The sequence below is a fragment of the Ochotona princeps genome, chromosome 6, assembly GCF_030435755.1.
Source record: "Ochotona princeps isolate mOchPri1 chromosome 6, mOchPri1.hap1, whole genome shotgun sequence".
NCBI classification, from domain to species: domain Eukaryota; kingdom Metazoa; phylum Chordata; class Mammalia; order Lagomorpha; family Ochotonidae; genus Ochotona; species Ochotona princeps.
The window spans coordinates 44102405-44335589 of NC_080837.1; the positions used below are offsets into that span (position 1 = coordinate 44102405).

Below are 233185 nucleotides of genomic sequence, written 5' to 3' on the forward strand. Positions count from 1 at the left end.
TGTCTAGCTCCGTGGCATCTAACACAGCGGAGAACAGAGTATGTTACAAAAGCACGAGAATCCTGCTTGAAGTGTTTCTGCTTCAGAGACACGGAAAAGTCATTTCCTTCTCTCTTTGTTTTTAAGATTCATTTTATTTATTTCAAAGAGTTACAAGGGGTAGGAGGCAGGAGAGAGAGAGCGAGAGAGAGAGAGAGAGAGAGATCTTCCATCTGTTGACCCACTAGCTGAATGGCTGGGACTGGGCCAGGCCAATTCCAGGAGCTGCCTCTTGGTCTCCTACATCAGACAGGGATTCGAGCACAACGGCAATCTTCTGCTGCCTTCCCGGGTTGTACCAGGGTTGGTTCAGAAGTACACCAGCTAGCACTTGAACCAGTGTCCATATGGGATGGCAGCACTGCCAACGGCAGCTCCACTCACCGCCCCACCACACTGACCCTGACATATCTTGTTCTAAAACAGTTCTCAAAAGAAGGCAAGCCAAAGAGTGAGCACTGTCGCTCGAGTTAAGCCCCTGCGTGGAAAACTCACATCCCATAGCTGAGGACCAGTTCCAGTCCTGGTTCCACTGCTTCTCATTCCGCTTCCTGCTACTTCAGCATGGGGAGGCCGTGGATGATGGCTCAAGTACCTGAGAGACCCCAGAGGAGTTCCTGGTTCCTGGCTTCAGGCTGGCCTAGCCGTGGCTGTATTCTAGCATTTGGGGTAAGCCTGCACAGGGAAGCCATCTCTCTCTCTGTCACTCTTCAACTCAAGTATATGAAAATAACTAAACATTAAAAAGGCAAGGCCAGGGACCCGGCGGCGTGGCCTAGCGGCTAAGGTCCTCGCCTTGAACACCCCGGGATCCCATATGGGCGCCGGTTCTAATCCCGACAGCTCCACTTCCCATCCAGCTCCCTGCTTGTGGCCTGGGAAAGCAGTCGAGGACGGCCCAAGGCTTTGGGACCCTGCACCCTTGTGGGAGACCCGGAAGAGGTTCCTGGTTCCCAGCTTCGGATCGGCACGCAACAGCCATTGCGGCTCACTTGGGGAGTGGATCATCGGATGGAAGATCTTCCTCTCTGTCTCTCCTCCTCTCTGTATATCTGATTTTGTAATAAAATAAATAAATCTTAAAAAAAAAAAAAAGGCAAGGCCAGAACCTGCCTTCCTCTTGTACGCCATCATTGGAAGTTCTTCCTGATACCTAACCCAGTGTCACCACGGGTGTTCCAAGCAAAGTTGCGTTTGATTTGTCGCTGAACAGGAAGGAGGGGAAGGGCGGCTCAGGCACACTCTTTCTGGCAATGTGAGCTGCTTTGATAGTGTCCCCATCTCCCTGGACGAGGGATGCTCCAAAACATGCTGCTTGGTTGCTACAGAAACAGCAAAGAATGGCAAGGACAGGTTGAGGCACAAAGAGAGAAAGCTGTTTCAGAACAGCAAGGTCCAAGCTCGCCTTCTGCAAAGCTTCAGAAGCCCTCAAGGCCGCCTGCGGAGGGAGAGCGCGCATCTGCAAGGCCTGTCGCCTCTCTCAGCTGGTATGTTGCTGTGAGTCCTCTGTGATTTATTGACAACAAAGAAATCTGCCAAGGTTGGGAACTTGGGGGCTTTCACTGCTGCACTCACTGCCTTCTGCTGAAAGGGAGAAAATGAGCCCTTTTGCTCCTGGCTGATGCTGGCGCCCTAGCAACACATCCACACTCCACAGGGATCAAATGGAAACTTCTGAAGCTGAATTAAGCAACAAGTTCAGGATTCCCATCCCAGATAAATGTTTATTCTTCATTGGCCTTTGAGCCCCACCCCCAAAACAGGAGTTGCCTCTCCATAAACATCATCTTTTACTCAAAAACATTTGGTTACTGAGTCAGTAAGTTTATCATGGAAAACAATAATGCCTGAAGCCCAATATTCATTTTCAAGTGTCATCCAAGAAAGAGAAGAGTCCTTCAGTCATGTAACTTACCACCTCTCACAAATGCCTTTGTCTATGCAGAGAACTGACTTTCAGCAGGCTGGGAATTGGAGCTCATTCTCAGGAAAAAATGAAGGAGAAAAAAAAAAGACATAGAATAAATGGGAGCACAATTGGAAAGGAAAGATTTCTTGATTTCAAAGAGGATAAATTTTGGGCCCGGTGCCATAGCCTAGTGGCTATAGTCCTCAGCTTGTTCGCTGAGATCCCATATGGGCACCAGCTCTAATCCTGGCTGTCCTGCTTCCCATTCAGCTCCCTGCTTGTGGCCTGGGAAAGCAGTCGAGGATGGCCCCAGGCCTTGGGATCCTGCACCCACGTGGGAGACCCAGAAAGAAGTTCCTGGCTCCTGGCTTTGGATCAGCGCAGCGCCGGCCATTGCTGCCACTTGGGGAGTGAAGCAGCAGAGAGAAGATTTTTATCTCTAAATCTGCCTTTCCAATAAAAAAAAATTAATAAATCTTTAAACAACAACAACCAAAAAGTTTCTGCCCTGAAGGTCATTGTAATCTGAGGTGATTTAACATCCCTCACCTTTTTTTTTTAAGATTTGTTTTCATTTGAAAGGTAGATTTATGGAGGAGAGATAGAGAAGGTCTTTCATCCACTAATTCGCTCCTCCAAAGTGCTGCAATGGCCAGAACTGATCTGATCTGAAGCTGGGAGTCAGGAGCCTAGCCTGGGTCTCCCTCACATGTGCAGGGTGCCAAGGCTTTGGGCCATCCTCTGCTGCCTTCCCAGGCCACAAGCAGTGCCCATAAGGGGTGTGGTGCCACAGGTGTGAGGATCAGCTTGTTGAGCCCCGGCACCTGCCTGCACCTCTTTTGTGCTCCCCAGTGATTCAGGTTTTTTTTTGTTTTGGTTTTTGGTTTTTTTGCTTCTCTCGCTCAACATCTCAACCCCTTTTTTAAAATGGCCACAAGAGGGCAGCAGCCTCACGCACAAGAAGGGTCCTTGGGCATTTGGTAACCACCAAAAGTGTCCCGGAAAATCTTGAGATTCCAGCTCCTTGCTCTGAACATCCGTGTGGCTGTGTGTCCTATTCTGTTCCACACAGTAAGCCATGGGTGGAAGAGCAATTCATGCTAATGAATGGAGTTAATATGTTTCCCTCTCTTCCAGATGCAGGCTAACACATGAGAGAGAGAAAAATCTAAAACCTAAAAGTCAAGCCTCATGTAAATTTTTGCGCCAGGATGGAAGGGGAATCGTATCAGAACGCGTCCACGGTCAACGGCACCCCCGTGAATCAGCAGCCTTTGGAACGTCACAGGCTGTGGGAAGTCATCACCATTGCCGCCGTCACCGCTGTGGTGAGCCTGGTCACCATCGTGGGCAATGTCTTGGTCATGATCTCCTTCAAAGTGAACAGTCAGCTCAAGACGGTCAACAACTATTACCTGCTCAGCTTGGCATGCGCAGACCTCATCATCGGGGTCTTCTCCATGAACCTCTACACCACCTACATCCTCATGGGCCGCTGGGTCCTTGGGAGCCTGGCTTGTGACCTCTGGCTCGCCCTGGACTATGTGGCCAGCAATGCTTCCGTCATGAACCTTCTGGTGATCAGCTTTGACCGCTACTTTTCCATAACAAGGCCCCTGACGTACCGGGCCAAGCGCACCCCCAAGAGAGCTGGCATCATGATCAGCTTAGCCTGGCTCATCTCCTTCCTCCTCTGGGCCCCGGCAATCCTCTGCTGGCAGTACTTGGTCGGGAAGCGCACAGTGCCCCCACATGAGTGCCAGATCCAGTTCCTCTCTGAGCCCACCATCACGTCCGGCACAGCTATCGCTGCCTTCTACATCCCCGTATCTGTCATGACGATCCTCTACTGCCGAATTTACCGGGAAACAGAGAAGCGGACGAAGGACTTGGCCGATCTCCAAGGCTCTGACTCCGTGGCCGAGGTGGGGAGGCAGCGGCAGCCAGCACACAGGGCTCTGCTCCGGTCCTGCTTCCGCTGCCCGCGACCACCTCTGGCCCACAGGGAGAGGAGCCAGGTGTCCTGGTCATCCTCCCGCAGGAGCACCTCCACCACCGGGAAGTCCTCGCCAGGCCCCGGCCTTAGTGCTGACTGGGCCAGACCTGAGCAACTCACCGCTGGCAGCAGCTGCCCCTCCTCAGAAGATGAGGACAAGTCTTCCACTGGCTCTGTCTGCCAAGTGGTCTACAAGAGTCAATCCAAGGAGAGCCCCCAGGAAGAATTCAGGGCTACGGAGGCCAAGGAAACTTTCACGAAAGCTCAGGCTGAAAAAAATGACTATGATACCCCAAAATATTTCCTGTCTCCAGCTGCTTCTCACAGACCCAAGAGTCAGAAATGTGTGGCCTACAAGTTCCGCTTGGTGGTGAAAGCTGAGGGGTCCCAGGAGGCCAGTAATGGCTGTCACAAGGTGAAAGTCATGCCCTGCTCCCTCGCAGTGTCCAAGGACCCTCCAGCCAGGGGCCTTGACCCCAGCCTCAGCCACCAAATGACCAAACGGAAGAGGATGGTCCTAGTCAAAGAAAGGAAAGCGGCCCAGACCCTGAGTGCCATTCTTCTGGCCTTCATCCTCACATGGACCCCGTACAACATCATGGTCCTGGTGTCCACCTTCTGCGACAAGTGTGTGCCCGTCACCCTGTGGCACCTGGGCTACTGGTTGTGCTACGTCAACAGCACTGTCAACCCCATCTGTTACGCCCTCTGCAACAGAACCTTCAGGAAGACCTTTAAGATGCTGCTGCTCTGTCGATGGAAAAAGAAAAAGGCAGAAGAGAAGTTGTACTGGCAGGGGAACAGCAAGCTACCCTGAGCGGTTCACAGCTCTGACCATCGTCAACTAATGGTTTGCTTACGTTCCATTAAAAAAAAAAAAAAAGTTATTTATTATTTTGAGTCCCAGAAATCTCCAGATCTGCTACCAAAAGGAAAGAGTCAGCAGCAGCCAAGGTTGTGACAGTGAACGATTCCTGTCTATGACCAAGGCCACCTGATGTCACTGGAGTTTGCAACGACACATAGATGGAATCACGGCCCTTCACTGGAAGCAAACTTGGGACACTCTGAGCCATGACTTAGGGAGCAGCGGGCACTTGTGGAATCTCTCACAGGATGCAGTACGTCTGTCTGTTGTCCTGTGCAAGGAAGAGCCAGCAGAATGTACTTCGGGGCTACCTATCAGCCCCAGTGACATTCCACTGGCTTCTAAGAACACATTACCTTCATATACCAATCAGGACTGACTCTGCAGCTATTCTGTGCTCTATACAGGGTGTATTTTCTTGTCCCTACATCTGGGTGGCACTCTGGCATGTCCCTTCCATTCCCAGTGCCAATTCCTCATATCTATTGATGCCTACAGAACCATCCTTTCTCCCTGGTCACACACCATCCTTTAGGAGGGCTGCCAGCCTGTTAATAAAGATGATCAAATTGCACAATCTGTTTTTACTACTGAAAACTTTTGTCTACACAAGTATAATGTACCCACTTAGACTCATTTATTGATACTGTGTTCTTAGGAGGCCTGGGTGTTTTCAATTAGCCTTCCCTGGGCACAGACCTTCTGCAGGCATTTAACCACTATTTTCTGGCACTGTTTTCAGAGGACTTGTTTTCTAACCTCTTCCCAAGGCAAACCTGCAACAAAATTGTGGAAAAGAAATGTTTTTACTGTTATTTCTCTCAGAAGCAGATGCACAGAGTTCCTACTCAACAGATTCACTCACCAAATGGCTCAAACAGCTGGGATTAGGCCAGACCAAAGTTGACAGAAGGGAACTTAATCTGGGTCTTGCCAGTGAGCAAGAGCGCAGTGGGCCGAGTCGTCACCGCTGCCTGCATGGGCAGGGAGCTGGAGTCAGGGCAGGAATTGGGGACTGAATCCATGTACTCCAACACAGGATTGAGGCATCGGAACCGCTAAATGCTCACGCCACAGAAATGAACTCAGTTTCAGGCATTGCCTTTTAACTTCAAAACCCCTCTGTAGGCCCCCAATTACCCGGATGCAGATCCCCAATTCACATAGAGGCACAAGCAGGCCACCATGCTACCTGCAGGGCAAGTGCAAAGGGTAGGGCTAGAGAAAGAGCAGAGAGGTGGTAAACAAATGGGAAAAGTTTTGTTTATAATAGGCTTTTCAAACCAAGGCCTAGAAGCAACTTACCTATTCATTCCTCTCTACATCCAGTCAAAATGAGAAGCCTGGGAAAGGTCCAGTTGATGCGGCTATGACCCCTTAAAAATAAAAAGTGCATATTGGAAAACAAAGTATAGGTCACAGTAATGCATAGGAAAACAATTAACAGACTTAAGAGAGTTAAAAGCCAAAAGCAACTGTAATGTCTAAGTGTATATAGTCTAAGATACTTCTTCTTGATGATTCTGAAAACAAAGCATTGTGCAAGAAACTGAAACTATTAAATGGTGCATAACAAAAGAGCCACCAAGAGAGCAGCACTGTGGTACACAGCCAGGAAATGAACAGCGGGGCTTAAGCCCAGGGCTGAATCTGTTGCTCGCATCTGCAGCTGCGTTCTATAGTCTCCAGCCTTCATTTTCCTTTACTGTAGGCCAGCTCAGTTTCAGCTGTGCTCGCTGAGGGGGTGGAAGAACAGCCGACTGAATTGTCCTGGCAATTGGGTCTGAGTCTGAGTGTGGGAGAGCTGCCCCCCGGCACTGCAGAGCACACTCAGCCTCTTATGGGAGGTGCCAAGGAGACTTCGGGGCAACAGATTCCCAGACAGGACAGGGCTGGTCCAGCCGGGCCTCTCGTCCAGCCCTGCAGGGCCTTCACGTTGACATGAAGCAGCCCTGCAGTGCTGAGCCTTTCTGAAGCACAGGTTGACACCTGCCAAGCATTTAGCAGAGGTGAATTAATTAGCTCAGTTCTCTGGGAGACGGACTCCCAGGCCCTTCCTGATACCAGCAGGGTGTGACCACACAAGCAAACCTGCTCCACCAGCTCTAGATGAACAGTTGCTTCCTTCTGCTTAAGGCTTTCCTTCCTGACAAAAATGAAAATTCCTCTAGAGAAGGGCAACTGAAGCCCACGTTGGGCATTCACTGTTCTCAGGAGACAGATGACCAAGCTCCAGCAAACAAAAAGACACAGAACCGGAGAGGGGCACCCTTGCACACTTCACAGGTGCTTAGGCCCCAGCCTTCGGTGTCCATCTCGTGTGAAATGAATGCGGTGGATTATGCTTGTTTATCACGGCTTTGGAAGGCAGCATGATTTACAGACAACTCACACACCTTGACTCAGACCAAAAATACCCCCAAACTACTGAGAGAAACTAGACTTTCCTGAATAAGGTCTCCATGGGGACCTCAGGATGAAACAGACCCAGTTGTAAACTACAGGGACCTGGGGGTGGGTGAGTGGGTAGGGTCTGAACCGACATCAGCTCTTAGGCCTTCCAAGGCCCTGGTCTCTCTTGCTGTCTGTGGTAAACTATGTACAGGAGTCACCTATTGGCCACTGTAACCTTGATACAACATGTGATTCATTTCTCCACTGCTCTGAGTCTGATGGCTTCTCAGGCAATCTGTTTTCTGTATAATTTTCAGTTTAAGCATCTTGTTGCTATTCCTGGTTTCTGCTTTGCCGCCTTGATGAATGTCTTTTGAGGACAACGCTGGTGTTGGCTCTTTGTAATTGTGAAATCTGTGCCTAATCCTCAAGATTGGAATATCCAGTTGTGAAATCTGTACCTAACACTCTGGATTCATATATCCAGTTGTCTACTGTAAATGCTAAGTTACAGCCAACGATATGAGAACTTGGCTGTTTTCTGTGTTGGACTAGCATTACATTTAACCACACAGTGGTCCAATGAAAAGCATTTAAACAAGAAAATGGTCTCAGTGTGTTTGATCCAGCTGAATTTGGGATCTCACCATGTTCTGGCTTTTGAGGGTATGATTGGTATACCTTTTTAAAAACTTGTTTTGGTATTTTTCAAGGTCAGAATTACAAAACAAAGAGACAGAAGATCTTCCCTCTACTCACTGGTTCTCTCCCCAGGTGGTTGCACAGTGCCATCCCCACGCAGGAACAACAGGTTTGTGACAAAATGTGATTGGCAGAGCTCCAGTCACAGCCCTTTATCAGGCAGAGGCTCAGTGTTTCATCTTCAGCTCAGTCATTTTATTCCATTGGAAATGACACTATTTTCCCTGTCCCTCACATCTCACCAGTAAACACCAAGCTTCATTAGTTCTCAGTGAGGACTCCAGGTTGAGAACTGCAGAGACAGGGAAGGATCCAGAAGTGAACATTTTAAAAACTCGAGAAATAATTTTAAAGTTACAGAAAAGCTCCCATACCCTTCACCTACATCCCACATTTGTTTTATTTTTTTTTTTTTTAAGATTTATTTGGAAAGGCAGATTTACAGAGAAAAGGAAACACAGACAGAAAGATCTCTCATCTTCTGGTTCACTGCTTAAATAGTTGTAACAGCTACAGCTGAGCCAATCTAAAGCCAGGAGCTTCTTCCAGGTATCCACACAGGTACAAGGTCCCAAGGCTTTGGGCCATCCTCCACTGCTTTCCCAGGTAATAAACAGGGAGCTGGCACTTATCACATTTGTTAATGATGCACAATATTTGTGTTGCTACATGTATGTACACATGCACCTTTTTCTCAGTTGTCTGTAAGTTGCAGGCATCATGTCCATACACCTCTACATAGTTCAGTATGTATTTCTCAAATGCAAGATTATTTTATATGCCATAGTACAAATACAAAAGTCAGGACATTTGACATTGCTATAATATTATTAGGTAAATGGCAATCCTTACTCATGTTTTATCAATCATACATAGGATGTTCATTCTAAGAATGTCTTTTGTGGACCGGGATCTAGTCTACCCTGGATCTACTGCACCAGAATCTAATGCACCCTGGATCTATTGTCATGTCACACTAAATGTCACATTATCTGTCTTTGATGACCTGCTCATCAGCACCAACTATTCAACTTCCCAATATCACTCTCAGTTTGGGACTGTTTTTCCTTTGTTTTACTTATCCTGTTTGGGGCAGAAAAGCCATGAGAGTTGTATCCTCAGATCGTCATATGCCTCGGGAGGCACATGATGTGTTTCCGTCACATGACTGGTGATGTGAACACTGATCCACCTTTTAGGTAGAGTCCTAATATTTGCTTTCAATTCTTTTGTTCTTAAAACAAAAGAAAAAGAGAAACAGTCCTCACTGATGGTCCACTCCCTAAATGTCTAGCAGCCAGGGCTTGGCTAGGGTAAAAGCTGGGAGGCAGGAATAATCCAGGCCTTCTCTGTTGGTGGGAGGACCCTATTCATGTGAGCCATCAATGCTGCCTCTCAGAACGCGTATCAGCAAGAAGTCGGAGTTGGGAGCCAGAGGGAGGTAATAAACCCAGGTATATCAAATTGTTTTGAGCAAAGAGTTTAACAGCTAGGCTGAGCCAACTACCTTCCCTTGAGGAGTGGAAAGTTCCACTCCAGCCAACCCACAGCAGCCCCAGAGGACAAGGGAGAGTCGCCATCTGTGCCACTGGCCACTGCCAGGTCCCACAGCTGGGCGGGGAACAAGGCATGGGGAAAGGCAAGGCTTGTTTGTTCTCCAGTTCACATCCTGTCCCTGAGGTTTACTCTAGACTCTAGGCTTTCTGATCATGATCCTCGCATTCCCCGGGGACTTTCAGACTTGGTATCAGTGTCAGTCATGGCCGTTGGGTGACCCCTGCCAGGCACGGCCAGGTTCAGGTTTCCACAGGGAGTTTCTTCAGAATGGAATAGCTTGCCCGACATCAAACACATTTACTCTGGCTACCCTGAGTACACTGGGGGACGCTCACTACTTAAGGGTAGCCCGAGAGGAATGCTTTAGCAAAATGAATACAAAATTCACTTCCTGGGCTCAACATTCACTGCCTGAACTTCATCACTTAAGCTTGAGAAAGAAACTTTATGACTTCACCATTTTCCTTTATAATTAAAAATAATTTACTTATTTGAGAGGCTAGGTCAGAGCTGAAGCCAGGAGTTGGAAACTCCATCCAGGTTTGCCCACATGGGTGGTAAGCACCCAGTCACTTGAGCCACCACTGCTGCCTTCCAGGGTCTGCATCACCAGGAAGTTAGCTGGAGGCAGGTAGAAACCAAAGCCAGAAATTTAACTGACATTCAGAGTCTGGCAGTCAAGAGACATGCTGGCCGATATGTCAGCCCCTGGACTTCCTCATTAATGTTCACTGGCCATGGTTCAAGCATATTATTGACAAGATTCAAGTCATTCGGCCCAACTCCTTCCTTACTGTCCCAAGCATCAGCCCAGATTTGGGAATCTCCTTGCTCTTATCCCACTCTGTCACCATAGGTAATTTCTGTATATGGGTGGTCTTTTGATCTTACTTTGTAAGTCACTTTCTTAGGAAAGTAATGCCCTCTATGTAATAGTCCGGGTTCCCCATGTATGAGCTTTTATGGGAACTTGGCTGGTTCCTTGGTGGCATAGTGTGCCTGGCTGCTTAGTGTCTGTGTTTCACTCTTGCTCTGAAGCCAGAGTTCACGACTGCTTTGCTTCTTGGTATATGTGTCACTTATCAGCCCTTGACACATCTGTAGTCTAGACGCTTCAGTATATTCTTTAATAAATAGTATGTATGGGCCTGGCGCGGTGGCCTAGTGGCTGAAGTCCTCATCTTGAAAGCACTGAGATCCCATATGGGCGCCAGTTCTAATACCAGCAGCTCCACTTCCCATCCAGCTCCCTGCCTGTGGCCTGGGAAAGCAACTGAGGATGGCCCAAAACCTTGGGACTCTGCACCCGCGTGGGAGACCTGGAGCAGGTTCTTGGCTCCTGACTTTGGATCGGTGCGCACCGGACATTGTGGTCACTTGGGGAGGGAATCATCGGACAGAAGATCTTCCTTTCTGTCTCTCCTCCTCTGTGTATTTCTGCCTTTCCATTAAAAATAAATAAATCTTTACAAATAAATAAATAAATAGTATGCGTATAGCTGAGGAGGAGGAAGTTACAAGGTAAGTTTCCTGGTTTCTGCTTTCTTCACAGTGTCACAGGATCTTTCTCGTTCCATAAGGAGAAGATCTAATCTTTACTTGTATGTAAGGATTGAACTGGGATCCCAATCACCTCGGGCAGAGCTGTGCTCCTGTGCATGTCGCCACCTGGGAACTCCGTTAAACAGAGATGACATCTCCTCCTGCACTGACCTGGCCACAGGGCTGTGGTATCACTGTGCTCTACTGACCGAGGGGTTCAGGGTCTGGAGGAACAAGTCATCCAGTAAAACCAAGTGCTGAGATGGACAGCACTACATAGGGGACAGAAGCACTTATCAAAATCATAAGGATCTGGAAGACATCTGTAAAAGATAACTTCTATGCTAAAGTCTGAAAAAGGTGTAAGGAAGACAGGGAAGGGAATGGGATGGGGTAGAGAGTGAAGAAAAAAATAGTCCCAAAGGCCCGGAGGCAAGAGAACACATAACGTTTTAGGGAACCCTGAATAATTCAGGATATATGTGGGAATAAATTGGCAAGAGTTGCCTGGAGCAACTGTGGTCAGGGGCCAAATATGTTTACCTTGAAGCCAGGGGAGTCAGGGAAGATTTTGCCAGACCTGCCTTTAGAAGCATCTTCAGGATGACGATACCTGAAGCTCTAGGCACCAGAGAGTAGAGCTAGGCTTACAACTATGTTTTCTTGGAAACCATTTTCTCTTCACTGGACCAGTGCTTCTCTCTGGAGGCGTACAGGGAAGGAGCGAGGGGCAAGCCTCTAGATCCTGCCAACGGAGGTGGGAGAAGCGGACAGGTGACGAGTCAGCTGCTTCTGTGGCGACTATGGGCATAAAGGACAGACGCACTCCGTTTTCCTAGTTTATCTTGTGAGAGAAGTACTATGGGAAGTAACTAAAGCAGTTGTTCTATTTGAACACCACTTACCCATTGGTGATTCGGAGAAAGTTCCTCCCCTGAAAAGAACATTAAAGTTTATGAGCATTTAATAAGATCATAGATGCGTGATCTCACTTACATACGGAATGTAAAGAAGCCAAACTCCTAAAGAAAAGAATTGAATGGTGGTTGCCAGGAGCTCAGAGAACTGCAAAGATGAAGGTGTCAGTCAATGGAAGCAAACTAAGGTATCAGATGAACAATTTCTGGGGTTCTAACGCACAGCATTATTAATTAGACTATAGTAACCATTACAAAATATATATTATATAAAACTTCACTTTGTACACTTTGAATATGTCTGCCGGAACACACCCAACGGGGCAGCTGGGACAGCAGAGGCCCGTGGGATCCTGTTGAGAAGAAGCTCCAGGGAGGAAGAATGGAGGGGCAATCACCCAGAGTGCGCTCTATCCCCCGCGAGTCCTTGGATGTGCTCTCATGCTTCCATGACACAGGGTGAACATCTAGGAACCGGCAAGGGAAACTTGAAACTGGTGCCAGGACAGGGGACCTGAAGTAAGAAAAAAAAGGAAGAGATGATCGCTGCAGGAGGAGGTAAGCAGGAACAAAATGGGGCAGAAAGTGGAAGAGGGGAAGTATATGCCCTACGTTGAGCTGCTTCATCGCTTCTGGAAGCAGAACAGTGCTGTGGTTTCAAAGGCACAGCTGTAGCGGTGCTGGGACACCATGTTAGAATATGATCCTTGGTTGCCTGATGAAGGGACCTTGGACTTAGATATCGGGGAGAGAGTAAAGCAGAATATTTGTAAAGCAGATAGAAACGCTGAGCATCTTCTGGCACAATTTTTGATCACCTGGGCTTTGGTCCGAGTGATGCTTCTCAGTATTAATGGGATGAAGGCTAAAAATTTAGAAAAAGACATTGAAAACTACATGAATAATAGCTAAAGCAATACGGTAATTCTTATCTACAACCTTTTTTTTTTTTTTTTTTAAGATTTATTGTTACTGGAAAGCCGGATATACAGAGAGGAGGAGAGACAGAGAGGAAGATCTTCCGTCCGATGATTCACTCCCCAAGTGAGCCGCAACGGGCCAGTGCGTGCCAATCCGAAGCCGGGAACCAGGAACCTCCTCCAGGTCTCCCACACGGGTGTAGAAACCCAAGGCTTTGGGCCATCCTCAACTGCTTTCCCAGGCCACAGGCAGGGATCTGGATGGGAAGTGGAGCTGCCGGGATTAGAACCGGTGCCCATATGGGATCCCGGGGCTTTCAAGGCGAGGACTTTAGCCGTTAGGCCACGCTGCCGGGCCCTTATCTACAACCTTTTATATTAAGGTAATCTTTATGTTCTCCATTTCATTAAGATCTCATTGTTTAAAACTAACAAAGCAATGTTCTTGCCTTAGAAGTATTTGAGTGATGGCATTATGCTAATAGTTTAATCTATATTGTATCATACAAAACGATCCTATTTATATCAGATATTTTAAGCCTTTTTGACATTCTTGACAGGCATTCAAAAACTCAAGTTTCAGATTTGAGGCCTCAGTCCGAGGGCAGTGGCCATCCTGTGTTCTGGAACCCAGCTCAGTAGTCTAGGTGGCCATTGTGAATATTAACATAGCCCCAGCTGTCGATCCGGCTTCCTGGCTCACAGGATTTACACTGCCCTTTGCACACAGACAGGTATCTCACTATCTGAGCTGAGTACTCATACAGGACTTAAGAAGGCTGGACACAGCACAACCTTGAGTCAGGGCCCATATGAGACGTCGTTATGGCCCATTAGGTTTCTAAATCGTGTGAGTGTGGTGGCCACCTAAGTCTGTCTTAATGTATGTCTTTTTGTTAAAACTGCTTGATTTAACAAGTTCAGTGCCAACATAACTGATAATCAGAACTCTATTCTTACAGTATCCTAGGGCGTATTTTGCAAAATAAAAAGGCTGTTATTTTAAGTGACCCTATTTGGCCTCAAGGCTCCTAAAGATTCAAAAGAAGTAGAGAGAGCAAAAAGAGAGATTTTCCTGGTGAGCTATAACAGAAAATCAAAAGTAAACTTGCCAGCATAGCTAACTCCTGAAATTGAAAGCGAAAATGAGGGCCTTAAGCCCACCATGCGTCACTTTTCACATCCTATCCCCCACTACCATCCAGAGATTCCGAGGAGGAGTGGGAGGAAGGTTCTTTCCAAGAGTCAACAATTACATCGATGATGAAAAGAAAGGACAGGGACCCGGCGCGGTGGCCTAGCAGCTAGTCTTCACCTTGAATGTGTGGGGATCTCATATGGGCGCCGGTTCTGATCCCAGTAGCCCCACTTCCCATCCAGCTCTCTGCCTATGGCCTGGGAAAGCAGTCAAGGACAGCCCAATGCCTTGGGACCCTGCACCGGCATGGGAGACCCAGAAGAGGCTCCAGGCTTCTGGCTTCAAATTGGCAGAGCTCTGGCCATTGTGGCCACTTCCGGAAGTGAATCAATGGATGGAAGATCTTGCTCTCTGCCTCTCCTCTTCTCTGTATATTTGACTTTCCAATAAAAATAAAATCTTTAAAAGAAAAAAAAAAGCCAGGACGGAGGCAGCACCCCAGGGTGGGCAGGCTCTGAAGGCACCCTTTGCGGCTCAGGCTTTACACAGTGTAGCGGTATTCCAGCTGCATAATTAAGATTAATCTTTCCTGTTACCTTTAACCAGCAAGGCAATAATGTGTGGTCAGGATTTGATCTTAACATGATGTATGATTTTTAAAAAGGCACGTGCTAATTTTGGATCAACCTCTCCTTTTGGTTTGAGTTTCTTTCAAACAAGAGTGATCAGGGTAAATGGATTCCTTATGATTTTTATCTTGTGACAAAAAAATGGTGTTGTCGAAATCACAGTTTTTTACAATGGCAAATGTGGCTTAGTGATGAAGCTAGGGGAAAAAAATCAGAGAGCTCGGTCAACAGGCTAGAAAAATTGGGATCACTACTGATGCACTTACAATGGTGTACGGGCCAATGTGGCACACCAGACTGCTAGCACTGGCCCTGCTCTGACACATCCAAGAAGTAAATTTAAAGGTTTGGGAAAAAACTGATGCAGGATCTGCTCATGTTGGCAGTTATACAAAAATTTTACAAGGCCTGAGGAAAGTTATTTGGATTTTGTGGGAAAGTACCTGGCTCTGATTTACAAAGTCTCTGGCTCAGGCAGTTGGCCTATGATAATGCAAATTCAGATTGCCAGAGCATTATAAAGCCTTAAAAGGAGGAGGGAAATTTAATGGATCATCTGAGATTGTGTCCAAGTGTTGGCACTATTCAACATAAGGCCAGAATTGCTGCCCTGGAGAAACTAGCCGTTAATAAACAACAGAGAACTAAGTGTTTTAACTGTGACAAGCCCGGACATTTTAGAAGACAATACCTTGCCCCATTTACTGCCTATAGTGACACGCGGCAAAAGGGTCAAGAGCATAAATATTTCTCCACCAGGCTTGTGTCCCCGATGCAGAAAAGGCAATCACTGGGTTAAAAAAATGCCACTGTAGGGCCCGGCGCCGTGGCCTAGCAGCTAAAGTCCTCGCCTTGAACGCCCCGGGATCCCATATGGGCACTGGTTCGTATCCCAGCAGCTCCACTTCCCATCCAGCTCCCTGCTGTGGCCTGGGAAAGCAGTTGAGGACCGCCCAAAGCTTTGGGACACTGCACCCGTGTGGGAGACCCGGAGGAGGTTCCTGGTTCCCGGCTTCGGATTGGCGCAGTACCGGCCGTTGCGCTCACTTGGGGAGTGAATCATCGGACAGAAGATCTTCCTCTCTGTCTATGACTTTGTAATAAAAATAAATAAATCTTTTTAAAAATGCCACTGTAAGCTTGATAAGGATTTGGCTCCCAGGACCCAGATACCACCACCACAGCAATATTTTGTGCCGGCGGAAAACTCCTGGGGGGGGGGCAAGTCCCTGGTCTCCAATCAAAATTAAGGGACAATAATATCATGGAATTGTCTGGAGCCACTGCAGGTAGCGCTGTTGTTGATCTGCCCAAACATCCTTTTCAATGTCTGTATAAGCTTCCTCTAGGACAAGGGGCCCATTCCCTCTGGGACTGTCGGTCTGATTTTGGGTCAAAACAGCCTGTCTTTCAAGGGCATTACAGTACATATAGGAATTAACTGATGAAGATTACACCGGTGAAATTGTTGTTGTGATGACTGTTCCCTTGGAGTGGACTTTTAAAGGGGGAGATAAGATTGCACAGCTTCTGCTGTTACCCTATGTTTCCCCGGAAAGAAAAAAATTGTCAGCGTCAGGGACGAATGGCAGCACTATGCTCCGAGAGTCCGAGAAAGCACTGCTTGATCTGGTAACACAAGGAAGGACTTTTACTGGGTTACTTGACACTGGAGCTGATGTGTCTATCCTTAGGGAAAGTGACTGGCTTGAAAACTGGCCTCTTCAGGAGGCAACTATAGGGCTCACTGGCTTAGCAGAAAGGCCATTCTCGAGTGTGGCTCAAAAATGTTACAAATTGCTGTTAATGTTATATTGGGACTCTTAATTGACTGGGATGATATTCTACCAGCTCTAACTTTGGACCAGAAATGGTCTCCCCAAGAAACTGTTCAACCCATCTGGACAATAAGTAGCTGGACTCTATGCTTGGTATACGTTTGCAAGGAAAGAATCTTGATTGAATTTGAACTGTAATACTGCACCAAGGTGGAGGAATCCACCAGGGGGGAGGGGCGTGGGGAGGGTTGGGGGGAATCCCAGAGCCTATGAAACTGTCACATCATGCATAATAATTAATAAAAAAAAAAAAAAGCAAGCCATTGCATTGTGTGGGGCCTGATGACACACAGGTGGTGCTCCAGCCACCAATGACTGAAGTTCCTATTAATTTCTGGGGGTGAGATTTCTTACAGCCAACCAATGCTCACCTTTATTTACCCCCCTCTCAAAATTACTCGCCCACGGTGAGGTATATTATGACTGAATGGGGATACAAAAGAGGAAAAAGGAAGATTTTGCCCACAGAATAGATCTTAAGTTTCCCACTTCTTCTTTTGATCCTTCCCACAAAATTATCTCCTACAAAATAATCTCCCATTGCAATGGATATATTTACATCATTAAGGACCTAGAGTTTTAACCCCTTATCTCCATAACACTGCAGAACTTGTCTGTCAGGGCCAACTGCATGCTCAGCACTTACATGGCTTTGATCCTCATTATCCTGCCACTTGGAACCAAAGATTTTGCAAGAGAATATTAAAGGAAAAAACACGCAAATAGCTTTTCCTGATTTTTATGAACATATCATTATCCTGCTAGAAAATTAGGGGATTTTTTTTTAACCGAGTTATTTTTTTACTGAGCTTATTATTAATTCCATTGTTCAACCTATCCCTATCCCCAAAGCCCCTGTTTATCTTGTAGATGGATCCAGCACAGGAAAAGGTGGAATTCATGGCCAGGAAGACACCTCACAAGTAACCCCCCACATGCATCTGCTTAAAAGGTCGAGCTGTGCACCATTATTGCTTCAATGAAAAGGGTTTCTTCGACTTTTTTTAAAAAAGATTTATCTTTTATTGGAAATGCAGACTTACAGAGAGGAGGAGAGACAGAGAGGAAGATCTTCTATCCGTTGGTTCACTCCCCAAGCAGCTGCAACGGCTGGAGCTACGCCAATCTGAAGCCAGGAACCTGGAACCTCCTCCAGGTCTCCCACACGGGTGTAGAAACCCAAGGCTTTGGGCCGTCCTCGACTGCCTTCCCAGGCCACAAGCAGGGAGCTGGATGGGAAGTGGAACTGCCGGGATTAGAACCGGTGCCCATATGGGATCCCGGGGCATTCAAGGTGAGGACTTTTGCCGCTACGCTATCACACCAGGCTGTTTCTTCAACTTTAAATGTTGTTCCTGGTTCCAAGGATGTAGTAAAGCTGTTCCCTGATATTTTCACTGCAACAATCAAGACTAATGACAGTGATCTTTTAACAATGTTTACTTCTCCACAACAATTGCTTCAACAAGTGCTTTTCTTTGTATGTTGGACATATTCGTTCTCACTCAAATCTCCCAGGACCCTTAACAGAAGGGAATCAGGAACGCAGCTCTCTTCACTTGTCCTGCTTCCTCCTCAGCACAGGAGCAGCGTTCAGCCCTGCAGTATAATGCTCAGCACTTACATGTTCATTACAGGAGACCCATTCGCGAGGCTTGCTCTATTGCTCAACAATGCCCTGCTTGTCAACCCTACATTGTACTGAGCATTTTGCAGGCTGCAACCCCCAAGGATTACAAACCAGTCAGTTGTGGCAATCTGACTTTACTCATGTTCTTTTCCCACAAACACCTTTGGCCTGTGTGGTAATTGATATTTATTCCAAGTTAACTTGGGCTACTTTACATAAATCTGAATCTACCCAAACTCTTATTTCAGCTCTATTTCAAACTTTCGCTGTCATGGGTGTTCCACAAAATTTAAAAATTGATGGGCCCGGCACGATAGTCTAGCAGCTAAAGTCCTCACGATGAACGCATGCCAGGATCCCATATGGGCGCTGGTTCATCTCCCGGCAGCGCCGCTTCCCATCCAGTTCTCCGTTTTTGGCTTGGGGAAGCAGCTGAGAACAGCCCTTGTACCTGCATGGGAGAACCAGAAGAGACTCCGGGCTCCTGGCTTTGAATAGGTTCAGCTCCAGTTATTGTGGCCATTTGGGGAATGAATCTTCGGACGGATGATCTTCCTTTCCTCTCCTCCTCTCTATATATCTGACTTTGCAATAAAAATAAATAAATCTTTAAAAGAAGAAACAAAAAACTGATAATGGCCCTGCTTCTACAAGCAGAAAATTTGGGCAATTTTGCATGGATCGGCAAATTGAACAGATTACAGGAATACCTTACAACTCAGGAGGAAAGGCATTGTTGAAAGAGCTTCAAGTATTAAAAAACAGAAAAGGGGAAGGGGGGGATAAGCTCCAGGCCAAAAGATGTACTCTCTCTTACTCTATTTTTGCCACAAGGAGATAGTTCTAGGGCATCTTGTCATTTTTCTCATTCACAAGGCTACCCGCGAAGCTGTGATAACCCTGTGTGGTATAAACAGCTGGGAACTTGGCCAGCAGGAAACATGACCAGAGTTGGGAAGGAATATGCTCTTGTTGTTCCAGATGGATCCTCCACAGGTATGGCTTCCTTTTCGGTGCAGCCTGTCCTGGGAGGGTGCAGAGACCGGGAGGACCTCCAGTGAAAGAGGTGACGGAGAAAATACAGCACTAAACCTCCCCAAGAAGAGTCCAAAGAGATGTTGACCATATCAACAAAAAGGTGACCTTCCTACTTGGGACCAGGGAAAGGCTTCGGCTAGAAAGGCTGAAGGAACCCTCACCAACACCGGGGCCCCGAAGACAGCAGAAAATCTCCTGTTGGCCATGGTAGCAGTGCTTACTTGTGCTCCTGCGGTGAGTGGTGCACATGTGTATTGGTCCTACATCCCCCATCCACCTCTGCTACAACTGGTGGACTGGATCAACCCTGGGCCCGTGGCGTGTACTAATGATAGTGTATATATGCCCGATCCTTGGCATTCTTCTGGACCTGTCTTTGCTGTGGAAGAAGGCCATGTATCCTTAGGATTTGAGACCTTTCCCCTATGCGTCGGATGCCATGAACTAAGCCAGAGGGCTAAGTCTCTATTATGGGGTTGTAACATCCAAAAATGGCTACATCTAGGACTGTTTGGTGCTCTAACATTTATCTTTCCAAAAGACCTGAAATATAAGCATTTTATAGGGAGTCAGACATATAATATTGGGTGGCCCAATGAGCCAGTTTGTGAAACAGTCACCTAGAAATACTACAATATTTCTGATATACATTAGTCCACTTGCAGAGGACGAATGTGAAAAGTTTCTATTCATGCAGGATACCAATTTGTTGACTGGGGACTCTGTGGTTTCTGTTACAAACTGTACTCCTTACTCTCAGCTATCACACTGCAATAATAAACACTATCTCCAATTCAAATTTTTGGAAGCAGGATACTGAACTTCTTGCATGGCATGTGTTGTCTGCACCTACAAGCTTTCTCTCTACCTGGACAGGAACAACTTCAGTGTGGAAGCCAACAGATTACACTTTTCGCCAAAATGTTATCAGATATTTACAAGCCTGTGTAAAACTTCCTTATGATAGAGCTGTTGGTCAAGTGGAGTTAAACCTTACTCTTGATAGTCTGGATTGTGACAATTGTCGTCTTAATGCATGTCTTAAGACTTCTGTACCTATTGATTATTAGCTCTGATACACTTTTTCTCCTAAAGCAAAGACTTGGGATTTGGCTGCCAGTAAACCTTACCAGTCCCTGAGAGGAGGGTCCCATGGCAGGACTTACCCGACAAGTGTTACAACATCTGTGTCGGAGTAAATGATTTGTTGACTGGATTATCTGGGAGCTAACTGGACTTACTGCTATTGTAGTGTCAGCTGCGGTCTCTGGAGTGGCCCTTCATTCATCCATCCAGACACATCAATTTGCGGAACAATGGCTAAAGGGCTCTCACGCACAAGGGACACGGCAGGCTCGTGCTGAGGAGCAGACAGTGCTCCTGATCACTGTCTCGCCAGTGGTGCTTGGATCCCGGTGCCTTGCTAGCTCTCCTGGAACTCCCTGCTTACACACATGTGACACGAGTTGCATATCAAACCTGATCATTGTAACCAATGTCTGAGCTAAACTATGTATATAAACTGGAACCCTGGAAATAAATTTTGTCAATTGCCTAAGAGAGCACTGTCCCCCCCTCCCCCATTTCTTTTTGGTCACATCTCCTCCTAAGAAACCTGCAAGGTAAACTTGCAATGTCCAATCTTCATCAATATTTAAAAACAGAATTAGAGAGGGAAGTATCACTGTGGCGCAGTCAGTCAAGCCACTGTCTGTGGCATCAGCATCCTACACGGGTGCCAGTTTGAGTGCCAGATACTCCACTACAATCCAGTTCTCTTTCCAGTGTGCCTGGGAAAGCACTGGCGGACGGCCCAAATCCTCAAGCTCCTGTACTCACATGGGAGATCCAGAAAAATCTCCTGTCTCCTGGCTTCAGCCTGGCGCAGGCTCAGCTGTCGTGGTCACTTGGAAAATGAACCAGCTAATGCACGAGCTCTCTCTATCTCCTCTGAAATTCTGCCTTTCAAATAAATAAATAAAATCTTCTAAAAATTTTAAAAAGGGACTGGAATTATTCATGTAAATGGGAAAATTAAATTTCAGAATTACCTAAAGACTTACAGGTATGAATCTCCAATGATGACTTAGTAAATTTTAGTGAGATTAACACTTTGTCAAAATTTTCTAGTTTTTACGGCCTCAGTCATTAGCCCTGTTTACGGCTTAAGTGTCTTAATTTACTCCTCCCTGCTCTCAGGTTTGCTTGCCTGGCTAGCTCAGTGCTGCTAGACAGAAAAGTCATTGTGTAAAGTTTCAGCTGCCTTGTGCACCCAGAGTAGGATTATGTTACTGTGAACAAAGATGAGCTCATAGTTGGTGGTATTTTGGGAGGCCTGTTTTTCTCAAACAGCTCTGTAAATACTTCAATCTTTCTCTCAAGAATATAAAAACAATATTGATAACTTGTATGTAACATCTAAACTTCACAACAGCTATATTGAAGTTTTCCTGAATAAAAACATTTTACCACCTGAATATCCACATACCTTAAAAATTAAGAAATAAATGACTCCATTTGCCCAAGAATGATCATACCTAACATGGAGATGAGGGGTTGGCATTGGCATAGTGGCGAGGATGCCTACGCCCCTGCGAGAGTGCCTGCCTTTCAGTCTCAGCCTCGGTTCCTGATTCGCGTTTCCTAATGAAGACACAGGAAGTAGTCAAGAGGCTCATGCAGTTGGGCTCCCTCCACCCATGGCAGTAACCTGTTCTGCCTCTAGCTCCCAGCTCCAGCCCCGGCCTGCTCCACACCATCATGGGGATTCGTGGGAGCAGATAGCAGCAGTCTCTCTTTCTCGTCTATGTCCCAAGTGAATTAATTGTAAAACACACACACACACACACGGATGTATTTACCAAAGTGGGGGAAAAAATCACACACTGAGGAACACTACAACTACAGCCTGTCTCAACACATTCCTTAATGACTCAGCTACCAGTTTCTAATGTGATCCCTGAAATTAGTACTTAGGACAACTTTAGTAGGTTTAATACAAATGGGACACACATCTGTGTAACTATGCAAAAGTGTCTCTATGAGACCCAAAAGGCAATAAACAAAGAGGACAATCGTTTTCAAATCTTCCCCTAAAATACTGCATATTTTCAATAGATTTTTTTAAGCAGGAAAAAAAAAAAACTTCTAGAAAAAAAAACAAACCCCAACTTCCTGAAAGTCTGAGGGACTGTCTTTGCTGACCATTCTCACGGGCATCTGAAAACCCTTCTAGTGATAAACTGTCGTCAGGCTGATTCTTCTTTTCTGTCATGGAAGACACAAAAAAGAAATGGTTAAAGTATTTCTCTGCTCAGACCAAGTTATGTAACATTCCGATTTTCCTCAAAACGAATCCAGACATTTTAATTCCTGAGAGACTATCTGAAACTTGGAAGCAAGCCATCGAACCTGGAGAAGTCACGCAGGGAGCCAAAACGGGAAGTTAGGGTTTGTTTTGCACAAAGACACCACTCAGATTCAACTTCACATGTGTGAAAAGCTACCAGAGAAACTATCCAATTAAAAGGAGATATACATAAAATGAGTCTAAAACCACGCCCTAAAGAAGAGCCAAACACTTTGTTCTAAACAGGAAACAGCAGAAAGAACGCACGGTAGTAAAAAAGAAGGAAAGCCAGCAACGCTCACCAGATTAACAGAAAGAAGTAACTAATAGCGTGGGGTAAATATTATAATAGAATTTGAGATATGAAAAAAAAGTGGAAAAAATCCAAATCTTTCAATTTATGGATGAGGAAACTTGAGGCCCGTCTATTTATTCATTGTGGTGCTTATAATGTTGGAAATACAAGAAAGGACATGGCAAAAATGGTCCTGGGCAGGAAAGTGACTTGCCCAAAGTCACCCAGCCGGCGAGCAGCCAGTGAGCTCTTCATACCACAACCTGTATTGGCAAATAATCTGTAACAATTACTGTACCTGCAAGCACCCTAGGCGTTTGATCAGGTTATAAGATTGTCATACACAATTAATATATTTCTATAATATAAGGAGTATAAGTGATATTCATAAGCTATTAGAATTGATGTAAAATAAAGATTAGCAAGTAAAATGGTAATTCTGCAGATGTATTGTAATTTTTTTTTAAGATTTATTTTATTTTTATTGGAAAGTTAGATATACAGAGAGGAAGATCTTCCATCCGATGACTCACTCCCCAAGCAGCTGCAATGGCCAGAGCTGCACCAATCTGAAGCCAGGAACCTGGAGCCTCTTCTGGGTCTCCCACACTGGTGCAGGGTCCCAAGGCTTTGGGCCGTCCTCGACTGCTTTCCCAGGCCACAAGCAGGGAGCTGGATGGGAAGTGGGGCTGCCAGGATTAGAACCAGCACCCATATGGGATTCCGGCAGCACATGCAAGGCAAGGACTTCAGCTGCTAGGCTACCGTACTGGGCCAAATGTGTTTTAATTTCTTGGTCATTATTCCATCTTTACCTACTCAAATTAGGAGCTTTTTAAAAAAGACTTATGTATTTATTTATCAGAAAGTCAAATTTACAGAGAAGGAGAGACAGAGAAAAAGATCTTTCATCTGCTGATTCACTCCCCAAGTGGCTACAACAGCCAGAGTTGAACCGATCCAAAGCCAGGAGCTAGGAGCCTCTTCCATATCTCCCACATGGGGGTAGGATTCCAAAGCTTTGGGCCGTCCTCAACTGCTTTCCAAGGCCACAAGCAGGGAGCTGGATGGGAAGTGGAGCAGGCAGGACACAAACAGGCACCCATATGGGATCCTGGTGAAAGCAAGGTGAGGGTTTAGCCACTAAGCTACCACATTACTCTCTATATCTGACTTTCCAATAAAAATAAAATAAATATTTTTTAAAAAATGATATACAGAGAGGAGGAGAGATAGAAAGGAGGATCTTCTGTCCATTGATTCACTCCCCAAGCGGCTGCAACAGCCAGAGCTGAGCACATCCGAAGCCAGGAGCCCGGAGCCTCTTCCGGGTCTCCCATGCAGGTACAAGGTCCCAAGACTTTAGGCCATCTTCAACTGCTTTCCCAGGCCACAAGCAGAGAGCTGGATGGAAAGTGGAGCAGCCAGGATTAGAACCAGTGCCCATATGGGATCCTTGTGCGTGTAAGGCGAGGACTTTAGCTGCTAGGCTACTGTGCTGGGCCCTAAATGCAAATTGTATTATCTCATTTCAAAATGAACAGTGGTGGGGTCAGTATCGTGGCTAATTCTATGCTGTGCTACAGTCTTCCCATAAGGGTGCTGGTTCCTGTCCCAGCTCCTTATTTCCAATCCAGCTTCCTGCTGACAGCCTGAGAAAGCAGAGAATGGCCCAAAGCCTTGGGCTGCTGCACCCATGTGGGAGACTCATAATGACCTCCTATATCCCAGCTTTGGACTGGTCCAGCTCCGCCTGTTGCAGTCAAATGGGGAGTGAATCAGTGGATGGAAGACTCTCTCTCTGTGTATCTTTCAAGTAAGATAAATCTTCAAAAGAAAAACAACAACAACAATGGCACCTAACAGACTTTGGAACCAATCCTGCTGTTGTTATTTGGGCTGATGTAATAACATGTTAAAGAGACAGGTAAGTTCTTTGACACAGGAGAGAACAAGGTAACATTATAACTTCAAGAGTTGAATGAAAACTTCACTGAAATAAGATTTTGTGACATACTTCTAGCTGTAAAGCAGCAACTTACATTGCAGCAACTCCAAGAATCTGAGAAAGATGACCAATGTTACCATACAGGGTTCTGAGGCCAGCTCCATCTTCAGACACCAGCAGGTGCTCCACCTGCTTCATCTTTCCCCGGCCATTTGCTCTCTTTTATCATCTGTCATCCCGCCCAAAATGAGCTCTGTTGTAGACAGGGGCTTCAACATCACCCATGTCTGTATTCTACCTGAAATCACAATAGTTAGTTGGTACTCAGTACATATAAAATGAATACCATAGATAACAATCAGAATAACATTTACAAGACTTATCCATATATCTATATTCTTACATCAAAAACTAAAACTATACCAGGATCATATGACTCCACCTCAAACAGGAAGGAATGGCAAATAGCAGTGCAGGGCTGACACTTCCAAAGATACGGTCACACAGACAAATATGGTGTACACTGCTCTAAAAATAACTACTTACTTCTTTTTAAACAGAAAAAATCAATGTCAAGTCTCAAATAATGAAAGCAGAAAACTGTCAGAAAAAAAAGGCACATTAAGTAGAAAAAAAGGCAGAAGACAATTTGATCTCTGGATTAAGACATTTTAATATAACATATAGTATTTTCATATAATTTATTAATGTCATTTTCTATAGGACACTGCATTTAATTCAGTGACATCAATATCGACCTCATACAAAGGATGAAAGCTGGATCTTATGTACCGAGTACAAAACATGTGCTAAAAAGTTAGCATATACAACAATTGTAAGAGATCAACCTTCAGCATGATTCAAGCATACAGTAGCTGTTTCACAGTTTTCCCTCCAAACTCAGATGTCACCCAGTGTTACTGTGTTTGTGCAAAGGCCATTGCAGAGCCACCCAACTACCTCCTTTTGCCAACCCCACTTTTCCCTGTTTTACTGCTGCCACTGCTAGATTTGCCAGATGACTTTGAAGAGAAAAGCCTTGTCATAAACTCAGAGACATCAGGTAACTCGTGGTTGGAGTTCAGCATATTCATTGACTGTTCCATTTCCTGCAGGGAGACAGCAAAATAACATGAAAAGGTACTGGGATTCCTTGAATGATGAAACCCCTAACAATTCTTAATGAAGAAGAGTAGAACAGGGTCCTGATAACAGCAATGACCTATGGTTTATTTTTAAAAGTATTTATTTATTTATTTGAGAGGCAGAGAGACAACAGACAGATGAATACATAGAGAGAACAACGACACGCAGAGAGCAGAGACAGACAGAGATTGAGCACTCCCCTGTTCTGTTCACTCCCCAGTACCCACGGAGCTCCCGAGCTACCAAGTCAGGAACCAGGAATTCAACCCAGGTTTCCCACACGGGCAGCACAACTCAATCACTTGAGCCCTGACTGCTGCCTCCCATGGTGTAGGAAGAGGCTGAAGTGAGGAGCAGAGTCCAGAATCAAAATCAAGCACTTCAATGTGGAACCCTGGTGCCTTAACCATCAGGCTAATCAACCACAAAGCAAAGTGCCTCCACTGATGTCACTACACTTGATTCACCTAATTCAAAATTTCCTCTTTCCTTACAGAACAAGCTAATTATGTGGTTCAGAATTTGAAAGCAACTATTCTATTTATCCCCCTTGGTCTACCTGAATTGCCTTTGGGTATCTGACATAAAAATTGAGTATGCAGGGCCCAACACGGTAGCCTAGTGGTTAAAGTCCTCTCCTTGCAAGCCCCAGGATCCCATATGGGCACCAGCTTGTATCCCAGCTGCTCCACTTTCCATCCAGCTCCCTGCTTTCGGCCTGGGAAAGCAGTCGAGGATGGTCCAAATCCTTGGGACCCTGCATCCACATGGGAGACCCAGAAGAAGATCCTGGCTCCTGGCTTCGGATGGACTCAGCTCTGGCCGTTGCGGCCGCTTGGGAAGAATGAACCAGCAGATGTAAGATCTTTCTTTCTGTATCTCCTTCACTCTGCATGTCTGCCTTTCCAATAAACATAAATGAATCTTAATTTTTTAATTGAGTATGCATTTTGAAGAGAGTTTTGTAAAGTTAGGTTACAGAAACAGTCATTTTGCATTATGTTTGGATTAGAAAAAGCACAATTAAGGTACATTTCACATATTTAACAGGTGAGGCACAAAAGGAAGCGAGGACTTAACAAAATGTTCTACGTATATCAAGAGATCCATTTAGCTAAAGAATGTATGCGGTCCTACAGAAATGACTAATTAAACACCAGGATCACAACCTTTAGTTTGGCATGGGAATTAGAGGAAAATTTGAAACACTCAAGCATTCAGCCAGAGGACAGCCCGTGAAGCAGAAGCAGAATACGGTTCACACACCCACAGGCAGACACCATCCCCTTACCCGTCTCATGTCAGGATCGCTTGTGTTGACCACTTTGGGCAGAAGCACAAATATCAATAACGGAAGAATCATCATCATAACCTGTGGAAGACAAAAATTCGGAAAGCATTCTGCATCACCTTTACAGCAGAAACTGCGGGTGACAATAAACGATAAAATCAAAGATTTAAATGTTGTAAGCAGAACAAAGTGAGCATTAACCACCTCAACCCTACTGCGTGAATTCTGATAACAAGGTGCTATCTGCGACGGACTACACAGTGTTCCCGAGTACTCTGCACATGTTTGGACACAGTGGTCCACCAATGGAACTCTCCAGGCACTTTTTCGGAACTACATTCTGGCATTAGGACTAGCGATCCTGACAACCAGGTGGGATGCTCTTTACATTAAGACTCTGGTTCTTGGATAAAACACCCTATCACCCCTCCCATTAACATACGCTCTCTGGAGTCTTCAATACAGCAGGAAGCAGCTGCAGGTAAGTTTTGAAAAATAACTTACAAGCCTCTGCACTGGACACATGAACACACAAGGTGAATAAGACATGCAGCCACACTGGTAATGTCTCCTGCACAATCTATCCTCTCCTCCCTAGATCTCTGATAAAAGTACTAAACAACCTCCAAACATTCCTGTTTGTGATTTAAACAAGAGAATACGATCAAAATTCAGACAATTCTAAAAACTCAACCTTCAAAGAGAGAAAAAAAGAGGTCATTTATATAAAGAATGTACAAGAGTACCTTGTATTACAGCCACTTTAATGATATCAACTACTTAAATTATCACAGAGGAACTTCTCTGTTTACCATAAATGTTAAAAAAGATCATCAACAGGTGCTGGACAACAAATGACAGTACCAGTAGTATGAAAGATGCGACAGCTCCAAGTATGACTCACCAAAATCATCATCATAAGTGTTTACCCAGTTTCTGTTGTACATTTCAATGTCAAATCTACAGGACAATTCTATTTTTTCTGTATCTTACCAAAGCCATAATTTCTCTGAAATCTGCAAATCATCCTTTCATCCAAAAATCTGACCATCACATTTCTATCTCCTAAGGATTTGAAATTTTCAACTGCATCGAGGCACATCATGGACTGGTAAAGCGCTTTACTTTGCTAACACATACCATCGGGTTCATCAGAAAGTCCGTCCAGCCCCAGGACTCCCTTTTAATAAAGTACGAAGGTGGACCTGAAGATTTCATTTGGAGAGGATAGGGCAGTCTGACCACTTCTGATGTTTTGATATAATTCACATATCTTGCCCTGTTAAAGCAACATAAGAAAACAATCAGTAATTTCACTAACAGCCTTATTTTTGGCTTTTGTCTTTTCCAAAATGCTTTGTGACCTGTACTCCTGATTATAAAAACATGATCAAAGTAAATTACCTACTTGTCTAAAAATATTCAATAAAATTTTTAAAAAAGAAAATACCAGACTTGGAATCTTAGCCTTGCACTGTCACTACTCAGTCTGTGGGGTTAGACAAGCGCCTAAACTTCTACTTGTATTTAAAGTTCTTTTGGAAACCTTTCAAGGGCTAGGCCTGTGGTGCAGCCAGTGAAGCTGCTACCTGTAATGCCAGCATCCCTAAGGGGTGCTGGCTCCTGTTCTACTTTTGATACAGCTCCCTGGGAGTGACTCTGGGAAGGCAGCAAAGCATGGCTCAAGCAGTTGGCCCCTCACGTGTGGGAGACCCAGAGGGACTTGCTGGCTCCTGGTTTCAGCCTGACCCAGCCTTGGCCACTGTGGACATTTGGTGAACCAGTGGGTGAAGATTTGTCTGTCTCTCTCTGTAATTCTGCCTTTCAAATAAATACTCTTAAAAAAATAGAAGCCTTTAAAGACTTTTGGTTATTTTTAGTAATGAATTTATTATAAGCATACGAAAACGCTGGATTTTATGTTTTTGACAATCTGAAATGTGCATACTGGATGTGGGCAGTTCTTACAGCTATACTGCAGCAAACAATAATGATTATGAAAGCCCTGCAGTAGCTTTAGGCAATATTACATTTGCAGCACAGATGGGACTATTGTTCATAAAAACCCTAACCCATCCTACTTCTTAAAAACTGTCTCCACTGTTCTCATGGTTTGTTTTTGTGTCTGTGCTGTGTTCTAGAGAATTGTTCTGGTCTGTGCCCTGCGCAATCGAACGTCTGCTCGGTTGGTAAACATATCCATTGAGTTTGAAATGTCAATGCGTATATCTACTGTAGAAGTTGTATCTTATTCTTTCTGCAAGTGTTCATTGAATATTTTGGCATACATTTCTTATGGTAGTAAGTCTTTAAGCTATATGTACAGTCTCAATAATTCCACCATCCAAAGTTCTCGGAAGTCTAGCATGTTTGCTGATTCAAGGCAGACTGTTTCCTTGAGTACATCATCAGCTGATTTTATTTACCTACATAACTAGACATCAAGGGAATATCTCCTCCCACAGTCATGCCTTTGTCTTTGTCAGAAAGCCTGGCATTATAACCAGGGAGCATCTTGTTAGCTCTTCAGCTGCAAAGTTCCCTGATTAAGCAGGAAGTAATGAATTCACACGCCACTATTCAGAGATGCCGCCCCCTCTGGGCAGAGTCAGATGGAGAGTCTGATCTTCTGGATTCTATTCCCAGTAGCTGAAAGTCAAGAAGTCTTAGATAGACTCAAGGCTTACATCTCACCTGCACACTGCTAATCTAAGCCTTCTGGTTGCAACATATCAAAGCCCCAGGTGAGGAAGTAACCTCTAGTTTATCCTCTGGGGAGTTCCCTTATTTTGGGGCAGCTGAAAAAGAAATGTGTCATATTTTACACTACATTTTCTTCTGCTAGAATGTCAGAAAAAGAAGCTCCACATATACTCAAACGTAATTTACCATGCACGCTTACTGATCAAAATGAGGATCTTCTGCGACTCTCACCTTGCTCTCTACTCTGACCCCTTATCAAAATAAGGGTCTTTGCTTAAAGCCTATGCTTCAAGCATCCATTCACCAAGAATGTACTTGAAAACAGGATTCCCACCGTTCAAGCAGTTCTTCAGTGCTCAACACCATGTACACTTAACCCAAGAGACAAAAAAACAAACAAAACTTAACATTTACAACAATATTTCATTTGCTAAATTAATTGTATTCAAATTTTAAATAGTAAAAAGGATAATTAAAAACGACTTTAACTATATAAGCATTTCCTTTGTTTTATAACTCTCATTTCCTCCATAGTGATCAATTCGAAAATTATTTTAAACCAGTGCATATAATATGTTCCTCAGGTGTTTTAAGGAACATTTTGTCTATACAAGAAAGTTCTTCAACCTTAAACGTAAATCCTAAAAAGATTACATAATGAGGCATTCCGCAGCCTAGCCTTTGGTAACATTAAATCAGGCGCCCTCACCTCATTTTGCCTTTGGAAGTGATGTCCACTCGGACAGGATCAAACTTGTAAGCGGGAGATACAACTTCTACCACGTAAGATCCAGAAGGTATGTCATGAACCACAAAACTCCCATCTGTCCTGAAAAAACAAAAATTTTATTTAGTCACTTCTGATTATGCTTATGTTTTAAATTATCCAATAATCTCCAAATCAATTCCTAAAAAAAAAATTGATAATAAACATAACTAGCAAGCTTTAACACTTGATTTTAGCCAAAAGGCCGAGAAGCAATACTAGCAAGCTTTAAAAATTAAAAAAAAAAAAAAAAAAGCAAGCTTAGGGCTACAGTTGTGGTACAGTTAACTAAGTTGCCACTGCAATGCCAGCATCCCTTACAGTCAATCCTTAGTCCCCGATGCCCCACTTCTGCTCTGACTCCCTGCTAATGTATCTCCAAGAGCAGCACCAGATAGCCCCAGCCCTTTAGTACTCCCAACGGAGAGAGCCAGGGGAGGCGCCAGGTTTCCCAGGCCTGGCTGTTGTGGCCACTTGGGAAATGAATCAGTGGATGGAAGATCGATTTCTCTCAGTTACTCTCCCTTTCAAACAAATAAATAAATGATACTTTAAAGAATTAAAGCCTGGTCTCCCTAATTATCCTGACTGGGTTATTGAAATACCTGAGCTAGGGCCCAGTGTGGTGGCCTAGAGGCTAAGGTCCTTGCCTTGAACACACCGGGATCCCATATGGGCACCGGTTCCAATCCCAGCAGCTCCACTTCCCATCCAGTTCCCTGCTTGTGGCCTGGGAAAGCAGTCGAGAACAGCCCAGAGCATTGGGACCCTGCAACCGTGTGGGAGACCTGGAGGAGGTTCCTGGTTTCCGGCTTCGGATTGGCATAGCACCGGCCATTGCGGTCACTTGGGGCGTGAAACATCAGACAGAAGATCTTCCTCTCTGTCTTTCCTCCTCTATGTATATCCGTCTTTCCAATAAAAATAAATAAATCTTAAAAAAAAAAAAAAGAAACACCTGAGCTAAAGAACCCTGATACCAATTACTTCCATTCTTTGTTGGCAGGTGACAGGAGTGAAGCCTCTATTCTGAAGCCTAGTGCTTAAGCAAGGGAAATTACCAACATACATTTTTGTTACAATATTAGCCCTAATTTAACCAATTCCAACAATTTTTACTACTAAAAACAGTATTTTGTTTTATTTTGAACTTGCACCTTACTGGGTTTCTTTTTTTTTTTTTTTTTCACAATAAAAGATACAATAAAATTTTAATAAAAAGTAGTATAGTCCCATTTGTTCCACTTGTTATAAACAGGCCCACATCAATTTTGGTTACTACTTTTTGGCTATGCAGAACTATAAGATATGAATGAAGTTAAAACCATCCATCTTTTTTGTTACTAATTTCTTCTATATCTTCTAGACATAGAAAATTATCCTATCAAATGGTGATGATTTCATACCACAGGTGAACTCTGTCAGCTAGTGGATTCTGGAGAGATTTATTCGTGCTTTGGAATGGCGAGATTGGCAGCAATTCAGAACTGTTGAACTATTAAAACCACCTGAATAATGCCCCCCGCGCGTGCCCCACGTCGGGGACCCTGAGATGGTTAGGGGGCTGGCTGGGGCTTCTCTCTTTACCTCCTCCCTTACTCCAGATACAGAAAAGAGAGAGAGAGAGAGAGAGAGAGAATGAATGTGGAAACAATGGTCTTACCCACTTTCCTGTAGCCCTTGACCCTTTGTGCCATAATCATCTATGTAAAATTATCAAATATAATTATAAAAAAATAAATAAAAGGATAAATAACATCAGAAAGCTCCTAAACAGAAAGAAATTGAAATCATGCTTCTTAAAACATAAAGGCTCTGGGCCCGGCATGATAGTGTAGCGGTTAAGGTCTTCGCCTTGATCACGCCGGGATCCCATATGGACACCGGTTCTAGTCGCGGTAGCTCCACTTCCCATCCAGCTCCCTGCTTGTGGCCTGGGAAAGCAGTTGAGGACAGCCCAAAACCTTGGGACCCTGCACCCGAATGGGAGACCTGGAGGAGGTTCCTGGCTTCTGGCTTCGGATCAGCACAGCACCCACCGCTGTGGTCTCTTGGGGAGTGAATCATCGGACGGAAGATCTTCCTCTCTCTCTCTCCTCCTCTCTGTATATCTGACTTTGTAATAAAAAAAAAATAAATCTTTTAAAAAACGTTATATATTCCACAGGGCAGGAATCTTGCACAGCAATTAAGATGCTGCTTGAGGGGCCAGGTCACCTGGGTCTTTTGACCCACCTTCAAGATGGGTGCTAAATCCATGAGCCCCATGGGTGTTGTGTCGGGGGATCCAGTGGGGCCCAGGTCACCTACTCCCAGTCCTTGGGCCTGCCTGTGATGTGGATGCTGGGCCTGTGAGCCCTGGGCGTGGAGGGTCACCTGGCCTGGTCCTTGAGCCTGCACAGTGAGTGTCAGGTCCATGAGTTCCAGCAGCGACGAGTCTGGTGGGCCCTTCATCATCTGGCCTGGGACCATCAGCCCTCTTGTGAGGTGGGTGTTGGATTCGTGAACCACAGGGCTGGGGAGCTCTGGCAGGGCCCGGGTCACTGGGTCTGCCTGTGCAATGGGTGCTGGGTCCATGAACCCCAGGGATGGAGGTCCGATGGGGCCTGGAATACCTGACCCAGATCTTTCGGCCAAGCTGTAAGAACTAGTCCTTCTCTGTAAAGAATGGAGTGGTGGCTGGCAGGCTTTTGTGCACATAGAGGATATGGTAGCCCATTGGGGACATCTGGTACCATAGCAGAGAATGGAGAACAGAACATATTGGACAATTACCTCAGCCAAAGGATCACAGCAAATATCTGGGTGAATGGAGATTCTAAGGTTGACTGTGTCAACCAGTGGGCATTAGAAGCGATTCCTCATCCATAGAACAGCAAGATCAACAGCATCTCGACACTATCACATCCAACTGGGCAGAACCCTCGGAGCGTGTGCCACATCAGGACTCTGGGTTGATATCGGGTAGCCATTCCCCGTCACTGGGTCCTGGAGCAGTTGGGAGGCTGCGTATGGCTTCATTCCTTATCTCTCCCCTCCCCTCAGAAATAGGGAGAAAAATACAGTTTGGAAACAATAATCACACCCAATTACACTCAATTTTCCCTAACCCTGGAAACTTCCCACCCTGATCAAAACATCATCTTAAAAAAAAAAATGGGGCCAGGCATGATAGCCTAGAGGTTAAAGTCCTCGCCTTCAACACACTGGGATCCCATATGGGTCCCGGTTCTAATCCCAGCTGCTCCACTTTCCATCCAGCTCCCTGCTTTCGGCCTGGGAAAGCAGTCGAGGATGGTCCAAATCCTTGGGACCCTGCATCCACATGGGAGACCCAGAAGAAGATCCTGGCTCCTGGCTTCGGATGGGCTCAGCTCTGGCCATTGCGGTCACTTGGGGAGTGAATTATTGGACGGAAGATCTTCCTCTATCTCTCCTCCTCTCTGCTAATCTGACTTTGCAATAAAAATAAATAAATCTTTAAAAAATGTTGCTTGGAATGCCTGCATCCCATATTGGGTGTGCCTAGGTTTCAGTTTCAGCAAGAAATGGCACGAGAAGTCTCTCAACATCAATTCCTCTTATTTGTATTAGTCAAGTCCTAAGCATAGGTCAAGTCTAACAAGCATGGGTAAAAAATTGTGTGCTAGTTATTCAAAACAGCTACAGTACAAACTACCCACACTTCTTCCAATAAGACTTATTTTAAATTCATTGTATCTCAATCCATCCTGCAATATACAAATGGGAAGACAAGACAGTAAAATGTTAAGGGTTGTTATCTCTATTTGCTAATATTTTCTTCAATAAACATTAATATATTACTTTTTTTAAAATTGACTTTTATTATTTGATAGGTAGAGCAACAGGAAGGAAGCGGGGAGATGAAGAGGTCTACCATCTGCTGGCTCACTATCCAATAGCCACAACAGCCAGGAGCCCAAAGCTTCGTCTGAGTCTCTCCCATGGGAAAGAGGGGTACGTCTCCCTGAGGGATTGCCCCCCGCTTTTCAGGCACATCAGAAGGCTGGATCCTGAGTGCAGGCAAGGCTCAGCGCTCTCATGTGGGTTACTGGCCCCAACACATGCTTTCTTAAGTAAAAACGATAGATGTTTTTTGTTGTTGTTGTTTCTTTCCTTCCTCCCTCCCTCCCTTTCTTTCTGCTGATTTTCAAAATACCTGCATACTGTGTTAGAGCAGAGAAGCCAAGTGGTTAACTAATGACAATTCTGCAAAGATCCCTCACACACATACCATGAAAGTGCCGCCAATCAGACTAAACTCTAAAGAATACACTAATGTCAGGTTATTAATGACAGCATGAAAACACTGGTTGAAAACCTGTCGTTATTAATCTGAGGTTGGCACTCTCATTCGGAGCCCACGGATGGTCTGAACAAATCTGCGAATTGGGTTTAGTATATGCACACCTGTCTGGTTTTCAAAAACCACTTGCAGATGAACCACCCTCCTTCACTAAATATTTTCTTTCAGTTTCCAAATCCATTCTCTAAGTAGTGATGGAAAGATTTAAATCACGCTTTGCCTGGACATTTGAAAAGCAGGCTACTCCAAAAACTCGAGTGCTAACAAATTCACCCTGTCCTTTAATGACAACAGAAATTCCATTTCCAGGAAAAGCTAGCAAAGACTGAAGCAAGGAAGAAATCCTAGTCTTACGTCAACGACAACTGCGAAACTGCAAATCCCCTGATGACCTCCAGTGTTGAAAAGAACAACAGTCCCACCCGCAGTCCAAAAAGGTGCTGCGATCAGGGACTGCAAGGCTCATTAAATTCAGAAGTAGTGACATTAGGCTCTCCGTGTCTCATCACAAGTCCTGTGGGCTTTGGGAATTCCCACTTGTTTAGCATCTTTCCACGCAACATCGATCTGCAACACACGGCAACGAGTGCAAAAGGCGATCGGGTTGTAGGGAAGCCACCCGTGAGGCAAAAGCAAGACTCCAAACACGGGGTCCACCCGTCCCCGGGGTCCGAGAGCAGTCATGGGCACGAGGTGCCTGAGCCCACGGGCACCGGGGCTGGGGTCACGCCTGTCAGCCCTCACCTCTAGGTACCGGGCCGAGGAAGCGAGAACGCCCGCCTGCCTCCCCGGGTCTCCCCACACGGACCGTTAGCAGCACCTGCCCTGCCCTCGGCTCTCCGGGGGGACCGCCCTCCAGCCTGCCCGCCGCCCTCGGGACGCTCACTTCAGGAAGCCGACGTGCTCTTCTCCGTCTACAAGCACTCGGGCGGCCGAGATCCAGTCCTGAGGCTTCACCCCGGGGACGACGGCGCGCCCCTCGATCTTGAAACGATCTCCGACCCCACTGCCTCCCGTTCCCTCGGCAGAAGCCCCAGGCAACTCTGAGTTCTGGGCAGTCCCTGAGAGAAGCAACACGACGGAAAGGAAGCCCCACAGAGACACCGCCATGACGGCAGCACCTAGCAGCGAAGGCCGGCAGCCCTCCGGGTCTCCCAGACGCCGCCGCCGGCCCTTGTCGTCATCACCGCGCGTCCGACTCAGGAGACGGCTGCCGGTTCCAATCACAGGGAGGACGTCTCGGCCAATCGACTGGCGAGGTGAAGGCGGCGGAAGCAGGGTGCGGGACTGGCGGAAGTGTGGGCGGGAGGCGGTGCGGGGAAGGTGTGTGTGGTGTGGAGGAAGGCAGTGTTGCGTGGCAGCCGGGCCGTGACACCTCACAGGAGTAAAGGATGTTGAGACCGAGACAAGTGCGAGGATGTTAAGTAGTGCTTCTCCTTTGGCGCGGGGCAGACGCCCTAGGGAACTTCTCGAGGTTTCCCAAGACTGAGGGGATGTAAAGCCTCCCGCTCGTGAGTGTGCGTTTGCGAGGCGAGGTAGTGTTTGTATGTAGAAGAGCTGGGAAGAGGCGGAAAATGCTTAGGGTTAACTCGGGTGGAAAGGGTTGGACGACAAGGATCCGGGTGCTGGACTGAGCCGGCACCTGCCACGGCGCCTGTTAGCAGGAAGCTGGGATTGGAGCCAGCACTTGAACCCAGGCACTGCTGCGTTACAGGATGCTGGTATTCCAAGCAGTGTCTTTTTTTTTTTTTTTTTTTTTAACCATGCAACAAAACCTTTATTAGTATTTTGAGCAGATTCAGCTATTACTGAAGCTGGTAACTTCTAAACTTAAATTGGGCTGGGCAAATGCTGTCGTGGAGTAATGCCATTACTGGGCAATGGGATTAGTAAGCCTGATGAATTAATAGCCACCGTAAGACAGAGGACCAAGTGCAGGGTGGACTCTTTCTGGATGTTGTAGACAGACAGGGTACGGTTGTCTCCCAGCTGCCTGCCTGCAAAGATCAACCTCTGCTGGTCAGGAGGGATGCCTTCCTTATCCTGGATCTTCGCCTTGACATTCTCTATGGTGTCGCTGGGCTTGACCTCCGGGGTGGTGGTCTTGCCGGTCAAGGTCTTCACGAAGATCTGCATGCCACCTCGCAGGCGCAGGACCAGGTGCAGGGTGGATTCTTTCTACACCATACTGTGTAGTCACTTTAAATCATCCCTAATTACTTTCAGTACTAAACACAGTGTAAATAAATGCTATGTAAGTAGTTGTTACATTCTATTACTTTGGGGATAATGATTTTTAAAATGCTCAGTATAAACAGTTTTTTAAAGGGATTTTTAAAAACTTTTTTTTTTATTTGAAAGGTTGAGTTAGACAAGGAAGGGGCCTAAGCTCTTGGACCATCTTCCACTGTTTTCCCAGTCATATTAGCAGGGCACTGGATTGGAAGCGGGGCTGCTGGGACATGAACTGGTGCCCATATGGGATTACTTGAACACAAACACTGTGATACCACAGCATCTGATTAGATAACAAGATTGCACAACTAATGGGCAGATAACATGTGTAAGTGCAAACACACTGGCCTAGGGGAGATTCACACATCTTGAGCAAGGTGCAGTGAGTCAGCTAGAGGTTTCAGTCACACAGCTCAGAACAGTATGACGTTTAAAATGTATGGCTTAGGGGTGGGAGTTTGGCTTAGTGGTTAAGGTGCCACTTGGGACACCCATGTCCTGTATTGGAATATTTGGGCCCAGATTCCAGCTTCCCAGTCATGCAAACTCAGATGGTAGATTAGGTGGGTGCTTCCTGTCCTCACATGAAGAACTTGGGTTAGGGTCCTGGCTCCCGATAATGGCCTGGCCCAGCACCACCATTATAGAGATTTGCAGAATAAACATTGGATAGCAGGAACTGTGTGTGTGTGTGAAGCAATTTTTTTAAGTTAATGTATTATTTTATGATACAGTTCCATAGGTTCTGGGATTTCCCTTCCATCCTTCCCAAATCTCCTCCCACTGCCCCCCCCCAATTTATTTTCTTCATGTTACACAATAGTATAGTCCTTTATGACAGTCCTAAGTTCATCATTCTGCTATTTAAGTACATACTGACATTATGGGCATGGACAATGGCAGAGTCCAGCATCCTGTTGTCAAGATGTATTTAAGAGTTTAATTGGGAGTCCAACTTTGATTTGGAAGTAGAGATGTATGGTATCTTCATATCTGGATATGAGGCTCAATTACACAGTTACTGTACATCCCCTTAAATGAAAAGTCACGAAACAAAATCAACAACAGGAAAAAAAATGTTTTTAAAAGTAAAATTTATGAATTGTTTACTTCTGGGATTTTCCAGTTAATATTTTGAGACCACAATTAATTGTGGGTAACAAAATGCAAATAAAAACCACCGATAAGGAGGACTGCTTTAGGTAGCATAATTGGTACTGGTTAAAAAACTGGTGCAGCTCTTGTTAACAGAATGATTAGTCGATTGGCTGAATTGAAGAGCATGTGCCTTTGTAATGTTGATATTTCTCATGCAACACGAGTGCCAGCTTTCACTCTGTTGGATTTCTGTGGCAAGCTAATGGGTGGAAAACATCTGCTCATTGTATTCTTACCTCAGGGTATGTTGGGTTTAGCCCTGGAACAGGCCCCTGTTACAGTGCCAGCCAGATCAGGAGTGAGCGCTTTGGAGCTGGGGTAAGATTACACTGTGTTATTCTTTCCCCATCACTTACCACTATCTAAGCTAGCCATTAGAATTTAATTTTGCTGTATAAAAGTTAAAACGTATCAAAACAATAGCTTTATAACTAAGTGTTACACTTCTGCAGGCAGTACGTTATGCTTCTGCAGGAGAAAGACACGTTTGCCACTTTCAGGCTACAGTGAAATTCTCTTGTCTCTGTTTTTTTCATGTAGGACACAGGAATTGCATAGCTGTTCAACTCCAAATGATATCAGGATTATTGAGAAATAGCTCTAGCACTGAAGCCTTTCAAAAGAAATTATACTGAAATATTTTAGGAAGATTTTTTGCTGGCTTTGCTCTGCCCAGCCACATCTACCTTTCACCCTTCCCCAAGCTTTGTGTCCTGGAAAAATGGACCTGAGCAGGTTGCGGAAGTTCAGTGTCCCCATCTTCTGGCTTCCAGCTGGGCTCAATAGGAGACACCAAGACAACCGTTTTTAGATTTCTCTTAACACAGTCCCCCCTTTTTTCATTTTATCTCTTTTTTTTTAATGATTTTTACATAGTTGATTAGGGTGATAAGGGTCAAGCGCTACAGGAAGGTGGGTGAGCCATTGTCTCCACATTCTCTTTCTTCCATCCTGTATCTGGGGGAAAAGGGAAGACAAGCAGAGAAGTCACACCCAGCCTCCCAAACACCTCTGCATCCTGGGATGGAGTACAGCCACCCGGTACCACCTCAGGGTGCCCGATGTGGGGCTTGCTTTGAGAGTCCTGCTCAAGAGGTTTTGATCGTTCCACAGTTCTGAATTACTGCCGTTCTTGCCACTCCAAGCCCAATGAAATCTCCAGAATCCACTAGTTGACATAGTCCACTTTCGAGTCTCCATTTGCCCACATATTCACTGCCAACACTTGACTGCGGAAGTTGATTCGTTTGTTAACAGAGCCCATATTCCAAACAAAATTTAAGAAGGGAATAATTTACAGTCATCCCATTTCAAGGGTTTCATCTGTTTTTACCAAGATCCTCCCTGCCCACATGGATTTCAGGCAGACCTACTTAATAACTACAAACAAAGATCAAGTGAGAAATTCTTGAGGCCCCTTTACTCCTTCCTTCCTGCTGCCTGGCTCCTGGCCACAAGGGGGTGAACAAGGATTAGGCTAGGAGCAAAGCGCAAGATCTGTGCTTCACGAATTTTCATAAAGGCTGTGCTACAGCAGCAGAAGCAAAAGATAATGTTTTCTCTTTTTAAGCATTCTTTATGTTTCTAAGTTTTTTGGCAACATTCTTAGAGTCAAAAAAAAACGGAAACTTTGAAATAAAAGGAGAAATTGCTAACTACAGTATAATTTAATCACTTACAGTTTGACTCAGCAAACATTCTCCCTTCCTGAAGCTTCCATGACCCCTCGGAAGTGGCCCCTCAAGAGGGCTTTGGTCTTCCACCGTCTGTCTCAGCACTCTGTCTCGTATCATGTTGCGTCTCAGGCCATTCCTCTCCTCCTGGCTGTCTGAACACAAGACGTAACTGGTTACATGGTGTGACTCAGAGTAACAAGGGCCATATCTTCAGCTATTTCTCTTTTGTAGGATTTTATCTCACTGTAAATCAGTATTTTTTTTTTCATAGAGTAACTCTGGAGTGACATTAGAGTGATATTAGTGGAATGCTATTTGGGAAACTCCAGCTGTGCCAATTGCCAAGTACCCTGCATTTATTTTAGGGATTTTCCTTTTGGCTTTCATTTACTTCAAGTAGATTCACTAATGTTTCGCTCACCTAGACTGGAGCCAGTTCCTTTATTTTTAAAAAGTGCCTGACGTGCAGAAGACCTTGGATTTGGTGTCATGAGGTTTCCTCTGGAAGTCCTTGACCATGAACTGCTGTCAGAGGGAGTTCAAGGGACATCGTAACCTGCCTCAGTGTCCTGAAAAAGTAACTTACAATGGAAAAGTTTCACTATGCCAGGCCTTGTTTTTTTAAGATTTATTTGAGGGGCTGTTAGTGCTGTGCACTAATCCTCCACCTGTAGTGCCAGGTTCTCAGTTGTCAGTTCAGGTTCCAGGTACTCCGCGTCCCATGCAGCTCCCTGCTTGTGGCCTGGGGAAGCAGTAGAGGACAGGCCAAAGCCTTGGAACCCTGTGCACATGTGGGAGACCCAGAAGAAGCTCCTGGCTCCTAGCTTCAGATCAGCTCAGCTCTTGCCATTGTGGCCATTTCGGGGAGTGAACCGTGGATGGAGGACCTCTCTCTATCTTCTCTGTGTAAATTCTGCCTTTCAGATAATATAATTTGAAAGGCAGGATCACAGACACAGAACAGAGATACTGAGAATAGAGCTCCCAGCTACAAGCTCCTGGCTTTGGCCTAAGTCAAAAAAAGTTCACTTCCTAAATGGCTATAACAACCAGGGCTGGCATAGGCTGAAGCCAGGAGGCAGGAGTGTCTTCCAAATCTCCCACATAGGTGGCAGGAACCCAAAGACTTAGGCGATCCTGCTTTCCCAGGAACATTAGTAGGGAGCTGGATCAAAAGTGAAGCTGCTGGATCACAGATGGATGTCAGCGTGGGATGCTGTTGTCAGAGATGGTGTCTTAAACTGCGACTTTATGGGCCCCGCGTGATAGCGTAGTGGTTGAAGCCCTCACCTTGAACGCACCAGGATCCCATATGGACACTGGTTCTAATCCTGGCAGCCCTGCTTCCCATTCAGCCTGTGGCCTGGGAAAGCAGTCGAGGACGGCCCAAAGCTTTGGGACCCTGCACCCACGTGGGAGACCTGAAGGAAGCTCCTGACTCCTGGCTTCGGATCAGCTCAGCTCTGGCCATTGTAGCTGCTTGGGAAGTGAACCATCGGACAGAAGATCTTCCTGTTTCTCCTCCTCTCTGTATATCTGCCTTTCCAATAAAAATAAATAAATCTTTTTTAAAAAAGTGACTTTATATCAGTGGCCTCTAACTTTCCTTTTTAAGGCTAAATTTGCCATTCATGAGGCTAAATTTATACACACACACACACACATATATAGAAGATGTGTTTTTTCTTTAGTTTTCCAGAACACATGAGAGGCAGTCTTTTGTTTATCCATTTACCTGTCAGTAGACACTGCTTCATGCTGTGGGCTCGCAAACTACATGCTGAGCAGAAGGGGCCGGCCTTAAAGCATGGTTCTTTGTTGCTCCAATCCAGATGCTAAGATGTTTTTTTTTCTTTTGTTACTTTTTTTTTTTTTTTTTTTGTAGCTTTATTTTTTTTAAGATGTTTTCCCTTTAGTTTTTGGGAGCACACAAGAAGTTCTCTGAAGTTTCATGTAAAAGGGGCCGGCCTTCCCCAGGGGCTGGCTCCCAGGATAAAGATAAATAAATAATAATTTAAAAAATAAGCTTCATGCGATGCTCAAAGCTACATTTGAGTTAGTAGGGACTATTTAAATGTGGCACCCACAAGCTAGCTCACAAGAATATGAGTTTACCAGAAGTCTGTCAATCTTCCATGGGTCCTAGACATCACCTGTGTGTAAACCTCTTCCTCCACAAAAATATTTATGACTACATTGGTATGCAGAAAGATACGGCTTAGGCAGACTCATCATTATATACTCATTATTGCTTTATTGATTCTTATTGTCATGGTCCCTGTTCTGAAGAATCTACTGTGCATAAGGGAGAAGCTGCCCTTTGCTTGTTGGAACTCAGATTTGGAATTCCAGGAGTAAAGGAATGGCAGCCACACAATAGCTGGCAGGTTACAGAGCTCCCACAATGCACAGGCTGAGGCCGATAGTTAGAATTCCTAGCTGTCAGAGGATGCTGCCTGAAACCCAGTGTCAGCAGAGCTGGCCATAATGGTCGATTGTTGCTCTTTTTGGTTTTTAATACTTTGCATACTTTATCTGTTAATGTGGATGCATGCAGCTAATTAGAAATTTTCATATAATTTGAAGAATATTTGCCTACAATTTCCCAAAAGTCAGATTTTAAGACATGGATTTTTCAGTTCAAATGTCAGTTGTTCCGTCCCTTATTGCTAAGGCAGACTGTGTATGATTTCCCAGCGGGCTCAATTTTTAGTTTTTAGAGCATGCTTATCATCACTCATCTCATAAATAAATGCAAGTCTACTTTGACATCCTAAGAATCAACTTGAATGTCAATGTCATCAACGATGACGGTAGGAGACTATGTAGAACCAGACGCTGAAGACATGGTGGCAAAATTACCTTGTAAAGGTAGGATGAGAGTGACAAAAAAAAAATAATAGGTAACTATAATTTCAGAAAAGAAGATACCTCACTGGACAGAAGTTTGAAAGTATTAGGGGAAGGAAGGAGTTGGTTGGATTCTTACTTTGGGCCAGGAATACTGATAGAAGAAGGTGCTGTCTTCTGGAAGTGCCAGGTCTGTACCATTAGTTAAAATTGAACTGCAAATGCTCTTTTGTGCTAATGTCATCTTGTTTCCATCTGTGACCAGAGTTAAAGGCTCACCCTGCCTGGCCTTTCCAAATGGCTCTAGTTATATCTAACATTTGTTGGGGGTCTTCCTTGAATATCTGGACTTGCCACACAAAGATTTCAAACAATTTCTTAGATTTTAAGTCTGATTACTACAGCTATGTATCACGTTAGTAACACTGATATAAATGAAATACTTAGAATGCTTTGACAGAAATGTAAGATCACATTCCTTTGCTGTCAGGAGCTCCTATAATTGAATATTACATCGCAAATCTATGAATAGAGAGAATTACTAAAATTTAAAAATAAGCATAATGAATCATAAATTCAAATCCTATAATTATAGGTATAGTTGTACAGAAAGAAGCCTGACAGATAACCCAGTCTTGGAGAAAACTCATCAAATAAGGAGACATTCCATCAACTTCCAAAAAAGCACAACCAAGGAGTCATTTTATTGAGCCGAATTTTTGCTGATATCTAAGGAATTCTGATAAAGAGGTTGAAAAAAGGACTGAAGTATGATAATTTTGAGAACTAGATTTTTACCTAACATTAACGAGGTTCTAAGACAGATGTAATTGTTCTGATGTGGTGGCCAACAGGAAGAGGCTATTAAAACACTTGGGTGAAATCCCAGAAAAGATAATTTAAGTAACACATGGCTGTACATGGTGACTTTAATCTTGGGATTTTGTGATTCTTTATTTGGAGTCTGAACAGTTGTCTTAAACTGCTTGAGATTTTTTTACTAGGGGTTACAGGAAAAGCAACTATCATCTCTCACATGCCAGGTTAAAAGATTAAATGCATGCAGAATGGGGTGCTATTATTAACAGCAGAAACAAATGAAAACTGGATAGTTGTGAGGCTCATACCACAGATATTGTCCATTGACAATTATAGTCTAAATACAGGATGAGTATTCAGAACTTACGAGTTGTAATTTAGCCATTTCCAAACTTCCTGAGTAAAGCTTGGAATGAATCTGCAAATCTGAGAATTATCTTTTCTTTAAAAAACCAAAGCCAAAAATGCCTGTACTATCCACAGGTCATGGTGATTCTCAAACTTGTGTGTGTGTGTCACAGCCGCCTGGTGAGTTTGTGAAACATCAGCGGGCAGGTGCTCACCCAGAGGCTGTGGCTCAGTAGGCCGGTGACAGCGCCTACTGAGCTGCAAGGTTCAGAGCAGTTGCCCAGCGCTGGGATTCAGTAACCAGTCTAGCAGAGTTCTTACAAAGTGGAGTGTAAGTGCTGAGACTTATTTTTAAGCGCAATGCTTCCTGTGTGGCTGTTGGTTATCAGCAAGCTTTCAAAATGAGAAAGTGCATGTCATCTATTAGAATACTAGCAAATTTCTGTGCATGTCTGACTTAGCACTTAGCGCAGTTTAAAAAATAACAAAAAGCACACAAGCTTTGGTAGTAAATAGGAATTTCAATCCTGACTGTCAGTTACTACTGGTGCGCTTTTGGCACCAGTAGTAACTGACATAGCACTGATTCCACCTTACAGAGACTGTTTCCTCATGTGGAAAAAGAAACCAGGGTACTTGTCTATCTCATAGGCTTAGTTTGAGAATGACATAATGTAGGACCCAGCACGATAGCCTGGTAGCTAAATCTTCACCTTTCAGAAGCTTGGATCCCATATTGATGCCAGTTTGTGTCCCAGCTACTCCACTTCCCTTCTGCCTCCCTGCCTGTGGCCTGGGAAAGTAGTTGAGGATGGCCCAAAGCCTTGAGATCCTGCACCCACACAAGAGATCCGGAACAAGCTCCTGGCTTCAGATCAGCTCCGCACTGGCCATTGCGACCACTTGGGGAGTGGAACCAGTAGAAGGAAAATCTTTGTCTCTCCTGCTCTCTGAAAATCTGCCTTTCCAATAAAAATAAATCAAAAAAGAAAAATGAGATAATATAAATAGGATGTGAGGTGGGCTGGGCCACAACATTTAGCTCATACAAAGGCCAGGATGGAGGGGACAGACTACGCTGGGTAAGAGCCTAGCACCTGCTGGTACATGTGATATCTGAGTCTGGGAGTGAGCCTGGTGGGGGGACTTGGGAAAATCCCCTGGTGGGCTGTAGCTCCTGCTGGTGAGCATATGGTTTAGGCCTGGGTGTTGGTCAGCCCATTCAAGGTAGCTACACCTGTTGGCAAGTGTGTGGTTGGTTCTGGAGGGGGATGGACCGGAGAGGGCTGGGTCAACCTTAGCACACACTGGCATGTGCAGCAGGCAAGCTGGAGTGCAGGTCATGCTGAGTTAAGCTATCACACCTACCAGTTTCTGTGAGCCAGGGATGGGAGCAGACCGGGCAGGGCTAGGCTGTGGTGGAAATGGCAGGGGGTGAGGAGGCAGGATAGGTCAGGCTGAAGCATCTGATCGCAAAGGCCAAGATAGGATGGGATGTCAAGCTGGGCCAGAGACGAAGCACCTAGGGAAATCCCCAAGCTTGCTCCACCTGCCTGGACATGAGTCCCCAGGCCCCCACACACCACCACTGGTGCTATGCCCCTTACCCCTGCAAGCTGGTCACCCCCGGCTACGCTTGTACAAGAATGGCAATTTCGGGCCCGCGGCGTGGCCTAGCGGCTAAAGTCCTCGCCTTGAAAGCCCCGGGATCACATATGGACGCCGGTTCTAATCCCAGCAGCTCCACTTCCCATCCAGCTCCCTGCTTGGGGCCTGGGAAAGCAGTTGAGGACGGCCCAATGCATTGGGACCCTGCACCCGCGTGGGAGACCCGGAAGAGGTTCCAGGTTCCCGGCATCGGATCGGCGCGCACCGGCCCGTTGCGGCTCACTTGGGGAGTGAATCATCGGACGGAAGATCTTCCTCTCTGTCTCTCCTCCTCTCTGTATATCTGGCTGTAATAAAATGAATAAATCTTAAAAAAAAAAAAAAAAAGAAACACACACACACACAAAAAAAAGAATGGCAATTTCATTTTAAATATACTTTTAAAAATTACCTATTTTTACTGGAAAGGCAGATTTACAGAGAGAAACATCCATCTACTGGCTGACTCCCGAAGTGGCCACAATGGCTGGAGCCAGAAGCTTTGGGCCAGCCTCCACTTCTTTCCCACGCCACAAGCAGAGGAGCTGGATGGGAAGTGGAACAGCTGAGACATGTACTGGCACCCATACAGGATCCCAGCAGATGCAAGGTGAGGATTTAGCCACTAGGCTATCACGCTGGCCCAGCAACTATATTTCTAATAGAGAAATTCATTTCTCCTTCCTCAGGCTTACCCATCTTTGCCTCTCAAATGTCACTAATCTGTAAAAACAGCTTTTTATTTCCCACTTTATAATTTCAAGTGGGAAGCGTGAAGGCAAGATGACAGAAAAAGGCCCAGAATTAACAGTGGAGTCACTGCTGATTGTACAGGTGCTGGGCTTCCTACTCCCAGACATTTCTGTAAACTCATCAGGGGTGCAACCAATATGGTGTGGTCAATGGCCTTCTCTATTGGTTGAGATCCTCATGACCTGCTGGAAATCCCCTGGGTATTGTACTGTTTACCAGTACACATCTATCAAGTAATGCAGCTGTGAGAAGCATTGTGCCGGAGGAAGTATCTTGCATCAATTCTGCAACCAAATATGCAGCCTTACAACTAATGATCCATGTGTAAGGCAGGAATCCCGTGTCTGAAACCCAGGGTCTAACGATGTGCTCATTGGCAGCATGGCAAGGTCTCATTACAGGGATTGTATTTCTGAAAGAATGAACAGGTGGTAGGTGTTGGCTATGGCCACAGAGGATGGAGGGCTGATAAAAATAATCATGTGGAACTTGTCAGAATATTCTGGTTTAGTACAAACACCCAGCTCTTTGTTCTTCACTAGTTTACTCAACAACTATCTTATTTATGTTGCAGAATGGGAGTTAAATATACAACAGTGAGTGAAACAGACCTTGAGTAGTAAGTAGTAGTAGGATACTTAAAAGCAGGTGAGATCCATTTTATCAACTATACTCACGTGCCTTAAGAGGGGAAAGGATAAGGTACCCTCAGAAACAAAAGAGGAACACCATACACAAAGAAGAATCAGAAGGGAAAATGAGCTAAATTTTGAAATTTCAAGAAAGAGTTCTTTTGGGGAGCATGTAGGAACATGATTGAAGGGAAGAGGTATGGGGGAGGCAGGAGTGTTTCCTGCTGAGACAACAGTACATCTAACAACCCTGGATGAAATGTGCAGGGTGTGTCAGGTGAGCTGGTTAAAGAGAACCCCAGCGCCCAGTGCAGATGTGCAGGTGTGCACGTGCCACGTGATCTCAAGGTGTGATAAAAAACAAGAACATGAAGGGGCTGGTAAGTCAAAGTCAGTCATCTGAACTTTATCCTGGGGCATTAGACAACTACTGAAGTGTTTTTAAATCAGGAAATAATTGTTATCTTCCACACTGGAAAGTTCCTTCAAGCTGCTATGAAGGATTAAAAAAAAAAAAAAAAAAAGACAGCAATGCTTTGAAATTTCTGTCTGAAATGTAACACGTTAAATAGGTTCTTAAGGTTTTATCACCCAAAAGAGCAGCCTACCATGTTTTCTAAATTTTCTCAAAATATATGAAGGTGCCAGGAGCAACCATGAGTTAGTCGTTAAGTTAGAGCTAAACTGAACAGGGTCTGGCTCTTTTCTTTCTACCACACATGTTGGTGCTTTCAACTCTCCTCTTCTTAAAGCCTTTCGAATCTCAATTAACTGTAAAATATAAGGAACGCAATAGTATTTTTACAATAAAACTGTTTAACCAGAAGACAGTAAATAAATCCTATCCATGGCTAGCCTTCTTAGTTTTCTTCGGACCAAAGTAATCAACCACCATCTTGCCATATCCATCAAAGGAAAAAGCAGTAAAACAAGAAATGTGAAAAATCACACCCCTTGCATGTGATTATGCCACCTTAAAAAATGTGCTTCTGCAGTGTGGACTGGGACTGCACGCACCGAGCCGGGCCAGACCCCAACACCATCTGTTGTCCTGGAGGACCAGGGGAGATGTGGGACAGACTAGGCTAGGTCTCAATCCCTACTGAGCCATGTGTGAGCCGTATGTGGGTATGGACGAGCCGTGGCTGGGCTGAAACATCCAACAAGAACCAGTTTGGGTTGAAGGCCAGTCAGGCAAAGTCACTGTCCCTGCTAGGACAGGAGGTGAACTGAGTAGGGCTGGCTCATGGACCCACTGGTATGTGCAAAATCTGACATTGGGAAGAGTTCTGATGGAGGAGCCCGGGCAACTCCTCTGGCAGGACACAGACCCGGCAGGTAAGCGCAAGAAGCATGACAGGAAACAGCCCAGAATAGGCCTTGGAAAGTTTCCCACAGGCATACATTTGGCATGGGTCAGGGGCAGACCAGGCTGAATCAGTTCACGTCATCCACTGGCAAATCCGAGCACCAGAACAGAGTGTGGGTCGAGCCAGGTTCGGTCACAACAAAAACCAGTGCACAATATGGAATGCCAAGATGAGGTTGCCTGTACTGGCTGTGACTGCAGCGCCCAACCAGCACACGTGAGAACCAGGAAGGGAGGGGGTGAGCCGGCAGGGGGAATATTGGGGTGTTCCCTTGCTGGACAGCTACTCCCACTGGAGAGCGTGAGCTGGGATGGGGGCAGACCAGACTAAGCAGGGCTACAACACCTGTGTGCCTCATGTGGCCTAGATCAGGGAAAAGCCAGGCTGGGTGGATTATTCCTACTGGTGCAAACAAAATTAGAATGGGTGAGAGTTGTTTGGGCTTAGCTGCAGCATCAGCTGGCAGAAACTGGCACTGGGGGCTAATTCTGTCAAGTCAAACCACAGAACCACCTGGAGAGTGCATAATCCGGGAGTGAGAGACCTGGGAGGGAAATATTGGGCTCCTCCCTCTTGGGTTACCACTCCCACGGGAGGGCATGAAAACTAGGATGGGGGCTGGGGTGGCTAGACAGAGAGGCACTCAACAACATCCATGAGGGCTGGATAGTTGAGCTGGTTAGATGGAACTAAGCTTCAATACCCATCAACATGCACGAGAGCCAAATGGAATGTGGGGCAGACTGGACTAGTCTGCTACACATACTGGCAAACCAGGGTAGGGGCGGGCCTGGCGGGGGTTATTGTGGGTCGCTCTGACTGGGCTGCAGCTCCCACTGGTTTATGTGAGGGCCAAGTATGTGCTGGCCAGAACCAGGCTGGACTGCAACACCCATTGGTTCCAGTGCAAGTCGGGGCTGAAAACGGAACCAACCCAGCAATTGAAACCACCAGCTGATCTGGGTGATGGACTGTGCCGGGCCCTGTGCTTGCTAGAACATATAAGAATCTGGTCTGGGAACACATTAGACAAAGTTTCTTTGGGGATCTCCCCAATCGAAATGGCGGACTCAGAACCCTAACCAGCAAAAGACAGAACAAGTCAATCAACCACCTCAGCTATATGTTGGCAGCAAAATACGGGGCCAACGGAGACTCTATGATGGACTGTCAATCAGAGGATTCTTCAGCGACCTCATTGTGCTTGGAGTGGCAAGACTGGCAGCGATTCATAACTGGTGAACTATCAAAACCACCTGAGCAAGTATCTCAGAGCATGCCCCACATCCAGGACCTGGGGAGGGCGGGAGACTGGGTGGGGCTTCTCCCTCAATATCCCCCTTTACCTCAGATACATGAAGGAAACAATACAGAAATAATAGTCTTGGGCCCCGCGGCGTGGCCTAGCGGCTTAAGTCCTCGCCTTGAATGCCCCGGGATCCCATACGGGCGCCGGTTCTTATCCCGGCAGCTCCATTTCCCATCCAGCTCCCTGCTTGTGGCCTGGGAAAGCAATTGAGGACGGCCCAATGCATTGGGACCCTGCACCCGTGTGGGAGACCTGGAAGAGGTTCCTGGTTCCTGGTTCCTGGTTCCCCGCTTCGGATTGGTGCAGCACCGGCCGTTGCAGCTCACTTGGGGAGTGAATCATTGGACAGAAGATCTTCCTCTCTGTCTCTCCTCCTCTCTGTATATCTGACTTTGTAATAAAATAAATAAATCTTAAAAAAAAAAAAGAAATAATAGTCTTACCCACTTTCCTGTAGCCCTTGAACCTTTGTGCCCTAATTAACTATGTAAAGATTGTCAAAAATATAATAAAAAATACTAAATCTAAAACAAAACAAAAAAATGTGCTTCTCCTTGTAGTGCACAGTTTGTGCACACAGCCAACAATGCCTTTCTCCAGCGAAGGTGTGGCTGTAAGTCTGCATTTAAAGATTGTGCATAATGGCTAACAATACTGTATTGATGATTCCAAATAGCTGGAAGAGTTCTCATCTAACAAGAATTGTAAATGTGTGGGTTGATAAAGTAGACCAATTTGATGAAATGTCAGGTTGCACCCCTTAAACATATACAATTCTATGTCAATTAAAAACAATTTAGAAAAAAGATTGTACAAAATAATGTTAGCAGCAATACAGTTGAAATTTTGATTCAAAGTCTTCCAATCTTATATGTTGAAACAAAAAGCAAAATCCTAAGAAATTCTAAACAATAACCAAAGGGTCTTTTCCTTACTATGGAGAAACGAATTGCCGCCAGGCTTCCCCACGCCAGTGCCCATTACCAGGGCTCTCCTAGTGCTGTGGTGCTTCTGGCCGTGCTGCTAGCAGGTGCAGTGACAGTCACATGGCAAGCCTAAAGAAACTGGTTGGTAGATGGTGGCTCTCCTGCAGCAAAAGGATGCTTACTCTTTCCGCTACGAAAAGGCAAGGCTACACATCGGCCGCTTACTCCTCACTTTCAAATCTCTGCGAAACAAAAAGCACAAAATGTAGGCTCCTACAGAATTTTGGCACCATTCCATTTCTTTGTTTGCATTTTCTTACCTTGAATTGTAGCACTGTTCCATTTCCCTGATATTAACACTTCCTCCATGACCATGTCACTTGAAGCACAGTTGTGGCTGTGCCCACTCAGCTTTCTTAGAAGTTGGTTTCAGCACGCTACCACCTGTAGTTGAGCCATACCAATTCCCTCAATCAACGATTTATTCCTGAGTCACAGGAATATTCCTGCTGTGTTCCCACTCATTCCTACTTCTCTGAAATGTAAGAGTAAAATTGTTCTATGCCATTATATATTTTTTAAAGATTTATTTTTATTAGAAAGGTAGATTTACAGAGAGGAGGACAGCAAGATCTTCCATCTACTGGTTCACTCCCCAAAATGGCTTCAACAGCTAGAGCTGAGCTGATCCAAAGCCAGGAGCCAGGAGCTTCTTCAGGGTCTCCCACACCGTTGCAGGGTCCCAAGGATCAGGGCCATCCATCTTCTGCTGCTTTCTCAGCCCATCAGAAGAGAGCTGGATTGGAAGTGGAGCAGCTGGCACAAGAACTTATGCCCATGTAGGATGCCAGCGTGCAGAGGATTTGCCTGTTACTCCAACCCCAATTTTGTTCCCTTTTTTTTTTTTTTTTAGTTTTAAAGTAAGATTTATTAGAAAAGCTAAGAAAGGAGACTCCCGTCCTAGTGACGAGAGGGGGTTCTGAGATAGAAAAGGACTCGTGGATTGGGGGTGTTGGGACCCTTTTAAGCTTTAGTTCAAAGAGGGGGTTTTCCAAGGGCAAAGGAATTGCCTAGTCTCCAGGTATCTACCTTTGGGACAAAAAGACCAGAGAGGTGCTAGACAGGACGTTCCAGGCCTTAGGCATCTGCATATTACTTCCTGCCCTCCTTTCAATAATAAAGAGATAGGCCTGAGACCTTCCCACTGGTGCTTCAGGTGGGGAATTGGTATGCTAATAGTGGTTCATAGCACCTTTGTCCCTTGGAAGAGACTGCTCTGGTGAATTTAAAATATGGTGGGGAAATTCCCTTTTATATTTGGGAAGAAAAAATGACTTGGGGACCCAGAATACCCTAACTGCCTACCACCCAGTCTAACTCCTCACACATTCCACCCCCCCAGAAGAAGTGACCTTAACTGCTGTTAAGGGGGACAGGGACGTCGTTCAAGGGCAGCAGTTAGGTACGTCTCTGGGGGCCGGTCTAAGGGTTCGAAGTCACCAGAATGCTTCTGCCCCTCGTTGGGTTCTAGATAACACAAAACGAGCAAAACATTTTAGTATACATGGTCCAAACAGGAGTAAAAGAATAATTATTCCTATTATGCTTAAGAAAGGCGATACCCAAGAATACCACCCCCAATGTGCAGAAAATTTTTCCCAGTTTCCAAGGAAGATGTCTGACGACAGGTGTACTTTGCTTAGAATTGTCGGTTAGATTGAAGCAATACATACCCGGCAGTTTCTCACATCCTATTTGGTTCTTTAGTAATAAGTAATCAATGGCAGCCCGGTTTTGTAGGACTCCAGTTCCTTTTTTTTTTTTTAAGATTTATTCATTTTATTACAGCCAGATATACACAGAGGAGGAGAGACAGAGAGGAAGATCTTCCGTCCGATGATTCACTCCCCAAGTGAGCTGCAATGGGCCGATGCTGCCAATCCAAAGCCAGGAGCCTGGAACCTCTTCCGGATCTCCCACGCGGGTGCAGGGTCCCAATGCATTGGGCCGTCCTCGACTGCTTTCCCAGGCCACAAGCAGGGAGCTGAATGGGAAATGGAGCTGCCGGGATAAGAACCGGCGCCCATATGGGATCCCTGGGCTTTCAAGGCGAGGACTTGAGCCGCTAGGCCACGCCGCGGGGCCCTCCAGTTCCTTTTTAATAACTGTTTTGGTCACTGTAGCTTTCTTCTACTTCGATATAAAAACAAGTTTCAGTTTGTCAACTTCTGCAGTGAGCTGCAATTCTGAGAGGCCATGCATTCAATAATTTTGGGAGTATTACCATGTTAAGTACTCCAAGTTATTTACAATTTCTTTTTTTTTTTATTTGAAATGGGAGAGACACCGGCATTCTTCTCTCTGCTGGTTCACTCCCCAAATGCTTGCTGCTCAGCCAAGGCTGGGACCTCTTGGAGCTGCGGACTCCGGTTTCATGCAGATGGCAGTACTTGAGCCATCTCTGCCTTCAAGCGTGTGCGTTAGCAGGAAGCTGGATCAGAAGCAGAATCCCTGGTACTTGAACCAGGCATTCCAATATGGGATGTCGCAAGTAGCGGTGTAACTGCTGAACCAAATGCCTACTTCACATATTCAAGTTGTTAATTGTATATTCTTTCATTTATGTAGATCCTTAAGTACTTTCAACATGTTTTGCAAATTTCAAAGTACAAGTTTGCAACTGTGCTAAATTTAAAACAGTATGTAATGTTTAACATATATACAAAAGAAACAAGATTAGACATAGAATGGAGAATACAGCTTTTTTTAAATTACATTTACATGGCCTATTCAAATGCCATATTTGCAGAATTTTGCTAAGACTATTCCACTGTCAATCCTTTTCCTGCCCTAATCCTTTTTGTTTCTATTTTGGGAAAGGAATCTAGCTTAGCAGTTAAGTGTACAGAATTTGGAGTCAGACTGCCTGCTTTGCCACTGTTAGTTATGTGACTTTGGGCACATCAATTATATTCTCTGTACTTTCATTTTGTTATGACACTTACAATACCTACATGGTGGCTGTGAGGACAAAAAACAGCTAACACGTAAGTACTCTCAGCCCACTTTTTTGCACATAGCTATTGTGCAGTGTTACATATTATCCTAATCTCCAGAAACATTTTTTCTTTCATGGGCCCTTAATTACAGCAGCAGCTTCCTTCTATAAAGTATAAAATGTCAATACAATACTGGTACATATGTATGTTTCATATCAAGCAGCCAAACGATTAGAAAACTTCTTGTGAGTTTAAAGCCACAATCAGATACAGTTACTCAGTGAGGGACGGGGAGAAAATACAATCGCCTGACGACGGTAGAGCTGACGCAGGCCAGCTGTCTTGGGTGCAGAGGTCCAAAATGCTGGGAAAGCTCAGGAGTGGAAATCAAGATTTGAATGTGGGAGTCAAAAATATGCCTCTGGGACACAATTACAGCTTTGCTGGTGCTTCGCACAAATGTTCTCAAAAAGTGCTGAATGGATTACAAACAATCAAGTGACACAGCAAATCCTGTTAGAAGGCAATGCTGTGTATTGGATGCTCTTCTAAACAAAGTGGCATACTGTTCCGTAAACACAGAAAGTCAGAGCTTGCAATCAATGCGCTTTTGTTTATGTACTGAAATCTTCAATATCTGAAGTACAAAAAAGGTGTTTTGGGGGCAGGTCAGGCTGTGGTGAAGGAGCTTAGGCTTATTAAGGCTTAAGGACTTAGCTCAGCTTCTGGCCCAGTCTTCAGGACTACAAAATGGTTTCAGCTGACACAAAATGTTGTCCAAAATATCTTTCCCAACTGGACTTTGGATAACTTTCTCAAGAAAATCTTCCACTGTGGTGTCAAAGCAGAAGTTGTACAATACTCTGCGACCTCTTAGACCACAGCTGTTTTGGAAGTCAGTTCTCACAGTCAGACTCATTCTGCAAAACCCAACGAAATGACCGCTACTTCCCCTGATTATTTTTCTGAGTGAGCCTCAGTTTGGAGTGTCTAAAACTAGATCCCGCAGTCTACTCGTGCCCTTTCTCCCCCATCACTCTATCTGTGACTCTTCATATGTTGAGCAATCGTTCCTTCTGGATCATTAAAAGGAAAAGAAAGGATAGAGGTAACTTTGTTTGGAGTTTGGCAAGTTCATTTCAGACCATCAGGGAAGGTATTTCTCCTGGGCTAACCACACCCCTACCCAGGGAGTGTTTTTACACAGAGCTTTATCTTGTGTGGCAATCTGTAGTCATTGCATAACCCCCTATCCATTGCCAATTTTACCAGGTAATGGTATTTTATCTCAAATGGCTTTGCAGCATGAGGAGAGAGTATATGTGGGAGGGATACATTTAAAAGCTAGTTTCACATAATTACCCCCCCACCAACCTTCACATAATTTTTTAAAGATTTTTTTTATTGGAAAGCCAGATATATAGAGAGGAAGAGATATAGAAAGATCTATCCACTAATTCACTCCCCACGTGGCCACAATGGCCAGAGCTGAGCTGATCCAAAGCCAGGAGCCTCTTCTGGGTTTCCCATATGGGTGCAGGGTCCCAAAGCTTTGGGCAGTCCTTGACTGCTTTCCCAGGCCACAAGCAGGGAGCTGGATGGGAAGCAGGGCCACCGGAATTAGAACCAGTGGCCATACGGGATCCTGGCACGTGCAAGGGTGAAGACTTTAGCTGCCACACTACTGTGCCAACCCGCTGACATAATTTTTAAATAAATCTTTTGTCAGGCCCTGCACGATGGCTCAGTAACTAAAATCTTCACCTTGCATGTGCTGGGATCCCACATGAGCACCATGTCCCAGCTGCTCCACTTCCCTTCCAGCTCCCTGCTTGTGGCTTGGGAGAGCAGCGGAGGACACCCAAAGCCTTGGAACCCTGTACCTGCATAGCAAGCCTGGAAAAAGCTCCTGGCTTTTGATCGGCTCAGCTCTAGCCACTGTAGCCACTTGGGAAGCGAACCAGCAGATGGAACGTCGTTCTCTCTGTATTTCCTTCTCTCTGTAAAATCTGCCTTGGATAAAAACACACAAATGTAAAAAAAAAAAAATGATTTCTTAGGTCTATAAAACAATGGCATCACAATACTGAAGAACTGATTTTGCTTTTCCTATATTGCTTACAATTATAATGTGACTCTGCCCTGAAGAACCAGAAGTAGCAATTTAGAAAGAATGCTGCTACCACAACCTAGGAAAGCAAAAATGAAAAACCAATACTTCAGACTTACCGATCACTGACTCAGAATGATTCTAGCTACAAGCACTGAAGAAGGTGTGAGGTCTAGCAGACATACATTCTCGACAGGAACAAGGACGCACACGACATGTAGAAGATAACAAGAGGCAAAGTATCTTGAAGGAGAAAAATCTGTATTTTTAGCAACACTTTGTGAATTACATTTTTCTGTGATGGACCACAGATTTTAGGATTAAAAGCTATTAAGGGTTAAACAACAGAGTCATTACTTCAGTAACTAACAGTGGTATGACACCAAAGAACAGTAGAATGGCAAATAGTTTGTGAAATTCTTAACCCACAAAAGAAAATATGATCCAGAAATGGAGTAATTGGATTTCTCATAAGGAAACCTCCTGGGTAGCTCTCATACTTTGCTCATCTTACCTTGCTGGGAAGAAGGCAACAACTTCCTTTTGAAAGCTGTACCTTAACCCACTGAATGTCACCACTCTCTGAAGACATCACACTGTGTGGACAGTGAACTAATACCTGAGTATGAAAATCAGATATGTAACTCAGAAATGATGATATCCAGAAAACTCCCTGATAAGCCCATAACTAATGGCTTCCATCTTTTATAGTCAGTCACCTACTGAAACACAGCATGCAGTAAATAAAGAAGAAAATGGTTTTTAACAGCATAAGACACGCTGGGGTTGGCTGGAGTAGTGGTTATTGCAAGCTAATCCTCAGTGAATGGCACCAGCATACTATAAAGGCACTGGGTAAAAAGGTCTGGCTGTGGGCCCCGCGGCGTGGCCTAGCGGCTAAAGTCCTCACCTTGAAAGCCCAGGGATCCCATATGGACACCGGTTCTAATCCCGGCAGCTCCACTTCCCATCCAGCTCCCTGCTTGGGGCCTGGGAAAGTAGTCGAAGACGGCCCAATGCATTGGGACCCTGCACCCGCGTGGGAGACCCGGAAGAGGTTCCAGGTTCCCGGCATCGGATCGGCGCGCATCGGCCCATTGCAGCTCACTTGGAGAGTGAATCATCGGATGGAAGATCTTCCTCTCTGTCTCTCCTCCTCTCTGTATATCTGGCTGTAATAAAATGAATAAATCTTTAAAAAAAAAAAAAAAGGTCTGGCTGCTCCACTTTTTTTTTTAAGATTGAGGGTTTTTTGTTGTTGTTGTTGTTGTTGTTTGTTTTTAATTGGAAAGGCAGATTTACAGAGAGGATAGATCGATCTTCCATCTGGTGGTTCACGTCCCAATTTGCTGCAACTGCCTGAACTGAGGTTATCCGAAGCCAGGAGCCAGGAGCCTCTTCTGGGTCTCCTTTGTGGGTGTAGGATCTCAAGGCCTGAGAGTCATCTTCTAATGCTTTCCCAGGACATAACCAGGGAGCTGGTTGGGAAGTGGAAAAGCTGGGACACAAGCTGGCACCCATATGTAATCCCAGCACTTGAAGGGGGAGGATTATCCAGTTGAGCCATTGCGTGGAGCCCTGGCTGCTGTACTTCTGATACCTTTCCCTGCTTATGGCCTGGGAAAGCAGTGAATGGCCCAAGCCCTGCAGCTATGTGGGAGACATGGAAGAAGCTCCTGGCTCCCAGCTTCAGACCTGCCCAGATCTGGCCGTTGTGGCTATTTGGGGAGTTAACCAGCAAATGGAAGATGGCTCTCTTTCCCCTTCTCTGTCACTCTTTTAAGCAAAATAACTGAGTTCCAAAGTATGTGTAACACACTATCTTTTTACATTTGAGTATGAAACTGCTTAGATCTGTATTTTCCTAGAAAGTACAGCATAGAAATAAAACTTTTAAACTCTTCTCCATTAGAATAGCTTAAAATCAAATTAGTATAGAGAAACATTCTAAGAGCAGACACTGTACTTTTGCATTTAACACTGACAAATTTACAGGAAGCAATGCATTGACTGGACAGCTTCATTAACTTAACATCTTATTATCTACTGGGTACCTGGCAACTCAGCATTTAAGCTTAGCATCCCAAAACAACATGCAATAGAGAACTTTAAGCATGATCTTGACCATAACTGCTAACATTCACTGGGGGTATAAAACCAGCTTTCTAATTTACCATTTAAAAAAATTTTTATCAATTAAAATTTTGAAAATTTGAACTAGGACTTCAAAGCACTACATAATCAGAATGAGCAAAAGGAGAAAAGAGATTTATACTGGTCTAAGTTAAAAAAAATCCAGATTCAACTTTTTCTGTTCCACATAGTTGCACTTGTTCCAACATAACTGCTGAATGCCAAACCAAAAAAATCAAGAAAAAAATTATTTGATTGGAAAGGCAAACATACAGAGAGAAGGAAATAGAGAAAGATCTTTTATCTGCTGGTTCACTCCCCCAAACTGACTGCAACAGCGAGTGCTAAGCCAATCTGAAGCCTAGAACCAAGAGCTTCTTGCAAGTATCCCACACAGGTGCAGGGTCCTAAGTTTTTGGGCTTTCTTCAGGCCACAAGCAGGAAGCTGGATGGGAAGTGGAGCAGCTAGGACTTGAACTAGTGCCCATATGGGATCCCTATGTATGCAAGGTGAGGATTTAGTCACTAGGCTATTGTGCTGGGCCCCCAACCAATTTTTTTTTTTTTTTGAGTTATAATGGTTTCGTACATAAGAAAAGTCTTCGTGAAACTATGCATGGATTTCAGAATTTGCACACCAAAATAAACTTCTAAGTCCACTTTCCATGAACTTTCTGAAGTGCCCTTGCATATTTCTAAGCTCTCTGTTTTACACTTTAGATGGATCGCTTGTATTAAACATTCCTGGGATATTCTAGAGAAAGTCCTTTTTCCTTATAGTCAGCTGTTGTGTTCTTCTTAAAAGAACAAAAGACTGAAGAGATAAAAGTAGTGGACTTGAAAGTTACACCACATGTGATATGGCAAATGGGGAATATGCCAGCTGCTACAAGGAGCTCAGGGACTCTATGCATTTTATAAATATCTTTTAATTAAAGGGTTTAATTTCAAAGACAGTAATGGACTTTCTCAAATACCTCTCTATTTAACAGCTACATTAACATTCAAAACAAAAGCACTGTTTCACATCATTTAAACACAAATTTAACTTCCATATAAACTTATAATTTCAAGAATTAAGATCTTGCCTAACAAACACCTTGAAAAAGTTTTATTTCACTTAGTCCAAATTACAAGCATATAACTTGTCCAAACAAATCTTGAGATGGATAATAGTATTAGTGTATTAGTATTCTAAAATGGCGTAATGGTATTCTAGAACATCAGTTACTGACTTGAAGAATACTCCACGTACATGTTAACAGATCACTGTAATTTTTTATTGTTCAGTTCTAAACTTAATATTGAATTGATGAAACAGAAAATAACTGCAGCTCAATGTTAGTATAGTCTGATTACCATCTGGGAGTTATAAGAAACCTTCAAAATGATTTTTTTCCATTTCAAATTTTGAAGATTTATAAAATGAAATCATTACTCTCATTAACCACATGGAATCTGACACAGCAAAAACTGATTCAATTAGACTAAGCAGGCATTACCTGGCCCTAATACATTCTTAAAACTCTAATGTGTTAGGGTCAGCCTAACTGCTACACTCACACACAGTTAACAAACCAATTTTGTCTCTACCCTAAAAAGTACATACACGACAAATCCCAGAAGAAAAAGGGTCAATTTTCAAAACTGTTAGAGTAATAATAATAATTTATTTTGCTGTAATTCTTTGATTTCTTTTGGTGTTAACTGGCTTAATAACTGTAAGGAAAAACAAACTACGCCAGGTTAAAATCAGCAAAAAATACATGAATGCAGACAATAGTATTTACCATAGCTCTTCAGAACATGTGCTTAAATGCTTGTTTACAAAACAAGCCAATCCCAAGTGGGCTCCTAAGCTCATCAAAGCAGAGTAATTTTGCCTAGCTTGTGTGTCACAATAGTATACTAGAGAGGTGAGCTTTTGTTAGAAAATACCTCTGCTTTTATTCCGTGGAGACACACAGTAATTCTTCTGGTTGGTTATGGCAAAGGTTGTCCTATTTTCTACATGTGTATATATAATTATTTACTTTACCTATCTCAATTTCTAATATTTATCATTGTTTTATTCCTTTCTAGCACTAACTGGCTTTTACTTCCAGTCAGAATGCAATGATCAGTTTTATAATTAAGAACACAGAATCTAAAAAATATTTTAAGCGGGACAGTTTTTTAAAAGAAGCATCTCATTAAACAAAATGTTTTAAGAAAGGTTACTGAGGCCTGGCGCGATAGCCTAGCAGCTAAAGTCCTCGCCTTGCACACGCAGGGACCCCATATGGGCTCCAGTCCTAATCCTAGCAGCTCCATTTTCCATCCAGCTCCCTGCTTGTGGCCTGGGAAAGCAATTGAGGAAGGCCCAAAGCTTTGGAACCCTGCACTTGCATGGGAGATCTGGAAGAGGCTCCTGGCTACTGTCTTCAGATTGGCTCAGCTCCAGCCAATGTAGCTGCTTGGGGGAGCGAATCAACAGACAGAAGTTCTTCTCGTCTCTCCTCCTCTCCGTATATCTAACTTTGCAATAAAATTAAAGTAAATCCTTACTAAAAAATTCATTTACTTATTTGAGTATCAGAGAGAGAGAGAGAGAATCTTCCATGCATTGGGTGACTTTCCAAACGGCTGAAATGCCTTTGCTGTGTCAGGCTAAAGCCAGACGCCTGAAGCTCCATCAGAACCTCCCACGAGTGGCAGGGACTCAAGTACTGCAGCCACCATCTGCTGCCTTCCCAGGTAGATTTGCAAGAAGCTGGACAGGAAGCAGAGTAGCTAGGACTCCAATTAGGCACTCATAGATGGGCCACCAGCATGTCAAATGGCAGCTTAATAAGCTGTGCCATAGTGCACATAAGGTGAGAACCACGTACTCCACAAATTATGTCTGTTGGCTGAAGAAAATATATAAGTTGAAATCTTCTTCCCGATAATTCCCAAATAATTAGGATCATTTAAACAAATCTAGATGGTATATGCTTCTTTATAAAATAAACTATGTGCTTTTTCCCAGAGGCCCTCTTCCTGACGTGTGTGTATGGGGGGAGGAGAAGGGAAGGGAAAGAGGTAAATAGCAAAGGTCAAGGAGAAGAGAGTACCTATATTAAAAATGCTTCAAAAATATTTTTTTTTGCATCTTGCAGTTTCTCCAAAGAAATTACAGTAATTTTTCAAAACATATGACTAATAGCCAACTTTTTTAGTTGCCCCCAAGCATTTCTATGGTATGCAAAGTGGGAAACAAGTTATTAAATATCAGCATATAAAACATAACTCCATTTAGCTTGAAATTACAAATTTATACAAAACACAATCTGGAAAGATAGACAGTCCTCACTTGATCTTAGCCAAAAGGCTGAGAAGCGATAGACAGACAGTCTTTATCTGGGTAAACAAAATTATTTATCTTTTTGTTAGTCTATGTTCATAAGTATGAACTACTGTAATTTTAAACTTACAAGAAAAAAATCCAATATTATCGCACATGATAAAAATAAATAGAAAACACCCAAAGGAAACCTCAACTATAATAGTTTATATATAATTTCCCACATTATATAAAAATCTCAATTGCACATTTAAAAAAAACTTACATTTATTTTTACTGAGTCAGTGCAAGTACTCCCAATCTGCTGGTTTACTACCCAAACACACAAAACAGCTTATATTGGCTAGGTCAAGGCCACAGCCTGCAAACTCTTTATGGGTCTCCTTTATGTGTGCGACCACTTGAGCCCTCACCTGCGGCCTCCCAAGGTTCATGTGAGCAGGAAGCTGGAGCAAGCCACAGAGCCAGGACTGAACCTGAGGCACCCCGACATGGGATGAGGGCATCCCAAGTGCTGTCCTGGTAGCGGGGCCAAATGCCTGCTCGGATTCTGTGCTTTGTGGATGGTCCTCAATTGTATGGATCTAAGCGGATGTAATATAGAAGCCGTTCAATACAATGACAAATATAATTACTGTCATGCGTCAAACATTTTAGCTAAGGTTCTAGCATGAACAGCTATAACCAATTTCCCAAAACAAAAAAGTGAGAACCCAGATTTCTCTTCTAGAACTACTTTTCACCTGTTACGGCACCACAAATGCCTCTGCACTACTAAATTATTTCCTCATACCACATTTACTTTACTCAAAATAAATGCCAACTACTTGCCACGCTTTGTGCTAGATACTGGGGGATGTGACAGAACATTATCGGCATTCATGGAGTTATAAATCTACCTTAAGAGGGACTAAAATCATACGCAACACTTGGATAAGCAGTGTAGGAACAAAACAGAGCTGATCAGAGTAGGGCAGACACCTCGATCCCCAAAAGATCAAGCTACAGGAGTGGCCTTCCAGAGGAGTTGTAGTAATAGGAATCCAAAGGCTAGGAAAGTGTTAACTCAGGAAATTGGGGGCAGCAATCTGGTATCCGCAGGGATGTGTGCTGTTTCCCATAAACAGACAATTCTAGCTGGTAAGGGAGATATAGAGAAACTCAAGTGTATGGTATGGTTTAAATTTTGGATAACCCAAAAGTTTCTATGTTGAAAATTTAGTGCTGAACTTCTTATGCCTTGGAAGTGGGCTTTTGGGAGACAACTGGGGTTGCACTAGGGTGAGTGCAGGATTCCCATGATCATTGGCAGCTTTAAAGCTGACCCAGAGGTGGCACTTGATCTGTCTCACCAGGTGATGCTCTCCCTGCTGGAAGCAAATGTTCATGCTATGCTCTTGGATTTCCCCATTTCCAGAACTGGGAGAAATCAATTTCTTTATAAATCACACAATCTCATGTATTGTGTTATAGCAACAGAAAATGGATCAAAAAAAATTTGACTCTCTTCTTCAGAACCCTTAAAGAATGCCATTAAAGCTGGTGCTGGGCCCGGCAGCATGGCCTAGCGGCTAAGGTCTTCGCCTTGAACACGCCGGGATCCCATATGGGTGCCGGTTCTAATTCCGGCAGCTCTGCTTCTCATCCAGCTCCCTGCTTGTGGCCTGGGAAAGCAGTTGAGGACGGCCCAAAGCTTTGGGACTCTGCACCCGCACCCGCGTGGGAGACCTGGAAGAGGTTCCTGGTTCCCGGCTTCAGATCAGCACAGCACCAGCCCATTGCAGCTCACTTGCCGAGTGAATCATCGGATGGAAGATCTTGGTCTCTGTCTCTCCTCCTCTCTGTATATCTGACTTTGTAATGAAAATAAATCTTTATAAAAAAAGAAAAGGCTGGTGCTGTGCTGCTCCCTATGAGGGTCAGCATCCATATGGGTACCAGTTTGAGTCCTGGGTGTTCCGCTTCCGATCCAGCTCCCTGTTAATGCCCCGGGAAAGCAGCGGAATATGGCCCAGATGCTTGTGCCCCTGTACCCATGTGGGAGTTCCAGGAGAAGCTCCTGGATCCTGACTGGCCCAATTTGGGCTTACCATGGCCACTTGGGGAATGAACCAGCATACAGAAGGGTTTCATTCTCTTTATCTCACTCTGCCTTTCAAATAAACAAATACATCTTTTTTTTAAAAAGGCATTATAAGATTTGTACTTTATAAACAGTTCTGGGGCAGAACTGTTGTTAAGAGTGCAGTATGGGGCCCGGCGTGATGGCCTAGTGGCTAAATCCTCGCCTTGCAACTGTGGGGATCCCATATAGCTGCTCATTCATGTCCCAGATGCTCCATTTCCTATCCAGTTCTCTGCTTGTGGCCTGGGAAAGCATTAGAGGATGACTCAAAGCCTTGGTACTTTGCACCCACATGGGAGAGCCAAAAGAAGTTTCTGATTTCAGATTCGTTCAGCTCCGGTCACTATGGCCACTTGGGAAATGAACCAGAAGATGGAAGATTTTCTCTGTCTTCCGGATTTCCAATAAAAATCAATAAATCTTAAAAGAAGTGCAGGACCAATGCCAGAGAACCCAGTTAGGAGGCTGCAAAAATAAAGCAGGAAACCCTTTAGGTTAATGGAGGAAAAAGTGAAAATACTTGGAAAGATAAGAGAAGCTTAGGGGGCTGCATCATGAGAATTTAATGATTGACTCAAAACTGACTAAAATATTCAGAGGTTTGTATTTTTACTTTTGCTATTAGGACTATTCCATGAGAATAGAAACCCAGCACCTAGGATATTTTAGTCCTTTTTAGGAATTTTTAGACATTGTGTGAGTGGTGGAGGTAGAATGGATGGAGGAGAGACTGCAAAATTAGGTCAATTATTTATACACCCAATTTAAGATGCCTATCAGGCATCCTAATGAATGCTCCCAGGAGCCAATATATACAGGCATACTTCAAAACCTTACAGAAAATAGTACTAAAGGACATGTTTACTTTGGTATAAAAATTAAAACCTATGCATACACATAATCTCAGAGTGAAAAGGGAAAGGGCTTTCAAGAGCAACTCTGAAGAGCACCAATGTCTAAGGACAGGCAGAGGAAGGGGGGGGTCACAGGACCGGAACACCACATCAGAGCAGCTGAGTCCACAATAGAGCTTTCCCATACCAAGAGAATGCACTAATACGCTGTTTAGCTATATATAATCTTGGGGTAGAACTTTTTCACGTTTTGAAATACAACAGTTTTAAACTTAGAATGCACTTTCTGAATCACTGAGGAAAGAACTGAAATTATTTGGTTTCACCTCTTCACTGATTTCTTAAAATCTACTATGTGGGAGGAAAGGAATCTGGATGAATAAGGGAGATTAGTCTCTTCAAGAAAGAAAGTACACTTGTCCGTGACCCACAGTTGTTGAGGCAAAACTGCAGGTGTGTAAGAGATGCCCAAGGAAGAGAGGTGGACAGGAGCTCTCCATTCAGCTGTTATACAAAAGGCTAATCAATTTTTCTTCCTTTTAAAAAAAATAGAAACATAAAAATAAATAGATGCTAACTTCACTCTCGATAACCAGAAAGTCATGTCTAGTTCTAGATCAAGCATCACATTGCAGATTTGGCTGATATCTTCAATAGAATAATTCTGGAAGTAACTGTGGCAGTTCAATGTATTTCAGATCCCCACACTATTTCTTTCTTACTCTAGAAAGTACTTTGACTCAGCTACCTCTGCCTAGCTTTGGGCAAACTCACAGCGTCACAACAACCCTGAACAGGTACCAAACATAAAAAATATGCAGGTTTAAACCTGAATGAAAACAGAATATAGCTTAAGACCAACATTAGTTGGTTCAAGTGTATTTGGGGTCTGAAACCTCATCTGGACTTCCATCTGAAAACTTAGTTCAGAGAATGACTACTCTATACATTAAAGCAACAACATATAGCAAGCTTTGCTATTAAAAAATAAATTGGCAGCTGTGAGGCTGATGTTTTATAGAATTACTGGGCACACAGGAACCATTTCTTTGTATTTTATGACTTTATAGTTTCAAGAAAAAAAAATACTGCCATATGATTGTTTACATGAAGTTGTACTTAACACTGAATGAAGTTTAATTTTAGAGGATACTCTTAAATCATGATTTGACCTAGAAAAAATGATGATGATAATGTTTATATTGTTGCAGATGCAGCATTGAAGAATATTCTCAATACACAATGGGTATCCAATATATAATGCTAATTTTTGTTAATATGATTTGGTACGATTACTGAATCATAAAATTATATTAAGTGTACAGTGTTTAGGAATGGACTTTTATACTTCTGTAACAGAATTAAAAAGAAGGAATAGTGTTAAATAGTTTTAAAAATGTAGTTAGGGGCCCGACACGATAGCGTAATGGTTCAAGTCCTCACCTTGCACTCACCGGGATCCCATATGGGCGCCGGTTTTTTTTTTTTTTTTTAAAGATTTATTCATTTTATTACAGCCAGATATACACAGAGGAGGAGAGACAGAGAGGAAGATCTTCCATCCGATGATTCACTCCCTAAGTGAGCTGCAACGGGCCGATGCGTGCCGATACGAAGCCGGGAACCTGGAACCTCTTCTGGGTCTCCCACGCGGGTGCAGGGTCCCAATGCATTGGGCCGTCCTCAACTGCTTTCCCAGGCCACAAGCAGGGAGCTGGATGGGAAGTAGAGCTGCCGGGATTAGAACCGGCACCCGGGCCCAGCAGCGTGGCCTAGCGGCTAAAGTCCTCGCCTTGAATGCCCCAGGATCCCATGTGGGCGCCGGTTCTAATCCCAGCAGCTCCACTTCGCATCCAGCTCCCTGCTTGTGGCCTGGGAAAGCAGTAGAGGACGGCTCAAAGCCTTGGGATTCTGCACCCACGTGGGAGACCTGGAAGAAGTTCCTGGTTCCCAGCTTCAGATCAGCACAGCACCGGCCCGTTGCGGTCACTTGGGAAGTGAGCCATTGGACAGAAGATCTTCCTCTCTGTCTCTCCTCCTTTCTGTGTATCTGCCTTTCCAATAAAAATAAAATAAAGCTTTTAAAAAATGTAGTTAGAAGAATTAGATTTAGTGATAAGGGCTGTAGCAGGAGTAAATACCTACCAAGACAAATCCAGAAATACTATTTTCATCTGAATTTAGAAAATAAACATCTGCAGTGAGGGCTAAGTAGTAAGTCCAAATGAATCACTCCGGCTGACTTCAATAAACAGAGAAGATAATAGTACTAGTTGATTCTTAAATAAGAAAAAAAAAAATAACTGGGAATAACTTAAATCTTGCTTTTTCAGACCGCTTAAGCAACTAAGCACTTAAATGTGATTCCTATTGTCACTATTTAAGAGTTCATAAACATCACTCCAATCAATTATCCATTAATTACAGTGATTTAAAAAATAAGTTAATATTCTAAGTTTGAGAAAATTACTGTTTCAAAGACCAGAGTTACAGCTTTAAACCAAAGAATCATATTTAAGGTTAAGACATGGCTTGCACCAACTATGGTTAGAGGCATTTGGATTTAATCCCTTAGTAGCCCTCATAGTTCAGTATTGGTATTTAAGAGTTTTGAAATGGAAATACAATTTATTTCCAAATTTTAACATATTAGAACTCATATATATAACTGGTGCCAATTTCCTTTAAAATCACTGCCAAGAAATTAATTTTGAAAGTACTTGCTTCCTAACTTGTAACCTTTACTATGATCATTCATTTTAACAACCACTCACTTTATCCCTAATAGAAATAAATTTCCTTGATTATAATCCTCTAGCATCACAATAAACTACCTATCCCTATGCTTGCAGAGTTAGCAAAGTTTAGAAAAAAAATCTAAGAAGGCAGAAGAGCTACAAAAGGCACAGAATCCTGGGAGGGGAGTCTAGTGCTGTAAACTACTTAGCAGCACAGCAACGAAAGACCAACGACAGACAGTAACTGTGCCAGTCTAGGTCAGAAGAACAGTCACAACACTTCGTACACACTCTCTTTGGCTCTTTTTGGAGATCAACACTGTTCTAATTGAAATGCTATAGCATAAGAAGAGCTTGGTAGCAATAGAGTGTTCAAAAACTACCTAACAACTTCTGTGTAAAAATCTTAAAATCATCTAATACTAATCACAACCCAGTAACTGCAAGAGGTAAGTGCTAAGGGAAGTGCAGAAACCAGGAAGAGAATGTGTGCTACTGAATGATGTGTTTGAGCTAAAGACTGCTGGCTTCTTTAGCTCTGAATACACAAAATGGAACACTGTCTAGTTGCCTTCAAAAAGCCTAAATTTAAGCATAAAATTTCAGTGTTAACACACCTTTTCTTAGCCTTTCAGTTGCATTTGTCCTTATTTTTTTTATGTTCGATTACTGATATTTGATTTTTGAATATACTATTTAATGATCTGACAAGAGAAAATACCTACCCAATTAACACTCTCAAACTAAAAATTACAAAGAATTTATGTATCTTATTTTGAATATATTATTTCAGATATTAAAGTCCATAGTGGCACATATACCAGAAACCTGGCATAGCTTTCTATTTGAAGTTAGGGTTTTATACTTAGCTGCCACTTTCCTTGGCAAAGAACTGAATGTGCACGATGGATACCTGAGGAAAGGTGAACTCTAGTTGTAAAAGTATTTTTTCTCTGTGTGTGTGTAAAGTTAATGATCCTACAAAAGGATTAAATTCCTGCCTTTAACCTCACAGCACCATACTTCAACCGAGTTAACTGGTTCAAACTGTTAAGACAGTGGTAACTAAATAACAACACACAAAAGTTGTAATTCATCATCTTATGGTTTCACAGAGATGATACAAGTTTGTGATCTTAATTGCACATCCTGAGAAATCATTAAATAATCCACCTCTCAAATCAAAGAAGTGCAGTTATCTGAAATCTAAAGACTTAAGAAAATAACAAAATTACTACAACCGACATTCACTGTGAGGAACACTTAACAAAATTCAGTGAAAGGTAACCTTTCTAAAACACGGCAGATACTGGAGATTCCTATCAGCAGTCACTAACTTGACAGACAGGAAAGATTTTAATTCAGGTGCTGGAAGGGATACTAAACAATTTGATTCCAAAGAATCTGTGCTCGGCATCTTTCAGGTTTATTAAAGATGAGATGATGTATGAACCACAATATGGTATTACTTTCAAGATAGGTAAGATTTAGAGTTCTCAAGTCATTTTCAAATCAGGTTAACTGAGAGTAAAAGTGGAATTTTATGACCTCATACAGTCTGTTGGAGTTTTATACTAACCAGAAGAGGTAGTAAAATGTTGGAACTTAAAGTACAAAGTCAGTATTAACTGTAAACAATTCTAAAGAATTGTATGTAACTCTTTAAAATATGTAGTGAAAAGAGATTATTAGAATTCATATAAACTCAGAAGTAAAAAAAGCAAAAAATAGGAGTATTTAGTGAATTTACTCAAATGAAGGAAGTTTAAATGATACAGAAATGAAAATATTAGAAATCTATATACAATAAAAAGTGAATATAAATTAGCTAATTTCATTGACATTTTCAATTACACGTTCATACAAACACATATTCACCTTTTCTTATATAGGAAAACATACATACATACATACATGACATGATAATTCTGGCCAGAAAAAAAAATCAGAGATATTAAAAATGTTCTCAAGTTTAAAACTGAGTGGAGTATACTGAACAATAACATTCTATGTGAATGTAAATCCCTGATTTAATTCCAGGATTTTATCATGCCAGAAGCATGGTCAGTTTTAATTTTTTAAACAGATATTGGTATCGTAACATCTTGATATTGGCTTAGTAATAATTAAGGCATTTTGAATACACAGCATCTCAATATGAACACAAAAAATTTAATATTGATTATTTGCTTTGATATTTTCACTTTAAAAGTCTTTTTAACATAAGAAAATAGCTGCACACATTTAAGTTTTTTTCATAAAACAATCTTAAAAAAAAAAGAAAAACCACTATGATTGGTCTTTGTACTTTCTAGTAATAAGTCCTGTCTTACTTTTCCAGAGTATAAATTATATTCTTATGCATAACTGCATTAAGACCCAGTAGTTCTTAAACAATGTTATCAAATAACCATACAGACCCAACTGCAGCAAGGGTGAGAAATCTTCACAGTGCACCTTCACCCCACTGAAGCTGAACTGCTGCTTCTGGATACTATTCCACTTCAATGTGAAGTAGATGCTCAGGGCTTCATTAGTGGTTTCATTATGTGGCTTCGTAGAAGAAAAAAATCATTTTGATTTCTTCCATAGTTCACAGTTCTCAAGAGGCCCATTTTTGGAAATCATATAGTCCCAGGATGTCTTGAAAAACCAAATGCTCCTTAGTAGTAGAAATCTCTCAATGCAACTGTAATAAATAAGCATCTACATCCTTGGAGGATAAAACAAAAACATTTCATTAGCCAGGACAGTAAGTATACATATTTATAACTCATTTTCTTTCCCTTTTTTGTTGCTTTATACACCTTAGTTTCTCTTTGTGATCTTTTGACAGAACAATGATTCATTCAACTTTTAATCTGCATCTGTCTGGCAAAGGGCCTTGCACACATCATCTACTCCATGTTTGCGGAGACAAGGTTATGGTTCCTGTGCTCACACACACCTGCAATCACAGGACCATTAACACTATTAAATAAACTCAAAGCCAATCTCCTAACAGTGTCTTTCTGATTTCTACCCTCAGAGACCTACAAATTATTTGAGAGCTTAAATATAGCTTCTACTGCAGCTTAAGGTACTTCATATTGGGCTTTTAAATTACTCTTTGGTCCTCAATAATAAACATGGCATTTTAAAGCCATGATCATGATAAACCTTCTCCCTTTGTAAAGAATTAATTCTTCTATGCCATTATCCAGAATACAAAACCCCAGGAAGCAAGGTGACAAGATGGTATGCTCTAAAAACATAAAGTAACAACAACAAAACAAAAACAAAAACAAAAAAACTTCTAGGAAACTAATTTCTTTTTTTTTTTAAAAAAAAAGATTTTATTATTATTGGAAAGCCGGATATACAGAGAGGAGGGGAGAGAGAGAGGAAGATCTTCCATCCGATGTTTCACTCCCCAAGTGAGCCGCAATGGGCCGGTGCGCGCCGATCCGAAGCCGGGAACCAGGAACCTCTTCCAGGTCTCCCACACGGGTGCAGTGTCCCAAAGCTTTGGGCCGTCCTCGACTGCTTTCCCAGGCCACAAGCAGGGAGCTGGATGGGAAGTGGAGCTGCCGGGATTAGAACCGGCGCCCATATGGGATCCTGGGGCGTTCAAGGCGAGGACTTTAGCCGCTAGGCCATGCCGCCGGGCCTGAAACTAATTTCTAAAATTGTATTTTAAAGATTTATTTTTATTTGAAAATCTGAACTATAACAGAAAGAGGAGATAAAGAGGGCTCTTCCTCTACAGGTGCAGGTTCTCCCAGAGGGCCACAAGAGCTGGGCCCACCTAAGCCAGGAGCTTCTTCTGAGTCTCCTACATGCCAACAGAGTGCCAGGCTTTTGGGCCTGCCCTGCTGCTGCTTTCCCAGGCCACGAACAGGGAGCTGGATCAAAATGTAGCAGCCAGAATTCCAATGTGGGGGGCTTAATCTGAATCACCAAGGCAATAGCCCTGATTTCCAAGATTTTTATCATTAAGAATTCTAAAGAAGGTGCTTGTGTTATGGGGTGGCAGGTACAATCACCACCTGCGACAACAACATCCCCTCTGGGCATCAGTTTGTATCCCAGTTGCTCTACTTCTGATCAAGTTCCCTGTTAATGACCCGGGCAACGCAGTGGAAGACGGCCCAAATCCATGGATCCCTGTCGGCCACCTGGGAGACCAGGATGAAGTTCCTGGCTCCTGGCTTGCAACAATCAGGGCAGTGATTGAAGTGCACTCTCTCTCTCACTCACTTTCAAAAGATAAATTAAAAGAAAAAAGACTATATAGTAAAATCATACGTAGAGTAACATTTTATGCTATTTTGCTTCTTTAGAAGGGTATCCATAAAGAATTTCGTAAGTGCACAACATAAACTACATTTAGGAAATTTAAAAATCAAACAAATATCACTTTTCTATTCCTGGCTGATGTCAATAGGACAGTATGCCCGGTAATAGGGCAGAAATATTTCTTCATTTTTATTTGCAATTGTATTTTAAGTACAATAATATTTTTCTAGAGTTTTAAGTATTAAACTCCGTAGAAGCAATATATTTTTTCCTTCAACAGGCAATGTCTAATTTCTTCTGTGATTTAAAGTTTGCTCTTTGGAATGTGTTCCTCATTCCTTGTTTCTGACTTATGTTGCAAGTTTAGGCATCATCCTAATCTGGAATCTTAACTTCATATTTCTCTATCATTAGAACTAGATCATTAAATACCCTGTAGCATAGCATTTCCTTGGCTGTATATGAAACATCCAACAGGTAATTCCTGTTCCTCCTGACAAGGTCACATTCACATTCAGAGGATTTTAAACATTTGCAAATATGAAACTGACTTTGTCTTATTAGCACGGTACCCAATTATTTTGGTTAGAAATCTGAACCATATATTATTCCTGATTTAAGTTTAAATTTAGATTACCTTAGCTATATTACCAGTATATCCTGGAACCAAAGTAAGATGGTTTTCCTGTTCCCATAATCCACTTAATTGTTGTTTCAAAATTTGAATATTTCTAGGAAGGGAAAAAAAGAAAAATGAGAAAGTAAATATAAGTGTATATAGCCTTTACTAGTAAATTCAGTTTCAAATTTTCAAATATTTACGAGGAGAAAGCTATACTACTTCAGAAAATTTTAAATGTTAAGGGGCTAGGTGGGAGATATTTTTTAGACATACTAACCCATCATTAGAGACTTCTGATTTGGATGACAGTTCTGACCACCACCGTTTTATGACTGCCTGGAGCCAGTTCAAACCAACTATTACGTATCTGAAACAACAACATGACCAGATTTAAGTATTTTCATCTAAGAACCCTTTTTACAAAAGATAATACTCTTCTCTAAAAACATAGACACTGATCTTTCTTCCCTTCTTATAAACTTATTTTTTCACTATTTTCATGATCTATTTCACAAAACTACTTATGTACTGGCCTATATATGCTTTTATAATTATGCTTTAATTATTTTGTATTCTTAATTATACTATCAATTCCTGGAAAACAAACTATGCATGCTTCATGAAGCTCAATGGACTAATAATATGAACTCAGACATTAAGAACGCTAGAAGAGGGCCCGACACGATAGTGTAGTGGTTGAAGTCCTCGCCTTGCATGCCCGGGATCCCATATGGGCGCCGGTTCTAATCCCGGATGCTGCACTTCCCATCCAACTCCCTGCTTGTGGCCTGGGAAAGCAGCTGAGGACGGCCCAAAGCTTTGGGACCCTGCACCCTCGTGGGAGACCCAGAAGAAGCTCTTGGCTCCTGGCTTCAGATTGGCTCAGCTCCAGCCATTGTGGCCACTTGGGGAGTGAATCATCGGACGGAAGACCTTCTTCTTTGTCTCTCCTCCTCTCTGTATATCTGATTTTCCAATAAAAATAAATAAATCTTAAAAAAAAAAAAAGGCTAGAAGAGGATAAACAAATTGATTCGATCAGCACTTACTCTTCGAATCTGCTTTTAAGTAATGACTTTACTAGGGGCAACAAATCCACACAGCAGCCAAGTGAGATATAGTGTTTTTCTTCCTGTAAACTAAAATAAATGTTAAGTTTAAAAATACGTATAGTAGTAAGTCATAATTTGTCCTTTAAATTTATTTTACTGGGAAACTACTGTTCTTACCTATTGGTGAGCACAGGAAGGCAATCTACTACAACTCCCAGATCTTCTATCCTATGGGCACAAAAAGGAATTTCAAATTTATTTTCATGTTATGATCTTCACACTGCTTTCAAGAGATTCACAAATTTAACAAACAGTTGCAATGTCTATCTATGATGAAGCACGTGCTCGAGACAAAGAAGTGAATACCAGATAGGGCTTACATCCAGTGTGAGTGAGGGGGTGGGTTACAGACAAGCAACCGTGGGGGTGGATCCCCCATCAACTGGTTCACTTCCTCAAAAGGCTGCAATGACGGGGGCTGGGCCAGACTGGAGCAGGAACCTGGAACTCCATCCAGGTCTCCCACAAGGGCTGCCTCTGAAGCTCTCCCAAGCACTTAAGCAGAGAGCTGGATAGGAAGCGGAGCAGCCAATACACAAAGCAGTGCTCTCACAGGATGATACCAGCCTCAAAGAGGATTTTAAAGAAGTTTTTTCACAGTGATATCTGTTAGTTTTATAGACAAAAACCTTAGAAAAACAGGTTTTCTGTATTTTGGTTATTCATAGATTAGTGAGAACTATAAATTAGGCCAGACTGTCTCTATTAAAGCTAAGTATAGGAGGTATAAAATTTTAACCAGTAATAATGTTAAGAAGAAGCACTTTCAACCACTTGAGCAGATGAATAAATGAAGATACAGAAAGGCAACTACAACCTTGTTAATAAGTGGTTGATTCTTAACAATCAGGCATTCAACAGATGAACTTATCTGGACAATATGATGCTGGACTTTATGCCTGGTAGATGCTTTCATTGAGAGAACCTCAACTGAATTTGAACTGTGGTAACGCAGCGGGGTGGAGGAGTCCACCTTGGGGGGGGGGGGTTGGGGGGGTGGGTGGAATCCCACTGCCTATTAGACCATGTCACATAATGCAATGTAACCAATAAAAAAAAAAAAAAAAAGAAGAAGCACTTTCAATTTTACACTCAAAATTACCTGTATTGAGTATAAACAACCACACTTACCTCACCAAATAGGCTACAAGTTCACTTATACTTCGCTTCCTCCAAAAAGTTAAAGCTACATTCAATCTCAAATTCCTGCTGAATAAAACTTGGGCCATTGTTTCATGGTCCTGAGAAACCTGAAATATGATAATTTATTTGTTAAATAACACAAGGAATTACATGAAAACTCTTTTCATTAAATCATTTGGTAGAAATGTCAAATTATACAAAGGTTAATCCTTTTATTGGGAATACCCACAGGTGAAAAAAATAAACAAATGATTTACTGTTTATCAGTACTTTTTCCAATACTAACTACTGTTTTTCTCTTCCATTTTCAGTAACTTATGAAAGAGGGAGAGTCAGTATCTGCCACGTGAGGTAACTAACTGCAGCCCACAAGAGAGTGCACTGCTTGCATCCCAGGGCCTCTGCTTGCAACCTAGCCTCCTGCTAAGGTGTCCTCTGGGAGGCAGCACGTGATGACCTAGGTGCTATGTCCCTGTCACATGACACCTGGGATTGAGCTGCAGGGACTAACCCACCCTTTGCTCTTGTGGTCATTTGAATAAAACAGCAGACTTAAAGCTCTCCCTCTTAACACCTTTCCAGATTAAATGAAAAGACATGATTTCCACATAAAGTGGCAATATAATCCTATTGTAAAAAGTTTAAACAGAACTACTTATATACACAAACACCCGTGTTTATATAAAGTAAATATTCTCCAGAAGCCAAAAAAAGTCAAGTATCATTCCTGAGAAACAAAAACATTTTACAGACTGACATTTGTATCTCCAAACCATTTTCAAAGACTTGGTACGCACATCTAAAAAAAGTTTGTATTTTCTTTTTTTTTTAAAGAAATTTTTATTTATTTGAAATGCAGAGAGATAAAGAGACAAATATCTCCTGTCCTCTGACTCACTCCCCAAACGTCAATATCAACTTGGACTGGGAACTCAATCCAAATCTCCCATGTGGTTGGCAGGGACCCAGTTCCTGAACATTAGCAGGAGGCTGGAACCGGAAACGGAGAGCTGAGACTCAAATTTGAGAAGCTGGCACCCTAAGTAGTGCCGCCAAATACCACCTGCATTCTGCTTGATATCTAGCAACTTCCTATCTTGACCAGCTGCAACATCTGTATGGCAGAATTCACACCAATTCTGGAAAATTATTTCTTATCTTTTCCAGGCTATTTTTTTTTTAAATTTTTAATGATTTTTATACAGATGATTAGGGTGGAAAGCGTCAAGGGCTACAGGTAAGTGGGCGAGACCACTGTTTTCACATTTTCTTTTTTTTTTTTTTTCTCCTTCCTGCCTGAAGGGGAAGGGAGGAGAAAAAGGGAAAAGCACAATTGGCCTCCCAAACGCCTCTGCATCCTGGGACAGAGGACAGCCACCTGACGTCATCCCAGAGTCCTGGATGTGGGGCTTGCTCTGAGGGAGGTGCCACTACTTCCCTACTGGGCCCACTCCCACTCCTGGACCTTACACTCGCAGGTGGTTCTGTAGTTTATCTTGACACAATTGGTCCCCTCCCCCTCCCCGTGCCAGCATCTGCCAGCTGATGCTGCGGCAAAGCCCAACCAAACCACACCCACTCTAGTTGGCTTGTGCATGCACCAGTAAGAACAGTCAACCCAGCCTGGTTTCTCCCTGATCCAGCTTACATGAAGCCAACAGGTGTTGTGGCCCTGCACGTCATGGTCTGCCCTCATCCCAGCTCTCACACTCTCCAGTGGCAATGATGGTCCAGCGGGGAAGCCTCATGCAGCCCCCCTACTGGGTTTGCCCCTCCTGCTTTGGGCTCATGTATGCTGGTTGAGTGCTGCGGCCCATTCTGGCATGGCTTGCCTCGCCTCGGCATTTGCCAACGGGTGCTCTAGCTTGACTGGGCCCAACCAGCAACCAACCCAGCCCTCATGTGAACTGGCCTCTGTTGTGGCCTGACCCGGCCTGACCCACATTCCATTCTGGTGCTCGGATTCACCAGCGGGTGATATGAACTGGCCCTGCCTGGTTCTCCCCCGACCTGCACCAAATCTCTGCTGGTGGGTTCCATTGCCTGACGTGGTCTGGGCTGCTCCTTATCAACTGTATTCCAATGGAGGAGTTTCCCAAGCTCCTCCAGAAGAGCCTCTCCCAATGCCAGATCTCACGAACACTGGTGGGTCCATGGGCCAGTCCTACTTAGTCCACCTCCTCTCCTAGCAGGAATAGTGGCCTTTCCTGACCAGCCTTCACCCATTCCAGTTTTTACTGTTGGGTGTCATAGCCCAGCCAAGCCTGGTCCACAACCAGACACAGCTCACACCTGTCTCAGCAGGGGCAAAGACCTAGCATAGCCTGTCCTACACCTGGTTCTCACAAGCACCAGGGGGTGAAGTCTAGCCCAGTCTGGCACACCCCATTCCCAGTTCACACTTCTGCCAAGGGACACTGTAGCCATATCCGGACCAGAAAACAGACACCACTCCGGCCCCCCGTGTTCACCAATGGGAATCACAAGCCAGGCAGGGCACCCCCTTAGCTCCACAACCAGACATATTTCCAGCTATCTGAACAACAAACCTGAACTTTGTGCTCACCAGTGGGAACTATGACCCACTAGGGGAGTTCCCCAGGTTCCCCCACTTGGCCCACTCCCAGAACCATATCTCATGCATGCCAGTGAGTTTTAAGCCCTTGCCCAAAATAACCTGCCCCTCCATCTTGACCTTCTATAAGCTGGTGAATATTACGACCCTGCCTGCCCCACACCCTGTGTTAGGATGCACGTGTGGGTGGTACAGCCTAGAGCTGCCCAGGTTATACTCGGCCCCAGTACCTGTGAGTGATGGCAGGTTCCATGATCACACCTAGCTCAGTCCATTACCACCCCAACTCTGAAGCTAACCAGCAGGACATTTTTCCTCACAGGGTTGAGCCCACATATTCCCCACAGAATCTATTCCTGGACCTGGTTCTCTCACATGCTGGTTGGTGTCATGGCCCTGTCTAACATGACCTGTCTACTGTTCTGACACTCAGTTAAGTACGCGGATCTAGTCCTACTAGACAGGCCCCCAGCCCTAGCTTTTGTGTGGGCTGGCATGTAGCAGTCTGCGATGTTCTGTGCTAACAAGCCCATCTCAGGACTACCATGTGTCTGGTAAACAGTCAGACCCACACAAATCTCCCAATCTCCCCTCCAAACCACCAGTCCTCTGTCTCCTCACTTACCTGCAAGTACAGTGGCCCTGTTCTTGGTGGTCTGTCTCTAAGGATTCATTCCTTACCTACACATACAATGGCTTTATCCATGGATGTCCCTATGCAGTAATTACTCAATCCCAAGTCCCCAGAATTTGTCGGTAGGCGGCCAATGGGCAGAATTCGGTGCCAACAGGTACACTGGCTGCCCAAGCTAAAATGGAGCTGGCTGCTTTTTAAGTAGTCGGATCAGGCTGCGCCCCCAGCCCGTCAGCCAAAAGCAGCCAATGCAGCAGAAGTTCCAGTTTGCATGCCTGGTCCTATTTGTATTTTCTCACAATGTTGTTTTTATCTATATGAATGTTTTTTAATGTCAAAGCACAGCTCATGTGCCTGGTATGATATCCTAGTAACTAAATCCTTCCCTTGCATGTGCTAGGATTCCATATGGACACTGGTTCATGTCCCAGCGGCTCCACTACCTATCCTGCTCTCTGCGTGTGCTCTGGGAAAGCAGTAGAGGATGACCCAAGGTCTTGGGAACTTCTACCCACGTGTGAAACCTGGAAGCTGCTCCTGGCTTCAGACTGGGTCAGCTACAGCTGCTGCAGCCACTTGGAGTGTGAGCTAGTGAATGAAAGATCTATCTACTTCTCCTGTTTGCAAATCTGCCTTTCCAATAAAGACTTTTCAAAGGAACAAACACAAATCATCTTCATCTCTAAAAAACAACAGTTTAGGACCTGGCACAGTAGCCTACTGGTTAAAGTCCTCGCCTTAAACATGCCGGGATCCCATATGAGTGTCGATTCATATCTCAGCAACCCACTTCCCATCTAGTTCCCTGCCTGTGGCCTGGGAAAGCAGTCGGGATGGCCCAAAGCCTTGGCACCCTGCACCCATGTGGGAGACCTGAAGAAGCTCCTTGCTCCTAGCTTCAGACCAGCTCAACACTGGCTGTTGCAGAAACTTAGGGAGCGAGTCAACAGATGGAATATCCTCCTTTCTGTCTCTCCTCCTCTCTGTATACTTAACTTTCCAATAAAAATAAATAACTCTTTAAAAACAAAAAACAGTGTAAGTTTTTAACAGCAGGGAGTGGTGCCTACCCCTTTCCCCACTGTGCACACTGAAAAAAAAGGAAACAAAACATTCCCTTCCCACCTTCCTCCATATCTCAACCCTTTGTACCCTAATCAGAAGCCCACATGGGAAATCATCCCTCTCAACTACATAAACAATACTAAAAATCAAATTCTTAAAAAACACAATATCATCTTCTCTAGCTTTCACTTACCACAGTTTATTCAGATTTTAGTTTTTGACTTAATAAAACTATGCCAACATACTGATGTGATGAGTGCAGACTTGGACAGATCTAATTACACAAAGGGAACATTATACATTTATTTTATATATACTGTTTTAAGAACATAGTGGACAAAACTTTTTTCTGAAATTAATTTGACAATTTAAAGGTATTAGAAGGTTTGCTAATAAACCTTTACCTGGCAATTCTGAGGACCCAGCAAAATGTGTGTAGACGACCCACTTCAGTGGTCCACTTTTTTTACATGCACACACACACAAAAAATTATTTATTTTTATTGGAACAGCAGATTTTCAGAGAGAAGGCAAGACAGAGAGGAAGATTTTCCACCCGTTGATTCACTCACTCCCCAAGTGGCTACAACGGCTGGTGCTGAGCCAATCTTAAGCCAGGAGCCAGAAGCCAGTAGCTTCTTCCAGGTCTCCCACGCAGGTGCAGGGGGGTGCCAAGGCTTTGGGTCATCCTCTATTGCTTTCTGAGGCCACAAGCAGGGAGCTGGATCTTGGAAGTCCAGCATCCGGGATTAGAACCGGTACCCATAAGAGATGCCGGCAGGTGCAAGGTGAGGACTTTAGCTGCTAGGCTATCACGCTTGGCCCAAGGATACACCTTCCAAGCAATATTTCATTTTAACTTCCTTTAAATTTCTACTGTGGCCAACTTATCACTCTGGATATTTACAGCCACAAGTAAACATTTCATTTCATCTTAGATATCGCTAACATAGAAAAATGAATAAATCACTGACCCAAATATGATTAATCTAGAAAATTGTTCTGGGGACTTATTATCACTGAAGTAAGTCTGAATTCAATGGATAACAAAAATTATTCTGCTAGTAGAATGTAACAACATAGGCCCCAACAGCATAACAGAACTAAAGGCAAGCTAGAAGTAACAGAAAAAGTACTTACCTCAGAAAAGAACCCACTATATTTTGATGATGGGCTTTCTGTCTGTGAAGAACCAGAGTCGCTGGAATTAATCAAATATGTTCGACTATCATGACGTAACTTTTCGGGCAGGTGGCCTGCACAAGCCAGTTCATTTTCTTTATTTGCCATGTCACAGCCCCCACTGCTAGGGGACTGTTTTTTTCTGTAACAAGGATCTGGAAAGGGATGATGAACTTTCTTTCTGCGATAGATCACCTTACGTAGTTTGTCTGGGTTTTTCACAGCTTGTCCAACTGTTCTGTAAAAAGAATTTTTAAAGTATAAAAAATTAAAATCTAAGTTTTTAAATGAGAAATTTAAACAGGCCACGTTTTGTGATTTCAGTTATCTACTAAAATTAGAATTGAAAGCAATAACTTAAAATACCAGGTTTGAAAAGGAAAAGCTATAGTTTATCTAGAAGCAATAAAATAAATGATAATAATAAACAGAGTCATATTAGCTAGATGCTTTTAAAATGAAATGAAGCTGTAGTGTGGCATGCTAAGCCTCGGTCTGCAGTGTCAGCATTCCATATGTGTGCAAGTGGGAATCCCAATTGCTCCACTCCAATGTCTGGAAAAGCAGATGACGACCCCCAAGTCTTTGGGCCCCTGTACCCACTTGGGAGACCCAGATGAAGCTGCTAGCACCTGGCTTTGGGAAGGCCCAACTGCAGCTATGTGACCATCTCAGGAGTGATCTGGTAAGATCTGTCTCTCCTCTTTTCATCCAAATTCTGCTGTTCAAAATAAAATAAATCTTAAAAAAAAAAAAAAAAAAGCTAAAGGCCATTCTGGAAGTAAGAAAATTGTGAATACTTTTTTTTTATTAATTATTTTGCATTATGTGACAGTTTCATAGGCTCTGGGAATCCCCCCACCCCTCCCCACGCCCCTCCCCCCTGGTGGATTCCTCCACCTTGATGCAGTATTACAGTTCAAATTCAATCAAGATTCTTTCCTTGCAAACGTATACCAAGCATAGAGTCCAGCTACTTATTGTCCAGATGGGTTGAACAGTTTCTTGGGGAGACCATTTCTGGTCCGAAATTAGAGCTGGTAGAATATCATCACAGTCAATTAAGAGTCCCAATATAACATCAACAGCAGTTTGCAACATTATGGAATTGACATGGTTTTGAGTAACCAGTATGTAAAAAAACAAACAAACAAACAAGTTCTTAACCACAACCTATGATTAGCTCATTGACATTTCAATTTTAGTTTGTATACAGGACCGGCTGCTATATACCTTAAAATGGCTATAAGGTACCATTCAGCTGTCTCGTGTCTATTTCATTTTAGTATTTAGCCATTTGTTGTGTTGAAGTATAATTTTGCTGATCTTGGCAGATTTTAGGATAATCTAGACTGCCTTGTAACTCTAACTAGACATTTGTCAACAATTAAGGTGCAGAACTTTTTTTTTGGGGGGGGGTGTGCAGGAAAATCCTCAACACCATGGTGAGGAGTAACTAATCTTTGTGTCCGACCCGGCGAGGCATGAGCCAATCCACGCCAGCTCTTTCCTGTCAGATTCCAAGCTCTACTTTTTGTTGTTTGTCTATTTATTTTAGGTTTTTTTAGTTTGTATGATTGTTTGTTTGCTATGAGGGGTTTTTGGAGCGATCCCGATGGTCATTGTGAGGGAGAGTGGGGGTCCAGAGGTGGAGCCAGGCTCGGACCAGAGAAAGCTCTCCTCCCTGGTCCCAAAGGACGTTTATTGGTGAACACTTTCTTAACACATAATCTTTGTCTAACAAAGTGATAAACATACTGTACAAGTTTGGTATCTTTTAAAATATTTATTTTTATTTGAAAATCAGTGTTAGAAAAGGAGAGATGAAGAGCTTTCACAGCCAGCCATGGGGCTGGCCCCACAAATTTGAATATCTTAAAAACTATTTGACTAGGGCCCGGCGGTGTGGCCTAGCTTTAGCGGCTAAAGTCCTCGCCTTGAAAGCCCCGGGATCCCATATGGGCGCCGGTTCTAATCCCAGCAGCTCCACTTCCCATCCAGCTCCCTACTTGTGGCCTGGGAAAGCAGTCGAGGATGGCCCAACCGGCGTGAGAGACCCGGAAGAGGTTCCTGGTTCCTGGCATCGGACCGGTGCGTATCGGCTCACTTGGGGAGTGAAACATCGGACGGAAGATCTTCCTCTCTGTATCTCCTCCTCTCTGTATATCTGGCTTAATAAAAATAAATCTTTAAAAAAAAAAAACTGTTTGACTAGGTTGAAATATATTGAATTTGAACAGAGTACAACAGAACAAGTATCAGTTTAGCTGTTCTCAAATATTTTAGTGTTAAGATGCTTTGAAATAAAACGTTCTTTAGAATTCAAAATAATTGTTTTTTGGGCCTGGCACGGTAGCTTAACGGCTGGAGTCCTCACCTTGCAAACACCAGGGTTCCCATACAAGCGCCGGTTTGTATCCCAGCTGCCCACTTCCCATGCAGCTCCCTGCTTGTGGCCTGGGAAAGCAGTTGAGGACGGCTCAAAGCCTTGGGACCCTGCACCCATGTGGAAGAACCAGAAGAGGCTCTGGCTGTTGGCTTTGGATTGGCTCAGCGCTGGCCATTGCAGCCACTTGGGGAGTGAATCATCGGACGGAAGTTCTTCCTTTCTGTCTCACCTCCTCTGTGCATCTAACTTTCCAATAATAAAATAAATAAATTCTTAAAAAAATTTTTTTGTGTGACTATCTATTGATGTTTACTGTATTAGAAAAATACAGAAAAATTTAAGTATTTGTTAATTTGAAAGACTCAAAAAATACTATTGCCCAAAATAATCAAAACAGTAAGAAGGGTACTATTTTGTATTTTTCCAAACTCTAATGTCTGACTTAAGAGAAAATAACTGGATTCTCATTTCTACATCTGCACATTACCTATAGTGATATCAAATACCAAAAATCATTATGCAAGAAAGCAAAACAATCGCTTCTCGGCCTTTTGGCTAAGATCAACTGAAGAAAGCAAGAGAAAACCAAGTAATATCTTGGTATTGCCAAAAATAGTCTTGACCTCACACACTCCATACACGGCTTTCAGATACTTCTGTGTCCTTAGGTTACTCTTTTTTTCCCCTAAAGATTGATTTATTTCTATCGCAAAGTCAGATACACAGAGGGGAGAGAGGAAGATCTTCCGTCCGATCATTCACCGCCCCCCCCCCAGGCGGTAACAACAGCTGGAACCGAGCCAATCCAAAGCCAGGAGCCAGGAACTTCCTCTGGATCTCCCAGGCAGGTGCAGGGTCCCAAGGCTTTGGGCCATCCTCGACTGCTTTCCCAGGCCACAAGCAGGGAGCTGGATGGGAAGCAGGCTAGCCAGGATTAGAACCAGCACCTATTTGGGATCCTGGTGCTTGCAAGGCGAGGACTTTAGCCACTAGGCTACTGCGCTGGGCCCATGTTACACTTTGAACACCAGTGGGTATATAGAAAGTGCCTTTCTGTTTTTTAAAGATTTATTTATTTTTATTGCAAAGGCAGATACATATAGAGAGGAAGATCTTCCATCTGATGATCACTCCCCAAGCAGCCGCAACGGCCAGAGCTATGCCCATCCGAGCCAGGACCCAGGAGCTCTTCCAGGTCTCCCACATGGGCGCAGGGTCTCAAGGCTTCGGCCTGTCCTCGACTGCTTTCCCAGGCCACAAGCACGGAGCTAGATGGGAAGTGGGCTGCCGAGATTAGAACCAGAGAACATATGGGATCCCGGGCGCGTTCAAGGTGAAGACTTTAGCCACTAGTCCATTATGTCGGGCCCAAAAGTGCCTTTTATTTTAGGCAAATTTGAGAATGAATGCTCCATTCAATCATACAAGTATGATCCAGAACAAATCACTTAGCTTCTGTGACTTAGTTTTTTCATCAACTGCTGAGCACAATACATATTAAATACAGCTTTAGAAGGAACAGAGAGAACACTGATGTGTTTATCAGGGAAAACCTGGACAATAAATTTATTGTTTTAATAAAAGAACTTTCATTTCCCCTACTATTCTCACCTTTACCCAATTTTTTATATTTGCTACTTCCCACAAACTATCTTTTCAGTTGTATTTTAACATTTTTATTTACTTGAGAGGCAGACAGACTCCCAGAGACGGGAGCTCCCGCTCACTGGCGAACTCCCAAATGCCTACAGCTGTCCGAGCCCCAGCTGGGCACTCAATTCAGGTACAGCATGTAAGAGGCAGGCCCCGCCCGGCCCCTCGCTTAGCAGGAAGCTGGGTTCAGGAGAGGAGGTGGCCAGCAGCCTGGGCTCTCCGCTGGAGGACAAGGCTGTCTCCCCAGCTAGAACAATCACGCTTCCTTCACACAGACTGCAAAGATGCTCTTACCTATTTATGTAAGCAGCCAACTGTTTGGGAGATTTCTTAACCTGAAAAATGAACGTAAATAGTTTTAATATATTTAAGTTCTTTAACAGAGTTATGTAAACTCTGTGACTGGTAACAACAAAACTAAAATTCAGCAAGCAGTGTTTCAGGTAAGGCTTTCTCTGTTCCAATGCTGCAGTCACAGACATCAAGTACCATGACACTGTATACAGGTATTTTTGGCAAAGCAACATGTTCATTTCCCTATTTACTGAGCCACTAGTCACTTACAACCTACAAGAATGCTTAATAATTGAATGTTGACATGGCCTAAAAAGAATTTTAGCAGTGCTAACAAGTCTAGTAATGGTTAAAAGAAGAAACAGCTCTTAAATTCCACTTACAGTAAAATAGTCAAATACATCAAAACTGTACAGTAGCCAGAAAGATTTTAGAGTTTTGAGGATTTCAAATGGTGACATGTCATTAATCTGCTTATTTCAGGAAGAGCAGGCAGAATCATTACCCTCTCACTGTCTAAGTCAGTCAGCCATCTTGTCCTTCAGCTAAAACCCATGAACATACCTCCTTCATGTTCTTATTAGTGAAATTAGAAATCCTTTTTCTAGGAAGATCAGCGGAATGATCCTCAATATTATTACAGAAGTTCCGTTTTTTAACATTGTGGTTTTCAGATGCCATAATCTTTTAAGTACCTAGACAACAAAATACAAATAATAATTAGGAAATGCAAAAGATAACTATTTATTTAACAAGTACATAAAAATGCAACAATGGCTCCGTAAGAGCTTTGTACAAAAAACAGAAAATACAGTTCTCATTTATTCATTTGTAGAAACTTTAAACACAGAGAAAGAACATAGGATATTTCAGGAATGTAAGACTCTCCGTTCTCATTCTGTAGCAGCAACCAGTTACAAACAATGTGTATACACACACACACACACACACACACACAGCTTACCAAAACAGTGTCAAGCTCCCTATTACCAACAATTATCAAATGTAAGAGTTATGAAATGGAAATTTACAAAGTAGTTTAGTATCTAGAAGCCTAAAATTCAGAACAATGGCATTTGGTGAAATACAAGGCCACTTCTAAAAGTTTGTGGTGGTGTGGATGCTTGGCATTGCAGTTAAATTGCCACTTGTGACTCCTACACCGCACATCAAAGCGCCCGGGTTCAGGCCCAAGCTCCCGCGTATACAGATGGCTCAGGTACTTGGCATCTACACTGAGATTAGGTTCCTGGCTGCAATTCGGCTCAATTCCGGATTTAACAGGCATTTGGGAAGTGAACCAATGGATCGTAATCTCTAGCTCTATCTTTTATTTTTTGCTTTAGTTTTTCTAGCTCTATCTTTAAAATAAAAGTAAAAAAAAAAAAAAACCTTCAATTCTGTGGAAAAATTGACGCTGGTGTTTTGCACTGACAGTAAAGCTACTGCGATACTGGGTCGTGTCCCGGCTGCTCCACTTCAGATCAAGCTCCCCACAAATGGCCTGGGAAAAGCAGTGGAGGATGGTCCAAGTACCTGGGCCCCTACTATCCAACTGGCACATCCAGATGAAGCTCCTGGCTTCAGCCTGGCCCAGCCCTGGTCACTGTGGTCATGTGGATGGTTCACTATCTCTCATGATACCTCTGACTTTCAAATAAACAATCTTTAAAAAACGTTTGTGAATAAATGGAATTAAATTTTTTTGATAGGTAAAAAATTGAAATCTACAAGTACTTCTCTTTTTTTTAAAGATTTATTTATCTTCATTGCAAAATCAGACATACAGAGGAGAGACACAGAAGATCCTCCCTCCGATGATTCACTCCCCAAAGTGACTGCAACGGCCAGTGAGCGCTGATCCCGAGCCAGGAGCCAGGAACCTCCTCCAGGTCTCCCACACAGGTGCAGGGTCCCAAGGACTCTTCACCGCTTTCCCAGGCCACAAGCAGGGAGCTGAGCTGGAAGTGGACCAGTCGGGACTTGAACCAGTGTTCATATGAAATGTTGGCACTGTGGGTGGAGGCTAACCCTGCACCTTAATAACAACCTTGACCCCAAAACAACCTTGTACTGAAAAGCCTAAAGTGTAAACAATCCAAATGTACAAGTGATGAATGAGTAAATATAGCTGTTTGCTGTTTGCAATATCATAGAGTAACAAAAAGGAATGAAATACATGTACCATCCTATTAAGTCAAAGAAGCCAGATACAAAATGCTTACATACTATATGACTGTAGTTGTATGGAATGTACATAAAGTACAATGTATAAACAGATTAGCAGTCACCTAGGCCCAGGACAGGAGAGGGAGTAACTGAATGTGGACACAAAGTTGTTTGCTTTTTTTTTTTTTTTTTTAGATATAGTTATTTTATTGGAAAGGCAGATATACAGAGAGAAGAGACTGAGAGGAAGATCTTCCATCCACTGCATCCAGGAACTCTTCTGGGTCTCCCACACGAGCGCAGGGTCCCAAGGCTTTGAGCCACCCTCTACTGCTTTCTCATGCCACAAGCAGGGAGCTGGATGGGAAGTGGAGCAGCCAGGACACGAACTGGTATCCATATGGGATTCCAGTGCTTGCAAAGTCAGGACTTTAGCCCACTAGGCTACTGTGAAGGGTCCTAAAAGGATAATCTTTTAAATTAAAAACAGCCAAAAAAATTTGCAGGAGAATAGAAACAAAGTTGAGAAGAAACCAAAATATCAACTTATTAATATTCCATATACTTCACATGATCTGAATTTGCTTAAATAAACCAGAGGGGGCCTGTGTTGTGGTACAGCACATCAGGCCACCACTAGGGACACCCACATCCTGTAATCAGGGTGGTGGTTCAACCAGCCGTTCAGGCTTCCAATGCAGCCCTACTGCTAAGGTGCCCAGGAAGCAGCAGATAATGGCCCAAGTACTCCCACACTGAGACCCAGACAGCGTTCCCAGCTCCCAGCTTCCAGCTCCCAGCATACAAGCTCCTGGTCTAGCCTGGCCCTGCTTCGGCTGTTGCAGCCATTTGGGGAGTGAAACAATGGATGAAATATCTCTACCTGCTTTTTAGGACAACAAATCCTAAAATGTAAAAAGCAAAAAAATAAATAAGAGGCAGCACAGTGACTGCTATGAACATTTTCTTCAGATTGTAAAGAAACTGTGGCATATAGAATGCAGGGATAAATTCTCTTTACATAGTAAGTTACTTCCTATTATCAAAAAGATGAAAAGGGACCTGCTCATGTAATATATTATGATGGCTGTCAAATCAAAGAGAATAAGCAGCTTCAAATGTTCAAATACTTCCCCTTTCTATTCATAACAAAAACTCAAAGAAATGGAACATGTCTGACCTTTCCATCTGTATTACCTTATGTTACAGCTCCAGATCAAGGTCACTTGGGCTTTCTTTTTACATTAATATTCTTGTTTCACAGGACACTAATTATTTACATTGTAATAGTTATTCACTAGGCAATTTCACTCATTTTCCTGAAAACTTAAGCAGGAATCCTTATGCTAAGAACCCGTCTCCAGTGACTGCTGTATTTCAAAGGGTGTATATGGTTATCTTGCAAGAGTGTGGCATATGAATAACCACGACTTTACACATAAATAACAAAGGAGTTTTAAATTGTAAAGCTCCCACCTTTTTTTAAAGCTGGCGAGAACATGTCACATGTGCAGCACACACCGCTGCAGCAGCTAGGAGAGAACTACACTCTACCTTGTCTCAGTTTCCATCACCTGAATCCAATCCACTTTCAAGCACTGCAGAGTCAACACTGTCAATCCTGAATTACCAAATTTTTAAAAGATGAAAATGACGGTATTAATTTTCCTCAGATGATGACGGAGGAACACAAGCTATCAGCAACTTCCCAACCTTCTCTCATTTCATATGGGTCATTTTCTCTCTTAGGCACATCAGCTTTATAGGGCTTAAAGACAAATCACAGGCCTCCTCCATGAGGCAGATTACCCCCCACCCCAGTCAAAAAAAAAAAAAAAAAAGAATGAACATGTACCCTTTTCCTAGGAGTCTCCACGAAGGGGAGAGGAGAGAGATTTCCTTGGGACTACCCTCCGGGTCAGGAGCTCCTGCTTCTCCTGCTGAACAGCTGTCAGCCTCCATAACTCCTACGACCTGTGAGTATTTATGTTTAAATGAAATTTACTCTACATCAAATTAAAAATAAGGTAGCAATGATAGAATTGAGACAGCCAGGCTGACCTGAATGGGATTATTGAAATTAACTTCCCTACAGCAAACAAGCAAAACAGGTGGAAATGCCAATACACAGGGAGAATGTTGCGTAAGAATCTATTTTAACTTTTCAAAAATTAGGACTTCATCTAATCAGCTCAATCTTTACCTTGAACTTGATTTAAACCTTGCTCCACACATTTTTCTTTTAAATCTTTGATTTCTTTCTCTCCTTGAACTGATTCCTCCCCTTCTGCTTTCAAACACACTCAGGTTTCCCCTATCAACTCCCATTTCCTTTCTCTGCTGCCTTTCCCTGCCAGATTTCTACAGTGAGTTCCCTTTAGTTCCCATGTTCTCTGTAACGTTCCAATCTTGCCTCCACTCTGCTCTCTCCTCTCAGCTGGAGCTGTATGGGAGCCTTTATGGCCCTGATGCTCGTCCAGGTCAGCCACGCTCCTCCTTCATCACCATGTGGATCTTCCATCACTCCGGAGCCTGGTCCTGATGCTTTCTGCTCACAGGACAGCATGACTGTCCAGCAGTATCCAGTTCCCTCATCTTTTTTTGTTTTGTTTTTTTGGTTCCTCTAGACCCAGTTCTCTGATTTCTTTGTATTTGGCTTCTTGTATTTGGGCTGCCATTTCTAGGTCCAAATCAACATACCTAAGAAAAGTACTTTCAATCCCCTCAAACCAACCACTTAACTGGTTGCTCTTCTTAGCTATGACTTCTGACATGGTGGGCATCAAATTACTGTGACTAGAAACTCTGGAGCTATATGATTCCTCTCTCCTTCATTCCAATAAATCACTGTCTTCTGGAACCTTCCTTCAAAATATTTTGCGGATCCATTCTGATCTTCTCATTTCGACTGTTATAACTACAGCCCCAACATTTCAAGCCTTAATTACTGTAAGAATTATTTGATTTTAGCAGCCAGTACAATGGCTCAATGGGCTGATCCTTCACCTTCAATCTCTGTTTGCGGGGGAAAACAGCAGGTGATGGCCCAAGTCCTTATGAACTCTGCACCTATGTGGGAGACCTGGAAGAAGCCTCTGGCTCCTGGCTTTAGATCAGCTCAGCCCTGACCAGGAGATACAATTAAAAATTATGCTTGTGGACCCGGCGGTATGGCCTAGCGGCTAAAGTCCTCGCCTTGAAAGCCCCGGGATCCCATATGGGCGCCGGTTCTAATCCCAGCAGCCCCAGTTCCCATTCAGCTCCCTGCTTGTGGCCTGGGAAAGCAGTCGAGGACGGCCCAAAGCCTTGGGACCCTGTACCCATGTGGGAGACATGGAAGAGCTCCTGGCTCCTGGCTTTAGATCAGCGAAGCTCTGGTCGTTGAGGCTGCTTGGGGAGTGAATCATCACATGGAAGATCTTCCTCTTTGTCTCTCCTCCTCTCTGTGTATCTGACTTTGCAGTAAAAATTAAATAAATCTTTAAAAAAAGAATTATGCTTGCAAGGGTGTGGGGGCTAGCACTATGTCATAGAAGGCTAACCCTCCACCTGTAATGCTGCCATCCCATATGGGCGCTGGTTTGAGTCTCAGCTGCTCCATTACTGATCTAGCTCCCTAATAATGGCCTGGGAAAGAGTTAGGAGGCCCAAATGCTTGGGCCTCTGTAGCCAACACAGGAGACTTGGAAGAAGCTCCTGACTCCCAGCTTTGGGCTGGTCCAGCTCTGGCCACTGAGGCCATTTGGGGAGTGAACCATCAGATGGTTGATTTCACTGTTTCTCCTTCTCTCTGTAACTCTGCCTTTTGAGTAATAAGTATTTTTAAAACTTACGCTGGAGGTGCTGGCATTGTAGCACAGCTGCTTGTAATATCAAAGTGCCTTCTGGTTCGAGTTCCAGCTGCTTCACTTCTAATGCAACTTTCTGCTAATGTGCTTGGGAAAGCAGTGGAGGATTGCCTAGCGTCCTGCCACCCATGTGGGAGATCCAAATGGGGTTCCAGACTCCAACATGGGCCAGTCCCATTCATTTCAGAAGTGAATCAGCAATTGGAAGATATTTTTCTGTGTTATTCTGAAAATAAATAAAAAATCATGCTTAGATTTCGACCTCAGGGCTTGGGTGGAAGGAGCTTCCAGCAGCATAATGGCTGCTGAGGGTACCTGAGCCAGGCTGGACTCAATGCTTGAGGCTCTAGCCCCAGCCACCACTGCCAAGCCCAAGAATGTTCTCCCTTCACATAAGTACACTGTAAAGGGATCTCTCGGGACCTCAGGTCAGTCCCTGGCTCCACCAACCGCCACCATCTTGGCGGGAGGGACCAAGGGGAGTTCGACCTTGGGGCTTGGGTGGAAGGAGCTTCCAGCAGCATGGCGGCTGCTATGGATACCTGAGCCAGTTTGGACTCAGTGCTTTGGGCCCTAGCCCAAACCACTGCTGGCAAGTGGTGAGTGAGTCCTGGACTTGCCTAGCCCTCACAGTTTTCTCCCTTCATGGTAAGTACACTGTGAAAGGGTCTATTGGGAGCTCCGGTTGGTCCCTGGCTCCACTCACTACTGCCATCTTGGACTTGAAAGCAGCCAGAGTACCAACTGGTGCCGGACTCCATCTGTTGGCCACCCAGCAGTGAGCTCTTAGATTCTGGGGGTTGGAATTACTGCCTAGGGACATCCATGGATAAGGCCACTGTGCATGCAGATGAGGAATGAATCTTGAGGGACTAACCACTACAGGGCCACTGTATTTGCAGGTAAGTGGGGGGACTGAGAACTGGTGGCTTGAAGGGAAGAAACCAGATCTGTGTGGGTCAGACTGATACACCAGCCCACATGGTAGTCCTGAGTACAGCTTGTTAGCATGGCACATTGCTGACTACCACACGCCAGCCCACGCAAAAGCTAGGGCTGTGGACCTACCTAGTAGGTCTAGATCGCAGTATCTGACTGCATGTTGAATCAGGGGACAGATCACATTAGACTGCCTAGATAGGGCCATGACACCAACCAGCACGCGAGAGAACCAGGTCCAGGAATAGATTCTGTGGGGAATATGTGGGCTCAACCCTGTGAGAAAAAAATGTCCTGCTGGTTAGCTTCAGAGTTGGGGTGGTAATGGGCTGAACTAGGAGTGATCATGGAAGCTGCCATCACTCACAGGTACTGGGGCCGAGTATAACCTGGGCAGCTCTAGGCTGTACCACCCACACGTGCATCCTAACACAGGGTGTGGGGCAGGCAGGGTTGTAATATTCACCAGCTTATAGAAAGTCAAGATGGAGGGGCAGGTTATTTTGGGCAAGAGCCTAAAACTCACTGGCATGCAAGAGATGTGGTTCTGGGAGTGGGCCAAGTGGGGGAACCTGGGGAACTCCCCTAGTGGGTCATAGTTCCCACTGGTGAGCACAAAGTCCAGGTCAGGCAAGCTGAGCAAGATAGCTCCAACTGTTGGCAAATGTGTAGACTGGTTCTGGAAGGGGGTGGCCTGGGCAGATCCAAGCAAACTTTAGCTCACCAGCAAGTGCAGAAACCAGGCTGGAGTGTAGGTCATGCCGGGCTAGGCTGCCACAGCTAACGGTTTGCATGTGCTAGGGAAGGGGCAGACTGAGCACAGCCAGGATCCAGCACCCACCAGCGAGAGTTGGAACCAGAGGCAGGCCAGCTCAGGCCGGGCTGCGGCATCTAAGGCAAAGGCCAAGACAGGTGAGGGACTGCATCAAGCTGCGTCAGAGTAACGCCTGGCATGCACAGGATCTATGGCTGGAAATATGTCTGGTTGTGGAACTAAGGGGGTGCCCTGCCTGGCTTGTGGTTCCCATTGGTGAACACGGGGGGCCGGAGTGGTGGCTATTTTCTGGTCCGGATATGGCTACAGTGTCCCTTGACAGAAGTGTCAGCTAGGTATGGGGTATGCCAGACTGGGCTAGACTTCACCCCCTGGTGCTTGTGAGAACCAGGTGTAGGACAGGCTAAGCTAGGTCTTTGCCCCTGCTGAGACAGGTGTGAGCTGTGTCTGGTTGTGGACCAGGCTTGGCTGGGCTATGACACCCAACAGTAAAAACTGGAATGGGTGAAGGCTGGTCAGGAAAGGCCACTATTCCTGCTAGGAGAGGAGGTGGACTAAGTAGGACTGGCCCATGGACCCACCAGTGTTCGTGAGATCTGGCATTGGGAGAGGCTCTTCTGGAGGAGCTTGGGAAACTCCTCCGTTGAGATACAGTTGATAAGGAGCAGCCCAGACCACGTCAGGTAATGGAACCCACCAGCAGAGATTTGGTGCAGGTCGGGGGAGAACCAGGCAGGGCCAGTTCATATCACCCGCTGGTGAATCCGAGCACCAGAATGGAATGTGGGTCAGGCCGGGTCAGGCCACAACACAGGCCAGTTCACATGCTGCCCATGACTGGGTGCTGGCTGGGCTGGGCTAGGATGTAGCCCCCACCAGCCTGAGCTGGAATTGGAGGTGGTTTGGGCCCGGCCAGACTAGAACACCTACTGGCAAATGCCGAGGCGAGGCAAGCCATACCAGAATGGGCCGCAGCACAACCAGCACACATGAACCCAAGGGCGGAGGGGCAAGCCCAGTAGAGCAGCTGCATGGGGCTACCCCACTGGACTAGTACTCCCACTGGAGAGCGTGAGTTGGGATGGGAGCATACAAGACTGTGCAGGGTTACAACACCTGTTGGCCTCATGTAAGCTCGATCAGGGAGAAACCAGGTTGGGTTGACTGTTCTTACTGGTGCATGCATAAGCCAGAGTGGGTGTGGGTTATTTGGGCTTTCCCGTAGCATCAGCTGGCAGATGCTGGCACGGGGAGGGGCAAATTCTGCCAAGCTAAACTACAAAACTATCAGGATATCCATGATCCAGGGTTGGGAGTGGGTCCAGTAGGCAAGTAGTGGCACCTCCCTCTTGAGTTGCCAGTGTAGTAAGCATGAGACCCAGGACTGGGGCAGTCAGAGCTAAACAGAGTGGCACCCACCACCACGTGTGTGGGCTGGATAGTGGGCTGGTTGGATTGAACTAGGCTTCAATGCCCACTGACATGTATGAGAGCTGAATGCGATATGGGATAGACTGGACCAGGATGCTGTACATATTGGCAGGCACGAGAACCAATGCAGGGGGCTGGCCTGGTGGGGGTTATCGTGGGTCGCTCTGACTAGGCTGCAGCTCACACTGGCGTACCTGAGGGTCAAGTGTGTGGTGGGCAGGATCAGGCTGGGATCCAACACACATTTGGTTGTGTAGAATACAAGGCTGGAAACAGAATTAACTCAGCAATTGCAACCCCTAGCATATACCGACTGTGCTAGACCCTGGATTGGCAAGCACACACAAGAATCAGGTCTGGAATTTGGACCTCAGATGGAGTTTCTCAGATGGAGTTTGTATGGGAATCCCCTCAACTGAATCACTGGATTCTGAAGAGAACTGCAGGTTCCATGGTCTGACTGTGGAGTACATGTGTCAAAGCTAAGCCTCCTCAGTTGCTCAGACAGAGCAGTGGACAGCATATCCAGATGTATATGGAGGATATGGCAGTTCATTGGAGTCTGCAGAGGACAGAACAAATTGATCAACTACCCCAGCCAAGTGCTGGTAATCAATATCTGGGCAAGCGGAGACTCTAAGGTGGACTATGTCAACTAGTGGATTCTGGAAAGATTTCATCATGATTGAAGTGGCGAAAACATCAGTAATTCAGAACAGCCGAACTATAGAAACTTCTTGAGCAGGACTCTCTGAGCAAACCCCCACATCGGGCACCCTGAGGTGGTGCCGGTGGCTGTCCTCCATCCCAGGATGCAGAGGTGCTTGGGAGGCTGGGTGTGGCTTCTCTGCTTCCCCCTTCCCCCAGATACAGAGAATGTGGAGATAATGGTCTCACCCACCTTCCTGTAGCCCTTGACCCTTACCACCCTAATCAACTATGATCAATGTCCCAGCTGATCCACTCCCCATCCAGTAACCTGCCTGGGTCTGGGAAAGCAGAGGAATATGGCCCAAAACCTTGGAACTCTGCTCCTGCATCGAAGCTCCAGAAGAAGCTCCTGGATTCAGATCAACACAGCTCTGGTCCTTGGGGCCTTTTGGGGAGTGAACCAGCAGATGGAAGATCCTTCTTTCTCTCCTCTCTGTAAATCTACTTGCCCAATAAAAATAAAATAAACCTTAAAAGAAAAAGAAAAAATCATTTGTTCACTAATAACAAATGAACTACTGCTATACACAACAAGACTCAATTGATTACACCAAGTAAAAGAAACCAGACTCAAAAGCCTATGTGCCACTTCATGTATCTTTCTATATATGTATAAATCAAATTATTAAATATCTACATGCTACATAATCTTATTCTTATTACATTCTAGAAACAGCCAAGAAGCCTGTGCTGTGACACAGCCAGCTAAGCCTCGCCTGTGGCCCTGGCATCCCACATGGTGTAGGCCTGAGTCTCGGCTGCTCTGCTGCTGATCTATCCAGCTCCCTCCTAATGTATCTGGGAAAGCAGTGCAGGGCGGCTCAAGGCCTTGGGCTCCTGGACTCACGTGGGAGACCCAGAAGAAGGTGCTGGCTTCCAGCTGTGGAGCTGCCCAGCTCTTCTGTCTCTAACTGTAACCATGCCTTTCAAATTAGGACAAAAGAAAAAAAAAGGAAGGAAAGGATCAGTGGATACCACAGTATGAGGGAAAAAGGGAGAAATTTACTGCAAAGGGAAAAAGGAAAACTTTTTAGAAGAGAGACACGCTCTGTATCTTGATCTTTGTGGTCATTATACAACTACGTATTCGTCAAAACTCATGGAAATGACACCTCAACAAGCTGGTTTAAAAGAAACTGGCACAGAGCACATGTCATCATGGCCTCTCGGGCATTTGCCTGACAAGGCTGAGAAACACAGCTCCCCTGCGCTCACATCCACTCTTTTCTCCAGAAGATCGGTTCAGCCTTCTGTCCTAGAGGCTGCACACATTCCTCAAAGCATCTAGAGTACACATTTGTCTCAAGGAGTGATGACCACAGCCAGTCCTACTGGTTTTTGATCGTTCCACTCAGCTGTGTGGGCTAGGTCTGGCCATGCAGACTGGAGATGCTGGGATGGGACGTGGTGCGTGTTCTCACCTGAAGGTCTGGGAGCGGTGTGGGGGTGGGGTTAAAGGGCCTCCAGGCTCCTACTGACCCCTCTGCTCTCAAGAAAGCTTTCCTCTCTCTACACAATGGCTATTACAACTCACTACCTAGGTAAAAAACTGAAGATCCACTGACCTTAGAGCCTGATGCAGCTCTGCTACTAGACGCAGAGATCCATGTTCGAAATCCCCAGCTTTCCCACCTATCTAGCTAGGTGACTTTGAAAACAAGTTTCAAGACGATTATACATTTAACTTGTTCCATTCCAAAAGAACCTGCAGGACATGATTTACTTATGTATTAATTTTTTTAGAAAATTAAAGAAAAGGGGGAACAAAAAATTGTCAAACTTAAGAATATTTTGAGTGTTCAAGATGATTTCAACATAGCAAAGTTTGGAGAACACTAATATTGGAATGTCAGAGACACCAAGTGATCCAATTCAGGAGAACCTGGTAAGAACCTCAGAAACTAATCATGTTAAAGGAAGGAGGGGGGCAGAAACTCCTAAAAGCGCTGTAAGTACCCTGAACACTAAAAGCATACTTTGGCATTAGGCCTCGTTTCCTAGGCTTCTGCTAGTCATACTTCTTGTCTTTCATGTTTTATTTTTATTGCAAAGTCAGATACACAGAGAGCAATAGAGACAGAAAGGAAGACCTTCCACTAGGCTACTGTGCTGGCCCATTTTTTTCTCCTCACTTTTTCCCCCCTTTTTCAATCTACCACAAGCCTGTCTCAGCATGAATGGTTTCAAATCTCTCTCTCCGAAACATTTTGTAAAGAAACATCTATTTCAAAGGTGGAAATAAAGAGACAGAGGGAGGAAAAAGGGAAGGAGGCAAGGAGGAAGAGGGGAGAGAGGAAACTGGGGTTGGGGGGAGATGAATCTGTCTTCTTGTTCTCTCCCTAGAGAGCTACAATGATAGCCCAGGTAGGAGCTAGGCACCAAAGCCTTCATCTAGGTCTCCCACATGAGCGGCAGGGGCCCAAGTACTTGGGTCATTTCCCATTATTTTCCCAGGACCATTACCAGGAAGATGGACTGGGAACAGAGCAGCCCGCAGCAGCTTAATGACTGCCACACAAAGCCAGTCCCTCTGAAACATTTCTTGATTTCTATCTTAATTGATCTCTTCGAAATAATATATTATTTAGTTTATGTGAAAGGTAGGATACTGTAAGCTCTCCCATTTGCTGCTTCACTAACTACGTGTCTGCCAACAACCAGAGCTGAGCCAGCTCAAAGCCAGGGGAGGGTAGCAAGAACCCTAGTACTGAACCATTAACTGCTGCCTACCAAGTGTATTGGCAGGCAGCCGGATCAGAAGCACAGAACAGCTGGAATATGAACTGATATTCTAACACGGGATGCGGACAAACTTGCCGCAGCACAATGCCCACCTAAATTCCTGTTTTGAATGGTTATATTTGCTAAATTGGAAACTAAATAAACATGGTAAATGTGGCAGACATTGACAGAAAATTCAGCTGCTTACCAACAGAGGTAGAGAATGAGCACACAGGTTTCTGTATTAACAATTTTTCATGGTTGAAAATTGAAGTATAGGTGAGGTGGTCACAGAAGGTGGCTGGGAACCCGCATTTACTTTTAACATATTGGTTACTCATTACTATGTCAATTAATTCCATAATGATGTAAATTTTTGCTGATGGTATGTTGGAGCTTTCAGTTGACTGGGATGATACTCTGCTGGCTCTGTCTTCAGACCAGAGAGGGTATACCTAAGAAGCCGTTGAACTTGACGGGACAATAAGATGCTGGACTCTATGTTTGGTATACGCTTGCAATGGGGAAATCTCAACTGAACTTGAGCTGTGGTTATGCAACAAGGTGGAGGAATCCACCATGGTGGGAGGGTTTGGGGAGGGGTGGGGAGAACCCAAGTATCTATGTAACTGTGTCACATAATACAATGTAATTACTGAAGTTAAATAATAAATAATTAAAAAAAAATTTGATCATAATATACTTTGGCTTATTAAGACAATTCAAGTGAAGCTGCACTTTTCTTATATGATTGAACTGTAAAAACTACTCTTTGGTGTATCAAGAAAATATGAATCCTGAAGTCAGACTTCTGGACTTGTGTACGTTTTTCAGCAGCTATAATTTGCAGGGGGATTTGCTCTGTTAAAATATGAAAGAGAAGCCAGCAGTTCAAGCAAAGCTGCCCAAAGTCATTTCACAGACACCAACAGTTTTAGTTCAAGACCCACCCAATGAGTCTCACTAAACTTTCATCAATATACAAAGGCAGCATCCCATACGGGTGCCAGTTTGTGTCCCAGCTGCTCCATTTCCCATTCAGCTCTGTGCCTGTGGACTCGAAGAGCAGATAAAGGGCACAATTCCTTGAGTCACCCCTACACCCATCTGACCTAGAGGAAGCTAAAGGCTCCCAGTTGGAGATCAGCTCAGCCCTGGCTGAGCCCTGCTTCATTTGGGAGTGAACCAGTAGATGAAGACCTCTTTGTGCAGCAAGGTGAAGGAATTCACCATGGGGGAAGGGTTTGGGGTGAAGGGGGTGGGGGGGATCCCAGTACCTATGAAATCGTGTCATGTAATACAATGTAATTAATGAATAAATCAATGAAAACTTAAAAAAAAAAAGACCTCTTTGTATCTCTCCTCTCTGCAAAATCTGCCTTTCAAACAAAAATCCTTTTAAAATTTTATTTTCATAGGGTCTGGCACAGTAGCCTAGCGGCTAAAATCCTTACCTTGCACACTAGGAACCCATACAAGTGCCGCCGGTTCTAATCCCAGCAGCTCCACTTCCCATCCAGCTCCCTGCTTGTGGCCTGGGAAAGCAGTCGAGGACGGCCCAAAGCTTTGGGACCCTGCACCCGCGTGGGAGACCCGGAAGAGGTTCCTGGTTCCCAGCATCGGATCGGCGCGTACCGGCCCGTTGCGGCTCACTTGGGGAGTGAATCATCGGACGGAAGATCTTCCTCTCTGTCTCTCCTCTTCTCTATGTATATCTGCCTTTGCAATAAAAATAAATCTTTTTAAAAATTTTATTTTCATAATTACTACTACTAAAGTATTCAAAACATACACAGATCTCTATGATTCAGTTCAAAGCTGGTAAAACTTACCTGACAAATAAGAACTGAAAAAACAAAAACAAAACACTTAAGGTCAAACTGTAATAAAAAAAATTATGATTCACTAAAGCTGACATTCCTTTCCTAGCTCCATTTGGTAAGAGTGGCAGGGGCGGGAGGGTGGAGGCGGCTCAGAGCAGCAATGAAGACTTGTACTCAGAAAGTATTCAATTATGTTTTTTACACACTGCAACAACAAGAACAAATTCATTTCATTTATTTACCTTTGTATAGCAATTTCTAATCCCTGCTAGTATTATCTGAGTAAAGCTCAACATCTTGAAAGAATTTGTCCATCAGACACAGCACGGGTTAGCGTAGGGAGGTAACAATAAAAGAATAAAGAGAAAGATGGACATAAATACAAGGATGCCTTCACACACTGCCCAACAAAACCAACGCTCTAGCAGGTCACCTGGACTGTCTGTATACTTGCTTTCTACTATTAAGGAATGATTTACCAAGGTACCAGAGCCTTACATGTTCAAATTCACCGCATGTTCCAATCATGGAATTATGCCCTCTTATCACATTCAGAAAAACTCACAAATCCTATACCGGCTGAACCACCAAAGTGGTTTACTATGTGCTGTCCCACGGAGCAATGATTCACCACCCTGCCCCGAAGGCCGACTTGAGAAGTCATGTCAAACGTGAGAAGGCACCACGCACGAAAATAAAGACAGGCTTGTAGAAAATCAGCGGGTACTATATAATGACACAGCATTTCAATGAAATTAGATCAAACAGAATTCTCTTTTATGAATGAATCATCCTGACATAAAAATTACAAAATAGATGCTAAGTAAGAATTACCAACTCTTTTTCAGTTTTGTTTTTTTTTTTATGATACAGTTCATATGCTCTGGGATTACTGCCCCCATTCTTTTTAAGACTCAAGTTGATCGAATACCCATTAAGTTCCTGGGAGTAATAATAGGAAAATGAAGTTAAGAAAATTTGGAAGAGTAAATGGTTGTTTTCATCGTATTTTTTAGTCATTTTGAACTTATAGTTCATTGAACTTATAGTCATTTTTTACTTGGCTTCAACTTACACTAGAAAGTGAGGGGGGTGGTGGCTGGGTAGGTAAGATACTGAACATGCTACCACTTAGGGAAAAAAGATGGGTGATTCCTCACATTCATTGAGCATCTTTACAAGGCAACACAAGAAATGTGACAAAGGTCTGGAGAGATGGTGGGGGGTACAGGTAAGAATGGTATTTTTCCTACCTGGGCCTTTCAAATTTGTTATCAAGTCTTTTAAGCATATTAAAATGTCCTAATTTAAACATCCATATAAACATCTAAACCTTTGGAAAGACTGACAGGTTTCTCACACCTTCAAGCTGATGAGAATTATTGCAGCATGTCTTGGTGAACCTGCCCATACTCAGCTCGAAGGTCACCTTCCCAAATGACCCCCTCATGAATAACTGCCTTCTTCTAATCATTCTCTACCCATCCTGAACTAGTCAGGAAATCACGTGATGTGCTTTTTGTCCACGGCCTGTCACTGGACAGTGAACTCCAGCCTCCTGCCAATGTGCCTGGGGAGGCCCTGCAGCACCGCCCGCTCCTGTCCTACAGCGCCTGGCTTCAGCCTGGCTCAGCCCTGGCCACTGCAGCCACTTGGAGGGTCCCAGAAGATGAAAAATCTCTCCCCCTCCCTCCCTAACTTTGCCTTTAAAATAAATATTTAAAAAATTGTTTTTGGTGATACCTTCTGCCATCACCTTTTGCCTGTGTCACAGTAAGTAGCAATGGGTTAGAAAGTTGAGACTTCATCTGTCCACATTCCTGAACACAGAAAACTTGCTTGTTCTGCAAGGTGAGACTAAACCTCTGTTATTTGAATACACTAAGATATGGGGCTACTTATTAAGCAAAAAAATAACCTTGTCCACCCAGATTGAAAGTCATCAAGCACTGGTATGGGCACAGAATGATTCATTTCCCCCAAGTGATTACTTGTGATGCAATTTTTAAAAATGGTTTATTTATTTCTTTTCAAAGGCAGGCAAAAAAGCCCCAGATCTCCATCTGCTGATTTGCTCCCTCAAAATGCTTACAACAATCAGGCGGGCCGAAGCTAAGAGCCTGGAACTCAATCCAGGTCTCCCACATGGGTGACGGTGAGCCATCATTTGAGCCATCACATCCTGTTCCCGCAGGTTCCACAGCAGGAAGCTGGAAATGGAGAATGCAGTCTCAGGCCCAAGCACTCTGACTTGGCCTGTGCGCATCCCAAGCAACCTCCAGACAGCTATGCCAAATGACTGTTCTGTGGAGGAATTTTCTGATGAAAAACTACACTTAAATATTCATATGGTAGCTGTAAAAATAGGATGCTCAAAAGAAAATGGCCACAATACTAGTTTCCCATTGCTCTGTCACAAATCACCACAGATGAAGGGCCAAATTTCAAATATTTGATTTATTGTTTTCTACAAGAGTAAAAACATACCATCAAATTTGATACTAAGTAGTACAGGAAATGGATAGGGCATAGCTTTTTTAAATAAAGGACAACCAAAGTATAACTGGCACCTGAGTAAAACAAAGTAGTGGCTAACACTTTGCCAATGGCAGGGACAGTAAAGCAGTAACTGCTCAGTAGTTCTGCAGGGCAGCCAAGTGGGTACCAGATGCCTCACTACCACTACCACGAGAAGTGGCTAGGTTACACATGAACTGGTTTGTCTTGAGTTCCGTGAGTTACTCCAGAGCTTCTGTGCACAAGTCTGCCCTGTTCCAGCAAGAATCCATTATCTGTGTTGTGCACTCATTACCATTTCAAGCACTGGGGAAATCAAGGCAGATGCAACAATGGTCCTGACCTCCTCAAGTCTATATTCTAGTGCACTTCAGTTAAAATCCTTCCCCCTATCTTTTAAAAAGGCCTTTAGAAGGAATACACCAATTCATATTAAGGTGTAAAAAAAGGGGCCTGGCGGCGTGGCCTAGCGGCTAAAGTCCTTGCCTTGAACACACCGGGATCCCATATGGGCACCGGTTCTAATCCCGGCAGCTCCACTTCCCATCCAGCTCCCTGCTTGTGGCCTGGGAAGGCAGTCGAGGATGGCCCAAAGCTTTGGGACCCTGCACCCACGTGGGAGACTCGGAAGAGGTTCCTGGTTCCCGGCTTTGGATTGGCGCGCACTGGCCGTTGCGGTTCACTTGGGGAGTGATTCATCGGAGGGAAGATCTTCCTCTCTGTCTCTCCTCCTCTCTGAATATCTGACTTTGTAATAAAAAAATAAATAAATCTTAAAAAAAAAGATGTATGCAGAAGTTCACAATAAGCAGCAGTGATATTTAAAAAGAAGATGCAAAGAAAGTCTCTCTCCTCCTGACAGATCTCTCCTTGAGGAATAATCAGCTGGAAAGGACCTTGCCGATGTTAATCAGCAGATAAGGGTAAGTGAGCCACGTGCTTACTGATGTGACCGAGCTTAGGGCTGTGACTTCTAGTCTATGTTTGAAAAACCAAAAGTAGCCCTATCATCTCTTAAGGTGGAGATCCATAATTAATCTAAGTCTTCATTAAATTTTAATAGAAAAAGAAGCTTTTTAATAAACTTTTCTAAAAGGGAAGGGGTGGGTCATACTGAGAATGGAAATTCACCTTAGCAAACAAATAAATCAGTAAAAATAAGTTTCAGTAAATAAATATAAAATTTTTTTTAGGAATTTGAGGAAGAGTGCAAGCCCACAGACATATCATGAACATCTCTGCACTTGGGCCCAGTGTCACAGCCTTATAGGCTAAGACTCCACCTGCAGTGCCAGCATCCTAAATGGGTGCTGCTTCCTAGCTGCTCCACTTCCCATCCAGCTCCCTGTCTGTGGCCTGTTCCAGCAGAGGAGGATGGCCCAAATTCCTGGGCCCCTGCACCCATGTGGGAGACCCAGAAGTTCCTGGCTCCTGGCTTTGGATTAGCTCAGCTCCAGCTGTTATGGCCATTTGGAGAGTGAACCAGTGGATGGAATATCTTCCTTTTCCTCTCCTCTCTATAAATCTTTCTTTCCAATAAAAATAAATAGAAGATTTTAAAAAGATTTTATTTATTTGAAAGGCATAGCAGGAGGGAGAGAGAGAGAGAGAGATTCGACCCAGTGGTTCACTTGCCCAAATGGCCACTATGGCCAGGGCCCAGGAGCTTCTCCTGGGTCTCCCTAGTAGGTGCCAGGGTCCAGTACTCTGGTCATCTTCAAGGCTTTTCCAGACCATTCGGAGGGAGACAGACTAGAAGCTGACACACTGGAACTGGCACTGCAGACAGTAGCTTTGCCAGCTATGACGACACCAGTCCGTAGTCCCAGTTTCCTACGGGAAGCAGTTATCAGTATGAAGGCTTGAAAAGGACCACTGCACTGTTCCTTCTACTTAGGAGGTTTTAGAAGTGATTTTTATTTTTATTTCCCCTATATTTTCTCAATTTTCTACAATACACATGCATTACTTTTAAATCTAAAACAAAAACCATAAGCTATTAAAGGGGCAGGCTTTGTGGCCCAGCAGTAAAGCTGCCCCTGGGGCTGCCATGTTCCACATTGAAGCGCCTGGGTTGCGATCTGCTTCTGATGCAGATTCCGGCTAGCGCGCCGGGACACAACAGAGGACAGCTCCAAGATCCGGACCCAGACAAGCGGGAGACACGGACACGGAGGGCAGGGCTCCTGGCTGTGGGCTGGCCCAGCCCCACCCAGCTGCTGCATGCATTTGGGGTGTGAGCCAGCAGATGGAAGATACGGCTCTCTCTCTCTCTTTTTGCTTTTTTGTTCTTCTCTTTTTCTTCTCCATTCTGCTCTCAAAGAAAAATCAATTGTTTTACTTTAAAAAAGGACAAAATGTTATTGAAGTGACTGTCTCGTTACCACTGCTTGTGCACCGTCATTCTCTCCTCCCACTCCTACTGCCTCTCTGTAGTTCCAGATTCGAACAAAGGCCTCCTTCTTGAGGTCTCTGCCAGCTCCTCCCCAACTAATGCCCCTAGAATCCGTAATTCACACTCATCTACCCACGTGCAAGCAGAGACTAGCTGCAGAGCCCAGCTCAAGTTGGAGCTTCTCAACCCCAGCTCCAATGAGGGGCCGTCCACCTGTGGCAGGGTTATCAGTACCCTGACCTCCGTCTAGCAGATGCCAGCAGCACCCCTCACCCACAGTGTGACACTGGGGATTCACCCAGGGGGTGAAAACGTAGCTAGCTGAAAACTCCAAAACTTTTTAAATTTCCAAAAACCTATCCTGCAGTGGGCTCATGGTCACACGTATCAAACCTAAAGCTCTCGTGTCTTACACAACAATCCTCACAGTTTTGCCCACATAACCTGACTCAACCGGAGCCTCAAGTAGGTCAGACCTATGGATCCCTACAAAGATCATCTTCACTCCCAAGCCTCTGCACACACTGCTTCCTCATGACAATTCACATCCGCATTTCCATGCCATGTCCTAGGTAAATCCTTCAGATCATGAGCTTTCTGCAGCTGTCCCCGGTTCAGGTCAGCCTGTGTCGACTGCTCTAATGGAGAGTATCAGAAGCGCGCGCGCGCGCGCACACACACACACACACATTCATCTCACATTCCAAACTGGATCAACTTCCTGAAGATGTGTTGCCTGGCACATATCTTTTGTACAGCCACTTGGGCCTAAAGCTGTGCTGCACACAGAATCAATCATAATTGGCAACTAATTAATAAAATGCAAGAACTCAGCTACAAATAAGCATAAACCGGGGCTGGTGCGGTGACCTAACATGTAAAGCCATTCATTGCCTGCATCGCTGGCATTCCATATGGGCACCAGTTACTGCCTTGGTTGCTCCAGTTGCAGTCCAGCTCCCTGTTAATGGCCTGGGTAGAGCAACAGAAGATGGTCCAAGTGCTTGGGCCCTTGCTACCCATGTGGAGTCCCAGAAGAAGCTGCTGGCTCCTGTCTTCAGCCAGGCCCAGCACTGGTTATTGAGGCCATCTGGAAAGTGTAAAAGCAGATGGAAGCCCTCTGTCTCTTCATCTTTCAAATAAAGTTCTAGGTGTTTACTGAAGAGTCAGATGTTACTCAAGGGCACTCGTCCACTGTTCATTTCCCAGCGGCCAGCAACAGCCAGGGACTGGGGACCAGCCAAAGTCAGCAACCAGGAACTTCGCACAGGTCTTCCTCAGAGGGCCAGGGATACAGTCACCGCCTGCTGCCTCCCAGGATTTGCAGCAGTAGGAAGCTGCAATCAGGAGCCCGAGCTGTGAAGCAAGCCTAGGCTCTCAGCACTTCATGGTTGAAGCCTGCAGCTGTGGCTCAGCAAGCTAACCCCCACCTTCAAGCACCAGCATCCCATATGGGCACCAGTTGTGTCCGGGCTGCTCCCTTGCTTGTGGCCTGGGAGGGCAGTGGAGGACAGCCCAAAACCTTGGGATCGCACCCGCATGGGAGACCCGAGGCTGGTGGGGGGGGGGGGGGGGACGGCTCTTGGCTCCAGACTAGCTCAGCTCCTGCTGTTGCAGCCACTCGGGAGTGAACCAGTGGATGGAAGATCTTTCTATCTCTCCTTCTCTCTGTAAATCTGCCTTTCCCATAGAAAACGCATAAATAAACAGTTTTTGGATGTCTTAATCACTAGGTAAATCAATTTCTTAACTACTGATTTCTTATGAAGTAATTTTTGGATCTTTATTTCTTGTCATGGGGTTAGTAGCTGAATATAATCATGCCAAGAACAGAATAACGACTCAATACATTTGAAGAATCAAATACTAATGTATAATGGCTTATTTAAACAAGCAAAGATAGGTTTCTACTCTTTGTATTTATAGGAAATAACACATAGTAGTTAAAATTGAAAACACACAAGCCTTATATTTTCCACTTATAATATTCCAGTTGGTTTTCACTCAGGCACAAACTGAAGTATGGTCAGCAAGAAAGAACTCAGTTGGACAGTGAATGAATGCAGGTGTATGCAATCCAGCACTCACACACACATCTACAAATGGAGCAAACTGAAGCATTTTGTAAGCCAAAAAAGCACCACAAATGAAAAACGCAGCAGGCCAGTGTAAAGTTTGGAGTCCGCCTACCTGGTTTCCAATTATAGCTATACCAGGGATCTTCAAAAGTCAATGAAAAACGTGTAGCATGACAAGAAACAAACAACTATGCATGGATTTAAAAAAAACTGAACCGGCCTGGCGGCGTGGCCTAGCGGCTAAAGTCCTTGCCTTGAACGCCCCGGGATCACATATGGACACCGGTTCTAATCCCGGCAGCTCCACTTCCCATCCAGCTCCTTGCTTGTGGCCTGGGAAAGCAGTTGAGGACAGCCCAATGCATTGGGACCCTGCACCCGCGTGGGAGACCCGGAAGAGGTTCCAGGTTCCCGGCTTCGGACCGGCGCGCATCGGCCTGCTGTGGCTCACTTGGGGAGTGAATCATCGGACGGAAGATCTTCCTCTCTGTCTCTCCTCCTCTCTGAATATCTGACTTTGTAATAAAATAAATAAATCTTTAAGAAAAAAACTGAACCAACATAAACACATCTTTACTTTCCACAAACTTTTCAAAGTACTTTTATGTCAGCACTTTAACCCGAAACAAGTTATTTAGTTATGTCACCTGCTTCCTCACTGTCAAAAAACGTCAACACCGTATCTATCCCAAACTCCCCGACACCACTCAGCTCACAAGTCCACAATAAATCCCCATTATTATCACCGCCAAAGCCACAACGTAGACAATTCTGACGCGAGAAGAAAATCAAAAAGTCACTTATCACACAGGTCTAAATTATCAGGAGGATTCGCTCCTCAGTTTTTTTTTTTAAGTTAAACTGGTGAAAGAAAAGAATTTTTCTGACAACTACCTTTTAATGTGCCAAGGCTCTAACACTGACATCCCTGTTTTAAAGGAACTTTGTAAGACACCGAAGCGGAAAAAAAAGTAAACAACTCTATTATCTCCAAATGTAACCCAACTTAAAGGGTACAGTTAAAAAAAAAAAAAAAACCGAACCCCCCTGGGTTCTGTTACAGAGCAACTTTTCAGAAAACACAAGCACGTTTTCAAGCCCAAATCGCCAACTCCTGCACAGCTATGCCAAGCTTTTGTGTCGCAAGACAAAAGCTCAGCTGTCAGGAAACCGAGGAGCCATCGGAAAAGGAGGAAATGCCGAAAGCCGCGACGGGGCCTGGGCGGCTCTCGGAAAGCCCGTCCTCCATCCCGTCCGGGCCTCTGCCCAGCCCGCACATGCAGACTCCACCCCGAGAGGAGCCAGCAGGTGACAGCGGGGCCGCCCCGAGGGTCCACCCGGCCGGGTCCAAGGGTCCACCCGGCCCACCCCGGCGGTCCACCCGGCCCCGGGCAGCCCACCCCGGCCCCGGGTCCGCCTCGAGGGTCCACCCGGCCCTCCCCGGCCTCGGGTCAGCCCCGAGGGTCCACCCGGCCCACCCCGGCCCCGCCTCGAGGGTCCACCCGGCCCTCCCCGGCCTCGGGTCAGCCCCGAGGGTCCACCCGGCCCCGGGCAGCCCACCCCGGCCCCGGGTCCGCCTCGAGGGTCCACCCGGCCCACCCCGGCCCCGGGTCCGCCTCGAGGGTCCACCCGGCCCTCCCCGGCCTCGGGTCAGCCCCGAGGGTCCACCCGGCCCACCCCGGCCCCGCCTCGAGGGTCCACCCGGCCCCGGGCAGCCCACCCCGGCCTCGAGCCCCACCCCGGCCCCGCTCCGGAGGTCCAGCCCGGTCCACCCCGGCCCCGGGCGACCCCACCGGGTCTCGAGCCCCACCCCAGCGCCTTTGGCCGAGCTGCACAGGCCCCGGAAGGCCCGGCCACCCCTCACCTCCGCCTCATGGTATCCCGGCGCTGAGCGACGCGCGCCCCGTCGCCCACGGTGTCCCTCGGCGTCCCTCGGCGTCCCGGCCAGGCCCCACTCACAGCCATTCAAACGCCGCCGTGCGCGCGGCCCGCCGGGATAGCTCCCCGGGGGGCGTCGCGCAGGTCCGCCCACGCTGGCTCCGCCCCTCTCGCGGGTCACGGAGCACAGGCGGGAGGGGGACGAGGCCGAAAGCCCACAGCGCCTCCTGGTGGCTGCACAGGAGAACTCTAGGGCGCGGCTGAATGCTGTTTCAATGGCATTAGGAGCTGATCCCAGCGGCCCAAGGGGTGTCTAACAAATGCTTCCTGAGAGTGAATGCGGTCAAGCAGGTGTGTGTTCTTCAAGAAAACGAAAATTCAGTATGTATGGGTGCAGTCACTTTCTCTCAAGCTGTTTCTTCATCACTATAAACAGGAATTTCTTGATGACCCACTATGCAAAACAACGTTGTGGTTGCAAGAGGAGGGTGAAAGAGCGCAGACGCACCTTGACCCTCAAAGGAGGTGCATGATGTGCTAAGACAAGTAACGGAGCGCTGGGACTCGCAGCCTCGGCCGCCTCTCAGCTACAAGGTCTCTGGTCGCCTCTGAGAGCTCGCGTTTTCACTTCTGTAGCTTGTTAGGCTTAGAGCCTCAGCAGGACCATCTCCCAGACCCAGGTCAGAGATTCACACCAGTGACCAGCGGCTCAGGCCCCCAGAACTCACAATCTATCACCTTTCACACCTCTACTTTTGAAATATTCAAATATGCTGAGCATTTTCCTAATTAAAAAATTTGTTTATTTGAAAGGCAGAGATACAGTGGAGGGCGGACGGGAGAGATCTTCCCTCCACTGGTTCACTCCCCAAATGGCCCCAATAATTGGAACTGTCAGGACTGGGAGGATCTGAAGCCAGGAGCTGCTGCTGCTTCTAAGATTTATTTATTTTTATTGTAAAGTCAGATATACAGGGAGGAGGAGAGACAGAGGGGAAGATCTTCTGTCCGATAATTCACTCTCCAAGTGACTGTAACAGCTGGTGCTGCACCGATCCAAAGCCAGGAACCAGGAACCTCCTCCAGGTCTCCCACACTTGGGTGCAGGGTCCCAAGGCTTTGGGCCGTCCTCGATTGCTGTCCCAGACCACAAGCAGAGAGCTGGATGTGAAGTGGAGCTGCCGGGATTAGAACCGGTGCCCATATGGATACTTTATTTGAAATCCATTTATTTGAATGGCAGAGCTACAGAGAGGGAGAAAGAGAGAGAGAGAGAGATTTTCCAGCAGCTGGTTCACTTTCCAAATGCCTGCAGTAGCTAGGGCTGGCCAGGCAGAAGCTGGGACCTGGAACCCCATCCAGCTCTCCCCCACGGGTGGCAGGGCCCATGTACGTGGGTCATCTGCTTTCCCAGCCTCATTAGTGGGGAGCAGCTGGGACTCAGCGCTCATATAGCATGCCCATGTTACAGTTGAGGCATAACCCTCTATGCCACTATGCCAGCCCCTTAACTGCACTTTCTAAGTAGGTAACTTAGTACACATGAATGGAGTCTCTGTTAGGATGAGACTTGCATTCATATTCATTTACTATGTTTGCCATAACAAAACACAACAAATTGGGTGGTTTAACCAACAAACAGAAATCTACAACACCTGCACAGTTCTGGAGGCTAACCGTGCAATCGGAATGCATCAGTAATGCTCTGAAGGCCCTGGAATTAACCGTTCCTGGCATTTTCCTGGCCCCCTTGCTTTGTAAGCTTCATCATGCCAATCTCTGAACCTCACTGTTAAATGGCACTCCTCCCTCTGGGTCAGTAGGACTTCTCTCCTGTAAGATGCTAGTCACTGCACAGACTATAATTCACTATGACCTCACCTTCACCAACAGATATGCAAAGATCCCACTCCCAAATAAGGTTAGATACAGAAGCTCCAAGTGGATATGAAGTTCATAGAGGGGACACTATTAAAACAATTTACAACACTCTAGAAATAATCCAATTCACAAACCCTTAAGAAATGTAAACTGGTACTATTTTGGAAGGCGTATTTGGACCTATCAGCATTTTAGATGTATAAACTATCTAGTAAACGATTCTAATTGTATGGTTCTACAGAACTGCTGGCAAGCATCAAACCTAACGGGATTTTTTGGACAAGGTAAAGAACAGGAAGCAGTCAAATGCCCATCAAGTGGGATCTGATGAACTGAACTACCCCACATCCATGCCATGTGTTCTTTGTGACTGTAGAACAGAGGTAACTCTTCAGGACACATCGAAGACATCCAGGATAGATTAAGAGAAAAGGAGTGAGTGGACTGTAAATGTTCCTATTTACGTCATAGGCAAATTTCCACTTATGTGTGTTTTATTTATTATTATTTAAAAGACTTTATTTTATATTGGAAAGTCAGATATACAGAGACAGAGAGGAAGATCTTCCATCTGTTGATTTACTCCCCAGGCTGCCACACTGGCCAGAGCTGAGCCTCCACCAGGTCTCCCACGCGGGTGCAGGGTGCCAAGACTTTGGGCCATCCTCTGCTGCTTTCCCAGGCCACAAGCAGGGAGCTGGATGGGAAGTGGGAAGCGGGATTAGAATTTGCACACATATGGACTCTGGCATGTGCAAGGTGAAGACTTTAGCCACAAGGCTACCACACCGGGCCCTTTATGTATGTTTTAAAAGATGACTTTCTTACATGTACTAAAAGGTACATCTTGTCTTCTTTCAACTCTTCTGAATTCCACTTCATCCTTTTATTAATGTGGTTGTGCTGCCATAACAGAACGCTCAGTTGCCTATGGCTGAGGAGGCTGGCAAGTTACAGGCTGGTTTGGTTCCCTGCCTGGGGCTCCCTTCCTGGCCTCCCCATGGCCTCTGGCTCACTGCATTCTTACAGGGTGGGGGTGAAGGTGGGAGAGCCCTCTCTGGTGTGCCTTCTTACAGGGGCCCTAATTATATCAGGACGGCCCCACCCTCATGAGCTCATCCACCCCTAATTACCTGCACACACTATAACGTACTAAGGTTTCAACATCAGAGGTGGAGGAGCAGGAACAGGAAACAGATCCCGCGTTGACACAATTCTCCAAAAGCCACAAGTTATAAAACAATGGTTTATACCCAAACTGACCAAACTGACCAAGCTCTTCAAAACCGACACACAGGGCCCGGCGGCGGAGCCTAGCAGCTAAAGTCCTCGCCTTGAATGCCCCAGGATCCCATATGGGTGCCGGTTCTAATCCCGGCAGTTCCACTTCCCATCCAGCTCCCTGCTTGTGGCCTGGGAAAGCAGTCGAGGACGGCCCAAAGCTTTGGGACCCTGCACCCGCGTGGGAGACCCGGAAGAGGTTCCAGGTTCCCGGCTTCGGATCGGTGCAGCACCGGCCGTTGCGCTCACTTGGGGAGTGAATCATCAGACAGAAGATCTTCCTCTCTGTCTTTCCTCCTCTTTGTATATCTGACTTTGTAATAAACTGAATAAATCTTTTAAAAAAAAAACCTGACACATAGGCTAAACAAATAAACAAACAAACACCCCAAACCCAAGGGACCTGGATCCATCCTCCAGGTTTTTGATGCGGAGACATTTGAGTGTACTTTCCAGAAAGCCAGAGGAATCCAGGGAGAGCACACTTGGGGACCTGCTGGCTGCAGTAATGTGCCATTATGACTCATGCGTGATTGCCGTGCTTAGCCTTTAATGGGACCTGTGGGAATGGCAATCCTCCCAGTTTCCTAAGCAAGAGGTGGAGGGAAGCGTGCTGTAATGAGAACTTGTTAAAACGTAAATTGCACAACAGTTCCCTGAATGAAGGAAAGATAACTGCTAAGAAAGAGTGGTGTTACTAGAGAGCCAACTTATTGCAGAACCACCCTACACTTCATGTCATGGGACACGAGCCGGCGCCCATGTGGTCTCAGCGCTTGCAAGGTGAGGGTTTAGCCTCTGAGCCATTATGCTGGGCCCTTTCATTTCACTTTGTAACACATAGGTAGAGACAGACATATAATCTTGTTCTTTTGCAATGAACAGGTTTTAGTAGTTCTCAGTTCTTGCCACACGGTTGAACCATCTGGAGAACCATAAGAAGTAACAGTGCCCACATCCCAGCCTTAGCGAATCAATCAGGCTCTCTGGAGTCATCCAGGCAGCTACATGAGGGGCCGGTGTGGTAGCCTAACGAATAAAGTATCCCTTGCGGCTGCCGGTTCTAATCCCAGCAGCCCCGCTTCCCATCCAGCTCCCTGCTTGTGACCTGGGAACGCAGTCGAGGACAACCCAAAGCTTTGGGACCCTGCACCTGCGTGGGAGACCTGGAAGAGGTTCCAGGCTCCTGGCTTTGGACTGGCTCAACTCTGGCCATTGCGGTCACTTGGGGAGTGAATCAAGAGATAGAAGATCTTCCTCTGTCTCTCCTCCTCTCTGTATATCTGACTTTCCAATAAAAATAAATAAATCTTTTTAAAAAAATGCTCATGAGTTGATCCTCCTGTGTATTCACAACAACAAAACACTAGACTTCTAGGATTAAAATAATTAGTAATACCAACATTTTTCTAAAAACAAATGTAGAACTGGCACAATTCAGAAAACATAGGAAAGTACAATTTGAAACAACGATCTGAGGCCGGCCTAATGACACAGCAGGAAAAGCCCCCACCCGAGACACTGGCAGCCCATAGGGGCATTGGTGTCCAGACTGCCCCACTTCTGATCCGGCTCCCTGATAACGGCCTGGATAAAAAGCAGCAGCAGCCGGCCCACCTGCCTAGGCTGCCACCCACCTGGGAAACACGGAAGAGGCTCCTGGCTCCGGCCTGGCCCAGGCCCAGCAACTGTGGCCATGTGAGTGAACCGGTGGGGGGAAGACTCTTCTCCCTCTCTCTAGGTAACTTCTCTAAATAAGTAAATTATTTAAAAATCAAACAGATGATCCAATATCTCATTACTTTCCCTTTTCTGTATTTTTTTCTGAGTATACGTGCATGTACACAGAAACATATGCAAGTTTTAAAATCCATAATACATTTTAGAACTGTTACTCTCTTAGAAATAATCTGTCAGTGTCTGCTTCTACGGATGAAGAAATTAAGACTTCCCAGATCATTTGGAATTAGGACTAGAATGAATCCCACTTTCCTAGATTGACAGGAAAACAAAACCTTATATTTGGTTTTGCTTTCTTTGAAATACACAATTTGTGCAAATACTTAATCCTCTGAAGTTTTATTTCCATTTGAAATGCCATGCGATAAAGGGTCTATTATTTCTAACGATCTTTTAGTCTTCTGCCCTGGGTAGTGCAGCAGCCTCCAGAAGCTCATCGAAAAATGCTCACTATCCTGCAATTTAATTTTCCTACGAACTTTTAAAGTAGGCATAACGCAAGGTGAAAAGTACTATTTTGAAGACTATACTTGGGGGGGACAAAAGAGGGTGCTCATCACAACATTAGTTATAAAAAAAGAGACAGGTCAAGAATGAACGTAAACGGGACACCAACGACTGTGTCCCAACAGCCAAGGAGACCACGGGGAATTGGAGTGCCCTCGCAGGCCGAGAACTCTGAGCTCATCCATTCCCTCAGATCTCCCACATGGGATGGAAGAAGCCCGGATCCTTCCTCACAGGATCTCAAGACATCGGAATAACAGCTGGGAGTCCTGAGCGGTCCTCAAAAACAAAAGAAACCTCCTTCCGATCCCAGGAGAGGAGCTTTCTCTGGTCCTTACTTAGTTCCAACTTTGGATCCCCACCCTCTCTTGCAACGGCTATCAGGGTTGCTCTGGAGGCCCCCCTCCCCCTCAAAAACAAAAAATCAGATTAGATAGAGATCAATAAAGAAAGCTTAGAGCAGACAGGGATAGGTCAGTTGGGACTCACATAGACCTAACCAGGCAGGTCACAAAGATGAGTCACCCTCACTGGGAGGTGAAGACTTCTCTGCACACCCCTCCTAAAACTATTCTGCACCTTTATTAACAAATGCCTTGTTAAGAGTTATAAGCCTGTTTGGGCTACCCTAAAACACGCCAAGTTCAGTTAAATCATGCTTCAATACTACAAGCTGTTAAATATAAAATGAAAACAGGCCTGAGACAGCTGAAACAGTACCCTATAACCACCTTAAGGTGTATAGCAGCCGGATGTGTATAAAGTAAAAATTGAATTGTCAATGAAGTAGTCACAGGTTGGGGTTAAGAACTTGCATTGTCTAACATATCGGTCACTCAAAACCATGGCAATTAACCCCTTAATGATGTAAATTGTTGTTAACGCTATGTTGTGGCTTTACATTGGACGGGATAATACTCAGTCAGCTTTGCTTTCAGACCAGAGATGGTCACCCCAAGAATCTGCTGGATCTATCTGGACAATGGGAGGCTGGACTCTACCCATGGTACATGCTTGCAATGGAAGAATCATGACTTGATCTGAACTGTAACACTGCAACAAGGTGAAGCATTCCACCATGGAGGAGAGCAGGGGGAGGGATTGGGGGAACCCCAGAGACTATGAAACTATGTCATAAAACGTAACAAACAAACAAACAAACAAACAAATGCACATAAACGTCCAAAATATAACCCAGGTCTACAAAGAAGTACAAAACCCAATCTCCACACACAATGAGCTGATCTTTCAGTGACAACCACCCACCTCCACCACCACCACCACCACCACCACATCAGGCAAGTGGTGGGTATTCCCCTTTTACCTATCTAGTTAAAACAATGTTTTTAACCTGCCCACGGTCAGCCAGTTAGTAGACAGCGGAGGCAGATTCACAAGCAGGCTCTCGGAACATTTCCAGGGCTGGGCTGGCCACCTGAGCTTGGCGCAGCACGGGGCTGGCTAACACCATCCAGCGGCCACTCAAGGCGGACACCGACTCCCAGGGAGCGGCCACACTGCCCGCTCGGGGTCACAGCATCCGTGGCGCAGCCAGGATTTCACTTGGAGGGTTTCAATCTCTTCTCCCAGGGAGCGAGGAGGTGAAGCATTTTAGCCCTGAGGACGGACTTTCCCCTTCCGCCCTCGGGTCAGGGAACACAAAACAAGCCACCTCAAAAAGGTGGGAGCGCGCAGGAGTAGCTTTTCAGACGCGCTAAACTTTGCAGAACTTTGCAAAACTTTGCAGAAGTCCGTCCCAGCTTCCCGCGCTCCACCTGCAATCCGCGCGGGCCGCCTATTCCCGCGGCGGAAGTGACGTCTAAACTCTCGCGCCGGAAGTGGCATTGCCGAGCGAGGCCGTGAAGTCAGGGACGCCTGTGGGCCAGCGGCCGGTGAACGGTCCAGGGAGGGACGCTTCCAGGCTTTACTGAGCGATCGCTGTCATGACGGCCCAAGGAAGCCTGGTGGCGAACCGAGGCCGGCGCTTCAAGTGGGCCATTGAGCTGAGCGGGCCTGGAGGAGGCAGCAGGTGAGGGATGCAGGAGGGATGCCGGACAGGGCGAGCAGTGGCCCCTGCGCCCTTAGGAAGGGGGGACGGTGCAGCCTCTTTGTGCTGCAGGCCCTGGTGATGAGCAAGGGACTGAAGCCTTGATCTCACCTGTATCCACGCATCTCAGAGTTTTCCATTCCAGTGATCGGCAGAACAGAAGACGACGGGATGTAAGCGTGGGAGGTTGCAGCCTTAATTCTTTGGGCTTATCTTTTAGGGGCCGCAGTGACCGGGGTAGTGGCCAGGGAGACAACCTGTACCCAGTCGGTTACTTGGACAAGCAAGTGCCGGATACCAGCGTGCAGGAGACAGACCGGATCCTGGTGGAGAAGGTACAGGGTATTAGGCGTTGCAGTGGTCCTTGGGCAGGTGGACCTGTCTTCCCCTCCCGGGGCATGTGACTCCAGAGAGCAGCCCTTATCCTGAACGTTAGTAAACTGGCTTGCTTGGGATTCGTGTCCTCATGAATGCCCGCACCACAGCTCTGGGGAAGTAAGAGATGTTTAGAACGCAAGGGCTGAGAAGGTGGTGTTGAACATGATTTTGTTTCTTCAGTTTCTCATCCTCTTGTACTGTCCTCCTTTTTTACACCATTTCATCCGAACTGTCAGATTGTTGTTGGCTTTGTTTTCAACGTCCCGCCGCCTCCACTTGTCGTCCAGATCGGAGGCACCGTCCGGATTTCTGCAGCTCAACTGTGTACATTGCCGAGATGGCGTGCATCCTATGAAGGCACGGTTTCTGAACCTCAGCCTCACTGTTGGCTGAGTACTCGTGTGCCGTGGGGGGCTGTGTTGAGCCACACCCCGGGGCTCTATTAGATGCAGATAGTGCCCCTCTCTGCCTGTGACACTGTGACAGTTTTCAGGTTTACCGAGTGTCTCCTGGGAAGCCAGTTGAGAAGCACTTATTGAACGGATGCCATCGGATGAGCTATGACCACGTGGCCCGTGGCAGCGTCACTGTCTTCAGAGAACCTTTCACTCCGCAGAGATTGTTTCTCCACTTGCACATTTTTATCTGGTCTTGCTCCTTCCACCTTGCACCCTAGCTTCCCATCCATTCAGCATAAAATTTGTAGTTTTTTTTTTTTCCTTCAATCATGTTGTCCTAGTCAGGCTTGACCTAGTCTCTTGGTTGACTCCATTGTAATCACCGAGGCCTCCTTGCTGTGTGTGCAGGAGGCCAGGCAAGCTCCAGGCTTTCCTGGGTCTTTAGCATTTGCTGTTCCTGGAATTCTCCCTCAGATACCTTCCTGACATGATGTGCTCATCTCCTTTAGTTCTCTCAAATGGCAGCGCAGCCTGACCTTATGGTGTGTGCTGTTTCCCTTCTCTCTATTTCTCCATCATTATTCATACATGATGTGAAAATAATACATACTGTTGCCATCTGCATTATTTTTTATTTATTTTAATAATTCAAGAGCTACAGAGAGAGAAGGAGAGAGACTGTCCATCTGCTGGTTCACTCCCCAGATGGTTGGAATGGCCAAGGCTGGGCTATCCTCATTCAGATCTCCCACTTGGGTGGCAGGGTCCCAAACACTTGGACCATCTTCCACTGCTTTTCCCAGGCCATTAATGGGTAGCTAGATGGGAAGTAGAACAGCTGGTATATGAAGCAGTGCCCATGTGGGATGCCTACATCACAGGAGGCAGCTTTCCAGGATTTTAGACATGTAAGATGTACCTTTATTTAAGATTATTTGAAAGGCAGAGTGAGAATAGGATTGCTTACAGAATTGCCAGCTAACTTCCAAAATGCCTGCAGTAGCTTGAGCCATAGCAGGCCAAAGCTGGGAGCCCAGAGTTCTCCCACATTTCCATGTGGGCAGGAGGGACCCCAATCGATGGGCTGTTGTATGCTGCGTTCCTGGGTGCATTAGCAGAGAAGCTGAGACTTGAGTCAGCACTCCCCTATGTTTGAAGCAGCAGCTTAAGCTACTGCTCCCTAACACCCATGCAGTTGAAGAACTGGATTTATGATAATTGACATATACAATTTCCCTTCCTATCAGTGGCTGGATGCTTGTTTTTATTTTCCAGAAGAATTTATGTAAGAATAGCTTTATTTTTGCCTTAAATGTTTTACATTTACCAAGAAAAGCTTTTTGAGTTTTAATATAGATTGTTTGAGTTGTAAGATTTAAGTTTTCTAATTTCTTTTGCCACCTTGATGCCATTTTTCCTAGATATTTACCCATTTCTTAAACTTTTTAGAAAATGTACTTATTTTATTGGAAAGGCAGATTTATAGAAAGAAAGAGCTTCCATTTGCTGATTCATTCTCCAAGTGATCACAATAGCTGGAGCTGAGCTGATCCAAAGCCAGGACCTTTTCTGGGTCTCCCACACGGAGAGGTTCCCAAGGCTTTCCCAGGCCACAAGCAGGGAGCTGGAAGAGAAGTGGAGCAGCTAGGATAGGAACCTGCACATGCAAGGTGAGGACTTACCACTAGGCTATCACACTGGGCCCCAATCTTCTTTTTTTTTTTTTTCTTTAATATTCATTTATTCATTAATTACACTGCATTACATGACACAATTTCATAGGTACTGGGATTTCCCCCCCCTTCACCCCAAACCCTTCCCCCATCATGAATTCCTTCACCTTGATGCATAACCACAGCTCAAGTTCCGTTGAGATTCCCTAATTAAAAGTTTACACCATACAGAGTCCAGCATCCCACTTGTCCAGTTCAACGGCCTCTTAGGGAGGCCCTCTCAGGTTTGTAGGCAGAGCCAGCAGAGCGTCACCTCGATCAATTAGAAGCTCCAACATATCATCAGCAACAGTCCAGGTATGATGAGGCTGGTGCAGAGTCCACTGATTGACATAGTCCGTCTTAGGGTTTCCCCTTGTCCAGTTTTCCGCTGCGCAGGTGGTGGAAAGCTTGGCTGTGTTAGGCTGGAATCGTGGCAGGGACCCTCGCACCCGGGCCGCATGGCGGCCCGGGGCCAAGCTGCTTGGGCCCCCGCCTGGATCGTCCCCAATCTTCTTAAAAAAATTTATTTTTGGGTGGCTAGTGCAGCCTGGTGGCTAAATCCTTGCCATATGAGCTCTGATCATGTCCTGGCTGCTCCACTTCCCATCTAACTCCCTGCTTGTGGCCTGAGAAAGCAGTGAAGGACAGCCCAAAGCTTTGGAACCCTGCACCCACGTGGGAGATGCAGAAGCTCCTGGTTCCTGGCTTTGGATCGGCTCAGCTCCAAGTGCTGCAGCCACCTGAGGAGGGAACCAGTGAACAGAAGATCTTTTTCTCTGCATATCTGCCTTTCCAAAAAAAAAAAAAATCTTAAAAATTTAAGGCATACTTTGTAAGAATACACATTTCTCAAAGGTCTGTGTCTCACAATGTGTGGTATTTTATTAGATAACAGTATTAATTTCCATTGCAATATCTTTGAATAATAAAGTACATTTTAATTTCCAAATGTGGGAATTTTGTAGTTATGTTTTTGTTATTGATTTGTTGCTTAATTGCATTGTAAACAAAGATCATGCTTTGTGTAATCTGAGCTTGTGCAATTTATTGGCATTTTCTCCAAGACTTAGCAGGTGGTTAGTTTTTGGAAGTATCCTGCATGTTTAAAAAAAAAATGAATTCTGCAGTTGTTGGGTGCGATGTCTTTATATTCATAGTTACATTTGTTAATATTAGTCATATATTCTGTGTCTTGTGTCCTTGTTGTGTTACTGTATGCTAATTTCCCATTCTGTGAAGTTTTTTTTTCAAATGAAGCTGAGATAGTGATAAATGCGGAAGTGTAAGACAAAACAGGGAAATTTTTCCTTTAGCCAAAATCAGAACAATATACAGAAACTTACCAGGCAAAGCCTCCGAGATGGTGAGGATAGTGCCGTGTCTCCAGAAGACAGAGCTTCCAAAGGCCTCAGGTGGGGGGCTGAGGAGGCAGCTGTCACAGCAAGGAATTATGAATGCCATTCATTTAATACCAATGATACAGTAACTTGATCAGAAGTTAAAATGACCTATTTTCTTTCAGCGCTGCTGGGACATTGCTTTGGGTCCCCTGAAACAGATCCCCATGAACCTCTTCATCATGTACATGGCAGGCAGTACCATCTCCATCTTCCCCACCATGATGGTGTGTATGATGGCCTGGCGACCCATTCAGGCACTCATGGCTATTTCAGCCAGTAAGTATTCTTGAGATAATGATCCTTCCTTACGTTTTAAGAATTAAAAGTAGTCCTTGGGTACAGATCCTGGTCAGAGTGTGCCGGGCGGTGGTGACACTGGTGGCATGGATGGGAAAATAGTCTCAGCGTGATGTTCTGCTCACCTTCAGTGGCCGTTTACTGTGGTCTGTATTGTTTTAAGATATGGTTGGCTTGATTCAAACTGGAGAAAAAGTTACTTTGGTTTTGACACTTTCTGTTATCCCAACAGCTTTCAAGATGCTAGAAAGTTCAAGCCAGAAATTTCTACAGGGCTTGGTCTATCTTATCGGGAACCTGATGGGTTTGGCATTGGCAGTTTACAAGTGCCAGTCTATGGGATTACTGCCTACGCATGCATCAGATTGGCTAGCCTTCATTGAACCCCCTGAGGTAAGGCACAAGAAAGGATGTATATCGGACTGTTGTAATGTGAATACAGACAACAGCATATCCATTTGATGGTAAGGAGGAGTTAGAATTTATTTCTTAAGAGTCTTAAGGAATTGGCCACGAACCTTCAATGATTCTGGAAGTTGTTAGAGCCATCTATCTTCACCTGTGTACTACTTCTTCTTTCAGAGAATGGAGTTCAGTGGCGGAGGATTACTGTTATGAACTGAGTGAGAAACGCCCGGAGAGCAGGCAGCTCCTGCAAGGACAGTGTGCATTCTGCTGCCGTCACAAAGAAACTACCACAACCCCTGACTGAAAATAACGTAGAAAACTTTATTTATGTTTCCAGTACAGAGCAAAACAAAATGACCAGAATTCTATGTAAACAAAAGAACAGTTGCTGCTAAATCAATAGCTACAGCAGCATCTCCTTTCAATAAATTAAATGTTTGAGAACAATGCTTTTAAAAATGTTGCACAACTTTATTTACCTTAATATTTCACTTCTATTGAACACAAGCTGGGATATAAAAATTCTGTTGGAGACACGTGGAAGAAACTAATGCTCAATTCAGATAATACATGATGAAAAGGAAAATAAACCAGACAAAAAGCATGTCAATATGCTTACAGTGTAACTGTTATTTTCACACCCACAATAAGGGATTTTAACATGTTTAGGGGGGAATGAGGCTTTGGGAGATCCAGGGACCACAGAAGCCTGAGGCAATGGAAGGTACAGAGCGGTGACCTGCCTGCCGAGAGGGAACTGGCACCCATGGAGCAGATGCTGCAGCTCCTCCTTCGGCTTTTAAGTAGCTGCGGGAGGCAGAGGGCCAGCAGGAGGGTGGAGACACCATAGCCTGCCCTGGTAAAGTCGTCAGAAAGACGCACAAGCTGGATCTTACTCCAAAGGCAGAAGGTCTTTTTCCTCTTCCCTGTTGCAACACAAAGTCCCTCCCCCTAAGGTGCATTCTGAGTTTTCAGTATTGCTTTATTTGCAGTGATTAGGATACGAGACACTTCACAGACAACATAAGCAACGCAATCATGAAATGCTCTAGACAGAGATGAGGGTAAGTCTGGCCTAATAACCTTTTTTCCATGTAACAGTGATTTTGTGTTTTAGGGGTTGAAGTAGTGGCTATCTTAACAGCCACTGATTCCCTTATCCCTTTAAAATACAGAGTTCCAACCATGAATAGCTGTTCTAAAACTAGCCTTATTTATGCTCACACTTGTCCTCTGGCCGGGGTGTGTGTGTAAATGCTGGGCAATTCCTGGTCAGGCTGACCTTGGCCGTGGTGATCTGTAAGATCTGAGGTCCTAGGGAGCCCTGATCCCCTGCGGCTGCTGTACACAGCTTAGCAATGGTGTTTTGCAATCAGTCCTAAACAATGTTTCTACCTTATCCTGAAGGAACAGAAAAAAGAAGAGTCTGTCTGCTCTGCTACCCTGAGGGTTTGGAGGTGAAGAGAGTTAAATCAGTTTCTTAAACCATAATGAAGGATTTTCCATGTTCTTATGGGTCAGATTAATAATCTGTGATACCTACAGATTTGCTCCAAATCCTATTGGGCAATCAAAGATTGGCACTTTTATTATTATTAACGGAGCAAAATTCAAAAACATCCACGTAGAGTTTCTCTAAATATCTGGCCTGCTCAGCCACATGGAACACAGGAAGTTACCTTCTGTTTCTAACCCAGATACCTGATCAGTGAAGTAGTTAAAAAGCCGAGCTTGCACAAGTGTTTCCTTGGCACGTTTAGAATTTTGGGAAAAAAAAAAAAGAAAGAAATTGCCAAAGACCAGATAACCTCTTAGGTTGGAGCTCAGCTGTGTAGTCAGAATTGAGGAATAAAATTGAAAAGCAGACAACATGACTCTAGGCGTGTCCAGGTGAGTGCCTCGAGGTCTAACTATGGCTTTGGAGGTGAGGCCACAGGTTTCTTCATGAGAAACTTCCTTGCAGCCAGCCAGTGCCAATCTTCATACCACTTTAGTGAGGAAGGTAAGGAGAGTAGCAGCTCAGTAGTAACTTTGGCACTATGGAAAGTGTATGGCTCTAAAGTTTCCAATTCCATTGCTGAGTTCATCCTTTAAAAGATGGTCTGAGGTTCTGGGGGGAATTTTAGCTAGTCTTCCTAGCATACCTTATTTTTGACCTGTGCTAACAAAGACAGCATCCAAAGAAAGTAAGGGGGAACCTATGGGTCAGTGTGCATCACGCCCTGTATTTCTTAGAGAACAGGATGTATGTTTTGCCTGTGTTGCATAGAAAACCAGACTGTATTTCAGTAAATCTTAAACAGCTACTTTGGAATTCCCCTTAGTTCAGTCATTTGAACAGAACCTGAAATAATTTATGCCCTTAAACAATTCGCATGGTAACATCTGCCTCAGTGTAAGTTTTGAAATAAGGGAAACAGCTGAAACATACATAACGCACTGGATACGTAAGCCTGGTGCTTTGGGGAAATCCTGTTTTTGAGGAAGTAGAGGCTACAGCCATGTCTCTGCCATAAACAGCAGTACCTATTAGAAAATTATTGAGTCCTGGAGTGCAGTGGGTACAATAAAGAAATTGCTAAAAATGCTTCCATCTTGGTTTGTCAAGGGCCATCTCCACAAATATAATGGATCCTCGCACTTGGCTGTGAACTCTTTAGCAGGATGAGGTTATCAGGCCTGTGGTGTTGTCATCAAGCCATGGTTTCTGAGACCCATCTTTAACCTTGCTTTTTGTCTGCAGCTGAATTTATAGCATCTCTTAGCAAGTCATCTGCTGGCTTAGCTTGTTAATTCCAGCTTGCCTTCTACTGATACAGACATGGCTTTTAGGATTTGACCATTGTTCTGATGTTGAAGGAATATTTGCTTCTGTTAGGACAGCGGATCATTTGGGTGCACACAGCAGACCCCTTTATCGCTGTTCTGCAGAAAATGCGAGGCTCAGCTAATCAAGAATTGAGGGTGCTGTGTACAGAACGTAGCATCTGGTTGGATGGGAGTGGTAGCAAACAGCTGCACTTCCATGGAGGACAGAAGCGTTTAGGAGAGGTGAGGTCAAGCAGAGTTCTCCAGCCGATTATGAATAAATGGTAATCACTTCACTGCCACCACCTCGGACGAGCAGGACCCTCTCCAGGCCCTCCGTGAGCACTTCGAGGAATTCCATATCTGCAGCAGTTGTCAAGGAGACACAGGCAGAAGAGAACACCTTACAGCCTGACTTCATCATAGTCCAAATCTTTCTAGTCACAGAGCTGAATGAACACACTTACCTTTAATACTCAGAGAAGTTGAAATTCTGAATTCTACTTTACCCTAGGAAGTAATCCTTTTGTGTATTTACTACAATGTTCTGATTTGTTAGGCATTTTCTAAACCTTAAAAATTGGGACACTTGCACCTGGTGGCGTGGCCTAGCAGCTGAAGTCCTCGCCTTGAATGTGCCAGGATCTCATATGGGTGCTGGTTCTAATCCCGGCAGCTCCACTTCCCATCCAGCTCCCTGCTTGTGGCCTGGGAAAGCAGTCGAGGACGGCCCAATGCTTTGGGACCCTGCACCCGCGTGGGAGACCTGGAAGTTCCTGGCTCCTGGCTTCGGATCGGCGTAGCACTGGCCGTTGCGGTCACCTGGGGAGTGAATCATTGGAGGGAAGATCTTCCTCTCTGTCTCTCCTCCTCTCTGTATATCTGACTTTGTAATAAAAATAAATAAATATTTAAAAAAAAATTGGGACACTAATATTCTAAATGACAAAGCTGCCAAATAGTAATCTTAAACCCACAATAGGGAGAGAACCCAAGTGCTTTCTAGGAGCTGCTCATCAGTCTGATCGGCCTGCCAGTTCTTTTCCCTGTTTGTAAACCTTAACGCAGCTGCAGTGCTGATGATTTCCCGCAGCTGAAGAAGAATCGCTGCTTTCTCTTCAGCTAACGGTAGTTCCTTCTCAACTGCTTCTTGTCCAGCTCCACCCAAAAGAAACGTTTTGCCAAGTGGATAGGCCCAAGAAGGAGCCAGAAGGTGGGTGTTCTGTCACCTGAACTGTCAGAAAGGATTCTATACACTGAATAGAGGAAGTGATGTTGCAATTATATTATCTTAAAAAGTCTGTAGGGTAACAAAATGTATTACATGTCCAGTTCCCCCCCAAATTAGTCAATTTTTACAGCTCTGCAAGAATCCATGCGTAAGTTTTAAAGTTTCCTTCTTCAAAGAGAAAACTGGGAGCATCCACGATGACTTTTCCCTGTTACCTTATCTAAGAAGCAGGCTAAGAAGATTTTCCCAACTAGCAGCTCCACTCTTGGAAAGGATACAGTTTTCGTCACCTTCAGGGTTTCGAGGTGGCCCTGGCATATTCAACAAAACCAGCTTTGCTTCATGGGACTTGTTAACTATAACCTCATTGAGCTTCACGGCCGTGTGCATCCGCCTCACGTTGGAATGGTCCCTGGGTCGGGGAGAAACAGAGTTCAGGCAAAAAGGAAACTAGCCACAGTCAATCTCAAGGTCCAGAGTTTTTCTTCTTGAGAGGCATGATGTGATCAAATAACTTCCATATCCTGGGTTTTTTCACTTAATGTTTGCTTATTTTATACTGGGAACATAGTACAGACTCAAACAATAGAGAGAAAGGATAGTTACCTTGTACACAATGTTAATTGGCAGTTAATATATATATAGGCAAACAACAGAGAAAGCTGGAGTGGGGTAAACTGAAGAACACTATTCTTTGTGTCTAGGCAAAGTCACATTTGTGTATGTAGGAGAACTTACGGCCGCATGTTAAGCAGGTCCTGGAATCCCTCCATTGACTTGGCTTTTTGACCCCGCGATGCCATGTACTTGTCTTTTGTCCAAGTCATGTGCACCTTCTCCTGATAGGTTTCTGTCTCTTCATCTTCGTCCGAGCCAATGCTGGTCAGGCGCAGCATCGAGTTCCGGTCTTTCACCAACTGTGCCTGAGGAAAAGGCCAACACAGTATTCTATCCAATTTCATCTCATGTTTCATCTTTAATTATTTTTTAAACAAAGTGGGGTTATAGTAGAACAACGGCTAAATAAGATGGAAAAAGACTGTATCCCATGAAGACAGCACAATGCCAGTCGTTTCACTGGCTGGCGTCACGGGGCGGGGCAGGTGGAAGTGCGTGCTCACCTCTCTGTCACGCTCTGTTTTGGACAGCCTCATGTGCCGGAGCATCTGCGACCTCTGTTCCATCATCAGTGTGCGCTCGTATGTGTAGGCAGAGATGTCACTGTCATGCTGCCACAGTCAATGTTCCAGGTAGACAAAAAGCACAAGGACAGAGACTGATGAGCCATATATTTGTATTCCTACTCACTAACAAAGCATAAAAGTAAAGTAGCAACCGAAGTTCCACCTTTGCCTTGTTCGGTCTTTGAGAAACATGGTATTTTGGGCTGTAAATAAAATCCTGAGACCCTGAAGGACTTTGTTTAAAATCTAATCACAAGCATGCCTCCTCAAAATACAAAGCAAAAAAAGGTGTTTTTTTTTTTAAATACTCTAAGGTTATATGAGTAAAAAAGTCATATATAATCACAAACATGAATTAAGCTATATTAAGCAGAAAAATATAAAGGCTGTTGAGACCATCCAAATATGCTAAAATCTCAGCCACGCCTTCACGTGGGTGGCATAAGAATTGCCCAGCCATTTCCTAATTGGTTGAGAGACAACCAATGGGGAACATCTTCCCTGCAGGTTCCGCACAGAGCAGGAGGGGTCAGAGAATGTTTAAAATCCCAAGACCCTTTGGAAAATCTCTGTCTCTTCCCTTCTCCTTTTAAGAGGCAGCCCACCTCCTGGCCCTCTCCTGGGAGATGCCTTCCCCTTCCCTCTTCTTTCCACATTCACCCACTCACTTGCTAAATAAAACTCTGTCTGGATGTTTATTTCTACACTAAGCTGAGGAAAGAACCCACTGTGCTTTGGTGTAACAGTAATGAAGTTTCAAAAAAAAAAAAAAAAGCAACATCAAAAAATACAGCACATACATGCATTACTTACATAAGCAACAAATTAGGGTCTTGTTGGAACTAGGACATTCAACCACATTTCTAGCTAAATAATTTCCCAACCCAGAAGAGGCTGTAGGCAGACAGGGTGGAGGGTGGGGGACTGACACTCTCCTTTGTCTCAAACTCGGCTTCCTCACCATCTCTACCACCTCCACCTCTGCTTCAATCCGCAGGTGATAGAGGAAGGTGGCCAGGTCCTTCTTCATCTGGATACTGTTATCTTCTAGCTGGGCTACGGTGAAGATCCGGATGCTGCATTTTCGCCACACCTGAGAGAGCGCCAGATGGACAGAAGAATTAGAAGGCAAGAAGAGTTTCTAAAATACGAGGCATTTTGGTCTAGAACAACCCTGCTGTAGTAAGGGGGTGCCTGTTCCTGGTTTCCTAACTACTGAACTACAGTAGGCCAAAAGACTAAGCAATACTGTAGGTTTTAATTTCCTAACAAGAAAAAAAAAAAGCCAAAAGGAAAAGAGAAAGGCTGGTGTGCTACTGTGAAATAAACACTTGGTCCATGTCCCAGTTTCCTTGCATGCATTCTTAAAATCCCAGAAATCTTCAAAATCGTATGTGTCTTTTCTGATGCTAACGGAGGACAGCTGCCTGCTATCATCAGGACATGGACAGGTCAACACAATGACCAAGACTGGATTAGCAGGCTGGAATTTCATTCTCCAATCCCAACGAGGAGCAAGAAGCTATAGGAGTCGATGATTCCATCAACTGTGTCTCTCTCTAGGAAGTGGTTACCAGAGAGCTTCTGGCCAGCCAACTTGAGTCCAGCAAGGCAGAGCACACAGACAGAACCCCTTTCCTTACACTGCCCTCTGTGCATCTATTCATTTATTTCTAGAGTTACTTATTTATTTGAAAGGCAGAGTTACACAGAGAGAGGCTACAATGGCTGGAGCTGGGCCAGTCCAGGAGCTTCCAGGTCTCCCTCACAGGCCCAAGGACGTGAGTCATCCTCCACCGTTTCCCTAGGCACATTAGCAGAGAGCTGGATTGCAAGCAGAGCAGCCAGGACTAACTAACACCCATATGGGATGCTAAGTCATGGTGGCAGCACCAAGAAAACTATTTTTGCTTAGGGTGAAACTGAGATCATGGGAGAGTCAAAAATAATTCCCACTTCTGATTCTAGTCCCAACATTACGCCATCAAAGAATTAGTCTAACAAACCAGACAGAAGGGAGAAACAGTTTTAAAAGTTCTCTGTAGGCCCGATTTGGTAGCTTATCAGCTTAAGTCCTTGCCTTGCACGTGCCGGGATCCCATACAGGTACCGGTCACGTTCCTGTGGCCCCGCTTCCCATCCAGCTCCCTGCTTGTGGCCTGGGAAAACAGTCAAGGACGACCCAAAGCCTTGGGACCCTGCACCCACGTGGGAGACCTGAAGAAGCTCCTGGCTTCAGATTGGCTTAGTTCTGGCCGTTGCAGCCTCTTGGGGAGTGTATCAGGGGAAGGAAGATCTCTGTCTCTCCTCCTCCTCCTCTCTGTGTATTTGACTCTCCCCACCCCCAACCAAAACAAACAAAACAAAGTCGTCTGCAATACCTTGTGCTGTTTCAGTAGGAATGGCAACAACATCAGCATCCCCCCATCATGCACAATCCACCACACATCAATGTTGCCCTCAGAAAACTGCTCCACATTGCTGGGAAAGAAGGAGACGTTTTTAGACACCAGTAGGGCAAGGTGAGCAGCAGTTGTCACTCGAACTGTGCCTGCAGAGAAAAAAGAATCAGGCTGAGCTTAGGCTTGCTCTGCTTCTCACCTTGCGAGCAAAGTAAGGCTAATGCTGTCAGACAATTCGATGAGCAAGGCATCTCGTTTACCTAGCAGACTGTACCTCATGAAGTTTAAAAAAAAAAAAACGCTGAGAAAATCCAAGCAGGCAACAGAATTAGATTGAGAAGCAAGTGTATGCTGCCTTACATGTTCTGAGGACATTTCTAAGGTGGGTATGTGCAGTCTCGGGAGGATGCTCAAGGAAATCATAAATGTGAACATGGCTACTGAGAAGGCTGGGCATTTAGTGTAGCAATTAGAATGCTAGCTGAAGCACCTGCAAGCCATGTTGGAGTGCTAGTGCCCCAGACACAGCTCTGCTCCTATCGCGGCTTCCTGCTAGTGCAGCCTCAGGGAGGCAGCAGGCCAAGTGGTTAGATTCCAGCAACCCATGTGGAAGACCTACACTTAGTTCCCAGATGCTAGATTCAGCCAGTACAACCCCAGCTATTGTGGCATCTGGGAACTGAACCAGTGGACAGATGATCTCTGTCTCAAATAAAAGAATGACTGAATGACTGGACAGAGATCAACAATTCACAACATAACACAAAGCTGCAGTAGATGGGTAAAATCCTCTTATTATTACCAGTAGTGTGGTGTCTGATTAGGACTATGTGTCAACAATGGCAGAAGAGGCTGGGGGTGGGGACAAAATGACAAGGGTTAAACTACATCTGCTCTTTGGTCCCCCCAGTTAGTATGGCAAATGTTTTTTATACCAATAAAAGTTTTCCAGGCGCGAGCATCTTCACTTTGGCGCCAGCCATTAGGCCAGCCCATCACCACCGTGTTGTGCTTCATGCCCCCGAGGCCACATGACTGGATGAGGTGGGAGATGCCCTCTTTCAGCTTAGCAGCCACCACCAGCTGGCAGAATCCTTTTACTTTCTCTGCCTCCATTAGATGCTTTATGGTCTGAAAGAGTCACAGAACCACAACAGTCAATTGCTTCACCCTAGATCTTTTAACCCAGGACTCCCTCTTCATATATATTCCAAACTCTTGCCCAACTGTTCACAACACTATACTTCCTGGGCCTGGAGCCTACCTTGCAAGTGCCAGAATCCATAACACTAGAGATCCTATAAAGAGCACCTATAACAAGATCCTATAAAAAGCACCTATAGATCCTATAGAAAAGCACCCAAAGGGAAAACTGCCCATTGAAATTTTATCTTTCTTCACTTTTTTATTAAGGGCTTACTACATATTTTACATCTTTACCTTTTCCCCTATTTTGCTTTTTTCCCCCCTGTGTAACTACTAAAAAAAAAAAAAAAAAAAAGAACAGAGATCACCACGAAGTAAGTGTTCACCATTCTGTTTAATCTGCCAGGGTAAATTCACCATGCCAAACACTATCTTCTGCCTTCCTCAGCCCCGGGCATGCCCTGGCTGATCTTACTAGAAATTCGATCTGATGATTCAGTTTCATTTTAGATCTGTCTCTGTAAGTTTCCTTTTTCAGTTTCCAATTACAAAGTCCCTTTTATTTGTACTCTAATGGGAACTACTGATGACGTTTTTATACGCCGTGCTATTCTTCCTGTCTTCCATGTAGTAAAGCTAACTGGAGAGAATCTCACTGCCTCTTACCCTCTCTTCCCCAGGGGGAAGGGGAGGGAACAATGGCATAGAGGTGGATTTCATTTTCCAAAAAGCACAGACCAAGTCAGTGGGGTAACAACCAAATTGTCCTGGCTTGAAATCTGATACTTTTTGATTTTCACCACCATTCCAGACTAAGTTTTCTCAGCATTTCTAGATCTTTAGATTATTAAAGCATTCCAAAACAACACTCAGTAGAAAGTTTCATCAAATGGTTTATTATTTTAAACATCACTGTGAAAACTACTTGCTTCTTCAGGTTCAATAGTAACACTCGGTACAGCCAATCAGAAATAGGAACGGGAGCATGCTCTTTTTGCTGCCTGTGTGAGCAGAGTGAGAGAAGCTGCTCCCTGCCTCCTGCCGAAGGGCTGGGAAGAACACTGCCCTCAGTGCAGGGCAGAGGTTTCTTTCTACGGCTGCTCTGAGGCTCTGATCAGTGCTTGCCCCTCTACTGGATATGCTCACAGCCTCGACACTTACAGTCTAGTAACACTTTACATGGGAAACAGAAGGGAACAGCTACCTTCTGGCTCATCTTATTATTTGGGTGGCTGGGAGTGTTCCAAAATCAGCATTAAGCAGGAAGTCTCTTAGATCACTCAGGAGAGGATTAACTACCAACCACCAAGCCAGTAAGTCTGGTCTCCTACCTGCTCGGCAGCTAAAGCTTCACCATAGTTCTCCAGGAAGTTGCCCACGATGACAGAGCCCACAATAGTGAGGCCCTTTCCTGCTTTGAGCTGGGAGGCGAACGTAAGCAGGCGAGGATGCTTGACATGTAAGTCTTCATCTAGTTTCAGTAACACAAGCAACTGAGGTCTGTGAGGAAAAGGGGAAAGAGGAGGAGAGGGGTGGGAGATGAGAAGGAGGGAAGGAAACACTTCAGCTTTGAGAAATAAAAGGGTAAGTCCATCTTTAACTCAGGACATCCAAGTAAAGCATATAATTTGGCCAAAAGCAATCAGAGGAAATGACTGGGTCAGTGCACTTGGGTTATTTTTAACGCTTCCAGTTGTATCTCAAACTGATCAGATTTTGAGGGAAAACAGTTAAGTCACAGATACTAAAATCACAGATCCCGAGGAGAAAAGGGCCCCAAAGAACCATGAGGTTGGTATGTATCATTCAGAACAGGTCCTTTACACCAATTTCTTGAGCCGCACGGTTTGTTTCTCCTGCAACCGACGGAGCACACATTCCTGTCTGCTGACCGTGTGCTGAACGTCACAGAGCGCTGCGGTCAAGGTGTTTCCTTTACCTCCAGTTCTTAGTGTGTGGAGGTCCTTCCTCCAGGCGAAGTAAAGCAAACCGGGCTGCACTGAGGGACAGCCCGCGGATACCATCACCCCACTCTTTCTCAGCTCTGGCAGACAAAGGAGAAAGCAAAGACACACATCTAAATTACAATTTCAGGGAATAAATTGTTCTCCAATCTGAAAGTGACATATGCACTAAGCAGAAGATTAAAACTCATACTACTGGCATGTGTAGTATTCTTTTTTATATACATCTTGAAAATTTTTCAGGATATGGTTCCATAAGCATCCTCCCATTCCTCCCACCATTGTTTTTCTCCATATTATTACAATAGTGTATTCCTTCAGCAACAGTCACAAGTCCAACATTCTGCTATTTAAGTGTATCATGGCATTATAGACAATGGTAGAAAGTCTAGTATCATTGTTAAGGTATCCTTAATAGCTTCTTTGGAAATCCTCCCTTTATTCGGGACTGATCCTCTTTTTGTGTTGATTTTAGGATTATTTTGCTGCTGTCCTTTTAACTCCTTCAGATGAATGTTTGGCTCATTAACTTAGTGCCTTTCTTGCTTCCTAACATACATGCTAATTGCAATAAATGTATCTCTTAACACTACCTTGGCAGAATCCCATAGGTTTTGGTATGTCATACTGACATTTTTTTTCATTTCAAGGGATTTTTAAAATTTCCTCTTTGATTTATTCTAACCAGTGCATTTATGTACTTTTAGCAGAGAGCCAGGTAAAATCCACACTCACCCTTGGTACTCAATATACTTGTAGATCATGCCAGCTATTACCATGGCAACAATGGCATAATACCAGGAAGAGATGAACATCAGAGCCAGACAGATACTCATTCCCATGAAAGACAGGGTCCTAGAAAATGGAAAACAAAACAAACACAAAGGTGTCTTTCTGAGCAGCTAAAAAATGTCTGTTCTAGGGCCCAGCATGATAGCATAATGGTTAAGGTCCTTGCCTTGCATGTGCAGGGATCCCATATGCGCACCGGTTCTAATCCCAGCAACCCTGCTTCCCATTCAGCTCCCTGCTTGTGGCCTGGGAAAGCAATTGAGGATGGCCCAAAGCCTTGGGTCCCTGCATCCGTGTGGGAGACCCAGAAGAAGCTCCTGGCTCCTGGCTTCGGATTGGCTTGGCTCAGGTCATTGCGGTCACTTGGGGAGTGAACCATCAGACAGAAGATCTTCCTCTCTGTCTCTTCTCTTCTCTGTATATCTGCCTTTCCAATATAATAACTAAGATCTTTTACAATAGATTTCATGTAAATATTCCCAACACTTTCAGGAGAATTTGACAGTGTAACTGTAAATATAGCCTCTGAGAAAAAAACTACCACTGACTTTCTTACTGTACCCAAGAGAAACATGGTAGAGCAAAGTGCTTGTTTTGATCAGGTAAACTACATACACTGAAGTTCTTCTGCATATAGAATTAATTTCTTAGGTCTAGGATAACTGTAAAGAATGACTAGGAAAGTTGTTAATCTGGGGCTTAATCTAGGTTCTAATGAAAAAAAAAATAGGGTAAAAGCAAAGACAGAAGCAAAATAGCAAGACACATACAAAGTTCACAACGAACTTTTCACTCAAGCTAAAGCTAGAAAGGAGACCAGAGATGTTACTTATCATCAGCTCAAGTCCTAATGTTTTTCCAGATCAAGGTCATGTCACTAACCACCACTGGTAAGGCAAAGCCAAAAATGCATCAAGAAAAGTCAGCAACAAAAATGTAGCAGCTGGGACCCACAGGAGATAATTAAGGAACCATGTTAAGTGCCCTCTGCCCCACATTGGAGTACCTCGGTATAATACCTGGCTCAAGCTTTTGACTCCAGCTGCCTGTTAATGCACACCCTAGGCGGCAACAGTAATGGCTCAAGAAATCAGGTTCTTGCTACTGGACAGAAAGACCTGGAGTGAGTACCTCAGCTCCCAGCTTTGACACTGAGGGCATCTGAGTGGCAAGCCTGCCAATGGGAGCTGTCACTCTCTGCCTCTCAAGCAAACAAATATTTTTAGAAAACTCTCAAAATCCTTAGCTATGAGAGAAAACTAGATGGTGATTATTTAAGAGAAGAGAAAAGAAAAAAGTACAAACAAAACAGGGACCAGCATTTTGGTGCAGTAGATTAAAGCAAGTGCCTGAGATGCCAGCATCCCATAGAGGCACCAGAGTTTGAGTATCCAGCTGCTCCACTTCCCATTCAGCTCCCTGTGCATGTGCCTGGGGAAGACACTGCCGAAGTACTTGTGTCCTTGCTGGAAGACCTCAATAGATTTCCAGGTTCCTGGCTCTGGCCCAGCTCAGCCCAGGTCAGTGCAACCATTTGGGGAGTGAAACAGCAAATCTTTTTCCTTGTAACTACTCTTCCCAAATACATAAATTTTTAAACATACATGCACATTTATGGTTTCTATGGGTTGGAGAGAACTTCACAAAGTACCAGGCACTCACTACACGTAGCACTTTAAAGTTACTGGTCCTAAGGCCAGCATGGTGACATGTGGGCTAGTCCTCCACCTATGGTGCAGGCATCCCATATGGGTTCTGGTTCATGTCTTGGCTGCTCTACTTCTGATCCAGTTCCCTGCTTACGGCCTGGGAAAGCAGCAGAGGATGCCTCAAGTCTTTGTGCCTCTGTGTCCCTGAAGAAGCTCCTGGCTCTTGGTTTCAGATCAGCTCAATTCTGGCTGTTGTGGCCATTTGGGGAGTGAACCAGTGGATGGAAGGTCTCTTTCTCCCTCTGACTCTCCTCTCTGTAAATCTGCCTTTTAAATAAAAATAAATAAATCCTTTTTAAAAAGAGATATTGATGCCTGGGACGGGCATGTTGCTGCTAAGTGCTAAGCTGTCACTTGCAATGCTGGCATTGGCACTGGTTTGAGTCCCAGTTGCTCCACTTCCAATCTAGCTTACTGCTAATATGCCTGAGAAAGCACTGGAAGTGGTAAACTCTCTGCGCACTGTCACCCTGTCACTGAGACCTGGATGGAGTTCCAGACTTCAGGTCTCTTCCTGGCCCGGTCCTGGCTGCTGTGGCCATCAGGGGCATCTATCAGCATAGGAAAGACTTAACTGTCTCCCACTCTTTTCCTGTCGCTCTGTCCTTCTTAAATAATTAGATCATTAAAAAATAAAGTCGAAGTTTACACGGTTATGTGCTCTGCTGAAGGTTATAGCCAGGCAGTAAAACAGCTGAGATTCAAACTTGGATCATGTTACTCTAAACCTCATACTCCAGCTACTAAATGAAATTGTCACAAGGAAGACAGTTTGAGAATGAAAACAAAAAATTTCCACGTAAAGACAGAAATCAATAGAAGTCCAGCGCTAAGAAATAAGGAGGGCCCAGGCGCAGTAGCCTAGTGGCTGGAGTCCTCACCTTGCATGCACTGAAATTCCATATGGGTGTCAGTTTGTATCCCAACTGCTCCACTTCCCATCCAGCTCCCTGCTTGTGGCCTGGGAAAGCAGTAGAGGACAGCCCAAAGCCTTGGGACCCTGTACATGCGTGGGAGACCCGAAGAGGCTCCTGGATTTTGGCTTCGGATCAGCTCAGCTCCAGCCACTGCAACTACTTGGGGAGTGAACCAGCAGATGTAAGATCTTTCTTTCTCCTTCTCTTAAATCTGCCTTTCCAATGAAAAAATTTAAAAAAAAACTTTAAAAAAAGAGAGAAATAAGGAAATAAAATATGCAAAGGGAAGGCTGTTTTAACTCTAAAGGACTGAATTTTTTTTTTTAAGATTTATTTATTTTTATTGGAAAGGCAGATATACAGAGAGGAGGAGAGGCAGAGAGGAAGATCTTCCATCCAATGATTCACTCCCCAAGTGACCACAATGGCCAGTGTTGCGCCAATCCGAAGCCGGGAGCCAGGAGCTCTTCTGGTCTCCCACGTGGGTGCAGGGTCCCAAGGCTTTGGGCTGTCCTCAACTGCTTTCCCAGACCATAAGCAGGGAGCTGGATGGGAAGTGGAGCTGCAGAGATGAGAACTGGTGCCCATATGGGATCCCAGCGCGTGTAATCTGAGGACTTTAACCACTATGCTATCGTGCTGGGCTATGGCTTTGGTTTTTAATTTCAGCAGCTGTTATAAGTTATTATGAAGTGAAAAGTTCACTATGAGGGTAGAGTTTTGGATGAGAGTTGCTGATACTCTGACAGCTCACCATTTATTAGCGTTTTAGGTCAATAATGGGTTCTTTCCAAACGTGGGAAAGAAGCAAAGCGGACTTACCAGTGGTAGTAGCGGAATCGGGGTCTCCAGTTGGGTGTTCGAAGTAAGGTTTGCAAAGCACATGCCAAGTTCACAAAGAGGTAACACATGAGAAAAAACCTGTGAGAATAAAATAATAATTAAAAGAATAAGAGTGACTGTTCTTGTAAAGTGATTCTTTTGAGGGTTATTTTAAGTAACTAGAGAAGTTTTCATATTGAAGTCTGTTTCTTGACATGAATCCTTGGTAACACAGGCTATAAACGTACCCGTTCATCTGCCCACGTTCTCAGGCAGCGGCACAGCCACTCTCTCCAGTGCTTCTGGGCTCACCACGGTCTCTTCCTCCTTACTCACCCTTGTTCCAAATTCACTTATCCAGTCATAAAGATTCAACCTATTTAAAAATCTCCAAACCTGTGTTCTTCCTTTTTAACTCTACTACTACCACCTTCTTAGTTCACACTTTTATTTCCCCTTTCCAAACAGCATTTCCAGCTCAAATTTAGCTTTGTCATAATCAATTTTTATACCTTTATAATATTCCCTTTATATCAAGCTGGCCATTTTAAAACATTAATATGAACACAATATTATTTTGTTTATAGAAGATTATCCGTTGCTTTCAGGTCAAAGTTCCAAGTTTCCCATGTAGTTGCAGAGGTCCAAATATTTGGGTTTTCTTCTGCTGCTTTCCCAGACATATTATCAGAGAGTTGGAGCAGCAGTGGAGTAGCCAGGACTCAAAACAATGTCCATATGGATGCTGGCGTTTCAGGTGGTGGCTTTACCTGCTATGCTATAATGTCGGCGCCTCCTCACCGTCTTCATGCTTAGTCCATGCCTGGAGTGTTTTCCTTTCATCCTTTGCTTGGCCAGTCACTGCTTAAGATCCAAATGTCGCTTTCTGAAGAACATCTCTCTTGAGTTTCAGTCTATTTGGAGGCCTTGCTTCAGGGTTCCTGTGATACCTAATGCTATTACAGCTTTTGCCTCACTGCCTGGGCATCGCTGGTTTCCTGATTTATCAGACCGTGTCTCATGTGCTTATGTATTCCTGCTATACTACAGAATGTCATACTAAGGTACGCAAGAAGTCATCAGGTGAATGAAGGAATGAATAAAAGCTAACACAGCAGTAGTAAACACTACTACAAATGAAGGTACAGAACTTTTTTTCCTTCCTTCTTTTTTGTGGTAACACATTTATTCATGCCATGAGCAGATGGTATGCATACCAGTGTGTGGTAAAATCACACGTTCCCATCTAACTTAACGTGCTTGGATCTCAGGCAGACTGACACTTCTCACACATACTGCAAGTTGCCCAATGATGACCCTATTTACTTCTTTCCTTAGAATTCCCAGATGAGCAAAGCTTATCAGTTCCACTCCTACTCAAAACTCCTGGTAAAACTAGATATAGCAGAGCTTCATGAAGATTCAAGAATTTATTTTTTTAAAAAAGAGTTACTCATTTATTTAAAAGGTAGAAAGCTGAGAGAGAGTAGGGCAGACAAGGAGAAAGAGATTTCCACCTACTGCCTTACTCCCCAAATGTCAGCAATGGCTAGGCTTCAGCCAGGCTGACACGCAAGCTTAAACTCCATGTGGGTCTCCCACGTAGATGGCAAGTGCTTGCTGCTTTTTCAGGTGCATTAGCAGAAACTTGGATGAGAATTAGAGCAGCCAGAACTCAAATATATTGGATGCTGGTTTGCAAGCAGCAGCTTAAGCCATTGCATCACAACACTGGCCTTAATGCAAGTATTTTAAATGTTCATTTTCTGTTTATTACTTATTTGAAAGGCAGAGTGACAGAGCAAGTTCAAGTGTGTGTGTGTGTGTGTGTGTGTGTGTGTGTGTGAGAGAGAGAGAGAGGAGAGATTGAGAGAATGACTGAATCTTGCATCTGCTGGTTCACTCCCCAAATGTCCGCCAAGTTGGGAGAACTCCAATAGAATCTCCTTAAGGAGCAGCAAGTCTCAACTAGCTGAGCTATCATTTGCTGCCTCCCAGGGAACATAACCAGGAAGCTGGATTGGAAATGGAACAGCCAAGTATCTGTAGGCAAGGGTTGGGATGGAGGGTGGCCTGGGCTTGGTTGGGTTAGGCCACAGCACCTGCTGGCATGCACAGAAACAGGGCAGGCCTGGTGGGAATTACTGGGAGTCTCCCCTATTAGGCGGCAGCAACTGCTGGGGTGCATATGAGCTGGACCTGGGCCAGGCTAGGTTGTAGTGCCCGCTGGTTTGCATGGGAGACAGGGCTGGAGGTTGGACTGACTAGACAGCTGTACCCACCAGTACATGAAATGGCTGGTGTGGGAGATGGACTGAACCTGACCCTGTTCTAACTGGCACACATAAGAATCAAGTCCGAGGACGTCCCAGGTGAGGTTTCTTAGGAGAATCCCCACTAGACCACTGGTCTCAAACTCCATCCTCAGGAAAAACCACAGATATATGATCCAACTTGGAGTGCATGTACCAGGACTGGGACTTCTCAGTTACTCATAAAATGGAAAACATACGCAGATGCACACAGGGGACATGACAGCCAGCTCATCTAGATCAGCAGAGGATGGAAAGTAGAAGAGGTTGGACAACACTCCTGACCAAGCTTTGCAACATGTTGCTGGGTCTGTGGATGCACCTTAGTGGACTTAGGTCAGCCAACAGACCTTGGAAAGACTTTCTCAACCCTGGTGCAATGAAGCCAACAATATCTCAGAACTATCAACACCACTTAAGTCATACCCTTGGAACATTCTTTTCCATGTTGGGGTCTCTAAAGCATCATCAAAGGACCATCTCCCATCCCTGGGTGCCGATGTAGCTTAACATTCCCCTCCCTTCCACCAAGCCCCTGTGGACACTGGAGAGAAAAAAGAAAACCTGAAACATTTATCTACCCGCCTTCTTAGACGCCTGAAAACTCCCCACCCTAATCAGAGGCCCTCTTGGGTACGCATATCCTTCTCAACTATGTAATCAACACTATAAACAAAAAAAGGAAGTGGAGCAGACAAGGTATGAAGCAAGCACTCCAATGTGAGATTCAGGAATCCTAGTGGTGGACTAACATGCTGTGTTACCTGTCCTGTGTTCCCCCACCCCAACCAAGGCAGACATTGTTATTAAGGCACTAATGCACCTTGGTATAGGACAACGGCTGAGCCTGAACGCACAGCCACTGACGCAGAAAGGTCACCCACGCAACAAACAACTCTTGAAGTCATATAGGTAAAGAAACAACAACAACAACAAAAAAGACAATAATCTAAAAAAGTTAACCTTTCGTGTAAGTTCTCAGGAATATTTATTAAGTGAAGTTACACCTGTATTTGATCCACTCTATTATTATCTAGTACTGTCATATGACTAATGAAAATCAACATTTGTTTTAATATCATTGAAGCAAGAGCAATTTAAAAGAATAACTAGTTCTTACATGGAGAGAATCGGAGCCACAAGATCCAAGGAGGCAATAAGGATTCCCAGCTCTGCAATGGCGGCAGTCAGAAGTAAAGCCCAGGTGGGTTCTCCATTGGCTTTGCTGTGACCAAAAACCTGTTCACAGAAGAGAAAGCATCAGGCACAGGAATACTGGGCAAACGCTCCCTGACTGCTTTATCCTACACTTTTACACATATATACCAATCACATAAAACTAAAAGCACACATCTCTGAAGTTATGATCTAGTAATTCATTCCAAGTCTCACAACGACCTATTTTTCATAAAACCTGAGGAAAAACAGGGCACAGGAGAAGGTCACTCACCCTTAGAAATGGTATGATGTTATCCTTGGCAATGGCTTGCAACAGCCTTGGTGCACCTGTGAGGCTCTGGAGTCCAGCCCCACATGTTGAAAAGAATGAGCCAATAACTATCACCCATGGGGATGGCCAAGATAAGGTGCCTACCACCAGATTACCTTTCACAGCGTCCCCAAACCTGGGAAAGAAATCAGAGTAGGGAGATTTAATCTGGAACAATTTAGAAAGACTGGAGAGAGCCTCACCCAATTTGTTCTACTCACACTTTATAGGGAATCCCAAATTGAGGTAGAATTGAACTCTAAGAAATGCAAAGATAGAGCCCGGCATTGATGGTTCAATGCCTAATCCTCCCCTTGTAAGTGCTGGAGTGCTGGTTCATGTTTCAGCTGCTCCACTTTCTATACAGCTCTTTGTTTATGGCCTGGGAAAGCAGCAGAGGATGGCCCAAATCCTTGGGACTCTGCACCTGAGTGGGAGACCTGGAGGAGGTTCCTATTCCTGGTTTTGGATCAGCTCAGCTCTAGCCATCGTAACCACCTGGAGAGAGAACCAGTGGATGGAACATCTTTCTCTGTCTCTCCTCTCTGTAAATCTGACCCACCTTTCCAATAAAAATAAGTAAATCTTTTTTTTTTAATGTAAAGATAGATTTGATCAAAGTACTGCTGTAATGGACATCTGGCAACCATTTACATTTTTAACCTGGCATCACAGTTCGGGGTTTGCTTCTCAGGTCTGGCTCCATGGTCCAGCTCATCTTGATTTGAACCTTGGAAGGCATCAGTGATGCTCTAATAGTTCAGTTTCTGCACCCACATGGATACTTGGATTGAGTTGCTGTCTCCGGGATACAGTCCAGCTCAGCCCTGGATGCTGTAGGCATCTGGGGGATGGATCAGTGTGTTGGACCTCTATGTACCCTGGCCTTGCAAATAAGTAAATGAAAAAAAATTTTTAAAGGCACTTTTGACCTGTGCTGAGAAAAAACAGACTTACAGTTGGATAAGAAGCTAAGGGTCAATTACAGATTATCTGTTCAGATAAGGTATCTTCTTTTGAAGACAATTTGAAAGAGCAGAGAAAAATACAAAAATAAAACACTCAACAGGAAAGGAGAGCTGTTGTGGCACAGCAGCTTAAGTCACTACCTATGACACTGGCAACCCATGTAAGCCCTAGTTTGAGTCTAGACTGCTCCACTTCCAATCTAGCTCACTCCTAACAGTGACAGCAGCAGGGGACAGCCCAAGCGCCTGGGCGTCTGTTACCCATGCAGCAGAGAGGGACAGTGTGCTGGGCTCTGGGTTCTGGGCTCTGGCCTGGCCCCATCCCAGTTGTGGCCATTTAGGGAATAATCAGAAGATGGAAGATTGTTCTCTCTCTCCTTCTCCGTAATTCTGCTTTTCAAATATATAAACAAATCTTTTAAAGCAGAGAAAATCCATAATCTTAACATTTCAAATACTTCACATATTTTAGTTCATAATTATTATTATTTTAAAAGTGAGATCTCAGTGCACCTGTAGTCTGTTTTCTTTTAAAGCACATGCATTTTTCTGTGTAATGGAAAACTATGGAAAAATTTCAGTGGCTTGAATAACACTGCATTCTGATTACACAATCCATTCTTCCAGCTTGCTTTTCTGCCACACAAACACAACTAACACCTTTTTGCACACATCTACATTAACACTTCACATTGTTTTTCCTTATGGCAGATTTCTACTTGTTACAGAAAGATCCAATATTTTAAAATATTTCAAAATTACTAACAAACTGTTTTCTAATCTGAGGTTACATTTTAAAACTATTTATTTATTTATTTATTTGAGAATCAGGAAGAAAGATAGAGAGGGCTGGTCTACTGTTTCATGCCCACAAGAGCTGGGTCTGGGCAAGTACCATGCTCAGGAGCCGAGAATACAGTCCAGGCTTCACATTGGTGGCAGGAACTGAAATACATGGGTCCTCACTGATATCCCCAAAGGTCTGCTTTGGCAGGAAGCTAGACAGACAGACACAGACAGACAATATTTTCCATTCGCTGGTTCATTCCCCAGGGCTGGACTAGATCAAGCCAGAAGCCCAAACTCCATCTCTGTTTCCCATGTGGGTGCCAGAACCCCTCAAAGTACTTAAATCATCATCTGCTGCTTCTCAGGATGCATTAGCAGGACGCTGGATTAGAAGTGGAGCAGCCAGGACTTAAACCGACACCTACACAGAACACCTGCATTGCAGCAGGTGGCTGAATCCATCACATACACAGTTGGCACCAAATTGATAGGTCTTTAAGGGGCTCAGGCAAGCTCTTACAAGCAGACACATTTGTCTGAAAACATTCTGTTTCACAGAAATCATTCTGGGGAAGTCGTACAAGGATTAGGTTGTTAACAGAAAGGGAAATGACAGTAATGTATGCAAAACTTTCTGAAGGCCTTCACAAAGTGATGGAGATAAACAGAACAGAACGTGAGATCTATCAGCGTTGAAAAGTGAAATGTACAGAGCAACCAGATGGACGCGGGAAGTACGTGATGGGAAATATCTAGGATAAGAGCTATGTTTCCATTTTGAGAGAGGGAAGAATGGTGAGGCCATTAAACAACACGCAGCTAACGTGATGAGCAGCAGTAAGTTTGGCAGAAATATTTGTCCAGAAATCTCCTACAAAATATTTTTTTATACTCTAAGGTGAAACCAAAGGAAAAACATATTCAGTGGACTCCCTAAAGGAAATAAGAAAGCAATTTTTAGGATTTTATTTAGAATGTCAAACAGAGTTAGATCTCACTGAGGAGATGCTAGAAGTCCTTTAAAGATTTTTAGTCTATTTATTTGCCTTCCTTCATTTTTTGGCTGATTTTCTAACACTAATGTGTAGCAAAGTCTTTACTATCCAAACTCACTGTTTTTCCAATGCTGTATTCACTGCATCTAACATACTTATAATAACACACTAGCCCTTACTCTTCAATAGCCTTTTGGAGCATTATATGTATTTTCTAATTTGTATCATAATTAAAGCTTCAGGTTGGATTTCTGAGATGTTGGAGTCAAGTGAGATGATTGGATGTTTCGCAAGACAGATCATTATGCAGAACTTAAGTACTTACTTGTCTCTGAGTACAACCCCTTCAATACAAGCACCAAAAAGAACAACATTGCTTAAATCTACCATATTGAGAGTCAAGGAAACGGCTATTTACCCTTTGTTTACCTAAGACAGAAAGTAGATACCTGGGATATTTCCTTTTATTAGTGAAATGATAAATACACTAAACCTATAAACTCTTTACTGAATTTTGTGCATGAGGGGGTCATTTTACGTGGCAGGAAGAAAGGTGGCAGGAAGCAGTTATCTTTATTCACAGGATAGGAATCCTCATTGCCCTGGCCCTACCGGGCAGTCCCAACACTAAGGCTCGGCCTGCATCCGGGAAAAGGATACACACGAAGGACGTGGTCAGGATGGCAAGGATCGTGCCGATGGGGATGGACTTCTGGGCGTCCTTCAGATCTCCAGATCTGTTTGATCCAGCCATGATCCCTTTGGAGAGAGAGGGAAAGAAAGTTAACGTTTTCAGTTCTGGGCACTTTGGTATTCATGCTGTTACCAAAGACTGCAGGCACACATAGAAACCCTGAAAATATAATTTTGTCTCCTGAGAAAACCAACTTCCAGGGTCTCACGGCTTCTGAAACAGACAATGGTGCCTCAGCTTACCTGTGACAGAGGGGAAGAAGATCCCCACCAGGAGAGTGAAGGAGGTGGTGATGTCAACAAGGACATATTCATGATTTAAGCTGCCCAGAACATCAGACGATTTGGCTGAGGGTTTTTCTATAATCTCTCCCTTGGGTAGGTAATTACTCCAAAGATTCTCTGCAGTAGGGGAGGAAAAAAAAAAAAGTTGCTATAAGCAGCAGTGGTAAGCTAAGGTGATTACATCATTTGCTACTCAAACAGTATTCAAAATTAGCCTTCCCATTTATACAATTTCTAAAGGCACAGTTGCTTCTTCCACATGAGCTCGTGTACACATGTGCTCACATGTACTGCACCACGAAACACATACAAACAAAAACAGAAAGCCTGCTGTGGCTCATGTGAACGCAGTTAACTTAAGTAACACAAGTTAGTAGAAATGAAGCAGACTAAAGATGAATTTCCTGCAAATCATAGTTATTTGCCATTAGTTGCCAATGGTTTTTCTAACTCATTAAAGTTAACTGCTTACAAGCAATGAAATTTAAGGACCAGACAGTTCAGATAGCTGTCATCTAAAGAGAGTTTCAGGAATTTAGCTGAGTTACAAAAACGTGTGTGGGCCTGGCGCGATAGCATAATGGTTAAACGCCACACCTTGAACGCACCGGGATCCCATACAGGAGCTGATTCTAATCCTGACAGCCCTGCTTCCCCTCCAGCTCCCTGCGTGTGCTCTGGGAAAGCAGTCGAGGATGGCCCAAAGCCTTGGGACCTTGCACCCACGTGGGAGACCGCAAGAGCTCCTGGCTCCTAGCTTTGGATCGGCTCAGCTCCAGCCATTGTGGCCGCTTGAGGAGTGAACCATCGGATGGAAGATCTTCCTCTCTGTCTCTCCTCCTCTCTGTATCTGCCTTTCTAATAAAAAAAAAATCTTTTTTTTTTTTTTAAAGAAAAACATGTGTGGACATGGTCACACTAATATAGTTCTATTCTAGATTTCAATGCAGGAAAAAAAAGGGAACTTTCATAAAAATAAACAAGATATTTTAGCTTATCCTAGGTTAAAAAGTAATTTCCTTGGTTCTGCTTTTAAAAGGAGGTAAATTTTAGTAGACAATACTGTGCAAGGAAGTCCTAATAAGGATAACCGGACTAAGAGAAAAGCAGAAACATGTTGATTTAAAAGCTGTGTTTGAACTGAAGGAGGGATGTGACGTCATGGCCGAGAACCTTCAGACAGTGTGGGAGGCGAATGTGACAAATCTCCTCAACCAAACACCCTCTTAACTTACCTGTAATGATACCACTAGCCAACCCAGGAATGCCCTGGATTGAAGTGACATTATTGTGAATAAAGTATTCATCACAGGTGGCATTGAAAAACTGGCTTGAGTTACAAAAAAAGCCCCATAACTTTGATGGGACTGTCATGTTGTTAACTTCCTTGACCTTAGAGCACACATCAAGGTGTCTTGAGGAAAGAGTGCGGTTACCCAACATGCAGACCCTAAGTGAAGACAAACAGGGAAAAAGATGAAGGAAAAGAAAGCACATTCTTTTAAAAAGGCAGTTGGGTTATCACAGCAAAAACCAAACAGAAAATCTTATTCCTAAGAGCTTTTGCTGCCTGGATGGGAAAGGCACTAATACTTATTAATTAGCATTGTGAATGGTGACTTACATTTTCTGTTAATTCGATGCTTATAGTGATCTCATAATGTTAATACTAACTTATTTCTATGTTTGTGCATCATAACTGGAATTTGGGCCCAGCGTGATAGCCTAGTGGCTAAAGTCCTTGACTTGCATGCACTGGGATATCATATGGGTGCCGGTTCTAATCCTGGTTGCTCCACTTCCCATCCAGCTCCCTGCTTGTGACCTGGGAACATGGTTGAGGACCTGCCTTGGGACCCTGCAGGCACATGGGAGACCTGGAAGAAGCTCCTGGCTTCTGGCTTTGGATTGGCGCAGCACTGGCCACAGCAGCCACTTAGGGAGTGAACCATCGGATGGAAGATCTTCCTCTCTGTCTCTTCTCCTCTCTGTATATCTGCCTTTCAATAAAATTAACAAATAAATTTATTTAAAAAAAAAGTTTCAAATGGGGCCCGGCGGCGTGGCCTAGCGGCTAAAGTCCTCGCCTTGAATGCCCCAGGATCCCATATGGGCTGCCGGTTCTAATCCCGGCAGCTCCACTTCCCATCCAGCTCCCTGCTTGTGGCCTGGGAAAGCAGTCGAGGACGGCCCAATGCACTGGGACACTGCACCCGCGTGGGAGAACCGGAAGAGGTTCCTGGTTCCTGGCATCGGATTGGCACGCATCGGCCTGCTGTGGCTCACTTGGGGAGTGAATCATCGGACGGAAGATCTTCCTCTCTGTCTCTCCTCCTCTCTGTATATCTGGCTGTAATAAAATGAATAAATCTTTAAAAAAAAACAAACAACCTGGTATTTAGGGAGTTTCCTGCCCAAGGTTATACAGGTGGTAGGGTAGCAATGACAGAATTCAAACAGAATGGTTCAATGACACATTGCTGACTCATTTTCCAAAAATTTTAAGCATTTTTTGGTTTTTAAAATACCCTGTAGTCACCTTATTATTTTTAAAATGTTCTGAGCCTAAAAAACAAAGGTTATGTTCATAATAAGCCCCCCTGAAAATGGTGTGCTGAAGGTCAAACTTTCTGGCTACTCTTGTGAGAAAGACAGTGCAGCTACAACGAAAAATTACAATTTTTATGGCCTAAGAGAAAATAGTTTTTGAACTTACGCCTAGACCCAGTGGGAGTGAGGGTATTTAAGCATAACACAAATAATAACTGCTTATTTTTTCTTTACTCCAGAGACATAAAATGAACAAAGGAATAACACACCCACAGTAAAATATCTCTTAGGAGTAACAAAGCTACTGTTAAAATCTGGAAATTAGTTATACGCACACGTAATGAACCAAACAACTATTTCTTTGCTTAGACAACTCAGTATGTCCCAGACTCATCTCATGTGTAACTCTAGATTTTTGGTCTTATTTTGTTAGAATATTTTAAAGAAGATATGCTGAGTTATGACTGTTTACCAACCAAGAAAAAAAGAGAATAAACAAAGGAGAACATGAGGCAGAATGGAATTACCCACGCTGAGATATAACTAGAATGCTGCTTTTAGAATATTATGTCTTTAAAAAGGATCCTCAGCTACTTCACAGTCCCTTACTAAGCACAATAAAAATCGGTGATGGAATCTATTTGTGATATCATATAGCATGGCATGGAAGAAGCCCTGTGATGGGAATCAGGAAATCTCAGGGTTCATATTTTCGCTCTGAGTCTAACTTGGGGGCAAGTAATTAGCTTCAATGTCCCTGGTTTTTTTTTTTATCTTGAATAATCTAGTTTTCTGTACTCTGGACTTAGTCAACACAGACCTGGTAAGTTTGACAAGATGATCCAGATGACTTCTCAAAGCCAATCTCTGTAGTAAGAATACAAACACCACCTAGCGTTGGGTCCCTATGCCACTGGCCAAGGAAAAGACGGGAGCCTGTGGTTCACAAATCTGCACAAATCCGTTACTTCTTCAATACTTTATGATCTGTACTACTGTGGAATATAGTATTACCCACATGAAAAGTATCTTGAAATAATACAGGCTATTTCCATTTATCTTATGAGAAAGTTCATTACACTACTAAGAATAAAAACGTATAATTAATTGAAAAATTTATATAAGTTTAAGTTTCTTCTGACTCCAGTATTTAGATATTTTATAAAGCTTATTAGCTACAACCCACACTGTAAAGCCCTTAATGAGCAGTACAAATACAGACGGTTGTTTCCAGAGGGACAGATCCCTCTGATGTCTGCCTCTAAGTGGGGTCTACAGCTGCTAGTTCTTACACAGGAACATAAGGACCTGGGTTCACACAACAGTTTATCAAGAGACCGCCTGAATGCTAATGGGACTTAACCAGGGGGCAAACTTCACAGACATTGTGAAATTTTGATGGAAATTATCACACCACCCGATGTATCAATGGCTTTCCATCAGGATGGTTAAGTAAAAGAACAGGCACATACGGGAAGTGTGGAGGGGCAAAAGACGACTTGATGGCTCCAGCATAGATGGCCAAGATGGACACAATGACACAGGCCAGGAAAAGAGAGGCAAACTTGTTCACATAACGCACGCCGATGAACACCACCAGGACTAGGAGAACCAAGAAAGCTGTGCCATAGACACGCATGTTATTAAGCATGGCTGCCGATTCTTTGAGAGCATCCTCACTGCGAAAGATGGCAGCCCGGGGAACAATATACACCTGCCAGGTAGAAGGAGGAGAAAGTGAGGTAAGTTCAAAAGAAGTCTGTAGTGGTCTGCATTGCTTTCACAAAGGACAACAAATGGAAAACGGCTGGAGAGCCAGTCAAATTCCTGTTTGGATTCACAATGCCTATCAAAACAATGTCACAGATTTTTTTCTCCACATGCTATTACATAAAATTACATTTCAAAACAGAGGGGGGGAAATGGGACTAAATAATTTTACTCAAAGTGTTCTATTAAGTTACAATTAACATGAGACCTATCTGTTTTTATTAGATTTTAAAAATCCCAGTGAACAGAAATGAAAAAACATTCTTATTTCATTGGAATAAAGATATCAAAGAAGGTCAACATTATTTTACTTTTTTCCTCTTTGGCAGAGTGCTGCTTCTAAGAATTCGTCTTGGGAGCGTGGCAGTGACAGGGTGGAGGGACAAGCTGTGCAGGCAAAGGATACCTCAAGCTTTCTGCCTCATTCAGTTTGTGGCCAGTAACAGGCTAGCAGTCAGCCACCTAACCGATGGCTATGGCTCACCTCTCAGAACTTCGATGCTAAAGAACAAAATAAACCCAAAGCTAACTCTTCTATAGTACAGACCACAATTAATTCCTGACTTACCAGAAAAATTTCAATGGCTCCAAGGATATACATGGCTGCTGCAAATGTGGTACCGAGATAAAAGCAGAGGCCAACAGCGCCACCAAACTCTGGGCCCAGAGCCCGGGAGATCATAAAGTATGAGCCTCCAGCTATAAGAGAATAAAAGGTGAACAGGATAAAGTGAGTGCATTAGTAACAGACATGTAAACAAGACATAACAACAAAAGCATGCATGAAAGATACTTTTTCATGCCTCAAAAAATGCTAAGGATGACAAAAGGATTTGCCAGTGGGAAGTGAAGAACCTGGGACTGAAGCTGTAGTGCAGTGGCCTAAGCCACCATTTATGACACTGGCATACCATATTGTCCCAGCTCTCCATTTCTGATCTAGCTCCTGCTCATGTGCCTGGGAAAGCAGCAGAGGATGGTTCCAAGTGCTTGGGCCCCTGCACCCACATGGTGGACATGGATAGAGTTCCAGGCTCCTTGATTCAGCCTGGCCCATCCATGGCCATTGTAGCCATTTGGGGGAGTGACTCAGTGGATGGAAAAACTCTGGCTCTCCCCCTAGCTTTTTCAAATAAATAAATCTTTTTAAAATGCTAGCATTCTCCTTTATTAAAAATAAAAGATTAAACCTTTATAGAATATGATGCATAGCTAATGTGTCACACAAAGCACTTTGCCACTTTTAGAATGAGAATATTTACTACAGGCATGAGACAGCCCCCCATGCCGATACATTCTAACTATAAACTAAGTATATAACTGAAACAAAAACAATCACAACTTCAGAAAATATGATTTTACAGCTGAACAGTATTGATAATTAACAGCATTAATATCTACGGGCCTATATTTTGTTACTGTGGTCTATGGTTTGTTCCCTAAAGTTTGCACAGTGGGCTTTGTAGATTATATCCACAGTCATCAGCGATAATCCCTGAAATCCAACCTTGACCCACTGACCTGGCACCACTCCGTTAGTGGCAATGGCACTCATGGAGATAGCAGTCAGCATGGTCTGCAGGGAAAGGGAAAGGAGAAGACTGTCACTGTGTTTACACACTGCTGTGCTAGTTCCCACCTGCGGACTTCAGACTGGCTGTTTCAGGGAGAGCTGTGTGTCAAACCTAATGGCATGAAATGAGACGACGTGCTCCAGTTTACTGCGTTAGCCACCAATATCATCTGGAATATTCTGCTAAAATGCCCTAAATTGTAATCAGTAGGTTAATGTTCATTAAGAAAGGGAACCATGTGAGGCTTCAGATCACATAACTGTATTTTTAAAATATTACTGGGCTTAACAGAAAGCAGTGCAGACAGTGAGTAACTGATTAAATGACAGTTTACAAGCTACAGTGGTAGCTGGGGGAAAGGAAAAGCTGAACATAAGAGACATCACAGAGCTGAGATGCAAAAATTGGAGTTGAAACTATAGGATGAGCAAAAAGTATTAAGTGCAAAAGATCTACAAATAATAAGCAAGGCTTTGTTGTTATAAGGAAAAGGATAAGGAGCCTTCAAAACAACAAAAAAGTCAAAATAGACAGTCAATTCTCCTCTAGGTAGCTCTGCATTTTCATTCTCAGCATATATGGTATGTAGTACATCACACTCTCCAATACATTTTGCCACAGTTTTGATGCTCATGATCAACTGATCTGAATCTCAAATTCTTTGAAGGGACAACTTTATCTACTTTCAGTTGAAGTCTTGCTTCACAACTTCTAGTACCTAACATAGAAGATAGCAGACAGTGTATAATAGGCACTAAATAACTGGCAGTCCTTCAGATTCTGACATGAGAATTTCCCCTCTGTTGAGAATGAGTCCTTCCCATTCTTTGACAAATAGGTCAGTGCATGTGCTCTTGAGGATGCTTCAGCTCATCTCCCAGAGCCATGCAGCACTTACACAGCAGCAGCAGATAAGGACGATGGCAAAGGCCTGGAGAACGCCAGCTGTGCCCACAACCCACGTGAGGCGGAGGAAGAGGATCACTCCAAAAATATTTTGCAGACAAGGGAGGTAGACACCCATGAAAGTACCCATTTGGGGGGTCTGAAAACAAAGATGTTAACAAATTAAAAGTTATATAGTCAACCGTAAGAGACACTTTTATTCTTTTACATAAAAACTTGTACCCTTACTAACATATGAATCTCAAAGCAGAGACAACAATTTTAAGAAACATCTTCAGGCCTAGCGAGGTAACCTAAAGTCCTCACTTTGCATATGCTGGGATCCCATATGGGTGCTGAGTTGTATCCTGGCTGCTCCACTTCTCATCCAGCTCCCTGCGTGTGCTCTGGGAAAACAGTTGAGGATGGCCCAAAGTCTTGGGACCCTGCACCCATGTGGGACACCTGGAAGAGGCTCTTGGCTCCTGGCTTTGGATCGGCTCAGCTCCAGCCATTGCAGCCACTTAGGAAGTGAACCAGTCGATAAAAGATCTTTCTGTCTCTCCTTCTCTCTGTAAATATCACTTTCCAATAAAAATAAATAACCCTTAAAAAATCTTCAAAATCTCTAACTTACAGAGGTCTACCACCATACTTTAATTATGTTTGAACTTATACATCTTTATTTAAGCTGTATGCTTTTACAATACATAAGCATGTGGTCATAAATTAACTTTTAAGTGTGTCTCCAACAATTAAAAATTTTCTATTTTTCAAAGCTGTTAACATTTTCTTTTCACTTAGGAACAGTGTGACTTGATAGAAATCCTGCAGAATTTGGTGTAACACTTTCACAGTAGTTGGCAAGTAAAACACCCAACAAAATTAAAAATCCCAGGGATGTTCTATACCTTTCAAAGAGCTGAACCGCTTCCATTACACACTCTTTGATCTTTTCCTTTTGGGAAAAACTGGTACTTTCTCGTTGCAGACGCAGCACCTTCCTGACAGGTGGTGGAGGCGGGAAGTCGTGCAGCTCTCCTGTGGCAGGGCCTTCCCTCTCCTGGAATGCTCTTCTCCCGCACTCTTTCCCTCACATTAGTTCGGACTCTTCTCAAGGATCACCTCGTCCTGGCTTTGTCCAGTCTGTCCAGAGTGGCAACCCCCCTCCACCTGGCACCCTTGCCAGCAGGGAGTCTGTTTATTCTTCTTAAGTTTTGTTATAGCATTTACTAACACTTCATGCTATGTATTTTCAGCAAGAAGAGCCTAACAACCATTTCCTCCCATTAGAATTTAGGCTATTTGGCAGCCAGCATATTGTATATTCTCCCAAGTGACCAGAACAGCACCCAGCATACAGCAAGCATTTCAGTCATGGGACACGGCGTGATGCCCTGGGTTTGTAGACTGTTTTTATTTATCCTTGTCATTCTGAGGTCTCACCTTAGTGGGCTTCTTTTTCCCTTCAGTGATGTTTTCTGCTTCTTCATGCTCCTTTGCACCTTGGGTCAGATTGGTGTAATTGGCCATGCGATTGAGGAGAGAAGATACCTTTGGCCTGGTGTCCATTTCTTCCTACAAAGCCAAAAATATGGAAGAAGTGAGCTACACAAAATACTGAAAGCACCAAAATTACTTGTCTCCTACAAAACTGTATGGCAAAAGAGGAACTATTTCACTGGTTAAAAGTTTAAGAAAATTAATGACATTTTATACCTCTTCTACATTAAAAAAAATCACAATTAAGACAACAGAATCCATGCAACACATTTTAAAAAAGCCTAAGTTGTATGAGGCTGGCGCTGTGGCATAACGGTTTAAGCTACTGCTTGTGAAGCCAACACCAAGTATAAGCATCAACTGAGTCTCAACTGCTTCACTTCTGAACCAGCTCCCAGCTAATGCACCTGGGAAAGTACACGACAGCCCAATGCTTGGGCCCCTGTGCCCTTACGGGAGATCCAGACTGCAGTTCCAGGCTCCAGCTGCCTACTCGGCCTTTCAAATAAGTAGCACTTTTTTTTTAGTTAAATTTATGGTGTATACCTTTATACTTTTATATATACATAATGCAGAATACTTATATCAAGTGAATTACATCTCAATTTTTCTTATTTTTTTATTTTTTTTCTTCTCTTTTTTTTTATTAATTATTTTGCATTATGTGACAGTTTCATAGGCTCTGGGAATCCCCCCACCCCTCCCCACGCCCCTCCCCCCTGGTGGATTCCTCCACCTTGATGTAGTATTACAGTTCAAATTCAATCAAGATTCTTTCCTTGCAAACGTATACCAAGCATAGAGTCCAGCTACTTATTGTCCAGATGGGTTGAACAGTTTCTTGGGGAGACCATTTCTGGTCCGAAGTTAGAGCTGGTAGAATATCATCACAGTCAATTAAGAGTCCCAATATAACATCAACAGCAATTTGCAACATTATGGAATTGACATGGTTTTGAGTAACCAGTATGTAAAACAAAAAACAAAAAAAACAAAAAAAACAAACAAGTTCTTAACCACAACCTATGATTAGCTCCTTGACATTTCAATTTTAGTTTATATACAGGACCGGCTGCTATATACCTTAAAATGGCTATAAGGTACCATTCAGCTGTCTCGTGTCTATTTCATTTTAGTATTTAGCCATTTGTTGTGTTGAAGTATAATTTTGCTGATCTTGGCAGATTTTAGGATAATCTAGACTGCCTTGTAACTCTAACTAGACATTTGTCGACAATTAAGGTGCAGAACATTTTTTTTTGGGGGGGTGTGCAGGAAAATCCTCAACACCATGGTGAGGAGTGACTAATCTTTGTGTCCCACCCAGCGAGGCATGAGCCAATCCATGCCAGCTCTTTCCTGTCAGATTCCAAGCTCTACTTTTTGTTGTTTGTCTATTTATTTCAGGGTTTTTTTTAGTTTGTATGATTGTTTGTTTGCTATGAGGGGTTTTCGGAGCGATCCCGATGGTCATTGTGAGGGAGGAGTGCTCTACTCTGGAGTGCCCCCCTGCTCCACGCACGTGACCTCCTGTTAAGAGGTTGTCAGATCGCACCCGATTCCCCCCTCATGCATTGGTATAGTAGTTTTACTGTTGTTTAGTGCCACTTTGAGTCTGTTGTCTATGAATTACCAGATTTGATCTTGATTGGCTATATTGTACTTTTTCCTCACTCTTTTTATGGTCCTGAAAGACTTCCCTGCACTCCCTCCCCATCACGGATTAACATAGCGTATTGAGGGTATAGTAGGTTTTACAGTTTTTCAATGTAGATCTTAAGTATTCTGACATTAACTGTTGGTTTATAGATTATATCACATTATCTTATTGCATTGGATACAGGTTGTTAGAGATTGCACTAATATTACAATATACAGGTACTATCTTCCAAGTTGTTATCTTTTCATCTCAGATTAAGGCAAACATGCGGTATTTAGCCTTTTGGGATTGGTTCATTTCTCTTAGCATGATGGATTCCAGTCGGGCCCACTTGGCCACACAGAACTGCATTTCGTTTTTTTTAATAGCTGAGTAGTATTCCATTGAGTAGATGAACCATAGCTTTCTTATCCAGTCTTCTATTGATGGGCATTTTGGCTGCTTCCAGATTTTTGCGATTGTAGATTGTGCTGCTATGAACATAGGCGTGCATGTTGGTTTCTTGTGTAGGAGATGTTTTGGATATATCCCTAGGAGTGCTATTGCTGGATCATATGTTATGTTGATTTTTAGTTGTTTGAGTATTCGCCAAACTGATTCCCATAGAGGCTGTACAAGTCTGCAGTCCCACCAGCAGTGGAGAAGGGTTCCCTTTCCCCCACATCCTTGCCAGCAAGTGTTGGTGGTATTATGTATGTGTGCCATCCTTACTGGAGTTAGGTGGTACCTCATTGTTGTCTTCATTTGGATTTCCCTTATTGCCAGGGAACTTGAGCATTTTTTAATATGCTTGTTTTGCCATTTGGGTTTGTTCTTTTGTGAAATGTCTGCCCATTTCCTGTGCCCATTTCTTGAGTAGTTTGTTTGTTCTGGTGTTTTGGTTTCTCTGGAGCTCTTTGTATATTCTGGAGATCAGCCCTCTATCTCCTATGTAGTGTGCAAAGATCTTCTCCCATTCTGTAGGTTGTTTTTTTTACTTTGTTGATTGTTTCCCTAGCTGTACAGAAGCTTCTTAGTTCGATGAGGTCCCAATTGTTTATTTTGGTCTTGATTTCTACTGCTTTTGGAGTCCTTTTTAGGAAGTGTTGCAGTGTGTTTCCAACATTTTCTTCCAAAAGTTTGAAGGTTTCTGGATGTAGGTTTAGGTCTTTTATCCATTTAGATTTGATCTTAGTGTATGGTGAGAGATGTGGGTTTATCTTTTTGTTTCTGCAGGCTATCAACCAGTTGTCCCAACAGCATTTATTGAACAGACCTTCCCATTTGCTTGGACTGTTGTCTGTCTTTTTGTCAAAGATTAATTGACTGTATCTGTGCGGGTTTCCATCTGTTGTTTCTATTCTGTTCCACTGATCTTCCTCTCTATCTTTGTGCCAGTACCAGGCTGTTTTGATGACGACTGCCCTATAGTATGTCCATAGATCCGGTTCTGTGATTCCCCCTGTTAAGTTCCTGTTCTTCAGAGTGGTTCTGGCTATTCCTGGTTTTTTGTGTTTCCAGATGAATCTGTGTATCATTTTTTCCAGTTCAATGAAGAATGCTGTGGGTAATTTGATTGGGATTGCATTGAATGTATATATTGCTTTTGGTAGTATAGACATTTTGATGATATTAATTTTGCCTATCCAGGAGCATGGGATGTTGTTCCATGTTTTGAGGTCTTGTTCTATTTGTTTTTTGAGTGTTTTGTAATTTTCTTCATAAAGGTCTTCTACGCTTTTGGTTAAATTTATTCCCAGATATTTCATGCTTTTCTCTGTTATTTTGAATGGTAGCTTGTTGGTTAGATCTTCTTCCATCTTGCGGCTGTTTGCATACACTATGGCTGTTGATTTTTGTTCATTTATCTTGTATCCTGCCACTCTGCCAAATTCTCGTATGAGTTCTAGGAGTCTTTGTATTGAGTTTTTTGGTTCTTCTATGTAAAGAATCATGTCGCCTACGAATAGTGAAAGCTTGACTTCTTCATTTCCAATTTGGATTCCTTTGATTTCTTTGTCTTGTCTTATGGCTTCTGCAAGTACCTCTAGGACTATATTGAATAGCAGTGGTGATAGTGGGCAGCCTTGTCTTTTTTAAAAAATCTTTTAAAAAAAATTTAAAAAAAATTTTTTAACAAATAATTTTTTGTATGTATGTTTCTGAGACAGAATGACAGAGGGGAAGAAAGACAACTTTCATTTATTAGTTCACTTCCCAAATGCCTGAGAGAAAGGGCTGGGACTGGAGCTGGGCCAAAGCAGGAATCTCATTCTCGTGTGGCTGGCAGATATCCAAGTACCACAGCAATCACCTGCCACCTCCCAGGTGCATCACCAGGAAGCTGGAATGGAAGCAGAAGCTCAATCTGATCCCAAGCACTCTGACAACCCTGTCATAGGGCATTCCAAGCTGTAGCTTAACCCACGGCACCACAATACAAGTCCTTCAAACACCGTTTTTTCATGTGTGTTGTAACATCGTTCAAAATCTACTCTGCTAGCAAATTTCAAGTATAAATTAACCATAGTCACTGTGCTGCATAAAGAATGTAAAAACTGTATTCCTCCTGAGATCTTGCACCCTATGTCTAACATCCCTCCTCTGGTGCCAATCCGTTTACCCCATAATTCCCAATCTACTGGAAATAGGATCCTTAACTACAGTATCTGTCCCTTAGGACTTAGGAAAGGCTAGACTAAGCCAGTCATCTTTCAACTTTGGACTCAATCAAACTCTTACTACAGTAGTCAGGTAACAGATCCTCTCTATTATGCTAAACGAAATAATCCAGACACAACAAGACAAATACTCTGTTTTCACATCTGAATGTGGAAACTTTGGACCCAGCGTGATGGTTCAATTGGTTAATCCTCACCTCGTAAGCTCCAGGATCCCATATGGCACCAGATCCTATCCTGGCTGCTCCACTTCCCATCCAGCTCCCTGCTTATGACCTGGAAAAGCAGTACAGGAGGGCCCAAGTTCTTAGGACCCTGCACCCATCTGGGTGACCAAGAGGCTCCTATCTCTTGGCTTTGGATCAGCTCAGGTCATTGCAGTCACTTGAGGAACAAACCAGTGGATGGAAAATCTTTGTCTTTCTGTAAATATGCCTTCCCAATAAAAACTAATAAATAAATCTTTTTTAAAAATGTGGAGACTAAAAAAAGTTAAACTCACTAAGCTGAGAGTAGAATGGTGTTCATTAGAGGATGGGAGGAAGGGAAACGAGATAGCGTCAGGCACAGGGAAGGAATGTTTTTGAGACCAACTGCACAGCATGGAGACTATAGCTAACAATGTGCTGCACATCTCAAAATTGCTAAAAAAGTGAAACTGAAATGTCCTCCCTACAAAAATGGTAAATAAATAAGCAAACATTTAGCTTGATTTAATCATTACACAACATATCAATACATCTAAATATTACACTGTACTCCTGAAATATATACACATTATTTGCCAACTAAAAAAAGAAACAGATCTTCTTAATATGGCATCCTGCTTCCTATACTTTCTTTTTGTTTGTTTAGTTAATTTTAAGGTAAGTTACAGCTTTGCCCAAAGTAAGGTTGGAAAATATATTGCTTTGTACTTTGGAAGACTGTTCCAATGTAAACATTTAAATCATAGCTGAATTAGGTTACGCATACTTTAGAAGTCAACATGCTTCTTTGTTACCTCATAGAAATTTGATTTAATGCCTACTGAACATAACTAGGTTATACAGACAAAATTAACTAGACAAGTTATAGCAATAACTAAGTGGCTATCTTGAAATATCTGTTCCTAAGGTTCTAAAGCCTTCTCCCAAATATTACCTCAAAGAGTGCCAAGTTTTTATCAAAATATTCATCTCCTTCTTCATAATTGGAGTTATTGAGATAAGCATTTCGAGCTTTCTTATGCCCATCATCTAGAAAAAAAAGTAAAGTGTTAGTTTTTTATTCATACAAGAAGAAGCACAAGCACCAGGTAACTGCTTGTTAGCTCCGCTGTTACCAGAACTCACTGTTATGTGCACATCTTATCTAAGTGTGGCAGAACCCAGGCAGCACTACTTGCAGAACGTGGCCCAACAACTGTCTTAAGAAGTCAACACGGAGACACTATTCCCTCAGGATTCCAGCCCATTACCATCCTACTTTTCAGGTTTTCCAAATCTGGGATGAAAAACAGGTGTTTGAGCTTCCTATTCAATGTAAAATACGGTGCTAGGCATGGATTCTCTAGACTGTTGCTGCTGACCTGGCAGTAAAAGCTATCTGCCTCCAGGGCTGTTGAGCCTTTTGTAAATGACATCAGGGTTTCTAAGTATAATTTGTACACATGTGTTTATTTCAAACTTTTATTCACTTGAAAAGCAGAGATGGGGGGAGAAATGGAGGAACAGAGGGAGAGAAGAAGGGAATAGAAAGAGGGAAGGAGGGAAAAGAAGAGAAAGAGGAATCAAGATGGCAGAACAGGGTAAGGACACGTTTAAATGGACAGAGAAACATTTAATCAGGATGAAGCAGAGAGGACACATTTCAGAAAATAGGAGAGGACAGAACAACAGCAGAGAGGTACCTGGAGACTGTCAGACACGGGAAAGCAGCAGACACAATGGTGTGGTGTTGCAGTGACTGACACTCCAGTGGCATTCAGCTAATGATCAACTGAACTCCACCAGCAGCCAGAACTCCACCAGCAACCAGGTGGGAAGGGATTTTCATTGGGAGCTTGGGAGGTGAACCCAGACAAAGAACCGTCCATCCTGCTGGTCTGTTTGATTTGACAAGGAGCAGAGACAGAGCACCAGACCCCAGACAGGCAGTTTGAGAACAGGGTGGATTTCATAGCCTGGTCAGCCCCCAAGAGCCGAATTGGGTGCCATTTTGTGTAAGGAGGCAAAGGCAAGGGAAAGGACTGAGCATACGCTGAGCTGGGAGTGAACTCTGTCTCAGTGAATTGCACCAACGTGGCATTCTACAGGTTCCACCCAAGACAGGTCTGGGTAGCCCTCAGACCTGACAGCCAACAGATCAAAAACTCTAGTAAGGGCACGTTAGGTGCGATTCTGTACACTGTGGCAATAGCTTTAGGACTGCAGGGGACAACAGTGAACTGCACAAGTTCTGATCTCGCAAGAACTCACTGAGGTCTGTGGATAGCACTGGTCCCACTGGAAAATAATACCGACTGTGGCATCATACGGGTCAATATAGGTCCGTGTGGCACCCAGACCTAATGTCCAACAGGTTCCGGCAAGATCAGTGCCACCAACACCCTAGCAATATAGGACACCTGGTGTCTCCCTAATCCTGGGACCTGCTCCAACCGGAAGTGGGAGAAAGGTTGTACAGAGAACGGTGCAGCCTCAGCATGGTATCACAGGAGGTGGAGAGTGGTGAGCCAGGAGTTGGGGCTATGGAGTTCTTTGTGGAAATCTAACATAAGAACCCAGACCTGGAACTTACTGGAGGGACTGGCACAATTGGATGCAAGCAAAGAGTTGGGTAACAACTGCAATAAGCAAAATCAAACTGTAGACCTGTGGATGACACAGCTTAGAAACCTGCCCCAGGGAGAAGACTCTGCTAACCAGAAGTACAATGACCAACAGCAAAAGAAGAGACAAAGGCACAATCAATATTACTGAAAACTCCCCTACAAAGCAGCAGAACCCTATGCCAACCTCAGAGTTAACTGAGGAAGACATCCAGAAAACGGGGAACACAGAATTCATAAAACTCATTTTAAAGATTCTGATCAACAATGAGAAGCACATACAAGAGTTCAAAGAATTTAAGGAATATTTTACACAAGCAATAGCAGCAATAAAGCAAATCAAGACTGATATATCAGAAATTAAGAACCCAGTAGAGCAAATTAAAAGTACAGTGGAGAGTCGCCAAAATAGAATGAAGCAAGCAGCAGAAAGAATCTCAGAATTGGAAGGTATTTCCTGTCATCAGGGGAAAGCAAATAAGCTGGAAGCAGAGTTGGATCAGGCCCAAAAAAGTATTCAAGAATTGAAAGACACTATTAAGAGGCAAAAATAAGAGTTATGAGAGTCCCAGAAGGTGCAGAAAGAGAAACTGGTTTTACAAATATATTTAATGAAATAATAAAGGAAAATTTCCCTAATCTGGAGAAAGAATTGGGAAACAGGATCCAGGAGGGGCACAAACTCCTAACAGGCTTGATCAAAAGTGATCTTCACCAAGACACATGATCATCAAGCTCTCTTCAATTGAACATAAAAAAAGATCCTTAAATGTGCACGTGAAAAAAAAAATCAATTGACATATAAAGGAATGCCAATTAGGCTCACAGGAGATCTCTCACAGGAAACTCTACAGGCAAGAAGAGAATGGAGTGACACATTCCAGATTCTAAAAGAAAAAAACTGTCGGCTAGGATAGCATATGCAATAAAGCTTTCTTTTGTCTTTGAAAATGAAATAAAATTCTTGCACAGTAAAGAAAAGTCAAAGAATTTGCCTCTTCCAAACCTGCCCTACAAATGATACTTCAAGATGTTCTCTTGACAGAGAAGAGGAATAGCACCAAACAAAACCAAAGGCAAATGTGAAGAATATCCCAGTAAAATGACAACAGAAGACTAAACCAATGAACAACCCATTCCTACAATGACGGGACCAAAGTCCCACCCATACATATTAACCCTGAATGCAAATGGCTTAAGCTCAATCAAACGTCATAGCTTAGTAGATTGGATTAAAAAAACAAAACCCATCTATTTGTTGTCTAGAAGAGACACATTTAACCAACAAAAATCAGTGGAAACTATATCGCATGGGTTTTGATGTTTTCTGTTAGTTTCATCTCTTCAAAACACTTTTTTCTGATTAAATTCTTCAGTGACTCATAGATCATACAGTAGCATCATTTTCTGCAAGAAGGTTCTTGATTTTCATTTCTTCAGGTACACGTTAATCATTTAGTAGCATGTTATTTAACTTCATGGTATTGTTAATTTCTTTTTTCTTGATGTTGATTCTGTTTTGTGGCTTTTCATTTAAGGGGATGTATAGTAGCTGTGTAATGGAGACTGTCATATCTAGTAACATGTTATTTGACTTCATGGCATTGTAAATTTCTATTTTTCTTTCTATTGTTGATTTTGTATCATGACTTTTCATTTGAGGGGATTACAGTAGCTGTGAAATGGAGACTAACATATCCAGATGTGAGGATATAATGTAGTATGTATTTCTACTTATAGACAAAGATGGACTTACAATGAAACTGTTTACTAACTATATCTTGACAATAGGGTGCTGGACTCTCTGCCATTGTCCATGCCTGCAATGATGGACATATGACTGTGTATGAAGAACTACACTTTAGTAATGATATTGGAGTAACTAGGTGGAGGGGGGGATTTGGGGTTGGGATAAGAGAAATGTCAGGAGCCTATGGAACTGTATCATATAATGATAACAATAATAGTAATAACAATAAAAAAGGTTGGATAAAAAAATAATTAGAGAGGGCCCGGCGCCGTGGCCTAGCGGCTAAAGTCCTCGCCTTGAAAGCCCTGGGATCCCATATGGGCGCCGGTTCTAATCCTGGCAGCTCCACTTCCCATCCACCTCCCTGCTTGTGGCCTGGGAAAGCAGTTGAGGACGGCCCAAAGTTTTGGGACCCTGCACCCGCGTGGGAGACCCGGAAGAAGTTCCTGGTTCCTGGCATCGGATCGGCGCGCACCGGCCCGTTGCGGCTCACTTGGGGAGTGAAACATCGGATGGAAGATCTTCCTCTCTGTTTCTCCTCTCTGTATATCTGGCTTTCCCATAATAATAAAATCTTAAAAAAAAAAAAAAAGAAGAGGCATACAACAGTAATTTGGAATAACTCACTAAGAAGATTTTATGTTGGGTGCTTCCTTAACTTTGGTTCTTTATTGTTTAAAAGCAATATAATTACATAGTGTGGAAGGACATAAGACAAAATTAAAGTGTTATGAAATATCCAAAAATATTTTTAAAAACCAATGACCCTTTGGGCCCAGCATCATAGCGTAGTGGTTAAGGTCCTCGCCTTGCATGTGCAGGGATCCCATATGGTCGCCAGTTTTAATCCCGGCAGCCCTGCTTCCCATCCAGCTCCTGCTTGTGGCCTGAGAAAGCAGTTGAGGATGACCCAAAGCTTGGGACTCTGCACCGGCGTGGGAGACCCGGAAGAGCTCCTGGCTCCTGGCTTTGGATTGGCTCAGTCTAGCCGTTGCGGCCACTTGGGTAGTGAACCATCGGATGGAAGATCTTCCTCTCTGTCTCTCCTCCCCTCTGTATATCTGCGTTTCCAATAAAAATAAGTAAGTCTTTAAAAAAAAAACCAATTACCTTTTCTATGTTAAGGAAACACTTAATTCTGAAAATTAGTTCTGGAAAAAAAAAAAAAAGGAAAGAACTAGGTATTTTGCCTGTCTTGTGCAAAGTGAGCTTCTCCATAAACAAATACGACTAAGAAAAGATTTCATTACGACAAAATTATAGCTAAATAACAATAAATGGAATGATACAATTGAGGAAACAATTTAGAAAAATCAGGGCTGCTGTTGCTGCTTGAACTGCCTACATCTGGTTGGAGCACTGGCTGTTCTATTCGAAACCAGCCCCCTCTAATGCACATTCCAGGAGGAAACAGGTGACTGATCAAGTACCTTAATTCTCTGTCAAGCTGCCTTTCAATAAATAAAAAACCTAAGTAATATAAGCAAACTAATTAAAAAGAAACAAAAGAACCCAAAAAGTAACCGTCTGCAATCCCTAATGAAGTGATGAGTCTAAGCAATAGTCACCAGTGGCTGTTGACACTCACAGGCCGAAACCTGAGGTGGAATTACTTGTTGGTGGATCAGGTGATCCAGGGCCAACCCGAACGCCACAGAAGCAGGACAACACAATCTCCTACTATAATACAGTGAAAAGCATACATATAATCTATCAAGTCTTCATTTCCATTTTTTAATTTTCTTGAAAGCAGAGACAGACAGACATAAAGAGAAACATCCATCTTCTGGTTTGCTCAAGTACCCAACAATTAGGGCTAGGCCAGGCTGAAGCCAAAAACTGGGAACTCTTGCAGATGGGAGAGATCCAAACATACGAGCCATCACCTGCTGCCTTTCAAGGCACACATTAGCACGGAGCTGTAAGCAGAAGCAGAGCCAGGACCTGAACTCAGGTACTCTGATAAGGATGTGGGTGGGCATCCCAAGCAATGTCTTAACCCCTGCAACTAATGCCAGCTCCTCTGTAATGTATTCTTAACAAAAGAGTGGAAATTAATTGTAACCAGGCCTAGATTTTTGCCTGATCTGGCTTCGAATTAACACAGTCTCTGAGAGGCCGTGGCGATGGCTCAAGTAATTAGATGCCTGGTGCCTGTGCTGAAGACCTGCGATGAATTCTTGGTTCTGGTCTTTGATTAGAACCAATCACAGTTGCTGTGGACATCTGGGGAATGAATCCGCGGATGAGAGCTCTTGTTCTGCCTCAAGAACAAGTGAAAAAACAATTAAACTTAAGAGACATAGTCAATTGCAAAATGAGAATCTTCTTAGGATCTTCAGTTAAGCAACCCAAAAGCAAACACACTTTTGAAAAAAAATTGAACATATATATTGGTTAATTAATTTTCTTAAAGATAAAAGTAAAACCATACACTGTTTGAACTTTCTTTTATCTTTTTACTAGAGAGACATAACAAGATAGCGATCCAGGGGCAGGTAAACAGCAGGCTACTGTCGGCTGTGTCACTCCCCAGCTGCCCACGACAGCCTGCACTGGGCCAGGTTAAGGCTGGGAGCTGAGCTTTCCATGCAGGTCACTCAACTAGGTGGCAGGGACCCAAGTACTCTATGAGTCATCAAGTTCTGCCTTCCAGGGTACACATTAGCAAGAAACTGGAATTGACAGCAGGGTTGGGACTCAAACTCAGGGCACTTCAATTTGGGATGTGGGCATCCCAACTGGAGGCTAAATGTCTACCCCTGGAATTTTATTTCAAAATTATATATCAAGGGGCTGGTGCAGCTCAAGTGGCCAATCCTCCATCTACAAGTGCCAGCATCCCATATGGGCACCTGTTTGTATCCTGGCTGCTCCATATCTGATCCAGCCCCCTGCTTAAGGCTGGGGAAGGCAGTGGAGCATGGCCCAAGGCCGAGAGACCCTGGACCCATGTGGGAGACCTGCAAAAAGCTCCTAGCTCCTGGCTTCAGATCGGCTCAGTTCCTGCTACTGTGGCCATTTGGAGAGTGACCCAGTGGATGTAAGAACTTTCTGCTTCTCCCCCTGTAAATCTGTCTTAACAATAATTTTTAGGGCCCGGTGCCGTGGCCTAGCGGCTAAAGTCCTCGCCTTGAACGCCCCGGGATCCCATATGGGCGCCGGTTCTTATCCCGGCAGCTCCACTTCCCATCCAGATCCCTGCTGGTGGCCTGGGAAAGCAGTTGAGGACGGCCCAATGCATTGGGACCCTGCACCCATGTGGGAGACCCGGAAGAGGTTCCTGGTTCCTGGCATCGGATCGGCGCGCACCGGCCTGTTGCGGCTCACTTGGGGAGTGAATCATCGGATGGAAGATCTTCCTCTCTGTCTCTCCTCCTCTCTGTATATCTGGCTTTCCAATAATAATAAAATCTTTAAAAAAAAAACAATAATTTTTAAAAATTATGCAACAAATCTGGGAGTAGCGCCCTCAAGAACAGATTCAATACATTATTGGGCTGGTGCTGTGGCAGGCTAAGCCTCCCCCTGTGGCACCAGTATTCCCCATGGGCACTTGTTTAAGACCCAGCTGCTCCACTTTCCAATCCAGTTCCCTGCTAATGTATCTGGAAAGCAGAAAAGATGGCTCAAGTCCTTAGACCCCTGAACCCATGGCTGTAATTCTCCTGGCTCTGGACCAGCTCAGCTCTGGCCATTGAAGCCATGTAGGGAGTGAGCCAGCAGATGGAAGATTATCTGTCTTTCCCTCTTTATAACTCCCTTTCTAATACAAATAAATACTTTAAAAAAGCGTTACTGAAGCCAAGTGATGGGTTCATGCAGGTTCACTATGCTATTCTACTGTTCTGTATCTCTGAAATTTCCCACAACAAAAAGAAAAAAAAAAAAAAAAGAAGAAGAAGAAAGGAAACTGGGGCTAGAGTTGTGGTGCAGCACATTAAGCTGCTTCCTGTGATGCCAACATTCCACATGAGTCCTGGCTGCTCCACTCTGACCCAGCTCCCTGCTGATATGCTACTACATGTACCAAGTGTTTTGGCCCCTGCTGCCCATATGGGAGACCTGGATGGAGCTCTCGGGTCTTGGCTTTCAGCCTGGCTCAGATTCAACTGTTGTGGCCCTTGGGGAAATCAATCAGTAGACAGAAGATCCCTTTCTCTCTCCTCTTTGTGTAACTCCACCTTTCAAATAAATATTAGAGAAAGGAAAATCTCTTATTTTGCTCTGATGGTTCCAGAAAATTATGAAGAGTGCCACAGCTTAAAAACTATTATCACAGGAGTCAGTACTATGGCATAATGGGTAAAAACACCCCCTGCAGCGTTAGTATCCTGTATGGGCTCCAATTCAAGTCCCAGCTGCTCCTAACCCAACTTCCTGCTAGCCCACTTGGGAAAGCAGCAAAAGAAGGTCAAGTGCTAAGGTCCCTGTACTCATGACAGTCTTAACCATCAAGTTAAGTCTATCAACCTTATTAATGGATACATTTGCAAAGAATTCTGCCAATTTTTATATTTACTTATTTTAAAGGCAGTTAGGAAGGGAGGGAGGGACAGAGATCTTTCATTCACTAGTTCACTCCTCACGTGACCATGATGGACAGGGCTGGACTAGGCTGAAGCCAGGAGACTGAAAAATCGGTCAATGTCTTCCATGTCTCCCATGTGAGTGCATGATCTCAAGGGCTTGCACCATCTTCTGCTGCTTTCCTAGATGCATTAGCAGAGAGCTGGATCAGAAGTGGAGCAACTGGGTCTCAAACAGGCATCCATATGGGATGCCAGAGTTATGGACCATGGCTTAAATTGCAGTGCCACAAAACTGGCCCCAGATGTTTAAATTGATATTTCAATGTTAATGGTTGACGAATTAAGGGTGGAGAGTTGATTTAATTATGGAGTCCAAGAAGTGGAGTGGTGGAGGTCCTTGGGTCACTGGGTGTGCCCTCAGAGGGTGATTCTTGAGAAGGGCCTGGCTTATTACTGGAGTTTAAAGGCTCACTCTGGTTCCTGGCACGTGATGTGGTCACCCCTCCACCCCTAGTACTCACATGACTGACTAGCTTCCACATACACTTGATTATGGATTATCTGACCCAAACTGAACCTTTTAAACAGTAAGCTGAAATAAACGTTTTTCTCTCCTAGGAAACTCCTTTTGGATGTTTAGTAAAAGTAACAAAAAGCAGATTAATACAAGCTCCAACATATCTTTTACAGTGTTGGCCAGAAGTCTATCCTGATTCATCCTGCTGCCTTCATCCAAGTCATTTGTTAGCACCTTCAGATGCCTAGTTCCCAGCTGTTTTGGGCCCAGCTTTCATTTCTTTGCTTGTGTAATATTTTGAGGGGAGAATAATGTCCCTGGAGACTGACTGTATCGTTTGAGACAGTATGCTACAACTGTCCTTTTCAAGGTCAGCTTGTGGTGGTGTTTTGGGATGGAAGAGCTCGATAGAGTTTTCCATAAATCATAAGCACAGTTACGACGAGTCATGGCTTTCTAGGCAAGGAACAAAAATCTCAATAGGCTTGGCTGTACTGAAAGGCATGAAATTAATAGCACATGGAAAGGCTTAGAACGGTTCTCAGCCTAAATCTCTTTGTGAGAAACTGTGTTTTGGAAAAGTACAGCCTTCAGAAGTCTGGGTCACTACTATAACCCGGCAAACAGCAGAGGAAGTGGTGCCTCTGAGGTGTCTAGATAGCAAATAATCTTTACTCTATGGGAGCTAAGAACCAAATCCATTTTCCAGGGCTCTTTCAGAATTATCTAGAATCTTAAGACTATTCCTTGGAGGATACCTACTCAGATTGGCTTTAGTTATCTAAGTTTTGAATCATTAGCCTATCCAAAACATGCTGGCATTTCTGGGAAACTTACTGGTATTTCACTGCATAATTCAAATGAAAGTGGTAGGAGAAACACTGGTTCTACTCAGGAGCTTGGATTTCTGCTTTTTGTAATTTGTTTACACATCACTGCTAACAGAATAATGGTACACCAAATTTTCCTCTTCATCAATGTTTTATTGTTGTGATGCTGTTATACCTATAATAATGCTTTTGAAGGTTACTATTTATATATTTGGGGTCCAAGATAAAATTCTCCTTTATCCTCTTGATCTTTCCAGCTAGTCTTTGCTAGTATGCAGTAGGCAGAAGACTATGTTATCTTGAGATGTTAGCAACTACTGTTAATACCTAGCTTCTTTGATTTATGAAAAGTAACACAATGGAGATATTCTCAGTCTATTATTCTTTTTTTTTAAAAGATCTATTTATTCTATTACAAACTCAGATATACAGAGAGGAGGAGAGACAGAGAGGGAGATCTTCTGTCCCATGATTCACTCCCCAAGTGAGCCGTAAAGGCCGGTGCGCGCCGATCCGATGCCAGGAACCAGGAACCTCTTCCGGGTCTCCCACACGGGTGCAGGGTTCCAAAGAATTGGGCTGTCCTTGACTGCTTTCCCAGGCCACAAGCAGGGAGCTGGATGGGAAGTGGAGCTGCCGGGATTAGAACCGGCGTCCATATGGGATCCCGAGGCGTTCAAGGCAAGGACTTGAGCCGCTAGGCCACGCCGCCGGACCCAGTCTATTATTCTTTATTAGCTGCATACCTCTATAAAGAGATACTCCTTTTAACCAACTGTGTGGATACCCAGTGCTACAGTTAAAGGCACAATAAATATTTCACTATTTTCTGTTACTTCTCAGAACAACAAATCAGTTCATTACAACACTCCAAAGGTAACCTATCAGATTTTTAAGCATCATTATAAACTCATGAATTTAAACACTGGGCATATTTCAATTCCAGTGTTACTTCTACACCTTCCAAGATAAGAAAGAGGCTGGCAGTGCGGTGTACAGACTAAACTGTTGCCCACTATGCCAGCATCCTGTATGAGTGCTGCTTTGAGGACCAGCTGCTCTACTTCTGATCCAGCTTCCTTGATAATGTGCCTGAAAAAGCAGTGTGAAGATGGCCCCAATGCATGGGCCACTGCACCCACGTGGCAGACTCAGACTTCAGCACAGCCCAGTCCTATCCACCTGCAGAATGAAGCAGTGGATGGAGATATTCTCCTCCCCTCTCTCTCTGCATGAAGTCGGACTTTCAAAAATAAGTAAATCTAAAAATAAATTATGTTACTCCTTTAAAATGTTAATACAGTGAGTTATGTTAATTCCACAATTAAGTAAATTATGTATTTCTAGCAGAAAGCAATTTGGTGATAATTATTTTTAAAAATACATTGCTTGGGTCTGGTACAATAACCTAGTGGCTAAAGTCCTCAGCTTGCAGGCACCCAGGAACCCATATGGGTACAGGTTCTAATCCTGGTGACCCTGCTTCCCATCCAGCTCTCTGCTTTCGGCCTGGGAATGCAGTTGAGGATGGCCCAAAGCCTTGGGATCCTGCACCCACATGGGAGACCTGGAGGAAGTTCCTGGCTCCTGGCTTCGGACAGGCTCAGCTCTGGCCGTTGAGGCTGCCTGAGGAATGAATCAATGGACGAAAGATCTTCCTGTCTGTCTCTTATCCTCTCTGTATATCTGACTTTGTAATAAAAATGAATAAATCTTTTTTAAAAATGGCCTGGACTTTTCTCAATGTCATTGTTAGAAATCTGATGCCACTGGTTCGGTATCAATGTTCTGAATGCCTCAGACTGAGGCAATACTGAGTTAGCTTTCTATTCCTTATGACTGCAGAAGATGAATTTTTTCCTTCAACATTTTGTAGAATTTCATGTAAAAATATCAACACCCACTACTTGCCTGATGGATTCCACAAAATTTAAAATTAAAATTATACACAAACACATACACAGGAAAGTTTCATAAACTTTAAGTGTACAGCTTGGCTCACTGTAATGGCAGTTTTACCCTCCCCTATATCTCCCCAGCTTGACCCTGAGTTTTCCAAGAGACTGGATCAGCCAGTGGGAACAGTAGATGCATTGAAATAACTGTACCCTGTTGACAGGGAAAACACTGAGCAGGTCTGGAGGATGCTATTATAAATTAAATTCAGCAGGGAAGGTAATTGAGCCAGTTTTTTACCTACTAGGCCAAATTACTCTAAACCAAGAGCTCAGAAAAAGTTTACTTAAGCTAACATTGCCGTCTCTAAGAAGCTATGTTTTGAAATATAACCCAAATCATCCTTCACTATTTTAGAAACTCAACTTTCTTTCAATAAACTGGTCTTTCAAAAAAATTTGAAGCTGTGGTTGAAACTTAGGACAGGACACAGAAAACATGATCACTCTTCAGGGAATCAGAGAACAAAATATACAATCTGACCGGATAAATGCAGAACAAAGAATTAGGGTAGCAGGATGGACTCACCCAAGAAACTGAACACAAGACCGTGGGCAAACCTTAGGTTTATTAAAACTGAATGCAGCTGTGTATTGCCAAATGAGATGAAGTTCTGCAGTGCTGCCCTATGAACACTTTGAGGATCTGGGGTAATACTAACAAACTTTTCTTTCATGATCGTATACCTATTCATCTGGCCTACGGTTCTGGTGTCTTTTACTACAGAGAATTAACGGGGAACAAAATTCAGCATGGTAACACAAAGTTGTATGAACTCCTCCCCATCTAAATCCATTGTGGATGTGATTCTGGCCAGAAAATCAACAACTCATACTTCTCCATAAGGTATTGTATCAGAGACAGAAACAATACTAGAAAAGATGTACTCTTCATGGAATGACAAAAATCTTTGGATGAAATCTTACCCATTCCTGACACAAACATGACATTTTTACATAGATTAGACTAAATTTGGAACACTATAAGCAAACTATTCAAAAAAACAGACAACAGGGACAGCCCCAAAACCACGAGGCTAGGACCCTGATGATCAGATTTCTATGTTTATGCCAAGCCATTTACGTAACAAGTCTGAGTTTAGGTGTCAGGTACTGTTCAAAACAAAAACTGATTCAAAGGAATGAGAGCTCACGTCTCAACTCCAAGACTCTCCTGGGTCCCTAACACAGAAAGAAAAAAAGAAACAAACAAACAAGAGGACCAAGTATCTCAGTTTCTGCAACTAACTCCCTGAAGCTTTCATACGCCGACAAGTCCTATCAGGTACTTTTCCTACTATGGAATTTTTGATAGCTTGCATTTTTCATGTTTGCTTTGTACATATGCAAGCAGCTAAGAATTCAGCAATGTACAAAGCAAAAGACACGTCCACATATAATGGCTGTTCATGTTAAAATATACAAAATGTTGTAATTAAAGAGGTATAAATAAGAACTAGAGATGACATTTTCACTTACTAGTAAAATTAAGAATATTAAGATTGACAGTACTGATAGGTTAGGAAACAAGATGCCTGAATAGGGAAAAGCAGTGTTATTTCTGACCATGGAAGATACCAGAGCAGCGGAGGATTTGCATTCCCAGGAACAGTTAGAACGCAGTTTACAATGGAGGGCACACACAAAGAAGAGACTCAGTGGAGCAGTGGGGACAGCACAATCATGCAGCAGCTAGGGACCATCGGTGACTCTCACAGCTGCTGGCTACTGGGACATCACCTTCGTGGAGCAAGGTGAGTGGAGCCTGTGGCAACTCACATGCCACCAGTGATACTGCATTACGGAGCAGCTTAGAGTCCATGCTGTCTTTGAGCAGCAGGGTGTCCATCTAGCCCTGTGAAGAGAGTGCACACTGCTCCCCTTTCTCTCTTCACTAAGGTGCTCGGCAACGAGAAGGGAGCAGGGCCATCTTAACAAGGTGAGTGAAGGCTACCATGGTCTGCAAGTCGGGGAACTTTGTCAGAGGGATAAATCCATAGTCCCCACTGACTTCAAGTCGGGAGAGTCGAATGGGAAGGGATGGGTGCCAACTTAGGTCTGTGAAGCAAGGGCATGTTGTCCTCCTTCCCTCACCCTGCCAAGGAGCTGGGCTCAGCTGGCTGCAGTGGAGCACTGACAAACATCTGCCAGGTTGGCAGCTGGCTCTGTCTATAGATGTGGAGCCTCGCACACAGAGAACAGATCCCCTGCCCCCTGGGCCTGTGACAGCCCTGCACCTTTTGACTGGGAATCCTGTGACTGTGTTTTTGGGCGATCACTGGGGCTGGCTCCAGAGGCTCAGAGTTCCCTGAGTGCTGGGAGGACAATCTCAGAAGGTTTTGTGCTCACACTGCAAAGTGCAGCTCAAGTGCTTGTGTGGGTGGTGTGTGCTGTGTTCACCTTGGCAGAGGGGGTGGGGCTGAGAACACCCTGGCGAGTACAGTCATATGATGTTAGAGGAGACCAACCATGCTCAACTTGGGTGTTACTTGGACACGTGCCCTACCTTTGAGCACTGGCCCAGTTCCCCAACCCCACCCAATACACAGCTCTAGATATCTGCTGAAAGAGCAGATACTCCACCAATCCACACAAAGCACATTATAAAGAACAAAGTTCTCAGAGAAGAAAACGAGCAAGTGTTTCCACAGATGCTTAAAAATAAATGCAGAAATACAAGAAAGAAACATGAACAATGAAAATATGACTCACAAAGGAACACTACAACACCTCAACATTGGAATGTGAAAGCAAAGAGAGTAATGAGGCTCCTGAAAAGGAATTCAAAAGCATGTAAGATAAAAGACACAGTGAAGAAAACATATAAGTTAAAGAAACAGATACATGATGTGGGTGAGAAATTATACCAGAAGATAGAAATATTGACAAATGAAACTTAAATATTAGAAATCAAGAATTCAATATTTCAAATTAAAACATAGCATAGAAAGCCTTAACCACAGACCTGGTGAGCCAGAAGAAGGAATTTTCAATCTAAAAGACAAATCTTTGGAAAGAACTCAAACAGAAAAAGAAAAAAAGAAAATTTAAAAAACTAAAATTAGTGTTTTGAGACTAACGGGATCCTATCAAACAATCAAATGGCTTAGGAGCTCCTGAAGATACAGAAAGCCAGAAAGGTTTAGAAGACTTATTCAGTGAAATAACAACAGAAAATTTCCCTAATTTGGAGAAAGACACGGACATACAATTACAGGAAACACACAGAATTCCTAATAAACATGATCAGGAGAGATCTCCACCATGACACATTTCACTCAAATGTCAAAAGGAAAACAAAGATCCTATAATGTGCATGAGTACCAGATTACCTTCTGAATATCTCCAATTAAGACCAACAGCTGATGTCTCATCAGAAACCCTACAAGTTAGGAGAGAATGGAGACGCATAATCAAAGCCCTAAAAGAAAAACGCTGTCAATCCAGAATACTGCACCCAGCAAAGCTCTCATTTATAAATGAAGGTGAAGGGCCCGACACAGTGGCTCAATTTGCTAATCCTCCCCTTGCAAGTATCAGGATCCTATATAGGCAATGGTTCATGTCCTGGCTGCTCCACTTCCCATCCAGCTCCCTGCTGATGGACAAGAAAAGCAGTGGAGGATGGCCAAAGTCTCGGAACACTATACCTGTGTGGGAGACCTCCTGGCTCAGACCAGATCGGTTCCAGCCACTGTGGCCATCTGGAGAGTGAACCAACCTTGGGACCCTGCACTCACATGGGAGACCTGTAAGAAGCTCTTGGCTCCTGGTTTCAGATCGGATTGGCTCAGCTCTGGCCATTGTGGCCATTTAGGGAATGAACAAGTGGATGGAAGATCTTCCTGTCTTTCCTTTCTGTAAATATGCCTTTTCAATAAAAATAATTAAAAAATAAATGGAGGTAAAATAAAAACCCTCCAAGAAATGTTCACCACTTGTTCAGCTGTACAAATGATTTGTAAATATGTGCCACACACAGAAACAGAATGATAGTCATCATTATGAAAAAATATAAAGGCATAAAATCTAGTGATAGCACAAAGGAAATGCAAACAATAGGAATATTTATGGGGAAATGCTATGATAGAGTTGGCATTTATTAACAATAACCATGAGGGCAATGGACCTAAATTCTCCAATTAGAATATACACACTGATAGAACAGACGAGACAACAAGATCCATCTATTTTCTGCCTATAAGAAATCTACATTACTAACAATGATGCACATAGGTTGAAAATAAAAGGATTGAAAAAATATTCCATGATAGCAGGAAAAATTAGCAGGTATATTCATCCTAGTGATCAGACAAAACAGACTTTAACACAAAAAGCTGTTAAGACGTAAAGGAAGGTACTATGTAATGATTAAAGGATCAATTCAAAAGGAGGATGTGACTACAGCAAAGGTACATGTACCCAAGGCCAAGGCAACTGGCTATTCAGAACAAGTGTTAATGGATTTAAAGGGAGACATAAACTTCAACACAACAGTAATGGGAGACTTCAATACCCACTTTGATCAATGGACATATTTACTAGACAATTAACAAAGAAACAATGGAATTAACCCTCTCTATGGACCAAATGGATCTGATATCTACAGAACATTTCATTTCACAGTTGTGGAAAACATTCTTTTTGGTACTGCATGGAACTTTCTCCAGAATAAACACAACATATGCTAGGTCAAAAAAGCAGTGTTAAGGGGAAAGTTTACTGCAATTTGTGTCTACATTAAGGAATTAGAAAGTCACCAAATAAGTGATCTATTAACACATCTCAAAGATCTAGAAAACAAGAAGAAACAAGAAAAATCAGAAAATAAATGGGGCCCGGCGCCGTGGCCTAGCGGCTAAAGTCCTCGCCTTGAATGCCCTGGGATCCCATATGGGCGCCGGTTCTAATCCTGGCAGCTCCACTTCCCATCCAGATCCCTGCTGGTGGCCTGGGAAAGCAGTTGAGGACAGCCCAATGCTTTGGGACCCTGCACCCGTGTGGGAGACCCGGAAGAGGTTCCTGGTTCCCAGCTTCGGATCGGCGCGCACCGGCCCGTTGCAGCTCACTTGGGGAGTGAAACATCGGATGGAAGATCTTCCTCTGTCTCTCCTCCTCTCTGTATATCTGACTTTGTAATAAAAAAAAAAATAAATCTTAAAAAAAAAAGAAAATAAATGAAATCAGACTTTAAAAATGATACAAACGATGAGTAAAATAAACAGCCTTTTTTTATTAAAGAAAAAAAATTGGTAATCATTGGCCAAAGTAACAAAAAAAAAAAAAAGGCCCAAATTAATGAAATCAGAAACAGGAACTGATACAGTGAATACAACAAAAACAAAAAGAATCATCGGTAATTACTACAAATAGAATGGGAAATCAAGAAGAACTGGACAGATATCTTAACAAAATCGAGGCACAAAGACAAACAAAACCTCAACACAGCAATCACCACGACAGAGCCTGATTCAGTACTAAAAACCCTCCCAAGAAAAGTAAAGGACTGAAAAAAAAAAAAAGGGCCCAGCGCGATAGCATAATGGTTAAGGTCCTCACCTTGCATGCACTGGGATCCCATATGGGCATTGGTTCTAATCCCGGTTGCCCCGCTTTCCATCCAGCTCCCTGCTTGTGGCCTGGGAAAGCAGTCGAGGATGGCCCAAAGCCTTGGGACCCTGCACCCATGTAGAAGACCCAGAAGAGCTCCTGGCTCCTGGCTTCGGATTGGCTCAGCTCCAGCCGTTGCGTTCACTTGGGGAGTGAACCATCGGACGGATGATCTTCCTCTCTGCCTCTCCTCCTCTCTGTATATCTGCCTTTCTAATAAAAATAAATAAATCTTTAAAAAAAAAAAAGAAAATTAAAGGACTGGACAGCTTCACTGATTAATTTTTACCAAACTTCTAAGGAAGAACTAACCTCAATTTGCCTTAAATTATTCGAAACAACTGAAAAGGAGGAATCCTATCTAATTTCTTCTATGAGGTTAGCATCATATCAATCCAAAAACTATAAAGAGATACAACAAAAAAAGAGGTCTAAAGACCAATCTTCCTGATGAAAACAGATGCAAAAATACTGAACAAAATGATACCTAACTGAATCCAACAACACACCAAAACATCCTCCTGATGAAGAGAGCAGGAGAGGGAGGAAGAGAGGGAAAGGGGAAGCCCTGCACCTATGAAACTGTAAAACGGAAATTAACAACGAATAATAATAATAAAAACCCTTTTCCTGGACAAGTTATTCCCACATTTATAGTAATTCAATTCACAAAAGCTAAGATTCAGAGTAAACCAGATGAGCATACACTGATGAAAGAATAAAGAAACTATGCGAATAGCATCAGCCTCCAAAAGAATGAACCCCTGTCTTTTCCAACAAAATGGAGGTTATTAGGAAACATTATACCTAGTGCAATAAGCTAGTCCCCCAAAAAAGATAAATATCATGCTTTCTGATCTGTGATAACTAATATACAGCGCACATAAATGTAATGTATATGAGTGAAACTGACATTTTGCTATCTGATTATTGTTTCTATTACAATCCTTGTCTATACTTTTGAGGAACAGTGGTTTTCTAGCTACTATTTGTTGACTTCTTCAATGCTGGATTTTGATGTAATTATAATGTAAACAGTATGTTACTGAAAACTTTATTGAAAAGAATAAGAAAGAACACAAAAGGTAGTGTCTTAGTGAGACAGAGGGGGAGGGTTGATTGAGAAGCATCATCACATTTTGAAAACTATACATATGATATACATGAAAACATTTCCCTTTACATATGCATTAAAAACAGAAAAATAATACCTACTTTGGAAGATAGGGTACCAAGCATTCCTCCATAACCTTGCTGTGGAGAGCTTACACTGATATATTTTTGTTTTACACTGATATATTTTTGCAAAAATTTAAATACTCTTTGAGTAAGGAATTTATTCAGCATATACTCCAAGTTTTTAGTACAAGGCACTCATGCTGCAATATGAGCAACAGTAATACACTTGGAAATCAGTTGAAATTCTCATGCAGAGGATAACTGTCTAACCTGAGTTATGGTATAGGGGCACAATAGAGTAAGCCAGCATTTATAACACCAACATGCCAGACATTGTGGCCTTTTGGAAGTGAATCAGTGGATGGAAGATCTCTTTTGTCCCTTCCTCTATTGCTGTCGCACTGCCTTTCAAATAAGTAAAAGTTCTTAGTTTTTTTTTTTTTTAATTATAGGGTACAGGGCTGGCGCTGTAGTACAGACAGCTAGGATTCCACCTGTGGAGCTGGAATCCCTTAAAGCTACCAGTTTGTGTCCCAACTGCTCCACTTCTGATCCAGCTCCCTGCTAATGACCTGAGAAAAAGCAGAGGATTGGCCAGTCTGCAAGACTTTCCAACAGCATTAGCAGGAAGCTGGATTAAAAGTGGAATGGCTAAGATTTGAATGAAGCTCAGATAGGATGCTGTAGCCACAGGCAGAAGATAAGCCTGTGACATCACTGTACTGGCCTGTAATGCTTAGTTTTTTTTCCAAGCTACAGATGACATACAATTACTTTTTAAAGTAACCATATTGCATCTTAGCAAAGAAACAGTTTTCCCGAAACTCATAGAGTTAGGAATAGCAGGAAGAAAAAGTTAAGGGTAAACAGCAGAGCAGAACTAGAAAAAGAAGGGGCAGAAAATAGAATTAGACAGGTAGGTAGTGTCTGTTAGTACAAATGTGTAAGGGATGGCTTTAGAGAGTCAATCCCAACAGTAATACTATACCCAACAGCTGGCTGTGTTCCCCTGTGATGGAGTTCTGACTCGGGTCTGAAAAACAAACAATTGGACAAAAAAAGAAAAAATGAATGACTACAACAAACAATTTTTTAAAAATTACCAACGAAGGCCAAAGAAGGAATAATCAAAACATTAACAAAACTTAAGAAACATTAATGAAAGAATAATAAAGAATGGACTGCTGTAAAAAAATCACTCTTCAAAAAATTAAACAATTACTACATGGCCCATTAATTCAACTCCTGGTTATATACCCAAAACAAATGAAAACAAGGGCTCAGACTTTCGTAGGACAAAGTTTACAGCAGCATTACAACAGTCAAAAGGTGGAAACAGCACAAATGTCCTCCAACAGACGAACGAATAAACAAAAATGGTGTATGCATATAATGGCATATTAGCTACAAAAAGGAAACTCAGAGATGCCATACTATGGAGGAGTCGCACAAACTCAGGCTAAGGGAAACAAGCCAGATAAAAAGACGCAGCTTGCATGGTCCCATTCATATGAAATCTCAAGAAAGGGCAACTTCATGGAGACCAAGAAATTACAGGTTCCCGGAGGCCAGATGGAGCAGCACCCGAGACCGTCGCTTTATGAGTAAATACAGCTGTATTCTGGGTTCATGAGGCATTTGGGAAACAGTGGTAATAGCTGCACAATACTTGTCAATGCAATTAATGCCACGAAGTCATAAATGCACTAAGGATTAAAATGGTAAATTTTATCATCTATATCACACACACAAAACCAAAATAAAATCAATCATGGGCCCAGCACGGTAGCTTAGCAGATAAAGTTCTCACCTTGTACACGCCAGGATTCCATATGGGCACTGGTTCTAATCCTGGCATCCCCACTTCCCATCCAGCTCCCTGCTTGTGGACTGGGGAAACAGTCAAGGACAGCCCAAAGCCTTGGGAGCCTACACTGGCATGGGGTCCCAGAGACCTGGAAGAAGTTCCTGGCTCCTGGCTTTGGACCAGCTCAGCACCAGCCATTGCAGCCGCTTGGGGAGTGAGTCAGTGGATGGAAGATCTTCCTGCCACCCCCCTCTCTGTATATCTGACTTCCCAATAAAAATTAAAAAAAAACTTAATAAAATTAATCATCAAACCAGTCTGACAAAGCAATATTTTTACAAATACAGTAAAAGAATAACATATAACATAAATTACATTTTTATTCTTCAATGACAAAGGAATATATGGCAATAGAAGCTCAAAGTCAAGATCTAAGTAAAGTATTAATTACTACCGGCAGATACATTCTGATTTGATTTGCAAGTAAAATAACTGAATTGGATTTTGTACCTATTTCAGTAATCCAAAATAAAATCAGTGACAATAAAGTTCCTAATGGAACGCATTTGACAGTTACTATTTAACAATTAACCAACTGCTGCCTATTTTGAAGGCTTGAAAAATATTAAGATGCTAAATACGGAAAACATCTGAGCTTCACTCTCCTGGAGGATTAAATAAGCTGAAAGGCACAGGATTGCATCTGCCTTCCTTCCACATGTCCAAAGTTTTAGATTGGGGACTTATGAACTTATTTTTATTAACTTTTTCCCCCCAAATACTTCATTTCTCTGAAAGGCAACTTTACAGAGAGAAGGCGCTACAGAGAGATGTCTTCCTTCTGCCCAAGTGCCACAACAGCCGGGGGAGGTTAGGCCTGCACCAGGAGCCGGGGCTTCTTCCACATTTCCCATGTGGGTGCAGGGACCCAAACACTTGGGTCATCCTTTACTGTTTTCCTTGGTACATGAGTTGGGAGCTGGATCAGAAGTATGGGCAGCCAATACTCAAACCAATGCCTTATAGTATGCCAACATAGCAGGTGGCAGCTTGACCTGTTAGGCCACAGTACAGGCCTCATATTTTTACTAACTTCAAATTAAAGTTTAATATTATTTCCAGTTAAAATATAGGTAGTGTGGGCCTGGCACAGTGACCTAGCAGCTAAAGTTCTCATCTTACACATGGCAGGATCCCATATGGGCACTGGTTCTAATCCCAGCAGTCCCACTTCCCATGCAGCTTTCTGCATGTGGCCTGGGACAGCAGTGAAGGACGGCCCAAAGCCTTGGGACCCTGCATATATGTGGGAGACCTGGAAGAAGTTCCTGGCTCCTGGCTTCAGATCGGTTTAGCTCTGCCATTGCAGCTGCTTGGGGAATGAATCATCAGCTCTTCCTCTCTGTATATCTGACTGTCCAAAACATAAATCTTTAAAAAAAAAAATATAGGCAATGTATTATGTAAAATTATTGTGTTTTTAACAGTAAATATGATCTAAAATTTTTTAATTAACTTATTTATTTGAAAGGCAGAGTTACAGAGAAAGAGACGTCTTCCATCCACTTGATTCACTCCTAAACGGCTGCAACAACTGGAGATGGAGAGTCCAAAACCAGGAGCTTCCTCTGAGTTTCCCATGGGAGTACAGGGGCCTAAGGATTTGGATCACCCTCCGCCACTTTTCCAAGCACATTAGCAGTGAGTTGGATTAACTCAAGCAACCAGGCTTGAACTGGTGTCCTTATGGGATGCTGAAGCTACAGGCAGCGGCTTTCCCTTCTAGGCCACAGTGCCAGTATCAGGTTTGTAAATTTTTTTTAAAAAGATTTATTTATTTTTATTGGAAAGGCAGATATGCAGAGAGGAGAAGAAACAGAGAGGAAGATCTTGCATCCAATGATTCACTCCCTAAGCAGCCGCAACAGCCAGTGCTGTGCTGATCCGAAGACAGGAGCTTCCTCCAGGTCTCCCATGCAGGTGCAGGGTCCGAAGGCTTCAGGCCGTCATTGTGCTTTCCCAGGCCACAAGCAGGGAGCTTGGAAAGTGGAGCTGCTGGGATTAGAACCAGCATCCATATACGGGATCCCAGCACATTCAAGACGAAGACTAGCCATTACGCTATTGCTCCGGACCCTCAGGTTTATGAATTTTCATGTATTTATTTGAAAAGCTGAGAGGGAGAAAGTCAGAGAACATCAGAGACAGAGAGACAAACAAGCAAGACAGATCTCCCATCTGCCAGTTTACTCCTCAACTGCCTGGAAAAGTGAGAGCTGGACCAGGAGCTGGGAACTCAATCCAGGTCTCCCACATGAGCAGCAGGGACATCCAACTACTTACGCCATCCCCTGTTGCTTCCTGCACATCTGCAGGAGGCTGGAATTGAAGTGGAGCCAGGAGCAGAAACTGGCACTCAGATATGGGATGCAGATGTATTAACACCTCGTCAAACATCTGCCCCCAAGCTTTTATACATTACATGATTGATAATTTAGACAAATTCAAATATATATATATTTTACATAATTAAGTCTAATGCTTTATGCATTCCACACAGAAAATATAAAACAGAGAGCTTATCAAATTCCACTCTCTAATGTATACTTTTTTTTTTTTACTTACTAATTTGAAAGGCAGAATGATAGAGAAAAGGAGAAACGGAGAAAGTGAGCAGTCTTCCATTTGCTGGTACATTTTCCACATGGCTAAAAGGCCAGGGCTGGGCCAGGCTTAAGCCAGGAGCCAGGAGCTTCCTCCAGGTCTTCAACATGGTTGTAGAGACCCAATGACTTAGGCCATTTCTACTGCTTTCCCAGGCCACCAGCAGGGAGCTGAATGGGCAGCAGAGCAGCAGGGATTCAAATTGGTGCCTGTATGTGAGGCTGAAACACAGCGGGTAGCTTCACCAGCTGGCACAGCCCTGGCTCCAGTATGTTCTAATCAACGAAATTAGGGAGAAACCTGATTTCCACAACTAATGTTTTGCATGCTATGTGAACATTCTAACATGGTTTCAGAGAAATATACCTCCTTCATTGGCCCTGAAAAATTCAAACTCCAAATTCTCTTCTTCTATGATATACCCCACCACATTATCAGCAACTTTTTAAAAATTAATTACATTGCATTATGTGACAGTTTTACATTGCATTATGTGATATAGTTTTATAGGTACTGGGATTCCCCCCCACCCCTCCACAAACCCTTCCCCCATGGTGGATTCCTCCACCTTGTTGCATTACCACAGTTCAAGTTCAGTTGAGATTGTTTCATTGCAAGCATATACCAAGCATAGAGTCCAGCATCTTATTGTCCAGATAAGTTCAACAGCTTGTTGGGGAGACCATCTCTGGTTTGAAAGTAGAGCCGGCAGAGTATCATCCCGATCAATTAAAAGTCCCAACAAAACATCAGCAACAATTTATAACGTTGTGGAATTAAATGACACAGTATTGAATAACCAATATGTTAAAAAAATGCAAGTTCTTAACCACATCCTGTGACTTCTTCACTGACATTTCAATTTTAGTTTATATACAATCAGATTCTATGCACCTTAAAATGGCTACATATTACTATTCAGCTGTCTTGTGTCTATTTTCATTATAGTATTTAGCATTTTATAGCGTTGAAGCATAATTTTGTTGAACCTGGCTTTTTTTCGGGTAGTCTAGACTGGCTTATAACTCTAACAAGATATTTGTCAACAGTTTAGGTGCAGAACAGTTTTAGGAGCGGTGTGCAGAGAAATCTTCAATACCATAGTGAGGTGTAACTAATCTTTGTGTCCCACCTAGTAAGGTATAAGTGAATCCACGCTGACCGTTTCCTGTCTGATTCTAAGCTTTCCTTGTTGTTCTCTGTCTGTCTATTCTAGATTTGTTTGTTTGTTTGTTTGTTTGTTTTGAGGGATTTCTGGAGTGATCCTGATGGTCATTGCCAGAGATGGTGGGTACCCAAAGTTGCAACCAAGCTAGGACCAAAGAAAGCTCCCTTCCCTAGTCCCGAAGGAAGTTTACTGTTCTTCTGTTTCTGCGGACTGCTCAGGGCTCCTGGCTGTTGTTCTGATGCCCTTGGATCCTGCGAGGAAGGATTTGGACTTCTTCCATCCCATGTGGTAGATCCAAGTGGGAGTGGATGACCTCAGAGTTCATGGCCTCCAAAGGTACTCCAAATCCCCGTGGTCTCCTTGGCAGTTGGGATGTAGACCGTGGTGTTCATACTATCAGCAACTTTTACTTCAAGTTCAACTGATTTCCCATCTAAATGAGGAACACTGATTGTTCCGCACATAACGCCAAGTACGAACATGTGACCAGCAGTTCTAAATTAAGCTGTTGTATTAGATCAGTGTCTCTCCTAACCTCATCTCCTACCCCTCCAGAAGCAGCAACATTGGGCTAACTATAGGTAAACCAATGTATAGTTGGCATGGGAAGAGCCACATGAATTAAGAACTGGAGGAAGCGTGGCATCACCAGATCTAAACAAGTGACCCTAGAGGAAACTAAGAAGGAGTTACCACCTGATCTCTTCTCCCTCCCTAAATTAAGGCAACAGCCCTTTTAAGATTCTGATTGTCATCTAGTCTCACTACAGGAAATGTATTACATCTCTAAAGTGTGCTGGGCTACAAAAAGTTGAGGAAAGCATAGTTAAGGAAATCAACACTTAGATTAATGAAAGGCCAAACAGACATCACAATACTGCCAACCAGAAAGGTCAGAAATACTGTTTTGAGGACTTCTGCTCATGTTTCTAAATACCATATATAATCTGACTTTTTGGAAATAGTTAAATATGAGTTTCCTGGAAATGCCATGAAACGTGTCCCATGAGCAGAAACTGAAAAGCTCCTCAGATAACTCAGGGAGGTTAGGTACAGTTTTGGACAATTCTCTTGGCCAAGCTAGTAAGCAGTATGTTCTCGGATTTGTGGATGTACTAAAATGGACTTTTTCAAACAACAGAACTTGTAAAGATTTTCTCAAACCTCGATCACAAAGCCAGTAACTTCTCAGAACTACTAAAACCACTCAGTAGTAACAATCTCGAAGCACTCTTACCAATTGGGGTCTCTAAGGCTTCAAAGGACTGGCCCCCATGACCCAGTGTTGATGTGGTTTTACAGCAAGGAGTGGTCCCCTCCTCCTCTTCTTTCCCAGCAGACACAAGAGGGAAAAACAAACAAACAAAACCCACATTCCTCCATACCTGACCTACCCACTCTAATCTGAGACCCACAAGCGCACGCATCCCTTTCAACTATGTAAATAATATTAAAGAGAAAATAAATAAAAAACTAAAACACAAGTAAATTGGAGGCCCACAAACCCACAATAACGAAACTAGCTATGCTTGCAAAAATCATGGGCAGGGCCTGGTGTGATGACCTTGTGGCTAAATACTTGCCTTGTAACCACTGAATCCCATATGGGCACCAGTTCGTATCCCAACTGTTCCACTTTCCATCAAGCTCCCTGTTTATGGCCTGTGAACGCAGTAGAGGGTGGTCCAAAGCCTTGGGACCCTGCACCCATATGGGAGAGCTGGAAGAAGTTCTTGGCTCCTGGTTTTGGATAAGCTCAGTTCCTGCTGTTGCAGCCACTTGGGGAGTGAACCAGTGGATGGAAGATCTTTCTCTGTCTCCTTTTCTCTGTATTATCTGTCTTTCCAATAAAATAAAATAAACCTTTATTAAAAAAAAAATCATGGCCAGTAAATAGGTTGAAGGGTGTTTGGGGTTTGCAATCCAAGCACAGTTAATATAACCGAGATATGCCTGGATACCTGCATCTGAACTCTACCAGTTATCATTTTTCCTGGCCATACAGACACACCCAAGTTTACCTAAGACTAGGAGTTGCTTTAACAGTACTTAAAAAATAACATCTATTTTAACCAAATTATTTTCTGTAACGGGAATCTTGTACCAACAAAGTATATTTAAAAAATTATTGGGTTGGGCCCGGCGGTGCCATGGCCTAGCGGTTTAAGTCCTCGCCTTCAACGCCCCGGGATCCCATATGGGCACAGGTTCTAATCCCGGCAGCTCCACTTCCCATCCAGCTCCCCGCTTCTGGCCTGGGAAAGCAGTCGAGGATGGCCCAAAGCCTTTGGACTCTGCACCTGTGTGGGAGACCTGGAAGAAGTTCCTGGATCCTGGCTTCAGATCGGCATAGCACCAGCTGTTGCAGTCACTTGGGGAGTGAATCATCGGATGGAAGATCTTCCTCTCTGTCTCTCCTCTTCTCTGTATATCTGACTTTCCAATAAAAATAAATCTTTAAAATAAATAAATAACATCTATTTATTTAAAAAAAGAAAGAAACAAAAAAAGCAAGCATGCAAATGAAGCAGCAGTTGGGAGTGGCATCAAAGGGATTAACCAAACTCAGTCCCAAAGGACGGATAGCTCATCAGGCAGAAGAATGAGTGGGAGGAAATGCAGCAGGCATTCCAGCAGAGGGCCTGGTAGGACACAGCTGACAGAGTTGTTCTATGGATAAAACAACAGGATTTAGTATACCACAATGTCAAGAAAGAAGAAGGATGCTGCCATGGACAAAAAAAGTAAACCCAGCCTGGGCACGTACTTCTAATCCTCCCCTCCCTCCGGCTCCACACCTGACACCAGAGCAGTCCATCTGGTTTCTACTCCAGCTTCTTCTTCTTCTTTTCCTGGCACTGCCATCATTTAGATTTTCATTCTTTCTACCGTAAAACAGTCTGATGATTTTCTTTGCCACCAGCTATTCCATCTTCAAACAACCCTGCATTTTCCTCTGTATTAATAACAAAATTCTGTCTTTACAAAGTTGCTTATTGCTTATAAAAAAAAAAAAACAAAAAAACGAAAGTTTCCAAGTCCAGGGCCAGAAGTCCCCAGTCATCTTGTGAAGATCAACTTTTACTTTATTTATAACCTGACAAAGAGCATGGGGTAGTAACCTGAGCACCTCAAGAGTAAGGGGAAGACCGCCTTCTCAGGCTTTACTTCTGTTTCTACTTCAAATACTCAAGGCAGGGAACAGTGAGGATGGTGAAACGAGACAGGCTAACGGCTTAGAGATCTATAAATAGATACTGGGTTTATAGGACGACCCTGAAAAACTTCATTCTGGCTTTTAAGGCCCCTTTTCATCAGGCCTCTGCAGCCTCATTCTTGCTGCTCTTGGTCATGAACTCTGCTCCACACTCGTGGGGATGCTAAGCGAACTCTGATACCAGACCCCGCACCTTTGTTCTATAAGTTTTCATCTAAAACTTCTTTCACTTCCTCTACACCTCTAAACTTTATTTCTTCCAAAAGTCTAAGTTAGGCACTGATGCAGTGGCACAGCAAGCTAACCCTCTGTCTGTAAGGGCTGGCATCCCATATGGATGCTGGTTTGTGTCCAGCTGCTCTACTCCCCATCTAACTCTCCACTTATGGCCTGGGAAAGCAGTGGAGGATGGCTAAAATCCTTGGGACACTGCACCCATATCGGAGGCCATGAAGAAGCTTCAGGCTCCCAGCTTCAGGTCAAGCTTAGTCCAGTTCCTGCTGTTGTGGCCTCCAGCAATTTGGAGGACCTCTTTCTTTGTCCTCTGTGAAAATCTTTTAAATAAAAACAAATCTTAAAAAAAAAAAAAAAGGCCTAACTCAAGTACGTCTTTCCTTAACTTCCTCATTTTTAAAAAAGATTTATTTATTTAGGGCCTGATGTGGTAGCCTAGTGGCTAAACTCTTGCCTTACATGTGCTGCCATCCTATATGGGTGCCGGTTCATGTCCCGGCTGCTCCACTTCCCTTCTATCTCTGTGCTTGTGGCCTGGGAAAGCAGTCGAGGATGGCCCAAAGCCTTGGGACCCTGCACCCACGTGGGAGACCTGGAAGAGGTTCCAGGCTCCTGGCTTCGAATTGGCTCAGCTGCAGTCACTGTGGCCACTTGGGGAGTGAACCATCAGACAGAAGATCTTTGTTTCTCCTTCTCTGCAAATGTGCCCTTTTTAATAAAAAGAAAGAAAAAGATTTATTTATTTGAAGGCAGAGTTACAGAAAGGGAAAAATAGAGATAAAGTGTTCCATTCACTGGTTCATTCCTCAAACGGACAGACTAAAGCCAAAAGTCAGCAGATTCATCTGGGTCTCCCATGTGGTTACAGGTGTCCAAGTACCCGGGCCATCCTCCACTGCGTTACCAGGCATGTTAGCAGGGATCTGGATCAGAAGTGGAGCAGCCTGGACTTGAGCCAGCAACCATACAGGATATCAGGGCTGCAGACTGCAACTTAACCTACTATACCACAGTGCCAGTCCCCTCTTTCCTTAACTTTCTAACAAGTTTAATCTTCTTCCGAACTATTAGACATATTTTGCTTTGTACTTTTACTTAACCAACTTATTAATAAATACCACACATTTTAGATTAAGTGCTAGTGCTAGATGAATTTAGCACATTAGCTATCATTAAGGGGGTAAGACAAAGGATTATAAAGGTATATAAAGTACTACATGAGAAATACAGAGAAAACTATATATATATCACATTGCACTTCCCAGAACAATCACAGAAGCTATTAAGAAAATGACTTTGAGTTCAGTCTTTAAGATTTATTTTATTTTTATTGGAAAGCCGATATACAGAGAGGAGGGCAGACAAAGAGGAAGATCCTCTGTCCGATGATTCACTCTCCAAGTGACCACAATGACCAGAGCTGCACCAATCTGAATCCAGGAGCCAGAAGCCTCCTCCAGGTTTCCCACACAGGTGCAGGGTCCCAAGGCTTTGGGCTGTGCTTCACTGCTCTCCCAGGCCACAAGCAGGGAGCTGGATGGAAGCGGGGACGCTGAAATTAGAACCAGTATATGGGATCCTGGCACGTACAAGGCAAGGACTTCAGCTGCTAGGCTACCAGGCCGAGACCTGAATTCCGTCTTAAAGGAGAAATATATGCTAGTCACTAGAGGAAAACACAGTCTAAGATGTCTGAATGTGTTGCACCAACAGACACTTAACAACATTTGTTAATATCTGGTGTGCAGTATAAAAGAGAAAATAGACAAGAAAGCTGTTACCTGGGGATGCTCTGTCCTATAAAGGCACATGTACCACCCGTGAGGCAGGACAGACTATTCTGTGGGCTGTGGAAGACATTAAAGGATTTTGAATGCAGAAGGAACAGTTTGGAAAACTCCCCTGGTAGTTACTATAATGGGTATGTGTAGCAGCCAGACAAGATTTAACAGTGGACAAACATTGCAACAGTGAAGATGTGGGGAAGGAAATATGTGGGAGACCAAGAACAGCTGGCAAGGGCTCCTGCATCAGATGGTCTTTTGTGACCAGCTCTTTCCACTTGTCATATTTTGAAGATTCACTAATGTCATAACAAGTACTTCGTTTCTTGTTATTGCTAAATAATATTCCATTATCTGGAACATTTACATTGTATACATCCATCAACTGGCAGGCATTGGATTGCTTCTAATTTTTCAAAAATTATGAGCACTGCTACCATAAACATTCTTGTACAAGCTTTTACGTGTAAAACACTTAATTACTGGGACAACAGAGAACTAACTGTGAGGAACTGCCAAACTGGTTTCCGAAGTGCTTATGGCATGCTCCAATCCCACCAGGAGAGAAGGAGGGCTCCACCTCTCCTCGTCCTTGTGAACACCTGCTCTACAGCCATCCTAGCTGATGAGACATGGTGTACTCTGAGTACATTTTCCTGATTGTTAATGATGCTGAGCACCTTTATACGTGCTTATTAGCACTTTTTCTGTTGTTTCATCTGGAAAGCTGTTAGTTCCTTTTTCCTCCGATACTTCTAAGGTTTTCCTTGCACTTATTTAGTACTTTCACAAAGTAAATATTTTTAGATTTTCTCCAGAGGAATGTACATTTTGGCTAGAATCTATTTAGTATTTACATAACACATTTCCAAAGAATTTGTCATTATCTACTCTTTCTACCCTTTTCATCTTGTGATCTCTGTTCTGGCTCACTTGTTTGTTTGAAATTCCTTCCTGAATATTCTCATGGGAGTTAAGCAGGTGATACACTCTTGGAATTTTTCTGTAACATCTCTTTGTAGAGGGATATCTTCACTGGATTAAGGACTGAAGTCTTTTTCTGTAAGCAATCAGTAAATATTCTTCTACTGTCTCCTGAAGAATTCTGTTGTCAGTCACACAGTTCACAGGAATAACACACTGAATCTGAAGGCCTCCAACATGAATTCCCAAAGTTCAAGCATTGTATGAAACCCCAAGGAGAATGTCTGTCATAACTCATTTTCTCTGGGACTTTATTTGCACATTGAAGTCTTCAGCTCAGGTTAGTATGCTCAGTTTGTTTAATGCTTTTCCATTTGTTCTTTTTATTTTAATGGAACCTATATTATGCACATTAGATATCATGAATATATTCAGAAAGTCACGCCTTTTAAAAAAATATATCTTTGAGGCTAGAAGCCACTGCCTGTAATGCCAGCATCACATACAGACACCAACTCAAACAAAAGCTGCCCCCCCTTCTTTGAAAATCATTTTTCTTTTAACAGAAACACAGATTTAGAGAGAAGGAGAGACAGAGAGAAAGATCTTCCGTCCACTGGTTTACTCCTTAAATGGTTGCAACAGCTGGAGCTGAGCTGATCTGAAGGCAGGAGCAAGTAGCTTCTTTCAGGTCTTCCACTTGAGTGCAGGGTGCCCAGGTTTGGGGCCAGCCTCTGCTGCTTTCCTAGGCCATCAGCAGGGACCTGGATTAGAAGTAGAGCAGCTGGGACATAAAGTTGCACCCACATGGGATGCTGGTGCTAAAAGTAGAGGATCCGCCTGTTTAAGCCATTGTACTGGCATCAGTGACTCCATTTCTAATCCACCTCCCTGCCGACGTGCCTGGGAAAGCAGAGAAGGACTGCCCAAGTCTTTGGGCCCAGGAACTGATGTCAGAAACCCACAATAACCTTCTGGCTCCTAGTTTTGGCCTGGTCCAGCCTCAGCTACTGCATCCACTAGAGGAGTGAACTAGTGGATGGAAGATCTCCATCTCTAATCTTCTCTGTAACTCTGCCTTTCCAATAAAACTATTTGCCTTTCAAGTAACTAAAAACAAACAAAAAAACTAAGATGCTTTTGAAAAGCAGAGTTACAGAGCAAGAGGAGATAAAGGGAAAGAAATCTTCCATGTGCTGGTTCACTCCTCAGATGGCCACAAAACTCAGGGTTGGGTCAGGCCAAAGCCAGGAACTTGATCTGGGTCTTTCACACAGGTGCAGGGACCCAAAGACATGGGCCATCCTCTGCTACTTTCCCAGGGACATTAGCAAAGAGTTTGAGTGGGAAGCAGAACAGTTGGGTCTTGAACTGTTTTCCCTATGAAATGTTGGCTTTGCAGGCAGTAGCTTAACCCGTTATGCCACAACACTGGCTTCAATAGATATTAATTTTTAAATTTCTGGCCCTGTGCTTCATAATATTTCTTTTACTTGATCTTCCACACCAGCAATTATTTATGCTTAGCCATTTCCTTAGTGTATGACCAGAATATGCAAGATCATGTAATAAGCACTGGGTGCCAACAGATCAGCAGTGATTATGGCAGCACAAAATGAACTAAGATGAGACCATACAATACAACACCTGTCATTATGCTGCTTACATTCCAAAGAAACAAATGTGCAAGTATAGGCTTGGGTTGGCAGGTGACAATAAATACTAACTGGAAAATCATGCATTTTTATTCTGAAGTTCCTCAAATGTTCCCATTATTTAACTGTTTACTTTCATCTGTTTGGAAGCCAGAGTAGAAGAGAGAAACCAAGATTCTCAACTAAGTCAGTTCCTGAATGCCCACTGTCAGTCAGGGCTCAGGGAGATGATATCAGAAGCCCAGCCCTCCACGTGGGGGGGGGCAGCAGCCCAAGGACTTGAGGCCTCTCTGCTGCTTCTCAGGACATATTATCAGGAACTGGAAAGGAAGCAGAGGTGCTGGGACTGGAAATAGCATTTCAATATGGGCTCTGGGCTTCCCAAACCAAGGCATAACCCACTAGTTACGCCTTATACTTCTACTTATTACTTATTACCCATTATTACTTCCATGATCAAGCTAGTGTCTGTACCAGCATGTCTACTTCATGGGCCCAGCACACTATTTACTTATTTTTTTTCCTTTCTTATTGCCTGCCTTCTAAGATGGGCTATCTTCCTTTGGCACCTCACAAGGGCTTGGGTTTAGTTATTGGAGGATCACAGGTGGTGGCAGCTTCAAGAAAACAGAAAGGCCAGAAACTGGCACTGTGGTATTGCAGGTAAAGCTACTACTTGAGATACCAGCATCCCAGATGGACGCCAACTCATGTCCCAGTTGCTCCACTTACAATCCAGCTCCCCAATGGTCTGGAAAAAGCATAGGAAATGGCCCAAGTGTTTGTGCCCCTACCACCCAAGTGGAAGATGCCAAGAAAGCCCTAGCTGTTGGCTTTGGCCTGTGCCAGCATTAGCTCTTCTGGCCATCTGCGGAGTGAACAGATGAAAGATCTCTCTCCCTCTGTATAAACAGAAGGAAAACAGAAAGGTCAGACCGCCTCTACTCTAGGAGCAACAAGTAACAGTAGTAGCCATCCCCCAGCCCTTGGTCTTGGTCTTCTAACCTCAGGGACAAGGGACAGTCAGTGCCTGGCTCGTCCCTTCCCCTTCCCTCTAGGAATGCATAGAACCCTAGCAAGCCAAGCTGCTTCCTGGACCAGCCACTGTTCGCCTCGCTCTGAGGCTCTCCAGGCTTGTACAGCCCTGGAGGAACCAGTCCAGTGCCAGCAGTCCCTGACAGGGCTCTGACCTCGCTGCACCCACCTGCTCATTCGATCCAGTGCCATTCTGCTCAACATGGATGCAGGCAAATCAGGAAAGCAGAGAGACACTGGAGTGCCATTCCTAGAACTCTCCTTGAAAAATTAATCCTGTTTATGAATTCATTCTAAAAATGGTCAGATTTTGCAACTAAGTCAAAATTTTAAAGAGCCTCTGTGAAGTCCAAACGTATGTGGACAGTATAGTTTTTAACCCAGTACTTTAAATTAAAAAAAAAAATCTAAAATTAAAAATACTAATGGGAGTTAGAATTAAAGAATACTGAGTAGATGGATAAATCTCAAAATACTTATAGCACATAAAAACAATCAGATTAAGCAAAATACTCACTATCTGATAGTATTTATATAAATTTACATTAAAGAGAACAGTGACTCTCTGGGGATCAGGAATTAGGTAAATAGCTTAAAAAGTATACAAGGCAATCTAAAGGGGGATGAAAACGCTCATTATCTTCATTATAATTCTTTCAATGGGTATATATGTATGTAAAAACTCATTAAACTGCTCAATTAAAGTATATAAAATTAATTTCATCTTACATCTCAAAATTGTAAAATTTGGAATAGGAAATAATATTCACAGCATATAAGAAGGGGTTGATATCCTTAAGTACAAAGAACTAGGAATAAAGCAAGGAACCAACAGGTAGGAGAGATGACCAGAAAACTTATTAACTCTTCAGTGTCAGATATTTTCCACAATAGGAACGTAAAAACATCACAGTTTTCAAAAGTAACACCAAAACACAATCTCTTAACCTTGTTCAATTCACAATATACTTGGAGACATAAAAATACAATCACTACGTGACTGCAAGTTTAAGATACATTGCATGGTGTATTTGCAAAGTGACAGAGACTGATCAAGCCTCTGCTGGAGTGGCAGACTGGACAGACGACGGGAAGAAACACTCTAAGAGTAGCCGTTGAAGTAATCAAGTTGAACATTAGGGTGCATTTGTAAGTGATAGGCAGGGAATGGAAAGAAGCAAGGAGAACTCAGGAGAAGAAAAATAAGTAAGCAAAGGCAACAAGGTGGGGGGAAAGATGGAGACATTTGTGAAGATTCTTACTTTACCTTCACTATTTTTTTCTTTTCTTAAGATTTATTTATTTTTGTTGCGAAGTCAGATATACAGAGAGGAGGAGAGATGGAGAGGAAGATCTTCCGACCAATGATTCACTCTCCAAGTGATAGCAATGGCTGGTGCTGTGCCGATCCAAAGCCAGGAGCCGGAAACTTTCTCCAGGTCTCCCATGTGGATGCAGGGTCCCAAGGCTTTGGGCCGTCCTCCACTGCTTTCCCAGGCCACAAGCAGGGAACTGGATGGGAAATGGAGCTGCCAGGATTACAGCCAGCGCTCATATGGGATCCTGGCACATTCAAGGCTGTAGTGATTACCAAGGGTCTAGAATCTAACAGAATTGTTACTTCAGCACCACATTCAATTTTTGTCATGTTTGTGTCTTGATTATATCATTTTTCTCAACAGGCCTTCTTTTGCTTTGTTCTGAGTAATAAGATCCTTAAAGTGAAATACTGCAATTTTTGTAATGCATGAAAGTACATCTTGCACACCTTTCGTGGCAAACATATTAAAATATATTAAAATATGAGTACTTCCACTTACTCCATTCTGCATGCCCATTTTCCCTATTACCAAATCTTAGTATCTACACTTCCTAGGTTTTGCTTGCTGGTAAGTGGTCTCTAGCCTCCCTGTTTCTATCTAGTCAGTGAGTCCAGGAACCTAGAGAAGTGAAGGAGCGGCAACATGATCAGACTAAGCCAAGTTCCTCACCTAATCATTTGAAAGCACTCACTTGGAAACAGTCTCCACCAAGTAAGAAAGCAATTCAACACAGGAAAAGTTAGAAGCAGACACAGACTTTCCCTTAGTTGGGAAGACACTACGAAGACAAAAAGAGCCCAAGAAGGGTTAGTAACTACTGAGAAAACAGAGCAGCCTAATTCAGAAAGCACAAATAACTACAAGAATGCTTTAAATAGAGGCAAGTGTGGTGTCATAAAAAGAAAAAGTAAGGAGTCATCTAAATCCAAACCTGCCATTTAAATCCCTTAGCCAATTTCCTGGCCAAAGACAGGAGACAGGACACAGAGGGCCTGTATACTAGGATTAAAAGAAAAGTAATGACAGTGTTGAAAGAGGGAAAGCAAATGCTTGAGATTATCAGAGGATAAAATGTCAAAGAACATCAAGATCTAAACAAAGTTTAGCCCTTACTTACACTCCTCCGCCAACGCCCCAGCTGAACTTCTAGTCTGCATGCTTATCATATCATGTGCCAATTCCTGGTTTTGAAGAATAAGTTACTTTCAACTTGTTCAAAGTTATGATTTGAGACAAACTAAGCCTGTAAATATAGAGTGGATTAAAGTATGACTTAGCAAACAGTGATGAAGAGAGGGAAGGGAGGGAAGGGGACGGAGGGCAGCAGAGTGAGGTTATCGTCTTGTAATTACACCTACGGAATGTATAAAGTCTGTCCTTTTCACATTAGTACGAAAAGCACTTGAAAAGAACTGAATCAGACCCAAATTTGTATTCTTGTAATTAGGTAACAGAACTTGGACGATATCTCAGGGAGAGGTTTCGGATAACGGAATAGTGATGGGTGGAGAGGAAGGCAGAGGTAGTACACTTCACTGAGCATTAATTTTTGACCCCGAGGATTTGTTTTTTATTGTGTTTGAAAGGCAGAGTTAGAGAGGGGTGGAAGTATGGAGAACTCGTCTATCTGCTGCTTCACACCCCAAGTGGCTACCATGACCAGTGATGGCCAGGCTGAAGCCAACAGCTTTATATGGGTTTCCCACATGTGGGCAGGAGCCCAAGAACTTGGGCCATCTTCTGCTGCTTTCTCAGGCCTTTAACAGGGTGCCAAGTAGGAAGGGGAGCGGCCAGGATTCGAACTGGAGCCCCGATGGGATGTCAGTGCTGTAGATGGTGACTTTACCAGCTATCCTGACAGTGCCGACCTGAGTTTCCCTTTTTTACTACACACCCATTTCTCAAAATTTCCTTAGAACCTGTTTCAAACGGAAGTGAAATAGTCCAGTCTTGCACACGTGTCTAGGAAGGGCAAGGTCACCAGTTATAATCTGCCTAATCCATAGATACCATAAAATTTGAGGAACAAGATTTGAAATTGCTTATTTCACAACAAAAATGTATGTAAGTCTAATACACATGTAAACAAATTATCAAATGCTGTATTCATACATAATTAAGTGAATGAAATAAACAGTAAAACATTGCTATACCTGAGGGGAGGAACTGAAAGCCTGCCAAGTGTACTATACCCAGCAAAGCTATCCCTCAGGGCCCGGCGCAGTAGCCTAGTGGTTAAAGTCCTTGCCTTGAACGTGCCGGGATCCCATATGGGCACCGGTTCTAATCCTGGCAGCTCCAATTCCCATCCAGTTCCCTGCTTGTGGCCTGGGAAAGCAGTGGAGGATGGTCCAAAGCCTTGGGACCCTGCACCCACATGGGTACCCGGAAGAGCTCCTGGCTCCTGGCTTTGGATCGGCTCAGCTCCAGCCATTGCGACCACTTACCATCAGATGGAAGATCTTCTTCTCTGTCTCTCCTCCTCTCTGTATATCCGCCTTTCCAATAAAAATAAATAAATATTTTTTTAAAAAAGCTATCCGTTAGATATGCAGCAAAACAAACAAACAAACAAACAAAAACAATGATCTTCCCATGCAAGGAAAAACTGGATATCCCTCATTAGCCTTCTCAGAAATGCTTGAGAGAGTCCTGTGCTCTGGCTCGTGGCTTCAGACTGGCCTAGCTTCAGATGTTGCAGCCAACTGGGGAGGAAACCAGAGGATAGGAGACCTCTCCCTCTGCCTCTCTGTAATGCTACCTTTCCAATAAATAAATATTAAAGGAAAAAAAAAAACAGTTAAAAAAAGTGTGAAACTGACATTCTGGGATTTGAATACTGTCCTTGTCTAAACGCTTGAGGAGCAGCAGATGTTTCTACTTTGTACTTGCTTAAGTCCTTATTTGGTAGAGTTTGTGATTATAAAGTAAACTGAAAGTATGTCATTGTAAAAATTAGAAGAAAAATAAGAAATGAAGGAGGTGGCAGGATGGGGGTAACGGAGGATGGGTTAGAAAGTTCTCATTAAGCTCTTAAATCTGTACAAAATGCATATTTGTTCCCTTTATAGAAATAAAAACTTAAATATATAATTATGGATCACTAAAAACTTAACCAGTCTTATCAGTAACATTTGAAAACAACTTCACAGGGGGCAGACATCTGGCTTAGTGATTAAGAAGCTGACTGAGACACCTGCATCCCATGTTAGAGTACCTAGGCTTTTATCTCAACTCCAGCTTCCAGCTGCGTAGGTCTTGAGACCCAGCAGGTGACGGCTCAAGCAACTGAGTTCGTGGCACCTTGGGAGAGGCCTGGATTGGGTTCCCAGCCCCCAGGGTGAGCTCAGCCCTGCAAGTCCCAGTCCTGACAGGCATTTGCAGAGTAAACTAGCAAATGGGAGCTCCTCTCTCACACTAATAAATGTACACATAAAAATCAAAAGTTTGATAATGTTCCTATCAGATTCTGTGGCCCATGTACATTGATATCTAATAACTTATCCTTTTTTAAAAAAGTTTTTTTTCTGTTGCAAAGTCAGATGTACAGAGAGGGTGAGAGACAGAGAGGAAGATCTTCTGTCTGATAATTCACTCTCCAAGTGACCTTAACAGCCGGTGCTGTGCCGATCCGAAGACAGGAACCAGAAACTTTCTCCAGGTCACCCACGCAGGTGCAGGGTCCCAAGGCTTTGGGCCGTCCTCCACTGCTTTCCCAGGCCACCAGCGGAGAGCTGGATGGGAAGTGGAGCTGCCCGGATTAGAACCGGCGCCCATACAGGATCCTGGCACGTTCAAGGTGAGGATTTTAGCCGCTAGGCTACTGCGCTGGGCCCTAACTTATCCTTAAAAACTAGGAATTGGCATCATGATGTGGTGGGAAGCATGTAGAATTTTTGAAAGTTTGATGGAACCGGTGCTATGGTATAGTAGCTAAAACTGTCTTTCACAGCGTCAACATCGTATTTAGGTGCTGGTTCAAGTCCAGACTGCTCTACTTCCCATCCAGTTCCCTGCTACTGTGCCTTGGAAAGCAGCAAAAGATGACGCAAGTACTCGGGCTGACTGTTGATTGTCATGTGACTTGAGGCAAGCCATACACTGTGACCAAGCTCAGTAGAAAGGCAACACGCACACACAGCTCCAGAGGGAACACAGAATGCAACTGATAACACTTCAATTACCACTTCAATTACTTCAACGTTCCTCCACCTCATCTCTTACCTATTTACCCCATGTCAATGCGCTCACCACCCTGCACTGATTTCCCACACATGCTTCGCTTTCCTCCATCAACCTCAAAACCATTCCTCTTTCTTGTCATCAACTTTTCCAGATCTCCAAGATTCAGCCATGTCTCCCCCTCAGATACCAGTCCAGGGTCCTCTTCTGTTCAGCAGCATTCCCTCCATCACATGCTGTTCAAACATTTCCCATAAGAAGTTATATCATGGGCCCAGCATAGTAGTCTAGTAGCAGTAAAGGTAGTCTAAGGTCCTCACCTTGCATGCACAGGGATCCCATATGGGCACTGGTTCGTGTCCCAGCAGCCCCGCTTCCCATCCAGCTCCCTGCCTGTGCCCTGGGAAAGCAGTTGAGGACGGCCCAAAGCCTTGGGACCCTGCACCCGCGTGGGAGACCCCAAAGAGGCTCCGAGCTCCTGGCTTCAGATCAGCTTAGCTCTCAGTTGCAGCCTCTTGGGGAGGGAATCAGTGGATGGAAGACTTTTCTACCCGTCTCTCCTTCTCTCTGTATTTCTTTCCAATAAAAATAAAATTTTAAAAAATGTTTAAAAAAAAACCCAGAAGTTATATCATGATTAGTGACAAGTAGAACACAATCCTTAATTCTGAGTGTGTTCCACAAAGCCTCATATACGTTACTGCATGTAATCACAACCATGCTGTCAGGCAGGTACTATTATTTGCTTGGTTTCATCAATGAGGAAAGTAAGGCTTACAGAAGTTAAACAATTTGCTGAAAGACACTCAAGTAATAATTATTACAAATTATCACTACTACTAATTAGTAATAATTAGTAGGACTGGGTATCAAAGCCATTCTGCTGCCTTCAGTGGGAGAAATATACCTTTGTAGCCTTAGGAAAAACTATAACACCTAGGCCAGGCACGATGGCCCAGTGGTTAAATCCTCACTTCTATGTGCTGGGATTCCATATGCACTCTGGTTCATGTCCCGGCTGCTCCACCTCCCATCCAATTCCCTGCACGTGGACTGGGAAACCAGTCAAGGATGTCCCAAAGCCTTGGGACCCTGCACCTTGCTAGAGACTGGAAGAAGTTCCTGGCTTCTGGCTTCAGATTGGCTCAGTTCTGGCCATTGGTGCCACTTGGGGAGTGAACCAGCAGACAGGTGACTTTTTTCTCTGTATCTCCTTCTCTATGTAAATCTGCCTTTCCAATAATAATAATAATTTAACCGCTGACGTGGTATGTGCAGTGAACATGTGCTTGGTGAATAAAGAAAGGGCAGAGTATGGCTATCCACTATACAGTGCATGAGGTGTGAGACATATTCCTTAGTGTTGGAAATACAGAAATGACCTGACAAAGGCCTCTATCCTCAGCAAGTTTGTAATCAGTCAACTATGGGAGAGAAATAGGTGCAATATAGTGAGTGGGTGGCGAGTCCACTTCTGTGGCCAGATTGCCAAGGACACAACAGAAAGGAGAAAAACAGTCAAGAAAGATGTTAGGACAGAATGGATTTTAGTCCGTGCAATGGCTCAGTGGCTAAATACTCGCCTTGCGTGGGCTGGGATCGCATATAGATGCCGGTTCATGTCCTATTGCAGCTACTTGGGGAGTGAACCAGCAGACAGAAGATCTTTGTCTCTTTCTCTTTGCAAATCTCTTTCCAATAAAAATAAATAATTCTAGAAAAAAAAAGACTGGATTTCTTTAGTTCCTTTGAAAACAAAATTAAACAGGATTATACTACATTGGTACTCACATAGCAGGAATTAATGCAATTTTTTTAAAAGATTATTTATTTTTCATTGGAAAGTCAGATATATAGAGAGGAAGATCTTCCACTGATTCACTTCCCAAGTGGCCACAATGGCAACAGCTGAGCCAATCCAAAGCCAGGAGCCTCCTCCAGGCCTGCAAAGCAGGTGCAAGGTCCCAAGGTTTTGGGCCATCCTCAACTGCTTTCCCAGGCCACAAGCAGGGAGATGGATAGGAAGTGGGGCCGCTGGTATACAAACCGGTGTCCATATGGGATCCTGACACATACAAGGTGAGAACTTTAGCCAGTAGGCTACTGCTGCACCTGGCCCAGTACTTCTTAAAATAAGTTTTACTCATCTATCTGGTTCAAATAAATCTCATCTTTTGAAAACATCTTAAAGGAAGAGCTACTTTCTAAATATGTTCGAGTTATATGACACCACATATTTTTTTTTTCCCACAAAAAACAATGAAAAACAATGAAAAAAAGTTACTGGTTACATAACTGGCCTGTGTTTGAAATACTTACAGCAAAACCACCACCAATTTAACATTCAAAAAGCAACAACAACAACAAAATCTCAGGAAAACAAAGAGCTAAAACTTACTGTATTTCAAGCTACAGCTCTGGGAAAAAAAAAGTCAAACTCAACATTTTTTTTCCTAGGTTAAAAAAAAAGTTCAGCTTTTCCATATTCATTTCCCTCTTTTCTTCTCTATAATTTACACCTACAATAAAATTAAGTGTAATTTTGACAGTATATTCCAGCAGTTATTCATTTGCTAAACAATTTACTCAAATGGATATTTTCTGGGCTATTACAAAAAACATGAAAATTGGAGCCTTATTAAAATCAAGTTAAGATTGTGTCTGCTACATCTTCCTTGTTCCAAGCAATTACTATGTAAGAAAATAAATTAAGCCTAAAAATGTCAGCTATTACAAAGCTGGATACTATCAAAGTTTTTATGGCTTTTCTGGGTGACTGTATATAGATTAAATTATTTGAACACTGCTCTAAACCAAAGAAAGCATGTTTCCCCAAACAAAGGAGGACTCGTAAAGATGAAATAAAACAGGGAATGGAAGAACAATGAGAAGTAGGATGTGGTACAGGTGTGCTTCATTTATTTGTATTTTGCAAAAGTGCTGAAAACAACAGTGAGGACAAAAGAAGGAATTAGAATTTTAGGGTGGCAAAAGTAAGGCATTTACACGGCGTAGTTTCAGATACATGTAGGACTGGCAGAGAACCTAACTCCTTTGAGCTCCAGGTGCACAAAATCCGGTGTAACTTCCAACTTGGTTAAACCTGCTCTCAGCTTCTTATCATCTTGACTATTCAGCAAAACGAAAATAACATAACAGACAAGTTGACATGAAACCTTCTTGCTTATCTTCCCTTAACACATTCTCTCACTAGAAGTAGTTAAATATATAAAAGGAACATTTCTTTTTTAACAATTGATTTAACATGTTTTTAAAATTCTTCACAGAATTCTCTAACATGTGGTAAAGAAAAAAGCTGATCAACAGCTGTTCACAAGGAGCTGCCCTGAGCAGCTCGCCACAGGGCAAAGCTGGGATCAAGGAACTACGAGGAATTCCGAGAGTTCATTCCCTCTCTTAACCTTTATTCACCTACTGCAGAAATGGCTCACGACTGACATACTTAAGGAATAAGGGACTTCAAACTACAACTTTGTTTAATACCATAATAACTAAGATTTTAATTGCACATTGAAAAATTCAAAACCACAATTCCCATGGAAAATATAACTGTTGTCATTCAGAGAAAGTAACAGCCATATAATTTTATTAAACCTGATGCTACCCTAGTCACCACAATGACCAGCTATTTGTAGTGTAGTTCTTTCATGAAAGAATTCCTAGATCATTCACTACCAAAACACTGTTTAGCTGGTAAACTGAGGAAAAATACTGAATAACTTGAGAAGATACAAGTACAAAGTCCATGGTACGAAATTAGTGAACCATGCTCCCCCTCTTTATGTGATATTATATAAACTCAGTTTCAGTGCCATCCACCCATTGGGCTTACAGCCTTTTCCAAGACAGAATCGAACCTGTGCGAGTGTACAACTGAACTCTCAATTCCACAGAACTGACTTCTGCGACTCTCCTGCTGCTTCACAACCCTTTTCACACGCTGCCACCTAATTCATTTCACCTGGTGGTAAGGAACACTGAACTCATTGTGGGAAAACAAATCAGCGTGGGAAAAAAGCAAGAAAAGTTCTCTGATACACAGGGGGTAAAACAATCCACTGAAAAACAATTCTCTGTCCTTAAAAAAAGCATGTTGAGTTTTTCATGCTTTAATCACCATTTCATTCCCAGAAAGCTGTGCAGGTCCCCAAAGTTCCTACACGGAGTACTCACCTACTTCGTCTGAATCCTGAATCCGGGTTTTTATTTCTGTTAAGGTGGGCTCTGGGGAGTTGGAAGCTGCGGCCCCCTCCTCCGGGTCCTCCACCTTAGTGACGGTGAAGTGTGGCATTGCGGCAGTTGGGAATGCCTTCCCCTCTTGGCGGACTCCCTCGCAGCCCGGCTCCCCTGCCTGCCTCCGGCGGTCCTGCCCTACTACCTACTGGAGACAGCGCCTGGGAATCGGGAAGTACTGTAAGCCCACGTGACCGACGGCTCCCAGGGAGTGGGGCGTTGCAAGACACGCCTTCCACGGTGTTTATCCTCCCAACTCCACCTCCTTGCTTATTGTTACTAACCTGAGGAACCCCCAGAACCGTTTAGGCTGCTGCCGCGCAGGCGGGGAGAACCAGGGACCCGGCAGCTTTCAGGAACGCCTGTGCGCGCTCTCACTGTAACGACCGCTGCCCCTGTATCTGCACGGAGCGCTAACGCCTGCCCTCCTGTTTCACACGGAAAGATTAGGGAAGAGTTCAGTCTACACAACTACTCTCTTCGAACAAGACTAGCAATACACCAACCTCAAAAATGAAACGTAGACTATCTGTAAGCTTCTGTTCTTTATTTAAAGGCGCATGGGGAAAAGTTTGTTGAAAACAGCAAACTAATTTTAAAGGGAAGACTGAAGAATTTTTTAGGAGTGTTATGCAGTTTAAGCATCGCATATTTTTTTAAAAAAATTAAAATCCAAGGAAATCTCAAGAGGAATACAGTTCTTTTTAGCATGCACTTGATACAGCATACTTAACTCAGTATGGTTTTTTTTTTAAGATTTATTTATCTTCATTGGAAAGTCAGATACACAGAGAGGAGGAGAGACAGAGAGGAAGATCTGTCCACTGATGAACTCCCCAAGTGGCCGCCAAGGCCAGGGCTGAGCTGATCCGGAGCCAGGAGCCAGGAGCTTCTTCATTTCAGTATGTTTTGTCAGACAGTGGTATCAAGCTCTCAGCCGATGGCTCCTAACTATACAGCCAGAGGTCCCACCTCCACACTCAGCAACAGTTAGTGAGCTGAGCCCTGTGCTTCTTCCACTTGGATGATGTAATACAAGGGCTTTGTTGTCAGAAATGCTTTCCACCTGACAACTAAGGCTGTGATAAATTTATTTACCAGGAAAGGAATGATGGTTTGTAATCCAGGACTTGCAAGTGAACAAACAAGGAAACCCGCAACTGGTGCCCTGCACTGCACTGGGGCCGCACATCATCATCATCTCCTTGAATCATCACAGCAACAGAAACATTCAGCTAAGGACCCTGCCCTCAAACCACAACACTTATAAACGGTGAAGTCCAGCGTAAGAGCCCAGTGTTTGTCACAGGTGATACAGACATGGTTCAAAGAGAGAAAACCCATGTATACTTAACCAAACTACATTTCATGGGTTCCTAACAGCACTGCTTCTTAACCTTGGCTACACCCTGGAACCATCTGGTGAGCTTTTGAAACCACCGATGCCTTGGTTACACCTGAGTCTCCTTTGATGATTCTGGAAGCGCCTGGGCAACAACACCTACAAGTCTGTTCAGGTGGTTCTTACTACAACCAAGACTGAGAATGCTTACTACCTGGGCAAGAGAGAAGCGTTACCACCCGAGAAGTCTTGGTAACTTCTTTAATCTCTGAAAGAAGATGGTGGTTTTCCTGTATTAAACAACTTAGATAGCTACTCTAATAATTCATTTGTAGAAACTGACTTGAAGGAACCACCAAGCTGGGGCTGGTGTGATGGCATGGCAAGTTACTTGTCCTTCTGCTTTCACCAGCATCCCGGATAAACACCGGTTAGTGTCCTGGCTGCTCCACTTCCAGTCCAACTCCCTGCCTGTGGTCTTGGAAAGCGGAGGATGGCTCGAGTCCCGGACACTGCACCCACGCAGGAGACCAGGAAGAAGCTCCTACCTAGCTCCTGGCTTTTGATCAGCTCAACTCTGCCCACTGCAGCTATTTAGAGAGCGGACCAACGGATGGAAGACCTCTCTCCCTCTCCTCTTCTCTCTGTGAAATCTACCTTTCAAATAAAAATAAATAAATCATTTTTTTTAAAAGGGACTAGCAAGCTGTTAAAGATTTCAATATTATATTCTAAGTTCCAAGTATGTTAGTATCTAGTACCATTAGATATTACCTTTCCTATTTATTTTACAAGTTTAAACCACAGCTAATCTTCTGTAGTTGGCAGATGGAAACAATGAGTCACATTTATAAATCTGTGCACGGCTTGTGTATATTAGCCTTTGTACAATGTTATCCCATCAGTCCTTTCTTCAAAAAGAATTTCCAAACTAAACAACTCAGAAAGGTGACACATTCTTCTTAACCTACTGCAACAGTCACTTATTTGCCAACTTGATGTGTTGGGACCACAGTGATCAGCTATTTTAAAACAGATCTCTCCTAGGGTGCCCGGGAGATAAAAGCAAAGGTAAAAGTGGTACAGAATAGACCAAGGCATGTGAGTGGTGAACATAGGGTGTAACTGGACAGATCGGGATGTGAGAAGTAGTTGAAGTACAACACACAAACACAATTACAAAACATCACACACACACACACACACACACACACACACACCAGGGCAGCTACAACTAGTGAGAATGGCAAGAATGTGGCACAACAAGAACTTTCATACATATTTGTTGGAGGTGTAAATTGGTATATCTACTACGCAAAAAGTCTGGCACCTAACCTATACTCCAGCAACTCCTCTCCCAGGTATTTACCCCTAAAAGTGAAAATATATTTCCACAAAAGAAATTGAACAAAAACGTTTACAATAGTTTAGTCACACTATCTCCAAATTAGAAACTTCCCAGTTTTATCCATAAAGGATTAATAAACCATGATTGAATCAAACAAAAGGTCATTATTGAGAGATAAATAATGAACTACTGCTACATGCAATAACAGAGGGATCTTAAAAAATGTGCTAAATGAAATGAAAGTACATAATATGAACTCACTGTTAGAAGTAAAACTATGGTTAAAGGGAAAAAAACAAAACCCAGCAATTGGCTGCCTGTGGGGGAACACAGGCAGAAATGAACTGGTACCAGGTAAGACAGAACTTCCTAGGGTCCTGGAAATATTCTATCAAACAGTTTAAGGTTGCACAAGTACAAGCATTTGTCAAAACTCAGCCAAGATCCATCTGAAAAGTCTGCCTGAAAAGAAAAAAAGAAAACAGCAAATACTGAATTCTAATTAACAATATGTTTCTTGAAAGTACTTGGAGGAAATGAACTAATATCTATAATTTACTTGAGATGCATACAGCAGGACAGATGCATGAACAAATACAATAAAATGTTAATGATACAATGTAAGCGATGGGCTGCACTGTGGCATAGAAGGTTAAGCTGCTGCCTGCAATGCCAGCATCACATATATCCCATGCCTGAGCATTTATTTAGATCTTTCATCTACTGGTACTCTCAAATAGCTGTGATGGCCAGATCAGAGCTAATCTGAAGCCAGGAGTCAGGAGCCCCCCAGGGTCTCCCATGTGGATCCCAAAGATCTGGGCCATCCTCTACTGCCTTGCCAGTCCATAACCAGGGAACTGGATTGGAAGGGGACAGCTGGAACTAGAACTAAAACCCACCTGGGATGCCAGTGTTGCAAGCAGAGGATTAGCTCGTTGAGCCACCATGCTGGCCTCATCCAGGTGCCAGTTTGAATCCTGGCTGTTCCACTTTTGATCTAGCTTTGTGCTAATGTGCCTGGGAAGATAGTCAAGGATGGCCCAACTACTTGGGCCCTTTCCACCCAGTGGGAGACCCACATGGAGTTCCTAGCTCCCTACGTTGGTATGGCCCAGTTCCAGCCACTGCAGCCATATGGGGAGTGAAACAGTCAAGGAAAGATTTCTCTCTCCTTCTCTAACTTTGCCTTTCAAATAAATAAACCTTTTTAAAAAAATAATGCAAATAAGCAAAAGATTTAAACAGGTAACTGAAAAAGGGGAGATGTGCAAATGGCTTGTTAGCCCTAGAAAAAATTCTCAACCTCATTAACCATCAAAGAAATATAAATTAAAATCTCAGTTAAAAAGACTATTTGGGGCCCGGCAGCGTGGCCTAGTGACTAAAGTCCTCACCTTGAATGTGCCGGGATCCCATATGGGCACTGGTTCTAATCCCGGCAGCTCTACTTCCCATCCAGCTCCCTGCTTGTGGCCTGGGAAAGCAGTCGAGGACGGCCCAAAGCCTTGGGACCCTGCACCTTGAAGAGGTTCCTGGTTCCCGGCTTCGGATCGGCGCAGCACCAGCCGTTGCGGCTCACTTGGAGAGTGAATCATCGGATGGAAGATCTTCCTCCCTGTCTCTCCTCCTCTCTGTATATCTGGCTGTAATAATAATAAATAAATCTTTAAAAAAACAAAGACTATTTGGAGCTGCCACCCTGGTGGCACAGGTTAAGCCTCTGCCTGCAGTGTGACATCTCTTATGGGAACTGGTTCCAGTCACCAACCACTGCTCTACCTCTGATCCACTCCCTCCGAACATGCCTGGGAAAGCAGCAGCAGGTGACCCAAGTCTGTGGGCCTGTACACCAGGAGGGAAACCCAGAAGAAGCTCCAGGCTCCTGAATTCAGACTGGTACAGCCCCAGCCACGTGACTGGAATGGCTGTTCACATATCAGAGTGTCTGGGTCCCAGTTCTAGCTTCCGGTTTCCTGCTAATACACACCCTGGTAGGTGCAGGTGATGGCTCAAGTAGTTGGGTTCCTGCAACCTATATGGGAAAACTGTATTGAAAACTGGATTGGATAGGAATTTTCGACCACACTAACGCTCATGCAAATTAAATAGAATTTTAAAAACAATTTAAAGTCCACTGGTAAAGATTTAAACACTGCTGACAATACAAAACGGCATAGTTTTGGAAAAATTCTAACAGTTTTAGGAGGAAGGGGTCTAAATCAAAGACATTTATCTAGCCTACAACCCAGCAATCCTCTACTTTTTCTAAGCAAGAGAAAACAAAAAGCAAAATTCCACAGACACAGATCAAACACGTATGTATACAGCAGGTTTTTTTTAAAGATTTATTTATTTTTATTGGAAAGGCAGATATACAGAGAAGAGAAGAGACAGAGAGGAAGATCTTCCGTCCAAAGATTCACTCCCCAAGTGACCGCAATGGCTGGTGCTGTGCCGATCTGAAGCCAGGAGCCAGGAACTTCCTCTGGGTCTCCCACGCGGGTGCAGGGTCCCAAGGCTTTGGGCTGTCCTCGACTGTTTTCCCAGGCCACAAGCAGGGATCTGGATGGGAAGCATGGCTGCTGGGATTAGATTCAGCACCCATATGGGATCCCAGTACATTCAAGGCGAGGACTTTAGCCACTAGGCCACTGCGCCGGGCCCTCGAGCAGTTTTATTCCTAACAGCCTAAACAGGTAACAGCCCAGGCTTCCACCACTTGAATACATAACAAACTACTGTTCATACAATGACTCACAATAAGAAAAACTACTGACCTACTCAATAACCTAGATACAGGGCCCATCGCAGTGGCCTAAAGGCTAAAGTCCTCGCCTTGCATGCACCAGGATCCCATATGGGCACCAGTTCTAATTCCAGCAGCCTCGCTTCCCATCAGCTCACTGTTTGTGGCGTGGGAGGCAGTCGGTGACAGCCCAAGGCCTTGGGACCCTGCACCCGTGTGGGAGACCTGGAAGAAACTCCTGATTCCTGGCTTTGGATCGGCTAAGCTCTGCTCATTTCGGTCACTTGGGGATTGAATCGTCAGATGGAGGATTTTCCTCCCTGTCTCTCCTCTCTCTGTATATTTGCCTTTCCAATAAAAACAAACAAATCTTTTTTTTAAAAAGATTTACTTCATTTTTATTACAAAGTCAGATATACTGAGAGGAGGAGAGATAGAGAGGAAGTGGAGCTGCCGGGATTAGAACCAGCGGCCATATGGGATCAAGGCGAGGACCTCAGCCACTAGGCCACGCTGCCGAGCCCAAAAACAAACAAATCTTTAAAGAAAAAAACCTAGACACATTCTGAAGACATTATGCATTATAAACCACACAGAACATTAACTACATGCATACTGAAGTTTTTAGGGGTGAGGTGTATAGATGTCTGCCACATCAATTTGAAACCCCCTAAAATAGATGAATTAATGGAGAGATAAATAGGTTACAAAGCAAACGTCTGTAGCATTTAGGGGACAGAAATATGACTGTTCACTATACAATTCATTCAAATTTTTTGTACATTTGAAAGTTTTCATAAAAAACACTATAAAAATGCAATGAAAATGAAATTCACCACAACCCAAAAACATTGGTATCTCAATAAAAAGGAAATCCCTTAAAGATCAAACCCCATTTCACATAAAAAGACTTTGTAAAATACTTCTTTTGTATTTTCAAAGTTGTGAATGCTGTTCGAAACACGAATCCTCATACAGGTGTGAAATATTTACATTAAAAACTGATGGGGGGGCCCGGCGGCGTGGCCTAGCGGCTAAAGTCCTCACCTTGAAAGCCCCGGGATCCCATATGGGCGCCGGTTCTTATCCCGGCAGCTCCACTTCCCATCCAGCTCCCTGCTTGTGGCCTGGGAAAGCAGTAGCAGACGGCCCAAAGCTTTGGGACCTTGCACCCACGTGGGAGACCTGGAAGAGGTTCCAGGTTCCCGGCTTCGGATCGGCACGCACCGGCCCGTTGCGGCTCACTTGGGGAGTGAATCATCGGACAGAAGATCTTCCTCTCTGTCTCTCCTCCTCTCTGTATATCTGGCTGTAATAAAATGAACAAATCTTAAAAAAAAAAAAAAAACTGATGGTGGGAAGCACCGTAAGTTAAGCACCTGTTTGCAATGTGGTCATCCCATAGTGGTGAGCCATCTGAGCCCTGGCTGCTCTGCTGCAGATCGAGTTCCCTGCCACAGTGCCTGTGATGGTCAAAGCCGCTGGACCTTGCCACCCATGTGGAGGACCCAGATGGAGTTCCTGATTCCTGGCTTCCACTTGGCTCAGCCCTGACACAGCCACGTGGTGAACGACCCAGCAGACCTTCCTCTTTCTCTGTATTTATGCCTTTCAAAAATAATTTTTTAGGGCCCGGCGGCGTGGCCTAGCGGCTAAAGTCCTCGCCTTGAAAGCCCCGGGATCCCATATGGGCGCCGGTTCTAATCCCGGCAGCTCCACTTCCCATCCAGCTCCCTGCTTGTGGCCTGGGAAAGCAGTTGAGGACGGCCCAATGCATTGGGACACTGCACCCGCGTGGGAGACCCGGAAGAGGTTCCAGGTTCCCGGCTTCGGATCGGCGCGCATCGGCCCGTTGCGGTTCACTTGGGGAGTGAATCATCAGACGGAAGATCTTCCTCTCTGTCTCTCCTCCTCTGTGTATATCTGGCTGTAATAAAATGAATAAATCTTTAAAAAATAATAATAATAATTTTTTAAAAAGCTAACATGCTCATTTTTCAGATGAATGGATCTATTTGGGGTAGGATTTTGATACTGTAACTGATCATGCTACACAATCCAATTATTTATTAGTTTAGAAATCTGACACAGGGCTGGTGGTGTTGAGGCACAACTTGGTCAGGCATCTGCCTGCCACAGCAGCATCCCATAGGAACACTGGTTTGAGTCCCTGCTGCTCCATTTCCAATCCAGTTGCCTTCAATGTGTCTGAGAAAGTAGAAGGTAGCCCAAGTGGGATCCCTTTCACCCAAAATACAGATCTAGGTTGCTGGCTCTGGCCTGGCTCAGCTCCAGCCACTGCAGACACTGGAGTGAACCCGCGTTCTCTTTTTCTCTCTTACTCTGTCCCTAACTCTTCTTTTTAAACAAATACACAAATCTCTCTCTTTTAAAAAGATTTATTTTTTCAGGGGCCCGGTGCAGCAGCCTAGTGCCTATAGTCTTCCCGTTGAACACACCAGCATCCCATATGAGTGCTAGTTGGTGTCCTGGCTGCTCTACTTCCCTGTCACCCGCCCACTGGAGCCTGGAAAAGCAGTGGAGGATATCCCAAAGCCTTGGCACCCTGCACCTGCATGGGAGACCCGGAAGACACCCTTGGCTTCAGCTAAAAAGATTTATTTATTTTTATTGCAAAATCAGATTTATAGAAAGAAGGAGAGACAGAAACATCATCTACCCACTAGTTCACTCCCCAAGTGGCCACAATAGCCAGACCCGAGCCAATCCCAAGCCACATGAATTCTTAGTTGTACTAAGTATTTTGCTCATGATAAACAGCATCCTGTAGATTTGTGAGCTTTAATAGCATATCTTTAAATAAAACATGAAATTAAACTCAAAGTACTACTAGAAATGTAAAATAAATATAAAATGCTGTAAATTTTTTTTAAAGATTTATTCATTTTTATTACAGCCAGATATACACAGAGGAAGAGAGACAGGAAAATCTTCCGTCCGATGATTCACTCCCCAAGTGAGCCGCAACGGGCCGGTGCGTGCCGATCCAAAGTCGGGAACCAGCAACCTCTTCCGGGTCTCCCACGCGGGTGCAGGGTCCCAATGCATTGGGCCGTCCTCGACTGCTTTCCCAGGCCACAAGCAGGGAGCTGGATGGGAAGTAGAGCTGCCGGGATTAGGACCAGCACCCATATGGAATCCCGGGGCTTTCAAGGCGAGGACTTTAGCCGCTAGGCCACGCCGCCGGGCCCAAAATGCTGTAAATTTTAAAAGTGTAAAGGGGCTGGTGTTGTGGCACACTGGATTAAGACATTACTTGTGGGCCCAGCGTGGTAGCCTAGTGGTTAAAGTCCTTGCCTTGCACGCACCAGGATCCCATATGGGCACCGGTTCTAATCCCGGGGTAGCTGCTTCCCATACAGCTTCCTGCTTGTGGTCTGGAAAAGCAGTCGAGGACGGTCCAAAGCCTTGGGATCCTACACCCGCGTGGGAGACCCAGAAGAGCTCCTAGCTCCTGGCACCTGGTTTTGGATTGGCTCAGCTCCAGCTGTTGTGTTCACTTGGAGAGTAAATCATTGGACAGAAGATCTACCTCTCTGTCTCTCCTCCTCTCTATATATGTGCCTTTCCAATAAAAATAAATAAATCTTTTTTTAAAAAAAAAGACATTACTTGTAATACCAGTGTCCCACTGGTTTTGACTTTCAATCTCAGCTGCTTTCCTCACAATCCAGCTTCGTGCTAATGCACCTAGGAAAGCAGCAGAAAGATGACCCAGGCACTCTGGCACCTGGCACCCATGCGGAGATGTGGACAGTTTCTGGGCCCTGGCTTTGGACTGTTGAGGCAATCTGGGAAGTGAGGCAGTGAAAAAGATCTCAGGCTTTCTGTTTTCTCCTTCTGACTCTGTCATTCTGTGTTTTAAATAAGTCAGTCCTTAAAAGTCTAACCCAGACTAGATTCTAGAATACATATAGTAGCATTCATTCATTTACCTGTGCCTTTGTATTGCACTTTTACTGTTTGTTTGTACAGCAGTTTTTGTCAACCACCAGCACACATTAGACAAGGATTTGCAACAGTATTTTAACAGAGATGTATGTGCAAACGCAAACAACAGTGGGAGTGATGAGTGAAGAAAAGTTCTGACTTCGAATGACTGCAATGGCTCAACTGGGTAATATTCTCCCTGCAAGCACCAGGGTCCCATATGGATGCCAGTTTGTGTCCTGCTGCTCCACTTCCCATCCAGCTCCCTGCCTGTGGCCCGGGAAGATGGCCCAAAGCCTTGGGACATTGCACCCATGTGGGAGGCCCAGAATCTTCAAATCAGGTCAGCTCTAGCCAGTGAAATCATTTGGAGAAAGAACCAGCAGAAGGCAGATTCTGTCTGTCTGTCTCTCCTTCTCTCTGTAAATTTGTCTTTCCAATAAAAATAAATCTTAAAAAAAATCTTACAAATTCCTAAATTCTTGCAGTTTTAAGGCACCCTTTAGAGTGCTTCTCCACTACTGAAATTCTGCCACACCTAAGGAACCTTTAAGGTTGGAAACAACCATTAATTTCAAATCTATAATCTCCAGTTTATTACAAATCATGTTTTTACAGAAATCACAAAGAGGAATCTCCTTCTCAGCCCGTTGCTGAATACAGTAAGTAAATATTTCAAAATATTTAATGTAGCCACTCAGAGATATAGAAGGTAAGGGAAAGATCCACTATTTCACTGCCCCAAAGCTGAAGCCAAGAGCCAGGAGGTTCATCTGGGTCTTACACAAGAAATGTGGGGGTCCAAGGACTTGCGCCATCTTCTGCTGCTTTCTCAGTCACACTGCAAGGTGCTGAATCAGAAGTGAAGCAGTGGGGACTCAAACCAGCACTCATGTGGGATGCCAGCATTACGGGCAGCTGTTTAACCCTCAAAGCCACAATGAACATGAATTTATAAACTTCCAGCTACACAGGTCAACTTGTGTTTTATCCTCAAGCACACACTTTTCTTTTAGACTTGTAGTTATTTATTAAAGATTTATTTATTTTTTATTGGAAAGTCAGATTTACAAAGAGAAGGAGAGACAGAGAGAAAGATCTTCCATCTGCTGATCCACTCCCCAAGCCACCACAACAGCCGGAGCTGGGCCAATCCGAAGCCAGGAGCCTCTTCTGGGTTTCCCAGGCAGGTGCAGGGTCCCAAGGCCTTGGGCCATCCCCTATTGCTTTCCCAGGCCACAAGCAGGGAGCTGGGATGGAAAATGGAGCATCCGGGATACAAACCAGCACCTACAGAGGATCCTAGCACATGCAAGACAAGCACACTAACTAGCCACTAGGCTACCATGCCTGGCCCAGCACAAACCCTTTAAAAAAATTATTTTTTTTTTCCTGGAAAGATAGAGTTACAAAGAGAAACAAAGAGAGAAAGAGGTCTTCCTTCCAGTGGCTCACTCTCCAAATGGCTGCAAAGCCAGGAAAGAGCCAGGCTGACTTCAAGGGCCGGGGGTTTCATCCAGTTTTTAACGTGGGTGAGTGGGTCCCAGGCACATTATCACAAAACTGGAGCAGAAGCAGAACAGTTGAGACAGGAACCAGTGCTTTTATGAGATGCCAGCATGCCAGGTGGAAGCTAAACTCACTATGAAACAATGGCAGGCACAGATGGTCACAAATTATAAATTTACTATGTAAACAATTACAGAGAGAATTAAATGAATAAATCAATTACTTTGATGAAGAGCAGCTATCAGCAATGGAAAGGAATTAACATCTAAAACTCCTATATCTCAGGCCCAGCACAGCTGAAGTCCTTGCCTTGAACGCACTGGGATCCCATATGGGCACCAGGTCTAATCCTGGCAGCCCCACTTCCCATCCAGCTCTCTGCCTGTGGCCTGGGAAAGCAGTCCAGGAGTAGTCCAAAGCCTTGGAAGCCTGCACCCGTGTGGGAAACCTGGAAGAAGTGCCTGGCTCCTGGCTTCAGTTTGCCTCAGCTCCAGCTGTTGAGGTCACTTAGGGAGTGAATCGTCGAACAGAAGATTTTCCTCTGTCTCTCCTCTGTATATCTGCCTTTCCAATTAAAAAATAAATAAATCTTAAATAAAACTCCTTCATCTCAAAATTATATGGAATTGTACATGAAAAAGAATTTTTAGGTTGTCGGTGGTTATTATATGATCAATTTCAGGGCTAAACACTGGAAGATGACAAAAACATAAGAGATTGATAATATGGCAGAGTAAGGAAGACACAGTTTTCAAAGCATCAGGAGAAGCTGCTGCTTTGCTGAGGCTAAAGGAATGGTGTATACATTTCTTGACAGCTGAGTGCCCAGCCTGTGCCAGGACACAGCAGTGAAGTGCAGAGTAAGACACTGTGCCTGCCCTTAATCTCACAGCAATGCCCAAGAAACTATGGAATAAAAGGAAACCTAACACTGACTGCAGGTATAATGCCAGGCGTCAAACATTTTCCTGCCAAGGGCCATCTGGATACTTAGAACATCATTCACAGGCCACACAAAACTATCATTTTGGAAACGAGCCTGCTATAGATTTATTGAATTTCAAGTCCCGCCTTGGTTTGCCTTGGCAGGGCCAGACCCAATGGTATCAACAGTCTCAGATATCCCACAAGCCACGTATCCCCCACCTCCCTACCCTCACCTCCTGGCAAGAACTCTGACAGCACAACTCAACACTGCCTGCCCAGGCGCTCCTCTGGGGACCTCAAGTGGTGACTCCTCACCAGAGGGAAGCAGGAGGGAGCAAGAGAGATGGCTAGCTAATTTGATAGCTACGTGGTCGTTGGTTTGTGACCCAAATACTAGAGGATGCAATATCAAATGCCTCTGAGCACTCAGTCCTCAGCTTCTAGTGTTACCAGTTTTCCTGGCTGCAGGTTCAATCTTTAGTCTACTGCCATTATGATCTAAGAACGACAGAACCCAAAAGTCACCAACCAAAAAGGTAGCACTGATAACCATCAACACGGATTACTCAGTAACACACCCAGGGGTTCATTTCTGGTATCTGGCATTTCACTCTTCAACTATGAACTACTTGCTAGCTTAAGAACGGGCTTCTCAGGGCCCGGCACAGTGGCCTAGTGGCTAAAGTCCTCACCTTGAATGCCCCGGGATCCCATATGGGCGCCGGTTCTAATCCCGGCAGCTCCACTTCCCATCCAGCTCCCTGCTTGTGGCCTGGGAAAGCCGTCAAGGACGGCCCAAAGCTTTGGGACCCTGCACCCGCGTGGGAGATCTGGAGGAAGTTCCTGGTCCCGGCATCGGATCGGCATGCACCGGCCCGTTGCGGCTCACTTGGGGAGTGAATCATCGGACGGAAGATCTTCCTCTCTCTCTCTCCTCCTCTCTGTATGTCTGACTTTGTAATAAAAATAAATAAATCTTTAAAAATGTATACATATATATAAAATAAATCTTAAAAAAAAAAAAAGAACGGGCTTCTCAGGGGCAGTGTTGTGGCACAGGAGGTAAAGTGTTGCCTGTGATGCCAGCTTCCCATGTGGATGCCAGTTCATGTCCCAGCTGCTCCAGCTGTGGCCAACTCTGCGCAAAAATGCCTGGAGAAGCAGTGAAGACAGGCCAAGTGCTTAAGTTCCTGTACCCAAGTAGAAGACCTAGAAGAGGCTCCTAGCTCCAGGCTTCAGCCTGATTCTGCAGGAGCAAATATGGCCATCTGAGGAGTGAATCAGGGCTTTAGTTTTTTTGTTTTTCAGTTAAAATAAATTTTTTTAAATTTTTCATTGTCTAATTTTTTATTAATTAGCATGAAAACAGTGCAAACAAATCTGACATTAGGCAATGGTCAACACTAAGAACATATTTCTTAAAAAATGTAAAGAAAGGAATGAAAACACACTTCAAAATACCCTTGCTAATTTAATTCATCTCAGAGAACAAAATATTTTTATAAATCACTGTTTCAACCTCCCCTGTAACAAAACTCCACTTTAAAATAGATTTCCTCCTGAGACTTTGGTCAAATACGAATTTGCATTAACTTCGAGTCAGATGCACTAATGCATTGCAATCAATACCTCTTCATATAGCTCAGCGCTCCCTCACTGTCCGAGCCGTCTGCACATCATTTAGGTAAGTGACAATAAAAGGCACATCTTTAGACCAGACTTTCTTTTAGGAACACAGGACCTATTTTAATCAGAGATTAAGACATTTGTGGTTTTTTGCTTTTAACCTTTTAAAATTTTCTCTTTGTGTATCCAAGGCTAGCAAAACAACTACAAAGATGTCAATAGAACATGAAAACTGCATTTCTTTCACACTTCATCCACTCTGCTATACAACTACAGCTTAGTAAATGTCTTAATAGGGACAATCACTAGTAGCATTCCAGAGTAGGTGCAGCATGGTGACATAGTAGGATTAGAGTCATACATTCCTCAGATCACTATTCTTCAATTTGTTATTTCTCCAGTCTTGAGCAGCTTACTAAACCTCATCAGCCTCAGTTTTCTTCTGTGTAAGAAAAATTTCAGGCCCAGTGTGGTAACTTAGTGGCTAAAGTCTTCCCCTTGCTCTCCCAGGATCCCATATACGTGCTGGTCCCTACCCCAGGTGCTCCACTTCCCATCCAGCTCCCTGCTTGTGGCCTGGGAAAGTAGTCGAGGACGGCCCAAAGCCTCGGGACCCTGAACCCATGTGGGAGACCCATACTCCTGGCTCCTGGCTTCGGATCGGCTCAGCTCCAGCTGTTGCAGCCATCCAGGGGAGTGAATCAGTGAAACTCTGTCTCTCCTTTTCTCTGTAAATCTGACTTTCCTATAAAAATAAATCTTTTTTTTTAAATTGCATCTGATTATAAGAATGACTTTCTTTTTTTTACTTTTCTTTCTGCTCTCAATTCTGTAGAGCAGCATCTCAGATACGTCGAAAAAGAAATTCTGATCATGAAAATAATGAGAAAAGGCCAAAAAGAGATATTCTGCACAAGTTCAAGATTTTATCAAATATGCAAGGAATCTGGAATACATATTAAGAGTACTTATTTGAAAGAGTTATAGACAGAAAGAGAGATCTTTGATCTGCTGGTTCACATCCACATGACTGCCACAGCCAGTATCAGGCCAAGGCAAAGCCGGGGCAAGACCTTCCTCTGGGTCTTCCAAGTGGGTGCGGGGACCCAAACACTGGCACTGTCTTCCGCTATTTTCCCAGGCCACTGGCAGGGAGCTGGATCCGAAGTACAGCAGCCAAGACACAACTGGAGCCAGCCCGGGATGTCAGTATTGCAGGCCACGGCTTTACCCATTATGCTGCAATGCTGGCCCACTGGAATCAGTAGTCTAATGGCAGAGAGAAAATTCTGCACGGACAGCATGTCTAACTGCCTACTGTAAAGGGAAGACTTCAGAAAAACTGGAATTTCTACTAAGAAAAGACTACAGATGCTTCCTTCCTACAAGCATGCAGAAAATACTTCAATGGCATTCAGAAACTCTAATAAACAGATACAACTTACTGTTTAAATCACCTGGAGCAAGGCACTCAGGATAAAAATGTTTGTTTCATCTTCATTATGGAAACATTAACTAGAATAAAATCTTTTTCAAAAAAAGGAAAGTTTTTAAAATGAAAAAAATATCAAAACAGATAATTTTTCAGGAAAGAAAAAGAAATAACCTCATCTTAACTGGGTAGGATATTTATTTCTGATCAATTCTTAAAATTTAATTTAGAATGTAGCAGTATTAAATCAGAAAAAAAAATCACCAAATATTTTTTCACACTACTTATCACGTAAATCAGCCATTTGTGAAAATAACATATTATTTAAGACACTAATCATTTAAATATAGTAAATGTAAATGCTCTCAAAAACAGAATAAAAATATTTCAATTGGATTTAATTTCACATACTGCTCAATGTGAAAATGTATATGTATTCATGGAAATTTATAATTTCTTCATGTTTTCCTGGCTTTAGCCTAGATATCTGGGGCAGCTCAATTGGCTAGTTCTCTTCCTGCAAGCAAAAGCATCTCCTATGGACACTGGTTTACATCTTGGCAGCTACATTGTCCATCCAGCTCCCTGCTTGTGGCCTGGGAAAGCAGTCAGGGACAGCCTGGGACTCTGTACCCACACATGAGACATGGAAGAAGTGCCTGGCTTTGGTTCAGCTCAGTTCTGGCTGTTGTGGCCATTTGGGCAGTGAACCAGCAGTTGGAAGCTCTTTATCTGTCTTTCCTGTGTTAACTGCCTTTGCAATAAAAATAACATAAACCTTAAAAAAAACTAGATATCTCAAGATTTAATAGCCTTACCGTAAAGTAAAAGCAAATCTAACTGGTGGTGAAATGTGGGAAATCCAGGTGTTACCAGCCAACCAATTATGTCTAAACAGATGAATGCTGTGAATATTTTGTATGAATTTTTAAAACCATTAGAAAGGTAACAAAGATAAGAAAAGCAGAAATAAAAATATAAACCAAAAGCTGCCTCTCTGATGTAGCAAGGAAACTCTAGATGGAAACCCATTTCTGAGACAAAATTAGAAAAAAAAAATTTAGGGGTAAAAAAGGACTAACATCATTAGAATTAGGACTTAAACATACCTGTCATTTCCTAATAGCACACTTTTGTTCTATTATTGTACTTTTTAACCTTCAAGCTACAAACTTAAGTGGGAAAGAATGCAGCCCTTATAGTTTTCAGATAATACATTCCAGTAACTTCAAAATCTCAGATTTGCATAGCCTCTCAGTAATTTATTTACATGACCGAATTAATTCCAAATCTTGTTAACTCTAAGTTCCACAAATGATTTATAATAGCTTAAAATTCTTCAAAAATAAAAACTCAGCTGAATGTTGAAAATGTTAAAATGACAGATTTATACTTAGAGCAAATACAGAAACAGTATTTTTTATTTAGCTATTGAACCTTGCAATTTCAGAAGGTGCAGTATGTGTGTTGCATGTTACGTAGTTTTCTGCTCATATTTTCAAATGAAATTGTCAAGTCTACAAAATATACCAAAGCACTTATATTAGGATTTAAAAAGATTTCTTTTTATTAGAAAGGCGGATCAGATTTACAGAGAAGAGAGACAGATCTTTCATTTGCTGGTTCACTCCCCCAGTGGCTGCAATATCTGGTACTGAATTGATCCAAAGCCAGGAGCCTCTTCTGGGTCTCCCAAGTGCGTGTGGGTCCCAGGCTTTGGGCCGTCCTCTACTGCTTTCCCAGGCCACAAGCAGGGAGCTGGATGGGAAGTACAGTGGCTGGGATACAAACTGGCATCCATATGGGACCCCAGTGCTTCCAAGATGAGGATTTAGCTATTGAACTCTCACGCTAGGCTTTAAATACCAGGGTATTTAGCATAGAACACCTTGTTTTTTCTAATTCATTAAGATAGTATTGTTTTAACATTCACAAAATAAAGTTTCATAAATCTACAGAACATTATCTAAACTTTCACATCTACTGTCAAGAACACACACATTAAAAATAATTTCAAACACATACAATTTGCATTATTCTGAGTCAATACACCCACCAGGTGCAGCCCTGCAGCTTGCTCACATGGGGTATTAGGCCAACAGGGCAAAGGTGGCAATTCTCTGTCCAAGTGCTTGGGTTTCTGCCACCCATTTGGGAGGTCCACAAGAAGCTCCAGGACCCTGGATCCTAGATCCTGGCTCAGCCTGGCCGGGCCGTGGCCCTTGTGGATATCTGGGGAGTGAACCAGCCAACTGAATCTCTCTCCTTTTCTCTCTGTAACTCTTAGAAATAACTGATTGGATCTTTTAAAAACATATTTTAAACATTGATCCATAATGTTAAGACGAGACACATGTTAAAAATTCACTCAGGGGGCCCAATGCGATAGCCTAGTGGTTAAAGTCATCACCTTGCACACACCAGAATCCCATATGGGTGCTGGTTCTAATCCTTGAAGCCCCACTTCCCACCCAACTCTCTGCTTGTAGCCTGGAAAAGCGATCGAGGATGGCCCAAAGCCTTGGGACCTTGCACCCACATGGGAAACCTGGAAGAGGCTCCTGGCTCTGGACCGTTGGGGTCACTTGGGGAGTGAATCAAGAGACTTCGGAAGATATTTCTCTCCATCTCTCCTCCTCTCTGCATATCTGACTTTCCAATAAAAATAAATAAATCTTTTAAAAAAAATTCCCCCAGGGCTTGGCCCTCCAGCTCTCAGCTCTTCCCACTTTGGGTTCTTGGCTCTCCCCGCACTCGGCTCTGCTCTCCCGCCTGCCTCCCTTGGAGCCCTCTGCCCACTATGACAAGGGACCTCTCTTCTCTCTCCCCTGCGCCCACCTCCCTCGCTGGAATCTGCAATCTACCTTCTGTCCCTCCCAGGGCCATCTTCCTCTGCTTTGCTTTCTCTCCCTTCTCCGCAGACAGATCCCCCACTGCATAAGGCCTCTAGGGTGAAAAAAAAAAACCCCAAATGACCTATTTCTAAAACATTTTTATTGTTGATGATGTTTACATAGTAGATTAGGGTGGGAAGGGTCAAAGGTTAGGGAAAAATGGGTGAGACAACTGTTTCCACATTTTTTTTTCTTCTTCCTGTATCTGGGGGAAGGGGTGAGATAAGGGGAGAAGCTGCACCCAGCCTCCCAACTGCCTCAGCACCTGCTGGTGGGGAACCTGACGTCCTTCCAGGGTCCCGATGCACAGCATGCTCTGGGGTTCTGCTTAAGCAGTTTCGATAATTCCATAGTTCTGAAATGCTGTTCATCTTGTCAACTCAAGGATGAGGAAATCCTTCTAAGGTCCATTGGCTGACATACTCCAACTTACAGTCTCTATTCGCCCAGAGAGTTGCTGTCAACATTTGGCTGGGGTAGTTAACCGATTTGTTCTGCCCTCCTTCTGCCATCGTACCAGGTGTCCTCTGCAGGCTCCAATGGACTTCCATATCCTCCACATGCATTTGGGTATGCCATCCACTGCCCCGTCTAAGTCACTGAGGAGGACCAGCTCTGACACATGCACTCCAGGGTCAGACCACAGATCCTGTGATTCTCCCCATGGTTGGAGTTCTGAGTCCAGCAGTTCACTTGGGAGGATCCCCAAAGTAACCTCATCAAAAGTGAATCCCAGACCAGATTCTGTGTGTGCTTGCCAGTACAGGGTCCGGGTCTGTTTGTCCCACACATCACCCTAAACACACACCAGCAGTTGCAATTGCTAGCTCAGATCTACCGCCCCGTTTCTTATGTAAACCAAAGGATGCTGCAGCCCAGAGCATCCCTGCCCACATTTGGCCATCACATACACCAGCAGGAGCTACAGCCTAGTTGGAGCAACCCCCACTAGGCCCGCCCCTAGTCCTGCTTCCTGTGCTTGCCAGTATGTGCAGCAGACTGGTCCACTCTGACCCACATCGCATTCAGCTCTCATATACATCAATGGGCATTGAATGAAGCCTAGCTCAACCAACCCCACTATCCAGCCCACACTCATGCTGGTGCCACCACCTGTCCAGTTAGGCCTACGCCCAGCCTTGGTTCTAATGCTCACCAGTGGCAGTTTTAACCCATCAGAGAGGTGCCCACAGTTTCCCTACTGGGTCCACTCCCAGTCCTTGATCTTGCATTTTCAAGCTGGTTCTGCAGTCTAGGTTGACAGGACTTGCTTCCAGTCCCAGCACTTGCCACCTATGCTGTGGCAAAGCCCAATCAGCTTACACTTACGCTGGCTTACGCATGTACCTGTAGATACAGTCAGTTAACCCAGCCTGGCTCTCCCTTAACCCAGTTCACACGCAGGCCAACAGGTATTTGTAACCCTGCCTGGCTTGGTCTGCCCCTGATCCCAGTTCTCACTCAGCAGTGGGAGTAGTGGCCCAGCAGGGGAGCCTGTGCCATCCCCCTACAGAGCTCAGAGCCCCACCTCCCAGTCCATGTGTGCTAGTGGGTGCTATAGCCCAGTCTGGAAAGGCTCTCATCATCTTGGCATTTGATAGCGGGTGCTGTAGCCTGGCCTGATCCAGCCAGGCCTGCCCCTGTTCCAGCTCATATTGGTGGGTGTTGTAGTTCAGTCCAGCCTAGCCTAGCCGGTCCCCAGTGCTGGCCCTAATGTGATCTGGCTGGTATTGTGACCCAACTTGGCCTGTCCTACACCCCGACCCGATTCTCAGATCTGCCAGTGGGTATTACAAACTGGCTCGGCCTGGTCTGTCCCCCAGATCTGAGCCACACATATGCCAGTGGGTACTATAATCTGGCCTGGTCTGAGCTTCTGCCAGCCTTAGTTCCTGCGGTCACCTGCAGGGACTGCATCCTGATGGAGGAGTTTCCCAAGCTCTTCCATCAGATCTCTTCCCGGTAGCAAATCTCGCGCAAAGTGGCGGGTCCTTGGCCCAGACTAGTACAGCTCTTGTACTAGCAGGAACAGCAGCCTTGCCAAACCAACTTAAAACCATTCCAGTACTTATTGTTGAGTGTTAAAGCTTAGCCACACCTAGGCCACAGCCAGACACAGCTCTCCCATGGTTCAGCAAGTGCCAAGACCTAGCCCAGCCTGTTCTACACCTACCCTGGCTCTCACAAACATCAGTGTGTGCTAGAGTCTAGCCCGGTGACACACATCAGACCCACTCCATACATATGCCAAGGGACACTGCAATCATGTTCAGCCCAGACCATTACCCACATTCCAGCTCTCGAACTCACCAGTTAGGGCATCCCCTTAGCTCCATAACCAGGCCTGCTCCCAGTCACAGACCTCACATGTGGTTGCTCTGACCTAGTTTGGCATTGCCGATTCCCTGTCCTGGCCCATTCTAGTCCCAACTCTCGCTGGTGGGTGCTGCAGCCTAGCCCTACCCAGTCTGCCTCATCCCTGGCTCATGCAAACCGGTCACTGTGATAGCTTGGTTCAGCATGGCCTGCACGCTAGCCTGGCTCCTGCATATGCCAGTGGTCTAAGGTTTGTCCAGGTACTACCTGGGCCGCCCCCTGCCCCCAGAACCGTCCCACACACTTGCCGTTGGGTGGAGCTACTTTGTCTGTCTGATCAACGTCCTGGCCTGAACCACATGTTCACCAGTGGGAGTTATGGCCCACCAGGGGAGTTTCCCAACTTCCCTATCATGCCCACTCCCAGATCCAGATCTCACATGTGCCAGCAGGTGCTAAGCTCTTACCCAGTACAGTCTAACCCCTCTGTCCCAGCCTTTGTATGAACTGGTGGATGTTGTGGCCTGACCTGCCTCACACCTTATTCTTGGGTACTGCAACCTGGACCAGCCCAGCCTGTTCCCAACCCCAGTATCCATGAATGTCCATGAGTTCCATGGTTATGCCTAGCTGAGTCCATCACTAACTCCAGGTCTTATGCTAACCGGCAGAAATTGTAGTTCCATAGGGGTGAGCCCACATATGCCCCACAGAATCTGCCCTGGACCTGGTTCTACTGCATGCTAGTTAATGACATGGCCCAGCCTAACATGACCTGTCCCCTGTTCCAACACTCACTGGCAGGTACTGTGATCTAGCCCTGCCAGGTTGACCCCAGTTTTAGTGTGCACTGGTGAGTGGTGGTCATCGGTGGTCCACACTGACTAGCTAGCTCAGGTCTTCCATGTGCGCTGATTCATTGGTTTGACCCATAAATCTCCTCCGTCGTCTCCCCTCCAAACCACCTGGTTTCAGCCCCCCATACCTGCAAGTACAATGGCCTTATTGTTGGAAGTCCCTCAGAAGTCATTCCTCAGCTCTAACACACTCCCTCAGTGGTCCTCCCACCACCACATCTCTCTGCTCCTTTCCCTGATCAATCCACAGCCCCTGTGCCTGAGAGCACACGGGTTCCCCAGCACAGCCTTTCAGCCTCTGGCATGTCTGCTGGCCTAGGACTGTACCCCTCCACACACCCAAGATCCAGGCCCATTCAATTCCCCAAACCCGGTATACCAGCACACCATGCCAGCATGCTAACCTGGTGCTCTCTCTCCTCCCTCTCACCCAGGACCAAGCACCTGGGGAAATCCACAGGCTGGCTCCATCTGCCTTGAGCTCCCAGATCCCTTCACACCTCTGCCAGTGCTATCCCCTGGACCCACTGCAAGCCCACTCCCCCAGGTCCCCCTAAGCCAGCTGCTCCAGACTGCCTCCAGCCGCTGCTGGTGCGAGAATGCCCTCTGGTGATTTTAAAAGTGACTGTTCACAATTGTTGTGTTCAGCCAGGACCTGAACCAGATCCATCACCACATCTGATGACCTGCCTCTTTTTATTTGTAAGATTTCCCTACCCTCCCATCACTTCTCTTCCACCCCAAACCATTTATTTGCCAAAAAATCTAGTTATTCAGTAAATTTTCACATCTTCTGGATTTGGTTGACTGCTTCTCACAGTACAAAGTAGTATACTAAGGTCTAGTGCAGTAGCCTTGTGGCTAAAGTCCTTGCCTTGCATGCCGATTATAATCCTGGCAGCCCTGCTTCCCATCTAGCTCCCTACTTGTGGCCTGGAAAAGCAGTTGAGGGTGGCCTGAAGCCTTAGGACCTTGCACCCAAATGGAGAACCCGGAAGAGACTCTGGGCTCTGGATTGGCTCAGCTCCGGCCGTTGCAGCCGCTTGGGGAGTAAATCAACAGATAGAAGATCCTCCTCTCTGTCTCGCCTCCTCTCTGTATATCTGACTTTCCAATAAAAAAAATACAATAAAATAAACCTTTGGGAAAAAGTAGTACACTAAAAATACTATAAAATTAAATCATTGGTTATGAAGTCCAGACAGGAGAAAAATAGCTCTGGTAGATAATAAGCATGTTTTAGACACATGATACTGTTATGTCTTTTTTATAGGAAGAAAATAATATCAAAAGATGCTATCCAACCAGTTAAGAAGGCACTAAATTGAGGGAAGAGGGGACATAGTAGTATAGTAGATTAAGTAAGCATCTGCAACAATGGTACCCCATATGGTGCTCAATTTGAGACCCAGCTGCTCCATTTCTGATGCAGCTCCCTGCTGAAGGCCTGAGAAAGCTGTGGAAGAAGATGAAGAACTTGAGCCCCTGTACCCATGTGAGAGACCCAGAAGAAGCTCCAGATTCTTTCTTTGGCCTGGCGCAGCCCTGGCTATTGTGGCCATCTGGGGGAGTGAACCAAGGCATGGAAGACCTCGTGCTCGCTTGCTCTCTTTCTCTCTGCCTCTCCTCTACAACCCTGCATTTCAAACAAACACTCTTTACTCCAAAAAACGGCACCAAATAGTTCTTTAATTACCCACATTAATCTTTACAAAATGTCTTAATATTGGTGAGGTAAAGTAAGACATGGATAAATTCAAAAATTAAAATAATTTGGGCCCAGCATGATGGCTCAGTGGCTACATCCTCGCCTTGCATGCACCAGGATCCCGTATAAGTACCAATGTGTGTCCTGGAGACTCCATTTCCCATCCAGCTCCCTGCTTGTGGTCTGGAAAAGCAGTAGATGATGACCCAAAATCTTGGGACTCTGCACCCACATGGGAAATCTGGACGATGCTCCTGGTTTTGGATCGGCTCAGCCCTGGCTGTTGTGGCCACTTATGCAGTGAACCAGCAAACAGAAGATCTTTCTGTCTCTCCTTCTCTACTAATCTGCATTTCCAATAAAAATAAATAAATCCTTTAAAAAATTTATATAATTTCCAAAGTATACTTAAGAGAAGGGAAAAAGTCACATGGGCTTGGCAATAAAATTTAAGTTGCTTATTTTGGTTTTAGGCAAGAAAACTAGAAGTTTCTTTGAAGCTATTTTTTTTTTAACTATATATATGTGGCTTTTGCAAAGACATAATTTTAATCCACTCCATAATCACAGGTTTAACTCACCACCAACCACGATATTTAACAAGTAAAAAGCAGGACAAACACTGCTCCACAGGAGTGTAAACATGAGCTAAAAATGATAATCATGGCACAAGATTTGTTCCATTTCTGTAGTTCATTAACTGTCACATATCAGAGAAAGCATATGATATGCTTTCTTAAAACTGGCTTATTTCACTTAGCATAATTTTTTCCAGTTACACCAATTTTGTTGCAAAAGGCAGAATTGTTAGATTTGCCGCTAGCCAAATGTTAGATTCGCCAGGGAAAGAATAACTCAGCCAAATATATGAAAAGAATTTAGATGGCCTTTATTTCAGGGAACCACGGTCACGGGCTTCCCTTCTCCAGGCAGCAGAAAGGACAGACGTGAAGGAACGGGCTGCAGAGGAAGACGATGGGGAAGAGGCATTTAAACTCTCCTTGACACAGAAGCCGAAATGGGGGTCACCTCGGCCCTTACTGGTGGGGGGATGTGGGTCTGTGCCCCTCATTGGTGCAATGCTGGTCTCACTGCCTAAGGGGTCCGCCAGAATTCCACCTTCTGTTCCAGGTTTGGTTGGAGGCAAACTCCACCCTTCTCCAGTTACCATGGTAGCCATCAAGAATTTCATTCTTTTTTATAACCAAGTAGGTATTCCTACATACTACACACATTCTCTTTCTTCTTCTTCTTCTTTTTAAGAGATTTATTTATATTTATTGGAAAGGCAGATATACAGAGAGAAACATCTTCCATCTGCTGGTTTACTCCCTAAGTGGCCACAACAGCTGGAGCTAAGCAGATCCGAAGCCAGGAGCCAGGAGCCTCCTCCAGTTCTCCCACACAGGTGCAGGGTCCCAAGAATTGCTCCACTGCTCTCCCAGACAACAAGCAGGGAGCTGGGTTGGAAGTGAAATAGTTGGGACAAGAGCCAGGCCTACATGGGATCCTGGCTCATGCAAGGCAAGGATTTAGCCACTAGGGCATGGCTCTGGGCCCCCACATTTTCTTTATCTAGCCATCAGTTGATACATATCTGGGTGGACTGCATACTTTAGCTATTGTGAATTGAGCTGTGATAAAGATGGGAGTACTGATAACTCCTTAATATGCTGATTTAACTTAATTTGGGTCAATTTCCAGGAGAGGGATGGCTGGGTCACCTGACAGATCAAGTTTCAGATTCCTGGGGACTCTCCATGTCTGTGTTCTACAATTGCTGTCCCGTTGCTGTACAATTGCTGTAGGGACATAACTAAATTACTTTTGCAACTCTTAAGACCTCTCATCAAAAACGTAATAGCTAGTCTCAGACCTGGTATACTTAGAACAACCTGATACAACTGGCTTTGCTTCAACTCTGCTCCAAACCATGGTAAGACAGGAAATGCCCCACCTCTGAAACTGTTCACTCTAGCTTTCAACAGTCTGACCACAGTCTAACCTTTCCACATTTTTCAATATCAGCCTCTTGTTAGCCTCACTTAAACTAAGTTCATCATTTTTTTGCATGCATCTATTATTGCACTTGTCATACATAACTACAATTTACAGAAAGTTATTTTGCTTTCTTTATTAGATATTAACTTTCCTCAAAATAGGTAATAGATGGGCCCGGCGGCATGGCCTAGCGGCTAAAGTCCTAGCCTTGAAAGCCCCGGGATCCCATATGGGCGCCGGTTCTAATCCCGGCTGCTCCACTTCCCATCCAGCTCCCTGCTTGTGGCCTGGGAAAGCAGTTGAGGATGGCCCAATGCATTGGGACCCTGTACCCGCGTGGGAGACCCGGAAGAGGTTCCTGGTCCCGGCATCGGATTGGCGCATACCGGCCCGTTGCAGCTCACTTGGGGAGTGAAACATCGGATGGAAGATCTTCCTCTCTGTCTCTCCTCCTCTCTGTATATCTGGCTTTCCAGTAACAATAAAATCTTTAAAAAAAAAAAATAGGTAATAGACTGCTGTTCTCAGTCATACATCCACTTAGTACAATCCCTAGTCCATAATAAATACTGGTAAAAAAGGACAATAATGTGGGAATCATTTTTACAACTATTCTAGGTGATCACCAAAGACAGACACTATATGCTTGCATACATATTTCTTACAACGTATATGAGCATTCTTCTAGTCATCTATCACAGCCTTGTGTATTATTAATTGAATTATAAAAGACTGAACTGGGGCCCAGCGTGGTAACTTACTGGCTAAAGTCCTCACCTTGCACACACCGGGATCCCATATGGGCACTGGTTCTAATCCCGGCAGCTCCACTTCCCATCCAGCTCCCTGCTTGTGGCCTGGGAAAGCAGTCGAGGACAGCCCAAAGCCTTGGGACCCTGCACCTGCATGGGAGACCTGGAAAAGTTCCTGGCTCCTGGCTCCTGGCTCCTGGCTTCAGATCGGTGCAGCACTGGCCACTGCGCTCACTTGGGGAGTGAATCATTGGACAGAAGATCTTCCTTTCTCTCCTCCTCTCTGTATATCTGACTTTGAATTCAAAATAAATAAATCTTTTAAAAAAATCAGCCCCCCCACATTATTTTTTGGCACTATTATTATTTACAGATTTGCTCACCTGAAAGGCAGAGTTAGAGAGAGAAAGGAAGAGACACAGAGAAAGAGATCTTCCACTTGTGGTTCACTCTCCAAACGGCTGCAAAGGCTACAGCTGAGCCAGATGCAAGTCAGAAACCTGAAACTCCATCCTGGTCTCCTAGATGGAGTAGAGATCCAAGCATCTGCCATCGTCTACTGCCTTCCCTAGCACATTAGTAGGAAGCTGGAGCAGAAGTGAGGCAGCTGGCATTTGAACAGGCATTCACATGGGATGCCAGCTCTCACGCTGTGTCACAAGGCCTGACCTGCTATTTTGGGTTTTAATACTAATTTGAATTAAATAAATGATTATTAAGCAAATGGAAGAAATGTGAATCATGGTAAAAGCAAAATGATACAAGAAAAAGCACTGCATAGATTCAGGAGGCCTGTACTCCAGCTTTCAACCTGCAGTCCTGCTGCATATCCTGGGAGACAGTAGTGATGAGCCATGTGGGATCCCTGGATTGTCTCCAGCTGCACACTTAACCCTGCCCCAGCATATGCTCCTGCAGATATTTGTGAGGGTGAACCAACTAATCGGAGATCTCAGATTGTCTTCCTTTAAACAGAAACAAACAAACAAACAAAAACTTAAGTGATACACTCTAGAGACCAGCATGGTGGCACGGTGGGTTAAGCTAGTGATTGCAACACTGGCATTATATATCCAGCACCAGTTCAATCCCCAGCAACCCTGCTTTCAATCCAGCTGCCTGGGAAGTTAGCAGAAATTGATCCAAGTACCAAGATCACTACTACAAATATATAGGAGAAAGGATGGAATTCCTGGCTTCTGGCTTTGGACTGATCCAGATTGAACTGTTGAGATCATTTGGAGAGTGAACTAGCAGATGAAGGATCCGCTTCTCTTCCTCTTTCAGTCATTTTTCCTTTCAAATAAATAAATAAATGCTTTTTCAAAGGTGACACATTTTAAATATAAAATATTTCACATGCTTCCAGGCATTTGTTTAGGTAATACAAAGTCTCCTATCCACTCTGTTTCCATAACACAATTTCCAGAAGCATCTACTTTTAACTGCTCGTTATCTTTTTAACAATTTTTTAAAACCAGGCCCAGCACAGTAACCTCGTAGCTAAGGTCCTCAGCTCGCACGTGCAGAGATCCCATAATGGCACAGGTTCTGATCCTGGCTGCCCTGCCTCCCTTCCAGCTCCCTGCTTGTGGCCTGGGAAAGCCATCCTGCACCTGCGTGGGAGATCCGAAGGAGGCTCCAGGCTCCTGGTTTCGGATCAGATCAGCTCGTTGCGTCCACTTGGGGAGTTAACCAGTAGATGGAGGATCTTCCTCTCTGTATATTTGCTTTTCTAATAAAAATAAATAAATCTTTAAAATTTTTTTAAACTCTTTTAATTCTTTTTATTTAAAATTTACTTTTTATTTATTTGAAAGAGATACAGCAAGGGAGGAAGGAGGGGGGAAGAGAGAGAGACATCTCTTCCATCTAACAGTTCATTCCCCAAATGGCCAAAATAAACCAGTGCAGAATGGGTTGAAGCCAGGAGTCCAGAGCTTCTTCCAGATCTCCCGTGTAGGCACAGGAGCCCAGGCACAAGGGCCACTGTCCACTGCCTTTTCAGGGACTTTAGCAGGAAGACAGGATCAGAAGTGAACAGCCAGGTCTTGAACTGGCACCCATATGGGTTGGTGTCACAGGCAGTAGTATAACACACTACGCCACAGCACTGGCCCCAGTGTTTATCTATCTTTACCACACCAGTTAGAACATAACTATGATGCTTGATTGTACCAATTGGACAGTCTTAAAATTCTCCTGGAACCTTACCAAGATGAAGAAAAGCTATAAATATTTTGAGAGCATAAAGATAAGTATCTACTCAGAAGGTTAACAGTAAAAAAATTTAAGGAGAAAGTAGGAAGGATGGAAGAGAAAAAGAAGTATTTAAACTGGTATGTTGGGATAAGAGGATGGAAGAGAAAAAGAAGTATTTAAACTGGTATGTTGGGATAAGTATTGTGGTTCAGTGGGTTGCGCCCTGTCAAGGTCCAGACCTGGCTGCTACACGTCCTTCCAATCCAGTTAATGTGCCAGGGAAGTCAGCAGAAGACCCAAGGAGTTGGACCCCTGTCACTCGGTGGGAGACCAGGATGGAACCCCTGGCTCTCACCTCTGGACTGGCCTACACTGGGAGATTGCAGACATTCGAGCAGGAAGCCAGCAGATGCAAGATCTCCCTGTCTCTGCCTTTCTCTGCATTACTATGCCTTTCAAACAGATAAATATGTTTTTTAAAAGCCCCATGTTTGTTTGATATAATGTGAGACAAATGATACAAAAAAATTACTTCTGACAGGAAGTTTCTCTATGGGAAGAAATGAGGGAGGAATGAGAATTGTGGGGAAAGGAGAATCATATCAATGTTAGAACCACAGGAAGTATGTAGAAAATTTAAAAATCACATGATTGTATCACTTCTCAGCCTTTTGGCTAAGATCAAGTGTAAAATCACATGATTGTAAATACTGAAATAGTAAACAATTCGTAAATACACTGTGAGCTAAAGGAGAGAGCTAACTGTAGAAAGGCAGTTGTTTTTCTGTACTAAATGCACCCAGAGACAAATGGAGATCAACATTAAATGTTTGATTTTCTTAATAGCAGCATCCTTCAAATGTGAATCTGTAGATTTAACAAGGGCATTCACATATTATGAAGCCAAAGGTGAACTAAACGTATTTATGATCAGTTACCTGTAATGGTTAGGGAAATTTATCACAGGATGATAAGCTTCCTAAGAATATTTTTAAAGATTTATTTTGAAAGTAAGAGTCACGGAGACATGAGAAAGAGAGGGAGAAAGAGAAATGAGGGCCGGGTTGGGGGGGACGGTAGGCAGAGAGGGGACAGAAGACGTTCCATCCTCTGGTTCACTCCCCAGAGAGCCACAGCAGCCAGCCCGGGGCCAGGTGCTTCATCCAGGTGTGCTATACGAGTGGGCCATTTCCTGCTGCTTTTACCTGACCATTTCCAGGGTGGAGCAGCCAGGACACGAACTGGAGCCACCTGGGATGCCAGCGCTGCAGGTGGCAGTCTCACCTGCTACGATCAGACTCCATCCTAAGAATTTTTTTTTTTTTTTAAGAAACAAAGAGAAATGGTAGCTCCCTGGCAAAGCAGAAAGATATTCTCAGAGAGGGAAATGCTGACCAGGGGCTGTGTTGTCAATTTCCCCTTCTCATCTAGTCACTACAGAACATTTAGTTAATGAAGGGGCCCATATGGTGACGCCTACATGGTAGGATCTCTTGTCAGAGTGCTGGTTTGAGTTCCAGCTTTATTCTTGGCTGGTCTGCTTCTGATCTCCAGCTTCCTGCTAATGTGTACTCTTGGGGGATAGAAAATGGTTCAAGTTCTTGGGCCCCTGCTGCATCTTTGAAAGACCAGAAATAGTTCCTGGCTTCTGGCTTTGTCCTGGCTCTGCACCAGCTGCTGAGGCCATTTGGGGAGTGATGGAAGACCTCTCTTTGCTTTTCAAATAAATACAAATAAACTGAGAGAAATAAAATAAACATTAAATAAGAAAGGGACAGATAGAGAGCCCAGCTTTAACTTCACACCCATGTAAACACAAAGGTTGACCCAGACATGACCCAACCCAACGTCTTACCCTTATAGTAAAAAACTAGACCTGCAGACTGTAAAGAATGCTTGAAAACACAGCAATCTAGACAAGGATCCTGTTTTTCAAGTCTGACACAATACTGGTGTAAGTCCATTTTTTAAGGGAGCAAAAACACAATTCCATAACACTAAGTCACAAGTCAAACAATACTCAGCTGTAAGTTACCCAATGACAACTACAATATGAAAAAATTAACATTGGTTTGAATTTACCGTGTACTTTTAAAAAAAAAAAAAAACCTAGGTACAGAATGGTGAACAAAAACTAAAAATCTAGTATCTAGAATTAATTTGGAAGAACAGGTAACGGTAAATTATTTTTTATTTTATACTGTACTATGATTTTAACATAATACACATAACAATGTATGTTTATTCAGGGAGCTGAAAACAGCTCAGAAGCAAACCAATTCTATCTCCATAAAAGAAGAAATGATGAGTCTAGCATGAGTGAACTCTAGAACTATGAGCTTAGCAGATCTAGCATGTCTTGTAGACATGAAAAACACAAACAGAATTAAGGAACTAAAATCACACAGCCTTCCCGAGGAGGAATGGTATTTCCTGACACCGGAAAATGTTAAGTCAGCGTCACTTTCACAAGAGAGTAGCTGAGGCTAGAACGGCAGGCAAACACCATTCTAAGAGTCTCTCTCTTCAGGGCCAACCCGGACGACTAGACAGTCTCCATTAGTTAGAAGACAGCATGGAACCAAATACATGAAGTACCACAGCAGATCTGAACCATCAGGGTTTGAAACACAACGTGAGCCCCCCATTCCACCTCTCTCCACTGGATCCCATGAAAACTCCTCAGCAGGCCGACTCTAACAGCGTTCATGCCGGCAAGTCTGCAGGGCTCCTGGGGGCCAGGGGTGGGCTCGGCTACTTTCTGACCCAAAATCCTCAGCAGAGTCCTGAAGACACCCCCAAAGTTCAAGGTGAAGGAGTCCCGTGGCCCTCAAAGTCCCTTCAGCACTCCTCCACTCAGCAGAATCACACCTGGCGGATCCACCGTCCATCCACCAAGAGCTTAGCTACTGGAGCCACTGTCGCTGTAAAAGTACGGATGCTCAAGAAGCAACTTTGCAACGCACCTCCAAACTCTCTGAGGGAAAGCTATTTGGGGTATGACCAGAAACGCCTCATTTCACGTGTTTAAAGGGCTGCCTAGGGAACAGAGAGCCCACGCACAGACTTCTCCAGCTGAAAAATTCACAAATGTGTTGAGATTCGTCCTTCACCAAAGACCTCATTTCAGTCTTAGGAGACAAAAATGAGGAAGCCCATACACACACTCTGCTCTCCTTTTTGCCACACACCTTCCTGTACCCCCCGATCAACACCGCGGCCACCCAGGGCACAGACCACTATTTCAACAGGGTCCAAGACTTCGGGGAGACGTGGCCTTGGTCGCCCACCCGCCATTACTGGAAAATGGGCAAACAGCAGCCCAGGGGCTCGCCCTGGAGCAGCCAAGGCCCTGCATATCCTCTGATGGCAGTGTTACTTACCGTCGGTAACATCCTGGGGGTTAGTCCTGTCACTGGCTGGATCCAGGGCAACAGTGGCCAGAGAAGTGGTGGCTCCCGACATCTCACTCATGGGCTCGCTCCGACTGGTTTCAGGCACGCTTTCCCGGGAGCTAAACCGTACGCGGGAACTGGATCGAGAACTGAGGTCCGGGCTGGTGTCTGACAAGCCCGGAATGTCATCGATCTTCGTTGGTGTCACCATGAACCGAACTGAAGCCATCTTGGTGGTCGTTTCCGGAGGATGCATTTTCCTTTCTTACTTTGAAGAACAAAGAGAAAAAAACCTCACAAGAATTTTGCTCCTACACTAGTTACCTTTGATGACAAAAATAGAAAACTTAAAAAAGAGAAAACCAACCCTCAATCGCCTTCACCACAGAGCCCCAAATAAGAATCCTACTAAGTATTCAAGCCAATTGTCTTAAAAAGTGCAACCCCAATAGCTGAGACTTTTTTTTTTTTCCTTTTGAGAAAAAAACAAACACTGAAACGGTCCCAATGTCAAGTAGCTTTGATCCTTCAGAAGCACGACCTAGCTGTCTCCCCTGGCCCGGGGCTGGGGGCGCGGGGCCATGGCCTCACAGAAGCTGCAGAAACCCCCCTGTCCTCCGCCCCAGTTCCTTCCGAGGTAGGTAGTCCTGGATCTGCTGAGTGTTCCCCAGTCCTAAGCAGAGCAGGGCGGATGCAAGCCCACCCTTTTACCGGGCGAATAGAGCGTGGATCAGATTGCGAAAAGGTGTACACCCGGCCACCTGTTGTGTATCAGGTGAACACCCCACAGGTCTGGCTGGGAGGAGGAGTGTGCAGAGCCACCCGGTGTTTTGGAGGTCGATAATCCACTTGGGTCTGGTGGGAGAGGTGCACATGCATAACGGGAAAAATAAGCGACACTACTGGATGGAGGAGAACGGGAGGAGGAGGAGGAGGCTGCCTCGGGGAGGTCTGCGGGGGTGGCGCGCCCGCTCTTCTGGCAGAGAGAGGTCCCCGGGATCAGGCGGCAGGCGGCTAGCCGGTCAGGACAGCTCCGACTGCAGCTCGGGGTCGTGGCAGGTCGCTGCTAGTCCGCTGAGCCCACGGCCGGCTCGCTGGGTGCTCTGGCGCGTGACAGAGCGGGCCACCCCGTTTCTCCGGGAGGCGCCTTCTGCCCGACCCCGGCCCCGGCGCAGGTCTTCCCAGGGGTCCCGGCTGAGGAGACGGCCCAGAACGCCGGCCCCGACCGGGCAGGAGCGGGGGGCTGAGGAGGTCGCAGGTGCGGGATCCGGCGCCAGCTGAGGCGGGTGCGCGCGCAGCTGTTGTTTACTAGCCGGTAACTGTTTCCGAGCCGCGGCGCGCGCTCGGGATGCCGGGGAGAGCGGCCGTTACGTGACCTCGCCGCCCCCCGCGCCGGGCCCGGCGGGCTCTGTCCGCGCCGCCGCAGCCCTCCCCTTCCCGCCCCGCTCGTTCCTCATTCGAGGTCAACAGTCCGAAGAGAGGCCCCAGGGAGCAGTGGCAGGGTGGCCCCGCACGGCGGGCGCCCCGCCCAGCCTCTGCAGCCGGCGGCGATAGAGGACAGCGAGTCTGCGCTCGCCGGAGGCCACGGCGGGCCAGGAGCACGACGGGAATTGTAGTGCGCTGCGGGGCCAGACCTGCGCGCTCCCCAGAAAACACTCTTCCCGTCTCAGATGGGCTGTGTTGGCCAAACGCACTCGGGGAGCAGGCGGTGGCTCTTTCCGTCAGAACCTGGAGATCTATTTCCCTCTAACCAGGGATGCTTAAAAAAAAAAAAAAGGCTCCCAGTTCCATGTACTTAGGTATGACCCTCTCCGTAGTCTTTATGTAGAGGTTTAGCTCGAAGCTTCATTCCCTGAAAGGTATACTTGTTTGCCACACATGCCTTTTCCCTTCTCTTTGTCCTTTTAAAAACTGCTGTGCCTACTTTCTAGTCTAACTGTAAGTTCCAGTAAAGAAACTGCTTTTAATTTTATGCATAGGATAAGGCACTGAAATATTTTAATGATCCTCAATATTTTCCTTACTATAATTTATTGTCATTAGAACATTTTTAGTATTTACTTAATGGATGGACAAATGTTCAATAAATTTTTGTTCAGCATATTTTACTATGTATATGTTTTGAAATCAGAGGGAGATCTACTGTCTGCTGGCTCATTCCCCAGATGGCCATTTAAGGAAGCCAGAACCAGGAGTTCCCTCTATATCCCACATTAGACAGGTCCAGGAGTTGGGCTGTCCTCCACTGGTTTCCCAGGCCATTCGGTTAGAAATGGAGCAACTGGGATGCGAATTGGCACCCATACGGGATGCTGGCATTGCAGGTGATGTAGCTGCTTCAAACCCTATGCCCCAAGTCCATCCTCTCTATCAGAGTTTTCTGAAAGGTTTCTATAGTAAATCAAGGCATCTACATTCAACCCCTGGGCCCTAAAACCAGCATCTTGCTTCCCACAGGTGGCAGTGTCTAAGGATCATCCCCCAGCAATATATGAAGAGCTGTATTTTTTTTTTGTTTTTTTTTTGTTTTTTTTTTTTTTTTAAGATTTATTCATTTTATTACAGCCAGATATACACAGAGGAGGAGAGACAGAGAGGAAGATCTTCCGTCCGATGATTCACTCCCCAAGTGAGCCGCAACGGGCCGATGCGCGCCGATCCGATGCCGGGAACCAGGAACCTCTTCCGGGTCTCCCACGCAGGTGCAGTGTCCCAATGCATTGGGCCGTCCTCGACTGCTTTCCCAGGCCACAAGCAGGGAGCTGGATGGGAAGTGGAGCTGCCGGGATTAGAACCGGCGCCCATATGGGATCCCGGGGCTTTCAAGGCGAGGACTTTAGCCGCTAGGCCACGCCGCCGGGCCCGAAGAGCTGTATTTAAGGCTCAAGCCAAGACATTCCCTTCTATCAACTGACAAAGTTCAAACTCCAGTTAGGTTCTGGTAACAAAATGAGAAACTCAAATACATAAAAATCTCTTCAAGCTTAACTTTTCTTTAAAAATTGCTATAGGGCCGGCATGGGTCAGGCTAAGCCTCTGCCTTGACACCAGAGTCCCTTACAGGCACCAGTTCATGTCCCAGCTGTTTGTGGCCTGGGAGAGCAGCAGAGGAGGATGGCACAGGGCCTTAGGACCCTGCACTCCTATGGGAGACCCAGAAGAAGCTCCTGATGTCTGGTTGTGGTCCAGCCTATCTCCAATTCTTATGGCCATTTTAGGGAGAGAACCAGCAGATGGAAAAACCCTAACTTGGAGCATGACAAAAGAGGAAGAGACCTTCCATCTGCTAGCTCATTCTCCAAATGGCAGCAACAGTCAGGTCTGGGCCAGAAGAAGGCCTGGAAGCCGTAACTCCATCCTACTCTTCCACATCCGGGGCAGGGGCCTAAGCACTTGGACCATCATCTGTTGCTTTATCCAGCACATCAACTCACATCCTCAGGATGCTGGATCAGAAGCACAGCAGTGGGGGCTTCAACTGCCGGGCAAGTGGCGGCTTAACTGGCAGTACTAGCTAGGCCCCTAAAGCCTGGGATTTCTGACCTAGGCTCACAGTTTTGAGGAAGAAGACATTTTCAGAAGATCAGCTTTTTCTCTTGGGCAAACTGCCATGTATTCAAACCTCACTCTCCTTTATGAAGAACTTCTGGATTGGTTGGATGAACTGCATGGGATGCTTGTGACACATTTGAGTGTTTGGGTCCTTGTCCCAGGTCTGCTTTCCATGTCAGTTTCCTACTAATATACCCTGGAAGGCAGCAGATGTTGGCCCAAGCAGCTGGAATCCCAGGCTCCTGACTTCAACCCAGCTATTCCAGGGATTGTGCAATGAATCAGTGGATGGAATCTGTCTCAAATGAACAAAAGAGAAAGAAAAATAAATAAATAAATGGATTTTTACAACATTCAATTTTGGTTTCCTACCATAATGTGTTTCAAATCATTTATATATATATTGCCTAATTCTAATGTATTATTTCTTAAGACCTCTCATCTTGTCTCCTAGCACTAATATAAATTATGACTCATATGTTCATATACAGACAAATCCTTAAGGAAAAAGTCCTTGGAATACTAATGCAAAGTTGCCTTTTTCCCTCTATATTAATGAAAAAGACTTCCAGGCTTTTGGAGTGCCAGTGCTGAGGGACAGAAGGTGAAGCCACCATCTGCAGTGCCCACATCCCATATCGGCTCTAATTTCAGTTCTGTTCTTCTACTTCCGACCCAGCTCCCTGTTAATGTGCTCGGGAAATCAGCAGATCATGGTCTAAGAGTGTGGGTTCTTGCACCCACGAGGGAAACCTAGAAAAAGCTCCTGGCTTTCATGGGAGCATTGCAGCCATTTAGGGAGTGAACCAGCGGATGCAAGGTTTCTCCCTGTAATTGGGCCTTTCAAGTAAA

At 44.1% G+C, this 233185-nt stretch overlaps 5 protein-coding genes across 8 annotated transcripts; 2 read left to right on the forward strand and 3 right to left on the reverse strand.

Annotated features, from left to right (window-relative positions):
* Window positions 1–3144: 3144 nt before the first annotated feature.
* Window positions 3145–4816, forward strand: CHRM5 (cholinergic receptor muscarinic 5). Its single transcript, XM_004578208.2, has one exon. It carries the CDS (start codon window positions 3160–3162, stop codon window positions 4759–4761), a length of 1602 nt encoding a protein of 533 aa, XP_004578265.2. The 5' UTR covers window positions 3145–3159; the 3' UTR covers window positions 4762–4816.
* Window positions 4817–25357: 20541 nt separating this feature from the next.
* EMC7 (ER membrane protein complex subunit 7) lies at window positions 25358–36247 on the reverse strand. Its single transcript, XM_058666119.1, has 5 exons — window positions 35829–36247; window positions 30559–30678; window positions 28287–28425; window positions 27147–27227; window positions 25358–25818 (listed from the first exon to the last, which is right to left on the reverse strand). The coding sequence occupies exons 1-5, from the start codon at window positions 36050–36052 to the stop codon at window positions 25666–25668; spliced, it is 717 nt and encodes a 238-aa protein (XP_058522102.1). The 5' UTR covers window positions 36053–36247; the 3' UTR covers window positions 25358–25665.
* A 32430-nt stretch (window positions 36248–68677) lies between these two features.
* On the reverse strand, window positions 68678–107442 carry KATNBL1 (katanin regulatory subunit B1 like 1). Its single transcript, XM_058666120.1, has 10 exons — window positions 107168–107442; window positions 84461–84591; window positions 83897–83937; window positions 79519–79798; window positions 74093–74211; window positions 73079–73129; window positions 72899–72988; window positions 72127–72216; window positions 71865–71958; window positions 68678–69662 (listed from the first exon to the last, which is right to left on the reverse strand). The coding sequence occupies exons 2-10, from the start codon at window positions 84575–84577 to the stop codon at window positions 69630–69632; spliced, it is 915 nt and encodes a 304-aa protein (XP_058522103.1). The 5' UTR covers window positions 84578–84591; window positions 107168–107442; the 3' UTR covers window positions 68678–69629.
* A 6972-nt stretch (window positions 107443–114414) lies between these two features.
* On the forward strand, window positions 114415–119464 carry EMC4 (ER membrane protein complex subunit 4). Of its 2 annotated transcripts, XM_058666121.1 has the most exons (5): window positions 114424–114619; window positions 114858–114972; window positions 118651–118804; window positions 119058–119218; window positions 119408–119464. In XM_058666121.1, the coding sequence occupies exons 1-5, from the start codon at window positions 114534–114536 to the stop codon at window positions 119441–119443; spliced, it is 552 nt and encodes a 183-aa protein (XP_058522104.1). In that variant the 5' UTR covers window positions 114424–114533; the 3' UTR covers window positions 119444–119464. The 2 variants fall into 2 exon arrangements, with proteins under 2 accessions (XP_058522105.1, XP_058522104.1); XM_058666122.1 differs by lacking the exon at window positions 119408–119464 and having other exon boundaries at window positions 114415–114619; window positions 114858–114986; window positions 118721–118804; window positions 119058–119208.
* Window positions 119465–121964: 2500 nt separating this feature from the next.
* Window positions 121965–231084, reverse strand: SLC12A6 (solute carrier family 12 member 6). Of its 3 annotated transcripts, none has more exons than XM_058666123.1 (25): window positions 228770–231083; window positions 174515–174559; window positions 155485–155579; window positions 149965–150096; window positions 148532–148678; window positions 147581–147635; window positions 146628–146758; window positions 145762–146003; window positions 142975–143189; window positions 141698–141856; window positions 141422–141520; window positions 141087–141144; window positions 137971–138145; window positions 137641–137759; window positions 134209–134307; window positions 130704–130823; window positions 129944–130048; window positions 129336–129504; window positions 127794–127989; window positions 126838–127007; window positions 125418–125549; window positions 124394–124501; window positions 124011–124195; window positions 123551–123684; window positions 121965–122404 (listed from the first exon to the last, which is right to left on the reverse strand). In XM_058666123.1, exons 1-25 carry the CDS (start codon window positions 229035–229037, stop codon window positions 122313–122315), a joined length of 3450 nt encoding a protein of 1149 aa, XP_058522106.1. In that variant the 5' UTR covers window positions 229038–231083; the 3' UTR covers window positions 121965–122312. The 3 variants fall into 3 exon arrangements, with proteins under 3 accessions (XP_058522106.1, XP_058522107.1, XP_004578267.1); XM_058666124.1 differs by lacking the exon at window positions 228770–231083 and adding an exon at window positions 197713–197992; XM_004578210.4 differs by lacking the exon at window positions 174515–174559 and having other exon boundaries at window positions 228770–231084.
* Between the last annotated feature and the right edge of the window lie 2101 nt (window positions 231085–233185).

Coding starts and splice junctions, on each gene's coding strand:
- EMC7 (XM_058666119.1), bottom strand. CDS start 36,052: ATGGCGGTGTCTCTGTGGGGCTTCCTTTCCGTCGTGTTGCTTCTCTCA. Junction 30,679..35,828: donor GAGCACGTCGGCTTCCTGAA/GTGAGCGTCCCG, acceptor TTGTTTTTTCAG/GACAGATGGGAGTTTTGTGG. Junction 25,819..27,146: donor GCGATCCTGACATGAGACGG/GTAAGGGGATGG, acceptor GTCTCCCTGCAG/GAAATGGAACAGTCAATGAA.
- CHRM5 (XM_004578208.2), top strand. CDS start 3,160: ATGGAAGGGGAATCGTATCAGAACGCGTCCACGGTCAACGGCACCCCC.
- EMC4 (XM_058666121.1), top strand. CDS start 114,534: ATGACGGCCCAAGGAAGCCTGGTGGCGAACCGAGGCCGGCGCTTCAAG. Junction 118,805..119,057: donor ACTCATGGCTATTTCAGCCA/GTAAGTATTCTT, acceptor TTATCCCAACAG/CTTTCAAGATGCTAGAAAGT. Junction 119,219..119,407: donor CCTTCATTGAACCCCCTGAG/GTAAGGCACAAG, acceptor TTCTTCTTTCAG/AGAATGGAGTTCAGTGGCGG.
- KATNBL1 (XM_058666120.1), bottom strand. CDS start 84,577: ATGGCATCTGAAAACCACAATGTTAAAAAACGGAACTTCTGTAATAAT. Junction 73,130..74,092: donor CTTGTAGCCTATTTGGTGAG/GTAAGTGTGGTT, acceptor TTGTGCCCATAG/GATAGAAGATCTGGGAGTTG. Junction 69,663..71,864: donor ATACTGGTAATATAGCTAAG/GTAATCTAAATT, acceptor TTATCCTCCAAG/GATGTAGATGCTTATTTATT.
- SLC12A6 (XM_058666123.1), bottom strand. CDS start 229,037: ATGCATCCTCCGGAAACGACCACCAAGATGGCTTCAGTTCGGTTCATG. Junction 141,145..141,421: donor CCTGACCACGTCCTTCGTGT/GTATCCTTTTCC, acceptor TCAATATGGTAG/ATTTAAGCAATGTTGTTCTT. Junction 123,685..124,010: donor GACCTGCTTAACATGCGGCC/GTAAGTTCTCCT, acceptor TCCCCGACCCAG/GGACCATTCCAACGTGAGGC.